The 276856-nt window shown below is 42.3% G+C and overlaps 2 protein-coding genes across 5 annotated transcripts in view; both read right to left on the bottom strand.

Annotated features, from left to right (window-relative positions):
* Nucleotides 1–35424: 35424 nt before the first annotated feature.
* Nucleotides 35425–254044, bottom strand: CPED1 (cadherin like and PC-esterase domain containing 1). The gene is made up of 24 exons (XM_048836189.2): nt 253884–254044; nt 252966–253446; nt 233275–233461; nt 204302–204408; nt 200624–200699; nt 178137–178302; nt 174867–175035; nt 166452–166594; nt 164497–164581; nt 162126–162293; nt 160342–160446; nt 157434–157603; nt 155195–155254; nt 152314–152381; nt 151891–151935; nt 149377–149563; nt 147777–147945; nt 77898–78015; nt 68513–68649; nt 52541–52761; nt 52178–52279; nt 51875–51962; nt 46020–46166; nt 35425–38169 (listed from the first exon to the last, which is right to left on the bottom strand). Exons 2-24 carry the CDS (start codon nt 253215–253217, stop codon nt 37942–37944), a joined length of 3198 nt encoding a protein of 1065 aa, XP_048692146.2. The 5' UTR covers nt 253218–253446; nt 253884–254044; the 3' UTR covers nt 35425–37941.
* A 22127-nt stretch (nt 254045–276171) lies between these two features.
* Nucleotides 276172–276856, bottom strand: part of ING3 (inhibitor of growth family member 3) — a 24304-nt gene continuing 23619 nt past the window's right edge. For all 4 annotated transcript variants that reach the window (XM_048836178.2, XM_048836180.2, XM_075124444.1 and 1 more), the window contains one exon: nt 276172–276856. This exon is cut by the window's right edge and continues 255 nt beyond it. The gene's annotated coding sequence lies outside the window, so the exon portion shown is untranslated.

The following is a 276856-nucleotide window of genomic DNA, read 5'->3' as shown; positions in this document are numbered from 1 at the left end:
TGGTTGCGCTTGCCTTCCTCTGGGGGACTGGCTGGTGAGGTTGTTCCCCTTTGATGGGGGCTTCTAATGCCACCAGCGCGTGTGAAAATAAGGGTGGAGTTAGGTGGCTTGTAAAGGTGACACTTACCAACTCTCTGTATTTTAAACCAGCAATGAGAGGAAAGGAAGGGAAGACAAAGTGCACCATCCATATATTCGCAAAAAGAAAAGGAGGACTTGTGGCACCTTAGAGACTAAAATTTATTTGAGCATGGTTTATTTTATGCTTGTTGCTGCTTCCTCCCTCAACCTACTGAAACTGATTCAAGACCCTGATCTAAAATCAGTGTAGTTCTCACTCCCTGGCTCTTGATCTGCAATATAAATATAGCATCTGCCCTGAACTCAAGCAGGCTATGAGTATTTGCACTCTGTCCTTAGAATGATATAGATTTTTACATGTAAATATCAGTAAACATCAATTTCATCATACAACACACAATTGAAATTTACAGATAGGCAAAGTAAGAAAAATACTGCTTGAGAACTTAGTTTGATTTCAGGTTATTTACTCTGTTTATTTTGACATGATGTTTAGCAATTTGTGTTTTAACAGTTATAAAGCATTAATTTTTTGAATCTCAATGTCTACTGTCAATTGTTGTCTGACACCCCGCATTGCCTGACCCTCCTATAATTTCCCGCAACTGTAAACTTTCATAGAATCCTAGAATCATAGGACTGGAAGGGACCTCGAGAGGTCATCTAGTCCAGTCCCCTGCACTCATGGCAGGACTAAGTATTATCTAGACCCTTCCTGACAGGTGTTTGTCTAACTTGCTTTTAAAAATCTCCAATGATGGAGATTCCACAACCTCCCTAGGCAATTTATTCCAGTGCTTAACCACTCTGACAGTTAGGAAGTTTTTCATTTAAATAGATAATCTATAAAAAAGCTTAAAAATAAACATTGATATTATCCATCACATTTATAAAAGAAGAATTCTGCCCAGCCTACATTTCACACTGAATTGCATGTGCATGTTCTCTGAGGAGTCCAGAATCCAACTCCAACTCACACCACATATAATATTGTCTTTGAGTTGGAAAATTATTAACCTGTGATGGCTCCAATCATACTCGTAGATCTGAAGTAATTGAAACCTGACTTTTTCCAGACCATAGCCTACATCTACGGCTAGGCTACAATCACATCTCCTGTTTGAACATATTGGCCAATACAAGTGATTGTATTTGCAATTTACAGAAGTGTGCCATTTTTCATAGGTGTAAAAAATGCCAGGGCACCCATTTAATCATGTATGGCTAGATTTTGATCCCTTTACTCATACTGAGGAGGACCTTACTCCACAATTAGGCCCACTGAAATCAACTACTATTCAGTGTGAGTAAGGGGACCAAAATCTGGCCCTCTGTAATTCTGATCCCCACAAGGTAAATGAGACAATATTAATCTTAGGCATTACAGGTAGCCAAATCAGTGTGAAGTAGTGAAAAATGAACCAGAATCAGAGCTGAAGTCATATGTGTAGCCTGAGTGAATCAAGCATCCAAAGTTACTATACACCACTATACTGAGCAGACAGATTAGTGGGATCAAAATGTCAACTGGAGCCAATTCACCATCAGGCATTGTCATCTAAGCTTGTAGGTATTGGTTGTGACATGACCTCTCTCTGAAAAAGCATCCAAAAAACTTAAAAATACCACAGAAGTGAGGGGCTAAGCCACATGCCAAGCAGGATTGTGAAATATTGTGGTAAGAGTAAAGGCTGCAATTACTATACAGTCACTGGCTGTTGCATATGGTTCATTTAGTAATCTGGTGACTTGCGTTCTCTTACATTTTCAGAGACTTGATTATCTGGTTGGTAATCAAATAACATACAAAATTTACATACATGAGTGATGAAGACTTTGTTGCTGGGTTGCTGGATCTGTCTTTTCCATGCTTGCTGGTCCAGCACTCGCTCCATATCCATTTTATTCTCCCATATACAGTCTATCAACCGTTTTCTTGGCAGTCTTTTTATTCTCTGCCCAGACTTTCTGAGTGTACATAATTACCATTGATGCTGCACATTTAATTTTGTCTTTATACCTAATGTTCTCCATGGAGCCAGTGATGTGCAAATAGGGAAAGGGGGGAGTGAGCAGGCAAGTGATGAGCATGCTGGCCAAGGATCCCACCACCTTTTCCATCTACCAGCACACACCGAGATCCAAGGTGGAGATACCCTGTTGCGGGGAGGGAGCTGTCACTGTGGCAGTTGTGGCCAAGGACTCCTGGCAATCTGTTTCCATTGGTGCTGCACTACTTGGCATCCGGGGCAAAGCTATGGAAGGCCCAGACCTGCTGTGGAAGCACAAGGCCCATGTATGGATGACCCTGTACCCCCCTCAACAAATACTTGAGCTTCACACATATCTTAGGGTACCCAGGATATGGGCCATTGCTTCTTTCCAGGTGGGGGCAAACTCTGCTCCCTGATGGGGAAATTCTAAAAGCGTTACTGTGTTGAGTTCGCTGTGCACTACAGGGTGTTTCTGAAAAGGGGTAGGACATTGAACAAAACATGTAAAAATCAACCTTCCTAGAACAGTCCTTCTACAAGACTTCTCGTCCCTAAAACGGATATGAAAATAGCTTTCTATCATGTTCCCGATTTTTATTCCCAACCCACTAACATCATAAAAATTAAATCAATTTGCCTGAAATGAAACAGGTGCACTGTTTATGCCAGGGTAGAATTCTTCTGGAAAGATATGCTTTGGGAGATATGAGGATTCCAGAAAATGAGGTAATTTAATTTCTTGAAAATATTCCTAATACTTTTTTGGCTCATCATAACACTAAAATATCTTGGCCTAAACACTGCAGATTTGTTGTAATCGCTTGCTTTTTTGTGAGGACTGGTGGTTTTGGCTAGTTTGGGAAGGCACTTAAAGGATTAATTATGGCCCATATTAAAAAATAGAAGTAGTTTATGCATATACAGGAACGCTGCATATTGACTTTTATGGAGCTTGGGCAGCCCACGCAAGCCAGATATCAGCTTCCTGAACTGCACATCAGTTCTCTACCCTGAGACTCTGCATGATGCAGCTGCTCTGATGCAACCTTTAGAACCTGCATCATGCAACATTCTTGTGGCATACATGGTATATATATATATGCACACTACTTTCAGAAAATCACAAGCAGAAGCTGCTGGTTTTCTCAACCACACAACAGCTAAGAGAAGGAGGTGAGGCTTTCTTAGCCTTGGTCTATACTAAATACTTGTGTTGGTATAACTGTGTTGCTCAGGGATGTGGAAAAACCACCCCCCTGAGTGACATAGTTCTACCGACCTAACCACTGGGCTTCTCCCACTGACATAGCTGCCACTCTCAGGAAAGTGGAGTACCGTTGGTGACAGGAGAATCTCTCCTGTCAGAGTAGGTAGCTGTGACACAATGCCCCATATTCTTCATAGAGATATTGTTATGATATGAATATGGCATAACTAAGATATGGTTTATGCAGGATGGGTCATGTGAGGTACCATTGGAAAGGTTATAATTTACTGAATGTGATGATCCTATTTTTATGCATGTATCATGTCTGTATCTGAAGTTAGGAATATTAACTATGTATCAACTGCAAAAGTGTTTGCACCTGGGGAATGCCCACCAGACAAAATGCAATCAGTCTGGTGGGTTAGTCAAGTCAATAAACCATTAGGGAGAGCAATAGGTCTTTGAAGATGCTAATTCCCCCCTTCCTGAGAAGCTTCCTGGGATGCTGCTTTGACAGTGCAGGGTCATGTGATCATGTCACCTGGTACTGGACACTATCTTGGACTAGTATTTTTCCACTGGGACCGGGTTTGGGGGTGGGGAAATCACACTAAGAGACACAGGATTCCCGCCATAAGGAAATCCTATTTAAGGCAGGGAAGTGAGGTAATCAAGGCCGTCGGTTCTTCACTGAATCCCCGCCCAAGATGACTGCTGGAAACACCTAAAACTGATCTGGGGAAGGGAAGAACTGGACCCAGGCCAGGAGGTGTCTGGCCTATGAAAGGAAATCTGAAATTCTAAGCTGCAAGCAAAAGAGGTTTGTTTTCAAGAATCTCTGCAACCTGCTTAAAACAACATTTAGGGTGAGAAATTACTACTTGTAGCCAGTTTCTTTAGAGTACTAAGCTTAGGGTATGGCTACACTTGCAGTTGTAGAGCACTTTGGATTAAATCAGCCTTCGTACAGCGAAGTAGGGAAAGCGCTGCAATCTGTCCACACTGACAGCTGACAGTGCAGTGGCATGGCCACATTTGTGGCACTTGCAGCTGCATTGGGAGCGGTGCATTATGGCAGCTATCCCGGCGTTCAAGTGGCTGCAACGTGTTTATCAAATGGGGAGTGGGTGGGGTGGAGTGTGTTGTGTGTATGTGGGGGGAGAGAGTGGGTTTTTGGGGTGCTGAGAGTGTGTCAGCATGCTGTCTTGTAAATTCAGACCCCTCCCACCCTCCCCAGCCACCCGCCTCTCTCACTTACTCAAAGCAAACAGTAACTGTTTGTTTTTTCTTGGACCACATAAACAGCCGGCTGTCTGAAACGGAGATTTGAAAGAGCACTTCTGCATTCCTGACGATTTCACAACAGTGAGAAGAGAGGCCACTTGATTTCAAGGGATTATGGGACGTTTCCGGAGGTCAATCAAAGCGCTGTATCTTAACTCCTCGTTCACACTGACGCTGCAGCGTCTCACCCAATACGCAGCAAACGTTATGCCTCTCGGGCAGGTGCAGTACCAGCAGCTCTCTAGCCAGGGAGTCAGAGCGCTCTACATGCCTTGCCAGTGTGGACAGGGAGTGAGGTAGAGCGCTCTGGGCGACTTTATTGCGGTATAATGTGCAAGTGTAGCCAAGCCCTTAGTTTACATGTTTGTTTTATTTGCTCAGTAATCTACTTTGATCTGTTCGCTATCCCTTATAATCATTTAAAATCTATTCTTTGTAGTTAATAAACTTGTTTTTGTTTTCTATAAACCACTTTGTGCAATTCATAACTGGGGGCGAAAAGCTGTGCATATCTTCCTCCACACCGAGGGAGGGAGCAATTTTCATGAGCTTACCCTGAACAGATTTCTGTGAAGCGCAAGACAATACAATTTTGGGTTTGTACCTCAGAGGGGGTGTGCACTTGAGTGCTGGGCAATCCTGAGCTGAGTCTGCCCACACAGAGCTGATCTCAGTGTCTGTGTTCTTTTGCAGCTAGGTGTGGCCCTACCTGTGTGTGTGCTAGAGGAGGCTTGAGGGCCTGGCTCAGCAGGACAGGGTGAGGGAGCCCAGGCTGGTGGAATGGGTAGGCTCAGTGGGACCTGAGTACATCAGGTGGCACCTCAAAGGGTGCATCTTCACTAAGTATCTTCACAGTAGCATCTTCACTAAACTCTACAGCATCACAGCTGCATCAGTACAGCTGCAGTGCTGTAAGTGTAGACAAATCTGAAGTACCAACACCAATGGGAGAAGCTCTTCCATCAGCATAGGTGCCATCTTCACTAAGACCATGTCTACACCACAAAATTAGAGCCTGCAAAGTTATTAAATTGTTTGTGTATGTGCACACTTGGGTCCTTGTGTCAGCATTGCACATCCTCACTAGGAGTGCTTGTACGATTGTAAGATCAGTGTGGGGCATTGTGGGATGGTTCCTGAAAGCCAATAACAACAGACATAAGCAATTTAGGGTCTACACTGATGCTGCGACAACCTAATTACATTGACCGGGACTCTACACCGCTTGAGGAGGTGGTGTTACTAAATCAGCATAGAGAAGCACTTTCGTCGGCAGGAGCCAAATGTAAGTGAAGACACTTCCACAGCTCAGCTGATGCAAGGCAGGTTACATTGACCTAACCCTGTAGTGTAGACCAAGCCTAAGCTTCAGCACTGTAAGCGTAGACAGCCCCTTAAGGCTCACTTGGTCTGAAGGAATGAGCAGATGGAGAATAACTGCAACTACTGAGTTCTATGCCTCTTGCTGTCACTAGCTTGTTTTAATAATACTTTGTGCATAGATAACTATTTTATAAACATTATTTAGTTATGCCTCCAATACTTCTATTTGACATGTACATATAATTGTCCCCACTCTATGATGGGAGCAGTGAGGCTCGGTGAGGTCAAATAACTTACCCAGTATCACACGGTGAGCTATTGTCAAAATGACAAATAGAGCCCCAGTCTCTTAACTTAATGATTTAGATCAGTGGTTCTTAAAGTCAGTCCGCCTCTTGTTCAGGGAAAGCCCCTGGCGGGCCGAATTGGTTTGTTTACCTGCTGCGTGCGCAGGTTCGGCCGATCGCAGCTCCCACTGGCCGCGGTTTGCCGCTCTAGGCCAATGGCGGCTGCGGGAAGTGGCGCGGGCCATGGGACATGCTGGCCGCCCTTCCCGCAGCCCTCATTGGCCTGGAGCGGCAAACTGCAGCCAGTGGGAGCTGCGATCGGCTGAACCTGCAGACGCGGCAGGTAAACAAACTGGTCCAGCCCGCCAGCGGCTTTCCCTGAACAAGCAGCGGACCGGCTTTGAGAACCACTGATTTAGGTAATGGCATAACAGGACACTTATAAAGTTTGCAGTTGATACCAAGCTGGGAGGGGTTTCAAGTGCTTTGGAGGACAGGATTAAAATTCAAAATGATACGGACAAACTGGAGAAATGGCCTGACATGAATAGGATGAAATTCAATAAGGACAGTTGCAAAGTACTCCACTTAGGAAGGAACAACCAGTTGCACAAATACAAAATGGGAAATGACTGCCTAGGAAGGAGTACTGTGGAAAGGGATCAGGGGATCATAGTGGATGATTAAAGGTCTAGAAAATGACCTCTGAGGGAAGATTGAAAAAACTGGGTTTGTTTAGTCTGAGAAGAAAAGACTGAGGGGACATGATAACAGTTTTCAAGTACATAAAGGTTGTTACAAGGGAGGAGGGAGAAAAATTGTTTTTCTTAACCTCTGAGGATAGGACAAGAAGCAATGGGCTGAAATTGCAGCAAGGGCAGTTTAGGTTGGACATTAGGAAAAACTTCCTAACTATCAGGGTGGTTACGCACGGGAATAAATTGCCTAGGGAGGTTGTGGAATCTCCACCATTGGAGATTTTTAAGAGCAGGTTAGACAAACACCTGTCAGGGATGGTCTAGATAATACTTAGTCCTGCCATGGGTGCAAGGGACTGGGCTAGATGACCTCTCAAGGTCCCTTCCCGTTCTGCGATTCTCTGAGTCTATGAACTACTGTCTGTGACACTAGTCCCTTAGGCATAAATGGGGATAGTAACCCCACAGGAGCACACACTCTCTGGCCCTCAATGAAAAGCTGGCACTCAGACTATTGGTGTGTAGCAGTGGGAAGGTGTGTGGGAAGACTATTCACCACACACCAAACAGGCTGTGTAATTGTCAGACCACTGACACTGTATGTGTAAACTTACCCACCCAGCTAGGTGTGGGAGAAGGAATCTTGGACAGGAAGACATGGGTGGGGGTCGTACGACAGCAGCATCCAGCAGGATGCCACATGGTGTTTGTGCACTTTCCAAAAATCACATACTAAATGTAAGCTTTGGAGGGGGGTGATAGATGAATGGCTAACCAGTGCCTGCCTCTCTTCCCTCTGGTTTCACACCTCAGCCATTGGCACCAATGCAGAGCAGCCTAAATTAGCACTGAGAAAAATATATGAAGTTCACATGTGCACATTTTAAAATGCCAAAAATGGACACCTCCCCGACCCTCCATCAATTATCCCACACAAATTTCTTCTCCTATATTCCAGCAGCCTTCCCTTTCCTCCCAATGCATTAATTTCCTCTCCTCTCAGTCCATTAATTTGCACTCCCTCATCAATTCTGTCTCTCCTGCACTAGTTCCCAGTGCCCACTCCACCTAATTCATCATTCCCATGCTCCAAGTTTCCCTGTTCCCACTTCCCTCGTCAAATAGTTTTGCCCACTTCCAGATCCTTCTTTTGCTAAAGCCCATTAATCCTCCCTCTGTTCTCCACCCTGTTATGCTTCCCCAGTCCTCATCCTCCCCCACACTTCCTCTGCTCACCCCCTCTTCAGTCCTTGTCCTCCCCTTCACAATCCCTCAACCGTCCACCCCATTCAGTCCCTCTACACCAGTGGTTCTCAAACTTTTGTACTGGTGACCCCTTTAACATAGCAAGCAGTTGTGTGCAACCCCAGCTTATAAATGAAAAACACTTTAAAATATATTGAACACCATTATAAATGCTAGATGCAAAGCGGGGTTTGGGGTGGAGGATGACAGCTCGTGGACCCCCCCCATGTAATAACCTCGCAACCCCGAGGGGTCCTGACCCCCAGTTTGAGAACCCCTGCTCTACACTCTTCCCCGAACAGAGTACTACACATCCAGGCCTTGGCTCCTTTTTCACCTGGTGCTGCAGCAATTCTCTCTTTTTACTCCCCAAGCCCCTGCTGCTTCCTGCTCTGGGCTCCGCCTTCTGCACCAGTAGGGTCTCTTATTGGAGGAGAGGGATGGAGGGCAGATGGGCAGTCTGATTGGATAGCACAACAGGGGAAAGAATGAGATTCAGAAACTGGCTCCTCCCCCCCGGGAGGGGGCGGCAAAATCTGGAAATTCAGCAAACACATCCTGGGAGTTGGAGAGTACATCTGAAAATTGGAGTCTGTTATCAAAAGCTGGAGGTTGGTTAGATCAGGGGCAGTGATAGCATGTGTGTTGGAGAGTTGCCAAGGGAAACTGGCCATACAGATAGGTGAAGTGATGTATAAATAGGTGTGGAGAGGCATTGTGATCTTAGTGGGTTAGACATAAGATGAGAGTCAAAGAATTTTGTTCCAGTCCTTCTTCTGACATGGACTTGCTGTATGGCCTTATGACATACTTAAATTCTCTATTTCTTGCTCTCTAATATGGGAACAATAATATCTACTCTCTTCCTTCTGTTGTGTTCTATAGCCCCCTGTCATGTCTTACCCCCACTTAGATTGTAAGCTGTTTGGGGCAAGGACTATTTTTAAGTGTATATTTGCACAGACTGGAGCCTCTGAGTGCTACTGTAACACAAAAAAGTAATAATATAGTTACATTTCAGCCTCATAGTGAGCATATGTTATGAAATGTAAGGCGCTTTATAAGTGTATGAGTAACTCCTGCAGCTGGGAGGAACAGAATGCTACAATGCACAGGGGAGAACTTATATAACCAGCCCTTCCTGTACCACAGCCATTAGTTTCACTGAGACCAGGAATTCAGCCCAGGTGTTTAAATTGAGGGCGTGGGGGGAGAATAATTGTCAGAAACGTTTCCTTCTGAGACAGAAGAAAATGAGATACATAGCTACTGAGCTTTTAGACTCAGGGGAGGGATGACCTTACAGATTAGGTTTGAAATCTTGGCCTTTGAGTCAGGGAGTCAGTGTTCCTTGGAGGGACTATTATTGAGGGGACATCAGAAAAAACAAGGAACGCAGGGACTTGGGCTGAAAGCAACTCAGCCACATGGACAGAGCTGTCCACAGGGTTTCATAAAGTTCCACTTGTTCACCTCAGCTTCACTCTTTGCCAATGAAACATGGTGGCAGGATCTAAGCTGTGAGTTCTCTGAACTGCAGCAGCTGGCAGCGTGATTCATGAAACTTGATCTGAAGCCCCCTGGGAGGCCTGGACTTTGCAGATGCAAGCCTAGCCCGGGGATGGACACTGTAGAAGGAGGAGCTTGCACTGTACACAAGACCTGCCCATGCAGGAGTATGACAACAGCAGTAAAGTAAAGCTATTACTTGACTTAATTGGGGAACAAGGCAGAGAGGTCTGCACCATTCTGAAACTAACCACTGCCACAAAGCTCCCTGCAGTCCTAGGAGTCCTGTGGACAGAATGAAAGTGTGCAGCGATACAGGGTTTTCACTGGAGAACAGTCTGAAGGGAAGATATAGACCTATGTTACTGCTTTACACACACTGGCTGCTGCATGACATTTTGGGGGCTTGATGACAGTGGACAGTGAACTTGACGACATCAACCTTTTGGGAGGTGGATGTCCTGCCTCATAAAAGAAGCAAGTCAATGATTGGCAAACTGAAGGCTCACGTTGCAAGCTATGGCATTCCAGACACTATATTCACTGACAATGATCCCTAATTTGCCTCAGAAGAATTCAGGTATTTGCACCACACTTCCACACCAGCATACCTGCAGAGTAATGATAAGGTGGAATCAGGGGTGGAAACTGCTAATAGACTGTTACACAAGGCTCTTTCTTCTGGTTCAGACCCATTATCAGCCATTTTGGCATACAGAAATATCCCATTACCGAGGTACCAAAACAGTCTGGCACAGGCACTGATGGGACAAAGGACCGAAACCCTACTACCAGTTTCAGAGTAACAGCTGTGTTAGTCTGTATTCGCAAAAAGAAAAGGAGTACTTGTGGCACCTTAGAGACTAACCAATTTACAGTGAGTGGAGACCTGTTGCAGTCAGAAGGCTGGAGATACCACCAAGTGGCAATGGCCAGCAACCAGAAAAAGCAGAGACTAGAGTACAACAGGTCATATTATTCACTGGCATGCTGCTGTTTATGCAGAGCAGCAGATCTGCAAGCCTCATGGTATAAAATCAAAAGGGTGTGGCAACCAGAAAAAAAGGATAGTTGATTCTACATTCCCCACAGATCTGCAGGGGAACAAGGGAGCATAACTTTCAGTAGCCTTATGCTGGTGGAAGTTAAGGTCTGTAATAATGAAGGTAAGTGGACAATATCCCCTACCTAGCCCTTCCTCATAGAAAAAAATAAAAGCCTCCTCCGGTACCTTACCCCATATCACCCGTTCATATTCTCCAGGCTGCTGTTAACTTCCTTCCTCCCATCCCCCTGGAGTCAGATTTGAAAAAGTGGCTTGAAAAGGGGGTATTAGGAGAAGAAGAGGGGTTAGAGTGAGTTTCCTTCATCCTGAAACACAAGAATCGCCATATAAAAATGATGTCTACAATACAGCAGCTACTGCAGCGTAGCTGTAGCATTTCTGGAGAAGACACTCTCAGCTGGCAGGAGAGAGCTCTCCCATCGGCTTAATAACTCCTGCCTCTGTGAGAGGCGGTAACTAGGTTAGCGGGGAGCATCTCCCGTCGACGTAGTGCTGTTCACATCAGCACTCAGGTCAGTATAACTTACGTCACTCAGGTGTGTGGATTATGCATACCCCCGAGCAGCATAAGATATACCAAAGTAATTTAGAGTGTAGACATAGCCTAAGTTATTGCCAATCCTGAACATTCAAAAATCATGAGTCAGCACCCCCACACCCCCCAAATCATGAGACTGACTTGAAATAAATAAATGTTTGGCTCTGACTGTTTGCCTTCTGGTTTCAGAGACTTTAGGGTGCCCTCAGGTTTTCAAGCTTTTCGCTGCGGTCATGAGGGACAGAAACGTCCTTTTTAATTTTTTTTAGAATAAGAGCTCAGATTCTCATCTAAGCACATGACTCCAGGAAATAAAGCTGTAAGTTAAACTTCAAATATTACAAGACTCATGATAAAAATCATTGGAGCTGGCAACACTGCACACTGTTGTATTAATTTAGATGGAATAAATGAGCTAAAGGTGTTACATAATCCACTTACTATCCAACATTGAACAGTTGGAAACAAGGTCTGGGGTTTGGTATAAAGAGACCTCAGCCTCCTTAGTGCCATTAAACACCCTTTTAGCCCTTAATTAAAGATAATGAAAGGGTAAAACAGATGACACACTTGAAATGTAAAAGATCAAATAAGACTTTCATTTTAACACTATCTCTTCTTCCCTTTAGCTGGAGAGCATTTTTAGAAGGAACATCTCCTTGTCTGACAGTCTCTTAGGCTTTGTCTACACTGCTCTCCTGGCAACAAAGAGCAGCTACACTGTGCACTTTACAAAGGCGTGGCTGCATGGCACAGCCGCACTGTTGTAAGGTGCGCAGTGTAGACATAGCCTTGTATAGTATCAAAGATAACTTTCCTTTGGGGGAAAAGAGAAGAAGTTAGTTGAGACAAGCTAGGAGCAAGTCTACATTACAAATTTAAGTCAACCTAAGTTACACTGACATACAGCTGCCGCAGTAATTAAATCGCTTTTGCACGTCCACACGATTTTCCTTGTGTTGGCCATGCGCATCCACACTAGCAGCGTTGCAAACAGCAGTGCACCATTGGTAGCTATTCCACTGTGTGACTTGCCACCATCTAGTATAGGGTGTTTTGGGAAGGATTTTCAGTGCCTCATAGGAGCAAACAAGTTATGCTGGGGTCACTGGGAACATGGTTTCAATGCCCCATGATGTAGCTTTCTCCATCCCATAATTTTATCTGCATCCCATAACGTTTCATGCCCCTTTTCAAAAGCCCTGCAAACCACGCGTCCACCCTCTCTGTAAGAAGCATGGCCCCTGCACAGCTCTGCACTATTGTGATGGGCGTTGCAAGCAGAATGAACCTGATTCTGCAGTATTTGCAGAGCTGCCAGAGGAGCCATGGGGAACATGATGATTCCTTGGAGGCTAGCTTGCTTTTGGACAAAAAAAGAAATGATCCATCGTTGTTATAGGTATCCACAGAGCATCTACAGATGGTGGAGCACCGGTTCTGAGCCTGAGAAACAAGCACTGACTGGTGGGATTGCATTGTTATGCAGGTATGGGATGATGAGCAGTGGCTGCAGAACTTTCAGATGCACAAGACACATTCCTGGAAGTGTATGCGGCGCTCACCCCAGCCCTCTGGTGCAAGGACACCAAAATGAGAGCTCTACTGTCAGTGGAGAAGTGAGTGGGGATAGCTGTGTGGAAGCTGGTAATGCCCAATTGCTAGCGATCCGTCGGGAATCAATTTGGAGTTGGGAAATCCATTGTGGAGGTTGCTGTGATGCAAGCGTGCAGGGCCATTAATCGCATCCTGCTTGAAGGACTGTGACTTTGGGCAATGTGCAGGACATAATGGATAGTTTTGCAGGTGTGGAATTCCCAAACTGCGGTGGGACCATAGATGGCATGCATATCCCTATTTTGGCTCCAGACCACCTTGCCATCAACAGAAAGAGCTATTCTGATATGGTATTGCAAGAGCTAGTGGATCACCAGGGATATTTTACTAACATCACTGTGGATTGGCCAGCAAAGGTGCATGATGCACACATATTTAAGCACACAGCTCTGTTCAGAAAGCTGCAAGCAGGGACTTTCTTTCCAGACCAGAGGATTACCACTGGGGATGTTGAAATGCCAATAATGATCCTGGGAGACCCAGCCTACCCCTTACTCATATGGCTCATGATGTCACACACCCGCCACTTCACCCAGCAGCAAGGAGCGCTTCAACTCCAGGCTGAGCCAGTGCAGTTTGACAGTTGAATGTGCCTTTGGCCGTTTGAGAGGCTGCTGGTGCTATCTACTCATGAGACTAGGCCTCAGTGAAGAAAAATATCCTAATGGTTATAGCTGCCTGGTGCATGCTTCATAATATCTGTAAAGCAAAGGGGGAAAAGTTTCCAGTGGGGTGGAGGACAGCAGTGGAATGGCTGTCTGCTGATTTTGAGCAGCCAGGTACTAGGGGTATAAGAAGATCTCAATGGGGAGCTATGCAGCTGAGGGAAGCTTTGAAAGACCATTTTAATAGTGAGCAACAGTAATGTGTGTCGCTGTAGTGTGCTCTGCCTGGCATTTTATTTTTTTGCACCCTGGTATGAACCTTGTATTGAGTGCTGTGTGTGTAGTAATATAACTTTGCACATACACCTATTGCTATTATTTCTGGATGATGTCAGACCCAGACAGCATATGTTGTGAACTAATAAGGATGAATTAAGTTTCCGTAAATATTTTTTTTATTGCAAACCCATGCAAAGAACATTTGCAGGGGAAAGAACAGTCATTCTCATTTCATAAACACATACACCAACCGTGTGTCTCACAGGTCGGTGTGTGCGCGGCTGTGATTGTACTCTTCTCTGGGCTGAGGTGGTGGGGTAGTGCAGTGGACCCGGACACCATGTGGAATGTGTGGGGGTTTGTAGGTAGGGAGGTCCTGGAATGCAATACTTTATGGGCTGCAGAGGGAGGCAAGAACAGATCTGTTGAACCTGAAGGTCAACAGGAGTCTCCAGCATGTCTGCTTGATGCTTGAGAAGCGGTAGCATATCCTGCTGTATGGCTCTCTCCTTTTCCTGTGCTTTTCTCCTCTCCGCTCTATCGCTGTCCATGCTGTCTGCAAGGGTGAGTGTCCAAGCCCTGTGCTCAGTATCTGAAGCACCAGAGGCTTGCAGGATCTCTTGGAACATGTCATTCTGCATCCTCTTTCTTCTTCTCTTAATCTGGCTGAGCCACACCACTGGTGTGGATGGAGAGGCCCTCAAGGCTACATTTCCAGCAGCAAAAGATACAATGCACCGAGGTACTATTGTGAGTGTATTCACAAAATAAATGGAAATGTGGTATACTGAACTCACTCCCCTTAATCCACACAAGCTGCAAGCACGATTTGCACTTCTCCTTGGGATTCATAGAGCATGGTCACAGTCCCAGCCGTGGTGAGTGTGACGGGTTGGCCCCCCCACCCCCTTCCGGGATGCCACCAGATGTTCTGAGCCTGCCCATTCCACCAGCCTAGGCTTCCTTACCCTGTTCTTGCTGTGCCAGGCCCTCAAGCCTTCTCTAGCACACACACAGATAAGTTCACAGTCAGTTACAGACACAGACTGAAATCAACTTTGTATGGGAGGATTCAGCTAGGGGATTTATCCAGCACTCACATGCACACCTTCTTTGGGGTGTAAACCCAAAATAATATTGTCTTGTGCTGTTTAGATAGATCTGTACAGCACAAGCTCAAAAAAATCGCCCCCCCCATGTGGAGAGAGATATGCACAGCTTTTTGCTCCCCCAGATATGAATTGCACCAACTGGATTTTGGAATAAACAAAAAATAAGTTTATTAACTACAAAAGGTAAATTTTAAGTGATTATAAGGGATATCAAACAGAACAGATTACTGAGCAAATAAAACAAAACATGCAAATTAAGCTTACTACACTAAAGAAACAGGTTACAAATAGTAATTTCTCACCCTAAATGTTGTTTTAGGCAGGTTGCAGCATTTCTTCAGCTCAAAGTTCCAGTTACTTCTCTTTACAGGCTAGACCCCTGTCTCAGCCTAGACTCAGCCCTTGCCTTTCCTCAGATTAGTTCCTTTGTTTCTTCAGGTGTTTTCAGCAGGCTTCCTTCTTGGGTGGGGAGGCAATGGAGAAGAGCCCTGATTGACTCACTCCCCAGCCTTAAATAGGATTTATATAAGGCAGAAATCCTTTGTTTCCAGTGGAAAAATACCAATAGCGTCCAAGGTGGTACTCCATGACATTATCACCTGACCTTGCAGCGTTAAAGCCACCATGAGACAAGGTTTATTTGTAATGTCCACAGGAAGGAACTTCCAGAAAGATGAGAGATCAGCATCTTCAAAGACACATTCTATTGTCTTTCCTATTGGCCCATTCAGGCTGATTGCCTACTGTCTGGTGGGTGTTCCGCAAGTACACACACAGTTGTGATTGTTACACAGTCAATATTCCTAACTTCAGATACAGAACTGACACATGTATACAAATTGGATAACCATATTCAGCAAATCATAACCTTTCCAATGGTACCTCAAATGACCCATCTCGCATAAAACATATGTTAATTATGCCATATTCATATTACAACAATATGTTTATGAAGAATATGGGGTGCAGTGTCACAGTGAGAACGGCCCAAGGGTGGGGGGTTAGTTGGGACACTGGGTGGGATAGCTCGCAGGCATGAGTATAGGGCAATTGAATTGAACACCAGCACCGTTTAGAATCATAGAATATTAGGGGTGGAAGAGACCTCAGGAGGTCATCTAGTCCAATCCCCTGCTCAAAGCAGGACCAACCCCAACTAAATCATCCCAGCCAGGGCTTTGTCAAGCCGGGCCTTAAAAACCTCTAAGAATGGAGATTCCACCACCTCCCTCGGTAACACATTCCAGTATTTCATCACCCTCCTAGTGAAACAGTTTTTCGTAATATCCAACCTAGTCCTTCCCCACTGCAACTTGAGACCATTGCTTCTTGTTCTGTCATCTGCCAGCACTGAGAACAGCCTAGCTCAGGGATGGGCAAACTTTCTGGCCTGAGGGCCACATTGGGGTTCCGAAAATGTATGGAGGGCCGGGTAGTGAAGGCTGAGCCTCCCCAAACAGCCTGGCCCCCACCCCCTATCAGTCTCCTCCCACTTCTTACCCCCTGACTGCCCCCCTCAGAACCTCTGACCCATCCAACCCCTCCTGCTCCTTTTCCCTTGACCGCCCTGACCCTATCCACACCCCCACCCCCTGACAGGCCCCCTGGGACTCCCACACCTATCCAACCCTCCCCATTCCCCATCCCGTGACTGCCCCCCAGAACCCTCTGCCCCTTATCCAATGCCCCTGCTCCCTCCCCCTTACCATGCCACTCAGAGTACCAGAACTGGCAGCCGCGCCGCCCAGCCGGAGCCAGCCATGCTGCCGCACAGTCTAGAGCACTGGAGTAGGCCAGCAGCTCTTGCAGCCATGCTGCCCAGCAGGAGCTCGCAGCCCCACCACCCAGAGTGCTGGCGGCACGGCGAGCTGAGGCTGTGGGGGAGAGGGGACAGCAGGGGAAGGGCCGGGGACTAGCCTCCCCAGCCAGGAGCTCAAGGGCCCGGCAGGAGGGCCGCAGTTTGCCCACCTCTGGCCTAGCTCCATCCTCTTTGGAACCCCCCTTCAGGTAGTTGAAGGCTGCTATCAAATCCATCCTCACTCTTCTCTTCTGCAGACTAAATAACCCCAGTTCCCTCAGCCTCTCTTCGTAAGTCATGTGCCCCAGCCCCCTAATATTTTTTGTTGCCCTTTGCTGGACTCTCTTCAATTTGTCCACATTCCTTCTCTAGTGTGGGGACCAAAATGGGACACAGTACTCCAGGTGTAGCCTCACTAGTGCCGAATAGAGGGGAATAATCACTTCCCTTGATCTGCTGGCAATGCTCCTACTAATACAGCCCAATATGCCATTGGCCTTTTTGGCAACAAGGGGACACTGCTGACTCATTTCCAGCTTCTTGTCCACTGTAATCCCCAAGTCCTTTTCTGCAGAACTGCTGCTTAGCCAGTCGGTCCCCAGCCTGTAGCCGTGCATGGGATACTTCCTTCCTAAGTGCAAGACTCTGTACTTGTCCTTGCTGAACCTCATCAGATTTCTTTTGGCCCAAACCTCCAATTTGTCTAGGTCACTCTGGACCCTATCCCTACCCTCCAGCATATCTACCTCTCCCCACAGCTTAGTGTCATCTGTGAACTTGCTGAAGGTGCAATTCATCCCATCATCCAGATCGTGAATAAAGATGTTGAACATAACCAGCCCGAGGACTGACCCCTGGGGCATTCCGCTTGATACCGGCTGCCAACTAGATGTCGAGCCATTGATCACTACCTGAAAATCTAGCCAGCTTTCTATCCACCTTATAGTCCATTCAGCCAATCCATACTTTTTTAACTTGTTGGCAAGAATACTGTGGGAGACCATATCAAAACCTTTGCTAAAGTCAAGATATTTCACTGTCAAGGTTCCTTCCCCACTCTGAACTCTAGGGTACAGATGTGGGGACCTGCATGAAAAACCCCTAAGCTTATTTTTACCAGTTTAGGTTAAAATTTCCCTGAGGTGCAAACTATTTTACCTTTTGCTCTTGGACTTTATTGCTGCCACCACCAAGCATCTTACAAATAACATAACAGGGAAAGAGCCCACTTGGAAATGTCTTTCCCCCCAAAATCCTCGCAAACCCTACACCCCCTTTCCTGGGGAAGGCTTGATAAAAATCCTCACCAATTTGCATAGGTGAACACAGACCCAAAGCCTTGGATCTTAAGAACAAGGAAAAAGCAATCAGATTCTTAAAAGAAGAATTTTAATTGAAGAAAAAAAGTAAAAGAATCACCTCTGTAAAATCAGGATGGTAAACACCTTACGGGGTAATCAGATTCAAAACATAGAGAATCCCTCTAGGCAAAACCTTAAGTTACAAAAAGACACAAACACAGGAATATACATTCCATTCAGCACAGCTTATTTTATCAGCCATTTAAACAAAACAGAATCTAACACATATCTAACTAGATTACTTACTAAGTTCTAAGATTCCATTCCTTTTCTGTTCCCGGCAAAAGCATCACACAGACAAAGACAACCCTTTGTTTCTCCCTCCCCTCCAGCTTTGAAAGTATCTTGTCTCCTCATTGGTCATTTTGGTCAGGTGCCAGCGAGGTTATCCTAGCTTCTTAACCCTTTACAGGTGAAAGGGTTTTTCCTCTGGCCAGGAGGGATTTTAAAGGTGTTTACCCTTCCCTTTATATTTCTGACAATCACATCCACCGCTTTTCCCATAACCACAGAGCCAGTTATCTCATCATAGAAGGCAATCAGGTTGGTCAGGCATGACTTGCCCTTGGTGCATCTATGTTGATTGTTCCTGATCACCTTCCTCTCCTCCAAGTGCTTCAAAATGGTTTCCTTGAGGACCTGCTCCATGATTTTGCTGGGACTGAAGTGAGGCTGACTGGTCAGTAGTTCCTCAGGTTCTTTTTCTTCCCTTTTTAAAATATGGGCACTATATTTGCCTTTTTCCAATGGTCTGGGACCTCCCCTGATCGCCACGAATTTTCAAAGGTGGTGATGATTTTAGTTGATATCTCAATTCTGAGAGTAATGAAGTGGAACAGATTCTGCATGCATCCGGCTGTAGACCAGGTCCATATGCTGTTCGTCTGTGTGCTGCAATGGTGCCTACTGAAGTAATTGTTGAGTGGCATGGGAAAGTGTCCCACAGCGGTGGAAGAAATAAGGCAGACCTCCTCAGAAATCTTTGTTAGAGGATTGCAGACTATCTTCAAGAAAGTTTCCTTGAGATCTCAGAGGCGGCTTCACAGGACTTCCTGGTGCACATAAACAACTGTTCTGCTGGGGCTCCTATGCCTTACTGTACAGGGGAATGAGAAGCATTCTTGCCTTCTGGTATGCCTACCACAGATCCTTGACTTTCACATGGCACTGCTACAGGTCCCTTTGTAGCCCTTCTTCCCCATGCCCTGAGCATTCTGCTTGTAGATATCGATGTTTCTACAGCTGGATTGGAGTTGTGCTTGCACAGCCTCTTCTCCCCACAGACCCAGGAGATCCACCATCTCCTGTGTACTCCAGGCAGGAGCGCCTCTGCAGCGTGGAGCCAGCATGGTCAGCTGGGCATTTGCTAGGTGAGCTCTGCATCTGAAGTTAGGAATATTGACTATGTATCTGTGATACAAATGTGTTTACACATGGGCAATGCACACTAGCCATTATGCACTCAGTCTAGATGGCGGCTGGAAATGGCCCATTCAAGTTAGGGAACCATTAGGGAGATCAATAGGCCTCAGAAGGAGATTATTTCCCACGTGGGGCCCTTCCTGAGGATGCTACAAGCAGCCTCTGACTCGTGACTGCTATGACACTACAGGGACATGTGAGCAGGTCACCCAGTTCTGGAATACCTCTTGGGATACCAGTGTTTTTCCACTGACTGGCGTGGGAACCAAGCTTTGAGACAAAGGGTTCTCACCATATGCAAAAGCTATTTAAGGCAGGGAGTGACATCACTGTGATTCTTCACTGACTCCCTGCCCAAGAAGACTCCTGGAAACACCTGAGGAACAAAGATTGAACTGGGGGGAAGTACTGGACCCAGGCTAAAGGGATTTTTAGCCTGTGAATGAAACACCAGGGGTTTCTAAGCTGTAAGCCCACGCAGCTTTCCCCTTAAGAACCTGCAGCCTGCTTGCATCAGCATTTAAAGTGAGAATTTGCTACTCACATCTCATCTATGTTGTATATTAAGCTTAGTTTGTGTGTTTTGTTTATTTGCCAGGTAATCTGCTTTGATCTGTTTGCTATCCCTTATAATCACTTAACATCTATCTTTTGTAGTTAATAAGCTTGTTTTTGTTTTGTCTAAAACCAGTGTGTGTGGAAGACATAACTTGGGGCAGAAAACTGTTGCATATTTCTCTTCACATTGAGGGAGGGGGCGAATTTCACGAGCTTATGCTGTACAGGGCTCTGTGCAGCGCAAGATGGTATAGTTTTGGTTTTACACTCCAGGGGCGGGAGAGGTGCCTTAGGAACTGGAAGGTGCCCTAGTTGTGCCTTCCCATGCAGGGGCTGGTTAAAGAACCTGTCTGCATGTAACTGCAGCTGGGTGTGTCCCTACCTGTATGTGTGCTGGTAAAAGTGCAGGCTGGAGCCTGGGTGAGGGCTTGGCAGGCTGGGCACAGCAGTACAGTGTAAAGGGAGCCCAGGCTGGTAGGTCACGGGGGCTCAGTAGTACCCCAGTTCCAGGTGGCACCCCTGGGGCAGCCCATTAAAAATGCTTACAGAGTTAGGTTGACATAAGCTGCCTTGTGTCAACCTAACTCAGTAGTGTAGACCAGGCCTAGGGCTGTTGTTGCTGTTGTTAAAGTCTAATCTTGAAGTTCTTGAAGTCATTGTGGCTAGTTCTTTGAAAACATTTGCTCAATATGCAGCAGCAGTCAATAAAGGTGAGAGAATGTTAGGAACCATTAGGAAATGGATAGATAATAAGAAAATACCATAATGCCACTATATAAATTCATGGTATGCCCACACCTTGAATACCACATGCAGTTGTGGTCACCCCAGCTCAAAAGAGATATATTAGAATTGGAAAATGTGCAGAGAAAGGCAGCAAAAATTATTAGGGGGATAGAATAGTTTCCATATGAGGAGAAATTAAAAAGAGTGGGACTATTCATCTTGGGACTATTCATCTTAGAAAACAGACAGCTAAGGGGGAATATGATAGAAGTCTATAAAATGGAGATGAATGGTATGGAGAAAGTGAACAGGGAAGTGTTATTTACTCCTTCACATATCACAAGAATTAGGGGTCACCCAATGAAATTAATAGGCAGCAGGTTTACACCAAACATTGGGAAGTACTTCTTCACACAGCACACAATCAACTTGTGGAACTCATTGTCAGGGGATGTTATGAAGGCCAAAAGCATAACTGGGTTCAAAAAAGAATTAGATAAGTTCATGGAGGACAGGTCCATCAATGGCTGTCAGCCACAATGATCTGGGATGCAACTCCATGCTCTCGGTGCCCATAACCTCCCACTGCCAGAAGCTAGGACTGGACAACAGGGGATGGATCATTCAAGATTGTCTTCTTCTGTTCAGTTCATTCCCTCTGAAGCATTTGACACTGACCACCGCCAGAGATAGGATATTGGGCTAGATGGACCTTGGTCTCACCCATTATGGTCCAGAATCATATTGATTCTGGGTGAAGAACCCCAGCTTCTTCCAAGGAGGATGGTTAATCCTGACCCCGATAAAGAATCCAGATAATTTTCCCTCCTGCCATGATTTGTCCTACCAAAGGTTATGTTCTGGGCCTGGATGTTTAAGAACTTTTGGTAGTTACATTTACTGTGGTATGTGAAGGTTTTTTGTCCAATCTAATTATAAGAGATCCCACAAACACTGCCCTGAAATTAAATACTGCTATGTCATAAATATCTGTTTTTAGTAGCACACACTGTATTAAATTCCACCCCCTTAAATGAATGATGTATTTACAGCCTTAACACCAGTTTAATGACTTATTTTGTCTGGAAATTAGAAATATCTTTATAGCTTCAGTACATGCACAGCGAATGCTTTCACTCCCCATTACCACTCAGCAAATTCAATTACTTTGTGGTTCAGAGCTTTCCTGCTCTTTAGCTGGTGGAAGACCACAGTTAGAGAGCCAAAGAATGTTTCACTTGCAGTTTGAAAGTGTTATGCTGCTTTATTTTCCCTTAAGAATTATCCCACGCAGGTTTTATTAGAAACTATTCTCTCTCTTATCAATCTTCCTCTGTTGTGCTCAGTACCTTGGGTATCAGAAAACTTAACAGCTTTTCTTGCTGTTGTAGTTAAGCCTCTCTCAAATATGTATATACAAAGGTGATTAGGAGCTAGCACCAGATTGTGAAATTTGGGTGTAAAATATATAGGTACAGATACTCCCATTCAAAACTGGTTACCAAAGCCAGATATCCCATTACCTGTGTTTTAGTAGAATACACGTTCAGATTGGCTGAGATTCACTCTGCAGTACAGGTCACTTGTAAGAGTCTCAAGAGGGATCCACCGCTGCATATATACATTACACACACATTGTGACAGTAATTAGAGCTGCTCAAAATATAAAGTGCAAAAATGGCCAATTTATGTTTTTTTCAAACTTGTCCATGGAATTATTTTAATCCACTTTCTTTTTTTAAAAAAAAAATATGAATCTGAGTTTTCTAAATGAAACATACTCGATTTTGAAATTGAAATTTTCATTTTAGAAATTTATTTTTGAACCTCCCCTCACTATGTGATGAAGCCAGCCAATCAAAACTGGCAATGTAAAACAGCCTCCAACCAAACAGAAATTCACAAAGATACAAAGGTAAAACTAATACCGTTATTTTCACTGCAAAATGGAAAGTGTTAGAAAATTTAAATATTTTTGCATAATTTGAGGGGGGGCGGTTGTAATAACAAAAAGGCCAAATTTCATTGAAAAAGGTTTTCATTCAAAATTTTTTGATCAGCTCTAATACGTTACATGGGGCTTAAGGCGTACAGAGAGTCTTGCGAAAGCCCTTTGCATTGGGATGCATTTCACCCTACCCCCCTGCATGCTATTAGATTAAACAATTATTTCAAAGTTGCATTATTAATGCAATGTTGCTATTGACTTGAATATCGTATACTCATGACTGAGAAATACACATATGATAACTTAAAGCATCTGGTAGCAAAATTGCTATGCTATGACGAATGCTCCAGTAACTATATTTTCCTTTCATTTCAACATCTTCTCTTCATATGCAAGTATTTATTAGAAATAAAACAGAAGGAAATTCCATGGCAAATTTTTATGTACAAATTAGTACACTTGACTATTAGAAAGCAAGTATCTAATTTTCTCATCAAAAGAATTATGCTCAGGATCTAACTGATAGACATATTTGGGGTTGGGAAGGAATTTTCCCCAGGTCAGATTGGCAGGGATCCTGGGGGATTTTCACCTTCCTTTGAAGTGTGGGGCATAAGTCACTTGCTGTTTGAACTAGAGTAAATAGTGGATTCTCTAAAACTTGAAGTCTTTAAACCAAGATTTGAGGTCTTTAGTAACTCAGCCAGTGATTATGGGCCTACTACAGGAATGGGTGGGTGAGGTTCTGTGGCCTGCAATGTTCAGGAGATCACACTAGATGATCATGATGGTCCGTCTGGCCTTAAAGTCTATGAGAATGTTTAAATCTGGTTTCTAAGGCCCTGATCTGCAAAGACTTGGGTAAAGTTACAACTACGCATATGTGATGAGTTCTGATGAGGTAAATGGAACTAGTCACAATGCATAAAGTAAAAACAAGCATAAATATGTTTGCAACATAATTATATGTGATCTAATTTTTAAAAGTGCTGAGCCCATGCAGTTCTTGTTAACTTCATTGGGATTTGTGAGTGCTCAGGACTTCTGAAAATCTGGTCACTTATCTATTAAAATAACTTTAGGCACTCAAGTTTGAAAATGTTGGCCTCGGTGTTGTAGTAAATAGCTTTCCCTATCTGGGTTAATAAAATTTCCCCCAGTGGAAAATAACATTGGCCTAGAGGTTTTTTTTTAAAAACATATGGGGCAATCATTTTTCACAATACATGCAAGTGCCAATCAATACATCCCCTATCCACACAATATAAATAGATAGAACCATTACAAATAAATAATTATTGACTTCAACCTCTTATGAAATTTCTGTATCTGCTAGACATTCGCTTTTATGCTTCATTAAACTACAAACCTTATGTGAGTGGGAGAGAAAAATGTCTGCAGCGTAGTTAGAGCCGTGTCAGTCCCAGCATATTAGAGACAAGGTGGGTGAGGTAATCTTTTCTTATTGGACCAATTTCTGTTGGGGAGAGAGATACTGGCACTCCTACTGTCATGTCCTTTCCCAGGCCTGAAGAAGAGCTCAGTGTGGCTTGAAAACCTCTCTCTCACCAACAGAAGTTAGTCCAATAAAAGATATTACCTCACCCACCTTGCCTCTCTGGGAGAGAAAAAGGCATCTCTGCATAACTCCCAAGATGTCTAGTAATATCAGTGGCAGAGAAAATAGGATTAAGAGAAAAATATGTTCATAGCAGCACAAGCCAGAGTGTTTAGCAGTTGCTATCAGACAGGCCTATTGTAAAGTTCAAATGAGGCAGTAAATTATGAACTTAACCAGACCGTCTGCATCTCACATGCTATTACAGAAACTGGATCAAGAGAGGAGAAGGACTAAGGCATAGCCTGAGGGCATGGCCTTTCAGGCAGGGGGTGGGCTAAGTGCCCAGCAGGCTAGCACACACCCAGCTATCTACTGCATTTGTTAGCTGGGGCATATTCTGCTTTTGTTGTTGCTTTTTTGAAGTAGAAGCAGTGTGGGCCTGTCATAGGGCATTCTTTTCCACCACGCTCCCTTGTGACCCTATCATGACCCTGCAGGCACATTCTCCTCAGTACCACTTCAATCTTTGGAGACCATTACCCATACTAGATTAGTTCAACCCCTCTTTGCAGGGTCTGGTTTATTCACCTATTCTACAAGGGTAACTCACATATTTAACCACTCGCGTTCATGTCCACTCTGGGTTCACATAAGAGTCCGAGTCAGTTTCCTCCCCTCTTCCAGAAATCCCAGCCTTCTTCCCACAGCTGGGTTGTTCTTTAGACCCTCTGTCCCGCTCCTTAAGACAGGAGCTTCCTAGCTCTCCTCCTTGGAGCAGGAACTGTATTTTAGGCCATTGTAGAGCCTCAGGCAGCTCCTCTTCCAGCTGAGCCCTTTTCCCCACTCAGTCCTTCCACCCTGAGGCTGGGCGGGTTCAGCAGGCAGACTTCCTTTGCTGCTGTCTTCTCCCTGATGACTCAGGGCCCTGCAGGAGCCTTCTTGTTCCCTGTAGCATCTGCAAACATCTGACCTGCTCTGAAGGAGGAGACAGCATTTTTGCTGGCCTCTTCTCCCAGCCCATTCCTTATTGGCTGGGTGAGAGGGGGGCCCTGCCCCATCCTCTCTGCCAGGCTCTAGGGCCCAGACCCTTAAAGATATAGTAACAGGATTCCTTCTAAACACAACTTCTTCCCAGGACCCATTTTCTCTCTCCCCATCCATATTTCTTCAGGCTTTGTGTATCAGACACCCCAGACTCTTAAAGAGCCAGGCCATGTGACCAGGAGGACTGACCAGCAGGCAGTACTGCCCTTAAGGGGCAGACTACCCCATCACAGGGCCCCACTGCAGTACCTAAATTCCTGTCCTCAGCCAACTTGCTACATATTAGCTGAAGATCTGAGAGTAGCTTTGACCAGTAAGGACAATGCACTTAGGTCTCAGTCCTGTAGTCTCTGTGCAAGCAAAATGTGTACTGACTCCAGTGGAAGTTTTTCCTGGTAGAGACAGCAGAATTCAGGTCATAAGGTGTTAAAGTCCTTCCACATGATAGGAAAAGTAACTTGGGGTAAGTTTCTGATTGCCTGACTATAAGCTACCAAGGAGAATCAAACTCTTATTTGGATAAACATCATTCACCAAACTCAACCAAGCCTGACTAAAAAAATAATTAACTTAAAGATTCATGGATTAAAGGAAGAATATCTAAACAAACGTGACGTATCATTGCCCCTCCTGTTAGCAAGTGCCTGCATGGAAAATTTATTTTTCAAAACAAATCCTTCGTTTCTCCTCACCAGCCGTTTCAGCCGCACAGTGCTCAATGGCTGGCCTACCAAATCAAGCCACTGTGCATCCAAGAGGGAAGAAAACTTGTCAGTTTTATAAGATTATTATAAACAGTGAGCAAGCTCGCTCCCAGTATGCCCTTCAGTAATTACTTTATTTATGCTCAATTAAATTAGTCAGTTACTAGATAGCATTGTACAAAATAGACATACCTTGCATTATTATCTGTATTATTTCATGACTGCAAAGGGTACCTGTAAATGTGCATGTGTGCTTAATTTTTAAGTTTACCTGCCCCTAAATGACTTTCAAACATTAAAAAATGGGTACAAAGTGGGCAAATTTAAAAAATTTCCCTAATTGTAGAGGTCAAGAATTCCACAGACTGCCAGAGAATGGACGCAATGGGAACAACTTCTTATGGAATGAAACCTTGAGATATTTGGGACCAAATTCAGAGATGCTGTGGTATAAGTGAGACCACTTTACATTCAGACTCCTTAGACATGTGAGAGCCAGGGTGTGTAATATGGTGTAACTCATGCATTCAGGTCCAAATTCTGCTCTGTGTTACATGAGTACAATGGCCATGCATTTAAATCAAGGCAGACGGACATCACTTACCAATGCATAAAGTGCCTCCCCTTGGCACATCATCCCTGAATTAGGCTCACTGAGCTGGAACATAGTATGAAAGGGAAGGTGCATCGATGGAAAAGAGCAGAACTTGGACCCAGGGAGACAGAAGTTGTTGGAAATTAAAGAAGGGTAAGGGATGTATTTTGACTTTCACTGTCTCATACCCCACCTGTTAGTAGCTTTTCGTACTACACTCATCTCTTCTTGTCTCTTGGCCTGCAGGTTACACCAATAGAAAGTTTTATAATAATATGGGTGTGTAAGGGAGTCTATTGGTGCATCTTGTGTGCTGAAGGACTGAAGAAAGGAGTATGGAAAGAGAAGCTGCTAGCAAGAGAGCCTAAGAAGGTGTAAGCTGAAGTCCACTCCTCCCCTACTTCAGCTTCCATCTTCTTACACGATCTGACTTCCTGCAGCCACGTTCTGCAGCTGCATGGATAACCCTCTACCCCCTACCACCACCCCCACCCCCACCCATTTTAAACTATACTTAGGACATCTCTACACTGCAAAAAAAGGTATGACCTTAACTCGGGTTAGCTAATCAGTGCTAGCTCACTCAGGTTAAAATGACAGCGAAGAAATGGCAACTCAGCTTTTAACTTGGATTAGCAGCTTGAGCTCAAGCCAGGACTCCCTTATTGATTTGAACTCAAGCTGCTAACCTGGGTTAAAAAGTGGAGGTGTGCAAAGGAGTGTAAGTATGCTATACATCGGTAAGTGAGTGTGAGTTTACCACAGCCCTGATTCTGAACTCCTTTTGTGAGTTGCTGAATTCTGAGGTTCTATGGCCTGCAATGTGCAGGAGGTCAGACTAGATGATCATGATGGTCCCTTCTGGCCTTAAAGTCTCTGAGTACCCTCAGTTCCCAAGGAAGTCAATGGCATTACTCATGTGCGTGAAGGCTGCAGGATTAGACCCTATGTTTTTATCCCTACAGCATAATTTGCATTAATTTGTGAACACAAATCTGCAAAAATTCCAAGGTTGGAATCGAAAAGCGTGATGACAGGGCTCACATATTGCAATGATTGCTTTCTAACAGTAAAATTTACTTGGCAGAAGATTTCAAGGAACAAGCAGAAAAAGTGGGTTATGGGTATTGTGTCATTGAATTTTCACGCGCGCATGTGTAAAGCCAGGCTTGCCTTTGCTTGCCATTTATATTATGTAAATGCTATCCACTGCTTGGATATCTGCCACACTTTTCACCCCAGCAACTTGTCCAAGGGTGAATTATTGTCAAAAACCTTAAATCCACTAAAGCATTTTTCCCAGCAGTTTCCTTTGAAACGTATTCACTTAATCTCAGATACGCAGAACGCAAACAGAAACAACATTGTTTTATTTTCCCTCTACCTTTGCAGTAGAGGTTCTGTCTGGTGCTTTTGCTTATGCATCTGCCAGAGAAGAGCGGAATGGACGGGACAGGACCAATCCAGCTCCCCCAAAAGCTGATGGGACAGCTGCTCTGCACATGGCGCTGTGGAAGGGCATACTGGAACTGGGAGGCCATAGTCCACACGCTTTGGAATGTAGAGAGTCTAACCAGGCCCAGTGCCTGGGGCACACATACACCCACTCATCACTCCTGCTCTTGGTAAGACTTGTGTTTGTGGAGGGGTTCTGCATAGGATTGCAGCCAGCTAACATATGGGCTCATAGTCACGTGGCTTTTGAACTATTCATTTATGCCTCTCTACTGGCCAAACCCAAAGAGTGCAGCAACTCATCCCTTTGTGTTGTGCAGTATCAGCAGTGTTATATGAATACGGACACCTTATATGGGGGTGGGAGGGGGAGAGAAATGAACACGAATACAAATGGCCTGTCAGGTATCAGAGGTGGGGAGGGGATACAGTTTCACTGAACCTAAAGTTGTACACAGTTCCATCCAGACAATGGGGGCGGGGCCTGGGTGGACTGTAGCCATGACCACATGGATTCACTGATGACCAGACATGCACACATTGAAGGCCAGTCTAATGATTCTCAAGACTACTGCTGCCATGGGAGTGCAGCTCTCCATGGTATGGGGTGGCTGATTCTATGGCCCATCAAGGACCCCTTGGTAATGCCTGGTTACTCAGGCGGAGCACAGGGTGGACTCAACCTATACAAAATGCAGTAATTGATTTGCACAAACTACACTGTGCTGTTGAGACAGCCTCCTCTCCCCTCTGGAGTTACAGATCAGTCATTAAAATGCTTCACATCTGTATTGAACTTTAATTAAGGGAAGCAGGGGCAGCATTTATTTATAAATTGTTTTATAAATGCACTTTAAGTCCCAAGAATTCCGTAGACACTGTTAAATGTTGAGACAGATCTTTCAAAAGATTCCGATACTGTGTTTTTCTCTCTTTCACTGTCACTGTGCTTTTATCAGGCCTTTGTTCAGACTAAACTAAGGATATCTCTATGAGGTTACATACTTTAATCCAAGGGAAGTGTGAATTTAATACAGCTGTAGAGTTTGGCAGATCTTCTGTTATTACATATGGCCAATAAGCCTGGACTAGCAATGGCTGTCTGTGTGACCATAAGCAAGGGAATGAGTAGGAGAAGGGATACAGAAGAGTGGAACAGCTAGATTGAAAGGAAAGAACACAGCTAAGAGGAATAGATGTAAGTTGGGGGTCTCCAGGATCAGTGCTATGTCATTCTTGGGGCATGGACGGAGCAAAATGCAGTCTATTGATGCTGGCAGCACAAATAAAGGAAACATGCAGCTAGGGCCCTTAATGTCCATTTTCCTTTTTTTGTAAACTAAGTCAAAGTAAATGCATCTACCCTTCCTGCACACAACTTATTGAAGCCATGTTCATACCCACATGAACTTGTGCTGTTCACACTGCCTTCCTCAGTGCACAGAGAAAGGAACGGGGCTGGAGGGGAGGGAGAGCGACAGAAGAGGGTGGGAAAAGCATTGTAACCTTCTCTGCTCATTCTGTTCTGTTGCCTCTTCTATTGTCATAATATTGCCTTCTGCTAGTGCCATTGCATCACCTTAGGTGATGGGCAATGTGCACACTTCACATCTCATTCTTCACATGCCCAGATGAGGAAAACCATCTACAAATGATAAAGCGACTTTTGCAGTCAATGGAGCATCACTGATTTACACCAGCTGACAATCTGGCCGCTTACTCTTCTAGACGTTGCTGACATCTAGGATCATTTCTTGCCATAGCACGCTATACCCTATTCTAAGGTGTTGATTGTCCTCAACTGCTGTTGACACGAGATGAAAGCACTCAGCATCTTGCAGAATCGGGTCCTTAGACTCCAAATAGCATAGGCTATATCCTGTCTTGAAATTAGCTTAATGTGAACACCCACATTTTCAGGGACTCTTCTCCATTTTTGTCCCTAGATAAGGACGTAACTTCTTAGTGATGTTGGTTTAATCATGATAATTCTAGTACTTTTTTTTTAGTTCCACTTACTTTGTCTTTTTTAAAGTACACACCCTCATTGTAGTCCAGTTTTCAGCTGCACCCAGTAATGAGTGCCAGAGGATGTTATGTTTCAGGAGTAGCAGCCGTGTTAGTGTGCATTCGCAAAAAGAAAAGGAGGACTTGTGGCACCTCAGAGACTAACCAATTTATTTGAGCATAAGCTTTTATGAGCTACAGCTCACTTCATCGGATGTATTCGAAAGCTCACGAAAGCTTATGCTCAAATAAATTGGTTAGTCTCTAAGGTGCCACAAGTCTTCCTTTTTCTTTCAGAGGATGTTATGAAGGCTAAGACTATAACAGGGTTCAAAAAAGAACTAGATAAGTTCATAGAGGATAGGTCCCTCAATGGCGTCCCTAGCCTCCGATTGCCAGAAGCTGGGAATGGGCGACGGAAGATGGATCACTTGGTGATTATCTGTTCTGTTCATTCCCTCTGGTGCACCCGGCACTGGCCACTGTTGGAAGACAGGATACTGGGCTGGATGAACCTTTGGTCTGACCCAGTATGGCCATTCTTATGTAAGAGTGCTGAATTTCATTTTTGTGTAAAGTACTCTAAAGAAGCGTTGTATATGATTTTATCCTGCAGCTTGCATGAAAGTTGAATCTAATGTAGTTGTAGCAAAGCAATTAGAATTAGTACTTTTAGAGATAAAAGTATGTTTATCAGCAATTTGAAACTAACACATTTTAACTGTTAACTTTTCATACATAATTCTGTAATTAAGAAGTAACTACGGTACATCGTTTAGTTATAAATGAATATGAAGAAGTAATTTACCTGTACATACACACCTTACACTGAAAAAACCTCAGGGAATATTCACAGTGCAACAGATGGGGCTTTTCATGTGTTATTGCCCCCACATATTCGGATAAAAATGTACACAGCACCTCTGGGGAGTTAGCTTTACTTGCAAATAGCAGACAAGGAAAAATTGTGAAGCAATAAATAGCTTCAAATAAGGTAGTGTGCTTTTTCTGTATTCCTGCCTCTTTATATGGCCCTGTCATCATCAATATATGAGCACCTGTTCTAGTAAGAAGAGACCGTGACTGGGAAACAGCAGCTCCTGGCTCTGCCCCTGACTTGTCATGTGATCTTTGGGCAAGTCACTTATCACTCATATTCTGCTTCCGTTTCCCCCTTTGCAAAATGGGATGCTGTGTATGTTAACTCGCGAATGCTTGTAGTGATCACTGTGATGCTTGGAAAAAATCATTGTAGACAGGAAAAGTATTATTATTTGATTATATTAGAATCAAGAATGTGCAGCACAAAATGAAAGCACAGGCTCAGCATATTACTTAAAAGCCATATCAAGTGTATACAGTGGGTCTGAGCTTTATACCAACGGTGGGAATTTGGCTGTGTAAGGACTACAAGATTGAAGCCAACATTTGCCAAATGCTATTCATTGGCCAATCATGAAATAATAATAAAAATAGAGACAGGATAATCTAAGAACTTATTTAATGTGTATCCTTTATATAAAAACATTATTTCATACTAAAATAAGACACCATAATAAACCTGTTATAAAATCAACTATACTAATTTTTTACATCATTTAAAAAGAATGGCTAGTTGCTTACCTTATAGTAACTGTGGTTCTTCAAGATGTGTTGTCCACACAGATACCAGGCTTTGTACACATACACCCCAGGCACTCCTGAATCTGTGTGGACAATCGCTCAAAGAAGAACATTTGTTAGGGGTAATAGTTCAGTTTTCCTTTATAAAATTTTATTTAATAGAAAGAATAACACGGTGCTCCCTATAAACCACCAGAGTGAAAACTGTAGTTACAAGGATTAAATGTCTATCTTCCCGCATTAGCATGTATTTTACAATAATTTGGCAAGATGTATTACACAAAATAGGATTTGATAGAAGTAAATGGAAACAGTTTGCCACAGAGATACAGAGTTCTATAGAGCTGGAAAATATTTAGCCGTACTGTGTAAAAAAATCTGTCACCACAACTCACATTCAAACCTGTAATCAGTCTAGTATAGCTTCCCATGAGGAAGAGGCTGCATTGCTTTCATTCATGCAGGGCTTTTTTTTGTTTTGAGGAAACTGATTCTGGGCCCGATCCTGTTAGGTGCTGCATGGTTCCTGTGCTGCAGGGACTCATCACTTTGCAGGATCAGGGCGCCTAGATTTTAAATGTTTGTTGTCATGTAAATTGATACGATCCAGGGGGTTAATTTGAATATATTAGATGCAAAAAAACTCTTATAATTATGGTAGGTCATATACACGTGACCCACTCGAAATATCTATAATCTTTAGCTCTGGCATAGCATAGGACAATAAAGCAAAAATATTTTGTCGAAATACTAAAGCCTCTCTGATCTAGTGACTGTAAGACAATTTGATTACCATCTGGGGAGGCTGCATAGCCATTATCAGCCAGTGCAGAAATATTGCTATAAGCTCCTTAAACCAATGAATCACAAGGAAACCATGGAAGTTGATAATGACAAGTAGCACTGAGAAGATAAAAGGCACTCTCACAAAATGTAAGTTAAAAGCCGTGCCAAACACGGAACTGGTCTTCAAACCCTGGCAATATCCCACAGTATTTATTGACTTCAAAGGCTTTCTGACAACTTTCATTTCACTCATTTGTTCTGAAGTGGGCTCTTCACGACTACTCTTACTTTGCCACGATGCATCAAAAGTATTTGAATTCCTAGCCCAGTCTTTCATTACAGTTGTATTACACTAGGATTCATTGGAAGCATAATATCCCACCCTCGGAGAAGCAGAAGGGTAGACAAGGCCTGCAGACACTGGCATTTTTCAGTGTCCTCTACGTCCACTTAAGAGAGGTCTCAATGACATAAGGTTAAAACTGCCAGTGGTTGCGGGAGCTTCATCTAGACCAGCACAAGCACCGGGGGAGCTGCATGAGCGTTAGCAATAGGGGAAGTTCTCCCCAGACAACCTGCATAGACGATCTCTGCAGGAACATGCATGGAAGGATGCATTATAATATTGCACTTAAACATGCAGTGAAAAAAACTGTCAAAGCTTGGGAAAAAAACAACTGGACATGCCAGGATGACATAACTTGAAATGACAGGGACCAAATCTTGTTAATTACGTCAGTGTAAATCTGTAGTAAATCAATGGAATTCTGAGAGCTCAGTGGATGCTGGGCATCTCACAGGGTAGGTCTACATGGCAAATTCCTCCCCTGCCCCCTGCAGCAATGAGTCTCAGTGCCCGGTGCTACAGACTCAGGCTCCTGGGGCTCATGCTATAGTGCTAAAAATAGCCACGTAGATGGTCAGGCTCAGGCTCTGAAACCACCACTCCCTCAGGCTTCAGAGCCCAAGCCTGAACATCCACATGACTATATTTAGTGCTATCGTGAGAGTCCTGTGAGCCTGAATCTGTGGACGCAGGCTCTGAGACTTGCTGCTATGGGGCAGACATAACCACGGGGACTTCAGATCAGGCATGCACGTAAGCACATGTTTAACTTTAAATCCACTGGGATTTAAGCACATGTTTAACTTTAAATCCACCGGGATTTAAACGTAAGCTTTAATGCTTTCTGGAATAGGGGCCAGGCGGTGGTTCAGGACTGACCACGTATGTTTAGATAGATAACATGTACACCTGCATTATGCTTTGAATTCACTGGAGTTACTTCACATTACACTGGTAAAAGTGGCAGCAAAAATTAGCTCTCTGGTTCCGAGCTTATACAGAATTTAAATAAGTTTGGCTGTTTGCTGCAATATCACTGCTTTAAATTCACCAAAGCAGCTCAGGGTTCCAGACAAAGGGCCTGCTCCTACTGAAATTGGTGGAACTTTTGCTGTTGGTATCACTGGAAGCAGGATCAATCCCCAAGACTGATGTTCTGAAGGCTGAACTTACCCAATATTTACAACAGAAATCTCTCCCATTCCCAACCTTATTCTCAAGGCAAAGCAGGAGCATCTCAAGGCACAATCTGAGTGATATCTAGTATGGGTCAGAGATTGTGTTGGGCCCAGAGCAGGTATATTTAAATATAACGATGATATAAAACGAGCCAGATGCAAGCCTCCTGGGCAAACAAAGAAAAGGTAAGACTAGGTTTCTCATGTGTCTCTTCAGGACTTTGTTCAACAGTTTGATTCTCTGCCAAACAGCATGCTGCACCTGTTAAAAAACTGCCTTACTCTAAAAAGTTGTCTGAAAGATCTCTGGACTGCAGTCAACTTAATATCATACATATCTGCTTCTTCAAAGCATTCTCTTTAGCTCAGAGTAGTGATAGAAGAATAAGAAGTGGTTGTTTCATCCTAAAGGTAATTGCATGCCCAGCACTTCACACCCAGTACACGAGTAAATATATTTTGCTATAATTTTATTATTTATCTTATCACAGAATAGAAAACTGGAGAAATGCAACAGGTTTATATGTAGAAATTATCCTGAAAATTAACAGGCTTAAATGGCTGTAAGGTAGAAAGTAATGGTATTAATAGTTGACTATTTCAATTCTGTATATGGGTTATTTGAAATACAGCATCTCTTATGGAGGAGGACTCTTCAAGACAATACTAACTGATACACTTAGTAAAATAATGCTATGTTATTTCACATCATTCTTAAGATACACATTTGAATGGACCTAATCACAAAACCTCAATGTCCAAAGGCCAAATTCTGAGGCTCTGCACAAAGCCTAAATAACTTGGAATTGTGCAGGCAACCTCTGTGAGGTTACGTGGGAGACAGAATCTTCCGCTTCCAGTCTGTGGGACTCCAGTGCATTATTCCACAGCTCCAGCTAAACTCCCAGTGATGCAATAGGGGCCAGGAACACTGTTCCCTGTGTCCCATGTATTTATGTTTGCAGGTAATCGGGATAGTTGCAGACGTAGTGGCCTAAACCCTTTCCCGTGTTCCACCCCAAACTTCCGCTGAGCCACGTGTTGGTGTGTAAAGAGAGACCAGACAGGAAATGCGCCACAGCAGCCTGATCACCCTACTGTTTGCAACAGCTCCATTGCAATAGGGCCTTCCAGAGTTGTACTGGGGGGCAGAATTTGACCTTGAATGAGCACTTCAGCAGTGGGCTCCATGTTTGTCATCTCTCCAGAATAATTAGCAAAGTTAAAGGCACAGGGGAAAAAATAACTGAACTATGAATCACTTGTAGTGTACTATGCACATTCTAGAGCAGAAGATCATTCACGGTCAGTGGTAATTCTGAAATACAATAATGACAAAGATGTATCTTCATTGGCTTTGATGGTTTCAATTTGCAAATGTTTAAGTGGTGGTGCTTCCCCAGGCCTCGTCTCAGTTCTTTTCTTTCACATACCTGTAGGTGTTCGAAATAAAGAAAAACTTAACTCTGTACTTTTGTATTTTATTGTGCTTTTCTTTGTACATCTTGAACTCAGACAAATACAGATCTCATATTACTGATGGAGACAGGTGATCTGAAGGAACTATTTAAATAAAGGTCACTTTGGAAACCATACCACCAGCTTCTTACAAATATATATATAAATATAATATTAAAGGATACTTTGAACTTTCTACACATGAAAAATATTGAGACAAGGAAATACAGAACATGAAAATAATCTGGTGGTGAACCTGGAGGTGATGAATTGCACATTTGCCAGTATCAGCTGCAGAATAACTAGAATTAACTTTGGCCTTTTCTAGCTGATGCTTTAACAATGGTCTTTGATTTAAAGCAAACACACACACACACACACACACACACACACACACAATCAGACCCTCTAGATCACAGTTTACAGCTGTGTAAAGCGAAAAAACTAACCAACAAACAAAAAACCCACCAGCATGTGGATTCAAGTGATACACAAACATCTGAAGCAAAGTTATAATACATGAATATACAATTAGTCTAATATAAGACATTCTGCTTGATCCTACATCTATTGAAGCAAATGGTAAAAGCTTCCTTTCACTTCAGTGGTGCAAAATTAAGCCACTGCATTTTAAGGCTTTGTTTCACTACTGCCCCGGTGTTATGGATCTGCAGAGCATAAGTTGCATGGTGTGTACACAACAGGTTCCTGCAAAATACTGGAGATAACCAAATACGGATCCTTTCAACGTTCGTGAACTGTCCCTGGCTTAAAACGCAAAAGCTTCTGTCAATTCACTGAGAAATCTACCAGAGATACAAAGGAGGTCTATATTCTCCCCTTTCATGTGAAGGATCATAGCATAAAAAAGCTTATGTATAAATTCAGAGATACTTCTTCACAGACAATCTAACACATAACTCCTTCTTGTGGGAAGGACTGATCACAATATGTAAGTAGCTAGGAATATGGGCTGCCAACTATGTAGCGCTCAAAAATTCCTAGGGAATCCTAGGTCCAGCCTAATGAATCTCCAGAGCCACCTGTGAATATTGGCAGCTCCTCTGTTTGCTTTAAGGACTTTCCACTCCAGCAGCATAGCCAACCTGTTCAGAGGAGAGTGGGAGCCACACCGGGGGAGTTAATGCTGAAACAAAGGAGCAAGTCAATTGTGTCGTGAGTTGCTATTAGAGCACACCATTAACTGCTCCTTAGCTCTGCTGCATTGGACCGCATCCCCACGCAAAAGGGGCAAATTTTATAATGTGCCCATGAAGGAGTACAAGCAGCTCTAAAGAGTGGGGACACAGAGGGGACCATGACTCAGATTGTCCCTATACTTTTGCTTCCTTCTACAACACACATTATGAGGGAGCAGAGAGTCCTGACTACAGACTCTGACAGTGGAATCTAATGCTAAAAATTTTCCTTACATTTCCTGGTGCTTTTATCTATATAAACCCATATCATATTCTCTTAAATCATACATGGTCGTGTCAGAAGACATCAGGAATTAGTTATTTTTTAAGTATTTGTTTACAGTCACATTTTTTACAGTCAATCCTGCAGTCCTTGTATGCATGCAATAGGAGTTTTTTCTGAACAAGGACTTCAGGATTGGACTCTTAGGTAACAGGCATTTTATGTAAATTCAGAAAGAGTGGACCTCATATACAGGGAAAGTACTGGCTAGGCTTATTGGCCCCCAATTAGAAAAGTGCTTAAACATATCTAAAGCAGCCTTCATCAAGAGGGAGATTTTCCTGAATCAGGTTCATAAACAAGGATATGCTAAGGTATTCATTAACAATCCATGTTAGGTGGGGATAGTTATATTCAGTCTCTCTTCTAAGTCACCTCTGTCTCTTGGATTTAGAACATGCAGAAAAATAATGCAAACTTTCCTTTTTATTTTTGTTAAAACGTGATCCACTGCAGATGTGGATGAAAATGTGCCTGTCAGCTGTAAACACTAGAATTAAGAGTTGGCACGATAGAAAAAATGATAATAGTTGCCTTTGCAATACATGAGAGGCAAGCACTGAAATACAAATATTCCTGTATTGCTAATGAAAGTGAACCGATCAGTATGTAATAACGCTTTTTAAAATGGAATGGAATGTCTCTATATGATAATTTTATAGTGTGTACCTATAAATAAATAAGTCTATCTATTGCTTAAGAAATCAAGCATCCTTTTTCAAATACATCAAGTGTATATCCTTCCCTCTCTTTACTGTCACAATACACAGCTGCTTGGCCTGCAGCTGTTCTAGTATTTGGCAATATTTCATGTAACTTCCCCATCCCCCTTTTTTTGCATCGCCCCATCTTTCCATTCCGAAATCTAAGTTCTGAAAGGGCAGATCTTGACATCATAAAGCTTTAGGAAAAGCGCCACATCTTGAGTGGTATTGGTCTGTGTGCAGCCAATCAGAGAAGCATGTAAATACATTTAATATGGTCCTTGGATTGTCATTTGAGGAAGTAGGAAGTCTCCTGCTCTAAAACTTCATCTGATAGAGGCTATGAGTCAATAGCCTTGCTTTTACTTGCACAGATCCTGCTGAGGAGGATTTCAGAATAGACTTGATTTATTGGACCTCTGACATGATACGGTGACTGAGAATTCATTGCATAGTCTTGCAGCTGTGAGAGTTTGCTTTGGCTGTTGAAATATTTCCCCAGAGCATAGGGCCTTGATAGCTTCATTGTAATGGGAGGGCTTTCACTGGACGTTTTGGATTTCACCACCTGCAAAGAAAGAGTGACATTTGTGAATGTTTTCTATGTGCACTTAAAAGGAGATGGGTCTTCAAGATGGGTCTTATTATCCTGTCAGCTGCATGTGCACAATTCATGGGGTAATCAGAGCTCGGTTCTTTGAAGACCAGACTCCGATACCCTAACTCATAGCTGGTCCCATTCCCTAGAGTGAGCCTAGCTGTGGTGTAAGATTCAAATCAATATGGCAGGTACTATTCAATCTGGCCCTTACTGATTAAGGAACCCAAAATGCTTAAACCAACTGAACTCATCTAGTTGATGCTGTAGCCCTTTCAACCCCCAGATTCAATCTTTACAGCTCGCCTGGAGGTCTACAATGGGCCAAATTAAACCCTGGGCACCCCTGAACTGTTGGCAATTTCAGATCCAGATCAGTACCTGAACTACATAGTTCAGGTTCGTCTCTAATCCTAATACTTGAGGTACAGACCTTCTCTGTAGGCCGGACCAGTAGCTTGGTGACAGCAGAGTACTGGAGATCCCCGATTCAACCCCCTGCTCTTTGGATTACAATAGTCTGGGATTGCTCTGGAAGTGGCGTGTTTAGCCTGTGTGGAGATGGGGGATCTAAACAACTTAGATTGGAAGCTCTTTGGGGCAGAGACTCTCTATTTGTTCTGGATTTGTACAGCACCTAGCACAATGGGACCTCGGTCCACAACTAGTGTTCCTAGGTGCTATGGTAATACAAATAAACAACCATGACCACGACAACCACCACCACCACCACCCAGGAGCTGCACACAAACTGGCTAGAAAGGTAAGTTAGGGGCTGGTTCCTTCATTGGCAAGATAGGTCATCGTAAAGCAGGATCCTTGAAGGAAAAAAAAAAAGCAGAAAATGGACTGGATTCCAGAGGTTTGCTGCATCCCCAAAGTGAAATAGAGCTGTGCTACATAATGTTACTTACAAAAGGAAAAGTCAACAAGCATCAGAAAAAAGGTCTCAGGCAAAACAGTATTCATTTGGCACAATAATTAGCCCATTCTGCTGAGTTTAGTTCTGGAAATGAAAGCTACCTATATCTGGTTGCTTGATTTGGCAGAAGGGAGCTCTGAGATGTTAATCGGTTTTAAAAATAAAGAGGAGCAAATCATGTGTGATGTAGGTCTAATGGTCCCCGGCTTTGCTGTTGTATGCAACAAGATACACACTTGGCTAGGGACAGCATTCATGTTTATATATGTGCTTCATAGGGGTTTTGTAAAGTGAAATATGCTTGGAATCATGTATTTGACACTTCAAACAATTTTCGTATTTAACCAAAGTCATAATACATGTACAGCAGCAACTTACACAAAATAAAATGTGAGGGGAGAGAAAGCATGTGAAAATTATAAAGGCTGAGCAGGGTGAGTGAGAGGAGTTGACTAAGTTTGCAAAAGAGCAAGTAGTATCCATTTAGGACACTAATATATTTTAAGACCTATTTGATACAGCTAAGCCAAGAGAAGCAATTTGTTTTCATGCTAGTCCTGCAGAGGTTCATTTTTCTAAATTAGTGCCTTAGATCAAGGGAACTATTCCAAAATGATGCTACCTGGAACCAATCACCCAAGCTACATTCCTGATGAGAGTAATCTCCAAGGAATGCAATTTAGTATTCATCTTACAGCTAGCCACTGATTAAAATACCCAAATCTAAAGTCTGCCATTTTCTATTTACTATACATTATTCCACTACCATTAAGTTATAGAATAAATCTACGTCAGTCCTAGCTGCCATGAAGGTGTAGGGTCTTTTTGTGTCCCCTGATCCATCTGCTCTCTTCCTAAGCATGTTGAGTGGAACAAACTAGTTAAAGATCAGTTTGCATATGTTGCCTTGGGCTCCTGGAACTAGCAGTGGCTGTAGACTGGCACAGGCAGGAGGTACAAGATTCTGAGCCCTCACACCAAGAGATCAAACTAGTCACATGGAGAGATTCTTCTTCTACAGTAGTTGCCAGCTCCCTCCCCAGTCACAGCAGGACATGTGGCCATGGTGCTATAGGCTTCCAGGCCGTTATTGTGCTCTGTGGCCTCTCGGAAGGATCAATGAAGTTAACAGGAATTCCAGGTGCACTGCATCGCACAGGATCAGGTCCTTGGTTTACCAGAAAGTGTAAACAGGGACTAAAGGTTAAATGAGAGCAGCTGTATACAATCCATTTTTACTGATGAAATTCACAAAATGGCCAGCCTTCCATTCCCAGCCTCCCACACAGCTGTAGCTGAGTTCAGATGTCACAGGGTGTGGGTGTGGGGAAGCATTATACTAGGGGTTTAGGAGTCACTTTAAGTGAAAAAATGAAAATAGCATGCAGTGGATTTAATCTCTCAGTTGGTTTCATAAAGCCTGAAATGTTCTGGAGTTCTACACAATTAACCTCCTCCTGGGTATACCTCTCCTGTTCCAGTCACAAAGGCCTCTCAGCGTCAATAACAGGATTTTTAAAATAAAAACACAGCCAAATTCCACCTTGATTTATACCTCCTGCAGCTACACAGTTCATTGGAGTCTCTCGGGATCCCTGAATTTAATCCGTTATGCTAATTTGTATGGGAGCTCACCCAGAACTCCTTCAAAAACAAACAAACAAACAAACAAAAACCAACCACTGACATCATCCACCCAATACTGCACAAAGCAGACTGGAAGCATTTTACCCAGACGTTCCCATTCTATGCTACAAAAGCTAATAAGACTACAACATGGGGTCCATGCTGCAAAAGTCTAGGGAAACAGAAAGGAACCGTAGTGGGCTTGAAGAACACCACATCTGAGTCCTTGCTCATTAAGGGCCAGACTATGGCCTGTTCTGCTGCACATCTGCATGGTGATGTGTCTAAGTAAGGTTACGTTTTAGTCACAGATATTTTTAGTAAACAAAAATTCACAGCCCTTGACCTGTCCATGACTTTTATTAAAAATACCTGTAACTAAGACTTGGGTGGAAGGCCGTGGGTGCTGGGCGGGGGCAATCTGGGGGAACTGTGGGTGCTGGGAGGTGGCTGTAGTGAACTGCTGGTGCTGGGACATAGTGTGTGGTCCAGGACCCCCGCTAGTGCTGGTGGGGAGGGTTGGTGGGGCTGGCAGGGGCTCACAACCCGTCTCTGCGTCCCTGCAGCTCCTAGGTGGTGGAGGGGCACAAGCGCTGGCTGCTGCAGCTCCCATTGGCTGGGAACCGCAGCCAATGGGAGCTGCGGAGGTGGGGCCTGTAGGCTCAGGCAGCATGCAGGCCCCACCGGCCTCTCCGCTGCCTAGAAGGTGCACAGCCATGCTAGCGGGAGCCCCTCAACCCGAGGTAAGCACCACCCCAACCCTCTGCCCCTAGCTCTGATCCCCCTCCCACACATCCAAACTGCTGCTGCTGGTGCAGGGGCTACCCAGCTCGGGCAGCCCCTGAGCCAGCGCCAGCCACTGCAGAAGTCATGGAGATCATGGAAAGTCACGGAATCTGTGACTTCTGTGACCTCCATGACAGTCTGGCAGCCTTAATTATATATATATGGGGTGGGGGATGGGTGGGAAGGAGAAAAAGTCTCCGTGGGGTTTCTGTGCCCTTCCCCCAATCGCAAGGGAAGCAAAGGATGGGGGAATGGGGAGATTCTTGGCTCCAACCCACACAAGACCACACCTGTGAGCACTGCTGCACTGGCTCACCAGGGGATATGTGCTGCACTGGGTATAGGACTGATGCTGAATACGTCATTCCCGGAGCAAGGGGTGGAACCAGAAGGCAGATTGTGACTCAAAGCCACTGTCTGATTCCCAGGCTGCTCCTGTGGCAATGCAGGTATGCACCTTCCCTGCCATGATTGAGCCATAAGGAGAGGGAGTGAATTCTCCTCACCCTCAATTGGCTGCAGCACTCATGGAATTCCATGAAACAAAAGGCCTGGACCCCATATCAGGATTTGCTAGCATGAGTTCCAGTGACCCCAGAAAAGAATCAAAGGCCAAGTTGATCCCAGCATCTGTCTCCTTCAGAAGCACATTAAAAGTCCTAGAGGCTGTTGTGTCTCAGAGATAGCATTTGCCTCAGTGAGCAGAAAAACAAGAGCTTGTGATTTAAAAGGTGACAGTATTTTTATGATGCTGCAGCTGAGAGGATTAAATAGACTCCATTAGCCACCAGAAAATGGTCAGAATCATTAGGTAGAAAGCAGGGGTGGTAGGATGGCACCACACTAGGGTTGCCAACCCTCCAGGACTGTCCTGGAGTCTCCAGGAATTAAAGATGAATCTTTAATTAAAGACTGTGTCATGTGATGAAACCTCCAGGAATACATCTAGCCCAAATTGGCAACCCTAAACCACATGGAGGCTCTTTAATCTGTTTCAGAGTAACAGCCGTGTTAGTCTGTATCCACAAAAAGAATGAAGTGAGCTGTAGCTCACGAAAGCTTATGCTCAAATAAATTGGTTAGTCTCTAAGGTGCCACAAGTCCTCCTGTTCTTTAATCTGTGTTTGTCTTCTACTATTGTGACCCTGGATTTCTGTTGGATTTTCAGCTATTCTTAGGTTTCATTAGCCACGTACTATTTTGTCGCATGAAGCGAGTGTACAATGAAGGAAACCTTATTTTTGGATTCACTTTTTGTGGAACTTTGGGTGGGTGGGTGGGAAATCAGAGCTTTCCCAGTGTTTCCACACAGCAGAAATCAGCACTTTCACCCAGCACTCAAGGCCATGTCCAGCCTTTATAAGCGTGCAGCTCCCATCCACTGAAGTGGGAGCCCTATGCACATACCTGTATCTGGATAGAGTGAGGATCACATTAAACAGGTGTCACTTTAACCAAGGGCAAGTTGCATTTATTCTTCTCTTGAGACATTCAGAAGGCATTTAGCAGTCCCTGAAATTTGGAGCTGCTTGTATTGACGGTAGACAAATTCCAGAAATCTTGTGTGGGGGTGGGGCAGGGGTTGAGCTCCAAAATGTATCTAGGATTTTCTCCAAATGAAATAGCTTGTAGATTCCTGTGTCTAAATGTTGCATCAGGCGAGGCTATAGCAGCATTAGTCAGTAATCAAACTGCAGGGGTTTCTTTCAGCTGCTTGTTTCTTTCTGACCTAAAGTCCTTGAATACCCTCAGCATTTTGAAATGGTTTTCCTAGATACCTGTGAAGCCTTGTAAATTAATTTGACTCTTGGTTTAAAAAACAAAACAAAACATCTTTTGGTGCATCCTGTTTTCCTACATATTTGACTTTTTTATACCAACTTCTGCCCAGTCTTTGTTTACTTATATTATTGTGGACTGATTGCATCTTTGACCTCCGTTTTAATTGTGCACTATAAACAGTCCACACAAAGTTGACTTTTGATTTATGAAAGTTTCCATTTTAAAATTGTGAAGTTTTATTCCCCTTGTGAGATTTTAGTGAAATAAAGCAGTGAATTGAGGCCAAGTGTTACTGATTGTCTTTGAGTTCATAGTCCTGATTTTCACAGCAGATATAATTTTGATTTGGAGTCAGAGTCTAGCACTTGAAGGGAAATGAGTTGATGACCCAAAGCTCCCTTTACTGCTCATTGTGTTTCTTAAATTCCTAAGAGTAGCATGGTGAAATGCTTTGAAGTAGCACATAGACATTCACTGAAACTCCTTTAGAACTAAATGCCTGGATGGAATGTTCAGACTCCCGGCAGATTAATAATTCAACTCTGGAATCCTGGCACAGGCCTCTCATACCAACAAATTAGCTTCACAGAAACTTTGGTGAGACCTTGATGGAATTCTATGGTACTTCTCTTGATGACACCAGGGAACTTCCTTAAATCAAGTCTCGTATTCGGAATAATCACAGTCAATTGTGAGGCAGAGGGTGCACCTTTATATGATCATCAGGGAAGAACGTCTTCTGGTTTCACACAGAGCAATGCTTCAAATCAAGGGAGCACTTCTCCGTTTCATATATTTATGGCACTAAAAATGTAAATGCAAAACTGATCCCTCGTCTAACAGGGCTAACTGTGAAAAGACACAGAAGACACTCAAAATATATCCGAAAGGAAACCAGAACAACTTTAAATATCTTCAAAAAGAACATGAGTACTTGTGGCACCTTAGAGACTAACAAACTGATTTGAGCATAAGCTTCCGTGGACTACCGCCCACTTCATCGGATGCACAGAATGGAACATATAGTAAGAAGATATATATATACATACATACAGAGAACATGAACATACAGAGAACAATAAGAGGCTAATTAATTAAGATGAGCTATTATCAGCCGGAGAAAAAACTTTTGTAGTGATAATCAAGATGGCCCATTTAGACAGTTGACAAAAAGGTGTGAGGATACTTAACACGGGGAAATAGATTCAATATGTCTATTTCTCCATGTTAAGTATCCTCACACCTTCTTGTGTTGAGCCTTAGTGCATTAATTCAAACAACAGGGATCAGTATAGCATCCTGAAACTAATAAGCCTTCAGATGTATTAGAATTCAGGTTGCTTTAAGCAATTCTCCTGCATCCCTCCCAATAGTGGGGCTTGCGGGTTTGACCCTTGGTGGAAGTTGGAGCTCCTCTGGCTGTTCCACATTGCACCAGCTTCTAACAGTCCCTTGGGGCAATGGAATGCAGCACGTTTTGAACATGTCCTAACACAAACCCTACACCAAAAATGTTCAAATGGGGTGACATACTGTTAGCTGAAATGAGAGCCTAAAATGATGCTAATTCACTTGCATCCAGATTCAGTACAGGTGACACCAGGAGGTCTGGAGTTAATTACACTTCTCTGTGCCAGCCTGGGGGATTCACTAAGCAGGGCAGGGTCTGGTATGCTATAGACCTCCCCAGGGTTTTCCAGGGGATCCAGTTTAGTTTTCAGCCAGGGGCAGCTGCTAAGAACATGAGCTACCCTGGCCATGCCCCCCTCCCCAGCCTGCATCATTCACTCTTGGGGCTGACTGGAAGCACTTGAGTTCTCTGGTGGAGGGGAGGCTACAGACCCTTTGCACAACTGCAGCAACGCATCTGGTGGGCTTTCCATTGCCAAGGCCTTGTACCTGTGCCAACATAAAGCTGAATTTAGCTCAGTAAGTGTAAAATGGAACAGAGAATTCCTTCAGGTATACAACCAGAAGAGAAAACTAGGGCCAAAAATAAGACTATATACAGACAGGAGCACAATTATGGTACCTCTTCACAACCTTCTGCCAGTGCAACCCCTCTCCCTGTACACACCCTGCTACAGGAAAGTTCTAATCACACAACATACTTGTAACTCCCACTTCCTCAAATGAGAACATGCAGTGGCAGATTCAGGATGAGTGAAGTTAATAAACCAGCTAAGTAAGACTTGAGACAAACAACTGGCAGGTGACAATATCAAAATAGGTAGACTGAACAGATCCAGAAGAAACAAGATAATACAGTGCAGAGTAGAGAAGCTTAAGAGCCTGGAAACAAAGCCCTGCACAGAGAAACCTCTTTCCGTTAGTTAGAAGTATATTTTCAGAACAGCACTTTTGTGATTCCACTGGGTTTACATGGATAGGACTCCATTTTTAGGGTATTTCTGTTTCATATTTGGACCTAGATTCTTAAAGGTATATGGTTACCTAACCCATTGGGAGTAAAGTACCTAAATACTTTGGAGGATCAGAACCTTGGCCATTACACAGCTTCTGTTCCCCTCCATGGTGAGCTACATATATCTTCACATGCATTAGAAACCTTTTCAAACTTCATTTAGGTCTACCTTTGATCCACTACTATGCACTATACTGTACATATTTTCACTGTGGCATCTGACAGTTAAAACCCCTTTTAAGTACTTAAATGAGACCAGTATAAACAATAAATGACTACCTCATGGAAATGACATCCACACTTCCCTTGCAGAAATTCTTTGTAACGTCCCATTGTGATGGTGAAAGTATCAACCACCTCATAGCCATATCTTTTTGCAGTATCCAGAATAACCAAATTTTCATTCCATAAATTTTGCACTTCAGTCTGTATTCCAAAGCAAAAAAATATCAATGTTATTCACTAGTACACTGACTGATTTCAATGGTAGCAGGATCTGACCCTAAAGTAATGGCAAAACTGCAGAATTGGGCCAATATTGAATGAAATAATTATACTATTTTCTACACATGAATTATAGCAATTCCATTAGTGAAAACAGCTTTTCCTCCAAGGCTTTGTTAGATTTTTGAAGCAATTTCTCAACACGTGTATTGATGCATACAAATACGAAAAGAAAATTATTGAATTAGCTCTTCTTTATACAAAAGAATATACCATGTACAATGAAGAAGTCAGCCTAATTTTAAAAAGAATTAAGCTTTAAAATTAATTAATTAATACAATAGTAATTGGCACTTTCATAATTATATGTCAGGTTTCAGAGTAGCAGCCGTGTTAGTCTGTATTCGCAAAAAGAAAAGGAGGACTTGTGGCACCATAGAGACTAACCAATTTATTTGAGCATAAGCTTTCGTGAGCTACAGCTCACTTCATCGGATGCATAAAAGTGGAAAATGCAGTGAGGATGTTTTTATACACACAGACCATGAAAAAATGGGTGTTTATCACTTCAAAAGATTTTCTCTCCCCCCACCCCACTCTCCTGCTGGTAATAGCTTATCTAAAGTGATCACTCTCCTTACAATGTGTATGATAATCAAGGTGGGCCATTTCCAGCACAAATCCACGATCTCAAAGAAACTGCGGAACCACCTGATCAATATCCTCTACAGCAAACAGGGAAAGATTAAGAATGAGCTCTCAAAACTGGATACTCTCATTAAAAAACAAACTTCCTCGTGGCTGGACTTTACTAAAACTAGATAAGCCATTTACAACACACACTTTGCTTCTCTACAAAAGAAAAAGGACATTAAACTTTCTAAACTACTACATGCCACAAGAGACCACAGCAATGGTTCCCTCAACCCACCCAGCAATATTGTTAATCTATCTATATACTATACTATACTATACTCTTAGCCCAGCAGAAGAAGCTGTCCTATCTCGGGGCCTCTCCTTCTGCCCCTCCACCCCCATGAACATGATACAGTTCTGTGGTGACCTAGAATCCTATTTTCGACGTCTCCGACTCAAGGAATTATTTCCAACACTCCTCTGAACAACATACTAATCCACAGAGATCTCCCTACCAACACTACAAAAAGAAGGATTCTAGGTGGACTCCTCCTGAAGGCTGAGACAGCAGACTGGACTTCTACATAGAGTGCTTCCGCCGACGTGCACGGGCTGAAATTGTGGAAAAGCAGCATCACTTGCCCCACAACCTCAGCCATGCAGAACACAATGCCATCCACAGCCTCAGAAACAACTCTGATATCATAATCAAAAAGGCTGACAAAGGAGGTGCTGTTGTCATCATGAATAGGTCGGAATATGAACAAGAGGCTACTCGGCAGCTCTCCAACACCACTTTCTACAGGCCATTACCCTCTGATCCCACTGAGGGTTACCAAAAGAAACTACAGAATTTGCTCAAGAAACTCCCTGAAAAAGCACAAGATCAAATCCGCACAGACACACCCCTGGAACCCCGACCTGGGGTATTCTATCTGCTACCCAAGATCCATAAACCTGGAAATCCTTGACGCCCTATCATCTCAGGCATTGGCACCCTGACAGCAGGATTGTCTGGCTATGTAGACTCCCTCCTCAGGCCCTACGCTACCAGCACTCCCAGCTATCTTCGAGACACCACTGACTTCCTAAGAAAACTACAATCCATCAGTGATCTTCCTGAAGATACCATCCTGGCCACTATGGATGTAGAAGCCCCCTACACCAACATTCCACACAAAGATGGACTACAGGCCATCAGGAACAGTATCCCCGATAATGTCACGGCAAACCTGGTGGCTGAACTTTGTGACTTTGTCCTCACCCATAACTATTTCACATTTGGAGACAATGTATACCTTCAAATCAGCGGCTCTGCTATGGGTACCCGCATGGCCCCACAGTATGCCAACATTTTTATGGCTGACTTAGAACAACGCTTCCACAGCTCTCGTCCCCCAATACCCCTACTCTACTTGCGCTATATTGATGACATCTTCATCATCTGGACCCATGGAAAAGAAGCCCTTGAGGAATTCCACCATGATTTCAACAATTTCCATCCCACCATCAACCTCAGCCTGGACCAGTCCACACAAGAGATCCACTTCCTGGACACTACGGTGCTAATAAGCGATGGTCACATAAACACCACCCTATACCGGAAACCTACTGACTGCTATTACTACCTACATGCCTCCAGCTTTCACCCAGACCACACCACACGATCCATTGTCTACAGCCAAGCTCTACGATACAACCGCATTTGCTCCAACCCCTCAGACAGAGACAAACACCTACAAGATCTCTATCAAGCATTCTTACAACTACAATACCCACCTGCAGAAGTGAAGAAACAGATTGACAGAGCCAGAAGAGTACCCAGTACAGGACATGCCCATCAAAGAAAGTAACAGAACACCACTAGCCATCACCTTCAGCCCCCAACTAAAACCTCTCCAACGCATCATCAAGGATCTACAACCTATCCTGAAGGACGACCCATCACTCTCACAAATCTTGGGAGACAGGCCAGTCCTTGCCTGCAGACAGCCCCCCAACCTGAAGCAAATACTCACCAGCAACTACATACCACACAACAGAACCACTAACCCAGGAACCTATCCTTGCAACAAAGCCCGTTGCCAACTGTGCCCACATATCTATTTAGGGGACACCATCACAGGGCCTAATAACATCAGCTACACTATCAGAGGCTCATTCACCTGCACATCTACCAATGTGATATATACCATCATGTGCAAGCAATGATGTACATTGTCATGTACATTGGTCAAACTGAACAGTCTCTACGTAAAAGAATAAATGGACACAAATCAGATGTCAAGAATTATAACATTCATAAACCCGTCGGAGAACACTTCAATCTCTCTGGTCACGCGATTACAGACATGAAAGTTGCGATATTACAACAGAAAAACTTCAAAACCAGACTCCAGCGAGAGACTGCTGAATTGGAATTCATTTGCAAATTGGATACAATTAACTTAGGCTTGAATAGAGACTGGGAGTGGCTAAGTCATTATGCAAGGTAACCTGTTTCCCCTTGTTTATTCCTACCCCCCTCCCCTCCCCTCCCCGTTCCTCAGACATTCTTGTTAAACCCTGGATTTGTGCTGGAAATGGCCCACCTTGATTATCATACACATTGTAAGGAGAGTGATCACTTTAGATAAGCTATTACCAGCAGGAGAGTGGGGTGGGGGGAGAGCAAAACTTTTGAAGTGATAAACACCCATTTTTTCATGGTCTGTGTGTATAAAAACATCCTCACTGCATTTTCCACTTTTATGCATCCGATGAAGTGAGCTATAGATCACGAAAGCTTATGCTCAAATAAATTGGTTAGTCTCTAAGGTGCCACAAGTACTCCTTTTCTTTTTGCATAATTATACGTGGAAGCCCTCCTACAAAAGAAATTAAGTCTCGTAACACTAAAGTGAAAATCATTAAAGGTCCTATTATAAAGTAGTTATTGTCCAGTAAAAGACAAGTTTTGCTTAAAAATCACAGATATTTGAGTCCATTGTCTTTGACAGGAGTTGTCACATTCTGCAGTTCCACGAGTCCCCTCAAACCAGCAACACTGAGGAGCAGCCTAGCATTTGTCAAGACACGGCAGGGAGGCCAGGAATAGAAAATGTTAGCTGTAAGTCATCAAGTGATTGCATTTTATGTTGTACAGCAACATCAGACAGAGAGGCTTTTGAGCCGAGGCAGGGTAATCCTCTTGTCCAACACACCCAAACCATTTTGAATGTGAATTTGCTTGAGACTCAGATATTGAAAATAAGAGGAATGTTTGGACAGAAGCAGTAACAATGGACTGCAATTAAATCAGATTGTTTTCCAGAGTTCTGTGGATTTGCTGACTAATAAAATAAAACCAAACCACAAAGTTGTCCCTAAGAAGATTTTTTTTTGTGGTTGTACCTTACCTATCTTGTACATATACTGTGACTGAATTAGGGGCATCATTTTTCATGATGTTTCAATTGGTGGTTTTATCCTGGTGGTGCCTGTCTCCTCTGGGACCCTTCTTGTACAGATATGGAGCTGAGGCACCGAGAGGCTAAGTGTCTTGCCAAGGTCACACATGAAATCTGTGTCAGAGCAGGGAATTGAAACTGGGTCTCCCATATTCCCAGGCCAGTGTCCCAACCACTGGACCATCCTTCTTCCCCTTGCCCATTTTAGGACTAAATTATGTTGGTTTTCCCATCCAGTCCTCACTTCTATTCAAAGCCATGACAGGAGGTAAATAAAGGGAGGAGCCAAATAAAGGTAGACTGGGACAGTTTTGTTGCTCTTGTTCCCATGTCCACTCATTTTCCCCCCAAAATGGAATAACCCCCTTCTTGGGTCCAAATGGAAGTCATGACAATTACATTCATTTTACAGATTAATAAACTGGAGCAAAGAGAGATGACTTGCCTAGGTCACACTGAGTCAGTAGCAGAACTGGAAAAAAAATCAAGGCGTTCTGACTATAAACAGCCATATTTAGGGATAATCTATTGCTTTTCAGCTGTTGCTGTCAAAGCACTTTACAAAGAAGGGTGAATAATAACATCCCTACTTTACAAATGGGGAAAGAGAGAGAGAGAGAGATTTTATCTGGGAGACCTACACTCATGCAGCAAGCTATTGGCAGAACTGGGAATAGCACTCAGGTCTTCCAGCTTCCACTCCTCTGCCCTGCCCCCAGGACTACACTGGTTAGGGAAGAGGGTCCATCCCTCAAAATTGCACTACAAATGAATTTTTGTGATCGACCCAACCCAAATCTTGTTCTCTCCTTCAGACCCCCTCATCCCTTCCCCCCACCCCTCAAATGTTACAGAACTGGGAAGACATGATAATCATGATTATGACAAAAGAATGGTTTAAAGTTACCACCTCTTATTGTCTTATCTGTTTCTGTTAGACTGTGAGATCCTTGTGGGAGGGGTTGTCATTACCTGTGTCTTTTACAGCAATGAGAATTATCATCCACACTCTTTTATCTATGGCAGTTTATAATAACATAGTAAAAATTTTGTCTCTCTGCTACTGTGGGTGCTTTTGATCTAATTTAGAATAACTATCTGACACTATTAACATACAATTAAAGGGACAGGTTCACTAGGACATTCCAGCTGCCTTGCAATGTTCTGGTGATGCAACGCAGCCTATACTGTACTGACTGGTCAAGCTGGATTTATGGAGAGCAGTGCAGAGTAGCCAATGGTGTACCACCTACCGGTAGAAAGGGAGACTGGGGAGGTTCAACTATCCATGTGGCTGGAGCAATCTGTCTCCCACTCAGCTCTGCAAGTTGGCATTATGTATAATAATGTAGGGGCTTCTAGTTCTTGGAACAACCAGTTTAGTATGAAGCATGGAACGGAGCTCTGAGTGTTGTGGAATCCATGAAATAAGGGTTACTGGCGCAAGTCCATATCAGCAAACCATATTACAAATACAAAATGTTTCTCTCTCAATGGTCCATTTAAAGCTTGTTCAGCACAGGTGGCAATGTATTTTGAAGAGATAGCAAAATCATCAGTGAGACAGTAAGCGTTTCATGGGAATGCAGTCAAAATCTGACCCACCTGCGATAAAGAATGTATTCCATCCACTGGTAGATGAAAGCCCATTCCTATGGATTTGATAACTACCAGGATATTTGATAGATTTTCCCTGTTTAACAAGTAAAATAAAGCACATGCATTTTATCTGCAGATCTATGAAGAGACATTACAAAATTATGTCTTTTAACATCACATTTAAATGCACAACGATGAAAAAAACCATGAAATGTTTGTATCTGAAACTATTGGTTAAGTTTGGTGGCTGTAATTTATTATATCAATGTTTTACATGGGATAATAGAAACATACAGAACTAAATTTTACCTCTTCAGCACCTTTTGAATAATTTGCAGGTGATTGGAATTAAGCCACTGAACACCACCCACAACTAATACAGTCTGGTCTGTGTTCTCAAGAGGATGTGATCTGAAACCAAGAAAGAAAGCACACCACATGTACCCTTAAAACAGATGGTAAGCATTTTAACAGCATCACATTACACTTCAATGAACTGTATTTGGCATCCTGATCAGATGCGTGACATCATTTGACTATTTTTCAACCGCACAATATGGCCTGTACATCTTGTGCTTAATTCTTTACTGATTTTAATGGTACAGGTCTGTTAAATACATTTGTGAATGGAAGAAGAATACAAACAACCCAGCAGTAGAAATTGTACTGTACCTTTGCAACAGCTGTTCTAGTGCTTTTTCAAATGTTGGCCTCTGGTTTACATTAATCCAAAACTGGGGGTAGTAGGAGTAACTAATAAATGTTTTCCCATCATTTATGTTATGATAAGTTTTAATGTCATGTGCCTTTTGCCATTCCTGAAGGGTTTCATTCACTCTTTCAATCAGATAGTACATTATCCCTCTGTTAGTTGAGTCTCCAATGAAAAGAACCTTTAAATGTAAATAAAAGAGTATACACTTCATACGCTGTACATTAGGTAGCCTAAGAATCACTAGTCTAGCTAGAACATTACATTACATGCATCACATTTAATCTTTTTCAGACTGTGGAATACCATCCCTCCAGACTCCTACTCCCAATACAATTTTCTCTATCAAAATATATTTATTATGATTAAAAAAGTAATGTTAGAATAGTATTAAGGAGGCAGTAAGTTTGGCTTACTGTGACAGCTATATCTGCTTGGATACATCCCTACATTTTTCATTCTGGCTGCTTGTTTCTTCTCCCTAGATGTCAGACTTTACATTTATAAATCCCTCTGTTGGTTGCAGCTTCTTCTTGTAATCTCCAGGTCATTTTACAGGTATTTTCCCTCTGTATTCTGTGTCTTTCCTACCATAACAGTTTTGGTGTCATCCTCAGATTTGATCATACTTGAATTTACACCAAAGAAACACCCAACAAAGAAATGAAGTAGCTGCATTAGCTTTAAAGAGATACTATTTGTTTGTTTGGTTTTTTGAGGGAAAAATGAAGGTCAAAAAAGCTTCTGAAAACTCTCAGAGTATCCTGGAGTGTGACACAACAAGCAGGAAGCATCACTGCTCAAAGATGGGCAGAGGCTCCACAATGACAGAGAAGCCACTTCAAGAATCCTGCATTACTCTGGATTCACAGTGGTGGAAAAGAGCAGAGGTTGGCCTAGGATTTCTTACTTGACTAATGGTCCCCTGTACTGATTTTGCAGCAACAACCTACAAATCCCTTGAGCTCCTCTATATATGGAGGCTATAGGGTTTGCGTGTGTGTTTATTTTAATCTCATCTATCCCTAGTGCATCACATCACTAGCATAGCTAGTCACCAACAGTTCTAACTTGAGAATTTATTTCATCATAGGAGAACTCTGACAAACTGTGGAAATTAATGTTAGTGTTGCATCTTGTCTCGGTGGAAATTAATGGAAGTCTTTGGAGAATAACTCCTCTTACCTTGCACATGACTACACCCTATAGCCTAGCCTTCTGCAAGAGACAACAGCTCCCACTATGCCTGAGCAGTGAAAAGGAGCAGTGATGGCCCATGCAGAAATCCCCTGCTGTTAAAGGGTATGTGGTACTAAGATGACACTCCCCACCTCCCCGCACACAGCCCCTGGTGTAGGAGCATGCTGCAGGCCAGAAGGGGACATGCTAATGACTGGAACAGTCTGTGCTCCAGTGATCCTGAAATACAGAGCAGCAGCCTTTGGGCCCCTAAAGCCACCTTTGCAATCCATTCCCCTGTGCTCATCAGAAGTGCAGCACAGAATATAGCCCCTTGCAGAGCTGCTGTCTGTCAGGGATCTATCTACTCATGGCAGCACACACATTACACAGACATTTGTTTCATGTGCAGGGGATTTCCAGCTTTGTCATCATATCTCATGACATACTTCTTCAATCACAGCAGAATCACGTCAGAATCACAGCACACCACCCACCCAATTTCTTAACATATCCCTTTAATCTGTCGCTCTCCAATCTCCTGTGTCCCTCACTATAGTGCCTACCTGCTGTACATCTCATTTGAAAGCATTTTTCTGGGTGATAACGACAAGCAAAGAAAGACCATTAAAATGACAGTGGGAGTGGCAAAATTTCTATTAAAACAAACGTATTAGGTTTCTCATTACTAGTATGATTAAAAATGGGACCTAATTAGGTAGGCACCCACAGGGCAGTTGATAGCCCAGAGGTCAAATGGTTTCCTTCCTACTCATAAATACTACAATTGACAAGACCCGCACCTTCCCTAACCCTAGACTAGTACGTCCATCAATCCACTGCACTGATTTGCCAGGTGTGGAGTTTCTATTTCATTTCTAATTCTATTAAGATTCTGAGAAGCTTATTTTCTCCTTGCAACTGTGTTTTGCCATTTCACACCTACTATTGGTTTGACATAACAGAACTATACATTCAATGGAAAAAAAAACAGTGAAAATATAGCCAAACCCAACAAGCATGATGTGAAGACAGTTTTACTGACATTGTATGGCTTGCATCATTAGCTATAGTTTGTCATTCTAAAGATTTTCAAAGTTCAGTATCCCAGCCATTGCAAACCACTGCAGACAGAAAGGAAACAGTCAAGTTTCAAAGTAAAAAGTAATTGTATCTGTTAAACGTTTTACAATTCTAGAGCTTTAAAAAACTGCTATCCCCTGCCCCACCTTCCTAAGCAGTAGAGCTGAATTTGAGTCTTGATGTCTCCACTTGGCTCCATGGACTGGCCAGAATTGAAAGCGTTAGAGATAAGCGATGCTCACAATTCTGGGGAAGTAACCTTTCAGTGGGAAGACGTTATGAACTGTCATTTTGAAAAAGCAGTATTAAGAGATCAATCAGATAAGACCAATTCTCAAGGTGGCAATTTCAGTCCCTAGAAATACCATGGTGCTAACCACTGTAGGAAAATAAGAGATGATAAATAACAGCACAAGACCAAAGAGAAAATACACAGCATGTCACTGGATCTGTAGGTTCAAGTCTCAAAACCCTATCACTTTGACCCTAATATAGGTTGTGAACATAGACTAATCATTCAGAAAGGGATCCCCTATGAGGGTAAGTGGGAAGGAGGTAAACCAGCCACAGCAGCTCTGTGGGGCTAGGGAAAGCCTGAATTGGAAGTAGAGACTATCCTGAAACACACTCAGTGAGTTCAGATTATCATGCCAGCAGGTTGTTGCTTTTGTATAGTCTGATCCTTACCAGGATTTTACCATTTCCCCTTTGTGATTCCATTTTATTCATAGAATTATAGAGTTAGAAGGGACAGCAAGGGTATTCTAGTCTAACCCCTAGCAAGATGCAGAATTTGTTGGGTCTAAACCATCCAAGACAGCCTCCTTTTGAAAACCTCCAGTGAAGAAGCTTCCACAACCTCCCGAAGCATCTGTTCCATGTCCTACTGTTCTTACAGTTAGGAAGTTTTTCCTGAGATTTAATCTAAATCTCCGATGTTGTATCTTGAACCCAATGCCTCTTGTCCTGCTCTCCGTGGCAAAAGAGAACAACTTTTCTCCATCTTTTTTTTATGTCAGTCTTTCAGTATCTGAAGACTGCTACCATGTTCCCCCTTAATCTCCTCTTTTCCAAACTAACCATACCCCATTCCTTCAGCTTTTGCATGTATGGCTTGCGTTCTATCCCTTTGATCATCTTTGTCGCTTGCCTCTGGATCCTTTCCAGTTTCTCTACATCCTTCCTATACAATGGTGACCAAAATTGGACACAGTACTCCAGCTGAGGCCTAACCAGTGCCAAGTAAAGCGGTACTATCATCTCCGATGACTCGCATACTATGCCTCTGTTAATGCAACTTAAAATTGCATTTGTTTTTGCAACAGCATCATATTGCTGACTCCTGTTGAGGTTGTGATCCACCACAACTCCCAGATACTTCTAGCAGTGCTGCTGCCAAGCCAGTTTCCCCCCCATTCTATATTTGTGCATATGGTTTTCCTTCCCTAAGTGTAGCACCTGACATTGGTCTTTGTTGAGTTTCATTTTGTTGTCTATAGCCCAGTTCTCCAATTTATCAAGAACCTTCTGAATTTTAGCTCTATCCTCCAAAGTATTGGCAACACCCCAGCTTTGTGTCATCTGCAAACTTGACCAGTGTGCTCTCTGTACTGACATCCCGGTCATTAATAAAGATATAAACAACACTGGAGGCAGAACAGATCCTTGTGGAACCCACTTGAGGCCTCCCCCAACCTGACATCATCATCTTCCAGGTATTAGCGAACTGAATGTTTTTTACATTGCTCTAGTAGCTTCTCAGGTATAGAAGTCAAGCTGGCTGGTCGATAGTTTCCCTGCTCCTCCTTTTTAAGTTAGGAACTATATTAACCCTTCTCCAGTCTTCCAGGACCCCTCGTATCATCCATGAGTTTGTAATGATTATTGCCACTGGCTCTGAGATTTCTTCAGCTAGTTGAGTCAGTACCCTGGGGTGAACAGTATCCAGCCCCGCTGATTTGAATTCATTCCAATTGTTCAGAAGATCTCTGATGTCTTCTTTACTTATCCCAATCTGCATCCCCTCCCCTATTGTTTATGGTAACTTTGCTAGTCCTCCCGTCATATTATTTTTTTTTTTTAGAGACGACTGAAGCAAAGCAGGCATTGAGCCTTCCTGTCATCTTTCATTACCAGCTCACCTTCTCCATTGAGCTGCAGACCCACACTATCCTTGATCTTTTTTTTTTGTCTGACGTATTTGAAAAACCCCTTCCCATCATCTCATGCATTTCTTGCTAGGTGTAACTCATTCTTTGCCCTGGCTTTTCTGATTTTGCCCCTACATGCTCACGCTATTCCCATGTATACTTCCTTGGTGACATGCCCCTCCTTCTATTTCCTGTATCAGAGTAGCAGCCGTGTTAGTCTGTATTCGCAAAAAGAAAAGGAGTACTTGTGGCACCTTAGAGACGAACCAATTTATTTGAGCATTTATTCATCCGATGAAGTGAGCTGTAGCTCACGAAAGCTTATGCTCAAATAAATTGGTTTGTCTCTAAGGTGCCACAAGTACTCCTTTTCTATTTCCTGTATGTATTCCTTTTGTTTTTTAGATAGCTAAAAAGCTTTTTGTGGAGCCACATTGGCCTCGTGACTCTTCTTATCTTTCTCTATGTTGGAATAGCTTGATGTTGAACCTCTAGTGTTACATCTTTTAAGAACTGCCAGACCCCTTCAATTCCTTTTCTTCCTAATTGGTCTTTCTATAGGACCTTGCCTACTATTTCTCTGAACCAGTTGAAACCTGTCTTTCTGAAGTCCATTGTCCTTGTTTTGCTGTTCTCATTCCAGCTAATCATTTCACAGTGGAACTGAAATCTTTTGGAAAATATCAGAGCATTTGCTTAAGCAGAATGTGAAATCTTCCATGGCCACCAACCCTGGGGCAGAGACTTTTAACGCCTGCTGGCTGCTCTCTGTAGATGATGCTAGTAGTCTGGAGGCCCCCCGAGTTAAGAACACAATGAAACGAAGGCCAACATGCACTACAGGTTTTAAAGAACCAGGCTCCAACTAGCACAACCTTTTGAAATCCCCATTTTGCAAAGCTGGTCAGTCTTCACTGTGTTCTGAGCATGGGACCCTCGGAGCACAACCTTCAAAGCAGCCACTCTTTGGTAAGTTGGCATTCTTTTCACTGAAGGCTTGGGGGATCAGGAGGCCAGTGAAGAGTGGAATATGGCCCTGGGAAACATTCATGAGCCTCAGTTAACCAGGAGTTTCTATTAACCAGCATTCTGTAAATCAACTTAATCAGGGCTTAAATTCTCAGAAAATATTTCCCAGAGCTCCCCACATCTCCGCCTCCTAGACAAACAAAAAGCTACTTGACGAGGTTCCACAGCTGTATCATGTTGTTTTCATACTTTTTTGTTCCCTGACCTTGCTCCTCAGATCAGTTGTGGCATGTCTTCCTTTCCTGATTCAGGATCTCACACACAGCTCAGCACTGAACCTTGCAGGAGACTATCCTGCCAAGCTAATGAAAAGTAGCACTGATATGGTCTGCACTTTCAGAGATGATTGGAAAGGTGTCATGATTATGTTCATGTGCAAGAAACGCCATCCACATTCAACTGATGTTATCAGTATGCATAGGTGCCGACTTCCTCTTTCCCCGGGGGGCTGCTTGACTCTTCCCCTCTGCCCCAGGGCCCACCCCCACTCCAGCCTTCCTCCAAACCCCCACTCCGCCCCGGCCTTCCCCCCACTCCACCTATTTCCTTAAGCCCCACCCCGCCCCACCTCTTCCTGCCCCACTCTGCCCTGCCCCACTTCTTCCCTGCCTCTTTCTGCTCCCTCCCCCGAGACCACCCCATCCCTGCTCCTCCAGCCACCTTCCCAGCACCTCCTGCATGCTGCAGAACAGGTGATTGCAGTGGCCAGGAGGCACTGGGAGAGGGAGGAGTTAATCAGCGGGGCCGCGGGTGGGAGGTGCTGGGGGGGAGTGGGGGAGCTTGGCTGGAGCACCCACGGAGTCAGCGCCTATGTCAGCATGGTACTGAAGCACTTTACAAGAGATTTTACAGGAGCTGGCATTGCCTTCTGGTGACTGTCCTTGTATTCTCTGAACCCATACACTACCGCTCTCTCATCCAATTGCAACCTATGGCAGTGAGTTTGACTTCACATTCTCCATGGAGTATGGTGGCATCCTGTGGTCAGTTCCTAGGATATAGAACTTTGACATCAGCAGCAAGCTGCTCATCCGTTTTGTCTATGAGCCTATGCTGCAGCTGGTTTGCCAAACTTCTGTAGAATTGGGATCAGTTGATTGACATGATGCCTCTTGTGTTTGTGTTCAGCGCGATTCCCTGAATTCCATCCCAGCTTCGGCTTCTCACGCAAGCCTCTCTTGCTCCCCTGGTTCTTGCACTCTCTGCTCAAAAACATGAATCTGCCTCAGAATTTTGTCTTGTGCACTTTGGATATTAATTTCCCTGAACTGAGGCTCAAGTAACAGTTCTGCTAAATTTTGTAGAGCATCAGAAAGTATGCCCAAATTAAATACAAATGATGTAGATGTCAGGTGTTTCTGGAGTCCACAGAACATGTCTTTTTCTTTACCTTGTGCTTCCACTGACTGCTGGAAGTGAAGAAAGAGAGCACGGTAATTCTTCCAGAACACTTTCATTGCACAGCTACTTGATGCAACCCATCGTGTTCCCGGAACGCACCCAATTTTCAAGAGTTTTACATGCAAAGATGCCGCACATTCTTGAAGTTCCCTTGCGCTTTTAGGGGAGGCATGTTTGTCCATAAATACTTTAAAGTGGTTGACTCCATGAACATCCTACATGAGCTCATGAACAGAGAGTTCCAGTCAGTGGGCGGAGCAGTGCCAGACAATTACTTTTGGAAAACACAGCTGTAGAAGCCATTCCGCTTTTCTGACCTAGTGTGACTGCGGCTCCAGCACAAACAAGAGCCTCCAAGTGTTCCTTTAAGTAAGCCTCCGTGAATCCCACTGCATCCAACGTTTGCAGCAAGATTCCGGCAATGGTTGAGGCATCAGTGACAGGAAGCTCGATTAGGTCAACAAACCTGTTTGTATGCTCTTCCATCTCCTCCATTGCAAATCGTATGTAGGTGATAAGAGTGGAAGCCTGGCTCAAAGTAGTTAACTCATCAACTATCGCTGTGATTCTGAACTTATGAGATATTAAATGTTTAAATATTTTTTCTTCATTTCCTCCACAAATGTGCTGCTGTATGCTAGTGCAGATGACGTCTGAGTGCAGAATTCGCCCCATATTTAGTCTGTTTAACTTCCACAGATCAATTTCTGTTTCAAAATCGTAGGAGGGACGATTTTGCACGCAGCACGGAATACTCCCCAGGTAGCTTCAGTATGCTGCGACTGCCCTGGCACTTGACATGCTGTCAATATATCTTTCTCTGCCTCACTCTGAATATTTTCTGTGACTCTGTGCTCATAAATCTTTTTCCACAGAGATTTTATTTGTTTTAATTTGCTGTCCCCACAGCTTTAAACATCAGAATTAGCTCAAACTTTAACCTCTGCTCATAACTCTGAGAGACTGTACTTTTACACAGATGCTGCAACCGAGCTTACCTCTTCTAACATTTAGTCACAGGTTTTTTTCACAAAAATCCTTTTTTTGGCTGCCTGACTAACACAGCAGTAGGTCACTCCTGCCACTTTCCGGTTCGTCATCATGTTCTTCTTGCTCATCAGGGATGCTCTGTACTGCTTCTTCATCCTGACGAACAACAGTGCCACTAACTTCCCCATGGGCCACTGAATCAGTTTCCTCTTTCTTGTGAAAAAACAGTGATTTTATTTTTTGGACTCATGCTGGGGAATTGAGTACTGTACACAGAAGTTAACCATACACATAAATCAGGTGAGATTACCTAGTGACCTTCACCCTTGTTGATTACGTCAGAAAGACGGGCTTGCTTACATCCTGCGTCAGCCGACCATATCTGTCGTCTGCCAGCCTACAAAGGGCTGCTGCTGCTCTCCATATACGGTATGAAAATATTTTAATTTCCCATAATTACCACGAAAATAAATTGCACAGCATTTACAAAAATAAATTGTCACATAATGATTTTTATTAAAGCTTCTGCCCTGCGGGAGGGGTGGGGTGGTGCAGCTAGGGGCTTCTGCCTTGTGAGGTGGCGGGGCTCCGGGCTTCAGCTGTGAGGCAGGGCTCTCAGGGCTTTAGCCTCACGGCGGAGGGGGGGGGGGGGGGGGGGGGAGAGCACCAGGGGTCAGGGCTTCAGCCTTGCGGGAGGCGCTGGGGCTGGGGGCTTCAGCCCTGTGGGAAGTGCACCAGGGCTGGGGGCTTCAGCCCTGCGGGAAGTGTGCTGGGGCTCAGTTCTTCAGCCCCATGGGAGGTGCACTAGGCTTCAACTGCAGCGCCCTGTGGACCCCCTGAAACCGGCTCGTGGCCCTCCAGAGCTGTGAATATATTTACTGGAGCTGGGCTCCAGACAGCTCCAGATGAATTTAAGCCCTGAATGTAATCAAGTGTGCAGTAGCCATAGCACCTTTTACTCCAGTTGAGTTGCACCAGTTTACCCCAGTTCTGCATCTGGCCTGTAGCATATAATGGAAATACCTCAGCAGAGGGGCTGTATATAAGATCGTATACTTAGTTGTGTGACATTCACAAGTGAATGATTGTGTTTATAATGTGCTGTATCTTGGTTTCTTTACTATTGTGCCTTGCAGTCTTCAAATAAATGAGAATTTTATCTGCATGAGGACCACAGGATCACATTTTTACTTCATATAGTGCAACGTTTCTGCAGAGACAGATGTGTTTCAGTGTCTTCCATTGCAAAGGTTTAGTGTGAAAGATTCCCATTATGACCAAACAGGCTTCAATAAATTGTGTAAGAATCGTGGAATTCTACTTTTTAGCCAAACCGATCAATATAAATTAACCACATTTACAAAATTTAAACACCTTTAAGTCCAAAAGACCACTTAACCCTAAGACATTATTCAGAAAACAAACTAGAGTCCCTGTTTTAACAGCTGAATTTCAAGTACTTCAACAAATATTGCCTTTTCATATTTCCTGTTCTTAATTACACGTGGCCCACAGGTATTTAATTACAGGGCTAAACTCAAAATAGTATTTTTGAATGATAAACAAAATACAACCTTTTTTTCCTGGTTATTTAGGTCAGATTTCTGGGCATTGCTAATTGAATGGCTAGTTAGCTCTTAGAATCTCTTTCCCATGACATCTTTTAAAAAGTTACCTTGTACAATAATTAGTGTTATGCTTTAATAAGTCTCATAAATATTACAGAGAACGCTCATTAATGACACAGTTATATGGGGTTATGTCACACAGATGTAATACAAATTTATCCTCTATTTTGATTGCGCATTTCTTTGATATAATTAGGTTAGGCATACGTAATTCCCCCAGTGACTAGAATCTACTGTGTAATGTAGCCTGCAGTCAATTTGCCTTAACCAGGAGTTCAAAGGCAAAGAGACTACAGATACTAGAAGCTGGCGGAATGAGAATCCCTCCCTGCAGAAATCTCCTTCAGTTTCAATATTTTAGATCACTTTCCTGCTTGTTGTGTTTGAAATGCAAACATGTGATGGATTAGTGCTGCTAACACACCATAAAGTAAAATAAGTCCCCTCATAAACTGTTTTGGGGAATTTATATCCTGTTTCATGTCACAACCAATTTGTGTCTTATTCTTTCACCATAGGTGGTCTGAAGTTCACATGAAACGGAACTAACTCACACATGAAGTTAAAAAGTAGTTAAATGACAAAGCAAAGAAACTTGAAAAACATAGCCAGGGTGAATTAGATTTCTGTTATAAAGAACTGAATATATTTTATAAATTACCTCTGAAATAAGCACAGATTTTAAGACAAGAAATATGTTGAAGTAAGAAAAAACTAAAACCCATTTCTTCTCTATGTCTTATTTATAGCAAAGTTATGGGACGCACACAATACAGTAGAGCATGGATGGACACAATACAACAGAACTGTATTTTAGAAATGTGAATAAAAGAAAAGTTAAAATGCATTCTATTGTATTTTAAAACTGCGTTCTATTGTTTCCCTATGAAACGCGAAGAAGCCACAATAATGATCTTACAATGTATATCTGATATTCTTAGATATGCTGACTTTCATCCACTCAAAGAGGCCAAAGTTATTTACAAACTTCATGAAACCTATTTCATTTAATCTGTCTTTGAAGTGGCGGTCTCTTAAGCAAAGCAACTGTTACCAGTGCACAGACACATTACACAACAATTCAGGATAGAAGGTAAAGAATTTATTTTTAAAGTATTTTCACTGGAATTTGACATGGGACATTGGAATTAACGTCCCTACTTTTTATTTATTTCTTTACTTTTTAGTGCTGTAGGGATTTAACACAACCATAGATGTTCAGGTCCTCAGTATTACATCTCAGCTGTAAGCAATCATCTTCAGGAGAACCGTATCAGCAACACCATACTGAGGCACTTTAGATCAGTACTGACTCAGAGGAAAGCTTTCAACATGAACATCATGAACATCACTTCCTGCCTAAACTGGCTTTTCCTATTCAAATGCTAACCATGTCCAAGCCTGTTTATTTTGTGCCTTATGACAAGATTAACATTGTTCAAAAGTCAAGTTGGGTCAGGCCAAGTTAGTACTTTGATGGGAGACTTCCAAAGATAATTCAGTTGAGGCCATTGTTCCAGCTAAGGCAACCATGCTAGTCACACACACACACACACACACACGTATATACAGACATATATAGAGAGAAGCTGCAAAATAAAAAAAACAACATTTTTGCTGTTTATATATAAAGGTTTTATGTATGAGATATACTTGAGATCAGAGCTCGGATACTACGGTGGCAATGTGACTGGGTGGGTGGAACATTGGGCTAGATCTCAAGAGACCTGGGATTTGTCCCTGACACTGCCACTGGCCTGCTGGATGACTTTGGGCAAGTCACTTCCTCTCTGTGACTCAGTTTGCACATCTGTAAAATGTGGATAATGATACGTTGTAAAGCGCTTTGAGCTCTAGAGATGAAAATTGCTATAGAACAGCTCGGTATTATAATTTACTGTGGTGAGGGAGCTCATACAAAATTCTAAAATAGATAGGTAGATAGATCAGATGAACATATTACTTTTGAGTGGGGGAGCCATGACTGAATTATGCAGAGTCTTCATTTATCTTCAACAAATGGCAATAGAAACTGCGCAGCAATCTACATCAACCTCTCCCACCGCCCAACCCTCGACATATTTTGGGCATTTTTAGAACATAAGAACAGCCATACTGGGTCAGACCAAAGGTCCATCTAGCCCAGTATCCTGTCTTCCAACAGTGGCCAATGCCAGGTGCCCCAGAGGGAATGAACAAAACAGGTAATCATCAAGTGATCCATCCCCTATTGCTCATTCCCAGCTTCTGGCAAACAGAGGCTAGGGACACCATCCCTGCCCATCCTGGCTAATAGCCATTGATGGACCTATCCTCCATGAACTTACCTAGTTCTTTTTTGAACCCTGATATAGTCTTGGCCTTCACAGCAAAGAGTTCCACAGGCTGACTGTGCATTGTGTGAAAAAAATACTTCCTTTTGTGTGTTTTAAACCTGCTGCCTATTAATTTCATTTGGTGACCCCTAGTTCTTGTGTTATGAGGAGGAGTAAATAACACTTCCTTATTTACTTTCTCCACACCAGTCATGATTTTATAGACCTCTATCATATCCCCCCTTCATCGTCTCTTTTCCAAGCTGAAAAGTCCCAATCTTACTAATACTCCTCATATGGCGGCCGTTCCATACCCCTAATCATTTTCGTTGCCCTTTTCTGAACCTTTTCCAATTCCAATATATCTTTTTTGAGATAGGGCGACCACATCTGCATGCAGTATTCAAGATGTGGGCGTACCATGGATTTATACAGAAGCAATATGATATTTTCTGTCTTATTATCTATCCCTTTCTTAATGATGCCCAACATTCTGTTCACTTTTTTGACTGCCACTGCACATTGAGTGGATGTTTTCAGAGAATTATCCACAATGACTCCAAGATCTATTTTTTGAGTGGCAACAACTAATTTAGACCCATCATTTTTATGTATGGTACAGTATACGTATATTAGTATGGTTGGAATTTAGCTTTAAGCACTTGTGGAGATCACTAACGTACATAACAGTTTGAATAATTACTAGGAATTGGGAGATGTTTATATCACATGACATCATGATAACCATCATTTATATATTTACATTCACAAAAAATATGCACAGTACTGATACAGTCCACTTAAACACCTTTCAAAAGGAACAAAACTGTTAAAGTATAAGTGCATTAAAATATGCAGAACCTTTAATAAAGTCCTTTTTGAAGAACACCTAATTAACAACACAGTTTTTAGGACCCAATTCTCATTACACCAAGGCCCCTTTACACTGTCAGAGTGGTGCAAAGGGACCTAACTGTGATCAGTCCCTGACTGTCCCATGTAATACAACTTTAGGGCCGTTCCCACTCAGCCAACTCACATGGGAACAATTCCCTCCTACTGCAGAGCATCTACTCACACGAGCCAGGATCTGCCCTTATCTGATTTAGTCACTTATGCTCAAATTATCCCAAAATGCTTCACAGCAATATTAAGATAAAAGTAATACCAGAGGGAAAGAGAAATTAAGGTGTACAGGAGAAATATACCAAAAGCTAAAATGCCACAGAAATTAGATTTTAACAAAGAACAGACCCATTAAAAGAACGGTCTCAAACAAATGTCTGTGCTGAGACAGGAGCATCCAGTCAACAGATTTCTGCTGCCCTGTGAAAGGTTATTTGACAAATCTTTTAGCTTTACAGAGTTTTCTAATTGCTTATTGTAATAGGGTCAACTGCACCCAGAGCACCTCCTTGGGGCCAGGGGTACTTCAGTACTGCCCTCCCTCTGTTTGTTCCTTCTTCAGGACTTAAACTCCACACAGTATATTATAAGGAACTTATACATTTCCCCCTGGGGTCCAGTTTATTCAGTGCTCGGGTCCATTGGCCCTCCAGGCTCCAACCCCAGTTCAGTGTCTCTCTCTTGAGAATCCAAAATAACACAAAGTCTTTCAAAAGAGAACTACAAACTCCTATGGTTGCCAACTTTGGTTGGAGGAATTTCATATTTCATCACATGACATAATCTTTAATTAAAGATTAGTCTAATTCCTGGGGACTCCAGGACAATCCTGGAGAGTTGGCAACCCTACAAACTCTCCCAGCCCTCATTCAAGTTTCAGCTGGGCACAGACTGTCCTCTGTCAGGGTCTGTCTTTCTGCTTCCTGCCTGGAGACTGTCCTTCTTTACAGGCCCTCCCCACTGGTGCCTTCCTACCTGCTGACTCAGGGCTCTGCAGGAGTCTTCGTTCTCTGTACACACTCTACAGAGACAGCCACCATTTCCTGGACATCCCTCCTGCAGCTTCTTGCTGATTTTATACTGGAATCACCAGATTCCTTTCAAAGGGGCTCATTCTGTAATCAGGGCGGGGGCTAACCTTCAGCCATTAAGGGGTGAGCCACCTGGTTGCACTCCCCCTGTTTTGTACTGTCTGTATCATTAATAGAGAGTCACTGTAGTTTACGTGGGGCCTGATTCTGATCTGACACTGGTGTAAATCACTGACTTCAATGGAGTTACTTAAGATTTACACCTCCAGAGCTGAGATTAGAATCAGGCTCATGAACTTCAAGCATGCATACTTCTTCTATTTTAATGGACCCCTTAACAAATGTTGGGACTGATTTTGGTGCTGGTGAGAGGGAGGGAGTGTTGCACTGGTCAGTCACGCACTGCGTGACTAGGCACTCTGTACACTTCCCAACTCAGTTCTGGGAATGCACCTTCATTGGGACATGCTGCTCCCTTGTTATCTACAGCCTTTGATTCGCTGGCAAACTTGTGGTGGGTTATTGATGTGAACAAATTGCCAAATACCTTAAGGATTAGGCTGAGGCCATCAAATTCTTCATTTGTGACCACAACTACTCCAAAGATGATGGTGTTGTACATGAGGGGCAAATCCAACTCCCACTCTCTGGCACAATTCTGCTGCTCATATGGGAGAAGGACTTGGAGAAGCCACGGAAGGCATCCACTACCCACAGCCTGATATGGAGTCTAATTTTATGGAGGCTCCCAGTGCAGCAACAGGCACTAAACTGGGGGTGAGCTGGAGAATTTGATGCACTGTGTCTGATCCATGCCCTCCATGAAAGGGAATGCTAGAGCTTTGAAGGCTCTGTGGAGTGACTCCAGTACTGCTCTACTGCCTGAAGCAGTGAATTCCTCTTTTCCCCATTGAAATGAAGTTAATCTGGATTTACACCAGTGTAACTCAGATTGGAATTGAGCCCAGAGGCTAAGGACTCAGAAACAGTGTGGCAAAGTGTACATTCACACTTGCATAAAAAGCGTATTTTAACTTTAAAAAAATTTCATTCCTTGGCAAACTGTCCCTGTATTACCATGACATTGCTCCAGCTGTGAGGGCCCTGAGCCTGTCCTAGATCATTCAGCAGTGATTGCTCTAAGATAATATCAGACTGTTATTCTGTTGGGAACTGTCTACAGTGTCCCAGGCCCTCTTCTCTTTTAGGAAAGGGGACATTTGGAGCTAGATACACCATAAATTAGGGAAAGTATTCTCCATAGCACCTGACCCAGAAATGAAATGGCTTTATGGAGCCACTCCAATTTATGCGGGTATAACTGACAGCAGAATCTGTCCCACAGCTGGATTTGCACAATCCAGAAGAGCCCCCATCTCAGGGAAAAAAACAAAGGGAGAAAGAAGCCAGATTGCAATGAAGGACCTTGTGCTGGCTGAGAAGTGGCCAGTTAAGAAGAAAGGAAGGAAGAAAACTACAAAAGAGTAATTATAATTTTTTATGAATAGAGACAGTCTCTGGTTTAATCCAAAAGACTTTTTTTTAACCTAGGACATATAATGTCAAAAATCTTTATAACCATTACTTACTTTCTGGACACTTGTATTCCCAGTAATTGTACCTGAATCTCAGCTCAGAGATCTCTCTCAAATGTTATATAGTCATACCATGCCTATTAAGAAGACACTGTGTTTCCAAGCAATCACCTTAGAAGTTTCACTATAAGAAAAGAATGTGCAAGAAGACTTTGTAAGATTAGTATGCACAAGCAATGGCATGCATTAGGTATACAGCCGAAGAAACAAAGCTTGCATGCAAAGTATATGTCAGTCTTTAACACCAATGCAAATTATTTTTCACTTGTAAGGCTTACATGCTTACTACAGCCAAATGCACTACAGGTATTTCATAGCCATGTATCTGTTATGTCTTGAAATTTCATTAATATCAACTGAAGGTCTGTGTCAAATGGCAGCATAAAAATATACATTATAAGGGGTTCAATTCTACATAATCATTCTTTGTCATTGTGATTTGAATCCCTTCTAACATTCCTCTAGCGATGTAATGAAAAGCAATTTTTTTTATACACCAATCACAATGCATATTTCTTCACACTTGTAAAGAACTTCAGGCCAATAAAGTTCAGTGTGAAAAGACATGGATGACTTATCTTCTGTTACAGATACAGCAGGTGAAAGAGATAAATTGGTTGCATACCTTTCTGCCTTCTACACATTGTTGGAGCTCTGGCTTAGTCAGGACAGAATACTGACAGTTGTGTGGCTGCCATATTATTTCTCGCCAGTCACAGGTTCTGTTGTCAGAACAGCTGAGGCAAGGCACAATCCACTGCCCTGGAAAACAGCAAAATGTCTTTTGACTCTCCTACATATTTTTGCCAGCAGGCTAAGGTAGTCTTAATACTTAATTAATGAGACTGTCTAGTTCTGTCTCATGTAGGTTTTAATAATTTTTAACTCTGTTATTTTGGAAGCTTGAAAATAGTATTTCTTGCTCCTGTGCTAGACCTTTTCCAGTTAGCAAACACTGGTATTTTTGCTTTGCCTGAAAAATTTGGGAATGTCCAGATCCAGTGTTTTAATTTGGGCTCATTCCTAGTTTTCCTTCCTCATAGCAGCCAATCCTTGTTAGGAAAGGAAGCATAATTCAAGTGGGTAATGCATAAAAATGAGACAGAGAAGATGTGGAGCAGAATTTTCAAATGTGCTTCAGTGACTGAGGAGCCTAAGTCCCATTTTCAAAAGTGACTTTGGTGCTAAGGTCTCACTGAAAGTCAATGAGATTTAGATTGTTAAATGCCTATGTCCTTTTTGAAAATAGGACTTAGGCTCCTAAGATGTGGTTTACACTACAGACCTTTATCAGTAATAACAACACCGCTTAAGGGTATGAAAAATCCACACTCTGAGTGACGTAGTTATACCAACCTCCCCCTCCGCCCCACCAGAGACAGCACCATGTCAGTGGGAGAGCTTCTCCTGTTGCGATAGCTACCACCTCTTGGGTGGGTAGATTAACTAAGCCAATGGGAGAGCTCTTTTCCACAGGCTTAAAGCGTCTTCATTAAAGCTCTACAGTGCCACAGCTGCACCAATGCGGCGTTTTAAGTGTAGATGTGCCCTAAGTTACTTACGTGCTTTTCAAAATTTTACCTCTCGGTTTTAGTGAAAATTAATAGAACTAAGGGCGTGTCTATACAGTGAGTTAATGTGCAGCAAGCCGGGATGTGACTTATTCAGCACACCAGCTTGCCATACACTTACTCTCTGTGTGGACCCTACTACCGTGTGCTAAACGTTCCCTAGTGCACTTTGACAGACTCTTGTTTCAAATGCACTATGTCAAAATGCACTACAAAACTTTTAGTGCCTAGTAGCAGGATCTACAAGGTAAGTTAGTGGATCGCCAACAGAATCACACCCTGGCTTGCTCCACATTAACTCGCCATATACAAAAGCCCTCAGGCTCTGAAGAGAGTTGAAGAAACCTGAAAGTGCTCAGCCTTCATGAGGCCAGTTCTACACTGGGAAGACTTTGCTGGTGCCAACTGCAACCCACCTATCCCCGCTCTGGAGAAACAAACTCTGTTAGTAAAAATGCACCTTTGCCAGTTTAACCATATCTACAATAAGGGCTTTTGCTGGCACAGCTGTGCTGGGCACAGATCACACCTCTTCACACCCCCTACTAACCTAGCCAGCCAGCAAAAATTTGCAGTATAGTCCTTGTCCTCAGTATTTGACAGCCTCTCGTCTACAACGGCTGTTTCTCTTCCGGCAGCATCCTCTCTGCGCAAGGTACTGGTAGCTGCTTCTGCAGTGGCAGGCTTAGAACATTAAACCAAGCCTTGTAAGTGGTTATTGATTTATTTGTTCTAACTTCTCAGTTAAAGGAAAAACTATTATTTAGAATTGGTTGGTCTTTGCCACCAGATTCCTTTAGGGCTGGGATCAGCCATTCTACATTTTCAGTTGGGATGCAATTGAGGCTCAAATCATCTTCATATATTCTTAGGTTTTAAGGCCAGAAGGGATCATTAGATCATCTAGTCTGACATCCTGTATAGACTGTAGAATTTCATCCAGTTACTTTTGTATTGAGCTCAATAACTTATGTTTAACTAAATCACTTCTTCTGGAAAGGCATCCAGTCTTGATTTGAAGACATCAGAGATGGTGTATCCACCACTCCCCTTAGTAGTTTGCTCCAATGGTGAATCACCCTCACTGTTGTTACGCTTGTGCCTTATTTCTATATTAAAGTTGTCTGGGTTTAACTTCCAGCCATTGGTTCTTGTTCTGCCTGTCTCTGCTAGGTTAAACAGCCATTTATAACCCAGTACTTTATTCCCATGAAGGTACCTTATACACCATAATAAAGTCACCTCTCAAGCTCTTTAATGTCTCTCTGTGAGGCATTTTTTCCAGCCTGCAATAATTTTTGTTACTCTTTTCTGCACCCTCTCTAATTTTTCAACACCCACTGTAAAATGTGGACACCAGAACTGTACACAGTATTCCAGTATCAGCCTCACTAATGCTGTGTATAGAGGTAAAATCAGCACCCTACTCCCACTCAGTGCTCCCCTGTTTATACATCCATAGATCCCATTAGCCTTCTTTGCCACACCACTGCACTGGCAAATCATGTTGAGTTGCTTGTCCACTATGACTCCTGAATCCTTTTCAGAGTCTCTGCTTTCAGAATACAGCCCCCCATTCAGGAGGTATGGGTTGCATTCTTTTATGCTAGAGGTATGACCTTGCATTTGACTATATTAAAATACAGTTTGTTTGAATGGACCCAGCTTATCAAGCAACCCAGAGCCCTCTGTATGGCTACCTTGCTCTCATGTTATGTACCACTCCACCAATCTTTGTCTCATCTGCAAATGTTATCATCAATGATTTTATATTTACCTTCAGATCACTGATGAAAATGTTGAACAACATTGGGGCTAGAACCCTGCAGAACCCCACTAGAACATCCCCATTTGATGATGATTTCTCATTGACAACTACTTTCTGAGACCGGTCTGAACCTGCTGGCTCATTACTGGGCACCGTTACTTTCCCACTGCAACATCCAATCAATAGGGGGATCCATAACCCCTCCAGCACAAGAAAGGAGGCCACAGGGGACCTGGAGGTTGTGTTAGATAAAGAGCAACAAGCTGGAGGCAGCTGGCTGGGAGCCGGTGGCAAAGAGAAAGCCAGACAGGTTGGGATCTGGGAGCCAGTTTCAAAAGCAGCCTCTTGCTGGCAAAGGGTCCAGTGGCAGTTGCACCAGATAGAAACCCAGAAGTATCCTACAGACTGGGGGGAGGGGCATGGAGAGGGAAGGATGAGCATATGGACAGGCCTGACTAGGAGTCTAGGTGCTGGACAAGAGGACTGGGTGCTAGCTGGGGGATATGCAGGCCAGTGTGTGACTGCCTGCAGGAGAGCAGTGGCCTGGAGTGAGTACCTTTGGCACCAGACTGCAGGGGCCCCACCTCCTTACCCCTGGACTAGACTGTCCTCTGGGGCTGTGTTAGGGATTGTTGGTTTATCTTTGGTTTGTAACTTAAAGCAATCATTAATTGCATGATTTATTGCTGGCATCCTTCGCTATTTGTCCGATGCTGTGTTTATGGAAACACACCAACGGCTAGAGACTGAAGGGCCTAGAGCTTGGAGCTCCTCCAGCACTTGCCGCTGAGCCTGTGGTATGCCCAGCATGCTACCAGCCATCTAGGGGACTGCTGTTCCACAGCAATCAGAGGGTATGTCTACAACACAGCAAAGAAAAACCCACGGCGAGCCTGAGACAGTTGGCATGGGCCAGCTGCAGGTTTTTCTTTGCTGTGTAGACGTACCCAGGGTGACCCCCTGCAGTGCGGCCGGTTACAGTAGTTATATGGCCAAAGCTGATGAAACACCTCAGATACGTGCACTATCTTCCATAATTGGACATCTCTGGGCCAAGTTATCTGGAAGACACATTGGCAGCTTAACATTGATAAGTGCAAGTGACATAGGAGTTGTAAGTTCAAACAAATTGAAGGTATGTAACTTGCTATAAGGTGGGTCAAGTGGGTAAGGAGACTTAGCAAACAGAGTTTGGATCAGGTTCAATATTGCTACTCCAGTAAGGATAAATGGCATGAAGTCTTGGCTTCAAGTCTATCCTGATAAGGCTAAGGTCAATGTATTGGTTGTGCAGTATGGAGGAGGAATCTTTGAAGATAAGTAAATGCCTGTGGATTCTTCAATTCCTTGCTTGGTACATTTTTTTCTTGTCCGTTAAGAGAACAGGAATTCATTCAGTGCTGATTTAGCTGAATGGTTTATTTTAAAATTGTAGGCTCGGGGATATGCTTTTCAGGGGACTTCTGAGCAATAGGTACGTATTTGTAAGCATCTGACAGCTCAAGAAAAACCAGAGATCCATAACATATAGGGTATTGAGTCACATTAAATCAGAAGGGCTAGGAGGTTTAGGGGGATGGGATCCAGACGTAAAGCTTTTAGTCTTATTTTTGCAAGTCCTGCATAGGTCAGTAGTGATTCCAAGTCACTGCTATCCAATGGCTGTTCAAGGGCCTATGTGATATGATTGCTGTATCAGTCCAATTTCTAGTGGACACATCAGAAAAACTACTGTCACATTTGGCAAATTTGTCAGTCTTGACAGAGAGGCCAAGGATGAAATGGTTGCAGAAGCCAGGCTACTCTCCCACTTTCCGGAAATGGTCTCTCAAAATAGGTGTTGAGGCACATAAGTTAGACAGTTTTGGGAGATGATCTTCCACTGCCTACACCCAGGCTTTATTACTTCTGAGGAGAAACATTAGTTCAGTCTCTGTTGCTGTCAACCCACTTTCAACTTGGCTTGAACAGAACGTAATGCATTTGAGTCTCTGCACTGACTTCTCATTTGTTGGATAAATGCAGGCTCTGTTTGGCTCTGAGAACCCTTCATGTCAGAGATTGCCACTGTCACTGGGTGCTTCGCAGCTTGAGGTAGTAGATCAGAGGAGTCGTGGTGAATGGTTGGCTGCTTGAGCTGTCTGCTCTCACTACTACGCTAGGGTGTGAGGCTGTGGACAGGAGCAGGGAAGGCAAAACAACAGGAATGAGGCTTCTAAAGATCTGCCTGTCACTTTTCTGGCTCTGGTTACACTAGCCCAGCTTTTGGAAGCACAAGTTTATTCAGGCAGCCTAAGCCCCTTTAGCTTCATGTACCAGGCACCTGTGCAGGATTAGGAACATTTTGGACACTTCTATGGACATGTTTAATTTTAATCTATAAAAATATAGCAGAGGTTGAGCATGAGACTGCGGAAAACAAGACTGCCAGGTCCTAGATACCTTGAGAGTTTCTTCCTGACACCTTGATGAGAAAGAGGATTTGCATAGGGGTGGCCTCAAACATACAGAGGGGAGATCTGAAGCAAATATATTTGGTAACTGGCAGGGTGTTTTGGCTTATCAGACAGATAAGTATAGCGTCCTCCCACATAAAACTGGCATAAATCTTTCCTGTCAGCTCTTGGAAAGCCTTGCAAGAGCACGTAAAGGGCAGTATTTGTCCTATACTCCTGCCACTGTGCAAGGTAATGCACTACCTAGCTCACACTGCTATGAACTGTACATATACACACATATGCCTAGAGGTTGTATTAGTGAATGATGCACAAAGGGCCTTATTCAAAGCCTGCTGAAGTAAACAGGCGTCTTTCCTTTGACTTCAGTGGGCTATGGATCAGGCCCTAAAGTTCCAGCTTTCGCTGTTCAAACTGGTGGGGGTGTCTATATGCTTAGGGATTTCATTAGGCAGGTGACTTGCCACTATGCACCATAGGGAGGGAAGGTTCTGTGGGTTAGGGCACTAACCTAGGATTTGGGAGACTTGGCTACAAGCCCTTGCTCTGCCACAGACTTCCTGTGTGACCTTGGGCAAGTCTCTGTGCTTCAGTTTCCCCCCATAAAACTTTCCTACCTTGGTGTTGTGAGGGCAAATACATTAAAGATTGTCAGGCATTCAAATACAATGATAATGGCAGCCATGTTAATACCTTACAAAATCTAGCTCACACCCATACTGCTATGCTCCCTTTTAGAATAACAGAGTAAGAACAAAAAGAAAAGGAGTACTTGTGGCACCTTAGAGACTAACAAATTTATTTGAGCATAAGCTTTCGGATGAAGTGAGCTGTAGCTCACGAAAGCTTATGCTCAAATAAATTTGTTAGTCTCTAAGGTGCCACAAGTACTCCTTTTCTTTTTGCAAATACAGACTAACATGGCTGCTACTCTGAAACCTGTAAGAGTAAGAACAGAATGTTTGTCTTACTTTGAATTTCCTGACCTGTGTTGGTTTGTGACCCAAATCTGGGGCCTGGGAGTTTTGTCAATTGTAGAGGACTTTGAAAGGTCAGTCTTTGAACAGTTGTCATGACGCAAGCTTAACTACAGCGCCACGAGCACACCACTGTAATATTAAATGTTAAGCTATGATCTAATAAGGCCCAAATCTACATGTGTTCACACAAGTCCATATGGACTTACCATAGACTACCGTGGCCTGATTCATATGCAGAAGCTTCGCAGAATTGGTTCCCTTGTTTTTAAGCCACTGTGTCTCTTTTGTGTTTTGCAAAGTGCCAAGCACATGGGCAGCACTTAAAACTAATAAGTAATATTATAATAATACTGAACAGGTAACTATATATTATGTTACAGCCTGGTTGAAAGCTCATTGAAGTCAATGGGAGTTTTACCAGTGGCTTCAGGAGGCTTTGGATCAAACCCTTAATTATTGTTGTTGATTTTTCTTACTATCACTGGAATCATTTATCAGTCCTGTGGTTCCAAACTGAGACAGATTGCAGGCAACTACCCTGGTTTGACATTAATACTCTGCATTTACTGATGAAAAACAGACATGGGGTAATTAAGGGCCTTGTCCTGAAAGATGCCGAGTGCCTCCTGGGTGGTGCTGAGCCACCTGAAATCTACTGAAGCAAACAGGAGTTAAGGAAGCTTAGTCCCTCATTGGATCAGATCCTAGAGGACTTGCCCAAGGTCAGACCAAGCGAATAGAAACCAGAGGTGAAATCCTGGACCTATTGCAGTCAGGGGAAAACTTCCAAGTTTTGCCATCAACTTCAACAGGGCCAGGATGTCACCCCAGGTCTTTGACTCCCAGTCCTCCTGACCATAAAGGCCATCCTACCTCTTCAGGGGTTTGGAAGAGTCAGGATTTTGATGTTTCTTTGAATACTTAATCTATTTAATAATCAAAGGGGAGGCAAGGGGAGCTGTGCCTTAGTCAGGACTTCAGGCTTGCTCCTAAGGCACCTGCACAGCTCTCATTGCCAGGATCGGGATCTCAGTCCATAGTTACAAATGTGGAACTCATTGCCAAACTATTCTACTTGTAGTTAACATTTGTAAACCGCAAGAAAACTACACAGCAATATATAAATGCTAAGTAATGCACACTCAGCACTTGGGCTGAACCTTGTCAGTTAGATGGTATTAGCTACCTTCACTTTGTTAACAAGAAATTATTCTTCCACTTCCGTTATGCCCTTTGACTCTTTATATATTGAATGTTGTTTCAATTTGAAACAGTTGCACCACAGATATTATTTATCAGAAGGGTATAATGTATTTTGTTCTTCATTTAGCTATATGCAGCATTCAAAGCAACCTGGGCTCTAGGACCCTGGGGGGGAGGGGGGGGGAAGAGGAGTACTTGTGACACCTTAGAGACTAACACATTTATTTGGGCATAAGCTTTCATGGTCTAAAACCCACTTCATTGGATGCAAGCAGTGGAAAATACAGTAGGAAAATATATATGTACACAGAGAACATGAAAAAATGGGTGTTGCCATACCAGTTGTAACAAGACTAATCAATTAAGGTTAGTTAATTAATTAAGGGCTATTATCAGCGGGAGAAAAAAAACATTTGTAGTGATAATCAGGGTGGCCCATTTCCAACAATTGACAGGAAGGTGTGAGTAACAGTAGGAGAAAAATTAGCATGGGGAAATAGTTTTTACTTTGTGTAAGTCAGAGAACACTTTAACCTCCCTGGACACTCAATTTCAGACCTAAAAGTCACAATTCTCCAATAAAATAACTTCAAAAACAGACTCTACTGAGAAACTGCAGAATTGGAATTAATTTGCAAACTGGACACCATTAACTTAGGCTTGAATAAAGACTGGGAGTGGATGGGCCATTACACAAAGTAAAACTATTTCCTCATCCTAATTTTCCCCCTACTGTTACTCACACCTTCTTTTCAAACTGTTTGAAATGGGCCATCCTGATTATCACTACAAACGTTTTTTTTCTCCTGCTGATAATAGTCCACCTTAATTGATTAGTCTTGTTACAGTGTGTATGACAACACCCATTTTTTCATGTTCTCTGTGACTAAATATCTTCCTACTGTATTTTCCACTGCATGCATCCGATGAAGTGGGTTTTAGCCCACGAAAGCTTATGCCCAAATAAATTTGTTAGTCTCTAAGATGCCACAAGTACTCCTCATTTTTTTTGCTGATACAGACTAACATGGCTACCACTCTGAAACCTGAGGGGGGGAGATTCCCAGATCTCAGGCTGCAGCCCAAGCCAGAATGTCTATGCTGCAATTAAACAGCCCTTAGCCCAAGCCCTGCAAGCCTGAGTCAGCTGGCACAGGCCAACCGTGGATGCCGTGTAGACATGCCCTATGTTTCTGCTAGTAGTATATACAGTAGTATGATTTTATTTCCATTTGTTTAATAAAGGAAGATATAGAAATAATTATGGTCTTATCCTGCAAAGACTTCAGCATGTGCATAATTTTATGCACATGAATATTCACATTTGTAAAAATATACAAGCTTAAATTTTTGTGGGATTGGGTCCAATATATTTCCACATTCAAAACTGCATTCCTTCTATTATGAACTGAAGAGCAAGCTTGTTCATATTGACCTGCAGCATATATCTTAATTATTATAAAAAAGACATTTAAACCATGCTATTTGGCTTGTCCATTGTGATGTTTAAATCTCTGTGCACTCGTTTATATAAAAGGGGCATATTTGGGTTAGTTTGTTTATTTAAAAATTTGGTTACTATTTTTGTCTATTCAAAACATGGAATTGGAAACATAAGACTACAGCTGGTAAAAATGCCAATAGGTTTTTTTATTTGCAAAAAAACCCCAAAACAAACTGTTCTAGGGTTTTCTTCAAAAACTTGAAAAAATTTAAGAAAAAAAATTCCATTTAAAAATGTATGTTTTTGATGGAAAATTGTCAGTGAGCTTTACAAATAATAATTATACAGGGAAACTATCTTCTCTGAGAAAACTGTTTCACTCAGAAAAAAATGTCTCTTAAACCTAAACTGCCTGTGTTAATCATGTAAGTAAAATACGTAAATAAAAGAGTCTGTATAGCAACAAAATCGTGGTTTCGCTTGTGTCTTTTGTGTGCATAGAGAAAGGACAAGGAGATTTTGTGTGTTTTATTTTAGTGGGGTGCAGGTATTTGTTTTTAAAAGGGAGCGAATACATTAAGAACCAACCTTTTGTGTCCCCAGCTTCACAAGTCTTAAACTGTGTCTCTGAAATTGCTGAAAGGTACTCAGGAGACAGAGGCTGTAATCCACAGGATTCCTCCGGCTGAATTAGCGAACCACAGTCCTGAATTACAATGAAATTAATTAAAATCACAGTAGCATATCCAAAGCATTTAACAATATGCATGGTGTAAAAAACTTTTTTCAAGGACAGCTAATGAGAGAGAGAAAATATTTGGATTGATTCTGAAATCCATTTGTCCTTCTCCATTCAACACACTTTCAAATATGCTATGTACCAGTGATTTGCAACAAACTGCCAACCTACAATCAACGTGAAAAAGGTTGCATTGAGCAGTTCCCATTCATTTTTGTATAAAAATGTATCATTTTTGTATAAAAATAAATATACTTTAAATTCTAATCGCCATTTAATTCTTACTTGCTGCCCACATTAATTTTATAGAGAAAACCTGCACTCACACAGAACATGTTTACTTGATGATATGTGCCAATTTAGCTTCAAGAAATACATGTATACCAACAATCTCATGTGCAAAGGAAAGACAGACAGAGAAAGAGAAAAGAGGAATCTCAAGAGGAACAAATGATTGAGCTGCCAGAGGGGCTGGCTTGGAAAGATTATTACCTGGGGTGGGAGATGGACATAATGAAATATAATTTACCTCAAGAGTTTGGGACACGCATACCATAGACAAAAGGCAGACCCAATAACGATCCATATACTATATTAACATGAATAACCGTCTATGCCAAAGAATGCTTAAAATTAAAAAAAATTCTTATAGCCTTGATTTTTTCTTTTTCATATTTATAGTAAATGTGTGTGTGCACGGAGATCTACAATTAATACAATCCACAGAGAATAGTGAAGTACTAAATTATACCGATGGAAGAGTATACACTGTAAATACATTTTGTTGAACGGCCTGGTTTCCTGGAATTAGATCATTTCACTGAATGTTATGGACTTTAAAAACCTATATAATGGAATTTAATTAATGTTTGGCACTTTAGAAATCTGGCAGTAACAATCTGGCATAGCAATCATTTTAAAATTAAAAGCCTTAAAGTTTGTGGGTGAATGAGTTTCATTGGCTTCAAGGAAATGAGTCTGTCTGAAAATTGCTTTAGGGGTCTGATCCTGTGAGGCACCACCAATTTTCAGTGGGATTATTCGGGTGCACAACGATTACTGGCATTATTAAGACTTAGCAGGCTTGAGCCCTTATATTCTAAATAATGTATTGTACTGACATTGTTCTTGCATATATAATAAACAGCCATCTGTGCTATGGTATAACTGGTATAATTTGTATTGTGCTATTTCTGATATCAGATTACTATATTATAATTTTCTTCATGTATAAAAAGGTGTTTGAATCCCTGCTTTAAATGCTTAGCTCAACCATAACTACGATACTGCGGCAAGTGCCTCCATAATGCATTCACATTTTTTGTCCTATAACTGTGAAAATGAAAAATATGACATGCTATGGAGATCAAAATAATTTTGCTTTTATAACATGAAAAAATATGAAAATCTGACTGCAACATACATTAAGCCATTTATTTAAATACTTTGGTTAAATTAAACATTATTCTATTGCAATTTCAGTACTCTGTAAATTGATTTTTAATTTTTCATAGGATTATTACTTTTAAACAATTATAAACATACTATACAGTGGCAAACAGTTTAAATAGACAGAATAAACCATATAAAGAATGGACATGTTATAAAAATATTTTTCACGCTGAAAGGAGAATAAAATGAAATGTTTAGAAGAAGGTAGTGAATTTATACTTCCCCTATTAATTGAACTATACTGATTTTGTTTAATTCTTTATTTTTCTTAAATGATACTAAAATAAATACATCTACTGAATGTATTTACGATTGCTTCTAAAATGCACAGCAATCAAACTATTTAGGACAATGTTTTTCAGAAAATATTCTTCGCCTCCACCTTCAAATTAGAACCACGAATGAATGACAACCAGTTAGGTCTTTAGACTGTTGCGGTGAAATCCTAGCTCCATTTAAGCCAATAGGATTTGTGCCACTGACTTGAATGGAGCCAGGAAGTCACCCATGAAATCATTAAATACTAGCGTACCTTAATTTTTGCTAAGATTACTCTCGTAGATACACCCAAAACACAAAAGCAAAGTGCTCTCTCACATAAGGCCTGATTTAACGCCCCTTCAAGTAAGTGGAAAGACTGTCATTGACTTCAAATTGATTTGGATCATTTTAATGCACAGGACTCACTGTAGTGGAGACAGCTGTATCTCTGTGGTTTTTTGCACTACCACCTTACTCCCTGTTTAGGGTTTCACAGTTAAAGAAGGCTGATATAAGCAAATGAATGACACTGAGTTCTTCTAGTGTCAAACCGTGATGTCCTCTTGGAGTCTCAGGGTCTGGACACACTGTACAGATATTTGACAGTATTACTTAAACTAACAGTAACATCAGAAAGCTTCAACCTTGCAGCACAACAATTTGCACAAGGCTTCACAAGGAAGGCCTAAATTCCTGACTACCCTGCTCTTTGCTCTCAACACAGTGCCATAAGATAACTTAACAGGGATTTTCTTGTTCAGACTTGTGCACAGTGTAGGTGTTTAAACAAAAAAATATTCTTTGATTTTAATTGAATTCACTGGGTGATACCATCAAGAGCAAATGTTGTCTGGCAGGTTTATAGTCACTGAGTCAGTTTCATTTGTTAAAAAGCACTTGGTCTGAAATACAACATAGATTCTTTAATAGCAGAATTCTCAACTTGGAGCATCTGGCTATGAGAGGTCATGGTACCTGCAGTACTTGAGGGAGGCTCATTTTTGCTTTTACAAAGGTCTAATCTTTTATGATCAAAGACAAGTTTAATATTGCTATATAAAAATGGAGCTGAGGCAGCCAGAGGTCAGACACTAACATTTACTCTAGCTCCATGTATGGTACATTGAGGGCTTTATTAACAGCTTGTGGATTTGTCAAGTTCCCCACAGGTACTGCACTGCTATGACACCCCTCTCACCATGCCCGAAGATGAAACGTCTTGTGATCTTAGGTATGTTTACAAACTATCGCTCACTGCAAAGATGAGAGGCAGCCAAGCAAACTTAAATGATACTTCCCCCTTGTCTCTGCTCCTGTGAATACTCATTTTTAAAGGGCAGTCAGAAAAAGAGCCCTGAACGTCTGGACTGAAATCAAAAGAAAGCTCCACTGAAATACGTATTTCAACACATAGCTAGAATTGATTCTTCATATGACTGGTTTAGCATTTTATTAGTAAACTTCACTTTTATCTTTACAGAAGATTTCTGAGGCAATAGCAAACAAAAAGATAGCAAAGCTTTTCCATGTGTGTCTAGGTAGCTTTCTGTCAACCCCAACCAATATTTAGAGAAGGAAAAAGTCTGTTGGGTGAAGGGGAAATCATCTCTTTCTAAAACAGTCTATAGTGAGCTTGTGCTTTATAAGAAGCATCAATTGCACCCTTTAGGGTATGTCTACACTATGAAATCAGGTCGAATTTATAGAAGTCAGTTTTTTAGAAATCGGTTTTATATATTCGAGTGTGTGTATCCCCACATGCTCTAATGCTCTAAGTGTATTAAGTGCATTAACTCGGCGGAGTGCTTCCACAGTACCGAGGCTAGAGTCAACTTCTGGAGTGTTGCACTGTGGGTAGCTATCCCACAGTTCCCGCAGTCTCCGCTGCCCACTGGAATTCTGGGTTGAGATCCCAATGCCTGATGGGGCTAAAACATTGTCACGGGTGGGTACATATCGTCAGGCCCCCGTTCCCTCCCTCCCTCCGTGAAAGCAAGGGCAGACAATCGTTTCGCACCTTTTTTCCTGAGTTACCTGTGCAGACGACATACATGGCAAGCATGGAGCCCGCTCAGCTCACTGTCACCGTATGTCTCCTGGGTGCTGGCAGACGCGGTACTGCATTGCTACACAGCAGCAGCAACCCATTGCCTTGTGGCAGCAGACGGTGCAATAGGACTGGTAGCCGTCATCGTCATGTCCGAGGTGCTCCTGGTCGCCTGTGTGAGGTCGATCAGGAGCGCCTGGGCAGACATGGGCGCAGGGACTAAATTTGGAGTGACTTGATAAAGTCATTCTCTTTAGTCCTGCAGTCAGTCCTATTGAACCATCTTATGGTGAGCAGCCAGGTGATACGGATTGCTAGCAGTCCTATTGCATCATCTTCTGCCGGGCAGGCAAGAGATGAGGATGGCTAGCAGTCCTATTGTACCACCTTCTGCCGAGCAGCCATGAGATGTGGATGGCATGCAGTCCTTCTGCACCGTCTGCTGCCAGCCAAAGATGTAAAAGATAGATGGAGTGTATCAAAAACAAGAAATAGACCAGATTTGTTTTGTACTCATTTGCAAACCCACCCCCCGGGCCCCCATCTAGGGGACTCATTCCTCTAGGTCACACTGCAATCACTCACAGAGAAGGTGCAGCGAGGTAAATCTAGCCATGTATCAATCAGAGGCCAGACTAACCTCCTTGTTCCAATAAGAATAACTTAGGTGCACCATTTCTTCTTGGAACCCTCCGTGAAGTCCTGCCTGAAATACTCCTTGATGTAAAGCCACCCCCTTTGTTGATTTTAGCTCCCTGTAAGCCAACCCTCTAAGCCGTGTCATCAGTCGCCCCTCCCTGCATCAGAGTAACGGCAAACAATCGTGCATCTGAGTTGAGAGTGCTGTCCAGAGCAGTCACAATGGAGCACTCTGGGATAGCTCCCGGAGGCCAATACCATCAAATTGTGTCCTCAGTACCCCAAATTCGACCCGGCACTAATCCACTTGTCAGGGGTGGAGTAAGGAAATCGATTTTAAGAGCCCTTTAAGTCGAAATAAAGGGCTTCATCATGTGAACAGGTGCAGGTTTACATCGATTTAACGCTGCTAAATTCGACCTAAAGTCCTAGTGTAGAGCAGGGCTTAAACAACCGCCCTAGGTTTTCAGCATGATTTAGAGCTAATAACTCTGGATGTTTTGTTTCACCTACAGCATGAGATAGTAACCTGTTATTATGTAGTTACCAGTGCCTACATTATAACTTTTAGTCCAGTAGTTAGAGCACTCTCCCTTTCTCCCACTCTGGCAGACAGGGGTGAATTGAAGCTGGGTCTCCTACATCCCAGGTGAAAGCGCTAACCACTGGACTAAAACCAATAAAGTAGGCCCTTCCTCCTCTTGGATTTTGAATGGGGCCTAATCTGGAAGGTACCGGATCAGGCCCCACATGCAAGTTAGGTGGACAAACCCCTACCTTTCCGTGGTTTGTGAATTGCTTTGGGGCTGAAGCAGGGAGGTAGGTGTCGGGACACTTAGAAAGAAGCAGCAGTACACATGCTCAGAGGCAGAAATGTAGGCACAACTTTTACTCTGAAAAACTTAGATACACCTCTACACCCCGATATAACGCAACCTGATATAACACGAATTCGGACAGAACACAGTAAAGCAGTGCTCTGGGGGGTGGGGCTGCACGCTCCGGCGGATCAGCGCGTCCGGCTCCGACACACTACTCTGAGCGGTGTGTTAAGGGTGCCGGGCCGGGGCCAAGGGGTTTGATAAGGGGCAGAGGGTTTCGGGGGGTAGTCAGGGGCAGGGCCTCCACCCACCCCATGGTCTGGGAGGCAGGAGCTGTGGGGGGGCAGTTTTGGGGGCCTCTCAGGTCCAGAGTGGCCCAGGTGATTAGCGGGGGGCCGGGAGCAGCCCGCTCCGCTTCCCTCATCCCGGCCCCAGCCATGTCACTTGGGGGAGGGGGCTTGGGGGAAGGGATCCCCCCCCCCGTACTCACCAGCGGCGGCAGAAGCAGAGCAGCCCGCCCCAGCCCACTGCACTCCACCAGCTCCCAGCTGCAGCGCTCCGCTTCCCGCTGCAGGTGCGTGCGGGACCTTTCCCCAACCGCCCCCTCCAGCAACACGGCTAGGGCCAGGGCAAGGAAAGTGGAGCGGGCTGGGGCCGCAGGTGAGTGCGGAGGGCATCCTTTCCCCAACCCTCCCGCATTCACCAGCGATGGGAAGCAGAGCGCTACGGCTGGGAGGTGGCGGAGTGGAGTGGGCTGGGGCCATGTTGCTCCGCTTCCCGCTGCTGCTGGCGAGTGCCTGTCAGGGGGTGGGGGTGTGGATAGGGGTCGGGGCAGTCAGGGGACAGGGAGCAAGAGGGTTGGGTAGGGTCCTAGGTGTGATTAGGGACGGGAGGTCTCTGGGAGGGAGCAGTCAGGGGACAAGGAGCAGGGGGGCCAAAGCAAGTTCGATATAACATGGTTTCACCTATAACGCAGTAACATTTTTTTGGCTCCCAAGGACCACGTTATATTGGGGTAGAGGTGTACTCAGCGAGTTTAGGTGCCTACAGAGTTTGGGGGGAGTTTTGTGGACCACAATGAAGTCAAAACTGGGATTTACACCTAAAACAGGAACTTAGGCACCGACGTCTGGGGTTCAAGCACCAAAGTACTTTCTTGACTCTCACCCTAAGTGCTCAGTGCAGAACACTGAGCAGTATTCTGTGCCAGTCTTACTGAACAAATAAAGGAGCAGTGTATCAGAGCTTATCGTGAAATAATAAGAAATATATAACTAAGCTCATGGGCAACTAATTTTTAGCATTAAATACCATGGATAGGTACTGAGAAATGAAATCCCACCTCCTTCTACTATCACAAACCCAAGCTTGTCCAGAATGGTGGAAGACATACACCTTCTTTGTTCATCAAAATGGAGCAGAAGAGGCCTTGCACGACTCCCACTCATTTCCTGATCTCCCAGCTACACTATCTTGCCCACTGTTAGCTCTGCATCCTTAAAAGCCATGCAATCATTAGCGCACTGTAGCTGATCAGATCTCCTTTAAGTGGCCTGTGGCACGCCTGCCCTCCCTTTACAATGTTGACATTACTGCCCTACTTCATTTAACTCTGTTTAAATTTTAGATATGACAGAATCAAACTTCTTGCAAAGCAGGCTATTTTGAATGCTCTCTACGTCTTTTTAGTCTCACTGGGGCTACTTGATCTGGTTCTATTTAAACTAATGCATATTTCTCATTAAGTTCTTTCATCTCTCTCTTTTTAGCCAATCTAGCTCTACTTTTTTATACATAGCTAAAACTTGATGCAAAGTGATTAAAAATGGAACTCTGAAAGGAATGCTAATAAAATTAGTCAAAGAATGAGCTATAAAAAAGTGAAATTATAGCTCATTGGGAGGCAATAAATCGTGAGCAGATGGATTAGTTCCACTCTATCAACTTTATTATTATTGCAGTAACAAATGAGGGAACAGTCAGCATGCTGACTTCTATTCAACTTGCTCTCTATATCTGGCTGAATTAATCAGTGATAGATGAACCACCAAAGATTCAGATGTTCAGTTTGATTCAGCTCAACACCCAATAATGTAGTTGCTTAAATGAAAACCGATTAAGCTTGCAAAAATGGAAATCTCATGCAAGTGGTGGTCTCTTCAGAAATTTCAAGTACTTGAAATCAATGAGAGTTAGGCACCTAAATATCTCTATGGATCTGGGCCTTAGTTTCCCTATGCCTCAGTTCCCCATCTGTAATATTGGAATAATATGCCAGGCATGTTGTGAAGACAATTACAATAAATACATTGTGAGGAAAACAGCTTCTGCAGTAATAAGGGGCCATAAAAGTACCATAACTAGAAAAGGAGGGAAGCCAGTAAGCTAGAATCTGGTGGTTGCTCCTTACAGCATGCAGCCTGAAGTTGGGAGGTGGAGGAGGATATGAAATGCTGGGAGTTTGACAATATTGGCAGGGCAAGGCAGGAACATAAGACACAAGAGCTGAAATGTGAGTAAGGTGGAGCTGTGCAGTCTTATATTGTTTTAAATTAAATGATATGATTGACAATTAGAAAGATAAGGTGGGTGAGGTAATGTCTTTTATTGGGCCAACTTCTGTTGGTGAGAGAGACCCGCTGTCGAGCTACACACAGCTCTTCCTCAGACCTGGGAAAGGTACTCAGACCATCAGAGCTAAATACAAGGTCGAACAGATAGTTTAGCATAAGTAATTAGCACATATGACGATAAACTATCTGTTTCACCTTGTATTTAGCTGTCACTCTGAGTATGTTTCCCAGACCTGAGGAAGAGCTCTGTATAAGCTCAAAAGCTTGTCAGAAGTCAGTCCAATACAAGATATTACCCCACCCACCTTGTCTCGCTAATATCCTGGTACTACAACAACACTGCATACAACCATTGACAATTCGCACTGGATTTTAATTTTTGTCTAGGAATATAATGTAAATCTTTTTCATGCCATTTTCTTTTCCAGTCCTATATATTCACCTGGAATATCTACAAAATAATGTTACACCTCCACTGATCTGAACACTGAAGGAAGAATGTCATGTCTACACTGTGGTGTCTTTTGACAGAATTTAGGCACCTACTCTACTTTGGCACTTTTGAAAATCCCCCTAGATACCTATCTGCAACTTAAGGCACTTAAATACATTTGAAAATCTGGCCCTAAACACTTGTTGACTGAACTGTGGCCACAAATGCGTCTCATCCTGAGACCACAGCAGATGTAAAATGGCTTCCTCTATAATGGGGATGATAAGCTCGGGAAACAAGACATTATTTTGCTGAGTGTGAACTGCTTATCAACAGAAATATTTCAAGTTTCATACACTATTTCCAATGACTTTTCATGTCCTGTGTTAACAATATTAATGAATTAATGAATTCTTTTAGTTAGAATGAGGGTAAGTGGGTAATGGTTCCAAATCATCACCCTCTTGACAGCCCAGTAGTCAATGCAGGGCCTCTGGGAACCATCCTTGTTTTTCACAAAGATGATCAGGGCCCCTGCTGGAAAGGTGGATGGCTGGATAAAGCCCTTCTGCAGATTCTCCCACAGATAGATGTTAAGGGCCTGGTGCTCTAGCTTGGAAAGGGTGTACATGTGGTTGAATGGAATTTCAGCACCTGGCTGAAGGCTGATAGGGTGTATCTGTGGTGTGAGGGGAAGGTGCCTGCATTTCTGTTGTCAAATACATCTGCAAGGTCATAGTACTTGTGAGGTATTTCAGTGGTGGCAGACAGGATGGTCGGGTCTATTCCCATGGGTCTATTCCCTCGCTGCAGAGATTCCCCAGATAATGACATGAACAGCAGAGGATACCAGTTTGATTTGGTCTCTGGAAGACAGAATCGTTGGCAGTAGTGGGAGAAAAAGTGTACTGTCCCTAATCACCAGTATATACGGGAACCATGGGCAGAGAGCAAGAGCATTCCCAGAATGACCAGAGAGTGGGAGACCTGAATCAACCTGAACTAAAAAGTCTCCCAGTGCCTCTAGAACAACATTTCTCAAACAGCGGTCTGCGAGGGAACTCCAGGGGGGTCCATGGGCCCCGCGGATCAACTCCTCTCCCTCCCTCTTTGAGCCTCCTGCAAGCCGTGGAACAGCTTGAAGCGGGGATGGAGTGCACTTTGGGGAGGGGGCAGAATCATGTCTGGGGCCACCGGCCCCGCTGATCACCTCCTCCCGCTGTTCCCCTGCATGCAGGAGGTGCTGGGAGGGAGCGGGAGGAGGGGGTATTGGGGCGCTCAGGGGAAGGAATGGAAAGAGGCAGGGAAGAGGAGGGAAAGGGGGAGGGTCTGGAGCTGAGCAGGGGTTCACGGCAAAATTTTAAATCAAAATGGGGGTCCTTGGGTTACTAAAGTTTGAGAACTGCTGTTCTAGAGGGTAATAACCCCTAAAGGGGTGGTCTGGTGGGTGACCAGCCCTGATGGTAGAAGCGACACATCAGTGGATCCAGGGAATTTTTATACATGGCAGGGATACCATAGGCCTTAGCCACATCTTGGTAGATAACATTACCTGAGGTCCCTGAGCTGACTGGAGATTCCAAGTGGACCACTGGGCTCATCGGGAGTAGGATCTGCAATGGCAGTTGGAGATAAGTCAACGGTGGGTTCGGAGTTGCTGATGTTCTGACAGGTGCATGGAGGTCGAGAGTCTTTGAAGAGGAATGAGACTTGTGCAGCCTGGACCCCCTTACTGAGGCTTAGGCTTGGTGTTTCCTGACCCCGAAATTGGTCTGACCTTTGCAGTCCATCTGGTGAAGGTCTGCTGTCACTATGATACAGACACAGGTCCAAAGTTCAGCATCATTTTTTCTCAGCCTCAGACAGATGTGGTCAGGCCTGGTCAATGTATGTGGGTTTGGGTCCTGGAGTGGGGTGTGCGGTTGAGAGATAGGGGGCCAGGGCCTTGTCAGGGTTCAGAGTCTGGGCTACATTCATGATGCCACTCAGTAAGGGGGTTGCCAATTCTGATACACAGGTCAATCTGGTTGTTGAGATGGGGTGGCAGCTCAATCTGTGCTACTTTGTCCTTTATATTATCATTCAGCCCAATCCCAAACTGATGGCATTGCATGGCCTCATCCCACTCGGTGTCTGTGGAGAGGCAATGGAAGTTGGCAGTGTACTGGGCAGCTAATCGATGCCCTTTCTGTAGTGTTTGCAGCACAGCTTCAGACGTTCAGGTGCAGAGGGGGTCACTAATGATAACTGACACATCCTGAATGAACTGCTCCAACTGACCCAGGATGGGGCTGGACTATTCCAAGAGTGATGAGGCCTGGGCCAAAGCCTCCTTCGTGAACAGACTAATGATGAACCTTTCCCTGGTTTGGGGGGAATGACTGGGAGTGTAGCAAGAAGAACTGGCATTCGTTTAAGAAACCTCAGACTGACCACGATATATTTGTCCAGCAATGGGACCTTTGGTTTCTGGGGAAAAAGTGCCACGGTTCCCGGTGAAGCCACCTGGGCTTGTATGGCTGCATTCTGGGCCAGCAGGGTGGCCACCTGTGCCTGCAAGTTCTGTATGACCCCCATCAGCTCCACCAGAGAAAAATTGTCCTCAGCGCAGTCCTGCAGGGAGGTGGGCCCCTAACGTTTGTATTGGGCTGCTCAAACTATAGCCGACCGGGCCATGGGCAGTCAGGCACAGGGTGGAAATCAGAGTTTGGCCTACTGGTTAGAGCTGGGTCCAGATGGGGACAGAGTCCAGGAAATGAGCCAAGTGTCAGTACTGGAGGGACAGAAGCTGAATGCCAGACCTGGAGGGTCAACCAGAGATGTAAGCCAGAGTTACCACTTGGGAGTTAGCGCAGCCAGAAATCTAGCACCCCGAGGAGAACAGGGATTGGAGCAGAGCAGGAGCAGGGACTGGAAGCAGGAACTGGAAAAAGGGAGAGCAAAGCTGCAGGCACCATATGCATTGAGAAACCTCTGATCTGCTGTGGGGGCCAGACCCATAAGAAGGCCTGCTAAATCAGCAGCCAATCAGGGGCTATGGCCACTCTATCAGTTCCAAGGTAGCACAGCTGGACTCATTAGTTGTCAAGCTGTGAAGTTAGTCCGGGAGCAGGCCAGCTGCTAGTCCGGCCTCTGACACTCAGTCACGGAGTCCTTAGACCTCTGTCATTCTCTGTAATGTGTCATTTTGACAGTGTAACTATCTTTTGTTCATAGGTACATACAGTATGAATTAGGTACATTTATGATACTACATTTATGAAGATTAGAATAAGTAAAAATAATTCAGGTAAGGATTAGTGAGGCATCACTCTTACACTAGTAGAGCTTTGAGAGTCTGAAAAGCTGAGAGGTCGTCTCAGTAGTAATTCAAACAAAGAAATTTGACTTTGGTGAATGAACAATCAACCTCACTTTGTTAAAAATCAACTTCTAAACATGTGTTTTGCAAAATATTTCAAGCTGTTCACGTTTCTTGTAAAAAAAAGTAATTAGCTACAGCTTTTTTTTCTTCAGATAAAAAGTGAAGATTTCTGTGGGCTTTTCTATGACATTTTCTAAGTGAGCATGTGTTCCTAATTCAGTAAATCTTATTTTTCCTCTGTAAAAACAATCACAAAGGGCTAGATTCACAAAGGGACTTAGGCACTATATCATATATCTCCTCCTAGATGCCCTGCTGCCGAGTGGAGTTCTCAGCCCCAAGTTAGGCACCCAGGCTCCCAATACAATATACGGGGCGAGTTAGTTCACCTTAACTAGCCAATAGGAAACACAGATGAAAGGGGCAGCACTTAGGCTCAGCTATCTTATAGAAAGGTCTTCAGCCTTGATTTGAAGACTTCAAGAGATGAAGAAACCATCATCTCCCTTGGTAGTTTGTTCCAATAATTAACAGTGAGGGTGATTAAGAATTTGTGCCTTATTTCCAATTTGAATGTGTCTGGCTTTAACTTTCAGCCATTTATTGGTTACATTCCCTGCTATATAATCATTTCAAGTTACCATTTTAAAAATAAGCAAAAACCATTTGATCCATGAAATGAAAAATGTCTGTTTTTACAAAATGGAGTACTAGATATAACCAATACATTTAAAAACAAATATTGGAAAAGTATAGCAAAATATTATTTTTCTTTTTAATAGTCATAGAAGACAAATAATTTTTGTTTAGTTTCTTAGAGGATTTAAAAGTTACACAGAATGAAAATAAAATCAAGCCAAATGAGGTGTATTTTGAATCATCTTGAAAAAGTATTATAGTGTTTTCTTTACACTTGCTAATGCTAAATCAAGTTATTTTTTTTAGCTATTTTAAAAAAAGGATGACATGTGTTTCTTTGGATTTGCAAAGAGAAATTTTTCAGCTATCTTAAAATGAGTCAAAGCAACAAACCTCTCATTTTCTAAAACAGCATTTGATCAGCCATTGGGTAGGATACGTAATGTCTGTGTGGAATCTGGAATTCTACACTCTTGCACTGGCGTAAATCTGGTTCAACAGTTATTCTGGGTTTACACTGATGCAAAAGAGAGCAGAATTTGTCCCTTTATTTTGAGGAGGATTAAAAAGGGTCTATAAAACACTGGAGGGTATGGAGGCAAACTATCAGACTTCCTGGGTGTTGTTTTATTTTGTTTGTTTTCAATATGCGTACTGCTCATGAGACATACTGGGACTGGCAGCAAGGCAATATGAGCTGAAGTCAACAAAAGTGGGGGCTGCTGAGCATCATGCAGGAATCTTTTTTCTTTTCTTTTTTTAAAACAAGATTCACATGTCTGCAGTGCGTATTAACAACTGTGGATGTTCAGTGAACTTCTGCACAAATACTTTTATGTGGAAACTTGGGTTATACTCCAGAACATGTAAGGACCTGGAGGATTTCATTTGAATCACATAAGGTCTGGAGAATATCAAGGAGGCAGCTAAGAGCCCTGGGAACATCAACAGGATCAGACTGTTCTGAGGCTGTTCTTCCACCCAATGTGACAAGTGCAATTTGTTCCTGCCTTTCATGTAAAGACAGCAGCTACATATGTGTTGAGGGATCATATCTGAAAAGCATACTGCTCTGTTAGCCAACAGGAGGCATTTCCCTTTGCTTGTATTTACAGTCTGCACATAAGCGCAAGTTTCTACAGACCCTGAACAGCACCGACAGTGTATGGCCATGTATTTTGACGTTGCTTTTCACCATGCAGAGACTATATAAGGCTAGATTCTTTATCAGTGACACTGGTGAATGCCAGACTCATTCAAGTGAACTTTGTTAGGCTGTATGCTCCTTACTTGCAATGTGGAAAATTAGTATGCAAAAATGAATGAACTATAAGTCAAACCTTGGTGAAAAGGGCCCATACTTGCTCTGAAATAAAAACAGCCAACTCTAGTTGGTTTAACTGGGAATTGGTCCTGCTTTGAGCAGGGGGTTGGACTAGATGCCCTTCTGGGGTCCCTTCCAACCCTTATATTCTATGATTCTATGATTCTATGATTCTATAGTTTAAAGAATAGTCTTTATTTTCAGGCGTGCGGAATTATTTTATTCTCTTTCATGGAAAATATCACTCCTGGTGTGGACGGCCAGTCTGAGGCATTCCGCTCACCTTAAATACTGGAGTGTGCAATGGGGACAGATATGGGAGCAGAGGGTAGGGCTGAGCTAACCCTCTGTAGATAGGGGCTGTGGATTCTATAAAATGCATATTAATTGGCAATAACTTTCGGCATAAGTGCGGTGAGGGGGAAATCAGGTAACGTACTTGTGCATGTACACAAGAGGAGAGCCTTTAAAAAAAGATATGTGGCAACAGTGCACGTACTGGAGAGCAACGATAAGCCCTTACCCCTTATATATCCCACCAGTGTCCTGGGACACAGGTACACAATTCATATTGGGCTTGATGGCAGCTAACTTGCCATCCAGCATTCTGAAAGCTGTAGATGTATTTGACTACATTTTAATCTGTCCAACTAAAAACGAACAAGTGAAGGATTTGTCCCACAAGATCCATGCATCAGCTGGAGACCAAAGCCATATGCTAGAGACTGTGTGCTTCTAAACTGTCCCATTGACTCTCTCTTCCCTATCCTGTCCCCTGACAGTCTGGCTCCACTGGAGCCTCAATGCCAGGGGCTTCCCAGCTGCTATTTTTCCATTGAAGGTTCCTGTGCAGGGAGTAAACTATGGAGGGTCTCCACAGAAAAGCGAATATAGTGAGAGGCCGCTTTTCAGCAGATATTATTAATCACATTTTTTACAGTATTGCCTAAGGACCAACCAAGAACGGGGCCCCACTGTGCTAGGCGGCGTACAGAGAAAGAGCAGATTATCAAATTTGCAGATGAGCCTGGAGACAATCAATCAATGATCTTCCAGTGTATTACTAATTTTGTTAAATCAGCTAAAGACTGTTTCTCATGAGTGAAGGCATCATTGCACTTTCGAAGCCATTCAAAATAGTATATCGATGAGGCTTTTCCAACTGTAACCCTTCTGCCAGTAGAGTCAGCAGCAACAAGGGCCAGGTTCAATATCATGGGGTTCCTCTGAAAAATACAAAAGAGAACTGGCTCAACCCTCTTCTCCCATAATATGGGAAAACTAACCACCACCTTTGGCCCCTCTATAAAGCAATTCTTCCCCATTTGCAAGCACTGAGGCTGCGCATAACAAAAGAAAACTTCCATTAAAAGGGAAAGGGAACCCAGCATCAATTTGGGGAAACACCACAACTCTAAAGCATGTGACCATAAGCAAATGCCACCACACAGTACATTGGGCAGTACTTTGCCTCACTTCCCACCTTGCAATGTGAAATGCCAATGAACCAATGTCCCTTCAACGTATCACTCCCCTTTCCCTCCACTGCATCCCCCTCACAGTTGGCGGTCAATGGTCATCAAAGACCCAGAGTTCAGAGGTGTGTTCACCTCACACTCCTGAAAGGAGGCAGGGAAAGGGGCAATTGAACAATGCCTTTGCTTCTGCCACCACCTCTGCAATTAGCTTGCTGCTGCTTCTGCCACTGTATTCTGCCACCACTCACCACTGCTACTGCTGTTATCCCTTCTGTGATGGCATGTTCTGAGGTTCCACCACTTAGCCCAGCTCGTAGTGATTTCACGGCAGAGTGGGGAACCTCTCGGCTGCTGCCTCTTCATTATCTTTCACGGCAACACTGTCACCACACTCAGATCAAAGGCTGAGCCCCTCGCCCTGCTCATAAGTGATTTCAGCCTACACTAGAGGTAAGCGGAATGTCCGGGTTCCAGTAACACAGACACAGGTAACTAACCGCTTTCATGTTCTCTCCACAGGTACCGTTGCGGAGAGTGGACCAGATGATATGTCTGGGGCGAGAAAGCAGAAGGAAAAGGAGTACTTGTGGCACCTTAGAGACTAACCAATTTATTTGAGCATGAGCTTTCGTGAGCTACAGCTCACTTCATCAGATGTATACCGATGAAGTGAGCTGTAGCTCACGAAAGCTCATGCTCAAATAAATTGGTTAGTCTCTAAGGTGCCACAAGTACTCCTTTTCTTTTTGCGAATACAAACTAACACGGCTGTTCCTCTGAAAGCAGAAGGAGACTCCGCTGATTGGAAGGCATGAGATGCGATGTCCTGAGGTTGGGGGTTCCACGACCACCACTCCCAAGAGGAGAAGGCGGGTGGTGGTGGTCGGGGACTCTCTCCTCCGGGGGACTGAGTCATCTATCTGCAGCCCTGACCGGGAAAACCGGGAAGTCTGCTGCTTGCCGGGGGCTAAGATTCGCGATGTGATGGAGAGACTGCCGAGACTCATCAAGCCCTCGGATCGCTACCCCTTCCTGCTTCTCCACGTGGGCACCAATGATACTGCCAAGAATGACCTTGAGCGGATCACTGCGGACTATGTGGCTCTAGGAAGAAGGATAAAGGAGCTGGAGGCGCAAGTGGTGTTCTCGTCCATCCTCCCCGTGGAAGGAAAAGGCCTAGGTAGGGACCGTCGAATCGTGGAAGTCAACGAATGGCTACGCAGGTGGTGTCGGAGAGAAGGCTTTGGATTCTTTGACCATGGGATGGTGTTCCATGAAGGAGGAGTGCTGGGCAGAGATGGGCTCCATCTTACGAAGAGAGGGAAGAGCATCTTTGCCAGCAGGCTGGCTAACCTAGTGAGGAGGGCTTTAAACTAGGTTCACCGGGGGAAGGAGACCAAAGCCCTGAGGTAAGTGGGAAAGCGGGATACCGGGAGGAAGCACAGGCAGGAATGTCTGTGAGGGGAGGGCTCCTGCCTCATACTGGGAATGAGGGGCGATCAACAGGTTATCTCAAGTGCTTATATACAAATGCACAAAGCCTTGGAAACAAGCAGGGGGAACTGGAGGTCCTAGTGATGTCAAGGAACTATGACGTGATCGGAATAACAGAGACTTGGTGGGATAACTCACATGACTGGAGTACTGTCATGGATGGTTATAAACTGTTCAGGAAGGACAGGCAGGGCAGAAAAGGTGGGGGAGTAGCACTGTATGTAAGGGAGCAGTATGACTGCTCAGAGCTCCGGTACGAAACTGCAGAAAAACCTGAGTGTCTCTGGATTAAGTTTAGAAGTGTGTGCAACAAGAGTGATGTAGTGGTGGGAGTCTGCTATAGACCACCGGACCAGGGGGATGAGGTAGATGAGGCTTTCTTCCGGCAGCTCACGGAAGCTATTAAATCGCATGCTCTGATTCTCATGGGTGACTTTAATTTTCCTGATATCTGCTGGGAGAGCAATACGGCGGTGCATAGACAATCCAGGAAGTTTTTGGAAAGCGTAGGGGACAATTTCCTGGCGCAAGTGCTAGAGGAGCCAACTAGGGGGGGCACTTTTCTTGACCTGCTGCTCACAAACCGGGTAGAATTAGTGGGGGAAGCAAAAGTGGATGGGAATCTGGGAGGCAGTGACCATGAGTTGGTTGAGTTCAGGATCCTGACGCAGGGAAGAAAGGTAAGCAGCAGGATACGAACCCTGGACTTCAGGAAAGCAGACTTTGACTCCCTCAGGGAACGGATGGCCAGGATCCCCTGGGGGACTAACTTGAAGGGGAAAGGAGTCCAGGAGAGCTGGCTGTATTTCAAGGAATCCCTGTTGAGGTTACAGGGACAAACCATCCCGATGAGTCGAAAGAATAGTAAATATGGCAGGCGACCAGCTTGGCTTAATGGTGAAATCCTAGCGGATCTTAAACATAAAAAAGAGGCTTACAAGAAGTGGAAGATTGGACATATGACCAGGGAAGAGTATAAAAATATTGCTCGGGCATGTAGGAATGATATCAGGAGGGCCAAATCGCACCTGGAGCTGCAGCTAGCCAGAGATGTCAAGAGTAACAAGAAGGGTTTCTTCAGGTATGTTGGCAACAAGAAGAAAGCCAAGGAAAGTGTGGGCCCCTTACTGAATGAGGGAGGCAACCTAGTGACAGAGGATGTGGAAAAAGCTAATGTACTCAATGCTTTTTTTGCCTCTGTTTTCACTAACAAGGTCAGCTCCCAGACTGCTGCGCTGGGCATCGCAAAATGGGGAAGAGATGGCCAGCCCTCTGTGGAGATAGAGGTGGTTAGGGACTATTTAGAAAAGCTGGACGTGCACAAGTCCATGGGGCCGGACGAGTTGCATCCGAGAGTGCTGAAGGAATTGGCGGCTGTGATTGCAGAGCCATTGGCCATTATCTTTGAAAACTCGTGGCGAACGGGGGAAGTCCCGGATGACTGGAAAAAGGCTAACGTAGTGCCAATCTTTAAAAAAGGGAAGAAGGAGGATCCTGGGAACTACAGGCCAGTCAGCCTCACCTCAGTCCCCGGAAAAATCATGGAGCAGGTCCTCAAAGAATCAATCCTGAAGCACTTGCATGAGAGGAAAGTGATCAGGAACAGCCAGCATGGATTCACCAAGGGAAGGTCATGCCTGACTAATCTAATCGCCTTTTATGATGAGATTACTGGTTCTGTAGATGAAGGGAAAGCAGTGGATGTATTGTTTCTTGACTTTAGCAAAGCTTTTGACACGGTCTCCCACAGTATTCTTGTCAACAAGTTAAGGAAGTATGGGCTTGAAGAATGCACTATAAGGTGGGTAGAAAGCTGGCTAGATTGTCGGGCTCAACGGGTAGTTATCAATGGTTCCATGTCTAGTTGGCAGCCGGTATCAAGTGGAGTGCCCCAAGGGTCGGTCCTGGGGCCGGTTTTGTTCAATATCTTCATAAATGATCTGGAGGATGGTGTGGATTGCACTCTCAGCAAATTTGCGGATGATACTAAACTGGGAGGAGTGGTAGATACGCTGGAGGGGAGGGATAGGATACAGAAGGACCTAGACAAATTGGAGGATTGGGCCAAAAGAAATCTGATGAGGTTCAATAAGGATAAGTGCAGGGTCCTGCACTTAGGACAGAAGAATCCCATGCACCGCTACAGACTAGGGACCGAATGGCTAGGCAGCAGTTCTGCGGAAAAGGACCTAGGGGTGACAGTGGACGAGAAGCTGGATATGAGTCAGCAGTGTGCCCTTGTTGCCAAGAAGGCCAATGGCATTTTGGGATGTATAAGTAGGGGCATAGCGAGCAGATCGAGGGACGTGATCGTTCCCCTCTATTCGACATTGGTGAGGCCTCATCTGGAGTACTGTGTCCAGTTTTGGGCCCCACACTTCAAGAAGGATGTGGATAAATTGGAGAGAGTCCAGCGAAGGGCAACAAAAATGATTAGGGGTCTGGAACACATGACTTATGAGGAGAGGCTGAGGGAGCTGGGATTGTTTAGCCTGCAGAAGAGAAGAATGAGGGGGGATTTGATAGCTGCTTTCAACTACCTGAAAGGGGGTTCCAAAGAGGATGGCTCTAGACTGTTCTCAATGGTAGCAGATAACAGAACGAGGAGTAATGGTCTCAAGTTGCAGTGGGGGAGGTTTAGATTGGATATTAGGAAAAACTTTTTCACTAAGAGGGTGGTGAAACACTGGAATGCGTTACCTTGGGAGGTGGTAGAATCTCCTTCCTTAGAGGTTTTTAAGGTCAGGCTTGACAAAGCCCTGGCTGAGATGATTTAACTGGGATTTGGTCCTGCTTCGAGCAGGGAGTTGGACTAGATGACCTTCTGGGGTCCCTTCCAACCCTTATATTCTGTGATTCTATGACTACCAGGTAGAACACCTGTCCCCACCCCATCTGACTCTCTCTAGGATTGGGCATCGCTATCCCCTGCTTAGCGGTGAGATTCAGTTTAGGGTGACCCCTCTCAACCAGGGCATGCTCAGTACAGTTCTGCTGCCCTCTACTCCTACAAGAAGAACAACAATATTTTATTACCCCTACATTCAATGTTAAACTGAATTGTAACCCAAACCCAGCCAAAATGGGTCACTTTGACAAAGCAGCTGTGTCTGCTGGACACCTAGACAAAATAGGCATGTCTATTAAGGAGCAGACTGTATTTGAACTGAAGGAAAAGACTACATCACTAGATATCAGGGGAGAGCTCATTAAGACCCTGATTACACAACTGAAGGCCGTATCTTGTTCCTACCATAAGAACAGCCATACTGGGTCAGGATAATGGGCTATCTAGCCCAGTATTCTGTCTTCTGTCAGTGTCCAATGCCAAGGGCTTCAGAGGGCATAAACAGAAGAGGCAGTCATCAAGTGATCCATCCCCTTTTGCTGATGTCGGTGGGAATTTTTCTACTCACCTCAATGAGGGCAGGATTGGAGTCAAATTCCTTGTAAATTATATAGTTTTTTTTAATGGAGTATTTAAATCAATCTTTCAAAATGCTTCGTCAAACGCTATTCGAATCCCTGTTACTGACACACAGGGTTAGAGCCCTGCTGCACAGGATAGGAATTTGAAGGATAAAACAAGAGACAAGTAATGACTGACTAGAATGAGAAACCAGGGCAAAGCTCTACACAAATGCACAGTATGCATGCAACATATGTTCCAGGGGAAATTCACTTCAGTATACAGGGCTTGTGTAGGGCCTCCCACACCACTAACCATAAACTAAACTTCAGTTGATAACATGAGCCTTAAATTCATAGATTCCAAGGCCAAGAGAGACCATTATGGTTATCTAGTCTGACTTCTATATAGCACAGGCCACAGAACTTCCCCCAAAATAATTCCTAGCGCACATCTCTTAGACAAACATCCAATCTTGATTTAAAAATCATCAGTGATAGAGAATCCATCATGACCCTGGATAAACTGTTCCAATGATTAATTACTCTCACTGTTAAAATTTTACGCCCTATTTCCAGTCTGAATTCGTCTAGCTTCAGCTTCCAGCCATTGGATTGTATTACACTATATGGCACAGAAGGACTTGTATAAGCCCTCAGCCTTTGAGTGGGGAAGAGGAAGACCTTCACCCTGGCTGTGGGTGTGTATATAAACTATACTGCTTTGAGAAGGGAACACTTTTCCCCCCTGTCTCTGCTTATTCAATGAAACCACCACTAAAGATAAGATAATTTGAAAGGAAATTTGGCAATGATCATATCCTAAAATTAAATTAATGGGTGGTGAATGCAAAGTCTGCATCATAGTAGAAAATATATATATTGATGTTTACAGATCATGCCTGATCAACACGCATACTTCCCTTTTAGCATACAGCAGCGTTTGTAGGATAGCGTGAAAAGACTGACGTGATGAACTTCTTTGCCTTTGAAAAAGATTACTTATTTTGTACAAGAGAACTGCAGCCTTTCAGTCAGAATATTTCCCCCAATGTCTCATAACTACATCCTGAACTACAACGAACATATTCCCAGACCAATCATCATTTCACACAAATAGCTGGGAGACAGGAATAAAAGAGATTAATCTATTTTCCTAGAGCACCTAGGAATCTAACCTTTTAGTAATTTATTTTTAAAAAACTATAATGGTGTCTAAATTGGCTCTATTAGATTTGCAGCACACTTGCTGTTTTAATCACAGAAGCGGATTTCATGGATTTTTATCAATCATCCTCTCCTTCAAAAGATACTGATTAAAGGTTTGCCTTATGGTGCATAGCAGACTGAAAATATAGTTCCCTTACAGCTTGATGGCTTACTGAACAGCAGACTGCATGCAGGTAGCTTTCACACATGGACAGAAACAGATTGCATGCAGTTAGTGCCAAACGAGCAGACTGAAGTTAGAATTCATCCCTGCACTCCACAGCAGACAGCTCGCAGCAATCTAACTCCTTCCTAGGCATTTTATTCACTCCGAGTAATCAAGCAGCTGATAGTTGCCTTTGTATTGATGGGCTAGTTCAGCTAATTATTTTTGAAAACTGAGTTATGTGCACAATGGCAGCACTTAGTCTACTGCACAAGACCCTGATCAATGAGATTGAACTGTGACTTCACTTTGCTCACTCCTGAGATCAGAAGAACAAACCCTTGGGCAAGCTAAGTACTGAGGAAAAAGGATACTTTAAAAATACACTCTTACTTAAAATGCTACCTCTACAGTACCAGAATAACCACAAAATGAGGGCCTGATTCTGCGAGGTCATGAGCAGTTGGGCCTCTCAGCACCTCACAAGAGTAGCCCTTCATATGGCTAAGCATCCCCCTTCTCCAAGAAGTTGTATCATTGTCCTAGAGTAGTGGTTCTCCAACCAGTAGTACGCATACCCCTGAGGGTATGCCGAGGTCTTCCGGGGGGTACATCATCAACTCATCTACATATTTGCTTAGTTTTACAGCAGGCTAAATAAAAAGCACTAGCGAAGTCAGTACAAACTGAAATTTCCTACAGACAAGGACTTGTTTATGCTGCTTTATATACTATACGCTGGAATGTAGTACAACATTTATATTCCAACAGATTTATTTTATAATAGCGTGCTGTGACACTTCTGTATTTTTATATCTGATTTTATAAGCGAGGTGAAACTTGGGGGTATGCAAGACAAATCAGACTCCTAAAAGGGGGACAGTAGTCTGGAAAGGTTGAGAGCCACTGTCCTAGAGTGCTTTACAATGGTGCTGACTCACATATTTCAATTATGGGCCACAACTGGCTCTTCATTGCTTTGGCAATAAAATCTGCACCCACTCTGAAGCTCCTTTACACTACCAGAGCTGTGTAAAAGGGGCCTTCAGTGTAAATAAGAAGCAGGCCCATTGTAAAGTGCTTCTTGCAAAACAAAACAAAAACAGTTGTGGCCTTATTCTGCCCTAACTGACGCTCTGGGCAATGAACTGAAGTTGTTTCATTGGCAGGATACCCAGGTGAATCAAAGCTAAAAAAGGTTATTAATCAGTTATTATTTGTTGAGTGCTGGCAGTTGGCTTGGCACTGTGATATAGTCAGATCCTGAAAGGTGCTGAATCCCTTCCAAAAAGGTACTGAATGTCCTGTACTTTCATTGACCTCAGGGGGAAAGCATGTGGGCACACACAACTGTCCAGAATTTAGCCGAGGTAAGATTAGTATGCACCTCAGCAAAATAAATACAGGGAGTTCCAAAAGGAATTTTGTAATCCCTGGCAACATTCATTTTTATAGTGATCTTAATATTAAACTTGCAATTGAATGCTAAATGCCAGATGAACATTTATCTTGAACTGTTTTTAGGGGGAGTGTCATTACTTGATTGAATGGAAGATGCGCAACAGAGAATATGGATAAGGGATCCTGGGAGGTGCCGAGTATCTAATGCGCTGAGTCCCCTCAACTCCCACTGATTGCACCTCACAAGAGGCACTAAGCACTTTGCCGGATCTATCCCACAAATCCCGTTGGCATGAAGTCTTCTTGTAATAAGGGCAGCTCTTCAGCTGTACCTGAGATTTCAGCATGGCATTCAAATTAAGGTATAGTCTCACCCAAAGCAGATGGGATCATAAAAACACAATGCTAAGCCATTTTAGACTATTAAAAACAACAATCACCACCACCACACAGATCAGGAAGGAAAACATTGAGCATAAATACTTCATACTGATTTTTATCTGGAATAACTTGCCGTTCTTCAGTATCCACATGTGTAATCACTGGGGAGTTGTCTGACCATATGTTTTTTGCTCCACATCTGTCAACTAAAGCAGAGATCTGGTTGCAAAATGTAGCACTCTGGAACAGTATGTGGATTTCTGACACTCCCTCGAGCATTTTGGGCCCATAAAGCAAGGAATGGTTTACCTTGAGACTGGAGTATGTTCATCTGTGCTTTATATGCTATTGCTCTGATTCTTTACATAATATGAACAGTAAGTCATACTACTTATTTCAGATCAGCATTACAGAATTTCAGAAGAAACAAAAAGCACTTCTAAAACATGAATATATTAAACAGATATCCTTTAATCCTTCACATCACTATGATTTACCATAGCCAAAAAGCACACCTGATTTGCTTTATACCTCACCGAAATGCACAACATATACAACAGAGCCTACTGCATAATATTCCAATCAGTGAGTCAGGTAATATTATGCTGCTGAGCTATAAAATTTAGAAGCATCCCGATTATCACAAGATCAAAACATTGACGGTACAATGGCCAGACACTGTGGCAGAGATGGTACAAGCCTATCACAGCCGTAGGTCCAAAATACTGATATATCCCTTACACAACTATATTCGTACTTTGACGGGCAACCGTGGTCCAGGCTATACAATGAAGTTCTGTTTGTTTTTTTAAGTACCAACTAATCTGCTACAGATACTTAACAAGAAATAAAATTGACTGCTGTATATGACCGGAAGGTAAGAAAATTACTTGAGGGCCGTTATGTTCTCTGACACCAGAATGAAGGATTTGGGGTTAAAATAAAAAATAAAATAAAAAACAAAAACAAACCTTAAATCCAGTTGCATATATTGGGATAGCAATTGCCCTAACGATGACCCAGTGCTTCCAAAGATTAGCTCTACAAATACCTCTGGACAGGTAGAACCCTAGAGTGAGATCCACATTTGTCAAAGGGCTGAATCTGGAATGTTTGGACAGTTATTGCAATTCAATGTGGAGAGATCTGCTGAAAATTTGACTTAGACACTTTTCTCCCACATATGATGACTTTAACCTACAGGCAAACTGCCTAAACACAAGTAAATAATCAAACAGCTCATCTAAAAACTTTAAATCAGCTTTAAGAAAACGTTTCAGATATTTTTCAAAATATTCCAATCACTGAAGACTACAGAGAAATGTCACGTCCCCCCTACTCTACAACACAAATGTTAAAATAAACGTATGTTTTGGGATTTCCTTTTTTAAAGGATTGCAGGTTTGTCAAATCTTCTATTTGACGCTAGGCGTGTTTAAATTTTTCAGTCAGAACTGAAGGCACTCCCAGTTAAATAAATTGACAACTTCAACTGAAGTAGCAGCTATAATTTAGCACTTTCAGCTTACAATTTAGTCTGGTTATCGGTCACAGTTTTGGTATAGGAAAACACGATATTTTTAGCATCAATAGAATGAAAACGTATATTCATTTACATTAGCTTCTGCCAGTCTCATGAGATTTGGGGCGGGGGAGGTTTATAACTTTGAATTTATGATCATTTACTTTTTGTTGTTCAAGACTTTTTTAAACTGTCCCTCTCAAACTACTTATTTGAATTCCATTCTGCTATACTGGGGACCTGGAATATTACACCATTCATATAGGGAGCCATCATAGGAAAGCAAACATATTGACAGCAAAATCCACTGAAACTAAATTCTCATTTATAGAGGTGAACTAACCAAGGACACTCACAAATGAGGTGGCAACAGAAACAAACACCCAACCAAGTGGGCCTTTCTAATGATATGGCACTATTCAACTTTAAAAGACAGCTCACTGGGCCAACCTATCAGACTGGTAGAGGGGAGTTGCAGGTGGCAGGTGTGCAGCTGTTGGGGGAGTAGGGAGACCACCTACATAAGTTCCCTGCCCCAACCAACTATATGTGAATTTATGTCCAGTCTCTCTCATTGTGGGTGGGTAAGCAGTGGGACTTCAGCTCTAGAACTGGAGTAACACTCCTGTGCCTCCAGCAGGAGGGAGAATTGAGATGGGGCAAAGGTTCTTAAATTCTTTTGAGAGTGATTGGGGTTGATCGTCCAAGGTGCCCAGCACTCTGGCCCAGAAAAGCACTTAGCCCCTTGCACTTTAAGCAAGTGAGTGTTTCCCTTTAAATCAATCCTATTTGAAATCACTGTGACTACTCCCATGCTTATGGCTGAGAATTGGCATAAGTGTGCTTTGCAGATTGGGGTCAGAGCGCTCAGCACATTGCAGGATCAAGCCTTCCCCCTGCTGCTGGTGTGAGGAAAGGGGACTCTTTGTCCCCAAGAGCAGAGTCTTCTCTCTAGCTTCTCTCTCTGGCTGACAGCTCCATTTCAGAGCTGTCAGCCAGTAAATCTCTCCTCAGGGTGCACAAATCTCTTCTGAAGCTGCAAGTCAGTCAGCAAGGCTGTTGGAAATACAGTACACATGCACAGTGACTTCTCAGGGAGTTTGCCGCTATACGGACCTCAGAAACTGGCCTTGGAGTAGGAACTGTTTCAAATAAATAATTCCTTGTCCCTAACCACCCAAAAGCTAAACCAAACCTTTCCTGAAGTCTGAAATGGTTGATTAACTTTTGTTTTAAACTTATTTTTCATTTTCATGTCCTTCTGTGCTTCTGGGTTTTGTTTGAGACCAGAAGCAGGAAAGTTGAAATACATCCCAAAAGACTAATCTTGAGGCATTTCTGGCTTGACAGTAAGCAAGCAGCATCAGAAATTCTACAGCAGACATTATGTCCATGAGATTTCCTGACCAATTTTAAAGACACAAAAGGCTGAGATAAGTCTGGATTCATTCTGTATGAGTATAAATTCTGGGGTGCTTACCTGAACTGAACTCAAAACATTTTAAAACTCCCCCGATAATTAGAACATCAAACAGCTACAAGTATCTACAAATGTAAGAGTCAGTCTAATGCAAAAAATTGAATTCAAGTCAGACAGAATCAACAATACAAACAATTATTACCTAGCAAAAGGGAGACAAAAAATGTATAACCTGAAAGAACACAAACATAAAATTATATCCTCGACGATATACTTATGGAAAAGAACCATTAGATAAGATATGTTGTCTAGTTCATCTCCCTACCACTTTAGGGTTGCTCCCTGCAGCAGGTGTTCTTAACCTGGGGGTCATGACCTCCCACCCTATCCTTCCCATGTTGCTAAATAGCTAGATTCAGCTAGATTAGTACTTGGCGGGAAGGTTAGGATCATCCTGGTACAGACGAGGAGGTCTCAGTATTGAAAAGGTTGGAAACTGCTACCCAATTATATATTTTCTAGTACATTTCCCACTCTAGTTTAAAATACTATATTGAACAAGATAGCTAGTATGTATATCATGTCCCTCTATTGGATAGAATCAGAACTGCTGCCAACAGCTAATAAGAGTTTCCTTTAGCTTAAAGTCTAGGAGTCTGTAGTCTTGGAGGAGGATCTAGGTTCTGCGTAGGTTTTTACTGGGAAGTTGCAAGTAGCCCTGATATGTAACAGTGATTGTCTTGAAGTTCTAAAGTGGCCAAAGATTTCTTACACTGTGATAAGAGAACCCAGCAATAACTAACTGCTGACAGGGGGTTTCTGCCTAGTCCCCTTCCTCTCCAGCTTTATTGGTGAAAAATGGGCATCTACTGCCATTTACACTGAATCCCTTCATCTCTTTAAATCAAATCTCCTAGCTTCTCAAAAGGACTTCACTGGGGCAGCAACTGCCAAGTTCTGAAGCCACACACACAACGAAGCTATACTAAGGATTTTTTTTCCCTTTTGACACACACCTATACCCTAAGATTCAGAAACATGAAGCAGCAAGGTTGCATGATCCATTCCCCTTTCCCTTCATACCTCAGGGCCCCCTCACCTCCAGCAAAACTTGATATTTATAGCCTAAGGGAACACATTTCTAACAGCCAAGCCAGGCCAGGCTGGGGCTTTAAAACTCAGAAAGAACCATAGGTGTGTCTCGGAAGGGTGAGAGGGGAAATGACACAGATTTTATTTATTTCTTTGTGCCCTTGTATTTTATGCAAAAGTTAATTTGCAGTATTGTTCACATTATTGTACTACAGTACAATAAAAACACACCATAACAGTCACAGGTGAGATCCTATGTTTTAATTATTTTGGACCAAGTCAGAGTTTGTTTCACAACTCATTGTATAAATGAGAGACACAAATGTGTGACATTAGGGAAGTTTTAAAACTTTAAAAGGCGAAGGACAATCACTTAAGAGGCCATGATCTCAGAGCCCCAAGAAGTCTTATCTGAAGTGATTTTCTTTTTTTACTGTTTATTTACATTGAAAATAGCATTCCTAAAAGATAAAATCCTGGACAATAGGACAAAACCCAAAGGTTGACCCAAAAAAATAAAAATAAAAAAAAGCTGGAAAATTCAACTGTATACCTATTTTATATATATTTCAGCTTCTTTACTGTTCTCTTTAGTTCTGAGTCTTTTCTTCCTTCTTCCACTTTCTGTCTCAAAACCAACCTTCATGTGGAAAAAGCCACGCAGGGCTTCAGACTACACCATTAAAGTCAGTGGGAGTTTTGACATTGACATCTGTGGAAAGAGCTACAGAGCGCACAAATTGGGAAAACTATAGAGGGTATAGAGAATATCTTTCTAATCCATTCTCTCTCCATCTTTTTCCTTTGGCAAAGAGCAAGGAGTAAGATTCAAACCATGTAGCATTGACTATGATGAGGAGGAACATATGCATACACTAAACACCAGGATCAGAGATAAAATGCGCTCATGCTAGTTCTTAGGATGCCATCTCAGTTCTCTGGCACCTCATCATCACATTTATTTCTTTTAAGTTTGCTCAAAGCATAACAAGGATTCCAAACTACTGTCAAAGGTACAAGCAGCAAAAGATCCATTTTGTGGGTGTGTTTTTTTTTTTAAAACAGGAAACTGAACATATAACTGAATGGATAACAAATAATATACAGCAGTTTCTCTAAAAAAAAAATCTGCAGCAGAAGCAGTCAAAGACTGTATGAAGTTTGAAGCTTAGAAACAGTTGATAGAAATAAACGGTAATAATGAAAAACAGAGCTTTGAGATGAAACTGGAAAATTGTAACATTTTAGATTGGTTGCTTTGTTATGGAACTGGAATAGAACTGTAACAAAATACACTTTTAATAGATGATACCCTTCCACATTTTTTCAAGTAGATTTATATTTTCTTCTAAGACTTATCATTATTCCTTTAAAAATAAAATCAATCATCAAATCCCTATGGGGTCTGACATTTTTAATCTGTGATTTAATTCTCTCTCTCTCTCCTTTAGTGAAAGCAACTACAAAGAATTCTGCACTTTAAGGGGAACGAAAACAATTACAATTTTTCATTCTCTTTCCTAAACCACGTTTTGCCCAGCAGTGATCTCAGTGATTAATTGATACCAGCAGAGGACATATTCCATAATCCCTCATTTTGTAGTTGACTGTCTTGCACTAGCCCCTGCAAACCTAAATCACAGAGTTGAGAGTTTCTTCCCAAATTTAAGCCTTGATGTAAACAGCCAAACAGACTGATAATCTTCCCAAAGGATGGCAGGTGATGTTGTCACCTCTGCCTTTCCTTCATGTTCAGGAAGGGGGAGATGTAGTTTATGGCCAGGGCTCCATAAGTGCCCCACTGACAAAGGATACTACGTTGGCATCCTGCATCTGTGGTCAATCTGCCTTCCTGGACTTAGAGTCACAATACTATGCACAGTGGAGATTGCAGTTATGATGCATTGCCACAACCTCCTCCACAGAGGGCTCTATGTAAATCAGCACGGATTTGTCCCAGCGTGTTCCAGACAACCTTTGGGTCTCATGGTTTACATAATCATCCTTCTCAGAACACTTCAGCTCTTCAGACAAAAAGGACAGATGGACAGCTTTGGATATTTATGGACATTTTGGAATGCTTATCCAGGCTCAAATGCCAATCCTTTTGAGGTAGATTTATAAATACTGCCATGCCCCTTGAACACCAAGTAGTACACTAAGAGAAAATTAACTAAATTATTGTGACAAAAACACCCATATCTAGAGACTTGGAAGTATTTCACCACATAGTATAACATAAAACAAAGAGAACAAGCATTCATTTATTTTTGAAACCTATTTTGTTTTTGTTGCACATTCTACATGTAACTGGAGATTTGCCAAATGGGGATATTTTATTCATTAAAAAATAAGTCAAAATGCTCTCTCTTTTCAGAGTGTTTTCCTAGGACACCTTGATTGCTGGATTGATTTAACACCAGCTGAGGAAGAACAGAATATGTACAACTACACTCGGGAACAACCACCAAAACAGCAGTCAAACAGAAATAAAGGCAGCTTGATTACTACCCCTTATTCATTTGCTTTAAGTGTAACTGGAGGCCAATTTCATTTTCAAACTCAAACTTGCTCTGCTGTCAATAAAATTAGCAAATATCTTGATATGATCTATTCAGCTGTTCTGACACATATATGCTAATAGGTGTTTTTCAAGTACAGAAACCATAGTACCATTAAAACAAAAATACCCAGCACTTAATAATACCATCACATGAGATCACCAGGTTCTCTTCCCCCCACCCCTCTTTAGTTTTTAATAGCAGATTTTTATCACTTCAGTTCTACCTGATTGCCTCAGAAGAACAGACCCTGGATTTGTTCAGCATACTAAAGCTTCATTTAGAGTTAACATGTGACTCAGCTGATGCTGATAGACATAAATGTGCCCTAAAGTAGATTTCCACATTTATTTTGGAACAGATGTTTGTGTGTCCCTGGACTCTGACAATTTCCATAGAAATCCAGCTTAGAAATGTAATAACAGAGGTGTGTCTAAAACATGTTCTGTGCAACAAGTGTATCTTCCTTTTAGCCAGAACCATCACTCAATATTGCTGAGACAGAAAAGGGATTTTATTTTACCAATTATTGAGGAAAAACTGTTGATCAAGTTCTTTAATTTTACAAAGATTTGACCAGAGATGTGTGTTCAATTCTTCCTATTAACAACGGGAACTCATACCATAAAAATGACACTTCATTGGCTAAGAACAGACTAATACTCTGCAAAAATAATGAAGACTTGATGTGCTTGTATATAGCACTTTTAAAACTTATTAAAAAGGAGTATTTTAACAAAACCATACGGCAATCTTGTTAATTCAATATTACATCCAATATATGATTTGTACAAATATTTTCTGGCAAACTGAAATTTCTCACATTTGTACCATAAATTGATTAAAATGGATGTTTAATTTTCTGTAACAGTTTTCCTGGGCAAGCATCAGGGCAGCAATATTTACTTTGAGTCAACTTTATTAGCAAGTACAAAACCCCATCTGACAATTTCCCTTCCTTCAATTTCTGTTACAGTGGGGCCCTTTAATTTAAAAGGCTAGAGATAACAGGTCTTTTGGAAGGATTAAGATAATTGGTCTGGACTTTCTAATTCCTTTTATGTAAATCACAACATTGTTCATTTATTGCCTTCTCACCAACTTCCTAGTTCTTTAGCTGTCTCGGATGAAGCCTTTATTCTCAAGCTTGGAGCTGGAGATTCTGCCATCAGATCTGTACCAAGTATTCGTGGTAAATTCAGTGACTGATGGTATGATGGTAGCTTTTTCCTGTGTCCCTCAAATTCTGCCATCTTTCAAAATGTTTTCACCTGAAAGTCTTTTCATGACTTTGTCCACATTTAGTGACTATTGGACAAGAAAAAGGGAAACTGCCAATATGTCAACATTCTTTGCTGCTAGCATCTTCCCAAACCAAACTCTGATCCGATTTATGTTGCATACATTGTTGGTGAAGCATCTCAGGAGGCAAAGAGCTATTGAGGGCAATTGTGATGTAAAACCCTCTTAACCTTTACCCCTACGAAGCAGCAAGTTTGCAGAGGAGATTTCTTTTTGTATGAGTCTCACACTGAAATCTGTCACTCAGGTTCACTGTTGTAAAACTAATCAGGAAGGATGTAAGTTGCTAGACTCAGACAAGTTTTTTTTTGTGTGTCCACTGAAAGGTCGGAGATAAGATAAGGATGTGGCCTACCTGTCTAAATCGGCAAAGCTCCATTGACTTCAATTCCAATTTACACCAGCTGAGGGATGGGGCTCAATTGTTTGCAAAAGGAAGTGAGCTAAGGGAAGCCATGTACTCTATTACTCTTGAAAGTGTAAAGAACAATGACATATGAAAGGCAACTAATGGATGTTCTTTGTAAAACTTCTACTTCTAATATGTTCTTTCTTCTCATAGATCTTCCATTACTTCACCTACTGATCTAATTAACCTTTCAAAGAAAAGGCACTAAAACCTTGGATTCACCCCCAGATATGTCATTATAAGATTAGTTTAACAGCAATACACTAGAGATGTAAAACACATTACTCAGCAGACAACCCCCTAGAAGATTTACCTGATCTTTGCCACATCTTTTAGAAGTGACATCCTATCATCCAGGATTCTCCACATAGTAACATGACTTGAGATTAGTTGTTAGTACACCTTGGAGTTTCAGGAGAACAGCAATTACAAGAGTCTGATCATTAACACTGAGAATGGTGGTCACCATTATTAAGGTCAGCAATGCTATATATTGCAGGTAAAGAAATGGTGAAGAAAATTATTCTTTGCTTGAAAGCCATAACAAGAGGTTGTGGCTGAGCAACATTTCAAGATCAAAATATATAAATAAATACAAAGAAAATAAGGCAGAAGTATTGATCAATTGTGTAAAATTATAAAAATACTGGGAAAATACACAAACTGTGGGTGAATTGTTGGAAACTAATGAAAATTTTCCTCTGGATCCAGGGTCTAAGGATGGTCTCTAGGGTCTCTCTTTCTATTTCTCCTCAAAACCAAACATTTTTGTATTTTTTCCCTGTGCAACGTTATATGTTGCTCAGCAATGGAAATCTACCAAAGTACCTACACCCTATGAATGGATGTCAGAAATTGTCCTGTGTGCAAATAAAGAATACGTTTATACACTGAGCAATAACAAGTCTTTAAAAAAATGAAACCTTTGACTAGCTACAAGGGTAGTAAACAGATATTTCATTTCATTCTACTTCCCGTTCTGTGTTACAAATGGCCGTAGTTTGATGCAGAAGCAATCATTTTTTAAAAGTATGGATTAAAATATGATCATATTTAATCTCATTAGTAAAATACTAGGCAGCAGAATTCCACTCAGTCAGATTCTCTAGCATAGATCTTCTGAAAGACCAATACAGTACCATGTAAGTTACATGAATCTTCGTGCTCAATGGCACTCCCACAAAAGTTTCAGAGTGATGCATGAGGATCCTTAACAGGGCAAAATTGGAACCTAAGCTTTGTTTTACTTCTGAAACATCATTTGGGATCAAACACAGTACAATTTTGAATAAGAGGGTAGAATAAGTTTACAGGAAAAAAACAGGCCCAGTAGAAAACTGTAAGAGTTCAGTGTGGCTTGGAAGGTTGTGTCTCCCCACAACAGAAGTTGGTCCTATAGAAGATATTACCTTGTCTCTCTATTACATGTTATGATAGAAAAGTAAGCATCTTCTTAGTGAAGACATTCTTGATTCTCAGATAAACATATATTGCATTAAAATGCTAGGCAGAGCTGTGCACTGTGAGACACACAGAGAGCAACTTCTACTAAGGCAAATTTAGCACAGCCCATATGCTGGCTGAGGAGAAGTTCCATTATGGCTCAGCTGGTTACAATGCTGCCTTACAGATCACCAGGGCCTTAGTTCAAAACTCAGCTGCTGTAAGGTGAAGGACAGGCATATAGCAAGTCCAGCCACCAGATGAGGTCGCCACTAACTAGTTACAGCTGGTCACCAGCAGCCACAACGTGCATTATTGTAACATTTAGCAAAGTGATAATGTTACGATCAGCTGGAAACCTCTGAAGACAGGCAAAGTTTTGCCAGATGTAATGGAAGTTAGCAGTGCTATTTGCTTAATCACATACACATGTGGTACAAAGATACAAAAGAAGCTAGGGACTTGTAAAACTGCATTCACAGGGATAACAGGAAGGTAAAGCAGTGATGTGTTTGACCACATCCATTGTGGTCAGTTAAGTAATAGTGAATTCAAGGACAAGTTTTAGTGTCATGTGCTTATATAGCAATGAAGCATTTTGAGATGGAAAAGTAAAATAAAGGGACTGATTCTGGCCTAAGATACGCACATTTCACCAAAGAATGAAATAATCTAATCATCAGAAGAGACCTTAGCAACCTCTGCACTAAACTGTAGTTTCACCAGAATATTTCTGGTCTCTACAACGTGAGTAAATGTGTGGTTAATTCACCACAAGTCAAAGATCCCCAAATGAGGTGTGCTTAGACCAGAATGAGAAAAGGTTATTCTTATATTCCATTTCTGAAACGCTAGTTTTAAAATATCTTTCTCCAGTGTCAGTTATGCCAAACTTCTGCTGGAATAAACAACGCACAAGAAACTTCTTGGAAGCTGAGTTTTGAAGTCTTTCCTCAGATAAAATTCCCAATGAATAGAAACTTGCAGTCTTTAAATCATGATTTGAAGACTTCAGTAACTCAGCCAGAGGTTATGGGTCTATTACAGGAGTGGGTGGGTGAGGTTCTGTGGCCTGCAATGTGCATTAGGTCAGATAGATAATCATGATGGTCCCTTCTGACTTAAAGTCTATGAGTCAGAATTTTGCTTGATTAGGAAGTTAGGAATTAAAAATGCACAAGCAATAGGGATCTGTTTGCATATAACTGCACCCACCATCCTGCTAAATCAGAGATCCAAATGCAAAATCCAGTGCTTTTGGATAATCATGTGGATTTGTGACTCACTCTCTATTTAGAGGACTTGTCAGCCATGAACTAGTGACTGAATTTAGCAAGTAATTGACATATAATTTTGCTGTATGCGACATGCATCCATGATCACCTGAAGATTATCAACCAACAGGAACATCACAGGTCTGCAGGGAGAATTACTACAATTCCTGTAGAAAAGGTCCACTACCTGCACAGTGTAGTACCATATTCAGGCGAACCAGGCTTGGATAAGTCACTGCCATTTACCTGATGGTCAGGCCACTTGCTGGACTGCAGAGTAAATCCATGGCTCTTCTTCCCACCCATCCTGCCAGCGAAGCACTTGGCACAAAGCAAGAAGCCATTGCAGTTTCCTCATGTGAGGAAAGGGGAAGATGAAGAGCGAATGAGCTTCTTGAAGCACAGCAAGAGGAAAGCTGGGGAGTAGAGGGGTTGAGAAACACCTTGGGAGGGGTCAGTCAGAGAACAGAGCTGCTGAGAAGCCACTGCTCTGGAAGAAGGGAGCAGAGGACCAGTGGAGTTACTGCTCGCTTCACTGCAGGGAAGTTTTTATTTGGCAGTTTAGGTTTTCGGATCAATTCAAACCAAAAACACAATGCAAAACTCAAAGGGTATGTCTACACTGCAAAAAAAAAAACAAAACACCCGCAGCAGCAAATCTCTGAGCCTGGGTCAACTGGCTCAGGCTTGCAGGGCACATGCTCCAGCACTAAAAGTAGCATTTAGATGTCCCCCGTCAGGCTGGGACTCTGGGGTCTGAAATCTGGTGAATGGGGGTGGGTCTCTAGCCTGAAGGGGAGGATTTATACTGCTATTTTTAGCCCCACAGTGCAAGTCTCACCAGCCCATGCCAGTTAACCTGGGCTCAGACTCACTGCCATGGGTTTTATTTTTGCAGCGTAGATGTACCCAAAGGCTCCAAACCAAACACCCCAATAAAAGATTCTGTGAACCAAAAGCACTGAGGCCAAAATTTCCAAACCGGGGAGCATAAAGTTAAGCACCATCGCTGGGCACTTAAACAAGTGGCCTAATTTGAAGAGGTACTGAGGTTCCATGGACATTGATTGCTAAATCCTGGAGTACAGATTCAAGGGAAGAATATACGGGTGACTTTTCCTAGTAAGGTCTGATGGACAGGATTCCATTTCTATAGAAACCAAAGTATTACCGAGCCCCTCTTTGGAGAATTTATACAATAATCTACCAAGTGACATTTTGCGAACAGCTTTCTGAAAATCCAGATATTTTAAATGTATAAAATTAAAAATAATTATACCTCATTAAATAGCCAAACTAGGGATAGTACCACAAACAATAAAAACAGTGAAGATCTATTAAATTTACCCGTACTCCTAAAATAAACCAGTGAAACAAACAAACAAAAGAAAGATTAATCTTGCTTCATTCATTTTGCAGTTGAGTTAGTTTCAAATAGGGATTCCAAAGTTATTGGACAAATTATATTCATTAAGGGAGTAGCTTTCTGTCTTTCAGAAAATGAATGATTGATTCAGAACAGGCTCAGCCCTTAGTGAATTTTTCTGACTGCCTTTTATCATTCAAGGTCAGGTGTGTTCCAATGCCCTAGGACCTTTTCTTGGAAGCTGCCCTGCATGCCTGGATTGCTATGTAATATGTTAAAAGTCAGTTATACTTAAGTACATGAGCACTAGACTCAAAGTCTAAGAAATACATTTTTATCTAAATCTTAAAAATAATACTTCTGTCCAGATTGGGGACATGCTAATATTACAGACAGAGTGAAATTAACTACAACAGCTTTGCATTGAAAGACTAATTTCTTGATGAAATAATTAGGCTTTGGGTTATTATTACGCACTGTAAAATCATCACAGAATAACAATAGTGAATTATATTTCTTTGGCACCTATCCAGTAAAGTTTCAAGACGTCTTGCAAAACACACAAGACCACAATCTGTGCTAATTTACAACAGACCGCGCTTCACTTATTTCAGTGGCATTACTCCAGATTGGCACCCATATCCTGAATACAAGTTTGGTCATCACAATAGAAAATATAGAACAGCTTGAGGGGAAAAAAAACTGGCTCAGAGGCATTAAAATAAAACAGAACACACACACCCCACAAAACAACACAGTTAATAAAATAAATAAATAAATAAAGACAAACAGCTATGCCAAGCTCCTTCTAAGCTGCCATCCTATAACTAGTGTTTCCCTGATCCCCAAGCCCAAATGCTGCATGGAATGTGCTGTCCATACCATGGCTGGAATTTTCAAAGCCGAGTCAGAGCCTGGATTTGTATTTGCGCATTTTGGTACACATGAGGATTTTCTAAAGCTCTACTGGGCTTTGAAAATCCAGCATGACAAGTGCCCTGGAGCTGTGTGGCCCAAGATTGAGCACCCAGGTGAAACCAAAGCCCGCAAAAGGGTTTGAAGATGGATTTGAGTTCTGCAAGATGAGCGCCTTGATGTTTTACTATCACTGTCCAGGAAAGGGAACTTCCACCGCACAGTAATGTGATTGTGAACATGGGCACTTGCACTGTGGCAAATAAAAAACGATGTATCAATTATTTTGCTGTGTTTTTATTTACCGCTTGAAAGTTACATTTTTCCTGAAATTCTTGGGCTCTGCCCTCCCAATGGCAGGGCCTTTACTCTAATGGCCAAGTTCCACAAATGACCCCACTTCTTTGCTTTGGAAAGGAACACCACCGTACGAGAGCAAGATCCAACTACCCTGCGTTCATTGTAAGCTGCAGGAAGCTATTGGCGGGTGGGAGCAGAGAGGCATGGGTCTGGTGAGTTGAAAGTAGAGGCCCATGCCCAGCAGCAAACAACTGTATGTTTCCTTGCAGGCTAACAGCTGTCAGAAACAGATCCGTAGAACAAGCCTCTCCCACCGCAACCTACAATGTCTTGCCAGCCATTTGGGAGCTGCTCTTCGAAATGTTTAATGGCTGTCTTGCAAACTTGGCCCTAGATCTCCTTGAGAGGCTGATATTATAAGTGGATGGGGACGGGTAGTAGCACATGAAGGTGTATAACAATGCAGGGAATTGTCTGTTTCCACAAGCTTTCATCATGTTCTCTTTCCCCTTTACAGTGGGGCCCCAGTGCGCAGTCTGAGCAGACAGTCTGTCCATTGGGGAGTCCTCCAGAGGCTCAGGTGCAAGGAGGGGAAGCAACTCCTTATGACTGATGGAGCTTCTACACCACTTGTGTGTCTCCATTGTGCAAGAAGAATCTGCACAGCCATGGATTTACAAACTCTGTTCCCAAATCCCTGGCATGCTGCGTACAGATTCAGCCTGCATGGAGCAGGGCTCTCCGATGTGCCAGTTCAGAAGGCAGAAGCCTACTGATTCAGCAACACAGTCTGGCAAAAGACCAATCACCCCAGCGCTCTACTCTTTTTGCTGGCTCACCCTTAGACACTGGTTCCTACCCTAGGTTCTAGTGCTTACATTCAAGCTGTTCATGGGATTATCCCAAGTTATCCCAGAGGGACCGCCTTCCCCAATGTGCATATAACCTCCCATGACAGCTACCTTCCACCTGAATAATGGAATTGTGTGAGGAAGACAGAGCTTTCTCAGTGATTGGCTCATGAATCTTAAACTTACTCTCAGAGAAGCCAAATCTATTGCTTTACCAAAAGGCTTCCAACACCACCTCAGAATAAAGCAAACAAGCAAAGAAACTCCAATTCCAGCTACTGGAGGCAGGTGGGAGAGAGAGAAATAGTTCTTTGTTTTCTCCAGGTGTGAATCTGGACTTTTCCAAACCCAGTCTTGTAGTTCTAAGACTGGGGTTTCTAGCAACCAAAACGGCATTGTGGGATACAGCATGCTCAAATTAATGGGAGGCGAGCAGCTGTAATGGAGGTCATCACTGTGGTAGAGGGAGAAAGCTTAGAATACCAGAAACAAAAGACTGAAATACCAGTACACCTAGCTGGATCTGCTGTCTCTCCCTCCGTGTATATACACAGCCAACTTGCTGTTTGCAGGAACAACTGTATTATCGTTCAATGCTCTACCCAGCCTCAAGTGTTTTGATCTCAAGGTTACTGAAATATAAATTCTTTATTCATGTGTTCCTGTCATTTGTTTATGGCATACAGTATATACCCTGAGGAGACACCATGCTGCATATTTACATCTCTAGTAGAATCATTGACTTACGTTTTATTCTGGTTAAGGTTATTCTGGTTACAAAATAAGAAAAAGTCTGAAGTCTGTGGCACAAGCCAGACTTTTACAGCAGTGTCTTGCTAGCAGCTCCTTTCTTGCTAGCACTGTACCTTTCCTATCATCCCGAGAGACAAATCCAGCATTACATGCCTATAAGCAAAACCACCTGTGTAAGCCATTACATTTATCCATTAGGAGGTTATCAAAGGGGATAGTTTGGTGCTGCTTCACAGCAACAATTTTAAGGTTAAATGAACAAAATTAGGTTTAATTTTACAAAATTGAAGAGACTCTTTAAAAACTTTCCACCTTGGGGCACCAGGGTTGTTGTTGTTGTTAAGAACAGGAGTGTGAATGATCATTCTAGCCATGCTGCACTAAGCTTGTGTTAAAATACATCAATGATTCATCACCAGGGATCCTAGTTTTCCCATGATGAAAATGCAAAATTCTCAGGGTTATTAAAAAAAATCTGCATTTCTCCCTATGATTAAAATGAAATCTGACAGCCCAATCCCATAAGATTCTCTGTAAAAATGAAAATTCTGCATTTTTCCATGGAAAATGCATTCTACTATCCTTGGTTATCATATGTTTCTTTACCTATGGTGCCCAAAAGCTTAACAGTAAAATGCTCTTTCTAGTATGTACAAGTATTGCTTTATTGGATAAACCTTAAGAAAAGAAGGAAATCCTCATTGCATTAGGATGCCTTCAACATGAAGATTTTAGTTCTTTACAACAGTTCAGGCACATTCTGGACCTCTTAAAAGGATGCTCCAGGTGGGTATAGAGAAAGCACACTTTATGAAGACAGGCATCAAAAAAAGCATGTGTAAAAGATGGACTATAGTGAAATTATATTGCACTTAGAAGTGGAGTGATACCTAAGCAAAACACTGATCCAAACTTGCTGCAAACTTTGGGTGATGTGAGTTCAGATTCCAAACCAGGATCCAGATCCAATGCTTATGGCTGGCCCAATATAGCATTCCTGTCCATGAAGAAGAACTTGGCCTTCAAGCCTGAGCCATGAGAGAAGAATCTGAATTTTGAATTTTCGAAAGTTTGGGGCTTCAACCAAAACTCTGCATTTCAGTACCCTCCAACTCTTATATTTGAATTTTAATGTGAGGATTTAAAGCCAGTTTCTGTATTGTATACAGGAATTCTGTGATGTTTTTTGAAATTCAGCAGCAATACCTGGTGATAGTAGTAACGCTTTGCTGCGGAAATATCCTTACATATGCAGCATAGTAGAATGAATGAACGGAGGGCTTAATATAGACCTCAGTCCTCACCACACAATCATCTATAGAATTCCAGGTGCTTTGTTTACACCTAAGCGAGGCTAGTTAACGTATGAAATGGAAACAATACAGGGATTTGGCAGAGGAAAACTTCAAGAATTTAACTGCAAATAAAAAGGAACAGGGATAAGAGTGGCTAATATTCAACTGACTAGTTGCAGCAAACAGGGTGAGTGAATAGCAAAAAATGAATGTACTGTAGAAAGCTCACATCTGACATTTCTTCATGCACCATGGAACTGAGGAAAAGAATAAAAACTGTCAAAATACACACTGTATATTGTGAAATGCATCAGGGCATTTTACCACTCAAAAAGGAAACACTTCAATCAGCAACTGACCAGGTAAAGACCTCACTGAACAACATAGTCCTTATCTTGGTGTGTTCAGCAGAATTATTGTAACATAATTGAAAGCATTTGATCCAATCTGACTAGCAGAAATATTTTAGGAAGAAGTCTATGCTGTATAACATGTGTTATGACTGCAAGTTGGATGAAAAATCCATGATTATTTCATTCTGTTCATGAATTGTTTGCATGATTGTTATGAATTTGTTTGCTATTCAAAACAGCTTGAGGAATGTTTCTTTGAAACAAATTTCAGTTTATGATTTGCACTCACTATGTTTTCTGCAACTATTTATTTCAATATTGGTCAAAATTAGAGTTGTGGGAGTGGTCACCTAAATCTGGTGGCTGTGTGTAAATTGTCAGTCCTGTCAGCAAAGATGGACACATAATTGTGTGCCTCTCAATTTAATTAGTTACCCCAGTGCCACATCTCTGCCAGGTGGGTCCTGAGGACACACTCTCATACCCACCACATAATTTACCAAGTGCATTGATTGAAATCATACTTCCTCATTTTCTGTTATCGTATTACCATTTCCCCCGGTTGATCCAAGTCAAACACCAAGGAGGAGCGAGTCTTCCCAACCCTGCGTCTTCTTCATATTTATACTCCTCTTCGGTTTCCCTTCATCACTTTTTCCTCTCCCATATCTCCACCTTGCCTACCCTTCACTCAAAGTCAATTATAGCTCTACAATGAATGTTATACGACAATATCCAACAGAAGCACATTTGTGTTTCATGATTAAATTAATTTCATCTCAAATTACATTTGCCACAAACTTTTACACAAACAAAAAACTTTAGTCATACCAATGTTCATGAAAAGTAAAGAAAAAACAAGAATGGGTATTTCCCTCACCATTTTGATAGTACTAACTAGGGCCTTAGCACATAACAAAATGAAGGGCAATATTAAAGACTATAAAAAGTCAAAAGTAAAATTGGTGCAGTGGCGTGGAGACTCAGGCCCAAAAACTTTTAGGACCAGATAAGCCAGATTCTACAGGTCACCAGTGAATCTATGTCTTACCCCAAAATCTTTAAATTAAACTTCTGATTTGTCCACCGTAAAGGCTACACTTTTTTCAAGATAATCTTAGGGAAAGTCAGAGTCATAGTGAAATGGGGAACTGCCATGGAACTGTAATTTAAAAAAAATTCAGACAAGAGTCCCAACCGCTGTTTTGCACCCCAAATATTTTCCTGTTGTAATGCATTAACTAGAATTGTGCTTGTTCTGTGATAGCAGCAGACAGATCTGAACATGGATGTAATCATACAAAACCCAGCCTTACTAAATCCTACCTAAAATTCCAATCCTGCAAAGATTTAGGTGTGTATTATTTATTCATAGCAAGTAGTCCCACTGACTTCAGTGGAAATATCCACTATGCCTAAAATTAAGCACACGCACAAATCTTTGCAGGATCAGGGCCTAACTTCAGATTTTGCAGATGAAGTCTCATCAACCTACAGGGATTAAAAGTTTGCTAGTTCTCTGAATCATCATAGTATTGTTGCTGAGCTCCTGTGTTCTGTTAGTTCTCCATCCTACCCAGGATTTAACATGGCAGCTTCCAAGGTTCTCTGGGAAATTGGTTCCGCTGTTACCATCATATCCAACCACTCATACAGAAACATTCCAAAAGGTCAAAAGTCTGGACATTGTGGAAAAAGCAAGAGCACCAAAAATAAAACTTGCAATTTATGACTTCTATGACAACCACAAGCAGATTGCAGCGATACCTACCCTTGCACCTTGATAACTCCTTCATTGCCAGTTCCCAAATTTTTTGGGGGCATGTTTTTACAGGTTTTTTTCAAAACTGTTTCTTTAATTTTTATGGGGAATTTGGTGTTCATGGAAGGGGCTGGCTGACAGCCTGTAAAAATGGACCTGCACAGTTATCAGGATAGGAGGAAGAGGAGTGTGGTGTGGAAAGGGATTCTCAATGGAAGGTTTCAGGAAGAAGACACGAAAGATGGGGTGGATCTTATGCAATTCAGGCAGCTGCACTCAAAAGGTTACCAAGTTAAGTTGTTTTGTGATGGCAAACAGTGCTAAGTATTTTTGGTGCAGCTTCATGGATGGATCAGTGGCTCACAGGTGTTGGGCAGACAGCCCAAATCTTATCCCCTACTGTGAGGATGAGTTCAGCCAGTGTTGTGCTTCTATGCTGTCTTATCCTCTTCTTCTAACTGGAGTCTGAATTCTTGATGCACTTGGTGGATATGTGCAGCGAGGTTAGCAATACTGGACACCACTGAATCAAGGAGGATTGAGGAGGATACTGATGGCGGAACCCATAATACGCACAGAAAGGGGTCTGCTGGGTTGCAGTGTGTGTCAAGTTGTAGGCAAATTCAGCATGGGAAAAGAGTGCCAGCCAATCATCCTGGTGGTAATTTAGGAAGCAGCATAAGTATTGTTACAGGAATTGAGTGGCTCTCTCTACCTGACCATCGGTACTAGGATGGTAAGTCGTTGAAGTATGAGGTTTAATGCCTTGGAGGCACAGAAATTCCTGCCAAACATAGGGAAAAAACTGGGACCCCAGGTCAGATACTATGCTTGTGGGCAACCCATGAAGGCAAAAGATGTTGTCTTCAAACAAACGGGCTGTCTCTTGGATGATAGAGAGACCAGAACACTGTATAATATGTGCCACATTCATCAGGAGGTCAACTACCACTAGAATCGTAGCTACCCTGAAGTCTATAGAGATGGCCGAGGTGAAGTGGGCCAGGGCTAAAAGGAGAACAAGTAGTTTTACACAGGGGGATTTGCTCTGGGCACAGAGATCACAGGACTGAATGCAAGTTGCTACCAAAGCGCAGAGGGCCAGCCACCAGAAACTCCAACACCAGGACCTTGGTCTGAATTGACCAATGTGACCCAGTAGACAGGGACGGCTCCAGGCACCAGCATTCCAAGCAGGTACTTGGGGCGGCAATTAGAAAGCAGCAGCAGTTCCTCTGGCCACGGCGGCAATTTGGTGGCAGCTTCCCTGTTCCGCCCGGTGCGGCAACAATTCGGCGGCAGCTCGTGCCCTTTGCCGGATGCGGTGGCAGTTTTTTTCACTGCTTGGGGCAGCAAAAACTGTAGAACTGGCCCTGCCAGTAGAGGAGCATTGTGGCAAATTTGTAGGACTTGCAGCCTGCGTCTGCTATTGGGTACAAAGATTGCCACTTATGATCTAGAATTCCATCAGGAAGGGCAGAAGTCAAGGAAGTCTGGACACTGGTATTGTCTAGGGCTTGGAGGATCTGAATGGTGAAGGAATTGTTGGGCAGGAGGGAACATATGAAGGGTAGCGGGTCAAGAACAGTGGTAGTCATGATGAAATTTTGTGGTTCGATTATTGTGAATGGAGCCTCTTGGTCAGGTCCACAATACTCCCACTTCTAGGAAAAAACATATCTGCCTTCCCATTCCTGGTCCTGGGGTGGCAGGTCACCAAAGAGTCAAACTGTGTAAAGAAGAGGGACTAGCGTGCCTGTTGCTGATTTAGGTGCTGAGTTATCTTCAGGTATTTCAGGTTCTTATGGTCGGTGATGACATGAACTGGAAACCTGGCACCCTCCAGCAGATACCACCATTCCTCAAAGACTCCTTTGATGGCCAGCAGCTCTTTATTGGGAATGTCACAGTTTTGCTCCTCTGGGCTAAGCGTGCATGAGTAAACAGCACAAGAGTGAAGCTGATCATCAGAGGCTGCCGTTTGGGAGAGGACTGCTCCCAGCAGATGCCTCAAACTTCATGCTAATGAACCAAATCTGCAACTCTGGACAGTTAACAGATTCAATTATAAGGGATCAAATTGTAATTAGAATCAGAGATCCAAAGCTTTAAAAAAAAAAAAAAAAGACTATGGGAAGATATGAATCTCACGCTGGAAAAAGCAGTAAGACTGTCAGACAGCAGAAATCACTCTGAACAGAATAAAAATAAAAAGGAAGGAAAACAGGAGCAGTAAGTCAGTACAGAACAAAAAACACAGAAAAGCAAGAAAAAAAGCAAAGCACAAGAGTTTGCAAGGGACAGCTTCAAGGATTGCACAAGATGTGCACACAAACAAAGGCCGCATCAATGCCCAGTTTTTGGTGAGTGTTGCAATATCTGTAAGAAATTGAATCATTTTGCCAAAGTCTGCAACCAGAATCAACAACTGCAGAAGAGCAAGCAAAGCACGCATGCTGATGCAGTGCTCTCTTCTTGGATTACAGGCAACAGCACAGAAGAGGAGTTTATCTAGGAGCTGCATCTGAAGAGGGAGGATCAGATGAATGGACAATTTCCTTAGAAACTAATGGGACTTTTATAACCTACAAATTGGACACTCGTGTCCAGGTCAATGTTGTTTCAGATATTAGTGTTAAAAGGTTGAAGAAAAACAGGGAACATGATGACCACACAGGTTAAACAAAGCTTATAATAGGGAATTCATTCCTACTAGGGGTATGTATGTACTAGAAGTAAAGGTAAAAGATCAAATAGAATTGATAAACTTTGCAATAAAGGGAACAAAGCACCCATATTGGGTTTCAAAACATGCCAAGCTCTTAGGCTGATCCAAAGAGTGCCCATGGCAGAGGAGATAAGGGACATAGACATAGAGGAACAGCATCAGGATGTTTCTGAGGGCATAGGAAAACTAGTAATTGAATATGGAATTGAACTAATAGAGCCAAATTGTTCTACCTAGAAATATTCCTCTAGGTAGGGGGTGAGGGGGAAGCTCAAAGCAGGACTGGATAATTTAATAACAGTAGAGTAGAAGAGCCTACAAAATGGGTGCAACTCATTTGTAATAGAAGAAAAATAAAAGGATGGAACACTGGGATTATGCCTAGACCCTAAAGAGCTTAAATATATCAAGAGGGAACACTTTCAGTCACCTACCAGAGAAGACATTTTTTGGAGATATGGCTGGTGCAAAAGTATTTTACTACTTTAGCTGCATCATGCGGATTCTGGCAGATTCCCTCAGAGGAGAGGTGCTCCACAATATATACTTTTATTACACCCTATGGAAGATGTTGCTTTCTGAGATTATCGTTTGGTCCAAAATCCGCTCCAGAAGTCTTTCATAGAACTGTGCAGCAAATAGCTGAGGGAATTGAAGGCACAAAAGCCTAGATAGATGACATTCTCATCTGGGGCAGCACAACAGAGGAACATAATTACAGGTTAAAGAGAGCATTGGACAGGGCTAGAGCAGTAGGCCTGAAGCAAAATAAACAAACATGTAAATTCAGTTTCAGAGAAGTTACCTATGTAGCAGAAAAGATCAATACATACCCCTCGTTAATTAACCTAGTAAAACACAAGCTATAAAAACCATGCCAGAAAATAAGGAAGGAATACAAAGATTCACAGAAATGGTTACTTTTGTTGGTAAATTTATACCTGATTTGGCTGCACAAACCAGCAACCTCTGTGCACTCATGCAAAAGAATAGTCAATGGACATGGGATGCTAACCTGGGCACAGAGTTTGGCAACTTAAAACAATTGATTCAGAAAGCCCCTATCCTAAAATATTTTGACAGCAGGAGACAGACCAGATTGTCCACTGGTGACTCCAAAGGCAGCATAAGGGCAACACTGCTTCAGAAGTATGACGACCATTGGAGACCAGTGGCATATGTATCCGGGGCTCTTACAAAAACAGAATGCCACTATGTCCAAATTGAAAAGGAAGCTTTAGCCGTGGTGCACGGTTGTAAAAAAATTCCATGTGTTCATTTACAGAAGACCAATTGTTGCTGAGACTGTCCAGAATGTGACTTTTTTTAGTTCCAGCTGTATGATTTAAACAATAGCATATAAATCAGGGAAAGGGTTGGTGGTGGTGGACCCATTTCCAGAGCATTTGATAAAACTGTAGTAGAAACAGAGGTGGAGTCAGACTTAGTCCATGTCAACCTGATACAAAAAAAACAGTTGTTCTGTCTCAAAAAGGAAGTGGAATGAAATGATGAGACACCATAGAGCAGAGATTGGCAACCTTTGGCACATGACCCGTCAAGGTCAGGCTGTAGTGTCCTGGCCACTCTGTGTTAAATACTTTAATTACCCTCTATGGCAGGGATCGGCAACCTTTGGCACGTGGCCCGTCAGGAAAAGCCGCTGGCTGGCCAGGACAGTTTGTTCACCTGCAACATCTGCAGGTTCAGCTAATGGCAGCTCCCACTGGCTGCGGTTCGCCATTCCAGGCCAATGGGGGCTGCAGGAAGCGGCAGCCAGCACATCCCTCGGCCCACACCACTTCCCGTAGCCCCCATTAGCCTGGAACGGGGGACCGCGGCCAGTGGGAGCTGCGATCAGCCGAACATGCGGACTCTGCAGGTAAACAAATCGTCCCCACCTGCCAGTGGCTTTCCCTGACGGGCCACGTGCCAAAGGTTGCCGATCCCTGCCCTAGAGGGTAATTAAAGTATTTAACACAGGGTGGCCAGGACACTACATAAAAATACCCATATTTCCAGTTCAAAGCAGAACTGTCTGTTATTGATGGCATATTGTATAGCGGAAATAGAATAATTATGCCTAAGATGTTACAAGCGGACATGCTCACAAGAACACATGAAGGACATCTGGGCAAAGAGAAATGTAAATGCAGAGCCAGAGAAATACTGCGTTGGCCACAAATGAACAAGGAGATTGACATTTTAAGTTTTTTTCTAAAACACCTATCTAAATAGGGAAAAGAGCCTGTGTTGATAAACAATGAACAGTTAAGGCCCTGGTCTAAAGTTGTTGTGGATTTGTTTACGTATTTAGGTGTTTTAATTTTGGATTATTCTTCTCATTATTCAGAGGTGGTTTTATTAGAAAAGAAAACACATCAAAACATGTTATAATGCATATGAAATCCATATTTTTTCAGGCATGGAATCCCTGAAATGATCATATCTGATAATGGTCCACAGTTTGATGGACATGAATTTTAAAAATTTGATAGCGAATATGGGTTTAAGCATGTAACTTTGAGTCCCAGGTATCCTCAAATCCAACAGTTTTGCAGAGAATAGCGTGACAGTTAAAAAAAAAAAACTTTTGAAAAAAGCCACTGACTCAGATACAGAGCCATATGTGGCTACACTGCACTATATGGCAGCACCAATGCATCATGGACTGTCACATGCAGAGACATTTGGCAGGAAGTTGAGATCAAGACTTCCTACTTAAGTCAGTGTTGTAATTAGGGATTACTACTAAGGTCTGTATAAGGAACATAAGTGTAAACAAAAGATGTATTATGACAGAGGGTCCAGTGTGTTAGAGCCTTTGAAGCCCAGAGATCCTGTGTGGATTCAGAATGGTACTTGCTGGACACAGGGAGCTGTAATGACTCGTGAGATTGCCCCATGATCTCCAACTACAGACATACATTTCTGAGGAACAGGAGACATCTGCAGCATCTTCCTTAAGAAGAGTGGGATAAGGAGGCAGATACTTCACTGACAGCTACATGACAATGCACTGAGAAAACCACCAAAGACCCTTCAGATCAGCAAGCAGAACAGTTTGCTGATTCAGCGAGTGCAGGACGGAAGTGACACCTCATAGATCTAACGAACTGATAAGAGCACCTGAAGACTCATTGAGCAATACTAACAATATTATTGTATTTGTACACAGACAATTGGTTTGTATGTTAAATTGTTTGGGATTGATTTTGCTGGAAAGGGGAGATGTACTGGGTCTTTAAGAGCAGGGCACATGCTAGGAAGAACCAGCTGGAAGCAGTCTAGTGGTAGCTTCATGAGATACACAGCTAGAAACACATGGTTCTCCTTTGTCCTACATAACTGTTTTAGTTCTAATGAAGCCTTACTTCTAAGAGCCCAGATTGTGCCTCCTTCTTATGAATCCATAAGACAACACAGGCAAGGCAGGAGCAGGTTCTGAAACAAGGCTGCAGCAGGACAGGAGCAGGGACTGGAAACAAAATGGAGCAAGGGCTGGAGGCAGGAGCAGGGCAAGCACAACTGTGGGTGCAGTACAAGTTGAGCAGCTGCTCATCTGCTGCAGATGCCAGGCTTATAAGTAGGGCTGCTAAACCAGCAGCCAATCAGGTGCTATGCCTATTCTGTCAATTCTACGGCAGTGCAGCTGGGCTCACTGGTGGCCTAGTAGTGAAGCTGGTCAGGAACCAGGCCAGCAGCTGGTCCTAGTGACAAGAGGGCATTCGTGTTATTCTTGGCCTCTCTATCAAGACCATCAACTAGAGTGCCAATAACAGCTAACTGTGATGGTGGTGATGTCATTCCCAAATAGCGAACAGATTGCACAGATTAATGGAAACAGTTTTCCTTTTAAACTACATGAGCTCAAGAGGATGAAGCCTTTTCGGCTAGCATTTCACTTTGTAAATTAGGAAGGGCCATTGCCTCAATCTCTCTGACAAGAAATCTTCCATGGGTGATAAAGGGCTAGATTAGGAAAGGCGGAAATGTTCATTCACAGATAAAGAAACCAAAGAATTGCTGGGAAAAAACTTTATTCCACCTTTACCACATACTATTCGTGTTCCTGCTGAAGCCAAGGGGAGTTCTGCAGGCACTTGGCTCTATATTGGCGTTGTTTAACTTTTCACACTATACCCATGCATTCAACCATTCACAATTGGTCTTCCTCAAATATACTCCCCCAGCCGTTGATCTGGTTTCCACAAAGCTTTCACAAAAGATGCTGTGTTTTGCAGGAAGCGCTGCTGGAATCAGGTTTATGGAGTGCTCTGCCACCTGAAAATGACCAGTTGCGAATGGCTGAACAAATTCAGTTCAGAGGAAGACTGTGGATAGGGAATGCAAGCTTGCTCATGGACTCCTCCTCCCTAAACCCTTAGGGAACTGAAATTACACAGGCTGAGAACCACTGCTGGTTTGTTGGCATGTAGAAATATGAGGTTTCCTGACTGGAGACCCTAACGCTTCAAACAGTTTGATGCTCTAGACCAGTGGGAAATACTCTCACCATGACTGTGATGCAATGGATCTCCAGCAAAGTAAGGTGATAGCAGCTGAGTTCCGAAATTCATTAATTCACTGTAATGACTTCAGCTCCAGAGTGGAGACTTGTCTGGTTCCCAAGTTCTCTCCCACTAATAACTTCAGACAGAACTGGACAAATAAATTACAAGTATAAAATTTTAAAATTGCCCAGGCTCCAGATACTGTTGCAGATTCTCTCATTATCATAGTTACCCCTCTCATGTGGAGAGCTCTGTGCAAAGGGGAAGAAAACTAACAAGAGGGAAACATTCAAAAAATTGAAAATATATTTCATCCAATAAAATAAAGTGAGAAACAGACTTAAACTTATTGTACATGTAACAATAAACAACATTACATGAAAAAGAAAGATTTGCCAAAAACATTTAAAAGTACAATATTGTAGCTCTGAACTGGGTAGACATCAGGCTATAAAACCTAAAGAAATGGAGACAGCCCTCCTAAAATGTTTTATTCTTCTTTGAAGTCTAGTGAAATATCTACCCAAACCCTGATATTCAGCAACCAAGTTCACCTGTCCTTGCAAGGCACAGACAGCAAAAGGGTAAGAGTTCATTTCAAGGATGTTAGTGTATATTTGAAAGTTATGCAAAGGTATGTAAATGGCTTTCTAGCTCCATTAAGAGGTCAATATAGCTTTCTCCCAATAGCTAGTCATACCCCCTACTTGCGCTTACCTATGTACTCATGCATTCCAATCCATTCTTTATCATGGATCCCAGCTTTTCTCTATAAATCTAGTTTAAACTGGTAACCAGTTTTATTGCAACAGCGTGCAAGTGATTTCTGCAGATGCTTATACTTTATATTTATTTTAAATATAAAATTTAAATTTAGTTAATTTAAAAATATCTCCGTGAAGTTTTTCATTTCTTTTCTTTACGTTTGTGAGTCAATGTAACAATTGTGCATGCTTATCCTAAAGTGGGATTGGCAAATAGCACAGCATGGGGCTTGATTCCGTTCTTACTTTCACCACTGTCATTCCATTGATTTAAATGAAGTGACTCCTGATTTATATTGGTGGATTGCAACTCGGAGCAAAATCAGGCCATGATTCACCATAGAGGTAGAATATGTTTATACAGCCTGACAAAACAGGTTGAAACAACTATATAAACGGAAGTGCTGGTTGAATTGTGAATGGCTCATTTTCTTCATAAAGTAACTATCTATTGACCCTGGTATTCTTGTAGCTTTTTTCCTATGCCAAACACATGCAGTAGGAAGTTTCCTCTGCTCTTTTGTCATCTTCTTTGCTGCTCTCTTATTTCATGACCTCTGAGTTAATCCTTCTATTCTTCCTATTAGCCAGTTTAAGCAGGCAAACTTCAAACAGACTAGCAATGGGTCACAAGGTTTAATGGGCACATAGATAATCATCTAAATTACATTTCTGGGGCTGATGGACCAGACAGGCTTAGAGAGTAACTTTACCAGCTTTCACTGTTAATCAGCAAGGATTGTGTGTCTCAGTATATATCTGCCTTTGCTTGCCTTCCTGGGGGGCTGGGTCATACTGACTGATTAGTAAAGGCAGCTGCATTAGCTTTCTTCTCCCACAAAGAGGGTTGTGGAGGCCCAAATGACATGAAAGGCAAATGTGACCACAGCTCAAACACCAGACACCCTCTTCTCATCATTGTGGAATTATCCACCCTCTGCTTGCAGAGTATGATACAGTTGTTGCCAATTTTCATGATCTGTTAACACTTAGGAAGGCTCATACTAAAGGATCTTCTTTCACATTTATTGTGTGTATCATCAAGGGAAGAATGCAACAGGATATTCTACATTCTCCAATGAGTTCAAGAGCAATAACTTTAGATGGACTGAAAGAGCCACAGGAATTACACAGTCAATAGTTAATGCACAGGATTTCATCTTTGGAGACAAAACTTCCAATCTCTTCAGGGTGGGTGGGTAAAGAGAATGGTAGATCCTACTTTTCCTAATGACAAAAATAATGACTTTACACACCGTGTACCTGATCCTCCTCTGTCTTGCAAGATGGGTAGTCATATAGAACAGTGGCTCTCAACCTTTCCAGACTACTGAACCCCTTTCAAGATTCTGATTTGTCTCACATATCCCCAAGTTTCCCCTCACTTAAAAACTACTTGCTTACAAAATCAGACATGAAAAAAGAGTGTCACAAGAGTGTCACAGCACACTATTACTACAAAATTGCTTACTTCCTCATTTTTACCATGTAATATAAACCTTGTACTTATGTTTCAGTATATAGTATAGAGATCAGTATAAACAAATCATTGTCTGTAAGCAATTTTAGTTTGTACTGACTTTGCTGGGGCTTTTTATGAGGCCTGCTGTAAAATCAGACAAAATAACTAAATGAATTGATGTACCCCCTGGAAATCCTTTGAGTACCACCCAAGGGTACACATACCCCTGGCTGAGAACCACTGATATAGAATCAGAAATGCAGGGCTGGATGGGACCTCAAGTCATCAAATCCACCCCACTGTGATGCAGCAGGACCAAATAAACCTACACCATCCCTGACAGGTGTTTGTCCAATCTGTTTTTAAAAAACCCACCAGTGATGGAGATTTCACAGCCTCCTTTGGAAGCCTATTCCAGAGCTTAACAACTCTTATAGTTAGGAAAAGCTTTCTAACATCTAACCTAAATCTCCCTTGATGCAGATTAAGCCCATTATTTCTTCTCCTACCTTCAGTGGACATAGAATTGATCACTGTCCTCTTTATAACACCTTTCAACATATTTGAAGACTATTATCAGGTCTCCCCTCAGTCTTCTTTTCTCAAGATTAAATATGCCCAGTTTTTTTAACCTTTCCTTAGAAGTCAGGTTTTCTAAACCATTGATCATTTTTGTTACTCGGCTCTGGACTCTCTCCAATTTGTCCACATCTTTCCTAAAGTGGGGAAGAGGGAGGGGCAGAAGTGGATACAGTATTCCAGCTGAGGCCTCACCAGTGTCGAGTCAAGTGGGACAATTATCATCCATGTCTTATATATGACACTCTTGTTAATACACCCCAGATTATTAGCATTTTTTGAAGCTGCATCACATCGTTGACTCATTCACTTTATGATTCACTATAACCCCAAGATCCTTTTCAGCAGTATTAACGCCTAGTCAGTTATTCCCCATTTTGTAGTTGTGCATTTGATTTTGCCTTTCTAAGTGACATACTTTGCATTTGTCTTCATTAAATTTCATCTTGTTGAATTCTGATAATTTTCCAATTTGTCAAGATCATTTTGTGTCCTCCAAAGTGCTAGCAATCCCTCCCAGCTTGGTGTCACTTGCAAATTTTATAAGCACTCTCCAACTCTATTATCCAAGTCATTAATGAAAATATTGACTAGTACCAGATCCAAGACTGACCTCTGTGGGACCCCACTAGATGCTTTCCCAGTGAACCATTGATAACTACTCTTTGGGTACAACTAATAGCGCACCCAACTTATTTCAGTAATTTCATCTAGACCACGTTTCCCTAGTTTGCTTATGAGAATTTCATGTGTCAAAAGCCCTATTAAAAATCAAGATACATCAACTGCTTCCCATCTATCTACAACGCCAATAACCTGGCAAAGAAGGTAATTAGGTTGGTTTGGCATGATTTGTTCTTGACAAATCCATGCTGGCTGTTCCTTATAACCCTATTATCTTCCAGATGCTTACAGACAAACAGATTGGTTAATAATTTGTTCCGCCTGTGCAAAGTAAGTGCATCGGATCTGAATTCTCCATTCAACTTACATTGGAGGTTGTGTTTTATACCCACTTTGACTATACAAAAAGCAAGGGAGCAGAGAATCAGGTTCTTTAGTTAGTGAAGTTTCTTTGTCAAAGAAACAGAAGCATAACACCTGAAGACAAATAAGCTTTCCAGGTCTTCATTTTATTGCCTTTTGCGACTTATTAAATGAACAAAGCCAGACCAATTAAACTATTGGCTTAGAAATAAGCCTGAATGCCTTAACACAGTAGTGAAACTGTCAATGAACCCATATTATGCTAAACAGCAGAGAATCTGCATAATATGTAAATGAATGAAACAACTTGCTATTCTTGGTCTGAATTACCACACTGATGCCAAACACAGACAACTGAGTAAATTAAAGCAAAACGCTGATTTCCACATATACCTGATTAGCTTTTATGAATCCTAATTAAAAAATACATAAACATTCAGCAGGCCTGATTCTGACCTCACTCCAATTTTACCCAAGTGTAACTCCACTGAAGTCAGTGGAGTTACTCTGATTTACTCCAGTGTAAGTGAGAGTAGAATCAGACTCAGTACCACTATGATTTTTAACTTCTATAAACCTCTGCGAAAGGTTGACATTTCAGAGGCAGCCATATAGTGCTATTGAACAATGCGACTGAGCAGAGACATCTGACTTTGGAATTCAAGTCTTCAGCCTAAACCTTGAATACCAGCTAATACCTACACGGTACCAGAAACAAATTAATCATATTTACATTGTTTTGTTGCACAACCTGGCTGATTCATACAATTATTCAGATCACAACTTTTTCCCTTCCCTCTACAGAACAAATTAAATAATTATTAAAAAAAGACAGAATTAATTACCATGGAGAGCTCTCTCTCATTATCCATACTTCCTTTTATATCATCAAAACAGGCCATAATCTTCTACAGCAAAATGTGATGGAGAATTTTGACTGGAATGAGGAAGGTCTGAGTGTATCAGAAGACAGATATTTTTGGAGGTGCAGTGGTTAGTGAACTATCCTTTCACCTTTGCAGACCCAAATTTTAATTTTAATTTAGGCCACCAGTTAAACAAATGTGTTAAATAAATAAATGTGGTGGGATCATAAATCCTGACCAAAGTCCATTGGAGCCAATGGGAGTCTTTTCATGATTTCAGTGGGCTTTGGATCAGGGACATAACTTCAGCCTACACTTTTCCACCTCACAAAACCACCAGTCAATTTAACACAAACGACAGTCTATGCTCAAGAGAGGCCCTGGACTGGAACAGCGGAGATGAGGGGGAGGAACATTTGCAAAGTTGCGCCTGGAACAATGTTTAACATTAGTCCTGACCTATACCTAGCTCTGGACAGCGATACAGCCCCTCAATGCCATGAGTACAAACATTCACTCACAAAAACAATCAAAATCCCACAAAAACAGAGCATTTCCTACAAATCAACTTAAGGTAGGTACTGTCAAAAAAAAAAAGTCAGCTTTGCTTAAATATGTACCATAGTGAGTAGTTATAAAATTCCAATGCATTATGCAACACACCGTAATATTACTATATGTACTTGGTAAAAACTGTAGGCCTGAAACACGCATATTAATTTGGCTGGGTTACCTACGAGCTGACAGCTTGATCACAACGACAACATGTTGATTATTAACATAGATTTAAAATCATCTCTGATTAATGTCCTTTCCCTCCATGAATCAAATAGGTTGGAAAAAGAGAAAAGACAAAAACTGACAACCTTTACCCAACACACATTACATCTCTGTTTGGAGGACCTTTTCCCTCTCCCCACACCCTCTTCTCTTTTTCATTTCAACAGACCCCTGCACTTCCTGGATCTAGATGGGATTGTGAGGGGAAATGCCAGACTCATGCTTAGCAGTACTTTCACAGTGTGCTTCATCCAAAGGTCTTGAAACACTTTGCAAATATTAATGAATTAATTCTCACAACACCCTGATTATCCTCATTTTACAGAGGAGGAAGCTCAGGCCTAGGAGGTTAAATGACAGTCCATATAGAAGACAAGGTGGTTGAGGTAATATTGGATCAACTTCTTTGGTGAGAGAGAGAGAGAGAGAGAGAGAAGCTTTTCAGCTTACACAGAGCTCTATGGTGTAGCCAAAATAAATTCAAGCTTATAAAGGGTCCCTCCTCAGTTAGTACTATCCTCTGTTAGATTTGCCTCTGAAAATAGCCAGGGGAAAAGATACGGGGTCATTGAGATGTGAAGATATGGTCTGGGGGGGGGGGGGGGACAGGTTAGTATGGAACTTTTTTATACACCCTGCTTACCCCAGCTACTGTCCAAAGCCAGAATTCCATGAGCAAGGTAGGCTAATATTCCACTCTCCTTTCACGGTGAGGGATCCAGCTGTATGACTCAAACCAGCCTCTCTCAGTCTCTCTTTCAGAACCACAAGACGACAGCAGACTGGATACAAGTTATAGCTTGGCAAGAAGAATGCTAGGAAATAAGGAAGCTTTATAAAGCCTCTTGCCCTTACCACAAATTGACAGGGAGCTGGAATGAAGGAGATTTTCAGAAGAGACCCATCAGCACAACTATGGAAAAGTGAAATACTTTCTTCATTTGTCTGGTGAAACGGCCCCTTGGGAACTGTTGCAGATGTCACAGCTTAGAACAGCTATGAGGCTGCTCTGGCACCTGAGGATTGCCATTGCAGCAAGGCTGTAAAGGCTTGATACGTCATCTAAGGACCAGTAGGGGTAACTGATGTTATTAGTTCCTAATCAAGAGAAGAGGAGGTGACATACATGCCCCTGTGCTAGCTCTGGGTCACCAGAATATCCCTTACAATAGCTGATCCAGGCTTTAGAGCTGCTTTATGCTGGGTGGTGTGGCATGAGGTGACCATAGTCCAATCCAGAATTTGGTCGATTTTTCAGTAACGTGCCTAAACTCTGCATAAGCTCACACTCCGTGATTAATAAGCCCTTTGCCTCTTTGATGAAACTGCTAAAGTGTCATTTGGTAACAGTGTTTATAGTGGCACACAATTCTTATCTACCTTCCTAGATGCATTAAGAGTTGCACCATATATAGGACTCATCTTATTTTAAAAATCCCCACCAACACTAGCTGGACTGGTGATAACCAGTGCCACACTGATTAATAGGAATTATTTTCTTCCAGTCTAATGTAGACAAGGCCTGGAGGCATCAATTCATTTCTTCTGAATGTTACTTGAAAACACGTGCACAGAGTCTTCGTAATGAAAACCTTTCATTGCCTCCTGATAGGGATTTCAGATTGAAAACCTGATACAAGTTAGAATAATGAGACTTTGTAGGCAGCCCACGATGGTTAGATTGCACTGCACCGACACCTAGAATGCGTATTGCACTACTAGTCTATCCCAGAACCAATGAACGCATTATTTGGTTAAAAAGCAATTACAACAACAAAAAATGGCAACACTTTAGCTATTCTTAAAACATGCTGTAATTTACAGGCACACAAGTGAAAGATTAATAAAAAGCCTTTTATTTCATAAAAATATTGACTAAAAAAATAGTGCAAGCTAAAATCTATTCCAGATATGTAGGATAATTTCCTGATAATTTAAAAACAAAGAACTCACCCCCACAGCCCCCAGCTAACAGGAATGACCAAAACAAAAAGTTTATATGATCTGCTTCCCCCATAAACAGTCTCCCCAGAGCTGTATTGCTTACCCATTGTTTGCTGCTGTCTGTCTCCTTTCACAGTCATCCACAATGGTTCATTGCCATTATTTGTGAAGAAATTCCCTGTCTTATGCTTTAATCACAAGACTGTAACCAGAAAATCAGGGGTCTACTCCCACTGTTGTCAAAGATTCTCAGTGTGATCTCAGGTAAGTTTCCCTTTTTGTAAAATGGAGTTTATAATACTAACCTACCTCACAAAAGGTGAGGTGAGACTTCAATGTTTCATTATACTCCTACTGAAACCAACTGGATTTGTCAGAGTTCTGTGGTGCAGGGAGCAATGCTAGGTCACTAATATTTCTAAAGCACTTAATCATCCAATCGTAAGCTTCAGGTAGTAAGTTTGTTGGAGCTTTCTTGGTCTTATGCGTCTGTAAAGCATCATGTACACCAGTGGAATGTTTTAATACTATACTTCATATGATTATTTTAATATCTGACAAATCCTTTATCTGTGGGACAATATCATGAGCAAGTCGAAGGATGGAATCGATCTGTTGGGTCTTTTCAATATCTGTATTTTCTGATCCCATTCTCATGCATCACCATGAAATGCAAAAGACAATGACAACACTGCCTAAGGAAAGGGAGTGGAGGAGAAAGGGAGACTAAAAGCCATATACCAAAGGATCTCTTTTTAAAGTAACTTAAATGAACTAAGCGAGCTAATCCTTTCTCTGGATGCTGATCATAAGTGAAATGAGTTAGCTGATGACACCTCAGTCATTAGTGAGCAACAGCAAAAATCACTGAATATTCAGCATATTGTTACGCTTGGTCCCAGATCATCCAAAACCGTAAAGATGTGGCAGGTTATTCCTTGCCCATCCTTTCCAGCAGTCTATTTGCACACTATTTTCAGGGCACATGCAGGCTCTTAACTGTAACAGTGATGCTTCTATATTCCACACAGGATCACACCCTCTGCATGCTACTTCCTGAGAAATTGCAAATGTTACACAGAAAACTCAAAGATATAGGTGAAACCACCTAACAAACCAAGGATAATATGATCTAAAACAACTAGTGGACACGTGCCATCCCCCTATCATCATCCCTAGAACTAGGGCTGCAGTTCTCTGGTTGACCTGATTAGTGCAAAGTGCAGTAAGCTGGACGACTCTGCGCTTTTTCCCAGCTAGGGAGCCATCTCACAGACTTAACATGAACCTGAGCCTCAAACATTAGATTAAGATCCACATCCAGGCTTCTCCAGAGTTTAGGTGTGTTTGGCTCTGGTGTTTTGGTTCAATCCATTGTAAAAGGTCAACTCCAGCTCTTAAGTATGAGGCTTTAGGTTTGCACCCTGTAGCTCACAGGATTACCTTTACTATATTCACGGTCTTGCCTTCATTATATTCAGCTGTAAAGCAAGAAGCCTATGCTATCCTATATCCTGCAAGACATTAGCTGAAGCATTAGTGTGGTTAAGTAGGCCGTATGCCTTGGCATAGACCAACGGTTATCTTTAACTATTAGGAACTCCGGATAGCTTGCTTAATTGTAGGAGTTAGAATGCTCCGGTAAGTGCTATCGCAAGGAACATTGAAATAATAACTGAAAATCCGCTTAATCAAGGGGTGATGGATAGGATCATGAGTTGAAATGACAGTTACACGTATCACTATACCAACTTATAGAAGGAGGACACCTCAGCATTAGTAGGATGAGGAAATACAAATAAGGAAAAGGGGGAAAACCCCTACTGAACATGCATTAGATATAGGGGCGTTAGTGTAACATATTATAAAAGTTGCATCCCAGCCTGTGGGCAGTAGGAGAGAGCCCTTGTGAGGTGCCAGAATGATGGCCATTGGTGATGGTGATGAGGAAGACAATGGTTAGGGCCGGCCTTAGGGAAAATGGCGCTCTGGGCAAAATTGTGTTTTGCCCTCCCCCCTGGCTCCCCATGGGCTCCCTCCTCCCCCTGCAATCAGCTCTGGGACCCACTGCCTTCCCCAGGGTTTAATTTATATTGAAATAGTATCAGAGCTCAGGCCTGGCACAAATTAAGTACTGGCACCGTGGTCTGATACTGGCAGGTGCTGGCCGGATGCCCAGCTCTGAAGACAATGCCACCGCCTCCAGCAGCGCAGAAGGAAGGGTGGCATGGTATATGGTGTATTGCCACCCTTCCTTCTGCACTGCTGCGGCTTGTGGTGCCTGGTGCTCAGCATGTGGATCAAGGCCGGCTTTGTGCTGTCACATGGGGGCTGCATCTTGCCAGAGCCCACGGCCCTCCTGCAGCCCTCTGGCCACTCCTGGCTCACCAGGGCGCTATTTCAGATTTTAGGGAGTGGGAGGAAACTAACTGTGATTCCAGGAACTACTTAGCCACCTGAAAACTAAGGTTTTTTGGTTTTGGGGGGGTGCAGATACCGTGCTCCTGTCAGCTAATTCCTAAGTTATCTAATTCCTATATAACGAAAGAAAAAAATATATACAAACTCCAATTAAAGCCACATTTAAAGTTTGTATGTAAATTTAGAACAATCAGGAGATAATACAGCAAGAGACCTCAAGACTTGAGATTTGGACTATCAGTTCTGGAGTTTTAACACAGATATTAGAAACACACGTTTGATACTTTATACATTATCTTTAGTAGATATAAATAAAATCTGCTTACTTTCTCTAACAGACACACAGCGTTACTGCCATTATCTACTCTATTTTAGTCAATTGTTTTTCACTCCACTAAAAGCATACTTAATAAAAGAGGGAAAAACCTTAATCACATCTGTTAAAATTAAGCATGGGAATTTTTCTAATTACTTTGGCATTTATGTTTACCGATCACAATCCTGTACATGACTCACTAACATTCGACTCCATCATTGCCATTGGTAGCATAGTTGGAACTGCACTTATTTTCATGCAAATTTTAAGTTATTTTACAGATATAACTAAAAATACAATTTGAAAATAAATAACCTTGATCTACACAGTGTCTAAAGTTATGTGTTTAGACAAAGTTTTTTAAACTGGCACTGCTAAGGAGAGTACAAGCTGAAGTTACATTCTAGGAGGATACTATTATTTGATTGTACCACTTTAAATAAGGGATGACAAAGCACAATAGGATAAAATAAATGATAATTACTCCAGCCAGGGCAGGTTAGGTATTTTAGAACTCTATTCAACTAATTAAATTTAAAGCATGAAAGAAATAAAATTATGAAATGCACAGACCAGTCAAAAAAACTAAAACAGCACTGCAATCCTTGACTTTGAAAGGATAAAGTTACAGAGAATATATGTGCATTGCAGGAAGTACCAAGTAGTAACAACACCACTACAAGTATGTGTTGGGGGGTGAGTATGTGTGAGTGAGAGAGAGAGAGACACACACAGTACACGCGCTGGGGAAGTGTAAGAGTGTTGTGTGAAAGAGAGGGTGTGTGTTGGGGGAATCAGAGACAGTGTGCATACCGGGGGAGTGTGTGAGACACAGCACGCTGTCTCTTTAAGCAGACTAGCACTCACCAGCAGCTTCATCCCACTCCTAACCCCTGTCACTTGCCGACCCCAGCTCAGCGGAGATGGGGTATATGGGCAAACAGAGGGGGACACTCTTACATCAGTGCCCCTCTTCCCCTCCCATCTTCACAGCAAACAATAAGCTCCTGGGAGCAGCTGGCAAGGGGTGGCTCCAAGGCAGGCAGCAGGAGCAGCTGTGGCTGCAGCACAGCAGGGGTAGGGGCACCCCTGCTCTGGAGGCACCCCAGGCCTTCGCCCCGTCCCTGACAAGGCCATCCCTGACAATGGCTAACATTTCAGGTTGTCCTGCCTTTCTACCTTACTGACTCAGAGTGTTTGTGATGTTGTTAAATGTACTAAACTATTTGTAAATATAGAAGAGTTCCTGTAGTGTCTGTAACTGTGCACATGCGGGTACCCAACTATACAGTAATTTCAATAATACTGGGCCTGATCTTGGGACAAGGCCTTGTCAGCTCTCAAAGTGATAATATAATAAATACATAATCTATATATCAGGCTAGGACTCTTTCTAGCACTCATGTAGCTATGCACCTAGAAAGTTTAACCACAGCAATGCAAATAAAATTTCTGCATACCTGCCCCCAAAAGATCTATAACTGCATTTTAATGCACAGAGTCAAAAAATGCAGCATATGTGTTAGTTTTACACCACTCCATGGCATTGAATTAACCGTTCTTTTGTGGGCAGATCATATATTAAGGGCTTGATTAATCACCCCAAAATCTGACTTTGTATGTGAAAGCTGGATATTTTTGGTTAAACTGAGCCCTAAGAAAAACATTTCTTTTAAAACTAAAGTTCTTAAATATGTATCTTAAACCAGCCAAAGATTTTATTTCTGTTCTCATTTCGTACTTAACACAATGCACAATACGCCTATGTCTGCGCTACCAGCTAGGGGTGCGATTCCCCAGCTCATGTACACATACTCCTGCTAGCTCTCATTGCTATTTACTCTCACTCTCTCATTGTAGCCGGAGTAACATGGTAGCGCAGCAGAGGCAAGGCTGAGCCGTGTCAAGTACATACCCACCACTTTCAGGTGGGTTTGTACTCGGTACGGCTGAGCTGTGCTACCAAGTGGTTATACTGCTACTTATACTCATGCTAGCTCAAAGAGAGCTTGCACGAGTATGTGTACACGAGCAGGGGCCTCACACCCCTAGCTTTCAGTGCAGACATAGTCATTAAGGGAGGCAACAATAACCCATTCCCTTCTCTTGCGTTGGTTCTTCCTATCTTAGGCCTCAGTCCTGCAAATGAATCTGCCCAAGTGGATCGTCCACCTGTGCAGAGCCCCACTGAAGTCAATGGAGCACCACATAGACACAAAGGTCCACATGATTCTAAAACAGGGTGTTACCTTATGCACAAGGACAACTGTCTGGGTGTGAAAGGTGGACATTTGTGTCTTAGCAAGATGAAAACAGCCATTACACTAATTCGCTAACAGGGGCAAATTATTCTATAACCACAGGGCTTTTTGGACCTTCCCCTGAAGCAGCTGGTTTTGGCCATTGTTGAAGACAGGATACCAGACTAGAAGGATCATGGGTCTGACGGCAATTCCTATGTTCTAAGTGGAATTCAGTATTGTCACCAGGGCTGTCGCTTCTCTCCAGCTCCAATGCATGCACTGCCATTCCCAGTTTCAATCAAGGAGGTTTATTTTCTTCACAGTGGTTAACAAAAAAACAAACAGGAAACAGTCTTAGCTTAATGCTTGGCCTCAGGCTTCTCAGCCACTGCTCCCAAGTGTCTCTAGCACCTCAGCTCCTGACAACCTCCCAGCCTCCTTCAGATCTGCTCCCCTTCTGGAGCAGCAGCTGCAGGGTTGCTTCCTTGAGCCCCATACCTCTTGCTCCAGGGACCCACCACAGGAGCTAGCTCCAATCCCCCATGGCTTTCCCTCCCCAGGGCTCAGTCTGTCTCGATCCTTCCTCCCACTAGCTGCCCCCTAGGAGCCCTTAATAAACCCAGGTGTAGCCCAGCGCTCCTTAAGTAGCTGGATTGGCTACTCATCTGCTCCAGTCCAGGTGAGCTGGCTACTGGGAGTCAACTAAGATGGGCTACAGGGAAGTGGCCCAGGGTGAAACAGAACAACAATTACTAAAGGGATGCAGCACAAGGCTGATATACTTAAAGGGTGCCTAGGTTGGGACCCAGCTCAGTCTAGCCACAGAGACGAGATACCCTGTAACAATACCCACTTATAAATATAAAACTGATTTAACATAAGGGTCTACTGTTCCACTGATTCACCTGCAAAGCAATACTTAAAATCATCATAAACATCCTTCTTGTAATTAAGAAAACACGTATCTTCTCCCCAGTGGCACTGATCAAGCCAAAGACACACGCTAACTTGAGGAAATGTTTATATCTGGGACTGGGAGAAAAAAACCCTAACCCTCAGTCAGCCACAAGCTACATTCATCATTTACCACTTTTCTTTACTAACAGAACATATATTCAGTACGGTGTTCTTTAGAAGCATTATAACTAGAAGAGGGTGAATTTTTTCCATACAACATTTAAACCCTCCCCCCCATACAGATTTGGGTCAAATGAAGCATTTAAGAAATTAGCATTGAATTCACCAAATAGTTTTGTGTATAAAAACAAAAAATTGAGAAATATATCAAAGTGTTTCCTTTCAACATTTTCAAAACAAAATGATTTGATTTTCAATTTGAAACATTTTGTTTTGAATTTTGCTTCAATTTTATTTTTTAAAAAGTTAAAAACCTCAATGAAACTGTAATGGGGTGCACTCACCTCTCATGAGCACCCCCTAGTCGAGTGTTTGCATGCCTGCCATTTTCTTCCTCAATTTCCTCCGCTTCACAGTGCCCCATCGGCCGCTGTGCTTGTCAGGCACGCCTTCGGTGACTCAGCCCTCCAGCCGAGTCACACACTGTCCATGTGCAAAAACAAACCAACCCAGGATACACAGTCTAAGATGTCCCTTATGTCCCCTCCCTCGGATCAGTCTTTAATCAGTCCAACAGGGCCCATTACGGTACCCTCACTTGGTCTGCCTAGATTGTAAGGCTCCTACTCCGAAATTGAGCAGCACCCTGAGCAATTCTTCCCTGGGGACTCCTTTCTCTTACTTGAGTCCTCATGACCCCAGCTTTCCTACTGAACCACCCCTCTTGGACTCAGTTCACTTACCACTGCTCCCTGCTGAGTTAGTCCCCATGCAGCACAGTTCTAATTCCCTTCCTTAGGGCATAGCCACTTCCCCCTAGTGGCTGGTGGGAGAAACCTGGTCCCTTCCACTGCTCTGGGTCTCAACTGAGGGACCCTGTAAGTATAGCAGCCTTGTGCTGCATCCCTTTAGTAATTGCTGCTCTGTTTCTCCCTGGGCCACTTCCCTGTAACCCATATTAGTTGACTCGCAGTAGCCAGACAGAAGATCCTTCCTTGCTTCCCCAGTCCCTGTCAGTCACCTGCTTTGGCCCATGCAGCAAGCCAGGAGCACCTCTTGCTCCCCCAATCCCTCGTAGCAGACTAATCTCACTCTGGCTAGCCCTGCAACTCCCTTTATATGGCCTGCTGGGCCCTGATTGGCTATTGTATTGGCTGCTTCCCCTGCAGCCACTCTAGACCACTTGGAGGACCTCTCTACTGCTCCTTTCCTGGGACAGGTGTGGCAGGGGCCTCCAGGTCTAGTCCATCCCATCACAGAAACATTTTGTTTTGGGTTGAATAAAACATTTCATCCAACCTGAAGTTGTGTGTGTGTTGGGGCGGGGTGTAGTTCTGGTTGGTTGGTTGGTTTTACTTAACCAAACATTCAAAAGTTTTTCATTTTGGGCTGACCACAAACAATTTTTTTATATTTCAATTTTTAATTTTTTTTTAACTTCATTTTCAGAAATCTGAAAAAAACAGTTGCTTACACAGGTCTAATTATAACTAATTTTTGTGACATTACAGTATTTCTATTGGGTGCTCCTAAGAGATACCAGAAATACCTTATATTTACAATCAATTATAGTTATACCTTCTTGTTTTTGAAACCTTTCAAATACAGGGTACACAGTTTGCACACTAAGTAATCATTTGACCAACCCGAAAATATTTAGGCTGTTTTGTTTGAAGTCGCCTGAGGGATGAAGTCCAGTAGGCATGCTCAGAGCACACCTACGGGATTGAGCCCTGCACATGATTTAGGCAATCGGCCACCTATCCTCCTTGGCTTGTGCACTGTTCTGGGGCTTAGGTGAGAGAGAGTTCTCTGGACACCTAGAGCGAGACAGCAGCACATGTGCCCAAAGGCAGAAACTTAGGAGTCTAGGAAACATTGCACTGTAAAAAGTACATGGTGTGTGACTTTAGGTGCCTACACTGTTCTGTGGGAGTTCTGTGCACTCCAGTGGTGCCGAAATTGTGTCTTCGGTGTCTAAAAACAGGGACTTAGGCACCTAACTCCCTTTGTGCGTCCAGATCTTAGACTACGTCTACACTGCAGCTAGGGGTACGAACAGCAGCTTGTTTAGACATATCCACGTTAGCTGTAATCAAGCTCATTCACTAAAAGTAGCCATGAGAATATGCCCGTATGGGCCTCAGCGCGGCTTCACAATCCTGCCAGGGCCTCCTGGGTGTGTACCTGTTTGTGCAGACTCTACCACCTGGAAAGATTTCACTGGTCCTGCTGCTGTTCCCCATTATAAATAGAGGAAATCTCTCTCATACCAGTAAAAACTTTCAGATTAGTAGAAACTTACTTAATGGAACCACTGTACAATACTAATTCTTTATGGTATTATGATGTTTCACAGAAATGCAGAGACAAGGATAACGATACACTGTAACTAGCAAATAGGGTATTGGCTATCCATTACTCATAGCACAAAACAAAAAAAGAATAGCTAATGCTATTAGTGAAATGAATGGGCACAAAAAATATTAACATGAGACAGTAGGATACTGTAGGTATCAATCTTCAGGGTGTCACAGAGAAGCTTTTAACCTTTGCATGTCACCAATTACTGTCCAGGACTCTAGATAAACCCGTATTAAAAATGAAAGAGGTAATTAACATTAAAAACATTTTACTCTAATACATAAATAAATCGCTATGTGTTTTAAAGATAATGCACAACATAATAAATGGAGGGATACACTGGTTATTTCCATACATTAGTCCTGACCATTATGACAGTGCACAACTAACGTTGGGCTCTGCCGTATTGGGGGTTATAGTGGTATCCCTGTCTCATGGAAACAACCTATTGTAACAACTTCCTTTTTTTGTGCCTACATAGAGATTACAAGGCCACTAGGAATATAGCAATGGTGCCACTGCAACCAAATTCAAATACTATGAATGTTGTCGACAATAAAATGAAATTACAAACAAAAACAAACCAACAAGCTTTTACAGGCAATGTAGCGTTGCAGAAGAGCAGAATGCAAATAAAAGGGATGCAAAGCCTATTAATGCGCTGCAGTGACTCCACAGTTTATCCCCTACTAATTTGGTTTTAATGAGGACATTATGGCTGCTATCAATAAGGAGAAAGGACAATAATTTGGTACTCCGAGGGAATGTGAGGCTCGGAACCACACACTTCTTAACTGAATAGCCTTGAACTTAATCCAGGATTACTCAGATGCATGAGAATTGTTAGAAGACTGGAAACAACATCTCTAGCTCTGTCTTTGTATTGTAACCTTCATCATGGTATCAGCTTGCAGTGAAACCTGAATATCCTAACAGGATTAAACATAAAAGAAAGTTTTTAAAAAAGTCTCTGGATTAGAATTCTAACGGAAGCCTACTGTGAGAAAGATCACACCACTGTCATTGACCTTTCTCTTCCTAGGCATGATCCCAGTTGTGCATAGTCAAGTATCCAAAGGAGAATCCATCAGTTCATGGTGTATTTATCCTTTTGCTTCTGGAACAGGTGGTTACTAAGAGAACAAGCATGGAAGCCACTGAACAGTGACTATAACAAATGCTGCCTGTGTGTGTAATGTACTCCAATACAGCAAGTGTAATGTAACTACAGTATTTGGAGAACTTAAAATATGTTTCCTATCAATAAATCACCATAAACAAAAGACAGTGTTTGCCCTAGCAAATATGAATGAAGCAAAAAAGAAATGCAACATCTTGGCATTTTGACCGTGCCATTTTAACCTCCACTTCTAAACCTTAATTGCTTTGGGTTTTTAAAAATTTAATAAGATAGTTTCTGAAATGTTTGCCTTCAACATACCTCAAAAGAAATGCTACTTTAAAATCACATGCTGCATCTTCACAATCCCCATTAGATACCTCAAAAATGCTTTTCATCTCATATTTACTTTTAGCTATTAAAGACCTCCGTAGCTCCGAACAATTACGTAATAAATTTAATTAGGAAAAAGCTTTTCACATATGAGCATACAAATGCAGTTCAAGCAAAAGGAACTTATACAGCACTTTTCATTTTAAGCATTCCAGATCTCTCAACAGTGCTTTAAAGATATGGCATGAGGGCACATACATACTAAAATAAAACATTAACAACAGTGTAAACTGTAATGTGGGAGAACATAAAATAGCACAAATTCCTACTCCTGGAACCAAATATATGCTCATGATTGGGTGATGGATGATTGGTTTTTCTCATCTTCACAGCCAATTCTGGTTTCTAAGTAGCATAATAATATACCCCTCCCACTGCTGCGCTCCTGTTTTACTCCGATTCACTACTGACATCGGGCCGGTCACTGGGCCACCTTCAAATGCTGTGTGGGCTTAGATCTCATGAAGCAACTCTTAATCCTCTCCTGACTGTAATTTGCTACCTACCCTTATCACTTATAAAAGTACATCACTGCCTAATTCAGGCAAGTAGGATTTATGAAAATTGGCATTACTATACATCAAGAAAACTGATAGGCCCACTTACACACCTTTTATATCACTTGTGTATCTAAATTTATTTCAAGACTACATACCTTTTTTTAGTTACTGAAAGAGTAACTATTGCCAAAACCTTTCCATAATCATATTTTTCAACATGCCAAAACTTAATGAGGAAAAGAAGACCCAGTTGGAATCAATCTTTTTAGTAAAGATTAAGAAAATAACACGTCTCCAAAAAAGAACATTAAAAACAATCCCTAATTGTAGAATAGACCACCTACAAAGAAAGAGGCCTCATCAGGCAATATAAAGAAAAAGGTTATTTATATTCTGCAGTCAATTGCTCATTCCTATAGCATCATTGGACTACCTGAAAACTATACAAAAGCTCCAACAATAAATGAATTGAAAATGCGTGGAACACTGGCCAGCATAATTCAGCTTTGTGGGAACAGTGCCTGGATTTCATGATGCAGGTACATGATATAAAAAGCAGTGGTTCCCAATCTTTTTGGCATCACGCCCCCCTGTTTAATTTTCGAGAAACCCTTCATGCCCCGTCACCTCTCCTTTACCATCATCCAACCCCCCCCCCCGGATCCTTGTCCTCTGACCACTCCCTCCTGGGACACCCCCTGCCCCAACTGCCCCCCCCGGGACCCCACTCCCTATCCAACCATTCCTGCTCCTTGTCCCTGACCGCCCCCTCCTCGGACTCTACCCCCTATACAACTCCCCCTGCTCCTTGTCCCCTGACCACCACCCCCGGAACCCCACCCCCTATCCAGCCCCCCCGGCTTCCTGTCTCCTGACTGCCCCGACCCCTATCCACACCCCCACCCCCTGACAGGCCCCACCGGGACTCCCACACCTATCCAATGCTCCAGCTCCCTGCCTCCTGACCGCCCCCCCCAGAACCTCCGCCCCATCCAACCACTCCCTGTCCCCTGACTGCCCCCCCCCCGGACCTCCTGCCTCTTATCCAACTCCTCCTCCCCCCATTCCCTGCCCCCTTACCAGGCTGCTCAGAGCGGCAGAACTGGCTTATTGGAAAGCCTGGGATACAGGCAGGCGCAAACTGCATTGTGGCTGCAGGGGAGGGTGGACAGGAGGGGAGGGGCCGGGGGCTAGCCTCCCCGGCCGGGATCTCAAGGGCTGGGCAGCCTTGTGCCCCTCTTAGAATTTCTTCATGCCTCCCCGGGGGGAGCATCCCCCAGTTTGGGAACCAATGATATAAAGTAATAGATTAGATTAGACATGTATATGTTAAGATCAGTGAAGATTTGGTTATTATATCTCTGAACATGCCAGGCTGAACTCTGGTTCCATATCAGAGACTCTCCTCTGGGACTAGATTTGATTTCAGTCTGAGAACAAAATTATCCCCTTCAACCTGTAGTGTGGGTTTATAGGATATTTTGCATTGGTTACATATAATCGGAGAAGAGAATTTTGCCACACATTTGTATTGATTATTTTGTTTTTTAAGGACCCTATGGACTGCGTTAGTTACTGCCAACTACACACTTTCAGAACAACACTGACAACCTCTCCTTGCTGCGGTTGCAAGACTTACTGCTTATTTCTTCACAATACCTTTTTTTTTTTTAAATTACCCCCTTTTCTGTCCCAAAGTCTAAAACGTGTGTCAGCTCCCACTTTGATTACTCTAACTTCCTCTGTAATATGTTGAGAAAAACTGGAGGAAAAGAATCAGGTTTTAAGAGGGGGATATATTGGTGTAAGTCAAGAAGTTTTGAGACACACAGAGAAATGGCAGAGTCGGAGCACACAATGCTGAGTTTAATAGAGTCCTATTGCTTACAATCCTGCCTGCTTGCGATAATATAATTTAGCGCTAATGAAATACTCGCTCTGGATTCCCTGTAAGACCTCCCCACTCTTCAATCTATTCAAAACCCCACAAATGAATTTATCTTCCTTGCCTATTGTCAATTCCCTCTTGGAATCTCTCCACTGATTTCCCCTTCCCCACCATATCAGCCTTCAAAGACCTGCACAAAGCTATCCTGGCCTACATCTCAGATCTCATATCCTATCACGTTCTCCTTTACCACCTTTGCTCCACTAACAATGAAAACCTCAATGTCCCTTTGTTTCATTTTCCTACTCCCATCTTTGTGTCTTCTTCTATGCTGACCTTCCGTATGAAATGTCCTTCCAACTGCAGTATGCCAGACCTTAAGCTTTTCTTCATTCAGATCTCTTCTAAAGGCTCAATGCTTCCATAAGGATCCATATATACATTATATATAATGTATTTGCATATACACACTTAAAAAAATCTAAACTTCATTCCTTCTTTTGGTCTGCCCCGTGTGTTTTCACTTTATATGTTTGTCTTCTAGACTATACGTTTTTCATTCATAAATCGTTTTGATATCTGTATCTTGACCAGAGATGACCCCACTGTCAGCAATAAGCAAAGAATAAATGAATACATAATCACAATCATAACCATAATGATCAAAACATTGCCATCAACTGCACAGATGATCATAGCAACAGAAACTCTACTACATCTGCTTTACTGTCCTGATAACTCTGATGCTTCTTACAAAGAAAGATACAATACTGTGGTGAGTAGGATTTCAGTTGACCAAGGTTATGGCAACTTAGCTTGGAGTTTTCCAATGCATACAAAATACGAAAGGTACTGATGTATAATTTACATTTATAGCCAAAAACCTTTGTAATCCCCCTATTTTATACAATATGGATTGAGAATTCCCAAAGAGTTAGGGGGCCTCATTCTAATCTAAACAGGTTCCATGCTGACTTCAGTTCAGTTACTTCTGATTTACACCAGTGTAAGTGAGATCATAATCAAGCCATATACATATATAAAGTGTATATTCAAAGAAAAAACAAACAGTACCTGCACAAAACCACACACCATATAGTTCTCAAACAAAGGCAGACTTGGGCGGTCTTCTCGATAGACAGTGATTTTATAGCTGCTCACAACCTCGGGGTCGGATTGCGCATTATCTGTTACTAGAATAGTGATTTTATTAATTCCCAGGCCAAGGGGGTAGTTAGCAACACTGCAAGGGAAAACAACAACAGAAAGTGATAGGCCCAATGTTAAATCAGTCAAGATTTGAACAGCACTTTCCACTGCAATTTAAATGGACCTCAGCTTTTAAGGTTTCTATTAGTAATGTTTATTTCAACAGTTTAATATGAATAATAGTGTAAAGTCTAGCTTGCAAAGGCATTTTTTTTAAAAATCTAGCAATAAAGCAAAAATGTGCCAGAAACAATCTAAAAATGTGATGTTATTTTAGCTTTCAACTTAGATAGGAGAGAGCTTCAGAGTTGGCAAGTCAGTCAGACAACAATGACAAGAAAATTGTGAATGATGCAACTAGGGACAATAGTTTCTGGCAGTTTCAAATCAGTGATGAAGTGAGGAGGGAGACAAATGAGATTGAAAATTTTAGCTAGCCCTTCAAATTGTGCACTTTCTGAGCATTATGGATTCCCAAATAAACCATTCAACATGATAGACAAAAGCAGTGCTGGAGAGATTTTTGCTCTGCAGTGAACTGAGAATGGCTGTAACTAACAGAATTTGAACTTTCAATGCTTTTACTTCTTAATAAATATTTATATAATGACTTTTGTTTAGAAGACTCTCAAAGTATTTTGCAAACTCTCATTATATAGCATACACGTCTATTTGCATATCAATCACTCCATGCATGCAACTCTGCGGTGTATTGTGGCAGCCAGCCTACATCAAAAATTTTATGTGACACGGTTTTGTGTTAGCTTTTTTTTTTTTAAGAATAAGTCAAGAATAACTTCTCTAATAGAAACCACAGGAAGAGTATTAGATTAATAATAGAAGATACTGGCGAGGACACCAGGACAAACCCCCATAGTTTTGCAGAAAGGACCATAAGACCCTCAATGATCACAACTGGTCAGGTCCTCTGTTTTATACACCACCAAAGACTGCACCTCCAACGGATGCCTTACACCATGGTGGAATGCTGGTCCTATAATGACTAAGACAGAAGGGCTCTACCAAGTGAATCATGGTTCTAGCAGCTCCTGGGTTCACCTTGAAAATCTTCTGTTCAGTTACTGATGAGACCCAGTGCTGCTTAGCTTATATACAGCTCTGTATAATTTGGGCCCTGAATATTTTACCAACAACCGTGCTCGTCTTCTGTACTCAGACCATTGGTGGTGTGAGTAGTTTTATGTAGAAGCTGGAGGGAGATTCTAACATTTTGGGGGGGTTGTTAACTGGAGTTTAATTGTAATGATTGTAATGGGTACATTTTTAATACATTGATAAATAAATACAAATCTAAAGGACTAAATGTCTGGGCATTCAAATCTCCTTTTGTAATCTTAATTCCTAATTCCTAGTTCTCTTGGAAATGCAGAGGTGGCTGCCATCCTTTCTGTTTCTCCAATATTAGGAGTCAGCTCTGTGCTTACAGGATCATTTTCCCCCATACCTTGGTCCCTTCCTCTCATCAAGGTGCACCTGGCACCGACAGTTAGAGGGTTCTGCTCCAATCTTCACTGTCACCACATCAAATGGGACTTCAGTGTAGTACTCTTTGATCTTTGGATTAAATTTAGGATTCAGGTCCAAAGGCGGGCAGGTGAAGATTTGCCTGATATGAGATAGGGTATCTTTATCTGTTCCAAGAAGGCATCAAAGAAAAAACTGTGAAACATATGGACATTTTAAAATAACAAGTAACTGCTGGCAGGCTGTTAAATGATCAATGGTGAGATTCATTAACTCATAGCCAGGCTGAGTCTGTTGCTGCAAGGCATTAATGGATTTTGTATTGGCACTTGGGGTAAATTTTCAGACCTGTGCAGGGCTTTTATCATTTTCTGCCCAATGACTTTAGTAGGAGTCACAAAACTAAAAGCTTGACTAAGGCACTGAAAATTTAAGGATTAAGGTCAAAAAATCCTGTCTCCAGTGGATTAATTGAAATGTACATGAGTTAAATGACAGAAATTCACAACCAACTTAGGTATGTACCAGCCTGTGTGCAGGGCTTATGTATATGTGTAGTTGCCAGGAAAAAATCAATCTGTTGGAAACACCCTTACTGCTCATAAGAACTGATCACATGGGTGACATCTAGACTCATGGGATCATTTGTACATCAGGGTAAATAATTTATAAAGAATCCTCATTCAACAAACTGCACCTCTTTTTCTGTTTGTGGACAATCCATAAAAATCATGATTTTCTCAAACACACTCATTATTCTGTATTATCATTATCAAACAAAATGATTTCTGTGAATTATTATTTGCCTGTAGCTCGTCTGTGACAAGTTTCTTGCACCTATTTTAATCTGATCTGTTAGAATCAGATTGCTGGCATGTTTACACATTCAAAATTTGCTTTTTCTGAATATTCTCCAATATTCAATTATAACTGGCTGCTTCTGCAAACATTCCAGCCAGTAAACTCTTTCCCTCAAATAGCTGAGTGAATCTGGAAGCTTAGTATGTGGCTTAAGAGGGCTTAAATAGTACACAGGGCCCTGTGTGGGGCCTGTCCACGAGATTGAATTTAACTGGAGAGTAACACAAAAGGGCCAAGTTCAGTTCTCAGATACATTGTTGTAAATAGAGTTAATGCTGTTACTCCAGAGTTACACTGGTTTAACTGAGAGCAGAATTTGGGCCAAATTCCCCAGAGAACAGGTCATTTTCAAAACGTACAGCATAGAGGGTTGAGGGAAAGTAAGTATTCAAAGGATATAAGAAGCACTCCTGAGTTCCCCAAGAGGCCATATGGCCTATGTAATGCACAGATCATTTCAGGATGTATGCTTATTCCCTAAGAAATCACTAATAGCCTTAAGAATTAAAGCAGCTGGAGGGAGGGGTACCTTTCAAAGAAAAATCTTATGAGAGGGATGAAATCATAGTGTCAGTCAGCCAGGATAGGAATGTTCTTGGCCTGGAACTGACATCTTCCTGGCTGAGCGCCAAGCTTAGAGAGGAGCAGAGAGGAGATGAGGCCCATTGGGATGAAAATTCTTCACCCCTAAGCAGCAATTTGTCTCCCTCTCCCAGAATAACTCTCATAGACAATACAGCCTCAGTTAGACAGAGGGGAAAAGAGCACTGGACACTGAAAAGGTAGTAGTAATGTTCTAAGGTGTGGGATGCCCGGAGCTCATTTAGATGAGCTCATCATCCCCTGAGCAACACCCTAAGGCTTTCTTTTGTTTTGGCCTGATACTCAGCTGACTGTACCCCTGAAGAAGCCAAATGTCCTTGCAGCTATATGTGCACTGTTCTGGGTCCCACATAATTTCACCTGGATATAGCAATAAAGAGGTCCGCCTGTACAATGATATATTTGTAGTTGAATGGAGTTCTGGATGGCTAATGGTGGTGAGGGATATGAAGCAAGGGTAAATGCAGGTTGAAAGAAAAAAAACTATTGAGTGTGTCTCTAATTTTATATTTAAGTATTTCCTTCTACATCACTAAAGAACCACAAATATTGTATTCCTGAACAGATATTACTTGATCAGGAAGGGTTAAGCACTGAACTAATATCCTGTATGATAGTTGAGCACCCAAAAATTTAAAGTTTAAAAGACCACTTCATAAGAACAACTGTATGCAAAAGGAGAAACTATAACTGTCCTTGAAAAACTGTCTACATGACAGTCAGTGGTATAACCAGAAGAAAAACCATAAGGGCTTTGAGATCAATGAATGTCCAAACATTAATATTAGAATGTAAACATAACAATGGCTAACTTTGTGCTTGAGAGTTACTTTGCATAGCTGACTGATTATTGATGGATTCAGAAACATTCTGGCTACTTAATAAACCATGTTTCGTTTTTAAGGGCCTAAAGGCACTCCATTCCCTAAAGAAAGTTGCACAGACACTATAAAAAATGTGTTAAAGCAGTGCCACCTTTTGCATAAAGTTCACATGTTCTGTCAGTACAAAGATATAGATCTTGACTTACCATGACTACAATGCCTTTCTTTAGTCTCATTGGAAAAATGTAATTCTAAAGGGCAAACAGAAACAATTAACTGTGTCCTACTCTACACACTGCATGCAACCCCTATTTGCAGAACCCAAAGAAAACAACCCTCTCCCCCCAAACATAACTGAATTATACAAATAAAAGGGGACACTTGTATTTATTTCAGTTTGGGCCATATGCTGCCTGCTCTACTCCCACTGGAATCCATGGAACAACTTTCATGAGTTAGGGAGATAGAATTCAGCCTTTTATGTTTAGTAAATGAGCCACAACCGTCTAACTGGAAAGCACGAATGTAAGAAACACATCAGTTCATCTGAACCACAGACATTCCCAGATTTTTGGAACAAACAGGAAAAGCATGTGGTATATTACAAGTAAACCAGTCTGATGTCCTACCTTTCTGATTTTTCATTACGTTGAAAGGAGTTCTTTGTTTAACACCTTCTTTTTCTGGGAAAGAATTCCTATCAATGCAATAGTATAGACATTTCTAGATCAATGAGAGGAACAGAATCCATGGAAAACACTTTTTAAAAATTCCTGTCTCCCTTGGCGTGGGGCATGGTACTGTAGTTTTCTGAACAGAAAGATGCACCTCTTGCACTCACATTCCCAATACCAGCAATCTTACCTGAAATGAGCATGATGGAAAACTTACAGCCCGTAGTAAACAATTGCCCATAGCAAGAAAAGGAGAAAAGCAGAAATGCATCTCAAGAAAGTAGCTTAATAGGGAGGAAAACTGGAAGGGGAGTGGTATCCAAGAATAAAAGCTTTTGAATTGCTTGTACATTACTTTTTTACCCATTTTTAATATGCAGTTCGGGTTACAATTTGTACAAAAACAATTTCTTTAAGACAAGTAAAGACTTGAGTAACTGGTACATGACTGAATTTAGGTGAGTATGGATTTATACACTGGAATGAAGCAGACAGAAGTAATATTAGACTATGTACTTGCTAATCCAAAACCAAATTATATGCCTAAAGCTAGAATTCATACACATTCTTACTTTATCAAATGAAGACTAGCTATCTGCAACTACTCAGGAATAGGTTTCAGAGTAGCAGCCGTGTTAGTCTGTATCCGCAAAAAGAAAAGGAGGACTTGTGGCACCTTAGAGACTAACAGATTTATTTGAGCATAAGCTTTCGTGAGCTACAGCTCACTTTATCGGATGCATTAAGTGGAAAATACAGTGGGGAGATTTATATACGCAGAGAACATGAAACAATGGGTGTTGCCATACACATTGTAACGACAGTGATCAGATAAGGTGAGCTATTGCCAGCAGGAGAGCGGGGGGGGGGTACTTTTGTAGTGATAATCAAGGTGGGCCATTTCCAGCAAGAACGTCTGAGGAACAGCCGGGGGGGGGGGGGGAGAGGGAAGGAGAAAATAAACATGGGGAAATAGTTTTACTTTGTGTAATGACCCGTCCACTCCCAGTCTTTATTCAAGCCTAAGTTAATTGTATCCAGTTTGCAAATTAATTTCAATTCAGCAGTCTCTCATTGGAGTCTGTTTTTGAAGTTTTTTTGTTGAAGAATTGCAACTTTTAGGTCTGTAATCGAGTGACCAGAGAGATTGAAGTGTTCTCGGACTGGTTTTTGAATGTTATAATTCTTGACATCTGATTTGTGTCCATTTATTCTTTTACGTAGAGACTGTCTAGTTTGGCCAATGTACATGGCAAAGGGGCATTGCTGGCACATGATGGCATATATCACATTGGTGGATGTGCAGGTGAACGAGCCTCTGATAGTGTGGCTGATGTGATTAGGCCCTAGGATGGTGTCCCCTGAATAGATATGTGGACACAGCTGGCAACGGGCTTTGTTGCAAGGATAGGTTCCTGGGTTAGTGGTTCTGTTGTGTGGTGTGTGGTTGCTGGTGAGTATTTGCTTCAGGTTGGGGGGGCTGTCTGTAAGCAAGGACTGGCCTGTCTCCCAAGATCTATGAGAGTGATGGGTCGTCCTTCAGGATAGGTTGTAGGTCCTTGATGTTGCACTGGAGAGGTTTTAGTTGGGGGTTGAAGGTGATGGCTAGTGGTGTTCTGTTATTTTCTTTGTTGGGCCTGTCCTGTAGTAGGTAACTTCTGGGTACTCTTCTGGCTCTGTCAATCTGTTTCTTCACTTCAGCAGTTGTAAGAATGCTTGATAGAGATCTTGTAGGTGTTTGTCTCTGACTGAGGGGTTGAAGCAAATGACATTGTATCGTAGAGCTTGGCTGTAGAGAATGGATCGTGTGGTGTGTGTGGATGAAAGCTGGAAGCATGTAGGTAGGCATAGCAGTCAGTAGGTTTCCAGTATAGGGTGGTGTTTATTTGACCATCGCTTATTAGCACCGTAGTGTCCAGGAAGGTCTTGTCAACTGCTGGAAATGGCCCACCTTGATTATCACTACAAAAGATTCCCCTCCCACCCCGCTCTCCTGCTGGTAATAGCTCACCTTACCTGATCACTCTCATTACAGTGTGTATGGTAACACCCATTGTTTCATGTTCTCTGCGTATATAAATCTCTGCACTGTATTTTCCACTGAATGCATCCGATGAAGTGAGCTGTAGCTCACGAAAGCTTATGCTCAAATAAATTGGTTAGTCTCTAAGGTGCCACAAGTCCTCCTTTTCTTTTTACTCAGGAATATGTCACCAACTCCAAATTTGTTAATTCAGCAGATTTCCTCTTACAATGAGTCAAATCCATTTTTGGACATGACTGGAGGCTGGTAAGGTAGATTTACAATAAGCTCTTCCCTACGCAAACCCTGTATAGACTGACAAAGAGAAATGACAGATGAAGAGATCCAAAGGGGCTCCTTTCAGGAGTCATATGTTTCCCCCCAAAACATTCCCTTTGAAGTCCTCTTGAAGAATTGCATTGCCAGAGAAGCCTATTGTTCATCAGTTTATGATTTTAAAAGACATAAATCCACTTTCTATGTGTGTGTGTGGTGGGTGGGGCGAAGATAGCGAAATCTTACTTTGTGGCCAACCCCCACAAATGTTTTAATGAGACTTGTAGAAAGGACCATTAAAAGGAATCATTGTCAGTCTTACATCAGAACACAAAGAATTCAGGATTATCCCACCGAGATAGGAAAAGTGGCAACTAATTTATCCTACTGCCAGAACTTAGCAGATCTGTGTATGTGTGTTGGGCTTGTGCTCCCCAGAAACTGCCCTAAAGCTGTTCATGTTCACAAGCTCCTTCAGAGATGGTGTCCACGGATGTAATGATAGGCATTACAAGTTCACTATTTGTTCATTCTCACCTAGGCTTTGACCATTTCATGGTAGTCCTAGATGAGTTTCTGGAACTTTTCTTGATTTTCCTGTGGAAGAAGTGCAGAGAATTCACTAACTTCACTGGGGATGTTAAAATTCCAAATAATCATGTAGATGGAAATGGGGGAAAGTAATGCTGACCAGTAAACTCCTTTGAGTAGGGTCTTCATTCTCTGATTTCATGAGCACCAAGATACAAAATCTAAATCAAGAGGAAATTTTTCAGGGAGCCTCCTTAACTGTCTATTTATACATCCATAAGGGGTAGCTGGTCATGCAGTTGCCAGTTTGTACATGAAACCACAGATCTTGCATATGCCGATAAGTGGGAACAATTAAGGAGCCCATTAAAAATTTGGCCCAAATCTATGAAAGTCAGGATAACAGTCCTTTTGAACAAAACTCATCAAGGTTATGAACCTCAGGAAAGCTTAAAGTTTAAACAAAATGCTTAAACAGGCTGCCTTGGGATAAAGCTTAACTCACGTCTTTTCAGTTTTCAAGCATTCATAGCCATTTACATAGTAGGTATGTCTACACTGCCAAAAAAGAAGTGTTTGCACAATATCATTCAGAATTTGTGGAATGAAAGAAACAGAAACTGGACCTCTAACTATTTCACAATGTACACAATACATGCAAGTCACCTCCATTACCAGTAGGTGAGCTGTACACTTGCATTCAATGTCATTAGCAAGGAGAAAATGGGTATGGAAAATAAATATGAATTTCCTCAGCTTTAGAAGAAATACATAGAGTACCAAAATTACAATACCATTATTTTTGTTCTTTCCAGCCAAAAAACTTTGTTAAGATGATGTTAAAATGGAAACTACACATCATCAACTAAGGAAGGTGGTGGGAATCCATACAAGAATATTGTAGTTAGCAATGATCTAATAAAAAAAAACCCACTAGGTCTGTCAATTAATCGGAGTTAACACCTGCGATTAACTGAAAGCAAAATTAATATGTTAATTTTTGATGCATTAATCACTTATCTGTGGGCGGGCAGGAGGCATTGGCCGGGGGTGGGGGAGCTGAAGAAGACCCAGCCCACAGCTTCCCAGGAGCCGGGGTGGGGGGTAGGGCAAGAGCCCCACGCCCCAAACCGTGATAGTGGCTGGAGCCCCAAGCCTCAAGGGGGGCTGGAGCCCTGCACCTCGTGCCCTGAGGGGGGTTGATGTCCCCATACCTCATGCAAGGCTGAAGCCCCGAGCAGAGCTGAAGCTCAGAGCTCCCAGCCCTGACCCTATATTGCAAAATACAGAAAACCCCCAAAACATTTAAATAATGGTATTTTAATATTAACAGTGTGATTAAAACTGCGATTAATCACAATTAATTTTTTAATCTCACAATTAATCGTGATTAATTTTTTTAATCACTTGACAGCCCTAAAAGGACCCCAAATCTTTGATGAATTTTCTAACTGTGATGAACACCTCTATTTTTTTTTAATAAATCATAATTCACAAAACCTTGTGTATAAGTAACTTTTTTTTCAATTTTGGTTGAAAAAATGTCCCTTTTCCCACTGACAAACAATTGACTTACATTTTAAAGTCTTTTTCCACATGGGAAAGGCTGAAAACTTATTTTTATTTATTTATTTCAAGTGAAAGTTTAAGTCTACAGCAGTCACGATCATAATTTAAGCCCACTGAAGTCAACATGCCAGTCTGATATTATTATTTGAAATCTTAATAACGTTAAAAGTTAGAGTTGCATTTAAAATTAGATTTTCAGAGGAAGGTGTCTCAAGTGGGGCATCCAAAATCTGTGACAACCCAAAATCACTAGTCACCTCTGAAAATCTTGGCCCAAGTTTTTATCTCCTGCCTTCTTTCTTGTTTTGGCTTCAAAATTGGAGGCAAGGAGCAGGAGACCTTTTGAACTCTATTAAACATTCCTATTTTCAGGGTGTAGTAATTCAGAAAATTCACTTCAAATCTACTAGAAAAATTCTACCCCCTCACCCCCGTGATTTTGCCACCAATAATCCTGTGCGTTAGAAGGGGGAGAAAAGGATCCCAAACTGGATTTATCTGGAAATTCAGATCAACCTTAACAAAGGAATACCTCACAACACACTATAATAAGAAACACTGAGCCAGTGCTTTGGCTGGCGTTAATTGGCATAGACCCTCTTAAGTCAAAAGCTCTACATTGGTTTCCACCAGCTGAGGATCTGGCCCTAGAAATATTATCTAATAGCCATCTTACCATCCTGAGAGATTTGGACGTGCCTCTTTATTCATGAACTGGAACTGCTCAAGTAAATTGGAAAGAAACCAATGTACTGTCAGGACTGACCCAAGCTTTCCCATCGGGTCTACCATGTGATAAACATCATGCAGCAAAGTTTGAATCTTGGGTGCAGAAGATGGGAAAAGCTGAAAGAGAGAAAGTTGATATGTGTCAGATTAGTAAAGGTAAAAACACTTTTTCATAGATTTTTCCTTTATATCTCTGACTAAATCACATGTCGGGGTCTGGTCCTGCAAACTGTTACAATAGGTTAGATGCATACTATATATGTAAAACATAACAAGGAAGCTAAGAAAAATTAGGAACAGATTACATGTGTTTAAAAAGGTGCCACAAGTACTCCTTTTCTTTTTGCGAATACAGACTAACACGGCTGTTACTCTGAAACATGTGTTTAACAGAATATCCTATTAAGATACATTCCCAAAGTTATGCTGATTATCATGCCTTGCAAAACCATGCTTACTGGTCCCGAAGCGGAAGTCTTATCCCTCAGTCTTCTGTGTCTTGCTTATTTGACTCTCAAACTGAGATGAACTCTTCCCTGAACCAAAAGACCATACCATAGACCTTGCCATCACTAAGCAGAACTCCCTTTCTTTCATTACTGAATTTTCTCTTTGTTGCTACCAAATCATTTCCTATATGATCACTCACCTCCATCTGTCCCATGACCTTCCAGGACCTTCAATCCCTTACTGCCCGTGACTTCTCTGATGCTCTGTGTCCCAATACTTGCTGCTCTTCCTTCGCCTCCACTGATCAATTGTTAAGTCCATTAACACCACTCTCTCTATCCTTGACTCCTTTGTCCCTCTTTCCCCCCGTATAATTTACCCACCAATCCCCAGCCCTGTTGCTCATCCCACCTCTCTGGCAGAGATCCAGACATCAGGCAGACTTCCTAGACACAGATTTGTTCTCTTTTCCTCTTTTCTGCCTTCTTTTCTGCCACCTTCCTTGCAGCTCTGCCTCGCCCTTATTGAGTCCCAGGCATATAAACCCCAACGTTTATTAATGGCCACTGACACCTTCCTAAAACCTTCCCTTCTCCTACATCCTCCACCCTCTATGCCCAGGATCTCACTGACTTCAGGAAGAAAACTGACAACATCTCTCATGACCTCCCTACTCCTTCCCCACTCTCCTTCTCCTCCTTTCCATCCCCAGCACACTTTTCTACTGTCACTAAAAGGTCTTGTACTTTTTCCAATCCCTCCACCTGCCCCACCTCTGCACCAGTGTCATTCCTTCCTCCATCTCACCCTTGACCTCTCACTGTCCTCTGGCTCCTGCTCCAAGTACCAGAATGGTTTGGTTCCTCAAGTCTCAAAAAACTGATCCCTGATACTATTACTTTTGCCAATTACCTCTCCAGCTCCCTCTCTCTTTACCTCTAAAATCATTGAATGACCCATTTACAACCATTCCCTCAATTTCCCCCCTCTAACTCTATTCTAGACCACCCTCTCCACCCCACCAAATACATACTCGACAGACATTTCCATTCATCTCTTCCTACCCAAATCTCAGCAGCTGTACTCCATGCTCATTCTTCTGGATCTCCCCACTGCCTTTAAAACTGTTGATCACTCCCTATTCCTTGACATTTTATCCCTCCTCGGTTTCCTTGGTACTATTCTCTCTTGGAAGTCTTCCTACCCATCTGATTGGTCCTTCAGAATCTTTCCTCCTTCCCCACACCCGCTTTGGGGGGATTCCCTCAGGATCTCTCAGTGGTACCCTCCTTTTTTCCCCATTACACATTAAGTGCATTATCTGCTCACACAGTTTCAGCTATGATGGCTATGCTGATGATTCCTAATCTATCTCCCTCCTTCCAATCCCTCATCTCATGCCTCATTCTGCCTCTTTGACATTTCTTCTCAGGTTTTCCTCATTTCATCTCTCAACCACTCCTCTCCAGCCTTCCCAACACCCACATCGCCCCCACCTCTCCATATGGAATGTGGCCTCCAAAATGATTTTCTTACTATGTCATTCAGACCATGTCACCCACTCTTTAAATCTCTCCACTGACCCCCTCCAATCTTCTTCATTGCATTCAATTTAAACTTCCTGTCCTCACCTTTGAGGTCCTACATAACTCTACTGCCCACAGCTATCTGACCTCATATTTTAACACATCACCTCTTGCCTATTTCACCACTAATGCCAGCCTCAGGGCCACATTTGTTCATTTTTCTCGTAAGTGTCTTCAAGACTTCTATCAAGCCCTACACATTTCCTACCTAATTGATTCATCAAGCCCTTTCCTTCTCTCATTTGTATACCTCAGACCATTCACCTTTTCTGTGAGCTCCACAAGAAATGAGTCTGACATTTTCTCCTATCCTGTTATCCTCCTTGTTTTTATTTTAGGAAGAATTGGCAGAATCCACAAGACATACACATGACCAAACTGAGTATCCACATGATTTTACTGCTGTAAACTTCATTCTTTCCCATTCCATCCTCTCTCACTGTTTGCTGCCCCCCTCTGCATCACACCATCACATCATATCTAAAGCATAGGCTCCAATATTGCAGTTACACATGTACTAAACTTTAGGCACGTGATAGCATCCTTCTTAAAAATTAAAAACTTGTGATGTACTACAATTCTGTTCTGTTGTGTCGTTATGAAATCAATCATGATTTTATGATGTCTTAAAGTACCTGGATTCTGACCATTTTAGCATTTATTTAAATAAGAAATAAGAAAATAAATCCATAATGTTTTCAAAGATTTTAAAAGTAGAAACACTTTCTTCTTAAATAACTTACAGTTGAACTACTATGATATCACATCAAAGGAAATTGCACAATACCAAAAAATACACAATAATAATGTTTACTTTACCAGCTCAAATTGTCCCATACTCTTCAGCTCTTTTATAAAATGAATCATTGAATTTATCTCTTCTAAAGACAGACATTGCTCATATTCCTTCTGGTAGTTTTCATCCTGCAAAAGAAAGGACAGGAGTAGCTGGTGCACACTAGGTGTACGTCTACACTGCAATTGGATGTGCGATTGCAGCTCGTATAGGCATACCCAAGCTAGCTTTGATACAGCTCGTGCAGCTAAAAGTAATAGTGAAGATGCAGTGGCACAAGCTTCAGTGCAGGATACACAAGTCCACCTGGAAACTTGGGTATGTGTCCCCGCCAGGATCATTGCCACCACGTCTTCGCTGCTATTTTGAGATGCTCTAGCTAGACTAAAGCTAGCATGGGTATGCCTATATGAGCTGCAATCACATGTCCAATTGCAGTGTAGACATACCCTGGGGATGAGAGAGCTATCAGCTTGCTTGAATCATAGGAGAATAACACTGCTGTCAATCCCAGGGAAGGTGTTTACGATCGTATTACTGAATTGATTGAAATACTGTTTCGACCAAAAAATGAGAGACAGTCACCATGGTTTCTGTACAGATCAATCTACATTCCATGCTACACATGCTCTGCATGTTACTGAAAAATGACTAGAACAACAAAAGGAAGTTAACAACATGTGTATAGACTTTACAGCCACTTTTGACCACAGCAGCACTGTGGATACTGCTACACCAGTAGGGTGTGACTGAGGACATAGTGTGGTGAGTGGAAGAACTGTACCACCATACATTTAGCTGTGTGAGGGTCAACGGCTGTCCAGTTGAGTCAGGAGTAGGCCAGGGATGAATGAATACTCTCGCCTATGTTATTTAATGTTCTAATAGATGATCTGATGACAAATTGATTGAGGCCAAAGTAGAAGGTGTGAAATTTAAAGATTGGTCTTTAGAGGCTCTCGATTATGCAGATGATCTTGCCTCACTAGGAGAGACTACTGACCAACTACAACTGATGGCTGGAAGAGCGCTGAAAAACTGCAGAATCTATGGGATTTAAGATCAATGGTAATAAAACCAAAGCTATGTATGCCTCTTATAAAATGGAAACAAATGACCTGCTGACACTGCATGTAGATGGCACTGACACTGAATGGGTGAATAGTTTCATTTATCTGGGTAGTTGATTGACAGCAGAAAGTTCTATATCCGAAGTAACATGTCAGATCAATCTTGCATCAATGGTATTTCAGCATCTTTAAAGGCCTTTAGGTGGTGGGATGTCTATGTGACAACTAAGACAAGAGTGTCCAGTGCAGAAGTGATGAGAACTTTATATGGAGCAGAAACATGGCCATTAAAAACAACTGAGGAGAGGAAAGAACAGTTTTCAGCATCAAAACTTATGGCATATTCTTAATATCTGTTGGTTAGGTCCCATTATTAAACTAAACTGGTTTTACTTGAAAACACACAGAATTTCACAATATTGCAGCTTTGAAAATATGAACTCTTGAGGGTTGGAAAATGAAGAAGAAAGAAAGAAAGAAAGAAAGAAAGAAAGAAAGAAAGAAAGAAAGAAAGAAAGAAAGAAAGAAAGAAAGAAAGAAAATTCCATGCAAGGTGTCATCATAATATGTTTTTCACAGTTTCATACAACTCTGCCTAGCCCCAAAAAGTTCTGATTGAACAAATATTTCATTTTGTAGTTTAGAAAAAAGCCCTCACAAAGAAAAGGTTATCATTTAGAATTAAATATTTTCAATTAATTTGTAATAAGAAAAATGTTTACGAAATCCACTCGTACCTTAATCACAGCTAATCTGTAAATGTTCTGTAAAGCCTCAAAGACACTGGAAGCTGAAGACTTATTAGACAAGAGAAACTTGAATGTATCCTCAAGCAGGAATTCTTTTACAGTTTGGTCCTCAAAATTCAAGTCATCATCAACTTGAAAGTCAAAGTGTTCGTGCACCTTGAAAAAAATGAATTAACATACAGTTTTCATATCAAATCCAGTGTTCCCCAATATATCTAAGCTGGATTTATTTATTTATTCAAAGGAATCATAAAAGGTATAAATAAAAAAGGAATCAAATGCACACAGATGGTAAACAAATAAAGTAGTAGTATTTTATTTATGTATATTACTTCTGATACAATTATCAGAATTGTAACACGGCAAATACTGACAGGTTTCAGAGTAGTAGCCATGTTAGTCTGTATCCGCAAAAAGAAAAGGAGGACTTGTGGCACCTTAGAGACTAACACATTTATTAGAGCATAAGCTTTCCTGAGCTACATCCGATGAAGTGAGCTGTAGCTCACGAAAGCTTATACTCTAATAAATGTGTTAGTCTCTAAGGTGCCACAAGTCCTCCTTTTCTTTTTACAGCAAATACAGTACTTCATTTTCTATAACAATTACACATCATAGTGTTTGCTGACCTCTAGTGCACTGAGAAGAGCATAGCACTGTCATATAAAAATTAATTTTGCAGCCTATTTTTAAAAAAATGTCCAGCCTTTTAATATATAAAAAAAAATTAAAGAGTGAAGATTGCTAAACGATTACATGTTATACACAAAACTCAAGTTCTTAATGCTTAATAATGAGCATAACTTGAATAGTTAAGGACATACATTTTACATTAGACATAATAAACAATCACATCATTTCTATCAATCATAAGGAAATTCATTTTACAACCCCAACACAACTGCAACTCACATGAATCAGGGGTTATATAGAACATTCTTGTTTTCTTTACTTCTGTATCCAAATGTGTTTAAGAAATACTGTATTAATATCTGTTAATATTTAGTAGCTGACAGTAGATCTCTTTTAGAAGTACTTATAATTGCTTTTTTTAGAATAATGTTACACATATTTTCATAGAAAAGCATTTATCACTAGTGATTTACTAGAACATGATATAAAATATGTATTTATTTTAACTTCCATTTGAGGCTGATCAAGATGTGTCTATAGCATGTAGAGAGAACTTCTGTTTTCAAAAGGGTTTTGATTTGAGGATTACTGATGAAAGTACTGTATTTATTTAGGGTCCAACTTGAGGTTATTAAGTTGTGATGAAATATGCATTTCTTTATACTTGGTAAGAACAATGTCTTTATATTTATTTTGTGGACAGTGCAAGGTTTACTATATCTACTCATTTCTTTGCATTCTGTAGCTGATGTAATAGGAAACTACACAGATTTCACTTAGCAACCTAAATTGATTTTTTTTAATTAAGATTTATTTTTTAAATTTTGCTTCTGGAATGTCCCTGTGTACTTTTCAAATATATTTTTCCTTTTTTTTTTCTTTTGTGCAGACAAAAGAAGACATGGCTTTTTTAAATTCCCTGAAGCAGAGCAAAACAGCTGGAAAGCTGGCCTAAAGGGACAGCTGAGAATTCCTCTGATGGAGGAATAGGTGGTACAAAGCTGGTAGGTGGTACAAAGTAGTAGTAGGTGGTACAAAGCTGGTATGACGGGCTCTCTACCACATTCCTCTTCCTTATGGTGTAGAGGGTATGTCAGGGTGGGCTGGGAAGCAGAAGTCAGCATGATGGAGGTCAGAGTATGTTGTGCTCCATAGATCTTTGTAGGCGTAATGGCCTCTAGGGAAGAAGTACAAGCCAGCACAATTTAGGGCAGCATTTAGACGTGCACAGGGAGATATTTCAGCCAGTCCCAAGACCTCAGCCTCCTCCAGTCACCTATGCCAAGCTGTTCTCTAGCACAGCTCAAGATTGAGCCCCGTTCCACAGCCAGTGCCTACTCCACTAGGCCACAATGCTTCCTAGCCAGGTTGTTGACAGATGTTGTTGAGATCTTAGTGCTGTAGACATCAATATTATTCCATAGTCCCTTAACAACTCTTCCAGTCCCAAGACTCCACTTACTAATGTATTCACACATCTATTTGTATATTTGTGCATAGTTGCTTAGCGGTTTGGGGGCAATCATCAATGACAATTCTCTACTGTACTTTTCTTTTTAGTCTATGCTCTTTTGGGAAGGGCCAGTTCCTTCCTTTGGGTTTGGAAAGCTCCTAAAACCAGGGAAAACAATTAAAAAAATACCAAAAATAAATCCCCTCCATCCATCTGATCACTTACTTGCTTTAAAAAATGTTACATGTTTTAAAAAACGTGGCACTTGCTTACCTCAAGAACTACTGGATATGTGGAGGTGTTGAACCCAATGTCAAAGGTTAACATTTGAAAACACAGACTGCATCTGAAATTAAACCTGACAAGAATATGGCATGTGAGATAACTGTAAGTAAAAGAGAAAAAGTCAATAAAGTTACATGCAGATAGGTTTAGATCCTCAGCTGGTGAAAATCAGCACAGTTTCATAGACTTAAATGGAGTGATACTATTTACACCAGCTGAGATGCTGGCCTATAGACTTCAAGCCATTATGTTGTTTTTCACTGTTGTTTCTTTTAACAGGCCAAGTAAAACAGGTTACGTGTTAAAAATATTGTAACAAACCCATGGCCACCTAGGACTGGACAATGACAGAGAGGACAGAACCCTGTTCCTCTAGCAATGGAGAGCCTCCATGACTATAAGCAATGTAGTACTTCTGATACATAGATTAACAATACTGATCCCATCCAGTAAAGAGGAGTTATACACACACACACTGGCCAGTTTTTAACTTTACTTTAAAGATATAGTTAAACACAGTCTTGCCCACCACTCATTCCCTAACCAATTTAGCAGTAGCTGCACTGAGAAATGCTACTCTAATCCATTGTTGCTGCTTCAGAAGCCCATTATTTTACTCTAAGACCCTAATTCACCACCAGATGCACCAAGCCCAGACAGGGGATGGAATGGGGATTTCTAATGTTATGGGGTCTTTTTAATCTAGGCCCATTCCTCTCTTAATGTTAGTGCATTCTGTGGTACATGAGGGTTTTGGGGTGTGTTGGAGGAGGGGAACGATATAGGGGGAGGAAGTGCCTGCTGGAGGGTGTGGGGTTCTGCAACTGGGTGGATGACATTTTGGGGAAAACAGATGTTACATAAGGGTGAGTAGTAGCAAAACTCATGAGTTTCATTGTGACCCCAATGGTCTTTGCTGCAATTGCGTGGTGGGATTTTGGATTCATACGAGCCTGGAACTACATGAAAACTTGGATGTCCCATAAAACAGCCAACTCATCAATTTGGTTTGGTGAAACTATGTGAACCAAAACTAGCTGGTTTTGCACAACTCTTAAAATAACTCTATATTTATATTCACAGTCTCTCTCTTACACACACACACACACACACACACAATATATATTCTATAAAGTTTTGTTCCTACTACTTTAGGACAAATAATGAGCTTTATTGCTGCTAAACAACTAGGTCCTCAAGTAGCTGTATAAAACATGTATATTTACTATAAAAAAGTGAAGTATCTGGTCCATATAAAACTAAAAAATCCAGTAGGAAAGACTGCAATAACCTATTTGTCCTATAAAAAAGTGATACAGTATTATTCAGGCATACTTCATGAGGTGTAATACTTAGGACAAAGTATTCTAAAATTGTGCTACTATTCAGATCAGTTGCAATTCCCTGATTCCCTGCTCCAGCCCTGGTTATAGCTGCCAGGGGTGGCTCTAATTTGCACCAGTCAGTTACAGTCCCCAAAAGCCATATACCAAATGGAGACAGCTGGAGTACAATAAGCTTTGGCAACTCACTCTTTCATCCCTCAACACCCTCTACGCTAGGGGCTCAAAGTAGGGAAGCACAGGAGGCAGCTATGCCAGCTTCGCATCCATTGGGAACTCCCCCATTTGTGGGAGGTTTCTGCTCGTTTTGTACTGCCTGAGCAATATAAAAGCAGCAGAACAGGACACAGAATCTGACTCAAGGTATTGATTGTAACTTCTTGACCTTTTTTGAAATAATATGTTTGGCCCTCAAGTTCAGAAGGTTGGATGCCGCTGCTGTTGAAAATCTCTCTTCACCAACCACATTATTTCACTCTAATACCAAGTATGAAATAAGAGTTTCTTTGTAACAGCAGAATCTGTGTACTCAACTGCTTTCCATAATATTCTAAAGAACTTGACAATAAACTTACCATTTATTTATTGGTAGCTTCTTACCTATTGAAGGTCTTTGGTCCCACATCGGGTGATTCACTGAATGCCTCAGCTACCAGTAAGAGTTTACTTATTGTTTCTTTCATATTATCAAAGGCTTGCTGAGGGGAACTGGATTTGAAGTATGTCTCAAAAAATCTTTGTAGCTGTGAAAGATGTTACACAAATTCTTAAACACTTATCCTATTATACTTTTAAGGACCGTACATTAACAGGCTTGCAGATGTCAAAATTGCATAAGAATGACAGTTTTATTTTCTACCCGGTCCCACATTAAATGAAGAATGAAATTAAATGTTCTCTCAATATTCTAGCAGAGAAGTTATTTGCATTTATAAAGAAGCAAATCTTAAATAAACTGTGCATTAATTGGTACCAGAAGGCACTGCATTTAGACACAGAGGTCCCACAGCCTAAATTCACTTTCATAAAACATTTTGCTATTAACATATTACATGAAGTGGAAACGTCTCATGCTTAGTTCTGCTGCAGTAGAAAAACTTGACAGTATCAACATATTCAAAGCCAAATCCTTTCTTCTTTGTAACATATTGGGCCAAATGCTGATGTCCTTCCCCTTTGGCTATGAGCTCTGAGCCTGAGTAAACAAGTTTTATGCAGAGGATGGAAGAGCAGTCAGGGTGAAAGCAATCCTCCCTTCACCCCCACCCCATCATGTGGCCAGCCACATCATTACTAATACAACAATCCATGTAATAGTGATGGGGCTCCTGCACATGCCTTACATGAGGAGTTTAGCCCCATGGATCCCCATATTGGCATATCCACTGGCATGTACACCACCGCCCCCTCAACTTACTCCCACCATTTGTCCAAATCCACCTTTCCCACCACAGCAGGAAGAGGGCTAATGGAGCAGAACACAGGAGGAGCACAGTTCTCACACATAGTGGGACCAAGACAATTCTTGCTGATTTTAGGGGTGTTTGGGCTTACAGTGGAAGGAGCTGCATTTGGCCCATAGTTACAGTGCAGTGATATTATAATTACTTTTGCTTCAGGGTAAGTCATGAAAAAATGAATGAATTGGCTAAACCAACAATAACATGCTTTTTCTTATTCCCCTTTGGTGTTAGATTAAACCAACCAACCAACCAACCTCCAGTCATGTTAAATAAGCATTGTGTGGGCTCAGTGACACAAATTATTTCATTCTACTGTACTTCTCAAAAACACACACAGTGTTTTGAATAATCAATTAAAGGCCTGAAAGGCATACTACATATGATTTAATCAAATACTTCCCATTTGCAATCTTCACGCATGCATGCTCATGGATAGAGCAGAAGTGTGGCACAACTAGGGCTTTAGCTTGTTTACATTTAATTATTCCCTTGAGCTAGCTTCTGTTCCTAGATATTCTTTACGAATGAATTTGTGGGGACAGATTCTGGGGCTGACTATGGTCCCTTTGTGCCACCAAAGCAACCCAAAGGCCCATAAAGTTGCTGTAGTTGAGGATTTGCATGACATGGGGTAGAATTGTTCTAGACATCGGTACATTGCCCTCTTCTATCCCCAGCCCCAGTTTAGGGGCCACATCATGGGCATGTTGAGGAGACGATGTGGCCAGAGAGTTCTGTAGTCTGGAGATCACTGGCTGGCATAACTGGGGTTCGTTGCAGCCAGGTACAAATTGTAGCAACCCTGCTGGAATCTCAGTACAGGAGGCTCTTTGGGAGCCTCCACTTGACACATCAGCAGTGTGAAGGGGCCAGCCCTACAATGGAGAAGGCCTGATTGATTAGGCAGCAGTTTGAGAAGGGAGCTGAACCCTCTGTCTCCAGAGCCCTGCTTTGTTAGATGACTGGAAGGAAATGCCACCCCTGACTTCTTGCTTCCAGCCCACCTCTCAGTGGTGGAGCAAAACTGCTACAGAGGAAGAGCTCAGCCCTGCTCAAGCGAGGACAGGGAAGGGGTATGCAGGCCACCTGATTGGCTCTGGGAGAAGGCTACAGAGCATGGACAGATAGCATGCACTGCTGCTGCTGGAGGGTAAAAAGCCTAATCACAGCCAGACCCCAGTACTGGGAGATTGACCCAGACAGCAAATCAGGTGCACAGACATAGCCAAGCGGGGAGAGCAGTCCAGACCCAGCAGAAGCAGCCCTGACCTGCCTGGTGACCATGGGGACAGATTCCTTGAGAGGCAGCCAAGCCTGGGACTTCCTACTGCGACCTCACACTACAGCACTAGAGACAGGAGGTACTCTGTTCTAGAACGGAGCCTGGAGGGCCATGTGGACTAGTTGTTAAGTTAGGGCTATTTAAGTGTCGAGGACTCGTATTACGTTTCGGGTTATATGTGTGACTTCTCAGAGCAGCTCTCTGCTAGTCCCTTTTACTAATTGTGGCTGTGTCCTTCCTGGCTAGGTGGCAAATAAAGTCATTGGTATTGAACACGGGTGCAGCATTTACTTCGGGTTAAATTCCTGGCTCTTCAGAGGTTGTGGGAAGAAACCAAGAGCTTGGGATTCGGTGAGGGGCAAGTGGGGTTCTCTACCGTACCGAGCGTGGCATTAGCAAATATAAAGCCGGTCAAGGGCAAGATACATTTGTTCAATGTGCTAGTAAAGGCACCTTCATAGGCAACTGGTTTGGAATGTGGTATCAAAACAGAAATAAGAAAAGGTACAAAACAGGTTAACAATCAATACGGACTGGTGGGTTGGATCTTAGGTGACGTAGAATGTGCTTTCTAACTTGTAAGCAACCCTGCAATAAATGTATGTTGCGTGGGAGGACGTACGTTGAAGAACACCTTTTGTGTAAGGAGAACATGCAGTGAGATAAGAATTGCTTCCTGAAGAGAGGACATATATGTCTCCTTTTCAGATTTTTGGCTACATTTTAAGCAATAATAATGTATATGGAACATGGAGACAGCTTGGCAAACCAGAGTGCCAAGGTCACAGTGCTCCACTGTGCAGCGATCCCATTGTAGTTTCACAGCTAAGGGGATATGCATAGCTGCAGGGTCTTTATTATGTGACAGGTTGTTTTTTTTAAATGTCTGAGAAGAATAAATCCTTCTTAATAGGATACAGTTTTTTTCAACATAAGCCTTTCTATCTGTAGTTAGCGTTCCTGCATTCATTCCTTTTATGTTGCACCCCATGGAAAATAGCTATGCTTAATTATATTTCTTCGCCAAGTCCACACAATCTGTGTATTTATGTACACACACACACACACACACACACACGCCTCTTTGATTATGCACTTGAAGAAACAAGGATAACCAATGCATCTCCCAACATACAGACTGGATTTGTGCAAAACGGCCAAAGAAACGTATTCTACAATAATTCTATTCCAAGCACGGCGCACTGCCTCACATAGATCTATCTACACGTGGTCTTCTGCCTACAGTGGTTGATGAATCATTGTCAGTCGAAGAAGTTGTCACATGTAATGGGAGAAAAATGTACCCATAATCAAAAACAATGGTTCCAGAATACATCACAGAGAAAAAAATACAGTGATTTATCATTAGTTTATAGTGCTAGCTGTTGGATATGCCTATTTATTCTCACCCGGATTTATTATTATGTGATGACATTTCCCTGTTCCTTTGACACAGCACTTGATGAAGGTGGAAACCAAGACATTATTCAACTATTTTGTATAGTAAATTTCCTATTTGTGCATATTTTTTCTTACATAATCTAGTTTTAAAGGAAGTCTGTTAATAGATTAAGCCACAAATTCATCCCACCTAAAGTTTGTTTTAATTCATTTATGTGGAAAATGTTCTCTGAGTATCATTTTATTTTAAATTACCCACTTATTTCAGTGGTTACTAGTAATCCCTGAGAATGTTGTTTTCTAAATTTCTGCTGGTGAGGAGGAAGTGAAAAAAGGCCTCTAACAACCTTTCCTCTAATGATCTCTGCTGTTAAGGCCAAGACCAAAGCCCAGTGAAGTAAATAATAAGACTTCCACTGACTTTAATGTACTTTGAGTGGGGACTGGAATAACTATGGCCTCCTAACCATGGTCCTGGGCTTTTGGAAATGATGAGGCGGAACAGCAGTGGTGACCCACCAACAGAATTCCTTTTATGGATCCTCTTGTTGCTGTGGGAAGACTTGGGCCTTCCCAGAATACCATGTTATTGGAGAATAATGGAGGCAGACTTCCAAGGATTCGGTTTCTGGAAGGGGAAATATAATTCCCAATAATAAGCAGCTGCTTCTCTCTAGGATTTGGGGTGGCCTGGACTTCCACCATTAAAGATATGCCCCCTAGACGTTTGTAAGAGAGAAAAAGAGCATAAAGAAGTGAGTTAGGAGGGTCAGATGACAGTCTTACTTTCCTGTCTAAAATACACTCTCACTTAAAATGTTGGGATTTTTTGGAGGTAGTGAGCAGTAAGAGAGAGAGGTGGGTTTTGACTTTAGAACCAAACAACTACGGCAACATTACAAATGAAGGCCCTGATCCTGCAAACACATATGCGAGTGCTTAACAACATACAGTAGTAAAGTTAGGCATAGGCATAAGTGTTTGCATGATCAGGGCCTAATTTCATTTATATCACAAGCTTAATTCAAAACCTAATTGAGAGTTAAGGATACATAGAGTTCTTTCACGTATGTTTCTGCCAAAGAAATAAAGGTAAAAATTGGGTAATTAAAACACCCTTATAAAATAAAATGAGGTGGGGAGGAACATTGAAAGTTTCTGTTGTGTCAGAAGTTTTGCTCTTTACTTACATGTATGTTTTAATTCTATTTTACATTAAAAATTATTTTTGGAAGGTCCTGAGGCAATATCCAAAGAGGCCACATGAGGGCAATATTATCACCTGATTTTCACAATGTGCAGCTCTAAGTGAGAGCCCCAAATCATATTAGAAGGCATATTTCCCGAGAGCATACTGTTCCTGTTTTGTTTGCACATATGTTAACTTGGAAAAAACATCTTGTTTATTAAAATTTTCAAATGCACAATACACAAGAGACAATTTCAATGGTCGGTAATTTTGGCTTACACCATGGAACTGTTACACAACAACAACTAACTTTAACGAGTTCTTTTAGATGAGCACCTAAAGTTGCACGAGTTCACAAAATGGGTAATTAGACCCAGAAAACGATCAGGCACCTAACTACCCATTTTGCATGTGCACATACATGGAGTCAGATTCTCAGCCACTCCTGTGGCAGTGCAAAATACTACCTACTACGTAAGGTAAAATGCCAGATGATGCAGAGCTCTGTGCCAATTGCTCTCCCATAAGACATGATTGGAGCCATGTGAAAGCAAATGCCTCCTCTAAAAGATGGTAGGTGGGAGGGTGAATAGATCAAAATGGTTAACCTGAGTAATTAAACCATTTTCTAAGACTTTAAAGCACCGATATCAGTTAGTCTCTTAAAACCTGTCAATATAATACAAAAATTCTATATTGACATGACAAGCTATGCAAGTGTTGCCAAAATATAAAAAGACAGAACCGTTGGTTACCAAACAACCACAACCAGGATCCTGAAGACAGTTAGGGGAATACTGCTCAAGAGAATTAAAGTGCTAATTTGCACACGTGGACGCAAGTCCAGTCTTCAAGTCCTACACAAAATAGTGCAAAGCACCTGATGGAAATAAGAGTCTCCCTTTTTGGTGAATACTGCATGGCCTGTCAACCTTGAGGTAATTAACAAGTGAAGAGCATTTCACACATCAACACTGGCAATATACAGGAAAACGTTTAGGCTTCAATTATTTGCTCAGTGAGAGTGCACAATGTCTCCTGACATGAACAGGAATGATGACACACTGATTGGACATAGATTCCTTGATATGTACTTTATGCAATTATTTTTCAAGGTTTCTATTTTTTTTAAGGCACAGATGGTGGATAAAGTCACTGAAAACCTCAGTCACTATAAGCAGGGTGAGTAAAAGTGATTTGTAAGAATTATGTATAATAGTTGTAAATTACTGACATTTTTGGAGCTGCACAACAAATAATGAGCATTTTTTCCTTCATTCACACGAGAGATACTTCACAAAGAAATCCCACATTTCAGAAACGTGTGGCTGAGGCTGAACATTTCTAGTTATTATGGACCAAATTCCTCAGCTGTCATCAACTGGCATAGCGCCACTGGCTTCATTCAGAGGTCCTGGCTCATTGTGTCTGCTGTAGGCGGGTAACTGGCATTGTAGGTTTGGCTGAATACTCTGTGTAGTTTATTGAAAACATGCTCTACGATCATGACAAAATGGTTTATAGCTGACTTATAGACAGGGAGAAAAATACTTATTTTAAACATTTAATTTTCCACCATTATTTCCAGAACGAAGTGCTATTTTCTGCTTCTCCTGCACAGTGCATCTGATGCTGCATTGTGTCAAGCCCAGAAATCCTTTATGTATTTTCCACATATGCTAGCTGGTCACACCTAGAGAATTTCTATTGTTAGATTATACAGTGCCTTGCTTTTACTGGTTAATTCTTGGAGACCCTCTGACTTCTCTCAAGCTCTATATAGAATATCCTGTTTATAGTTAGAGGCAGCGTAATATATCCTGTTCTCCATCATTGTATTAATTTGCATTTAAATGTACATCACCATAGAAGTGCTTTCTCTGGTGACTCTTGTTTGTATAACTCTTACCGTTCTGACAACTCTGTCTAAAGCTGTGGAAGATATAGGACCACAGAAGCAGTAACCAGACTCGAACTCCTCTCTATGTGCTGCTACTTCTATCTATCACTTTTACTGCTTCTTCAGCTGCCAGAATGTTCTGTAAATGGTGGCTGATGCCCCTTTTTGAAGACTTGTCTCAGCGCTGATTATTTTCCAGAGTGCAATTCCACAACTACTAATGATTATTATCCTCTAAGCTAGTTCCTAGTTACGGGATTATAATGATGCCACTGGACACTTGTAATCTTTTCAGTTAACTTAAATTAAATTAAATTCAGAGGAAGCAGAGGTCTGTTCAGTGGGTGACTTAAATGAGGAAGACCAATTAGTTTCCACAAGGTTAGATGGTAAAAATGAGTAACAATATCATCTCATAGGCTTCAATATGCTCCAACATTTTAGCATTATCATAATAGGATTGTGGCATTGTAGCATAATGCCAGCACTCACGCTGATTAAGACCCAAATCGTGCCCCCTACCCAAGTGACTCAGTTGGGATCTGAGGATCTTCTTGTGGGCAAGTGTGGAAGCAGCTTCCTCAACCCTCAAGCAATGGTGCAGGAGTTGAGACACTCCAGGTGAGACCCATAGAAGACTCTGTAGCCCTAGTGTCTCCCTTCTGCAGAAGGAAGGATGGAATGATCCACAAGGCAGCAGATCCTCTGGCATTGCAGGAAGAGCTGCTATGTCGCAAGCAGTTTCTCGCTAAATGGAACAAAGGAGAAGCAGGATACCCATGAGGAGGCACGTGCCACTGGGCAAGATGGGTCACAGTCTCTCCCCCGCCACCTGGAGATGACAAGATCTAATCTATTTTAGGCACTTATAAATAGGGTTGGCAGGATTTGATTTGTATTTCTTTATGAGTTTTTAAAGTTTTTATCAATTTAAGTTTCCAGAATTGCATGAAATTGTGTGTGGGGGAGGGGAAGACAATTATTTAATGACAAGAGACCCTGAAATTCAGAAAGTTAAAGCTTTATAACCATTAAAACACAAATATTAACACCACGTGTCAAAATACACAAAGTGAATATCTTTTTAAGTCAAACTCTAATAAGTTTCCAAGGTGCATTTTTCTTACTTTGCCTAGCTGTAAATGTCTATTATTACTGACGGAAATATTTTCCCAACAATTTGTGAGTGTGCAGTGAAAGCAACATTTACTGGCATTTACTGATAAAATCTAATCCTTTCAAGCCTGTTTATAAAGCATCCATCTTCACAGAACCTAGGATTCTAAGGGTGGTGCACTGGAGGCCCATTCCCTCCATCTTACAGAGCATTTCCCTTAGTTTGTGACCACTTCTCTCATAAAGGGCAACTCTGTGGCATCTCTAGTTCAAAAAATTAAAGATCCCAAACCAGCCCTTATTTGAGGTACTGATTTTACTTTCTTCCATAGTGGATTAACACCAAGCTAGGAAAAGCTTCATCACTGCAGTGTCTGCACAGTTGTGCTGGAGAGCGTAACAACAGCTCTGCATCTGCTCTCACACAACCGAGCCAAAACTTGGAAGTGCCCTGATAACCCCATTGTGCATGACAATATTGCCTCCTCCTTTGCAAACCAAACACTGCTCTTTTGTCTGATTAATGAAAGCTATCGATGAAAAGTATATTTTGTGTTCAGTAGGAATGGCTAATAATGAAGGAAGAAGAAAGAGGAACTAAATTGTTTGCCTTTCTATCACTGCACTTTGAGTGAATGAACCAGTTAGAAAAGAAGAGTTTTACCTTTACAGAAAAGTGCTTTGTCCTGGGAGGAAGCCAGACAATGGCAGTTGAATGAATGAATGCCCGCAAAGGTGTTAAGGATGTCACTAGCACATACGCTTTGATGATGATGGAAAGGTCTTGAGCTTTCAAGAGTTCCTTGTGGTCAGCTGAAGCTGGTATAGAACTCCTGCAAAATAAGAACAATAAGTGTTAGGAAAGTGCTTGCTTCCTCTATATGAAAATGAAAATGAGGTATAAGAATACTGAAAATAGGAGCCTTTCTTCCCCAGTGAAGTGACACAAGAGATGAAACCAAGTAGGTTGGAATAATGTTTGCACCAAGTCTGTTTTTACTGCTTGGAAGATTTATTTCATCGTAATTCCCAGATAAAAACTATGGCAAGATGGAATTACAGCTGAGAGCACATATCAGGAACTTATAGGTAAAAAAACATCACAGCAATGTTGTAATTATTGCAAAAGCAGGCATGACCAACCCAGAAATCCAATTTTAAAGAAATCCAAACATGTTAAGGAATGGAAATACAAAGTTAAGGCACCTAAACAACTTTAACTCTGCCCTGTGCTAATGCCAGGAAGAAATGAAAAGAGAAAACCTACACTATCTTTAATAAAAACTACTTACATTTAAGTCTTCTTAACATATGCACAATGTGCCTCAGGTGGCACATGACCAGGATTCATCACCAAATTTGGTCCACTGATTGGATTATTAACTTCCCCGGCTCCATACTGACAGGGAGTGCAACGTGAATGCTGATCCATTACATTTAAGTGGGGTCACACACAATAAAATGCCATTGTCACGCTCATGTGGTTATTGCATGACATCACTGAAGAGAGTTTTGGTTGGACATATTCCTGGAGATTTCATCACATGACATAATCTTTAGTTTAAAATTAATCTTTAATTCCCAGAGACTCCAGGACAATCCTGGAGGACTGGCAACAGTAGAGAGTCAAGACCAGCACCTTCATAAAATACTGTAAAAGACTATGACACAAGGAAATAGCCCTTCATAAATTAGTGAGCAATAATCTGGCAGGCTTTGATTTGGACATGATAGGGATGTAGGCAGGCAACTGGTCAAGTATTTAACTGCACAGTCCTGTTTCTCTAGGGTTTGTCCCCTGTCTGGTACTCAGACAAAATCAGACATGGTTTGTCCAGTATCAGATGAGGGATGCCCTTTTGAACATTGTGCTGCTCTGCTCCCACCAGATTGACCTCACATTCAAGGTCCCATCAGTGGAGGCAGAGCAGCATGTTCTTAAAAATGGCACCCTCCCATGTGGCATGACCTCGCACATACTGTGTATCCAAGGTCACGCCGGCGGGAGGTGGGGCCATTCCATTCCTGGAAGTACCAGAATGTCCAGTATTCCAGGAATGCGTCAGTGGCCACAACAGGGATGTCCAGCTATTGGTCTTTTGCTACAGTAGTTTGCAAAGAATTAGCTGTGGAACTGTATTGCCAAATTGTATTGATCAATAGATCAAAAATCAAGAGTCAGACCTCCCCCAAAATCATGAGGTTTTTTTTTTTAAAGAATTTGTTGTGTTTTTTAGACCAGTCTCTTGATGTTTGCACTCCCCCTGTCCATCCCCAGGATGTGTGCATGTGACAGTTAGTGTTTCTCACCCTCCCACATGTATCAGATAAGGTGATTTTGGTGCCTGCTGCAGGAGCTCTCACCGCGACATCTGCCCCTCTCCTGCCCAGCAATTAATTCTGTCCCCCAAGCCTCCATCAGTTCTGTCTCCACCCAACCCACCTCAATTCAGCTCCCCCACAGTTCAGTCCCCCAGTCCCGCTCATCACCACCCAATCAGTTCAGCCCCCCATCCCATCAACCCCACTGCCCTCAGTTCACCCTCCCAGCACTCATCCCATCTACTCAGAACCCAACATCAATACAGCTTTGGGATCTCGACCCACGTTTGAGAACCGCTGCTCAAGACAAAAGACTAGTCTCTGCCCAGAAGAACTGGTTTAGCAGAGGGGAACTTGCCTTGGCAATGAAGTAACCTGCCAGGGATTTGTGCTCATGTGGGAAAGCTGGCAAAGGCGTCCCCTGACACAGGGCACTAAGGTTTTTAAAAGGACAGAAACTGGTCTGCTCAGGAGCAATTTTCTCCAGCCCATGAGGAAGAAGCAACCCATCAGCATGCAACACTTCAAGATGCAGGGGACTCCCTGCCTGCCTCCCTGAACCCAAATGGTCCCCCAAGGACTCACAAGGGAAGAGCGAGCTAGTTAGGGGCATTGTGCTTAGAATGTATATTGCTTTGTATGAGCTGTACTGTCTTGTACTTTATATGATTAAGTAAAAGCAGAAATGTGTTAGATTCTATAGTAAGTGTTTTAACTGCCTTACAACTACTGCGTGACCCTGAGAGAGTAAAATAGTAACCACATCTTTGTAGGGAGAGTTCTGGGACAGGATGTGTTTAAGCAACTGGTTTATCTCAAGGGTCAGCACTGGCCCTGGTGGCCTAGGGCAGGTGTGCAGAGAAGCTCCATTCCCAGACTGAGAGCCACTGCTCAGGAAAAACGCCAGAGAGGCTAAGTGAGGAACCAGTGCTGCATCCTGCTCCAGAAGCTTAATCCACCCGGGAGACCCAGAGCACAGAGGCTTGGCTTCCCCACACAGCAGTGCTGATGGAGTGGCCAGAATCTCTCCCAGAGGGTCTCAGGGGGCAGAACCTGTGTGGTTCTGCTGAAACAGATGCAGGATTTGGAGAGTCTGTGCTGTGAGGGCAAATTCCAATATGCCAAAGACCTCAGCTTTATGGGGGCTCTCTGCACAGAAGAGCTTGTGGGTTGGGGGTGGGGGATAGGGCAGGGCACAAACAGGGCATGGGTTGATAGATCTGCCACTGTACAGACTTATATATTATTAAGAGGTGTGTCTGTATTTGTATCTACCTCGGTGATTAAATGATCCTCATCATCTCAGTATATGAAGGTGTGTGTGTATGCACTAAGGCTACGTCTACACTAGTTTATGTCAGCATAACTTACATCGCTCAGGGGTGTGAATAAACCACTCACCAGAGAAAAATAAATTACAGCAGCCTAAGCGCCAGTGTGGACAGCTGCACCGCTGCAGCACTGTATGTGTAGACAAGCCCTAAGATACTGCAGTGATGATGGCGTGTAAGTACCTGCATAGAGAGAATGCTGCTGGACTGCCTCTCGCTCAAACATGCTACGAAACATATACAGACATCCAGAACATAATGATACAAAATCATTATCTTACAGCTGTGCGCTATTGGTCCAGTTCCACAAGTACCACAGATGGGCAGAATTTGTCCTTTCATCACCCTCGCGTGATTTCACAGGCTGAGAAGGGCCACTAGCGATGTTTGACTTTGACAGCACATATTGATCCAGGCATCCAGGGAAAGTAATTGGAAGGTGCAATCCTGAAAAAAATCCAAATAAATAAAGAAAATAGTCAACATACTGTTAAAAGGAGCAGTCACCTCCTGTTCAATGAAATATAAAATAAAAATATGCAGAGAGGAGCTACAATCATCGGATGACTCAGTAAAATGATAAATTCTTAGGCTCCTTTACCGTGTTGGGATCTGCTAGCAGAGACCCTTATGCCCACAAGGAGTCCCCATCCAACTGCAGGAGCAGAGCCTTAACCATAGCCACAGTTCTCATTGTACACAAATATTGGTTATTCTGTTCATTCCCAATGACAGTGCTAATGTAGGAGTCTGTGTTACACAACTCCCTCCACTTCATTAAAACAAATCCCTCATTTCTCAACACAGAATAACTCAGATGTAACAGGGCCTAATACTGTGGGCTTTACACTGTCAAAACTACAAGTGATATTGATTGGAACTTTGTCTGAATAAGGACCACAGGACTCTGTCCACACTAATTACACACAAACAACAAGATACTCTTTCATTGAGCATATTTAAGGTTTGATTTTGTATCTGCTGAAATCTATGGGAGTTTTGCCATTGACTTCAATGGGAGTGGGAGCAAGCCTCATATTGTAGCAACAGAGATCTCAGAAGTACCGAAGTAAATATTATTAATAATCAAAACATCAATGATATCTACCAATAGGTGGTATATTTTCTTTTTTACTTTGCTGACAAAAAGCCCTTGCACTGTGCCTTTATTTTGTCCTGTGTGGTTTTCATTAACTCCAACATACTTCACTTTTAGACATTTCAAACTCTTAAGTAATACTCAGGGAAAAGTCAAGCTGTTCGTATTATTTCCAGACCTCATTTTAGTGTAAAACCACACTGTGCTAAGTTTATTAAGGTATTTGTGTAACTTCCCTTTTAATGCAGACTCACTCCATTTCAATATATCAATTTAAAAACAAAATTGAAGCTATATATTTTCTAGTGGTGCGATACGAGCAGCCCTTCACTGAGCACACAGCTCCTCTCTGAAAAGCGCCTCTGTTAAAATAGCATTGTGCGGGTCCATGCTGATTGTCTCTCGATGATTCCTTATTAACACGCTCAGTTTATAGTCTTGCAAGTTCAACCTAGGCTCCGAAAGTCAATTTGGGTTCTTTATTCCTGGTGAATGATGCATGTGAAGCAAAGGTTTTGCAGGTCAAAATCAGGGCCTCTGTTACCCGTGTGTGCACCTTTCATCTTCAGGTTATACCTTTCATGTTAACTTTGCAACCCCATTGTATGGAAGTAACTGATTTGAACTTCATAAGCAATTACCAATATGTTGATGTTGCATAGGGAGGAACAGCCTCCCATCTGTGTGGGCTCTGCAGCACCGACAAAAGTAAAATCCAGTAAATTCTTATTGTAGTCACTTAACTCAGTCAAACTCACTTGATTTTGAATAGACACAGAGAGCAAATCTGATCAGTAAAAAGGGGCCATTTTTCCGTATTCACTCTTCAAAGTAAGGAAGCATTTTAACAGGGTAATTTTCCAAGGGTCACTCTTAGGATAAGTTTTGGGCTGTGTGACGGGGTGTACAAACCCCTCACTGGACAGCAAAGGGTGAAAGAGCAGCTCTGGGCTCAGCAGGCCCTGCCCCTCTGTCCATGTCAAGCATGCTCCACTTGGAGGTGGGGCTTAAAAGGGAGTCGGTCGGCTCAGTTAGGGATGGAAAGGGTAGGGAGAAGGGCTGGTTCTGGTTGCTCCAGTGGACGACGCAGCCAGACCCAGACCAGGAGGAGAAGCATTGGTGAGTGGCAGCTCTTATGGACTGGAGATGGTAGGCAACCTGTGTGGAAGTGCTGGCTAGGCCAAATTGCAGAATGCCTTAGGCAAGGGGGAGGTAGGAAGTGACCCATGGAGGCTGACTTGAGGCACCCCAGGTGAAAGGCGTTGGACAGGCCTCACAGGGCCCTGAGTCGCAACCCGGTGTAGCAGGAGGACCCAGGTTCCCCTACCCCTCCTACTGCGACCACTAGGTGGGGTGACTGCCAGAGATTGTGACCACTAGACGGCGGACACCAGACCCATTCACAGGCATCGAGCTCTGGGTGTTCAGGCACAGAATGGAAATTTCAAAGCAGACGGTACTCAAACATTGGGGTGGTTTATGCACTCAGCCAAGATAAGCAATGCTCAAGCAACAACATGCTCAAAACCTCACTATCCTTGGAAGGTGTGGCTGTCAGTCTGTCTGTCTTCTGCTCCTCATTCAAGATGTCAGCATAATCCAATGACAACTCTGTGCACACTGTTCTTTCAGGAGCCTGGTCTATGCACAGTATTTGCGTAGACCAGTTAGGATGCAGAGTTATATTCGTATAAAGGATCCATATGCAAATATAGCTTAAACCCCAACATTTACAGGAATAAGATATACCAATAGAAACCCGGTATAACTACATCCACACTAGGGGGCTGTACACCTTTAGCTATCCCCTTTTCAAACTGACATAGTTAAAGTGGTACAACTGTGTGTAAACAACCCCAGAGAAAAGAATCTATACCAGAAAGTTGTGCCTGCCCACTAAGAATGCAGACAAAGGGGCAAATATTTTTCCCACTTTTTTCTTTATACCAGAGACAGAAGACTTTAAAAAACAACTTATTTGTAATTGTGTGGGAGGTTGTATTTCAATAGTTCCTATGTTTACAAGACCAGGGTAAGGAAGACCATGCTGAAGACCAATCTCCAAACCAAAGAGGAAAGCCTAAATTTTAGGCCTCTCAGCCTTATCAGTGTCCCTTTAAGAAATAACACTGAGGATCGATACATCCCTGGGCCACTGTGGAGCCCGGCACAGGAATCCAGAGCAGTGGAAATGTGCCTCCAGACCCCAGCACTATTGAGAGGCAGTTCGGCTACAAACCCCATTGCATACTCTGTCCCCAAATATACTCTAGCGACACCATCAGAGGACCCAAGCACATCAGCCACATGATGAGGGGCTCATTCACCTGCACATCTACTAATATGATATATGCCAGCATGTGCCAGCAATGCCCCTCTGCCGTGTACATTGGCCAAACCGGACAGTCTCTACATAAAAGAATAAATGGACACAAATCGGACATCAGGAATGGTAACATACAAAAGCCAGTAGGAGAACACTTCAATCTCCCTGGACATTCAATGACAGATTTAAAAGTAGCCAACCTTCAACAAAAAAAACTTCAAAAACAGACTTCAAAGAGAAACTGCAGAGCTACAATTCATTTGCAAATTTAACGCCATTAATTTGGGCTTGAATAGGGACTGGGAGTGGCTGGCTCACTACAAAAGCAATTTTGCCTCTCTTGGTATTGACACCTCCTCCTCAATTATTGGGAGTGAACCACATCCACCCTGACTGAATTGGCCTTGTCATCACTGGGTCTCCACTTGTAAGGTAACTCCCATTATATATATGCCTGTATCTGTAATTTTCACTCCATGCATCCGAAGAAGTGGTTTTTTACCCACGACAGCTTATGCCCAAATAAATCTGTCAGTCTTTAAGGTGACACCAGACTCCTCCTTGTTTTTGTGGATACAGACTAACACAGACTAACCCCTCTGATACTTGAGTTCAGCTACTAGCACTATATAAAGCAACTGTTCCTGCAGCAGGGCATTCTGGAGTGTAGGAGTTCCCTGGCCATGCCCTCATTATCTCCAGGCCTGCTCCCAACACCCTCTGCGTGCCTGCTGTGGAAGCTTTATGGCTGCTCTACGGTCACTTTGTACTACCATGGCTGGTGCAAAGTATCCAAAAAGCACATGTGATTTCAGAGTCTTTTTCCGATTTACCTTTACACTCGTGAAAATCAGGAGTAACTCACTGGAATTACAACAGTGTAAAACTGGTGAAAGAGAGGAATCGGGCCCTGTCCTATTATATTTTGAAATGGTTGCATATACATTATGTGATTCATTCAACTGTTCAGAGGCTCTCTCCTATGGGTTTGGTGTCAATTGGACAGATACAAATTAGAGATGGGCTTGACCTGCTGTGCTCAGATGCTGAGCTGGGTTCTGCTTCGCATCCAAACTGCCTCAAGGTTCATAGCAAGGCTTTTGGTTCAGGCCCACCTTATATACAAATAAGATTTTTGTTTCTATAAAGGATTCATCCTTATGAAGAATCAGACATTTTATACGCAGTGCATCCTAATCTAAATGTCATGGGGCTCAATGAATAGATTTTGAAATTCAAGTTTCAAATACTTGTGAATTATTATATAGAAAATTGAAATTCCCTCATCAAGGGACATGATACTGCTTAGCAAGACAGGGAGTTTGGGACAATTGAAGCTTGGATAATAAAAGTTATGCTGTACACAGAGCAGCAAATGCACATAAATAAATTGCATTGCTTTTGAGTTTGATTAGATAGAAGTATCAAAAAAGTAGAATTATAGAAAAAAGACTTTTTCCTTTTCTTCTCTGCCCCTTTTGTTCTGCTTATGATCTTTGTCACCCATTGCGTTAGGTAATAAAACCATGCTAGTTTTTTCATTCCTCTCCAAACCTTCTCTCCAGTTACTCCACTGCAATGGACTGCCAAAATAGACTAAATATTTTTTTAATTTTCTTCTGATCATTTGTTTTTCATTTTTTTTTTTTTTGCTTCTTGCATGAATATCCCACTATAAAAGGCTCCCAACAGTGCTTACCTACTGCTATGCCATAAAGGAAAAGGAAACTGGTGATAGGTAAGTGAGCAGAGTTATCTTCTAAAATGGAATATCCCTGCTTATGAACATATATGATTATCAGTGAATCATTGAACAGGGCATGGAAGATGAGACTACAACAAATGTACAGTGCACATAATTTTACCAAATACCAGTTGTTGATGAATGCTTCCTGTGAGGGTTCTCAGGGTGCCCAGGGCTGTGAGTCACTTTGTTACTCCCATGACCTCCAGCAAGAGGGAGACTTGCTTCTGCTTAACAGGGTGTCAGCTCCCTGACACCACCAGCCACCCAAACAATCTCCTCTGGCCTGTGCCAGCCCTTACTCTGTCGTGCAGGTTAACAGTAGATGCACCCCAGGTCCTAAGCCCCTCTGAAGTGTTCACTTGTAGTGTCCAGCCTTTATCCAATGAAAACTTACAGAAATACCAGGTCTGCTGTCCCAAGGGAACAGTGCACAAGTGGGACCGTTCCCCTGCTTACATTGGTGTCACGAACAGGATTCTATCCACAGGGTCCATCCCATTGGTTTACTGGTTGAGTTCTGGTAGCACTGTCATTCATTGGGATATAGTGGGATATTCACTGTCAACCATTAAAAGCACATAAACATTGATTTAGTTGGGGATTGGTCCTGCTTTGAGCAGCGGGTTGGACTAGATGACCTCCTGAGGTCCCTTCCAATCCTGATATTCTATGATTCTATGCCTGGTCGAGAACCCTACCATGGAACTAAAGAACTATGGGACCAGTTTGCTGAACTTCAGCACAGATTATCAGACCAAGACAAGAAGCTAGAACTGAACAGAGAGAAGCCTTATCACTGGCTAAGGCAGTAATAGATCAACAGGCAGCAGAAGCTAAGAAACCCCCTACTATTTATGTTCCACGGGAGCAGAAGGTCACAGTTTAGCATCTTCCCGACTAGACCAGGAGACATTACAGTAGAGGAGTGGATAAAGTCTGTGAAGGCAGCTATGTGTGTGCTAAGAATACCTGAAAAAGATCATTTGGACTTCATAGAGGAACACCTCAAGGGCTAGGCCAAGGCCTCAGTAAAGCTCATGGCAATGGCAGACAAGAAAGATTTGGAAAAGTATCTGAACTCCTCCTGCAGGTTTATAAAGACAAGGTACCTATTGGAACCAGACTAAAGAGTTCTTTGAGAGAAAGCAGGAGCACGGTCAAACTGTCCGGGTATATGCGTATGACCTCCAGGAGAGAATGAGAAAAGTGGAGCGGAGAGACCCTCGACGAGTTCCAGACCCAGATATGGCTCTGAAAGAGCAGTTGGTGCTGGAGCTCTGGGTTGATTCCCTCTGCCGTGAAATGAAAAGGAGATACAAGGAAGAGCCCAGTAAGAAGTTCCATGAACTCATGCAGGCTGCCATTATGTGGTCTGAAGAAGAGGAAGTTCCTGTGGCAGAGATAGCTGAGCCTAACCCCCGTACATGAAGTGGGTGCCTAGTGGATGCAACTGCTGGGGAAAAGACCCTGCCCCAACACAGTTAACACTGGAAAGTTTAAGTGAAGTTGTCCAAAAACTGGCAGTCCAACAAGAGGAGATACTGAAAGTGATGACCGAGTTGATGAAAACAAAAAATTCCATTAGTATGCCAAAATATCCAATGGGACTGGGATCCCGAAGATCCCCACTGAAGGACGAGCTGGGAAGGTACATTTGTTACACTTGTTAAAGGCAGGGCATACTAGCCGAGAATGTCCACTGAGAAGGAGAGCAGAGTCCCAGGCACTCAAAACCAATGGGGGGCCAGGAGTGAGTGGTCCATCTACAGTAGAAGGCCAAGCAGTGGCAGAAGGATTCCTAGGCCTGTCCTTGGTGGAAAATTGCTCTGCAGACAGTGTTAATAGGAATGCTGGCAGTGTCAGCATATCTAGTGACTTCCGCAAGTGAGCATTTGGAGACTGTCTAACTGCTGAAGTACGTACAGTGGGGGCTGAAGCCCAGATGTTTGTTAGATACTGGCTCAGAAGTCACCACCATTACTGAGTCGCATTTTCAAAAATATTTGAAAGACAAGGAGCTGACCATGCACAGTACATGCTTTGTACATCTAACAGCAGTTCATAGTGATGTGATGGGATGCCTTGAAGCAGACATAGAGTACATGGGCCAGACACTGTCAGGAAAATGCATCTTCATCCTGAAAGACAAAGCCTCTGAAGGGAGCCATATGGGAGAAGGAGTCCCAGGGATTCTAGGAATGAACATCATTACTGAGCTGAAGGAGCTACTGCTGCCAGGAGAAGGAACCAGGAAGATGAACCATCACGGGCACTCTAAGAAGAATGCTCTGCTGAGTAGAGTACTGGCTCCAGCAGAGAGGCAGAGTTGTTCCCTGGGCCTGGGGCGGGGGGCAGATTGGAAATGTTAAAGTGGGCAGAAAACAGAAGACTGTTATTCCTCCTTGTAGAGGGAAGATCCTTAATGAACGCTGCTGGGTACTAGGAAATACCAATGGATATCGAGTGCTTGCAGAGCCTATATCTGCGGCAAGCCTACCTAATGGGCTCCAGCCAGCCAATGTACTGATAATGCCACCAAAGGAAGAGTAGCGATGAGTCTTCTATATTCAAGTGCGAAGGCAGTGGAGTTGCATCCTCAAAACAGAACTGCAGAGGTACACAAGCCTGAGGAGGTGGCTCCTCAGGTGAAGGTAACATTGGAAGAGAATGGAAATGAGCTGCGGGTGACAAGGAGGGAGAAGGGAGGACAAGTTACAGCTTAGGGCTAGATCCTGTTTCCACAAAGTCAATGGCAAATTCCAATTGACTTCTATGGGCCTAAGTCTGCAGATCTGGAAAATATTAGTTTCATGTCAAAGGTCTATTTTAAATAAACCATTAAAAGCATTAACTATTTCTAATGCAATTATTCAGTAACATGCAATGACTGTTGCAGTGTTAAGTTGGGTTTGCAACAAATATATGCAGTACTCACACTGAAGAGGGAAACTTGAAAAACATTACAATAATAATGAAGTCAACATTTCAATGGGAACAAGGACAGGACCAGAGGGAAGGGATGTTCCCCTTATTAATGTTCCCCAAGCGAAACCATATAATGCTTTTTTCTCTTCTAAAATGTGTTTTTAATTGTGTTGCTAAGGCAACACCTAATCTAACCCAGGCACAGTGTTACCTCACAGTGCTGAGTTTTAAAAGAACAAGATGATGGTGCTTGTGCCTAAACTTCTCCCCTTAAATATCAGGGGGTTAGTTGTTTTGATATAAAAGTCAGTGTAACTTCTTAAATTTTATTATTACTACCTGATGAATCATTTATTGGAGCAGCCTCATCTAACAAAAATACGTCAGGACTGTTTTGAAAATCAGAACTGCCCTGAAATCCTTAGGACTGCTGGGCATATACATTCACTATAAGGCCTCTTTACACTGCCAAAGTGGCATAAAGTGATCCTAATGTAAATAAGAATCAGGACTTTGGAGTCCCTCAGAGTACAGGAAATTAAATATACACAGTGCCCTCATTTATTAGTCTGTGGGTGCAAAAACAAACAAACAAAAAACAATTTGGCATCGTTTATAGATTAAGTTCTTCAAGGCAGGGACTGTCTCATTAATTTTTTACAATGCCTAGCACAACTCAGTCTCTAGATGTTACCATAATACAATTAATAATAACTAATAGTTAATAGTAGGAAGCAGTCTTTATTAGCAGATTCCAAAAGCACCTTTGACATAATCTGTTCTAATGGTAACTGTCCACCTATTCTTCCACTGGAAGACAAAAATTGCATTTGTTAGAGCTGTATATTTGTTAATCAACATTGTTATCAATTAAAATTAGCATGCAGTTTCTTCACTTGGCATTTATACAGTTTTTTCAAAGCGCTTTACAAACTGTAACCAACTAATCAATCCTTATGAAGTAGGGAAATATTGTCCCCAGTTTGTAATGGGGAATGGGAGGCAGGCAGGTTAACTGACTGGGTCAAGAGCACAAAGTGAATCAGTGTCAGAGCTATGGTAGGAACCTAGGAGTTCTTGGCTCCCAGTCTCATGTTTAGATCATTAGATCATTTTTCTCTCTCTTGTAGGGCCATATCTTGGTGTCAGTCATTTGTGGCATAGAACTCTCAGGAGTCTGAACCCTGTAGACCTAGACACAAGTCCATAAACTAAAATAATGCAAGTTCCCCTGTACAATGGCTGTATAGTGCTTCTGTGGCTGATCAATCTCTCCCCCATCCCAAGGGAGCAGTCATAGACCAATGTGACCAAGCTGGGAAATGACATAAGGGGAGACAGTGAATGCGTGCAGTCCCTCTCTGAACTCCCAACAGGGGGCAGGTTTCTCTAGCTGACAGCTCTGCAACTGTGTGGTTGAAGATCCAATGCATAGGTAAAGGGGAGGAACAGACAGCTCTTCACTTTCACTGCCCCTTAAATAACTGCACACCCCTTACATAGTAAATATTTGGGGAGGTATTATATTGGGTAAGGGACACATTTGCAGTCTTCCTCTCTCTCTGCTGAAGTCACACAACTGCCCTACAGTCCCAGCAGAAACAGACCTAGGACACACAGAAAACTGCTTGAGGAGATAGGACCTACTGTGGCTCTAAGAGCCTCTCAGTGCCAACTGGCAAAGGATTCACTGTCATGTAACAGCCATTCCTATCAGGCCTACAAACTCACTACACCTAGCACATTGCTGTCATAGCGTTTATCTATAAAGAATGTTGTGTGAGGTATCCAATGAAAACTTATATCATACTGGTTACCACAAGCACTGTGAGATGTACGTACAGGTATCATGCCAGATGTTGCAGGTCGATACTAAAAATACATTTCAACTATGTAACCAGGCAGAATTGATTAAAAAAATGTTTTCCCAGACAAAGGAATATTTATTTACCCATCTGCTTATATCTCTGATGTAAATTAAGCAGGACAAGCCAAATAAATAGGAGTTCATTTGCATCTGAGGTAAACAGGAAGAACAAGATAACAGGAGGATGAGAAAGCAGTAAGCACACCTGAGCACAAAGCAGCGGGGAAGAAGGATGTTATCTGGAGATAGACTTCAAAAGGATACTTTCAAAGGTTTCCTGGACTGTCAGAAGAAGGGAAAGATCCCCTTTGTTATCCATCTCTCAGGGAGCAAAAAGGACAACACTCGGAATACATAAAAGGAAAGGAGTACTTGTGGCACCTTAGAGACTAATCAATTTATTTGAGCATAAGCTTTCGTGAGCTACAGCTCACTTCATCGGATGCATACTGTGGAAAATACAGAAGATGTTTGTTTTTATACACAAATCATGAAAAAATGGGTGTTTACCACTACAAAAGGTTTTCTCTCCCCCCACCACACTCTCCTGCTGGTAATAGCTTATGTAAAGTGATCACTCTCCTTACAATGTGTATGATAATCAAGGTGGGCCATTTCCAGCACAAATCTAGGTTTTCTCACACCCCCCCCCCAAACAAACCCACTCTCCTGTTGGTAATACATGTCGGAATACATGTGTAACCCTTCTGCCCGTCAGAGTTGGCAGCAACAAGGGCCGGGTTCAATATCTAGGGGTTCCATTCCAATAACACAATGCAAACCGGCTCGAGCCCCCACCCAGTGACCTGGGACAAATATATACCACCCCTGCTGGGCGCCTCCAAGAGGCAATACTTCCCCTCTCGCAAGCACATAGTCTGAGTGTAGCAAAAGCCTTTTAATAACAGAGAGAAACAATGTGGCATTATGTTGGGGAAACACCACCAACAGGATTCATAACACAACCCATGAGCAAAAAAAAACCCACCCCAGGCAAATTGGGGCATGCCCTTTTCCCTTTGGTTCTTGAGTCCAGCAACCCCAAATCACCCAAAGTCCCAAAAGTCCAATGCCCCAAAAGTCTCTGTCCCTGGTCAGGGCAGCCCCAGAGTTCGAAAGTTTATCTGCAGAGCTTTACCTCCCAGCCTGGGTGGAAATGGGACGGGGGTAAGAGGCACCTTACATGATCTGAAGCTGACCGCCCCATAGCGGCGCCCCGCTCCGCCAGCCGCCCCACAAACTCCTTCGCTCAGCTGCACTCCGCTCCGCCAGCCGCCCCACGAACTCCTTCGTTCAGCTGCGCTCCGCTCCGCCAGCCGCCCCACGAACTCCTTCGCTCAGCTCCCCAGCCCACAAGCAGCTCCTGCCATCCACACACTGCTCCGCGTCGAACTGCTTTACCAGCCGTCCCGCAAACTGCTCCACAATATATCTTTAGGCTCCCCCACTACTTAACACAACACTCAGTGATTTCAGCTCTTAGGTGAATTCAGCTTGTAGTAGGGGAGCCCCAGGGCTGGTGCACTGTCAGCCCAAAGTGAGCTCAGCAGCCTATAACTAGACTTCTAATGAAATCAAAATTAGCTCTGATATTCCACAGCGGAGAGAGGAGGAAGTGCAATTAGCATGTAAGGCCCTCACCAAGGGGCCCATGCCACCAAGTATTACTACTTGTCCCCAGCCTCTCTCCATTCACACAGATTTGGAACCCATGACCCTTGCCTAGCGAGTGCTACTTAGTTGATGGTGAATCCCTCCATCATAACAAAAGGCCACGTACAGTTCCAAGCACAGTTCCCATAATCAGGGTAATAACAATTTATTCTTCCTGCCCCAATAACAGAGACACTGGGGATCCCACAGCAGCCAAAGTGACCATTTGGGCAGCTATGGTCTCATTCTAGGCGGGGTGGGTGTGCCTATGCAAATGAGATCGGCCCCTGAAGTTCTTTTCCACAACTTGCCACACCTCACCACCAGATGTCATGGTGGAGCTCATCCTGACACTGCTTACACATGAAAGTTGGACTGCGGCCCTGGTGCTGCTGCGTGATTGCTTTACGTGAAAAACTTATCTTAGATAAATGTTTTAGCCTGTTAAAAGATATGACTAGTCCCTTAGAAGTGTGCTATGCATTTGTTTTACTGGTAACCATCACTGTTTCCATTATTCTTACTCAGTACTCCCTTGAATCTGTGAATCTCTGTTCTTTGTTAATAAACTTATTCTCCTTTTATTATGAAGTCATCTCAGTGCTGTGAGCTGAAGTAGAGGATGCCTTCACAGCTGAATCAAGTAAGCTGGTGAGTACACTGTCTCTTTGGAGGCAGAGGACTTGGTAATTACTGTGAGTGTTCAGTGACTGGGCCTGGACACAGCAAGGGGATGCTTCTGGAAAGTTCGGGAACTGGGGTACACCAACCATTAACCTGCAAAGCAAAATAAGGGCCGGCAGAGTCCTGAGAAGTTTGTCTGGTGTGGCTAACAGACTGGGGGACAGGGAGCTGACACCCTATTTAGCACCAGCAAGTCTTTCTCTCATTGGAGCAGGGGGGTAACATGGTGACCTGTGGTTCTGGATGACCTGAGAAAGTGTCATGACTACCCAAGCAGGTCCACACCTCTGGATCAATCAGATTAGCTGCTCCAATTTCCGGGATTTGACCCATCAAATGTGGAATGCACTAACATAACCACAGATCCAAATGCCAGTACCATTGACAAATGGCTATAAACTAGCTATCAGCAAGTTCGAACATCAGAGGAGTGAAGTTCTGGAACAGCCTTCCAAGGGGAGCAGTGGGGGCAAAAAACCTAACTGGCTTCAAGACTGAGCTTGATAAGTGTATGGAGGGGATGGCATGATGGAAGTGTGTACAATGGCATGTAGCCCACTGGTGACTGCAGCAGCAAAAATCCCCAACTGCTAAAGACCGAATACTAGATGGGGAGGGCTCTGAGTTAGTACAGAGAATTCTTTCCCACATGTCTGGCTGGCGGGTCTTGCCCGCATGCTCAGGGTCTAACTGATCACCATATTTGGGGTCAGAAAGGAACTTCCCCCCAAGTCAGATTGGCAGAGAGCCTGGGGTGGGGTTCACTTTCCTCTGCAGCACTGGTCACTGCTGCTTTAAGCTAGTATAAATGGTGAAGTTTCTGTAACTTGAAGTCTTTAAACCATGATTTGAGGACTTCAGTAACTCAGCCAGAGATTAGGGGTCTATTTCAGGAGTGGATGAGGTTCTGTTGCCTGCAATGTGCAGAAGGTCAGACTAGATGATCACTATCGGTCCCTTCTGACCCTAAAGTCTGTGAATCTATGAGACTTCCTGATGGTGATCTTTCAAATATTTTTACCTGACTATGCTTTTTTCCCATCTTTTCCTTGTCCTAATAGTTCAGAGTTCATAGGTCCAAGGGGAGACTCAATCATACACAATTTAAAGAACTGCTGAGTTAACAAGTATGAACAACAGCAGAGCTGATAACAATCTACTCCAATAAGTAAAACTGCTTTTAGATTAATTAAGACTCCCCAAGCACACCTGGGGCACTGTTTACATGGCTCTTGGCATGGCCAGTACTTGGTGCGATAAGTGGATCACAGAGCTGCAGATGGATGTGTAGTGATTCTGCTTATTATAGGTAACAGCAAATTAAGTTGGCAATGATCGCCCTCAGGTAATATGTAAGTGTAATTAATTGGCTGTGAGAGACCCACATATTGAACTGACAACTGGCAACAGATGACAAATTAAAAAATACAAACTGCAGGAGATACATGGGGCACTGTACAGACTATGTAAATGAGTCCTTTCCCTGAGCCTTCCCCCTTTTTATCCTTAGTTTTTGGGACAAAGCTTTTGTTTTGTTTTTGTTTTTACTGTGTTCAAGGCATAATAATCTACAACTGACAGATTTGAAACACAGGGCAAAGAATGATTAAGGCTTCTATCACTGCAGGATAAAGTCTGTCTTGTTTCTAAGCTGTCCATCAATTGTCAGGTTTGCTAGAAACATTTCAAGACCCATTGAGTCACCTCAGGAACTCATCGTTGTTTAATGAAACACAAAGCAGGGGGAAGGAGCATGAAAGAACTGAAAATGCTGCACTTTCTTCTGGCCACAACATCTTGTAAATTGTTTTTTCCCCACACAGCAGACTGTAAACTCAGCACATCAAACCTGGCAGGTCTGATTGTTTTCTTGGGGCAGGAGGGAGGCCCCTATAGAACAAGTAGGGGCTTCAGCCCCAGAAGCCTATGGTTGTTGGGAGACTCATTGGAGACCAAGCCATCTGCATGGAGACCTTGTGCACTGCTTCCTTGCCTCTTTTCACCAGCCTTCATGGCAGCCTGAGTCTAGCAGGATCTATATGCAGAGCATAGAGAGGGAGAACAAGCTAATAATCCTCAATGAGCTGTCTGCATCTATACAGCAGTACCTGGAGGGGACTAATGATAGGTCTTCTCTGCCTAACTTTCAGCCAATGGTTCTAGTCAGTGGTTCTAGATGCGTTGGGAGAACTTCGTGCCATAACCTGTGGCATGGATCCCGTGATTGGTGAGGTCCAGTTCTTTGCTAATGGAGACTGCCAGTGCCTCCTTTAAGGAGGGCAGGGAGCCAACAGCTTTAAAGGAAGCACGTTTGGCCTTTATTCAAACAGCCGTCTCTTGACACTATCAAGCAGTACCTAAGCTTCTAGTTCTGGTTAAGCCTATGGAAAAGGTTGTGTGAGACAACTCTCAGAGTATTCGTATGCCACTGACTTCCCTGACCCTGTCACTCCAGGTTCCAACCACAAGTAGCACTGGCTGATGATCTTCTCCTGGTGATGGATAAAGATCAGGTGCTCATACTAATTAGATCATTCAGCTATCTTTGATACCCTGGATTATGAAGTGTTGATGCAACTACAATGCCCATCAGAAGTGGCTGTGACTCCTCTTCCACGATTCCATTCCTGTCACGCAGAGTTCCCAAAGGTTAGTGTCAGACAATTGCTTTCCTGCCTAAAGGAAATGTGGGATATTACAAGATCCTCTGCCGTCATCCCTCTTATTCTGTGAGTATGGGAGGTTGTCTGGACAGCAGGTGAGGATATATGGAATGAAATGCTTTCAGTACGCGAAGGATACTCAGCTTTATATACCTGTATTCCATTCAGCCTAGAGAGTTGCCAACTTTCTAATTCCAGAAAACCAAAACATCCTTGCCCTGCCCACTGCCCTGCTCCTTCCCTAAGGCCCTGCCCCCGCTCACTCCATTTCCCCCCCCCCCCACGTTGCTTGCTCTCCCCCACCCTCACTCACGTGCTCATTTTCACTGCAAGGCCCAAACAGGCATATTTATTGTTTTGACAGATGTATGATGCTAAGTTCAGGTTTTATTTGTTACAGGACGCTAGAGCTGGCAGCAAAATAGTCAAAAAGGGTAATTTTTTTTAAAAATGAGATTTCCACAAAGGTGTTCATGATTCTTTCCCTCCCCTCTTCCCATTTTTCATAACCAGCTCCATGTTTTTTGTTCCCTAAAGTTATTGTAATTTTATGTGTGGAATTAGGACCACACATTATCACAGCTGTAATGGGTCCATTAAAGGCCCACTCCTGAAGCCCAAATACGAATCCACAGAGCACAGCCACAGTAATGCACACCTGTCCAGATACCTATACAGATAAATCTATAGAAACTGACTCCCACACCTACACGTGTATTCATGTGTACACACCTAGCATGCACTAACACATATACTTCCACATTATTTGTTATTACAATTGTTGTTTAGTGCCTAGAGACCCCGACTAAGATCAGGGCTCCAGGGTGGTGGGTGCTAGACACATAAAAAGAGAGACTCTGCAACAAAGAGTTTATAATGTAGCTAGACGAAGGTGGGGAGAAATGTCTGATACATTGGCTCTTCTGCAATTACTAGTCAACAACATTCACTTTCTGAGAAATAATACATTTCTTTTAGAGCTCCCTTCTCTTTTAAAAACTTGTTGTGAAATGAATACACACATATTTTATGTCATCAATTTTTTTGTGCACAAGCCAGCAAAAGGAATAAAAGTCAAAGAGTTAGGCTGCAAATGTTATTCACACAGGTATACACACATGCAGCAATACACACACCTCCCTACACAAAAGATACACAGTCTCTTACACACATACAATGCATGCATGCACACACTTGCCTACACAGAGACCCTTTTTCATATACTTTTCCAGAGGCTGCCTAAATCACCCAGGGAAGGGAGGAGGGTGGGCTGGAGGGGAGAAAATGCGGGGGTGGGGGTGGAGGAGAGAGGATGGGGAGGGGAAAAAGGCAAAGACTAGAACAGGGTGGGGGTGAGAGGGGGCAGTGAAAGAGAGAGGAGGTGTTGTGGGGGGTATGTGGGGTGGATGGGGATTCAAGGGGAGGCAGAAGGCTACAGGTGCATGAGGATGTGGGGGGCACAGGGGTATATAGGGACATATGGGAGTGCAGAAGTCTATGAGGTGAATGGGATGCAGGGGTGTTGGGGTGAGGGACATGGGGGTGGCGGCTCTGGGAGGTGGAGGGGATGGGTGGAAGAGTGCTGTAAGGGGTACAGGGCTGGGATGGGTAGGTGTGGGAGGCAGGATGCGATGGGATGGGGGAGAGATGCAGTGAGGGGGGATGGGGTGGGGGGTTGGGACAGGGAGGGATGCAGTGATGGGGGGGGGGATAAGGGTGTTGACACCTGGTCACCCTACTAGAAAGTGCAGTCAACTGTTTCAGCCAGCATCTTAGTGAGATTAGGGTATGGATGAGTGCAAATTGTCTGAAACGTAGTCTGGGGAATGCTAAAATGATGATGTGGTAGGTGCAGGAAAGCAACCTAGAGTAGCAGTTTGTTCCCTGGTTTGCTACTAGGGCAGCACAGCTATATTCAGATGCAAAAAACTAAAAAGTAGTGGTGATTACAGAGACCATAAGGCGTTGAATTACTAGGAATAAAATGGATTGAGGGAAGGCTGTGCTCATCAAGCAAAAAAGGCCCATTCCACTCAAATTGCTTCCGCACCTATCTGATGAAGAGGTCAACTGTTCTGAAACAAAGATCCATGATTTTCTGTGATCCCACCATGCAACCTAAGGTAGTGAAAGAAAACCAGAAAATCTACCTTTAAGGATGAAATATTATCATGTGTCTTGAAACATCCATCGAGAATGGGTGCCTCTGAAAACTAAGGCGACACTGAGTATGCAAAACAATGTAAAAAATCGTGTGGTAAATCTTGGCCCCAATGAAGTCAATGGAAAAACTCCGATTGACTTCAGTGGGGTCAATATTTCACCCCTGATGTTTACTGTTTTTGTCACTACTTTGACATGCTTTTAGCTTTTTTGTGGTGTGCACATTGCTGTGGCCTAGGCCAAGAGAAAAAAAGATGCTTATTTTAAATACTTCAGCCTAAATTTTCAAAACTGACTAGTGATTTGGACTCCAATGTGATCTTCAAAAAGTGCAGAGCTCCCACCCTCTGAAAATCTGCCCCCCTTAAGGTATCTCAAGTTGAGCTCCCAAAAACTGAGCCACTTCAAATGACTGGTCACTATTGAAAATGTAGGTAATCATTATCTAAAATGTGACTGAAGAAAAATCCAGTTTGCAGCCAACCAGATCTTGACAGAAAAGAATTTAACTCATGGGCTAAAACCTACTGAACCCCATTCTAAATAATATTTGTGAACTTTCAGAGTGAGAAGGACAGCCATGACTATCTAGTTCCTCATTATTTCAAAACTACAACTAAAAATCATCAGCAAATTACTTCACCTTAGGGACTAATAACCTGCCATATCTGTTGTTTTAAAATTCTGTTTTGAGTGACACATGCAGAAAAATGAGTCTTTACATTCAAATGTCTCCTTCTTTTTCCTGTAACACACTTATAACTACAATGAAAAAAAGAGAGATTGATTAGCTTGATATTTTCCAAAACAACTTCCTCTGAGGTTAGATTATGTGAACCATGCTTCATACCAAAACCAACGTTTACAGACCAGTTATTAAACTCTGGAAAAAATGACTTATAATGAAAAAGTTGGCACAACGTGAAAATCCACATGCATAATGATATCCTAATAATCCAGTAGATGACAGTGTGGTACATGAGCAAAGACCAAGTAGTTAAACTCGTTTCTCTTTTAAACTTTTTCTTTCAAAACACATCACATTTATTTATTATTACTACAGATTTGCCTCAATGCCCAAACTGAGATCAGTGCTAGGCTCTGTACAGATACATAGTAACAGAGAATCCCTGCCCCAGAGAGTTTATAATCTAAATAAGATAAAAATAGATATATAAATAGATCAGGTTTAGCATTCCTGAGTTTCAAAAGAGCGTCATAGCACACAGCCCACAGCCACAACATTGTGATGCCTACTTGTATGGAGACATTTTTAAAGGCACATTGGCAAACAAAAGCAAATCTATTTTTGAAAATATACACTCCTGTCACTAGCATTTTAGATTATTAAAATGGAAAGAATGTTTAATTTATAATTTAAAGCTCCCAAGGGTGGATTTGTGGCAGAACTTTGGCTCCAGGCCCAGTAATTAGAAGGGACCGAACGCACATACAGTCAGAGCAGCTGGTAGTGAGTCAGAGCAGAGCAGCAATAAGCAGCATGCCTCTCAGACAATTGCTGCTAGCCAACCACCTGCTGCTACAAAACCACAATTGTGGCCCAAGGGATAACAGGAGAAGGTGAGGAATGCCGCCTTGCCCCCCAACCGCAGCCACTCACGTCAGGTGGCAACATGCAAAGGCAAAGGGAAAGGAGGGAAAAGCAACAGCTTTAATTAATTAATTAAATTGATTTTTGCTAGCCACCTGCCTGCTACGGCGATGGAATTGGAGGAGAAGGTAGCATCAGAGAATAGTGGAGGGCTTCATGATTTCAGTGTGCTGCACTCCACCCCTTGGTCATGTCACTGTCACATTTTGGCCACTGAGTCAACAAAGGGCCAGGGGAAGGCCGACAGGCTGTGGCCGCTAGCTGGTGTTCAGAGAACATTGCACATGAGTGAATGAATACCCTGAGCACGCTGCCAGCTCCCCAAGGGAGAGGAAGCAAGTGTACTGTATCTTGCAGCCACTCCAAAAGGGGCCCAGCACACAGCACCATAATCAGGGAGGCAAGCAAGCCTGCACGCGGCAAAGGTACCACTTAAACACAATTGCTGGCTTGGCTGAGAAAAGAGATGGGAACAGCACAGGCTGGACCCTGGGGAAAGAATGTAAAGCGTGTTTGCAGAGGCCTGGACTGGACCGCTCAGGCAAGAGGAATGTCAGGGAGTCCGTCTCATTGCTACCAATAATCCCAATATTTTCCCAGGGAAAACTCTAAAACAGAAGGTTGTGTGTGCACTGTCAGGGTGGGGCATGGGGTTTCTCTGTCTCTCTGTGTCTTCTCCTTCTCTATCTGTCTAGCTTTTTGTAGGGAGAGGGAGTTCCATGGCACCCACCCAGTTCTGACCACACGGCAGCTTCTATGGGGCACTGGGCCCAAGAATCCTAAATCCCCTCCGCAGTAATCATCAGAGTTGAAGCCAGAAGTAGCCTCTTAGGTGGCCCTTAAAGGCACCTATCTCAGAGAGCCCTGTGGCTGCCCACCAGATTCAGCAACAGCAGAACCATGGAGCTGAGTTTTAGGGCCTCCTCCTGAACCTCCACCAGACCATGCAGAAGCCATGCCTGCATGACTGTGCGGCACCAGCCCAACACATCCACATGGAGCATGAGGTAGGCAGGAGCAGCAGGTTGAAAAGCTCCCTCCCCAGAGACTCCTACAAGCAGCCACCACCAACTAAAGGAGCAGAAGGATCCAGCCTTCCCAGCCCAAGCCTCCTGATATTAACCGATGTCTTCCACACTGGACTTTAAAATCTGCCGCCAATATTATGCATAATCCTCTCCCCCACTGCCCTACCTGCCCAGCATCCAGCAACTGTCCTCCTTTCTCACCATGCTTCATCCCAACCCTTCCCTCTCATTCTAGCTGTATCCTACCCATCCTCTATGACCACATCCTCCTACATTCCTGTGACCCCCTCCTCCTCCACATCACCCTATCTCTTCCCTTTCACCCTATGTCTCCCCCCACAGCCTCTCTTCTCCCACCCCACACAGAACTCCCCAGTATCCCTCCCATGATGGTTTCCCATACACAAAGAACAAATGTGTTTTCAGTCTGGTTACACTATTTTACAGTGAAGGGGAAAAACAAAGAAACAAGAACTACAGAGTCTTGTCCTGTTAACAACGTCCATTTGAACTAACTCACAGAGAGTGTGTCCTTACAGGCAAGCTACAGGGCCCATTTTACTCTTAAAGCAACAGCAGACAACCCTCCTTTTACATACCCACACCTCTGGTCTGGTAACAGCTATAGCTAAAATACATCATTTTAAAAAGGAAATAAGCATTATGAAGTTGTCAGAACCTCTCAATGGAAACACAATCTTATAGCTGTGAACCCATCCTCTCAGCCCCTTGCCCTGTCTCATCTTGTCTTTTAGTACACTGCAAGCTCTTCTGGGTAGCAATCAGGCATTTTACTTGTTCTCTTACATAGCTAACACCCTTTAAATGCTGAATACATGGTAAATACAAGCTGACTGGCCATCTCCCACAGGAACAGGTGAGTTCCCCCACAGGCAGAGATGACAGAAGCAGCAGGCCAACTCTGATTTTAAAAGAAAAATTCCCACGTGCTGCTGCATGGGGAGAGCCTGGCTATTGACCAAAACTGTCCCTCCCTGCGATAATTTCAAAATCCAGGAGCCTAATCAGCTAAATCCAGACTATTGGCAATTCTGCTGTCTGGGCAGGGAGGAAAAGTCTGCTAGGAAGTGCTGACAAGGAAAGGAAGGAGGAAAGAGCTAGCTGTCTGGGATAGCGGGGAGGGATCTGAAATCTTGGTGGATCAACCCCCTCTCTTTTCACCATTTATACTGTTGGTTTATTTTATGCCTATTGCTCCTCTTGGACAGTGAATCCACACTGGTTGGTTTCACTTTCTGGTTCTCATGCAGCCGGACAATGCTATTCTGTTTGGTTTCTCAATTCTCAGGGGAACGTGTAGATTAAAAACAGTCAGACATTTAAAAAAAATCTTAAAGATATGTATTTTTGTATTTGTTTTGGTAAAAACCTTTGTTTACAAAACTGCAATTACAGGCCTACGCTACTTGACCATGTCTTTATAAAGTACCAAAATCATCATCAGACACTGAGACGGTCTATAATGCAACTGCAAGTGTAACTGCAGCTTGGGTAAGCATAGCTGCATTAGCTTTAATGTCGCTAGCATGGTCAAAAATAGCAGGTAAGACATGGTGACAAGCTCCAACACAGGCTGTCCAAGCCTTCCTGGGACCCTGGGCATGTACCTGCGTTGCCAGCCCATGGTGAATCTCATGCCACCATGTCTTCACTGCTATTTTTAGCCATGCTGGCGAGGCTAAAACTAGTGTGGGTCTGCCTACCTGAGCTGCAGTCACACCTGCATTGTAGACACAGTCTATGTGAGTAAGGGCCTGAGTCCCAAGAAATGTTGAGCACCCACACCTCCCAGTGTTTTCAGTGGGACTTCAGCACCTCTCAAGACAAAGCCCTTTATCTTGTGAAGTAATAATGATATAAAGATGGAAAGGATCAATCAGATGTTTAAAAATCGCCCTTACGTACAAGAGAAGCAGAGCACTAGAGTCAGTTTCAGACACCACGTGTGTGCGATGAGATCACTATTACAACAATTTATGGACACCAATTAAAGAATATGACTTGGAGGGGAAATCTCGCTGTGTGGCAAGTGCCTCTTATGTTTGTGGTTTTGTGGCAACAAAATAATAAAACTGTTTTAATTGGCCATTGTCCAAACAGCATAACAGAGCTGACCAAAATGTTTCAAAGCCAGACTGTTACAAAATAAATTCAATTTCTGAAATCCTTGGAACTTTGACAAATCTACCCTGATTTGTCCAAAATCTGTATTACATCAGACTTCCCACTAATGAACATCCCAGAGCAAAGGGCCCACACTAGGGACAGGGCATCACTTAAGACATAGTTATGCACTCAGCACGGGGCCAGTGTGATCTCAGTTATATGGCATAAATCCAGAATACTGCCAGAGACTCTGGATATTCACTGGTGTAAATGAGATCAGAATTTGCCTCCATAGGGTTTAACTAGGGATTAACATAGAGCACAGGGCTTTGTGCAGACCTCCTGCTCTGGGCTGAATTTCACCCATAGTAAAAAAGGATTCCCTGGCAGCTGGCCCGTAACCTTTGAATTTTTCTGGTTGATGAACTTAATGTACAAAGACTTTTTTATCAGTAAACTCATTCGGGATGGAAACCAAGCTCCAACTCCTACTCCTCCTTCATGCAAAAACATTTTTTTAAAACTGGATAAACATATTCCATTGAACCAAGAACTTTGAAGGGTAAACACCAATCCATGGAACAACACAATATAGCCTGACAAATAGGACTTTTGTATTCTAAAAAAACCTGACTTTTCCAGTCTGCAATGGCTAAATGATGCAGTAGCTTTAGTTAAAAGGATCCTTTATTACTACAAATTACTTTCAAGAGATGTCTGAAATGGATTATCACTCGTATTCTGTCTTGTTTTTAAAAGTTGTTGAAAAAAGAATATACAAGTATGAAAACTCCAACACACATAATATCAGCCTCACTACTAAGCAGGTCAGCTATCTTCAACATTTATGCAAACAAACAAAATGGAGGATTACCTGGGAACGCTCTAATTATCTGGCATAATCCTTCTTTTCTGCAAAGCAGGTGCTGAATCTCTGGGAGTGTATTCACCTGAAAATAATACAGAGACGTTCTAGTGAGTTCATCAGTAGATGCACTGTCTTTCACGAGCCCTGCATGTTTTCTCGTACAATTTGTCAGGGACACCTCATGTGTGAAACTCCTATTGATGTCAACATTGATTTTGACCCTTTGCTGCTCCCTGTGACCTGGAAAATAGAACTCTGAGGTGGGAGATCCTCCTCCACAACCACCACAAGGCAAAGTTTCAGACTTTTTTCCTCCTCCTGGACACAGTGATTCTGTCATTCCTGCAGTTTCCGCCTCCAAAGCTTCTTGCTCCTCTACATCACCCTCATTCATAGCACAGGAAGAGCACACAGAGAGGAATGATGATCCAATGTTTAGGGTGTTAGCCTGGGATGTGGAAGACCTATGCTAAGTTCCTACTCTGCCACAGACGTCCCTTGTGACCCAGGGCAATCACTTAGTTTCTCTGTGCCTCAGTTTCTCATCTGGGAATTAGGGATGATTGCACCTCCCTACCTCACATTAAACATAGTGAGGATGAATACATTAAAGATATTGAGGTACTCCAAAACAAAGGTAATGGGATACTTATAAATACCTACAATGGTCAGATGGATTCATAGGCTGTGTCAGCAGTCAAGTATTTACTAAGGCACCTAATGGAGAAATAAGGCGGGAAATTAGAAGAAGGTTTCTAACCATCCAGAGGAGTGAGATTCTTCCAACAGGAGTAGTGGGAGCAAGCAACCTAACTAGTTTTAAGATGTAGCTTGGTAAATTTATGAACAGGATTATACAATGAGGTTGTCTGAGATAGCAGCGGACTGAACTCGATCACCTAGAAAGGTCCCTTCCACTCTTAGGTCCCTAAATATCTTTGAAAGCAAATGTACCACAATTTCAAAGGCATTAGGTTGGTTTGTCTTCAGTGACCAAGAGATATTTCCAATGCTCTGTTTGCTAACTGTTCTGTTATGTGGGCTTAGGGCTCTAAGAATTAGTAGTAAAATATCATACAAAAGCATACTCTGTGGGGTAATCATTCCATCTCTAAACAACAGTTGGCAGATGGCATCTTATGCTAAGCCCAGCTCGCACAGGAACAGAACCATATTCATGGTACTGGATTCCAGTGTGATTTTATATGAATAATAATTAATCAGTAACACTGCTCATTTTTCCCCCCATCCTAAATTACTTTAGGTTGGCCCATAATGTGCCCTGACATATCTAATATTCAGTATTGCTACCACGTGCAAGATATTGGCTTTCAATAAAGCCAATTATAGCTGAAATGAATGATAGTGGGTACCACTCCGGTTCAATTAAGTGTCAATACAATTTTGATAGAGAAATGCTGTCCTGGGCTAACGGCAGTGACTGTTGCTGGCACTTGGCTTCTTCTCTAGGTACGCTGGAAACCACTGTACTCCAAGAGCATGTGCTAGCAGCAGACTAGAAGCTCAGTGCTTTTGAAAACCAGGCCGGTACATTAATTCCCTAAATATTGATTTAGCAACCTCACTGTGGCACTCAGTTTTGAAAATCTTGGCCAAACTGTTTATATAATCATGTGCACAATTGTCATTAATAGGAATTTACATATACAAGCCATTCCTGAGTTAGCTCTGTTGTCCTGGGCCATGGGAGGGGGCTCTTTTCCCTACAAGATCTTCAGAATAAATCAGGTAAATGTTTCCCTCATCTTCAACTGCCAGGGAGGCACCTGGTAGGGTTGCTGAAACCCCATTAGGCAAGAGCAGGGCAAAACCTACCACGAAGAGGTGGCTGGTGCTTCTCTCAACCCCCACATGAGATTCATTCTGAGCACCTTTTCCTGCCCCACTGTTGTTATTTTTTGCCTCCCATTGTCGTTATTTTTTTACTTTATTTTTTGATTTGATCATATGTTTAATATTTGGCAAATTTAGGTGCTTTCTGCGCATATTTATTGTAAATCTAAATAAACAAATACTGAGTGCCAAACTGGTTCTCTGTGCTGTATAGCTGTAAAGAAAGATACCGTCCCCACTTCAAGGAATTTACAATCAAAGGGCTTCAGCCCAGATTTTTAAAGGTATTTAGGCACCTAAGGAACCAGATGGGTGCCTCATGGGATTTTTAAAAGTATCTAGATGCTTAACTCCCATGGAAAAATCCTACAATTGCTGGGAGTTAGGCAACTTGGTGTTTTTGAAAATTGCATTAGGCACTTATCTGCATCTCTAGGCATATAAATACTTTTTAAAATCTGGCCCTTGGTCCTAAGAGTAGGCCTACTCCTAGGTGTAAAGTTACACATGTGCATAAGTTTTGCAGGATCAAGATCCCAATCAGATAGTCAATACAAATGACATATGTACTGGTATAACATATGAAGAACTGTTCTTGAATCAGTGAGGATACTTATAGATTCCAAGGCTAGAAGGGAACCAATGTGATCATCTAGTCAGACCTCCTATATAACACAGGCCCTAGAAGCACCCCAAAATAATTAATAAAGCACACATTTTAGAAAAAACATCCAGTCTTGATTTCGTCCTCACTAATAAGCTTTGTGGAAGAAATCCACCCCTCCAGAAGACCCTTTCATTGCTGTGCACCCCCATTTTTGAGAATGCAATTTTGTGCCTGCAATTATTGTTTGTGCCAAATTTTTGAAATTGAGAGTCTAAAATTAGGCCTGCATTTTTGTTCCCACAATTTTGCAGGTGTAAATAACTGTGCAATTTAAGTCACTTAGATGTTTGCACCTGCAAGTCAGATATTTAATCAGGTACCCCAGTGACTAAGTAACCGAACTTGTGCCTGTAATGTGCAAAATTCAGGTGGAAAAAGTGAGGGCCAATTATAGACATCCTTAAAAGACAACTAATACTGGCACTGATTTTCCAATTGACAGAATGTGTGCAAGACTGCTGTGCCCATCCAGGTCCGAAAGGACTCCAGGTCAGGCTCCACACGGGCGCAGCAGTCCATCTGCAAGCTGTCAGTTGCAGGACCAAGGTCATTGTTTGGAGAGATGCTTGTTCTACATTTGTAAAATGACAAGTGCATATATATATAAATATATATATATATATATATTTATTTTAATTCCTAGAGCCAACCCAGCCCTTGCATAAGTGGCACAACTCCTGCTCACATTTGGCTGAACTGGTCCCCAATCATTCTGAAACGCTGAATGTATTTTCGAGCTGGTTTTCGGCCTTCCTAAAGTTTTTTCTCTCAAAGAGACATTTGTTACAATTTGCTTTTACTTCTATATTTCTTGTGATGCATGACAGTTGAATTTTGAGTGTGGCATAGAGTCCAGAAGCTCAGATTAGGAAAGAGCAAAACATGGCATCCAACTGTAACAATTTTCAATTTCTACGAACATCAACATATTAAACTACACACAAATTGAAAGCATGAAGACATTGCTCTTGATCTCTGGATAGGATATCTACAAGAATGCAAATACGATACACATCCCTGAGTGGGCAGTGAAATACAGCTCGGCTTTACAGTTTAATGAACCACATTTTTAGACCATAAATTGACAATTGAACACTATTTTTGTTAGTGGGTGCTGAAAATGTGGAGTATTCCTAACGAAAGATGGCAGGTCAATACTTTACCTTCTGGAATAATTCTAACTGATGGAACTCATCTATTGGAAAGCAGTCTGTATCATCAGTTTTCCCGGAAGATAAGCAAATCAGAAGGTCCCAAGAGCTTAATTCGCCTATCAAAAGGAACAGAAACATATTGAGAAAAAAAACATTACATGATTCCAGCCTCAATAGAAAAATACACAGAGCCAAATCACGAGGACGAGCAGACTTGTTAGAGTATTAAATACATTACTAAGTGCGGGGGTAGGGGTGGGGTGCTTTGCTTTTCTATCCAGCACCACAATTTTGTTGTTTCTTTAGTTCCAGGATTTGGGCCAAATTCAGAGCTGATGCATTCGGAGATGAACGTAAAACTCCTCACAGCCCTCCCCTGACGCATGGATCTAAGATGGAATAATTTATACATTAAGTATGTGGGAAGTGCTAAATTAAAGTTCCTGATTTAATCTTCTCTTTTTCCACGTCCAGCTTCCCAGCATGTATAATTTTATGGCAGATGTCATGGTTACTCATAATCGTCCAAGTTCTTTTTCTTTGAGCATTAGCTAGTTTTAAGCATTGCAAATAATGCTTCTATTGTTGTGGATTTGGCTCTAAGGTTCTGTGCAGAGGAAGCTGTTGGAAGCAGCAAGGTGGTTTGCTCTGCTAGACTCAGTTCTTGGTACACAGTTGCTACCTGGAAACTGAGCATTGGATTGCCAGCATACCATTTGTCACCATCTCTGTTTCAGGACTGCTGTATAAAGTCAAGCAAGTAACACTTAGAATATACCTAGACTCTGAGTCACTGATTGCCTTCCTCACTGGGAAGCTGACCCAGCAGACCCCAGAATTTTGCCACCACTCAGCCGGAGAGCAACACTGGTGTCAGAGATGGGACACTGATTTTGGAAGAAGAAGGAACAGTAAGTTACACCAAGTTACACTCCCCTACACAATGGAAGAGTGGGTACAAGTAAGTTTAAGGCTGTCTAAGGGCAGTTCTATACTACCGCTTAAATCGATCTAACTTATGTCGCTCAGGGGTGTGAAAAAGACACCCACTGAGCAACACAAGTTACGGCGACTTAAGTGCTATCCACACAGGCACTACGCTCTCCTGCCTACATAGCTGCCACTTCTCACGGAGGTAGAGTAATTATGCTGAGGGGAGAGGGCTCTTCCATTGTCATAAAGCATTGGTGCGGCTGCACTCATATAGCGCTTCTAGTGTAGACCTGCCCTAAGCTAAAGTTTTGGAATGGTTTCTCTCTCAGATATTCTGAGCAATTTAGACTGGTCCCAAAGCGTAGGGGACAATTTCCTGGCGCAAGTGCTAGAGGAGCCAACTAGGGGGGGCGCTTTTCTTGACCTGCTGCTCACAAACCGGGTAGAATTAGTGGGGGAAGCAAAAGTGGATGGGAATCTGGGAGGCAGTGACCATGAGTTGGTTGAGTTCAGGATCCTGACACAGGGAAGAAAGGTAAGCAGCACGATACGGACCCTGGACTTCAGGAAAGCAGACTTCGACTCCCTCAGGGAACGGATGGCCAGGATCCCCTGGGGGACTAACTTGAAGGGGAAAGGAGTCCAGGAGAGCTGGCTGTATTTCAAGGAATCCCTGTTGAGGTTACAGGGACAAACCATCCCAATGAGTCGAAAGAATAGTAAATATGGCAGGCGACCAGCTTGGCTTAATGGTGAAATCTTAGCGGATCTTAAACATAAAAAAGAAGCTTACAAGTGGAAGGTTGGACATATGACCAGGGAAGAGTATAAAAATATTGCTCGGGCATGTAGGAATGTTATCAGGAGGGCCAAATCGCACCTGGAGCTGCAACTAGCCAGAGATGTCAAGAGTAACAAGAAGGGTTTCTTCAGGTATGTTGGCAACAAGAAGAAAGCCAAGGAATGTGTGGGCCCCTTACTGAATGAGGGAGGCAAACTAGTGACAGAGGATGTGGAAAAAGCTAATGTACTCAATGCTTTTTTTGCCTCTGTTTTCACTAACAAGGTCAGCTCCCAGACTGCTACGCTGGGCATCACAAAATGGGGAAGAGATGGACAGCCCTCTGTGGAGATAGAGGTGGTTAGGGACTATTTAGAAAAGCTGGACGTGCACAAGTCCATGGGGCCGGACGAGTTGCATCCGAGAGTGCTGAAGGAACTGGCGGCTGTGATTGCAGAGCCATTGGCCATTATCTTTGAAAACTCGTGGCGAACCGGGGAAGTCCCGGATGACTGGAAAAAGGCTAATGTAGTGCCAATCTTTAAAAAAAGGGAAGAAGGAGGATCCTGGGAACTACAGGCCAGTCAGCCTCACTTCAGTCCCTGGAAAAATCATGGAGCAGGTCCTCAAAGAATCAATCCTGAAGCACTTGCATGAGAGGAAAGTGATCAGGAACAGCCAGCATGGATTCACCAAGGGAAGGTCATGCCTGACTAATCTAATCGCCTTCTATGATGAGATTACTGGTTCTGTGGATGAAGGGAAAGCAGTGGATGTATTGTTTCTTGACTTTAGCAAAGCTTTTGACACGGTCTCCCACAGTATTCTTGTCAGCAAGTTAAGGAAGTATGGGCTGGATGAATGCACTACAAGGTGGGTAGAAAGCTGGCTAGATTGTCGGGCTCAACGGGTAGTTATCAATGGCTCCATGTCTAGTTGGCAGCCGGTATCAAGTGGAGTGCCCCAAGGGTCGGTCCTGGGGCCGGTTTTGTTCAATATCTTCATAAATGATCTGGAGGATGGTGTGGATTGCACTCTCAGCAAATTTGCGGATGATACTAAACTGGGAGGAGTGGTAGATACGCTGGAGGGGAGGGATAGGATACAGAAGGACCTAGACAAATTGGAGGATTGGGCCAAAAGAAATCTGATGAGGTTCAATAAGGATAAGTGCAGGGTCCTGCACTTAGGACGGAAGAACCCAATGCACAGCTACAGACTAGGGACCGAATGGCTAGGCAGCAGTTCTGCGGAAAAGGACCTAGGGGTGACAGTGGACGAGAAGCTGGATATGAGTCAGCAGTGTGCCCTTGTTGCCAAGAAGGCCAATGGCATTTTGGGATGTATAAGTAGGGGCATAGCGAGCAGATCGAGGGACGTGATCGTTCCCCTCTATTCGACATTAGTGAGGCCTCATCTGGAGTACTGTGTCCAGTTTTGGGCCCCACACTTCAAGAAGGATGTGGATAAATTGGAGAGAGTCCAGCGAAGGGCAACAAAAATGATTAGGGGTCTGGAACACATGAGTTATGAGGAGAGGCTGAGGGAGCTGGGATTGTTTAGCCTGCAGAAGAGAAGAATGAGGGGGGATTTGATAGCTGCTTTCAACTACCTGAAAGGGGGTTCCAAAGAGGATGGCTCTAGACTGTTCTCAATGGTATCAGATGACAGAACGAGGAGTAATGGTCTCAAGTTGCAGTGGGGGAGGTTTAGATTGGATATTAGGAAAAACTTTTTCACTAAGAGGGTGGTGAAACACTGGAATGCGTTACCTAGGGAGGTGGTAGAATCTCCTTCCTTAGAGGTTTTTAAGGTCAGGCTTGACAAAGCCCTGGCTGGGATGATTTAACTGGGAATTGGTCCTGCTTCGAGCAGGGGGTTGGACTAGATGACCTTCTGGGGTCCCTTCCAACCCTTATATTCTATGATTCTATGATCTCTTTCAAACGATCAGATTAGCCAAGCACTGCTGAATGCACAGGAGCAGAGAAGCAGTAAATGGGTAAGCACCTGTGGCCAGGAAGCTAGACAGAAACAAGAATCTCAGAAGGGGCAGTCAGAAGGGAAATCAGAAGGTGGAAACTAAAGCCAGAGTTGCCATTAGTAATCTAATGCCATTTGGGACTAAACTCTTGGTAACTATTGTGGTGCAGGTCAGTATTTGTTCCTACCACCATAGTTGGAAACATTAAATATATTTTATTTCATGCTGCCCAGACTGGAGGACCCTTTACTTGTCTAAGTCAACCCAAAGGCTTGGTCCCTGTGACAGCCTGCATAACAATTTTTTGCAGCCTTTTCTCCCCAAAATGTAATTAATTATTTCCCACTATGATCCCACCACCAAACACAAGGCTGGTTGGAGGATTTGTGAGAGGGTTAACGAGATGGCCCAAATTTAATATCAAATGAGTGTGTAGAATGTGCATCAATGATTGTAGAGCAAATTAGCACCTTTCATTTTCTGTGAATGGGCTACAAAGCTTAAGAGCTCCGGTTTTATTTACGTTGCATCCATTATTGGAGAATGATATTATTTCTACGTCAGGAAAACAAATAATGCTTTATAAAAATAATGCATTCGAGGTAAGTAAAATCTGGGTGTGACAGAGTTGAGTAGGTGCCCCTTTACGAAACAAAAAAAATTAAGTAGATATGCCAGGGACGTATATAACTAACAAACAAACTCTCAGAGAACAAAAAACTTACTAAGAAATACTTCATTTTGGAACAAAAGATTTATAGCATTAATAACCAATACTGTGATCTTCACCAGTCATAACTATCAGATAAGCCCAGTGTTAAGTCCCTGACTAGTAAACACATTTTAATGGATCATTATAACTGAATATAAAACATTATGTCTAGATGTGTGAGAACTGAGAGGGATGGAGTAGGAATTACCAGATCTCTGATGGAGTTCATCTCCCCTTCTCTGGATATTGCTACATCTCCCAGCCAGAGTTGAGTTTGATCCCTGCCTCAAAAAGATACTATAGTGCAAAATGTTTGCTTTTAGGAAACAGACTGATCCAGATGTGTTTACAAATAAAACAAAACAAAAAGACTCAGAAAAGGATACTCATTTCTAACCCCGCTGCCTAGGAACAGAGCTGTTGCCATTTAGGGACAAATCTTCAGGCTCAGCTGGGCTTCTGCTTTCTATGCCTGCCATTATTTATGCTTGCAATTAGGATAATTAGACATATAAGCATGCATTACTTCAAAGCAGCACAATCAGAACTGAACCAGGACCTACCTATAGGAGTACACCGTACTCCCCAAAAGGGGGTGTCTATTTAGTACTGCATCTTGGCTTCAGACCAAAAGGCGATGATGACATTGGCCCTTCAGATAGACCAGTAAATCTCTAGTCAGCCACAGTTTACCAACTGTTTTTGTTTGGTTTTACAGTTAAAATATAAAATACATATTTGTTATTACAAATGCTTCACCCCGGAGCAGAATCGAATATGAATACCCATAGGCTGCAAACTGTCCCATGTCACCCATCATGCGTGCAAACACTTCAGTGGGAAATGAAGGTGTGCAGCATACATACACCAGACCATAGCTCCACCCTCATGTTGTACATGTGACAGTGTAAAGCAACAGGGCATTGAAAGGGTTATTATTACAATTTTTATTACGGCAACACTCAAATGTCCCATTTGGGATGGGGCGCTGGTGTGGTAGGCATTGTACAAACACACAAGAAGACACAGACCCTACCTCAGAGATTACAATGTAATTTAAAGCAAGACAATATGTGAAAACAACCCAGGAAAAGGAGGAAGGAAGGACAAGGGTAACAGTAATATGATCCCATGTCAACACAGGCCATATGTGCATAACCTTGATGTTTCCAAATCATTTAAACAAATGAATATTAACAACCCCCACACTAGCCCTCTCTCTAACCATTATCCAGTGGCAATTTCCTGTCGGCATCACAGTGTGGTTCTGAGGAGGGATTTGAAGGAGAGGGTTCAAAAAGATATTTAACTTTTTAGTCATTTAAAACCTGTATGAGGAAGACTGAACAGTAACAAAGCTACGAATGATTTGTATAAATCTTTTCTTCTTCAAAAGGCTTTATGCACATTTGGCCAAATCCAGCTTGCCTCATTAAATTTCAGTGGGGCTACTTGCCTAGGATGAGCAGCATTTGGCATGTTAATGAGTAATGGAATGCATGCGTCTCTTTCCCTTAGTCAAGGGTTGTGTAAGAGTGACTGCATTGACTGGGGAGCAACAAAGTTCATATTGCACTTACATCAGGCTTTTTAAGGGCTTGTCTCATCACACAAGTTGCACCATTTTAGCTAAAGGGGTAATGCTGCACCCATTTAGTTAAACTAAAAAGAAAAGGAGTACTTGTGGCACCTTAGAGACTAACCAATTTATTTGAGTTAATAAATTGGATATCCAGCAGGATAGTGAGTTTGTGTGTGTGGTTTTTGGAGGGGGGTGCGGGGGTGAGAGAACCTGCATTTGTGCAGGAAATGGCCCACCTTGATTATCATACACATTGTGAAGAGAGTTGTCACTTTGGATGACCTATTACCAGCAGGAGAGTGAGTTTGTGTGTGGGGGGGTGGAGGGTGAGAAAACCTGGATTTGTGCTGGAAATGGCCCAACCTGATGATCACTTTAGATAAGCTATTACCAGCAGGACAGTGGGGTGGGAGGAGGTATTGTTTCATATTCTCTGTGTATATATAAAGTCTGCTGCAGTTTCCATGGTATGCATCCGATGAAGTGAGCTGTAGCTCACGAAAGCTCATGCTCAAATAAATTGGTTAGTCTCTAAGGTGCCACAAGTACTCCTTTTCTTTTTGCGAATACAGACTAACACGGCTGTTACTCTGAAACCTGTCATTAGTTAAACTAGTGCAACTGTGTGTGGACATTCTCCATCAATTTAAATCTGGCTTACGGCAGTGTAGCTTGCCTTTTATTTAACGAGGACAAGCTAAACTGCTCTAAGCCCATTTTAAACAGACGTAAAAGTGTCCGCACACAAAGTTGCACCAGTTTAACTACATCGATGCAACATCACACCTTTAGTTCAACCAGCACAAGATTGTGCATAGAACTGGCTCAGACGATCCAACAAGGTGCTAAACACCCTCAATTCCCACTGGAATTAGTGGGAGTTAAAGGCGCTTAGCACATGTTGGGATCAGGCTCAGTGTCAGTAAGTATTTACACCTTCCATTCAGGGCCCCCTTTAGTTAGTCTAATTCTTGCTGAGACAGGGTGCCTGCCATACAAAGCACAACCCAATAGCCTGCTTTCCAAAGAACCTCTTGTTGATATAGTATACAGATCCAATTTTTCATCCAGAGAGTAGGTGGTAGTAAGATAACATTGTTCTCATGAGTGTTGTACTCAGAACTGACCACTTGGAACTGGTAAGATGGTGATTAATCAGAGATGTATAAAGAACTAATCTGAGTAGAAAAATAAACATGTTTTGATCAGAATGGCTTCTAGAGTGGAAGAAATATTAAGCAGCTAGTGGAAACAGCAATGCAGAGACCAATGAAAACATTAACATTTGCTTTAAAAGACTTCTACGGAGTTTTGACTTCTGGTATCATAGGTCAAAGTGAACAAGAGTATCAAACTCTGTACTGTGAGAAAATAATCTTACTACAATTTTTTTTTAAGGTTAAAGCACCGAGATTCCATGGACCCCCCTACCGGAGAGGTTCCTGTTAGAACTCTGGAAGTTGAAAGTGGATTTATAAAATGGAACAATCTGATTGGCTCCCAGCCTCGCAATTATCACATTATAGTCTTGTAAAAACAACGAGGCGTCCTTGTGGCACCTTAGAGACTAACTAATTTAATTGGCATACGTTTTCGTGGACTAGAACCCACATCATCAGCTGCATGGAGTGGAAAATACAGGAGCAGGTATAAATACATGAAAAGATGGGAACTGCCTTACCAAGTGTGAGATCAGTCTAATGAGACAATTCAATTAACAGCAGGACACCAAGGGAGGAAAAATAACTTTTGTAGTGGTAATGAGAGTGGCCCATTTCAGACAGTTGACAAGAAGGTGTGAGTAACAGTAGGGGGAAATTAGTATTGGGGAAATTAGGTTTAGGTTTTGTAATGACCCAACCACTCCCAGTCTTTATTCAGGCCTAATCTGATGGTGTCCAGTTTGCAAATTAATTCCAGTTCTGCAGTTTCACGTTGGAATCTATTTTTGAAGTTTTGTTGTTGAAGAATTGCCACTTTTAGGTCTGTTATTGAGTGACCAGGGAGATTGAAGTGTTCTCCTACTGGTTTTTGAATGTTATGATTCCTGACGTCAGATTTGTGTCCATTTATTCTTTTGCATAGAGACTGTCCAGTTTGGCCAATGTACGTAGCAGAGGGGCATTGCTGGCACATGATGGCATAGATCACATTGGTAGATGTGCAGGTGAACAAGCCCCTGATGTTGTGGCTGATGTGATTAGGTCCCATGATGAGTTGGAACACATTTGGCTAATCACACTGAAGGCCTTACACTCTGCAGATAGGATCCCATGGAAAACAATAGGCTTTTCAACATGGAATGGCTGCAGAAACGGGCCCAGATTAGTGTAAATTGGTCTATATAACATATTAACAAGTTAGGTACATAGCTCAACCTCTGCCTATTTTTAATACAAAATGCACACACACAAGCTAGCATTAGCTTTACATGAAAGAGAAAGTGTCATCTAAACCATATACTTTGAAATTTTCTTCCCTGTATTACTGCCAACATCTTAGATTATTAAAAATGAAAGAACGTTTAAAATCTAATATACTGTTCATCCTTTACACTTTCATTTCATTCAGCTTTGAAAATGAAAAGACTAGTCCAGCTGCATTTTTATTTATAGTTTCCAATTACTTTCCACTTTTGCATTCTCTTGCTTTGTCACAATAATGCTGTGTCTGAGCTGAACCCTTACAGGAAGATGTTTGCATTTTACTCCTGGGGGAATTCTGCTCCAAAAAATTAAAAATTCTGCACACAACATTTTAAAATTCTGCAAAGTTCTGCATATTTTATTTGTCAAAATAACACAATATAACCATGCCAGTTTAAATTATTTTGGTAATTTATTTCAAATTACTGTCAGCAACTATGTCTGTAACAATACAGACACACAAAAAATTCTTCAGGAGAAGAGAGTTAAAGAAACCCCTACAACAAACCAGTTCCTGTTTCTCTGCCCCCTTCCTCCTCAGCCCAGCTAGGGGGCCAAGCATCCGCACACCCCGCCCAGAGCCCAGACACAGGGCCCCACCGGCCCAGACACTCACATTCCCTCCTCCTCCCCCAGAGCCCAGCTATGGGGTGACCCCACAACCCAGACACCCGCACCCTCTCTTCCCCCAGAGCCCAGCCGCAGGATGACCCCACAATCCAGACACCCGCACCCCCTACCTCCCAGAGTTCAGCTGCAGGACACCCCCCCAGCCCAGACACCCACACCCCCCACCAACCAGAGCCCAGCCATGGGGCATCCCCAGGCCCAGACACCCACACACACACACAGAGCCCAGCCACAGGGCCTCCCAGTCCACATACTTTGCACCCTTCCCCCCAGAACCCAGGAATCCAGAGGAAGAAACAGCCTGATGCTGGGTCCCAGACTTGTATGGAGTTTCCTGCATGCCACCTTCTTCTTTCAGGGAAGGCCAGTAACTGCAGCTGCTGAGAATCCTCCAGCTCTGACCCCTCTCCCTAGCAGTGTCTTCTATTTGTGAGCTGGGGAGCTGGGCTCTGCCAGGTTCAGCAGCCCCTAGTGGTAGCCAGCAGCTCTGCAGCACCAGTTCTGTGGGGAGAAAAGGAAATTCGGCACAGAACATTAATTCTGCGCAAATTCTGCATTGCACAGTGGTGCAGAATTCCCCCAGGAGTAGCATTTAAATCTGTGTCCACTGAAATATATGTTTAAAAATCACATGAATATATTTCTACTAATGTTACAGTTTTGTAAAACCTCTCCTCCCCCTCTTTTATAGCTACATGTGGGGCCTACACTACCCGGCCATATCCCCTCAGATTAGTTATAGAAAATAAATAAACTGGAGGCTTTTAGATTTCACACAAGCCTAAGGAGACGGTAACAGTTTATTTCAGTTTTTTAGAAAATCTGCTGCTCCAACTCCATTTAAGGTAATTTTCTAAGCAAATTTGAATGTCATGAGACTTGAGAAGTCAGTGGTTTTGAGAAAATATTTTTTCTATGCTATTTGTGTTGAGCTCTGACATATTAAAACCCTATTAGATGTTCACATACATTTTTGACACTCTCTTTGAAAATAACTTTTTTTTTTTAGAATAATGTGTAGTGGCTCCCTAAAACTACAGATGATTGGAATCAAAACCCTTTGTCCCTGTGGATGGCAGAGGTTGAGCTGAGCTGGCTCACAGCAGCATGGTGGGTGGGTGGATACATTCTTCTGAAGGTTGCCAAAATCTAAGCATCTAAAAGCTTTCATTTAAAAAAAAAACTCTCTTATGGGGTAGGCTTCAGGTCTGCAGCAAAGTCAACACACAAAGGGGTGGATGGGCAGTTACTCAAGCCCCTGAACTGCTGTAGTTACCAGATAAGGTTACTGAGGGACAGCATTACTGTTTTGCTGTGGGTGGACAAGACAGCAACATAAAGCCCAATTACTTTGTTTATGGGATTCAAGTGAAGAATTTCTCTGTGGTACAGGACTGACCATGTTTGAAGACATGCCCATTGCAGTTTTTACTGAATTCAGTCCAGCAAAAATTATCCATTGCTGGTTTTGGTAGCCTGTCTGCATCCCTTTTATAAAGATTTTAATGCCATTTGTTGGGTTGCAGATTTTCCCACTGTTGCCTTCCTGGCCTTTTTTTTTTTTTTTTTTTTTTTTTTTGTATTTTCCGGCCTTGATTTTCCTTCTGAAGAATTTCCTCTGAAGAACCTTTCACACCTGGGGGAACTGTCCCCTCAAATAAATTCTTACTTAGGGGAATTCTTGCTTTCCAAGTGGATTTCTTTTAACTTGACACCTGAAATTAGAGGTCTGCAAGTGTCATCAACTCAAATTTCACTACAGTGACCATGAAGGAACGATTGTTGTTATTTCAGGGGTGACAACTAGGAAATTAGCCTGAGGGAACATTATGAGGTTTATAATTATTATTTGCTGGCATTCCAGGTGACAGCTGAGACTTTGACCATGCACAATTCTTGTTCACAATTTCACACTACATGCTCCATCTGATTTGTTGAGACTCCACTGTGGTCTTCTGTGTGGCAACGTTTTAGTACAATTGAAATAGCTAACTCCGTTCTAAACACCATCTATTTACCCATTAACTCAGGCTGAAATCTTGGGGTATAAATTAAAGTGAAGTGTTCTGACTGGGAAAGAAAGCACCCTTTAGGAGAGGCTAAGGTACCTGGACACTGCAGGCTAAATTGCAAGCTGCTTTGCATGCCCTGGAAGGGAGAAAGAGGGCATAAAGAGCTTTCTTACTTCCCAGGGAGCGCAGCCTCTTCCAGGCGCCTCACTACTCCTCCTACACTTGTGGATTAGCAGGAGTGGTGCCTCGGCTCTGTCCAATACCTCCCCCATCCCCCAGCCCAGCCAATCTGGTATGTCTGAGGACGTACTGTGCTTGGGATAGGACTGGCACAGATTACTTATGCCCCTAGAGCAAGGGGATTCACAATTCAGTTCCTGATCTGCTCCAGCACATCTCTATACTGACTCTTGCTCAGAGCTTCTGGCAAAGCCACAATTGAGTCTAGCTGAGGGACTCGGGCCTGGAACCCAATTCTTCTCTGTCCCAGCCTGTCCCATGACCAATGAATTTTCATATTCAGGAAATGACTGTTCTGAGCTGTAGCGTCCACCATTGACTAATCTGTGAACTCATCATTACATTAAGATGGATATGAAAAATATTTTGTGAGCTGTAGAGGAATTTCATTGCAAATAAAAGGCAAACATTCCACACTGAACTACTGGCAAAGACATCAGGGCAAGCCAAACACTCAATTCTGGTATTCCACTTCTGATCTGATACTCAGCACCTTCAGATTACTGTGGTATGCTCTCAGCATATTAGCATTCCCAAACTACTTTCTGCACAGCATTTATCAATAAGATACTATTCTCCAGAAAAAAACTAGTGATTCAGCATGCTATACTGCAGCTAAAAATAAGGCTTTTCATTCCAAATTTCTCAACAATGTAAGTATAAAATGTTTCATATTGGGATTTAAACCCAGATGCTGCAACTCTTACTCACATTCTTATTCACCAAGTAATCCCACAGAAATCAGATTCTTCATGTAAGGATTACTCACATGTATAAATGCTGCAGGATCATGCCCTTACCTTCTTCGGGATATAAATTCCATCTGTCTTCTGAGGGATGGCTCATAAGCAACGCATAGTTAAAGCTGCCTGACAGTTCCAATTGCAACACCTTGTTTTCAGTTGCTTAGATCTTTGCCATGCTTTAACTATTTGAGCAGATATTTTCTAGCTCAGGTGTCCGCCTCAAGCTATAAGGTGAGCTTTGAGGGCTCCTGATCAGTGCTCCACACCGCTTTGCCAGAGACCTGGGTATGATTTTCAGTCCCATCTCTTTCTGGCTGAGCCAACAGGTGGAGCACTGCCGCCTATCCCTCTGCAGTGACTCCTCTGGCCACTTATCCGAGTGGCACCGAAATGAGTCCTTTCCAGTTCTCCTTACAACAGGGCTGCACACAACAGGAACCTGAAGATCCGAGGCCTGGTCTACATAAAATCCATACACCTAAGCGGCATAGTTAAGCCAACCTAAGTCCCCAAATAAACAGCGCTAGGTTGACGGAAGAATTATTCCGTCGATTTAGCTACCACCTCTTGGGGAGATGGATTACCTACACTGACAGGAGAATCCCTCCCGTTGGCATAGGGAGTGTCTACACTGAAGCACTACAGCGATGCAGCTGCAGCGTCACAGCTGTGGGGCTGTAGCATTTTAAGTGTAGACAAGCCCTGAGAAAGGCTTGATCTTACTGCCAGTGATGGCAATGAAAGTTTGCAACTGACTTCAGTGGTAGAAGGAATAGGCCCCAAAGATGAGAAAACTGCACCCAGAGAGTACAGAGGATCTCCAGTGATAAAGAACATCCACGGTCTGTGTTTTTTTAAATTCATATACATTATCTTAATTTTTATTTGATTCAAAACAAAAAGCTGGCTACTTTATCACTTTTACAAAAAGCCAAGATAGTATAAAATGACTTGGTGGCAACCCTAGATAATGGTTATGCAAACAATGGTTTTTTAAAATATTGGCATAATGAATCATAAAACCAATATACAAATATTAAATAATTAATTAAGCCACATAATATCCTTGTGAAGTAGGCAAGTATCATTATCACCATTTTACAGATAAGAAAACTCAGGTCCAGATAAGCCAAATGATTATACCAAGGCTACACACAAGTGTTGGAGCTGGTGTTGGCTAATATAAAGACAACTTCCCAGTTATTGTATTCCTTTTTTCCTTACATTCCCCAGTTATATTTTAAATTAAGTTTATTCTCCCCTCCTTGTCATTCTGAACTTTCTTTCTGGGCAGTTGTTTATGCAAAAGTTATGCAATGTAGATGTTATTTCCACATACATATTTTCCATAGAATATGAACTCCATGGTTATATAGTAAAATCATCCCAAAAGAAATTTTAATGAAATTTAGGTACTGATCTTTCACCTATGGAGGTAAATAGCAAAACTTCCACTGATCTGAATGGTGCTAGGAATTAATGACTTTGTCAATATTTCCTCCATAATATCCCATCTGGGCTATAATGTTTATGTTGTAAATCAGGTGATCTTCAAACTCTTTCAAAGTATGCAGGCAATGAAGTAGACAGCTGGCTCTTGCTATTTGGGACATCACCCAAATCTATATTATACTATTTGTCTGGGATTTTCTTGAAAGTAATGTGGATTTTCTTCATATTTAGACAACTGCAGAATTTCTTAAAGCTGATTCTCTTTTCCACCTCAGTCAGGATGGAGTTCTGGTTGAAAAGTGCCAGGTGAAAGATTTCAGAGTAGCAGCCGTGTTAGTCTGTATTCACAAAAAGAAAAGGAGTACTTGTGGCACATTAAAGACTAACAAATTTATTTGAGCATAAGCTTTTGTGAGCTACAGCTCACTTCATCGGATGCAGTAGCTCATGAAAGCTTATGCTCAAATAAATTTGTTAGTCTCTAAGGTGCCACAAGTACTCCTTTTCTTTTGAGGTGAAAGATGTGTGTTTTCATCCTCAACTTTCAGCCATTTCTAGGAGGATAACTGCTAGATAACTAGAGGCAGACTGGGCATTTAGTTTTATATTAAAGGACTGGCTTTCAGAAAAGGTCCCAATGATAGCCTAATTGTGCTTGTAAAATTGAAGCCTGGATTGAGAGCCTTTCAAAAATAAAATGCAAAATATCTAGGAATCTGTCTCATTTTTGCTTCCTTATTTTATGTTGGAGTACTAGCAATTGGAAGCATGTCAAATATCAATCTCCTCGGGTTTTTTTTAAAAAAGAAAGAAACATGAGTTACAGCAAACATCATGATCTGCTCCTAAGAAAAGAAAAGAAGATACTGTCTTCCCTTCCCATTATGCACAAACTTCCTGTTTTCCAAACAGGATCAACAGAACTGTAGTTTAATTGTCAGACCAAAAATGACTGCCTGTCTGCCACATTCATCTTACAACTTTATGTAACACAGAGGAAAAACAGCACATTCCATTTAAACAGATGTTTGTAAAAGTTGTAGTTAATTAAACATAAAATCTCTTTTTATATAGCTATTTATTTAGAAAGTTTTAACAGGCTTACTAAGCATTGCCATTTAAATATCAGAAACAAAATGATAATCACTACAACAGTGAACTTATCTTTTTGTTTAGGGAAACAATAGGTAGCAAAATAGTCATCAAATCTCTCTATTTAACACGGTGTTTACCACATACAGAGTGAGCCTCTTTACACCATCCAGGATGTGTTGTTTCTAGTGATTTTATTAATTAAGGAAAACCACTGACTTTAGTCATATTTATCAAACCAGGTTTGTCTGTCTAACTTTAATATATTTTTAAAAAATGGACAGGTGTGCTTTTTCTTTTTTTGCACGTAAATGTATTTTGTCTGCATATTGAATAAAGATCCAAATCTTTCCCCCCACCATTTTCTGTATGGATATTTCCATATTTGGAGAGTTTGTGCTATTATCTGATTAAAATTGACCATGTAGATCATTGTTGCTACCACTGTTGATAAGGCCATTGCAGAGAAACTAAATGAATTCTTTGCATTGGTCTGCATGGCTGAGGAGATTCCCAAACCCGAGCCATTCTTTATAGGTGACAAATCTGAGGGAACTGTCCCACACTGAGGTGTCATTGGAGGAGGCTTTGGAACAAAATGATAAACTAAACAATAATAAGTCACCAGGACCAGATGGTATTCACCCAAGAGTTCTGAAGGAACTCAAATGTGAAATTGCAGAACTACTTACTGTAGGCTGTAACCTATCATTTAAATCAGCTTCTGTACCAGATGACTGGAGGATAGCTAATGTGATGCCAATTTTTAAAAAGGGCTCCAGAGGTGACCCCGGCAATTGCAGGCTGGTAGCCTGACTTCAGTACTGGACAAACTGGTTAAAACCATAATAAAGAACAACATTATCAGACACATAGATGAACAAAATTTGTTGGGGAAGAGTCAACATGGTTTTTGTAAAGGGAAATCATGCATCAACAATCTACTAGAATTCTTTGAGGGGGGTCAACAAGCATGTGGACAAGGGGGATCCAGAGGATATAATGTATTTAGATTTTTCAAGGTCCCTCACAAAGGCTCTAAAGCAAAGTAAGCAGTCATGGGATAAGAGGGAAGGTTCTCTTATGTATTGGTAACTGGTTAAAAGATAGGAAACAAAGGGTAGGAATAAATGGTAATTTTTTCAAAATGGAGAGAGGTAAATAGTGGTGTCCCCCAAGGATCTGTACTGGGCCAAGTCCTATTTAACATATTCATAAATGATCTGGAAAAATCAGTGAGGTGGCAACATTTGCAGATGATACAAAACTACTTAAGATCCTTAAATCCCAGGCAGACTGTGAAGAGTTGCAAAAGATCTCTCAAACCTGGATGACTGGGCTAGAAAATGGCAGATGAAATTCAATGCTGATAAATGCAAAGTAATGCACATTCGAAAACCTAAACCCAACTATACATATAAAATGATGCGGGTATAAATACACTGTTACCACTTAAGAAAGGGATCTTTGAGTCATTGTGGATACTTCTCTGTAAACATCCACTCAACGTGCAGCAGCAGTCAAAAAAACTAACAGAATGTCGGGAATCATTAAGAAACGGATTGATAATAAGACAGAAAATATCATATTGCCTTTATATAAATCCATGGTATGCCCACATCTTGAATACTGCATGCAGATGTGTTCGCCCCATCTCAAAAAAAAAAAATTATATATATATATATTAGAATTGGAAAAGGTTCAGAAAAGAGCAAAAAAAATTATTAGGGGTATGGAACAGCTGTTGTATGAGGAGAGATTAATAAGACTGGGACTTTTCACCTTGGAAAAGAGATGACAAGGGGGGATATTATAGAGGTCTATAAAATCATCACTGGTGTGGGGAGAGTAAATAAGGAAGTGTTATTTACGCTTTCTCAGAACACAAGAACTAGGGGCCACCAAATGAAATTAATAGGTAACACATTTAAAACAAACAAAAGGAAGTCTTTTTTCACACAATGCACAGTCAACCTGTGGAATTCCTTGCCAGAGAATGTTGTGAAGGCCAAGACTATAACAAGGTTCAAAAAAGAACTAGATACGTTCATGGAGGATAGGTTCATCAATGGCTATTAGCCAGGATGGACAGGGATGGTGTCCCTAGCCTCTGTTTGCCAGAAGCTGGGAATGGGCGATGGGATGGATCACTTGATGATTACCTGTTCTGTTCATTCCCTCTGTGGCACCTGGCATTGGCCACTGTTGGAAGACAGGATACTGGGCTAGATGGACCTTTGGTCTGACCTAGTATGACCATTCTTAATTTCTTAGGGGTTGAAAATATTAATAGGAAACATGTTTAAAATAACAAAAGGAAGTACTTCACACAACACACAGTCAATCTGAGTAACTCATTGACAGGGATGTTGTGAAGGTCAAAAGTATAACTGGATTCGGAAAAGAATTAGATAAATTCATGGAGGATAGCTCCATCAATGGCTATTAGCCAAGATGTTCAGGGACAAAAACCCAAGCTCTGGGTATCCCTAAACCTCCAGCTACCAAAAGCATCTGGCATTGGCCGCTGTCAGAGACAGGATGGACCATGGGTCTGACCCAGTGTGGCTGTTTTTAGGTTCTTTTGTAGTATATTTTTCAACATTAACCTTATTCAATATATGAACCAAAGCCAGGGCTCTAGTTTGAACTTCCCAAAGAGCCTGACTTAATGTTCTGTTAAACATACACAATTATTAAAGTGCCATATACTACATTTACTGATAAGGATGTTTATTTTTCATAAAATATTAAGTCCTCCATTGAACCATGTTTATTATACTCTCACAAGCTATAATTTTAAAATAGAATCCTGAATATTTTAATATTATATTGAAAATCATGTAATTAACCCTGGATGTGTACATGGATGTAAATCTGGCTTTCATAAACAGATGTTAAAAAAAAAACTTTCCTAACTTATTTAGAAATCAAAACTAACTTTAACTGACTGACAATCCCATTGTACCAATACCTTTGAATTATGCATGATATTTCTCAGCTTTCTGGAAAAGTTGTTTTATATAGAAAGCCAACTTTAATGAAAGTAATGGCAACCAGTAACAAAAAGTAACTAATTATATAAATCAGTCTTTGCAGACAACTCTCCTGTCACCTTGCCTTTGTGGGTCACAACTGAGAATACCAAATTCAGGACAAACTGATGAGAAATAGAGCAGACACACCCCAAAACTGGTGGTTATTCTCCCATAAGATATATCAAACCAGCAACAAAATTAAACTTTTGTTTCACCACACTGGCTAAGAAGAAGTCAGAAAAGCAGTTTCTTTAGGCATTTCAGTCCTTTTATCACCACCAAAAACATTAGAGTTAAAGATGAGCGGTTCTTTAAAACTAATTTAATCAAATAAAAGGTTCTTCTGATCTCAAAGGACCAGCCACACACCCAGGTCAATATACAACTCAGATCTTACCCAATAATTATGCTGTTGCCAGTCCTTTAGTATCTAAAATCTAAAGGTTTATTTATAAGAAAGAAAGAAAGAAAGAAAGAAAGAAAGAAAGAAAGAAAGAAAGAAAAGGAGTACTTGTGGCACCTGAGAGACTAACCAATTTATTTGAGCATAAGCTTTCGTGAGCTACAGTGAAAGCTTATGCTCAAATAAATTGGTTAGTCTCTAAGGTGCCACAAGTCCTCCTTTTCTTTTTGCGAATACATACTAACACGGCTGCTACTCTGAGAACGGTCAAAGTTAAAATTGGTGAAAGGAATCAAATACATACAATAATTGCAAAGTTCTTGGTTCAGGCTTGTAGCAGTGATGGAATAAACTGCTGGCTTGTTAAGTCTCTGGTTGCTTCCTAATTATTGGAAGGTCCTCAGTTCCTTGGTTAGAATGCTCCCATTAGTGTAAATTCATTGTCCAAGGGTTTAAGCAGGAAAGAGCAAAACTGAGATGTTTCCAGGACCTTTTATAGCTTTTGCCAATTGAAGAGAAATCCATTGTTTTCCTTGTGGAAAATGACAGGTAGCAAGATGGTGTTTGGGGTCACATAAGTAAGTCACATGTCCATGCATGATTTCACTCAGTCACAGCAGAAGCCCTTATCTATACTCCAGATGGAACAGTCACAGGAAAGTCCATTCATTAAGTGTAGATAGGCGTCTCCCATGGTCCATTGTGACTTAAGTTTTCCTTGATGAGCCACTTAATTTGAATAGTCCCTTCAAGATGTGCAGGCTAAATACCTTGTGAGCATTACCCCAGGAGCAAACATATTTGAAATACAGGTATGAGCCAAAGCTCATAACTTCAAATACAAAAATGATACATGCATACATATAGCATAATCATATTCAGCAAATCACAACCTTTCCATAGACACCTTACTTGACATAAATTGTAAATGATTTGTTTAGTGCATGAGTTTAGCATCTCAATTCTCCAGTGGCCCCACTGGTAGTTTAAGGGGCTTCCTGCTTCTGATGTACTTTAAAAAAAATTGCTATTACTTTTTGAGTCTTTGACTAGCTGTTCTTCAAATTCTTTTTTGGCCTTCCTAATTATATTTTTACACTTCATTTGCCAGAGTTTATGCTCCTTTCTATTTTCCTCACTAGGATTTAACTTCCACTTTTTAAAAGATGCCTTTTTGCCTCTCACTGCTTCTTTTACTTTGTTGTTTAGCCACGGTGGCTCCTTTTTTGGTTCTCTTACTATGTTTTTTAATTTGGGGTATACATTTAAGTTGAGCCTCTATTGTGGAGTCTTTAAAAAGTTTCCATGCCGCTTGCAGGGATTTTACTTTTGGCACTGTACCTTTTAACTTATGTTTAACTAACTTCCTCAGTTTTGTGTAGTTCCCATTTCTGAAATTAAATGCTACAGCGTCGGGCAGCTGTGGTGTTTTCCCCACCACAGAGCTGTTAAATTTAATTATATTATGGTCACTATTACCAAGCGATCCAGCTATATTCACCTCTTGGACCTGATCCTGTGCTCCACGTAGGACTAAATCAAGAATTGCCGCTCCTCTTGCGGGTTCCAGGACTAGCTGCTCCAAGAAGCAGTCATTTAAGGTGTCAAGAAACTTTATCTCTGCATCCCATCCTGAGCTGATATGTACCCAGTCAATATGGGGATAGCTGAAATCCCCCATTATTACTGAGTTTTTTATTTTAATAGCCTCTCTAATCTCCCTGAGCATTACATAGTTACTATCACCATCTGGGTCAGGTGGTTGGTAATATATCACTACTGCTATATTCTTATTATTTGTGCATAGAATTACTATCCATAGAGATTCTATGGTACAGTTTGGTTCATTTAAGATTTTTACTTCATTTGATTCTACGCTTTCTTGCACAGATAGTGCCACTCTCCCACCAGCACGACCTGTTCTGTCCTTCCGATATTACTGTGTCCCACTGATTATCCTTATTCCACCAAGTTTCTGTGATGCCTATTATAGCAATATCCTCCTTTAATACAAGGCACTCTAGTTTACCCATCTTATTATTTAGACTCCTAGCACTGGTATATAAGCACTTTAAAAACTTGTCACTTTTTAGCTGGCTGCCATTACATGATGTAATTGTATGGGCCTTTTTTTCATTTGACTGTTTCTCATCAGATCCTACCTGTATTTAATCTTCCATACTCTCCTCATTAGGACATAGAGAATCTTCATTAGTAGATCCTCCACTAAGGGATGTCTCTGTCAATACCATGTGCTCCTCCGCACCTGTTGGCTCTCTCCCAGCCTTTAGTTTAAAAACTGCTCTATGACCTTTTTAATTTTAAGTGCCAGCAATCTGGTTCCATTTTGGTTTAGATGGAGCCCATCCTTCCTGTATAGACTCCCCCTTTCCCAAAAGTTTCCCCAGTTCCTAATAAATCTAAACCCCTTCTCCCTACACCATCGTCTCATCCATGCAAGACCCGAAGTTCTTACGTTACATGTAGCAGTTAATAACACTTCCCTATTCACTTTCTCCATACCATTCATGATTTTATAGACATATATCATATTCTCACTTTAGTTGTCTCTTTTCTAAGATTAACAGTCCCCAGTCGTTTTTGATCTCCCTTCGTATGGAAGCTATTCCATACCCCTAATCATTTTTGTTGCCCTTCTCTGCCCCTTTTCTAATCCTAATACATCTTTTATGAGATGGGGTGACCAGCACTGTATATAGAATTCAAGGTGGGGGCACACTATGGATTTATATAGTGGCATTATGATATTTTCTGTTTTATTTTCTATCCCTTTCTTTTGACTGCTGCTGCACATTGTGCAAATGTTTACTATCCACAATTACTCCCAAATCTCTTTCTTGAGAGGTAACAGCTAATATAGACCCAATTATTTTGTATGTATAGTTGGGATTATTTTTTCCAGTGTGCACTACTTTGCACTTATCAACATTGAATTTCATCTGCCATTTTGTCATCCAGTCACCCAATTTACTGTGTTCCCTTTGTAACTCTTCACAGTCATCTTTGGATTTTTAACTATCTTCAGTAATTTTGTATCATCTGCAAATTTTGCCACCTCACTGTGCACCCCTTTTTCCAGATCATTTATGACTTTGTTGAAGAGCACATGTCCCAGTACACTTGATAGGAGCTCCGTGCTATTTTAGTATACTATTTGTTGTTGCAACTTTCTTACCATATTGCTACATGTATTAAATTAATCCTTACCCCAATTTAAAGAGCTTTCACCACATAGTAAATCACATGTATTTACACCATCTGGGCCTAATTCATCGTCGGTATAATTCATTTAATTTCAGTGGAGTCACAGCATGGCCCCGCTTCACCGCTTGGATAATGTTGTTTTTCATATTCTGTTAACATGGTATAATTTATTCAAGAAAAATATTAATTTTACCTAGTGTATTCAGACAGCTAAAATTTTGTAATTGTTTTCAGCTATAACTCAACATAAAAGTTATCACAGTACTGGCTCTGGGATTCACTCATGCATGTGATTAAGTTTGGAATATATATTCCAAGAAATGTACATTGTTATTGTAACTATATTCTGTTTTTAACTTGGTAAAATGCAATATTTGCATACCTTTGAAATAATCAGTAAACATCTTCCCTTTTTGGAGCAAACAACTCATCTTATTTTTTAAAAACTTACTATTTTACAGAGGGTTTTTTTCACTCTATTTCAACAATGATCTACAGAAATGTTTTCAGAGTGCTTAGGTTAAAGAAACAACAACATGTTCTGTTCAAAATAAGCAAGGAGAATGAATATGGTTTTGAAAAGTACACAGTATGCTAGTATACGCTAGCATGATAATGCAGACTCCCATTAGAGAAAAAAAATTATATGGGTATTTTAGGGACTAATATGGCTCCTACTGAAATAAGTGGCAATACTTGCATTATGATAAGTTTCAGAGTAGCAGCCATGTTAGTCTGTATTCTCAAAAAGAAAAGGAGGATTTGTGGCACCTTAGAGACTAACAAATTTATTTGAGCACCCAATGAAGTGAGCTGTAGCTCATGAAAGCTTATGCTCAAATAAATTTGTTAGTCTCTAAGGTGCCACAAGTCCTCTTTTTCTTTTTGCGAATACCTGCATTGACATCAGTGGTATGGGATCAGACCCACACTTAGTAGTACTTAGCAAACAGACAAGCAGCAATATTAAAAGCAACATAAGAGTGACCAAAATGTTATTTTCTTGTGTTTGTAACATGTTTTTTCTCAAATCACATTGAGCTTTCATTATAATGAAGTGGAGCAAACCTAACAAACACCTTAAATATGGTAGTAATTTGGTAAGCTCTGATGGATGTTATTACAGCTCTATGAGCCTTTTTTGTGCATTGAGTCTACAAAGTTCTGCTGAAAGATAGGAGAACAGTATACATTTGAAATGTACATTTTTACTTGACAAAGCTTTGCCAGGAACACACATGACATAAATTTTGCCTTAAGAAACTAATATATTTTGTACAGTGTCTGATGTGCTTTTAAGCCATTAGTTAATCGAACCTACGATGCTTTTGAGGAAACGTTCTTTATCCGGCAACCTTAGAAGATATTTTTTATTTAGACTGTGACACGCAAACAGTCACTTTGTGGCCAACTTCATTGTAATTATTTTGCACAATATTAAAATCACTCGTTTATTTACGACAGGAGACAGTTTGTGCTTTTATTGGCATGCTTGGGTCTTTAGTCATGTTTATCTAACCTTAACTCAACAGGGTTGTTTACACTGCTAGAACTTGGGTTCAATTTACTTTCATTTTCTCAGAGACTTTCTTATTTATAAACGCTGAGCTTTTAGTGACTCTTTAGTCCTGACATTTCCTTTACTCTCCACTATGTGCAAAGAACAAAAACCCCAGTGTCTCATTCCTGTTCCAAAAAAACTAAACTGCTTCCTTAAGTGGGTTGGTCCTTGTAATTGAAAATGGCAACCAGATGTTTACAGAACAGAACAGCAGTTTTCCTCTGGACCTTTTGTGTCTTTATAATTGTTTGCCAGAGTTAATCTGATTTCACAGAAACTGGCTGGCGACTGGAATGTCCAGAAGTAAGACGTTGTTCCAAACAATACTATGGTCAATTAAAAATAAAGACTGAAGATTTCAGTTAATCCTGCCTACAGTCCTTGATGGAGTCTGAGCTCACGAGGTAGTTCTAATCCTTTTAATCTGACTAGTTTATGCCCATGTTTCTTGTACTCTTGGTACTACTTCAGGCATGTTTTCATGCTGAACTTGTCCCTGTCTCTGGGAAGCATGTTGCATAGAGCATTTGCTTTCTGGCTTCTCCCATTCTGGCCAGCTGTACCCAATTTGTAGCTGCACTACCAACATGCATTTTTAATGTGCGGAAACTGTCACCAACATGGGGAAAGGATGGGAGCATCCAGAGGAACTTTCCATGTGGCCCCCAGGACCACGTTCATTCGAATTTCTTCCCTTAATGTATTTTGCATTAGAAGAAAGATGTATCTTGATCCTTCTTTGTCTAGGCGCCCAAGTACTGGACCACAGCCAGTTTATTCATCATCCTGGGAACCAGCTACATCTTTAGAAACCACTATGTTTTCCCTATTCAGTCCTTTACCCTCCTCATTTCTAATGTCAGTTTTCATTTAAGAAATTAAATTCCTAGCCCTCTTGCTGTTGACATAGCCTTGAAACCGTAAACTGAGTGCTATGGTGAGGAATTGGCCGTGGGTTTTTCATTGTACCACTGATAGCCGCCATGGAATAGTCTTGGGGGCTTATGAAACTCCCGAAAGCATTGCTCTGGCTGTGCTAATGAAACTAGTGGTTTTGCAAGCTTTCTCCCTGCCGCTGGCCAGATGCTTGCAACTCAGCCGGATCCTCTGCTGAATAGCCCATGTGGCCCCAGGTCCTGGGTAAGAGAAGCTCAGTAGCACAAGAGGCAATCTAGAGGACTAAGATACAGGTTTAAAGCAAGATGTGTTTTCAACATGTTTTCATCCCAGCTCTGACAGTGACTCCTGTGGCATTAGTCAAGCCTTAGCTTTTGTCCTAATGTCTCCATATGTAAAATGGAAATAACAACATTTGCCTACCACACGGGGGTAATAATGTTGATAAAGGGCTAAATAATACCCAGAGAGAGATGAAGAATTACTGCTACCTCATAGCCACGATGACCTCCATGGCCTCCGCCAGAAATGGAGACGACCAAAATTCATTCAGGTTTGCTCAGTGCAAGTGCCACAATTTCACCCCTCCCACCATCTGCACCAGACCTGATCTTCCCCAGAGCTGGTTGCTAGAAACAGAGGTTGTGTACAAAGCTGCTGTACCCAGTCATACAGGGTTTCGTATGAAAATATGAGGGAGAACAACAAAATCATTGGAAGGACAAAGTCAGAAAAGAAGAAACACTGTAGATCAACACAGTTTGCAACACATGTAAATTTTAAAGATGTATATGGTGCAGAATCTCCATTGAACTACCCCAAATGAATTAATAAAATATGAAGCAGATATTGATTTTGTTTGCAATGAACATCAAGATTCATTGACCCAAGAGGTAAATATCGATCAAAGCAAAGCTCAAGTCAATATTTGCCCTACAGGACAATAAATAACCTAAAAAGAAGTCAATATATGAATTGCAAAAATCATTCCAAAAGCTGGGCTAGAATTTCATCAGCTATGGAGGGGCTCATAAAGTAAACCTAACTTAGGTTTACTTTTTGAGGGGCATTCATAATCAATTGTCATGGTATTGTAAAGTCAGTACCATGGAATGGTATTTGATTGTTTTTTAAAGGTACTCACTGTAACCGCATAAACTTCCTGCAGCTTAGTGAAACTAACATACAAATGAGGTGGGGAGGTGAAGAAGTTAGAATTACACTGAACTCAGCTGCAGTCAGTTAAGATGCATTTTTTTGCATGGGCAAACTGACTGGTTGACATGAGGGACACGCAACATCTCAACCAATCCAAAGGCTAGACATAATGTGGGAATTTTGCAGTTTATTACAGAAGGTACATTAAAAATGATGAGCCAGGCAACTTAAATCCAGTCTCCCTTTCTGAGCCTAAAATGACCTGAGACATGTGGACTCACAGATCTCTGATTTGTGGGTGCAAAATTGATAAAGAAAGGAAGTGGACTAAAAAGGGGTCTGCAAAAGTACTGATCAAAGCATGGAAAAACTGATGGATTTGGGAGGAGGGACTCATGCAATTTATTAATTTTAGGAGGGAAGAGTGTGGAATTGATTTTTTTTTCAGGTAGCATGAGGAAAATAGGGAACAAACGAATTTATGGAAGCTGGAAATGCATTTTAGTCACATGAATTGCTGAGTGAGGCAGAGCATTTTTGAAGGAAGTCCTGATTAAAATTTTGGCAGCACATCACTAAGCACTGAGGCCGCATAGACCTTGTTAATTCTCATTATATCTCAAAGGACAAGAGACTTCCCCACAAGGAAGGGAGGGAAGGAACAGCAGAGAATGCTGGAAGAACCTAACTCCATAGGTTCTTCTTCAGAGTTTGAGGCTCTGCCAGGGCCCTGAAGTGCAGTTCAGTCCACTGTTCACCCCAGTGACTATTAGCTGCAGTTGACCAGCTCTGCACTTGTGAGAAGAAGGCCTCTGACACACAGTGCAGAAAGGGCTGAATGTGGAAAGCTGGAGAGGAGAGGCATGGGTGGAGCACTCTCTCCTGCTTATTCTAATCCTTTTAGTCTTTTTCTTGCAGCTCCAAGATGCTGGGTCCAAACACAGGTTTAGGCTGTGGCAAAAATGGCACTTCATCCAGAGGCTGCTCCTTCAGAGTGAGGCAAGAAGTAACTGAGGTAACTTGCCTGAAGGAGGAGGTCTGGTTGCAATGGAAAGTTCTATCCAAAGAGACTACCATGTGCCTGATTGACAGGCAAGGGAGGCGAGCCCATTGTGGCAGACATATTGAACAAAACTCGAACATCCCATTGGAAATAAGACAGCAAATTCTGTCCTTCTTCAGCAGCCACAGAGGACCCTGCTATATGGGATGAGAGCAGCAGCAAGGCAAGGCAGGAGTTCACTCCGGAAGTGTGTATCCTTTACGTGTGTAGGGGCTCATGCTGGGCTGGTGCAGAGAAGACTTAAAGTAGTTCATGGGCAGGAGCAGAATGGTGGATCCCTGACTTCATGGATCCACTGGCCATTCCCTTCATGTGGGATTAGAGGCACAAGAAGAGTGAAGCTAGAGCAGCATGGCTAGTTGAAAATTTCTGACCAACTTTTTTTCCAATGGAAAATTGGGTTTTTGACTAAATAAACATTTTTTGCAGAAAGCACTATCTGATGGACTTTTCATCAGAAACCCTAATCTCCCCCCCTCCACCCATTGTCCAAAACTTAGATATTTTACAGTTGCCAAAGACATTTTGGTTTTTTAACAAAAAGCCAGACTTTTCCACAAAAAGAAACCATTTTTTCTACCTTCTCTACGATTCAGTCAGGAAGCTGGAATAGTGACTGCCACCCAGGTGTTGAAAAGGAGTCTGACACTTATGGAGTTCCAGTTTATCAGCTGTACTTGGACTTCACATCGGAGTATAATTGGCCCCAAAATTAATTATTAATCAGCACAAAAAAGTTAAGAATGTTTTGTAGTGAATTTTTTTCCATATATGACTTCAGCTAGGCCCTTTGGCTCACATCCAGCATAAACAGAAATCCTAAAGAAATCAGTCTGAACTATGAAAAATACATGAACACCACAGACTTTCAAAACCTGAAACTGCGCAAAAATAAAAGCACCAGGCCAAGGCACTAAATTAAAACTGCAAAGAGGAATGATTCTTTCTATAGATTTTTCCACAATATTTGTGATCTATATTTCTCAGTCTATTATCTGTATCTTTTTAATAGTGCCTCCGAGGAACACATTTTTATAAATTATAGCAGTCTCGTTAGGAAAATGTTATGACATAACATAATTCAAAATAGCCTTCTCCAGAATACAGTGTACAGTACTACACCATACAGAACACTAGAAAACATAATTTAGCAGCAAGAGGAAAATAATTCCAGTTATAACTTCTTCAGCTCTAGGCTAAGATCATCAGTTTGGAATGCAGGCATGTTCTTTTACTTTTTACTTTAAAAACAAAACAAAACTTAACCTTAAAGCTAGGAATATATACAACCCTGGAAGCAGTTAAAATAGTCTATGCTGCTATATAATGGAGTGAGAAGGCTCTTACTCTTTACATTAAACTGCTGTTTGTTCCATTTATTCTATACAGCTACCATATGTTGAAAGTTGCAGGTACATCTGGACAGTGATGGAAAGTGTATAAAGCACTTTTGCTATTTTTGTTCCCATTACTGGAAAAAAATAGTGCAGGGTTTATTGGCACAGGATGTAAAAATATAAATATCTACAGAAAATCTGAAATCTGCAGACAGTTTGTTTACTGGTTACAAACCTCTACAGCAGTTTTAAGTGAACCCTGCGCCATCAGCCAGTTAAGCCAAAAAAAAAGTATGCCGCAGATGTGCCGTACATGATCCTCAGAGAATGGGATGTTGGCTGCACTGGACACCACACTGTAGCTAAATCCATCTGGCATCAGCATGGACTGTAGAAGTGCTGTGTCTTGTCACTGGAGTGATGTATATTGATGGCAGGTAGTGAGTGGGAGACGACAGAGCTGAGAAACCAGATTTTATTTTATTTTTTAAGAGGGGAATGGGTAACGCTCCATATTCTAATACAGGAGGCAGCTCATCAGGGAAAATGTACACACCTTACCTTAAAAAAAAAAATCTTTAAAACTTACCTATAAAACTTAACTTAAAATAATAGTGGAAATTTGCTGTGTTCAATACAGTGTGTTCTAATCAGCACCACAGAATAATTTTCACGTTATCCAAGTTTAAATAAACACAATTGAGATTAGTTAAATAATAAAGCAACAGTGAGGTATCTGATAACTGCAGGGAGCTTCTGCAGGTATGAATGACAATATAATTATTCTTTACTATAAGGCACAAACAACCACATAATAAAAATACCAGAACTGTCATTTTCTTCCATTGACAGAGTGCTGGGTGGTCTCTTTCTACCAATTTTCTCCAGTTTCTACACTGGCTTCCTATAGAATAGAGATTCAAGATCAAAATCTTGATCCTTATCTTCAAGGCCCTCAATGGCCTGGGCCTCACACACCTAAAAGACCATCCCAAGGTCCAGGCTGACGACTGTGGCTGTCCACCCCTCAGGCACAATGGAACTTTTTACCATAAGGGTACAGCTTATCTGTGCAGGGGCTAGTCTCAAATTGTGGAACAAATTCCCACAGGAACTAAGGACCATTACAAAACCCACCACCATCCACTCCATATGCAAGGCATATTTCTTTGACCTCGCCAGTGGCACTCCAGGTCTTCGGCGGCACGACCTTCACTCGTTCCGGGTCTTCGGTGGCACCTCGGCGGCGAGACCTTCAGTGCGAGTGAGGGCCTGCTGCCGGAGCGCCACTGGGTGAGTAAAAGTGTCGCAGTGGGTGGTGCCTTTTTTGGATTGCTCCCCCTGTTCCCTCCATCTGGCTGTTGTTAGTCTTGACACTTAATGCCGTAACAGAAGGCACTCAGATACTACAGCGACGAGGGCGGTATAAGAACCTATCAAGAACAGAGCAGAACTGACTTCCTGGGCTAGGATGAATAACAGAGCTGGGGTGGAGTTAAACAGCAGGCAGTTGATAGAAGAATAGAAGGAGTGTCCCTATGTGGAAAAATAAGCATCTGTGTGACTGGACAAGGCCAGGTTGTGACTATAGTCAAATTGGTTTATAAAGTTTATAAATTAGATTCAGTGATGGATATTCTGAATGAATATTGGATTACTGACAAAAATTTTTTTATTAATTTGTATTAATTTGTTTCTCATCATTCTTACCTTGGTAGTGGTGCTCATGTCCACGTCCTACATTCAGTTTCCTGTCTTCAAGGACTGTCACTGTATATCCATATTGTGCTAGGATGCGCTGATATAGCTGAAGTTCTTTTTTATCACAGGAAGGAGGAATGTATAAAATTGCTCTTCTTGTATGACTCCCAAAGTACTTAAGAATGGAATCTTCGATCTAACAGAAAACAGAATGCAAAGACAATACCCATAAGACAAGGTAGGATCATGAGACACTGTTGTTATTTTTCACAAAACCATGCTATCATCTTAGATACCAAACCAAATGGAGATTTTCAAGAATATAAAAGTGTGGATTGAGGTACTTAATTGTCTAGTTCTCAAACGCTGGATCTTTAGAGCTAAATGCTCCTAAGGCCCAGGACCTTCACTCAGAACCAGGCCAAAGGAGTAGAACCAAATGCATGAGACACAATGCAAAGTTTTCTACAACTGTTCCCCTCTTCACTATCAAAAACTGAAGGTCAATGTCCTTGTTCGTGTTTTGTACAAGCATATGGCCAGCGCTTAATAAACAATAACACGATATGTAACTTCTATGGGATGGGGAAGTGAAGTCAAGAGAACAGAAGGGAGGAGCCAGGAAAGGCTCCTCTACCCACTACCACTAATGTCAAGTCTGTCAGGCAGCATGGAAGAGGAGAGAGAGCAGCCGGGGGGAGGGCTGAGAATTAGCATTGGAGATGTGGTTGCTCAGATGAAAGGAGAGGTTGGACTGAAGTCTTCCCAGGTGGTGCAGTGGGAGAGTGAAGTAAGACTAGTATTCAAGATGATTGAGGGGAGGAGGATGCTGAATTGGGAGGGGATGCAGGTGGACACCAGGCAGGAGCGCTACTCTGCGAGCAGCCAGACATGCCAGAGTGTGACAGTGTCTCTATGCCAGCTGTGCTGGGCCAGGAAAGTAACTTACTTTAGGGAGAAGAGAAGCTCAGAAACCATGCTAAAATGGCCTGAGTAAAGCATGAGTAAAGCCATTTTATCGGGGATTCACCACAGGGTGATGAGCAACATAACCGGAGGCAGGTATCACCAGACTCATCCCCGTTCCGCATAGGTTAGCCATGCTTCCTATATGCTCCACAGACTAAGACTTATGTTGTGAGTTTGGCATTTCATTTTGGAAGCAGTTCCTTCTATGGTCACTCTTAACCCTTGCAAGAGTGAGTTTCATTAATCTAGAGCCAGCTCTTGTGAAAGTTCTGCGTCCCACACTCATGAACCTCCGCTACTGGCTGACAGTTTCATTGTTCTAACGGGACCCAGATGTGTCAGAATGTCACGATAGCAATTTGATTCTATTGGTATTTGAGTAACACGCCGTGTGTGCACAGCAATATGTGGGGGGGATGAGAAGACTACAAATGCTAAGAGTCACACGGTACATAAAAATAGCATGTTCTGCATGGAAAAAAATGTGACTGTATTTGGAGTTTCCTAGATGCTGTTTTGCAGAAGGATAGTTACTTTATTAAACTGGATTTTCTCCCTGCGAGAAGTATTTCTATTTAGAGGGCTTTAATGCAGGGTTATCAAGTTATCTACTGGCAAGTACATGAACTTTAAGTTGACATTAGAAAAAAAATCTATTTTAAAAACTAAAAGTTGTCTAGTTTTAGTAAGTTTACATTGGAATGCACACAGGAAGTGCTATACAATTGAAGAGTCATCAGTCTTTATTAAGAGGCTACGCAGAAAAAAAAAGGACAGATTTTTGGTATAAACAAATGTCATTCAAGATGCTTCCAGTTGTTTATAGATCTGGTAAGTCACACTCACTGCCGTGTCTTCCCAAATCACAGGATGTAGCTTTATGTTACACTTGGCTCAAGTGTAAAATTCTTTGCCGCAGTATAAACTATTTTAGATCCCTGAATCACTAGTACTCTTCTGTTTTTATTATAGAACACACATCCCTATGAGTGGGATGAGCATAACTGATAACAAGACATGCTGAAATATGTCTATAATACTACGAGAGTCATCTAGATATATTTAATGAACCTGTAATCCAAGAACATTTTAGATGTTAGAATAGTCAGATAACAAATTCTGATCACATGCCTAAAGGAACAAGAATACATAGGAAATGATCAGGTCAGAATTACGTTACATAAACTTGTAATAGATCCTCCTCCTGTCCTTGTGGTATTTTTATAACATATTAGCAGAGAGACTGGCATGACCTGTGCTACATTGCCTTATAATACCCCTTCCACTCTCTCCTCTTCCTGTCCCCCATTCTGTTTTATTTTTTCTTCCATCTTTTCCTCTTGATCTTTTCTCTTCTGTACTTCCTATATAATTACAGAATCTACTAGAAGTCTTGTCTCCTCACATTCCTCCTTGTGGCTGCTCTACTCCTGACTCCCCATTCTCTCTTTCCCCTCCTTCCTCCCTTCTCTTCCCCTCCCCCACCTACCGTATGGTTCTTGCTTTGTACACTGGGTCTCTCCCCTACTCCTGCCCAATATGTGGTAACATCAGAGGTAATTAAGCCAGTCATCCCCGACTCCTTCCATTTCATGTACATAATGCAAGGGAGCCACTCCTCACTCCACTTTGCACAAGGAAACATGATTTTCTATGCCACTGTAAACCCAACAGGGTGAATTAAGGACAGACAGATAGAGAGCTTTGGGGCCAGATCCAGAGCCACGCTCAGGATCTGGCACTTAATTTGGAATCACTGTCTTTGCTTGGTTTGTGTCCATTCCTTTCTGATCTAGATTGCAGCTGTTTTGGGTAAGGCTTATGCTTTCCTCTGTCTGGCACCACCACGCACACTCCCAGTGCTCAAGAAATAACATTTATTTAATGCCCTTTTGTGTGCTTTCCATCAGAGGACATTCTGAACATGTTCCTACCATAAAATCTCTCCCTCTTTCATAATGGTAGGTAATTCGCCTGCAGCAACACTGGAGGATGCTTTTAGTATTTTGTTTAAAGCCGTTTTTAATTGTTTTTCCCACACACCCAAGTACATTTCTATTTTAACCTGAAACTGAGGGGTACTCCAGGTACATTGCATGGGATGTACCTCACCCTCACAGCCCACCCCCACCTCCACTAATATGCCAGGCAACCCTACACTTTGGGCAGCCTCTCTTGTCTTCAGGAGCACTATTGTTCCTTCCATTTCCACACATTTCGAACCTTCTCCTGCTCCCTATTAAAAAGCCTGTGTCCTTTCCCAAGTCAGCACCTGCTCCTCCCAGTCAGTGCCTGACTCCACCGTCCCAGCTGCAAATCCTACCCTCTCCTTATCACCCATTTATTCCCCTCACTCCCAGATCTAGCACTAGTCACTGTCCTCCCTCAACCACATCCACAGATGAGAGTAGACATGGAGCTTACATGGTATTTCCCTGCTGCGCCCTGCTTTCTGATGCCCCTGCTAATGATTGTTCAGGAGTTCCTTAGAGGAACTTTGAACCCTTACACTTCAGAAACTCTGCTTAAGGAGGACTTTTTAATATGATGGTGATAATATTTAGCTCCTTATATTGCTCTCCTCCAGAGATCTCAAAGAATTTGACAAAGAAGACTATATATCATTATCCCCATTTTACAGATTTGAAGATTGCAGCACACCGAGGTGAATGACTTGCCCCAGGTCATCCATCAGCTTGGTGGTAGAGACAGGAATGTAACTCAGGTTTTCAGAGTCTAGCATCCTATCCACTTGACTCAGATGTGTAACCTATTATTAAATCATTGACGCCCTCTGAAGGGGAAGGTGGTCATATAGGAGTCTGAACCACTCTAGATACTAAACCAGAAAGGGAACTGTTACTAGCTGGTGGTTTTGAGAACTGTTTTCTCTTTTAATGTTATTTAATGCTTTTTAATTTAAGCCCTACTGACCAACATTAGTGAGCATAGAGCTGTTACTTTCTTTCTGCTACACCAATGCTTCCTTATTTTATCCCCCTGCTGGATAAGTGTTATGTTGGATGATGCCACCTCATGTTAGATACCTGTGGAGGTCTATGAATCATAGAATCATAGAATATCAGGGTTGGAAGGGACCTCAGGAGGTCATCTAGTCCAACCCCCTGCTCAAAGCAGGATCAATCCCCAACTAAATCATCCCAGCCAGGGCTTTGTCAAGCCTGACCTTAAAAACTTTTAAGGAAGGAGATTCCACCACCTCCCCAGGTAACGCATTCCAGTGTTTCACCACCCTCCTAGTGAAAAAGTTTTCCTAATATCCAACCTAAACCTCCCCCACTGCAACTTGAGACCATTACTCCTCATTCCTGTCATCTGCTACCACTGAGAACAGTCTAGATCCATCCTCTTTGGAACCCCCTTTAAGGTAGTTGAAAGCAGCTATCAAATCCCCCTCATTCTTCTCTTCTGCAAACTAAACAATCCCAGTTCCCTCAGCCTTTCCTCATAAGTCATGTGTTCCTGTCCCCTAATCATTTTTGTTGCCCTCCGCTGGACGTTTTCCAATTTTTTCCACATCCCTCTTCTAGTGTGGGGCCCAAAACTGGACACAGTACTCCAGATGAGGCCTCACCAATGTTGAATAGAGGGGAATGATCACGTCCCTCGATCTGCTGGCAATGCTCCTACATATACATTCCAAAATGCCATTGGCCTTCTTGGCAACAAGGGCACACTGTTGACTCCTATCCAGCTTCTCGTCCACTGTAACCCCTAGGTCCTTTTCTGCAGAACTGCTGCCGAGCCATTCGGTCCCTAGCCTGTAGTGGTGCATGGGATTCTTCCTTCCTAAGTGCAGGACTCTGCACTTGTCCTTGTTGAACCTCATCAGATTTCTTTTGGCCCAATCCTCCAATTTGTCTAGGGCCCTCTGTATCCTGTCCCTGCCACTCCAGCGTATCTACCTCTCCTCCCAGTTTAGTGTCATCTGGAAACTAGCTGAGGGTGCAATCCACACCATCCTCCAGATCATTAATGAAGATATTGAACAAAACCGGCCCAAGGACCGACCCTTGGGGCACTCCACTTGATACCGGCTGCCAACAAGACCTGGAACCATGGATCACTACTCGTTGAGCCCGACAATCTAGCCAGCTTTCTATCCACCTTATAATCCATTGATTCAGCCCATACTTCTTTAACTTGCTGGCAAGAATACTGTGGGAGACTGTATCAAAAGCTTTGCTAAAGTCAAGGAACAACACGTCTACTGATTTCCCCTCATCCACAGAGCCAGTTATCTTGTCATAGAAGGCATGACTTGCCCTTGGTGAATCCATGCTGACTGTTCCTGATTACTTTCCTCTTCTCTAAGTGCTTCAGAATTGATTCCTTGAGGACCTGCTCCATGACTTTTCCAGGGACTGAGGTGAGGCTGACTGACCTGTAGTTTCCAGGATCCTCCTCCTTCCCTTTTTTAAAGATGGGCACTACATTAGTCTTTTTCCAGTCATCCGGGACCTCCCCCGATCGCCATGAGTTTTCAAAGATAATGGCCAATAGCTCTGCAATCACATCCGCCAACTCCTTTAGCACTCTCGGATGCAGCGCATCCGGCCCCACGGACTTGTGCTCGTCCAGCTTTTCTAAATAGTCCCGAACCACTTCTTTCTCCACAGGGCTGGTCACCTCCTCCCCATGCTGTGCTGCCCAGTGCAGCAGTCTGGGAGCTGACCTTGTTCATGAAGACAGAGGCAAAAAAAAGCATTGAGTATATTAGCTTTTTCCACATCCTCTGTCACTAGGTTGCCTCCCTCATTCAGTAAGGGGATCACACTTTCCTTGACTTTCTTCTTGTTGCTAACATACCTGAAGAAACCCTTCTTGTTACCCTTAACATCTCTTGCCAGCTGCAACTCCAGGTGTGATTTGCCCTTCCTGATTTCACTCCTGCATGCCCGAGCAATATTTTTATACTCCTCCCTGGTCATTTGTCCAATCTTCCACTTCTTGTAAGCTTCTTTTTTGCGGTTAAGATCAGCAAGGATTTCACTGTTAAGCCAAGCTGGTCGCCTGTCATATTTACTATTCTTTCTACACATCAGGATGGTTTGTCCCTGTAACCTCAAAAAGGATTCTTGAAAATACAGCCAGCTCTCCTGGACTCCTTTCCCCCTCATGTTATTCTCCCAGGGGATCCTGCCCATCAGTTCCCTGAAGCTGTCAAAGACTGCTTTTCTGAATCATCTGTGGATGTGGTTGAGGGAGGACAGGGGCTAGTGCTAGATCTGGGAGTGAGTATTCTTGCCAGCAAGTTAAAAAAGTATGGATTGGATGAATGGACTATAAGGTGGATAAAAGCTGGCTTGATTGTCGGGCTCAGCGGGTAGTAATCAACAGCTTGATGACTAGTTGGCAGCCAGTATCAAGCGGAGTACCCCAGGGATCGGTCCTGGGGCCGGTTTTGTTCAACATCTTTATCAATGATCTGGATGATGGGATTAATTGCCATTAATTAACCCTCAGCAAATTCGCAGATGACACTAAACTGTGGGGAGAGGTAGATAAGCTGGAGGGTAGGGATAGGATCCAGAGTGACCTAGACAAATTGGAGGTTTGGGCCAAAAGAAATCTGATGAGGTTCAACAAGGACAAGTGCAGAGTCCTGCACTTAGGAAGGAAGAATCACATGCACCTCTGCAGGCTGGGGACCAACTGGCTAAGCAGCAGTTCTGCAGAAAAGGACCTTGGGATTACAGTGAATAAGAAGCTAGATATGAGTCAGCAGTGTGCCCTCGTTGCCAAGAAGGCCAACGGCATATTGGGCTGTATTAGTAGGAGTGTTGCCAGCAAATCAAGGGAAGTGATTATTCCCCTCTGTCATAAATATAAAGGGAAGGGTAAACCCCTTTGAAATCCCTCCTGGCCAGGGGAAAGCTCCTCTCACCTGTAAAGGGTTAAGAAGCTAAAGGTAACCTCGCTGGCACCTGACCAAAATGACCAATGAGGAGACAAGATACTTTCAAAAGCTGGGAGGAGGGAGAGAAACAAAGGGTCTGTGTGTCTGTCTAGATACTGGTTTTCTGCCGGGGATAGACCAGGAATGGAGTCTTAGAACTTTTAGTAAGTAATCTAGCTAGGTATGTGTTAGATTATGATTTCTTTAAATGGCTGAGAAAAGAATTGTGCTGAATAGAATAACTATTTCTGTGTATCTTTTTTGTAACTTAAGGTTTTGCCTAGAGGGGTTCTCTATGTTTTTGAATCTAATTACCCTGTAAGATATCTACCATCCTGATTTTACAGGGGGGATTTCTTTATTTCTATTTACTTCTATTTTTATTAAAAGTCTTCTTGTAAGAAACTGAATGCTTTTTCATTGTTCTCAGATCCAAGGGTTTGGGTCTGTGGTCACCTATGCAAATTGGTGAGGCTTTTTATCCAACATTTCCCAGGAAAGGGGGGGTGCAAGTGTTGGGAGGATTGTTCATTGTTCTTAAGATCCAAGGGTCTGGGTCTGTAGTCACCTAGGCAAATTGGTGAGGCTTTTTACCAAACCTTGCCCAGGAAGTGGGGTGCAAGGTTTTGGGAAGTATTTTGGGGGGAAAGACGCATCCAAACAGCTCTTCCCCAGTAACCAGTATTAGTTTGGTGGTGGTAGCGGCCAATCCAAGGACAACGGGTGGAATATTTTGTACCTTGGGGAAGTTTTGACCTAAGCTGGTAAAGCTAAGCTTAGGAGGTTTTTCATGCAGGTCCCCACATCTGTACCCTAGAGTTTAGAGTGGGGGAGGAACCTTGACACCCTCTATTCAGCACTGGTGAGGCCACACCTGGAGTACTGCCTCCAGTTTTGGTCCCCCCACTGGAGAAGGGATGTGGACAAATTGGAGAGATTTCAGCGGAGGGCAACAAAAATGAACAGGCTTGTATCAAACACTGCTCAGTCAGAATGGGGCAGAGGCCTAGAATCTGTGTGGCACCATTCCCTGCTCAGCCAGGAGAGCTCTGTTTGAAAATCCCACTGAAGGATTATACTTCTGCAGAGTCCGCTCTATGTCTCCTATGAAGCAGATACATGGGAAGTCTGCCACATGGCTCCTGAAGGAGCAGTGCTTCCAGGGGCAGAGGGCCCCACTGTGGTAGACACAGACAGGCTATCTTCTATAGATCCTCTATAGATCTAGGAGTGCCTTTCCAGTGAATTCTCTGGTCCCTGGGCTTGGAGGCCTCAGCCCATGCCAACTCTGATGCCATCCTAAACCATCCTTATGATGATATGCTCCCATCGGAAGGGGCAAGATGGCTCCTGGTATTGCCAAACTTCTCCTCCCTCCCTCTTGGACTTCAGTTGTACTGCACACGGAATCTTCCCTAGGCTATGGATTAGCTGGAATATTTATAACACACTTACCTTACAAATATGCCAATACACCAATTAAACACAATGCAGTCAGAGAGAGAGAGAGATGAAAGACCGCAGTTACAACGGAGCAATGAAGCAGGCTTCAGTTCTTAGGCAAATGTTTTTAAAAGTGCTGTAACTGGAAGATGGCCAGACACTGTTCCTATTGCTCATTAGGGACACTGATATTCATCAAAAAAACAGTTCAAACAACAAACTTTACATAAAAAAGCACTTCTGGCGAAAACATCCAGCACTGCCTTTCTAAAGTACCTAGACAGAAACCTTCCATATTCATTGCTGCCTCTGGAAACCAGTGATAAAATGGGTTCTGATATAGATTTTCCACACAAACAGAATCTACCACTACAGACATGTCCAGTTGCCTTGGAGATCTTGTTCGGGCTACACACATCAGAGAAACTTTCAAAAAAATAAGTCCTTCAGGTTGTTGGTCGCTAACATTTCCCACCACACACATACAGCCAAAACTAAAGCAATAAGAACCAAGTAAATCTAGCTAGTGGTGCACTCTGAAGTGTCGTCCTCCATAACTCCTGTAGTTTAAGTATTAAATAAATGGCATTTCTATCAACTGACTTTTACAAAAATTCAATTTAGGATGATGGGATCTGTGGGAGTCAGATTTTGGGAATTCTGAATGTAGCAGCATGACCTGACGTTTAAGCTGATGCTATTAAATAATATAAGAGAAAGCTCAACGCTATTTCTCCCCTTTTTTCAAGATCCATGTGCAGTGCTCCCAAATTTATTTCCTCACCCCTGTATTTTCGGAGCACTCTGCATTCCTATACACATGTACAATTTCCTCTCTGTTTTCTTAACAAGTGAGGGTAGGGTTTTTAAAAAAACCTATAGTTGCATTGTATTAACAACAAATTGGCCAAATTAAATAACATTTCCCTTATGCAGCAAGTGATCCCATATTTGTTTCCAGTACTCTATATAAAATACATTACGTCACTATCCACGTTGATCTAGTTACCAGTAGGAGTCTGTCAGAATTTCCAATATTATAGCAACAACATTCATATTTCTAAAGTTAGGGTTTGCCAGTTTTGCTTCTATAAACCCTTTTTCTCAGCCATAAAAATTCACTCTGGGCTGAGACTTGGCATAAAAGGAGCAGAACTCAACAGATTAAAATAATCTGTTCAAATACTGTATCATTTTACCGCTTTGACTCTTTTTGGTACTCCGATAGCTTGACTGTGTGGTGGGATTAGTCCAGAAGATGAATTAACTGCCTTTGGAATATTCAAAAATAATTTTGAAATGAAGACAAGTTTCTGTTTTAAAGCTAGTTTAATAAAGGTTTTTCTTCCCAGATTAGAAATTTCAGGTTCTTTGTTAGCAGGTGGATTTACTACATGTGCACCCATGTAAAAGGAACTAGTGAACAGCATCTCTGGCCCCAGTTCTACAAAACAAACATGGATGCATCCGATGAAGTGAGCTGTAGCTCACGAAAGCTTATGCTCAAATAAATTTGTTAGTCTCTAAGGTGCCACAAGTACTCCTTTTCTTTTTGCAGATACAGACTAACACGGCTGCTACTCTGAAACCTGTCATTATGCAAGGCACTGAATTTAGCCATATGGAGTGGAAATCTATCAACTTCATGAAAAAACTCGTACAGATACAGACATCATCTTCCTTTCCAAATGCAAACAGATGGACACCATACCAAAAGGACTGAAGGTAAAAAATCCATTACAATCTACATACCACACAGACTATGCTGACAGCTTGTGCCACACGCTCTCAAAGAAACTGCGGAATCACCTGATCAACATCCTCTACAGCAAACAGGGAAAGATTAAGAATGAGCTCTCAAAACTGGATACTCTCATAAAAAACAACCTTCCACACAAAATTCCTCATGGCTGGACTTTACTAAAACTAGACAAGCCATTTACAACACACACTTTGCTTCTCTGCAAAAGAAAAAGGACATTAAACTATCTAAACTACTGCATGCCACAAGGGGCCACAATAGTGGTTCCCTTAATCCACCAAGCAATATTGTTAATCTATCCAACTATACTCTCAGCCCAGCAGAAGAATCTGTCCTATCTCAGGGCCTCTCCTTCTGCCCCTCCACCCCCACGAACATGATACAGTTCTGTGGTGACCTAGAATCCTATTTTCGACGTCTCCAACTCAAGGAATATTTCCAACACACCTCTGAACAACATACTAACCCACAGAGACCTTCCTACCAAGACTACAAAAAGAAGGATTCTGGGTGGACTCCTCCTGAAGGTCGAAACAACAGACTGGACTTCTACATAGAGTGCTTCCGCCGATATGCACGGGCTGAAATTGTGGAAAAGCAACATCACTTGCCCCATAACCTCAGCCGTGCAGAACACAATGCCATCCACAGCTTCAGAAATAACTCTGACATCATAATCAAAAAGGCTGACAAAGGAGGTGCTGTCGTCATCATGAATAGGTCGGAATATAAACAAGAGGCTGCTAGGCAGCTCTCCAACACCACTTTCTACAGGCCATTACCCTCTGATCCCACTGAGGGTTACCAAAAGAAACTACAGCATTTGCTCAAGAAACTCCCTGAAAAAGCACAAGAACAAATCTGCACAGACACACCCCTGGAACCCCGACCAGGGGTATTCTATCTGCTACCCAAGATCCATAAACCTGGAAATCCTTGACGCCCTACCATCTCAGGCATTGGCACCCTGACAGCAGGATTGTCTGGCTATGTACACTCCCTCCTCAGGCCCTACGCTACCAGCACTCCCAGCTATCTTCGAGACACCACTGACTTCCTGAGGAAACTACAATCCATCGGTGATCTTCCTGAAAACACCATCCTAGCCACTATGGATGTAGAAGCCCTCTACACGAACATTCCACACAAAGATGGACTACAGGCCATCAGGAACACTATCCCCGATAATGTCACGGCAAACCTGGTGGCTGAACTTTGTGTCTTTGTCCTCACCCATAACTATTTCACATTTGGGGACAATGTATACCTTCAAATCAGCGGCACTGCTATGAGTACCCGCATGGCCCCACAGTATGCCAACACTTTTATGGCTGACTTAGAACAACGCTTCCTCAGCTCTCGTCCCCTAATGCCCCTACTCTACTTGCACTACATTGATGACATCTTCATCATCTGGACCCATGGAAAAGAAGCCCTTGAGGAATTCCACTATGATTTCAATAATTTCCATCCCACTATCAACCTCAGCCTGGACCAGTCCACACAAGAGATCCACTCCCTGGACACTACGGTGCTAATAAGCGATGGTCACATAAACACCACCCTATACCGGAAACCTACTGACCGCTATACCTACCTACATGCCTCCAGCTTTCATCCAGACCACACCACATGATCCATTGTCTACAGCCAAGCTCTTCGATACAACAGCATTTGCTCCAACCCCTCAGAGACAAACACCTACGAGATCTCTATATAGCATACTTACAACTACAATACCCACCTGCTGAAGTGACGAAACAGATTGACAGAGCCAGAAGAGTACCCAGAAGTTACCTACTACAGGACAGGCCCAACAAAGAAAATAACAGAACGCCACTAGCCATCACCTTCAGCCCCCAACTAAAACCTCTCCAGCGCAACATCAAGGATCTACAACCTATCCTGAAGGACGACCCATCACTCTCACAGATCTTGGGAGACAGGCCAGTCCTTGCTTACAGACATCCCCCCAACCTGAAGCAAATACTCACCAGCAACCACACACCACACAACAGAATCACTAACCCAGGAACCTATCCTTGCAACAAAGCCTGTTGCCAACTGTGTCCACATATCTATTCAGGGAACACCATCATGTGGCCTAATCACATCAGCCACACTATCAGAGGCTCGTTCACCTGCACATCTACCAATGTGATCTATGCCATCATGTACCAGCAATGCCCCTCTGCCATGTACATTGGCCAAACTGGACAGTCTCTACGTAAAAGAATAAATGGACACAAATCAGATGTCAAGAATTATAACATTCAAAAACCAGTCAGAGAACACTTCAATCTCTTTGGTCATTCGATTACAGACCTAAAAGTTGCAATTCTTCCACAAAAAAAACTTCAAAAACAGACTCCAACGAGAGACTGCTGAATTGGAATTAATTTGCAAACTGGATACAATTAACTTAGGCTTGAATAAAGACTGGGAGTGGATCGGTCATTACACAAAGTAAAACTATTTCCCCATGTTTATTTCCTCCACCCCCGCACCCCCATCCCCTCACCCCACCCCGCTGTTCCTCCGACGTTCTTGTCAACTGCTGGAAATGGCCCACCTTGATTATCACTACAAAAGGTTTTTTCCCCCCTACTGTCCTGCTGGTAACAGCTCACCTTACCTGATCACTCTCGTTACAGTGTGTATGGTAACTAACACCCATTGTATCATGTTCTCTATGTATATACATCTCCCCACTGTATTTTCCACTGAATGCCTCCGATGAAGTGAGCTATAGCTCACGAAAGCTCATGCTCAAATAAATTTTTTAGTCTCTAAGGTGCCACAAGTACTCCTTTTCTTTTTGCGAATACAGACTAACAGGGCTGTTACTCTGAAACCTGTCATTATACAGAGTCACTGACACCTACTTAAGCTTTGATATGCAGTTTTAGATGATCTGCAAAGTGAGGTTTAAAGAAACCATGATGGACTAGCAAGTGAATAAATGTATGTAAAAGAAGAGTTTGTAATTATGTTTTAAATATACATAATGAACTGGGGGGGAAGGGAGGGGAAATGAAAGAAAATATTTGTGTCCTATTCGGTCAACTCTCAAAAAAGTATGCTCGGTTAAAAACCAAAACAAAATGTACGTTGCTTAGGCTTTCAATGAACTACAAAAACAACTAGATTCACATAATACTAAAGCTCTAAATGATGTAATTATTTTCTATTGTAAAATGAGCATCTACTTTATGCGTATTATAGAATGGCTGGGGAAATTGTCTGCCTAGGAGAAAATCCTTTGTCATTTTTTTCTTTAAATTGGTTTGGATTTTTTTAGGTTATGCTACTATAAAAATACAATAGATTTTACTGGTCTTTCTTTAGCTTACATAACCCTAAAGCTGTTCCAGTTTAAAATATGAAATCTGGTCAGCAATTAGCTCAGACACTACATAAATACTGTTGTTGCTTTGGCCAAAAAGAAATTAGCTGAGATATTTAAAATTGAAAGGGGAAATCAGTTCCTTGGAGGTTTTTGAGATTCTTGGCTTATTGTGTACCACCACAAATATTGAGGCATTATCCATGTCTGACAGGCAAGCAAAAACAGTTTGAATGGTTGCTACAGAATTTCACTGATCATTACTTCATTGTGACAAATTAAACTCTTCTTCTGAAGACAATGGCCCCGATTCTCAGGTCTGGCTGAGCTCCTCCCAGTGCAGGACCCATCACCTTTTAAACTACCTGATTTTGGCCCCTTTACCTCACAATGTAAATTACAGGAAGCCTCAGGATTGCTGTCTCTGGCATCCAGCTGCTCACAACCTCCAGGGACTATTCCAGCTACTGGGAATAGTTTGAGCACAGTAGCACTCTGGCCACATTCCCTTTTGCCTGACATGCTGCCTGCATTGGATACTGCAAAGGGGTGACAGATCTTCTGTGCCAGCTGTATGTCACCCAATTAAACAGGCTTTATGGGCCCTTTACACACCGGGAACTCCTCAAAAGAAACACAATGTGAAAAGGAATCAAGCCCTATGTGAACAATGACAGTATTTTCAATGACACAGACAGGCGGTCAGAGAACTGACTAAATCCCATTGCTTTCAGTTAGAAGAGAACCAGCAGCGTAAGAGTGGATCCATCTAGATTTTTAGACAGCACTTACTAGAACAGCGTTCTGGTCCATGCCTTGGAATCCTAAGAACTACTGCAATACAAATAATAATAAATAACAGAAAACTTTGAATTAGTTTCACCATCCTTTAGGCTGAGCATTTGGGGCATTAGAGAGTCTTCCTTAATTCCAAAGGAGTCTTCTACACATTTTGTTGACTTGCACCATAGTGCATACAAATACAAATAAGGTGTTCTTGTTACTGTTTTATTTCACTTTTAAGTTCAAACACTTCCTGCATTGTTACAGGGAAGTTAATTTCCTGTTTCGCTTTCTGGAAGGCATTTAAAATGTTTTGGCTTACATGCTACAAGATTTCCCACTCAGGAAGAAGTGGGTTTTGGATCGAAATGGTTGGAATGTGATTCTGCTTCCCATTGTTTGCTGAATAAATATAGAACAGGCAAGTAAATTATGGTGATTTACTTTGATAGTTAGTTTCTGATGATGATATAAGCCACAAAAGTGAAGCTTGAGTTGCTGGCAGTCGATCACCAAGATGGAAGCATAGTGCTATCATTCAAAATTCCCTTGCTTCATGATTGTATACAGTTCATGGAACCAAATTCCAGTGCTATACCCCAGGCAGACTACAAACCAAATCCCACTTGGCTAATTCACAAGAGCTGTTCCATGGATTTTAATAGAACTACTCACATGAGTGAAGTGAACAAGATCAGACCTGCTTTCTCCCTCCCTGTCCAGCTGCTGTCATCCCCCCTCCCACAGCTTCTCCTCCTCCTATGTGACAAACCCAATGAAACTGAGGAGTGATCAAAAAACTTTGTCTCCACTCTTCCCCGACTGCCTCCCACCACAGCATCTCTGCCTCCTCGTTTGTGTAAAAATAACTTTGCTTTACTGCCCCAGTATTTTTATATTCTACATTGCAGGAAGAGGTTTTGCTGCTCTACTAGGGTGAATTGGTTTCATCCCCTACCTCATGGCTATGAATTTAATTGGCTAAATCACATCACTGGCAGCGGCACTGTGGTTAACCCTGGATTCCATGCTGGATAAATTCCATTCTCCCACATTGTTTTCTACTATTTTGGTGCAAAGAGAAGCCTCTCTGTCTAATTATGTTATAGCAAAACTCTGAACATAATCTTAAGGAACAAATTCAGCATAGGACAAAATTCACCCCACAAAAGGTCCTTTTTGCCATCTGAATCCCACTTAATCCCTTGATACTGAGTTTAAGTGTAATATAGGAACTTGTGCAGGCTCTCTGTACTAAGGTCAGTTTCACCTCAGTCTCTTGAACCTAATCCCGTTTACTTATATGAACACTGCACAACTATTTTCACACACACTGTGCTGTACATTTACTTCTCATGAGAGGTGTGCTAGTGGTCTGAGCACAGGACGGGTAGCCAGGAACTTCAGAGTTCTAATTCCAGCACTCATACTGCCTCCCCACTCTAGCCTTCATTACTTCACCGGTAAAAGAGGGTGATTACATGAGAAGTAGGATGGTCCAGTGGTTGATGGTCCCCATGAGCTGAGGACTTGGAAGACCTGGGCTCAATTCCCTGCTCTGCTACAGACTTCCTAGATGACACTGAGAAAGTCACTTAGTTTCTCTGCACCTCAGTTCCCTATCTCACAGGGGTCTTGTGAGGATAACGTCACTAAACATTGTGAAGTGCTCAGATACTATAATAATGAGGGGCATATATGTACCTTACACAGACAGTTCTTCAGAAGCATGTTGTGAGGCGGAATTCAATTACTAACTAGGTATTCCAAAATAATAGCCTAAAGTTAGGAGTTATTGGGTGCTCAACAATTCTGAAAATCAGGCAGTTGCCTAAATATGGTCTTAAGAACCTAATTTTAGGCACCCATTTTTGAACATCTTGGTGTTTGTGTTCTAAATGGTTTTGAAAATGAAAAACCACTACAGCAAACTGCTAAGTATGATTGGACAAGAGGCTCGGAAATAAGTCCCTAAAGTAAGTCTCCTAAATTTATAGGTAAGCACATAAATATGTGGCATGATATCTCTGGGTGCCCATCACCTTCGAAAACCTGGCTACAGATCAAGGTGCCTAATTTTAGGCACCAAAGTTTTGCCCATTGTGCCTGTAAAAATGGGTCTGCACGATCAGCCTTTGAGATCTGGCAAGCTTTCCAAACTGTTACCCAAATCTGTGTTCTGGCCATTAAATTTTTTTTTTTTTTTTTGCATTATACTGAAAGGCAGATCAGTGACTCCAAATCAGTGAATATTGCATGGGCTTAAAGACATACTTACATACTAAATGGACACATCAACCTTCTAGCATTATATTGATCCACATTTTTGGAAACAACAGCTTTAAACAATTAGAGAGATTCCAGTCTCTGAGATGTAAGTAGCAAAACTGCACATCTCCAGAAACCTGCCAATGCGCTTCCCTGGTTGGTTCATAAAAGACATCAGGTTTCATCTCAAGTCATTTGTGCTATGTGGACCCACAAATCAAGGTAGCATTTCATTGCATGTGTAGTAACCAAGTGGAATTGTTGCCACTGTTGTTTTATAACACTTGGGGAGGGGAGTCCTCTGCTGCAATAACAAGCAGAGGACCAACCTGCCACTCCCAGGTTTGACACCACGCTAACTGTTTTTCTGACTGAAGAAAAGTCTGATCCTATACCTACACTACCCCTGAACAAGCCAGAGGAGATTCTGCAGCACAACACAAGATGTTTCCTCATCCCAGATGCATCAGAATCACCTACCGTGATTTAAAGGACAACATCACAGGCATGGTTTTTATTTTCTTTCAGTGTCATGCATGATATTCACTCAGGGTCCTGCTTTCAATATATGCTGAAAATTGCCATTTTAGTGAACATAAGATTCTTGTCAGTAAGATCATTTTCTAGAATATTCACAGTAACTACACACAACTGAAGTCAATTAATTAATGTGGTTGAGCATGTGGACAATATTTTGCAGTATTTGTCCAGCTTTATTCATGAATATGCAAAAAAAAAGGGGGGAGATTTAATTGAAACTGTTTTGCAACCTTAACTACCACGGGTGCACCTACTATTGTATAATAAACCAGTGTAACATTTCAAGCATAACAAATTTGCAATGGGTACCACCGGGTACTTGTCATAATAAACCAATGTAAAAGTTCATCCATCACAATTTGCTCTAGGCTAAAAATGTGTGCACAGTTTGTGAGCACACCACGGAAGCACAATGGCAGATTTTTTGGGGAAGGCTGATTTCATTGTTCCTAGTCTCTGAGATTAGTCATGCAATCTAAAGATGTTCTAGAGAAAGACCGAGAACATCCACCACACATGCAAGACATTTCATTCCATAAGGCTCACGCAGGAACTTCTTAGACACGTAGCCAACAAGCGGTAGGTGGTCTTCTGAATAATAAGGAGAACGTATGTTAAAACAGCACATGCTTGAAAAACATTTTTATGACAGTTAAAAGATGCATTTAAAAAATACGATAGGTTCAGTATGTGCATGCAGTATTCACATCTATGGATACAGGAAGATAATAAATGCCGCATATTGTAATAGCATAAACTTCTCACTCAACCGAAACTGCCCAAGCACAGAAGCGGTTGCTAAGTCTGCATGTTTGTTAAATCAAAACAGGAAAGGAAATATCAATCAAACATGTTAACCAAGCTTCACAGTAGCTCCACCAGCACTTACAAATATTAAGCTGTTTGGTATAAAATGCTCATCCCTGTTTATAGCTACAGTAATCAAAAGAGAATGGATCCGTAATCATGAAAAGTCACAAAATAGAAGATGATGCAACTACATTGCCAAATATACTAATTCCGTTTGTAAATGTAATTGTATTTGTTACATAGTTGAAGAAAACTTAGAGAGAGTAGTTAAAATTCAACTAAAAGACAAAATTATGGTAGTTAAATTCTGGAAGCCATGAGAAAAATCTGAATTCACAATTGAAAAATAAATCTGAAGATTCTTCCACACATATGGGTTAAAGGTTCAAACAAGCTATTGAACCCAATCTGTTTTTAATTGTCACAACAGATGTTCTTTACAATGGCTGTCATAAAGTCAATTCTTTTGACCTTTCAGAGCGAAGTATAACTAAGCAAACCAGTGAAAGGTCTTCTAAATAAGATATTTTATTTTCAAAGGTCTGAACTAAACTGCTTTATGCAGATGCCACCCAACAGATATGTCCTCGAATAATCTTTACAGTCATTAATAGTTTCTATTTGTACTAGTGCTGCCATAATGGTAATTTGACAACAAAATCCATCCGAAACTATTACCAACACCCTCCAGGATTCAACAAAACTTGATACAATTGTGCTAGTGCTCATCACAGATTCCAAAATAAATACAACTAGCGTGGCCTGGACCACTTGACAAGCCATCGGTAACAACAGACAACAAAAAAGTAACAGGGTCTGCATTTGTCTAACGTTCTAATACATATCTCAGCCACACTATACAAAATAAACATGTGATCAGGTAACAAAGACAAAGAGAAATTTGCTGTTCAAAAGCCTTCTGAGTAAATAATGTCCATATCATTTGACAACAAGAAGAAAGTTTTAGAAATACAGTTTATTTTAGCTTTTCACCAGAATCCCAGTGAAGTTCAAAAAGCACGAGCAGATAACTTCAAAACAGTACAGCTACGTTCTCAGTGCTAATAAATGTCTGAGGGAAAGAGTCTATGCTAATGAATAGCCTCAGTCATTTTTATGAAGTCCCACTGAAATTTGATTTACATGTCTGTCCTGTAAAGTTCCTGACCCCGTTTCTAAAGACAAAACAAAATATGTGCTGCACAGCAAGTAGAAGATGACTGAAGTTTCCATGGAGTCAAAAAAATAATGCAATGCTTTAATCAAAGCATTAGGGATTCATTTGACAATAAAAGTGTGCCGAGGAACGAGTTAATGGGCTGTGTTTACAAGTATTTCATTATCACTAGGTCACTCGCATGCTTATTTGTACACACTTCAAACTCAATGTTAATTTTAGTTGGACATAAATGGTCTTGCTGGACTCATCCCAGGCCATTATTGCAGCTAGGGTTGCCAACTCTGACTGAATCTATTCTGGGAGATTTTTTTTTTCTAACATGACAATGTCATTTTCTTAAAATATCCTATTAAAATCTCCCAGATTGCTTTCAATAGTCCCTGGGAGATCGATGCCAATTCCAGGAGACTCCCCGCAAATCCTGGAAGGATGGCAAACCTAACTGCAAAAAGAAAAGGAGTACTTGTGGCACCTTAGAGACTAACCAATTTATTTGAGCATGAGCTTTCGTGAGCTACAGCTCACTTCATCGGGTGAGCTGTAGCTCACGAAAGCTCATGCTCAAATAAATTGGTTAGTCTCTAAGGTGCCACAAGTACTCCTTTTCTTTTTGCGAATACAGACTAACACGGCTGTTACTCTGAAACCTAACTGCAGCACACTCATTGAGTTGACTTACCTTATTCACTGTTTGTGAATTACTGGAAGGGAGGAAGCAATGAGTGTGCCTTGAAGAGACCTCCCTGTATCTCTCTTGCTGTGACTCAGCTAGTTTGTTTGGTGAAGTCCCATTATAAACTGCCAGAAGGAGTCGTTTGGTCCGTATAGGTGGCAGGATCTGGTAGAAAAGATAGACACCCACCACCAGCACCAGAAGGAAGGGGCGAGGGCGACACAGCCTGAGGCGAGAGAGAATCTGCCCACAAACCATGACCACTTTGCCTTTTTCACTTTGCCCTTTTCCACATCACAGGAACATTCGCAGCAGCCACTTTCCATCGGCACGAAAAAGACAAAGGAGTGTTTTTCCACAACTAACTCAAGTTCTTCCCATTCCTGATGCTGAACTCCCCCATGGTGCCGAACAAGAAGTCATAGGTTCAAAAGGCAGAAAGCGCTCCAAAGAGCTCTTCATAAAGGTTACAGGAATAGAATCCAACCTGTGCAAAACACAAACAAACAAATAGCAATTATCGTCTCACTAATGAGCCAGACTTAGCCTTTCTCCAATGCATAGTTTGCAGAACAGACCGATGTGCAAACAGTAGAGGAGCAGAAATCTTTACTCCAGCTCTGCAGAAGAAACTACAGGCACACAATAGAATCCAAGGAAGCAAGAAGTAAAGCTTAATATATGCCTTGCATGGCTGAAGACTGTCCAGGTTTTGCCAGCAATCATTTGATTTTTTTTTCCTATTACATTTTCAATCCCCACTTTGTTTTTACTGTTTCCTTCATTCCAGTCCTTTTTAAATTGCCCTTTTCCTGTCAGCATGCACCGCTCTCAGTGAACATTTATCTGGAATCTGACAGACTATGAAGACTTTCCTTTGGGTTTGTTTTGTTCCGATTTGAGTTCAAAGTTATGTTTACTTACTCAGTTGTTATCCTGACAGAAGTTTTCCATTCTCCCCGAATGGATTGCTGATTAAAACCACTTGGAACAACTCAGCTTTATGACTCCAGCTCATCTCAGATAGACAGACAGACATACACACAGTCCTGCATACACCATCTGAACTCAGTTGGGCCACAGACATCATATAAAGAAAGGCTGGACTGCATAGGGGGTGGGGCTAACTTCACTCAGCTCTGAAGAGGCACAGATTGGGAACTGGAAAAGCAATGTTAGATCTGAATCAGAAACAAGAAGTGTCCCTGCTCATATAAAATGTGTATTTCCAAATTACAGTCACACAACAGTTATTTAAAAGTCTTCTGTTACTGTAACAACTCAGATTGAAAAGAGCCTTGCAGGTAGGGGAGAATCCAACCATCACATGCAGTATTTGAATCCAATTTTACAAACATATTGTTAACATTTCCATGAGCTAGACTTACTTGTGTCTATCACTTCCAGCACTGCCATGGCAGTATGTGGTAACCTCAGTGGTGTACAGTGTATTTAATATCACTGCATGAAAATGTCCCCTATTTAACAGTAAAGAAGGAAAGAAAGGAAGACAGCCAGAAGGATTCCAAGTAAAGCATTCAGTATCTCAGCTACAGAAGTGCCTGGTTACTACTTTCCTCTGCTGACATAAGACAAGGGCTGAACAGACTCAAACAGTTTAGCGGCTCAGCATGATCATCACAAACCTAAGCTGCTTATATGATAACGTTCCTTTTGCTAAAAATATTTGTATATATATCCCATGCACTTTGTTCTGTATTCTTAACTGTATATGAAAAAAAGATACAAGGACATTCTCAGGACCCAGACTCTCTCATATATATGAAAAATGAGAGTCAGTCTGTTATACAGAACAGCAATCCCACTTCTCTAGTATCTTACTGAGATTAGCCCTTTGTGCAGCTGTGGGAAGTGATGTTTATACTTGTGTCTGAAGTAGTTGTGTTTATTTGGATTTGGAGTCTATTTTTTCTAATGCCCGAGTTAAAGCAATCACTTTGCATATTAAAAAATGCCATACAAGCAAACTTAAAAACTGATGTCTCTGGTTTATTTCTTAATCACAGCAATTCCTGTAATATTTACTGCATGGTGTGTTGACTGTATGTGAATTTTTAGTCTCATTTCTGGCATTAAAATCATACAAATTGTCTTAAATTGATTCCCAGGTTCAAGAACAAGAAAAGGATTCTAAAGGTCATCCACACTCTCCACCGGAGAAAGTATTCGCTCCATACAGAGAACACCCTTCCGTTCACCAGGGAAACGCAGGGGTACTCAAAGTTCCTAATGTCAGTTCCAGTGCATTGCTGCAGTATATCACTACAGCCTCAGATCCTCAGCCACTCCTCCAGATGCCTTATTCCACTCCAGCAAAAGTGCTGGAAAGCCAGTGAATCCATCTAGCTGGGGATTGTCCTTGCATAGGAGAAACCCTGAGTGCCCTAGACTTGGCCCCAGGCTCTCAAAGTTCTTCTGTGCCTTCCTCCTCCAGCTGCACTCAGCGCACGGTGGATGCAGACTAAGAACCTGGGTGCTTGTCTTCTTACAGCATTTCCAGAAATGCAAGACCACTAGATTTCACAGTAGTTATAAGATCCCAGCAGCAGGAACAAAATGCCACCCTTGATGCACTGTTCATTTTTCTCTCCCATCCCCATCTCCGTGCCTTTTTTCCATGTTGCCCCTCTATACAGAATCCTGGTTAGCAATATTACCAACCCTAAAAGTTCAACAATCATGAGTCAGGCCCTAGAAATTGTGAGATTTTTTTTAATCTCATTTTTTGGTCTGTCTTTTGATTTTTTTGAACCCACCCCCAGCTCTCCCAAATGTTGCCAGCTCTCCCAAATGTATGGAGTAAGGTGATTTCAGCCCCTGCTGCAGGTTTTCTCATGGGAGGACCCATCTGTGATCAAATGACAATGATCTGTATAAAATGCTGAGGCAGGGCTTCCAGCTTCACCCCAAAATTCTAATGAATTAATTCTGCGTCATCCCTACTCCCCAAACCCCATATCTGCCTGACCCTCAGCCCAGCAATTATGCACTCTCCCCACCCCCACAACATTTCTGCCCTCCCCATCTCCCTCTCCCCCAGCCCATTAATTAAATATCCACCCCTCCCAGCAACTCTCTACCTCTCAGTGCACCTCTGCTCCTCCAGGTGTTCTTCACTCCTCTCTTCCAGGCTTGGTAGGGGGGGACAACTTCAGGGGTTGCTCATTCCCTCTCCCCTTTCCCAGGTATGGTGTTGCAATGATGGGGACAGGGAAGAGCAGAGAACCGATTGGACCACTCCACCTCCTGGATTGTGCTGTGGAGCAGTTCTCTGGCAATCTACTCTGTCCACCTGCAGCAAGGAGTGGGCTAGCATCTCCAGTATTTCTCTCTATATTTTTTGTAGTTTCCTTCCCAGAGAAGAGCTCGAGTACCTGCCTCTTGTGCGGCTCAGGGCAATCTCAACCAGCAGCAGAATGGAACTAACATGATTCTTCTTATTTTTACAGCTGCCCACAGGATTCCAGCTCCACGCCATGGGCCTGGTTCTCATCTTGTTTATTTCTTTGATTTTTTACACTTCACAGATTACACTGACATAAATGTAAATTATGGGTAATTCCACTGGAGTCATACAGGGGAGTATCAATAACAGGGGTAAGTACGATCAGAATCAGGCCTTGAGAGGCCAAAAATTACAAGCTTTATTTTATTATATATATGTCAAGGAGTGTACTACCTGCCCCACCCCCTTAAGTGGCAGCCTGGGCTGTAATCAAGGACTCCCTGCCCCACCCTAGGGCTGGGCTGTATAAACAGAAAGAAACTAGCTGAGCAAGAGAGAGGGGAGTAGAAGCCATGCAGGGGGTAGTTTTTGCCTCTCAGGCTAGTCTCCTACAGTCTAACTAGAGACTTTGTGAACTTTAAGTCTGGGAGCTGAACCAGAGTCCAGAGGTGAGGTCCTTATGAACTGCATATTATAGTTGCTTCTGTCCTGAAACTCTATTAAAAGGGAATGTGCTGTTTGTTAGTGTGTATTGGCTTCTTCTTGTCCTGGGCTGTTAAACTGAACCCGTTGCTACTCCAACTAGGGGAAGTTAAGGTGGGTATTGCTCACAGTGCCACATGGGGCTGCTAGCGGTTGCCCACAGTTTTACAACATAGTATATAAATAAAACCAGAGGTCATATCAGATCGGAAATTAGAAGACAGATTATTTATATGTACACCCACACATATGTAATGTCCAGTTTCCAAACTCTTAGCAAGAAGCTAACCCCAACCCCTACCATTTTGATGTTGAAAACTTGGTCAACTGTAGACAGAAGCTGGAGCTGCTGTTCCACTTAGTATGGGCAGTTCCCTCCTGCTACAGCTCCTATTGCACCTGGGCTGGCTCCCTCTCTCTTCCTCCTCACCCCCCCCCTTCACCAAGGATTTTCTGCTGTTTGCTCCCCCCTCCAGCAGCAGTCTCTTTTCCTCCTCTGTAGTGAGTGGACAGCTCAGATTTCCTGGACCTAGGGGCCTCTGCAGCCAAAATCTGCCAGCAGTGGCCCCTCGTGGCCACAGCAGGAATTCCACCCACATCTAGTTCAGCTTGAAATCGGAAGCCAAGAGTAACAGATAACAATTAAGGGAAAAATCACAGGCATACTAACAATTAACAAGAATTGGCAGCAGTGGGATTGGGATTCTGAAAAGACTTAGCTAGGGTTCCAGATGGGCACAGGGATCTGGCTATACTGGACAGTTGCACGCTCAGGTATTTAGGCGCTTACCTGCTTACTTTTACTCATGTGAGTAGTCTAACTTCACGTGAATCAAGTTAAGCACATGCGTAAGTGCTTGCAGGATTGGGCCTTAGTCATTAATAACAGCTCATTTCCAGCAATGAATGTTTCACCATGCCAAAACTGCTAGGGAGATAATAAGTTTGAAGACATGTTCACAACTCTTTTTCAGAACAACTAGGATAACAATCATTTAAGTGAAAAAGGGGCTGTAGTTACTAAAATTACCAGCAAATAATATGTAAAATGCATTGATTATTGAGAATTATTTTACAACAAAGTTTATACACTCTTAATTCACTAGAATGACAGACTTATACACCATTTTCATTTTAAAAGTAATAGATAAATAGAAGATTTTTTTAAAAGCAATTTTATATGGTCAACTCATGAATTCATTCTCTTATTTAAGAACACAAGTAATTCTAAGGGCCAGAACCTCTTTCTATTGAAATCATTGACAAAATTCCCACTAACTTCAACAAGAGCAGGATTGGGCCATAAATCGATACATACTGCATAAAAGCTTTGTAAACAAGAAAACATTAGCAATACTGCATACATTTAAGAAATGTATTCATTAATGGTGCTGGAGACAGCTGTCAAGCCACATACTTGATTTTCACTTTGACCATAAGCCAATTCCTGCAAAAGTTACACTTGCATGTTGGTTTTATTCCTTTTTATAGCCCCATTATGCACAGTGAACAGGACTATACAAGGGAGCTTCTGGTTGCAGGGTTGGGCCTTTAAACAAGACTGAGTTGCCCTCAGGGGTGCCATTTAAGACAATATGAGCAACACATTACATTATTGCTCTGCCTGCAGAAAGATTTGACATATGACTAGAAAAATTAAGGTTATTTACCTGTAACTGGTGTCTTTTGAGATGATCTCTGCATATACAGACTCATGGGTTGTGCAGGCTGGTGCAGCCTAGACAGTAGAATCTTCTCTAAGCAGTGCCCGTTGGAGCGCTCACATCCTCCCACTTCTGCCTTTCCCCTCATATTCCTGAATGTTCTGAGGGCAAGGCTCTAAATGGGGACATGGTGCCCTTGGACACATTAGTTCCTTCTACCACTGCCTCAGATATACTGCCCCTTTACCTCTGCCCCCAGGCTATAAGAAAGAGGGGAAGGTGGGCAGGGAGTGAGAATGTGCAGAGTCCATCTCAAAGCACTTTGGTTATGGGTGAATAACCTTAATTTCTTCCTTGATTGTCCTCTGCATATTCCCACTCTTGGAACAGTTTAGCAACAAGCTCTCCAAAATGGACAGTGGGACTCAGCGTCCCAATTAGTCATTGAAGTAATGCCCTGCCAAACTGGGTGCCTATTCTAGATGCCTGATCTAATGTGTAATGTTTCCTAAATTTATGCCCAGATCTCCATGTGGCAGCCTTACAGACATGTCCCAGTTCCAAAAGTATAAGACAAGCCAAGGACAGAGCCATTGTCCTAGTAGAATATGATCTGGTACCAGAAGGGGGAGAGACAGTTGCTAATTTGTATGTTATCTGAATACACTGTTTAACCCATCTAGAAATGGTTTGTGAGGATACCACCTGGCCCTTACAATTGTCTCTGTAGGAGGAAAAAAAATGTAAGTAAATATGTGAAATCTCTTAGTTCTCCATTCAGATAATAAGCGAGAGTTCTCTTAGCATCTAAAATGTGTAAACTCAATTCACCCATGTTACTGTAGGAGAAAGGGAAGAACTGGTCAATTTATGGTTTGATTAACATGAAAGTCTGTTACTATTTAGATAAAAACCTTGGGTTATGCTTAAGTACAACTTTATCTTTATGCAAAATAGCAAAAGGCAGGTCCAGCCATGACAGTGTATAATTCGCCAACTCACCTAGCTGGAGGTATAGCTATTAAAAAGCAGATTTATAACAGGAAAATAAAGAGCTCAAAATATGACTTCACCAATTGTGCTAAGACTAAATAGATATCCCATGATGGAACCAGGTCGTTTACAGGTGGGCACAAGTTGGAAAGCCCTTTCATAATTTTTATTTTACCATACTATATGAGAATACAGATTTATTATCTATCAGAACACAATATGCTGATATAGCCACTAAATGAACCCTCAGTGAGGAGATTGATAGGCCCTCAGTCTTTAAACGAAGTAAGTATTCCAGAAGATGCTGAATTGGTGCCACACTGTTCAGGTTTGTTATGCATCCAAATCACAACCCTCAACCATTTCAGTTGGTAACATCTTCTGGTTGATTTTTTCTTAGAATTAATTAGTATGTTCTGCACTTCTAAAAGACAAAGATCTTTCAAGGTCCATTCAAGTCCTACAGCCCACACTGCCAGATGTAGAGACAGGAGATTTGGATAATAAATCTTGCCCTGTTGCTGCAACAGTCAATCCTGTAATATTGGAATCATCCTGTAACAGCTGAAGTAGGTTTGTATGCCACTGTTTTGTCAGCCACGTTAGAGCAACTAAAATCATTCTGATTCCATCCTGTTTTAATTTTCTCACTACCCGTTCTGTCAATGAAAAGGAGAAGAAAGCATACAGCAGGCTCTTACCTCAATTCAGTAGAAACACATCCAAGGTGGATTGGGTGTCCCTTTCTTCTCTGAAACAGAAATGGCAATGCTGTGACTGTAGCAATTAAGTCTATGTCTAGAGATCTCCAACAGTTGAAGATATTGGGTATTACTTCCTCCTTTCTCAACCACTCGTGTAACTGTGTCGCATCTCTGCTCAGTTTCTCCACCAGGTCATTGTCCTTTCCTGACAGATGAAGGGCTACTGGATGAATGTCATGTTGATTTCCCACAACTTGATTTCTCTGGTACACACCTGGGACAGATAAACTCCTCCCTACTTGTCCATACATTTTTCAACCTGGATTGTTAAGCACACTAGACAGTAATGGACTCTTGATTTCAAAGATGCAGAAGGGAAGTTCAGTTCCATCTACTTCCTTTCACAACAGCTTAAAAGTGGTGAACCCTGTAATGGATTGGATCACAGAAGACCCCTTGGGAACTGCCCACTGATGTGCTGAGACTACCCCGAGCCTGTTTCCCCTGGCAGCTTGAGACTTCAGAACCCTGCCTGGTTTGAGTCAGACATGCTAGCCTGCTGCAAACCCAGACCCAGGTCTGAACCATGTCCCATAAAAGCTGCAGGCTTAACTGAAAACAGCTTAAGAAGTGCTCCTGTCTGCAACACTTAGATGCCCAGCTCCCAATGGGGTCCAAACCCTAAATAAATCTGTTTTACCCTGTATAAAGCTTATACAGGGTAAACTCATAAATTGTTCACCCTCTATAACACTGATAGAGAAATATGCACAGCTGTTTGCCTCCCCCCTCCCCTCAGGTATTAATACATACTCTGGGTTAATTCATAAGTAAAAAGTGATTTTATTAAATACAGAAAGTAGGATTTAAGTGGTTCCAAGTAATAACAGACAGAACAAAGTATATTACCAAACAAAATAAAACAAAACACCCAAGTCTATGCTTAATACAGTAAGAAAACTGAATACAGATAAAATCTCACCCTTAGAGATGTTTCAATAAGCTTCTATCACAGACTGGATGCCTTCCTCATCTGGTCACAATTCTTTCCCCGGTACAGCCCTTGTTCCAGCTCAGATAGTACCTAGGGGATTTCTCAGGACTGCAGCCCCCTTTGTTCTGTTCCACTCCCTTATATATCTTTTGCACAAGGCAGGAATCCTTTGTTCCTCTCTGGGTTCCTACCCCTCCTTCTAAATGGAAAAGCACCAGGTTTAAGATGGGTTTCAGTACCAGGTGACATGATCACATGTCCTGTGAGACCCCAAGCCTTCATTCCTCCCAGCCTGACTCACAGGAAGGCCTGCAAGCAAACAGAGCCATCCACAGTCAATTGTCCTGGCTTATGGGAGCCATCAAGATTTCAAACCACCATTAATGGCCCACACTTTGCATAGCTACAATAGGTCCTCAGAGTTATATTTCATATTTTTAGTTTCAGAAACAAGACTGATACATACATACAAATAGGATGACCACACTCAGTAGATTATAAGCTTTGTAATGATACCTTACAAGAGACCTTTTGCATGAAGCGTATTCTAGTTACATTATATTCACACTCATTAGCATATTTTCCTAAAATCATATAGAGTGCAACGTCACAAACCCACTAACCAACACAGGTTCAAACTCCTTTGTTACAAAGGGAAATGACTAAAGATGATTTAGTTGCATTATGCAGAGTTTGTACTACTGAAAGCCCTATGGCCAGAAGCGCCGGATGGGAAAGAACTCTCTACATTCTTTATTGGCAAAAGGGGAAAAGTGTTGCTGTAGAGAACTTCATGTGCATAGGCTACCTACCCCCCACGATTCCTCTAGTGACACTTTGGAAATCACCATAACTATACGGTAACTGGGATTTGTTGGGAGTAGTGGGTCTCACCATTTCTTCTTTGAGTGCTTGCTCATGTCGATTCCAAGTAGGTGACTCCCAAGCAGTTCCCAGGAGGAGGGGTCAGAGACCGTAGCACTCTCTGCCAAATGCGGCATCGTATTTAGCCTGCTGGGAATGGTGTAGTGCGACATAAAGGTGTGGATCAACTAACACGTTACTGTCCTGCAGATGTCTTGAAGGGGGACCTGCACCAGGAATGCTGCCGAGGAAGCCTGCGCTCTTGTGGAGTGCGCAGTCAATGCTGGGACAGGTATTTTTGCCAGATCATAGACACCCTGATACAGGCCGTGATCCATGACAAGATCCTTTGGGATGACACTGGGAGCCCCCTCATCTGCTCAGCAATTGCAATGCAGACCCATGTTGATTTTCGAAACGGCTTTGTCTGCTCAAGGTAAAAAGCCAATGCTTGTCTGACATCCAGGGAGCGGAGCATCTGTTCCCAGTTACTAGCATGTGGCTTAGGGAAGAACACTGGAAGAAACATGTCCTAATTCATGTGGAATTGCCAAACTATCTTTGGGAGGAAAGCTGGGCATGGCTGCAACTATACCTTGCCCTTGTAAAACGCAGTCTAAGGGGTCTTGGACGTCAAAGCCTTAAGCTCAGACATCCTCCTGGCTGAAGTTATAGCCACCAGGAATGCCACTTTCCAGGAAAGGTAAAGGAGAAAGCATACTGCTAGGGACTCAAAAGCGGGGCCTATCAGTCTTGAGAACACCACTGGGGAATTGGCTGTCTTATTTGAGTGTACAGTCTATCTAGTCCTTTGAGGAAGTGGCCAACCATGAGGTTAGCGAATACTGACTGGGGCCAGCAGAACCAGGATGGAAAGCTGAGATGGCAGCCAGGTGCACCTTTATTGATGACACCACCAGGCCTTGCTGTTTCAGGTGCAGTAAATAGTCCAGGATGAAAGGAATCAATGACTAACAGCGGAGTGTCCTTTTGCAGTGACCAAATTGAGAATCTCTTCCATTTAGCCAGATAAGTGGCTCAAGTGGATGGTTTCCTACTGCCAAGGAGAACCTCCCTAATGAAGTCTGAGCATGTGAGCTCCAAAGAATTTAGCCAAAGAGTTTCCATGCTATGAGGTGGAGAGACTCTAGATTGGGATGCTGGAGGCGACTGTCGTCCTGCAGGATCAAGTCTGGGACCAGGGGTAGTGTTATAGGCGTGTAATGACAGCTCTAGAAGCATGGTGTTGACGTGGCTAGGCTGACGTGAGTTGACGTGGCTAGGCTGCTGCTATCAAGATCATTAATGCTCCCTCCCTTCAGACCTTCATCAGAACCAGATGTATGAGCGGGAAGGGTGGGAATGCATACAGCAGATGCCCTTTCCAAGGAAGGAGAAAAGCATCTGGAAGTGAGCCTGGGCTATGATTCAGGAAGGAACAGAACTGCTGACGCTTCCTGTTGCACTGTGTCATGAACAAAAGTGGGAAATCTCCACCTTTGCAAGATGCTGATCATGACATCTGGGAGGAGGGACAACTCGTGGTTGTGATTGAGCGGAGCTGATTGACAGCCCTGAAGGTGCGATGCCTGCAGAGGTATGCAGTGGGCAATGCAGAAGTCCCACAGCTTGAGGGCTTCCTGACACAGGGGAGAGGAGCGAACACCACCCTGTCTGTTTATACAGAACATCACTGTTGTATTGTCTGTCAATACAGATACACATCTGTCCTCCAGATGGGTCTGAAATGTCTGGCAGGCAACGCAAACTGCACGTAACTCCCTGACATTGATGTGCAGCAAAAGTTCTGCTTGGGACCAGAGACCTTGAATTCTGATTCTTCCTAAGTGCACCCCCCAACCAATTGCCAACACACCTGTTACTAGAGACAGTGAGCGTTGGGGCCCAGAGAAAGGCATTCCCGCACACACCACTTGCTGGTTGAGCTACCACCAGAGGGACTCGATAACTGGAGAAGTGAGTGTGATCAATTTGTCTAGGTGGTCTTGGTTTGGCCTATATACCAATGCTAGCCAAGCTTGAAGGGGTCGGAGCTTCAGCCTGGCATGCTGCACTACATACGCACAAGCAGCCATATGGCCGAGCAGCTTCAGGCAATTTTGTGCTGTAGTAGTGGAGTATCGCCTGAGTTTCTCTATGATGGCACCCATGGCAAAAAGCAAGTTTCCAGAAGGAATGCCCTGGCTTGACCAGAGTCTAGGAGAGCTCCGATGAACTCTATCCTCTGAGCAGGGGTTAGGATTGATTTCATCATGTTCAGTATCAGCCTGATCCTGTTGAACATCATCCGAACTAGGCTCATGTGGTCCTCCACTGGGCCTTGGAGAGGCCTTTGATTAGCCCAGGGGTGGCCAACCTGTGGCTTCGGGGCCACATGCAGCCCTTGCAGAAGTTAATATGTGGCTCCTTGTATAGGCACCGACTCCAGGGCTGGAGCTACAGGTGCCAACTTTCCAATGTGCTGGGGGGGGGGTGCTCACTGCTCAACCCCTGGCTCTGCCACAGGTCCAGCCCCCTCTGCACCCCCTCCTCTGAGCCTGCCGTGCCCTGGCTCCTCTTCCTCCACCCCCAGAGCCTCCTGAATGCCACGAAACAGTTGATGTGGAGGTGCTGATCGGCGGGGCTGCCAGGTGGTGGGAGGCACTGGGAGCAGGGTGGGGAAGCTGATGGGGGGCTGCTGATATATTACTGTGGCTCTCTGGCAATGTACATTGGTAAATTCTGGCTCCTTCTCGGGCTCACGTTGCCCACCCCTGGATTAGCCAATCATCTAGGTACGGGAATACTTGCACCTGTAAACTGATAGTGAGTAAACAGTAAACCTGTAAACTGATAGTGAGTGTTGTTGACCATGAAGTGGAGGAACCGTCTGTGGGACGGGACTATGGACATGTGAAAGTATACATCCTTCAAGTTGAGTGCAGCGTACCAGTCCCCTGGATCCAGGGAGAGGAAATGGAAGCCAGGGAGACCATGTGGAACTTTAACTTCTTCATCAAACTGTTGAGGTTTCGCAGGTCTATAATAGGTCTGAGCCAACCCTTGGCCTTTGGGATTAGGAAATACTGGGAATAGAACTGCCTGCCCCTGAACTCCAGAGGGACCTCCTCTACTGCTCCAAGTTGTAGGAGTGTTTGCACCTCCTGCATAAGAAGTTGGCCGTGAGAAGGGTCCCTGAACAGGGACGGGGAAGAAGGGTGGGAAGGCAGGAGTGAACAGAATTGGAGAGAATATTCTACCGTGCTCAAGACCCATTGGTCTGAGGTGATTTGTGCTCAAGCATAGTAGAAATGGGATAGATGATTCACAAAGGGAGGGGAAGGATCCAGGATTTGGACTGCTCCGTCACCCCCAGGCGCACCCTCAAAAGTTTGGCTCGGAGCTGAGGGCTGCTTCGCTGAAACATGGCTCTGGTTAGAGGAGGACTGAGAGGATCTCCGTCTATTACTCCTGCCCCACTTCCTACTATAGACCTGTGTAGGGGGAGCAGGGTAGAAGTGGGGGGTAGGCTGTGGCTTAAAATGTTTCCTCTGGAGGGCTGGTGTATGAAGTCCCAGGGACTTCAGTGGTGCCCATGAGTCTTTAAGGCTGTGGAGCTTAGAGTCGGTTTGCTCTGAGAAAAGTCCTGAGCCACTGAAAGACGAGTCTTGGAATTTTCTGCTGGACTTTGTGCAGGAGCCCCAACACCTGAAGCCATGAGCGCCTTCTTATAGCCATGGCTGTTGACATAGTTCAGATTGCCGAGTCGTCTGAATCTAGGGAGGCCTGTAAGGAGATCCTCGCAACCACCTTGTCTTCCTCAAGAACAGCAGCACACTCTGAGCAAGAGTCCACCGGAAGCAGCTCCTTGAATTTGGACGTGTTCCAAGAGTTAAAACTGTAGTAGCTGAGGATTACCTGCTGGTTGGCAATGTGAAGTTGGAGCCACCCAGTAGAATACACCTTCTTACCAAAGAGATCCAGCTTCTTCACCTCCTTGGACTTAAGAGTAGGTCCCGGTTGCCCTTGCCTTTCCTTTTCATTGGCAGCCACCACAAACAGAGTGCTGGGCTGAGGATGAGAAAACAGGTACTCATACCCTTTTGAAGGCACAAAATACTTCCTCTCCACCTCTTTGGCCGTGTGGGGAAGACTGTTGGGCATTTGCCACAATGCTTTAGTGGTGTTCTGGATGGTCTTAATGAGGGGCAAAGCCACCCTCGATGGACCTTCAGGCACCAGAATGTCGACCACGGGGTTCGTCTACTCTGACACCTCCTCTTCCTGCATGCCCAAATTCTAAGCCTCCCTTCTGAGTAACTCCTGGTGGGTTCTGTTGTCCACGGCTGGCAGCGGGGTGGATGTGCCCATCACTGCTTCATCAGGGGAGGATGAGGAGGATGCCTGCAGAGATCCCCCTGTGCCAACATGTCTTGCATGGTGTCTGGACTGGTGCCGGCTTCTGGGCCCATGTTAATCTCAGTGCTGGCCTCAGTGCCGGGTCCCATTGTGGTCTCAGTGCTGGCCTGTGTGCCCATCTCATGGCCTCACAGAGGTTCCTGGGCTACAGATGATGATGGAGGGGTCCAGGCCTCCAATACCACGACAATGATCTGGACCCTGGCTCTTGGGCTTGCTGGTAGGCCCACGGGGTCCAGAAGGGCCATTGAGCTGGCACCTGCCACTGTCGTGGCCATGGGATCATAGGCAATGGCTGCCCTTCCTTGTCTGGAGTGGTGCCAAGAACGGTGCCTAGAGGCATACAACTCCACCTCCAAGTCCAATGAGGACTCCAACCTCAGCAACGCAGAGCAAGACAGTGCCGGGGAGCGGTGCTAAGGTGAGGGTGAGCGATGCCACATCATCACTGGCTTGCCCTTAGAAGGCACGGTGCTGGTGCTCGTGCAGGGGACTAAACTGTCATCACTATATGGTCCCTGACTGCCTCAAAGGTGTCCAGCGTGGAGGGAAGGTCTAAGTCCTCTTCCCGAGACTCCCTCACCAGGGAGTCCACTAGAACCGGACTTGACGGACCTCCCTGTGAGGCTGGAGTCAACAGTGCCAGCTGAGTCTGAGCCGAAGCAGGGTGTCCTGATGTGGGATGCACCCTGCTGGTGCCTCCTTGCTTCACTGCTCTAGTGGGAGAGCGACCTCTGACAGTCTTCTTTTTCTTGTGTGGCACTGGTGAATGGGAGAGGTGCCTGGCAATCACACTGGAGAGTGGGCTGGGGAGTGGTGCTGCTGAGGGTACCTGGAGCCCAAGTCCTTTCTCAGAACTGCAGCCTCTCTTACTAAAGCCGATGTGCTCTGCACCAAAGTGCTGGGCTTGGGGTCGGATGCCACCTATGCCAGCGGTGGACCAAAGGCTGATTCCATGAGGAGCAATTTTAGCCGAAAGTCCCTCTCTTTCTTAGTCCTTGGGCAGAAGTCTCTGTCGATTTTGCACTTCTCAGTCTGATGGGCTTCCCAAGCAAGAATCGTGTGGGTCTCCCTTTGGCAAAGGCTTCAGACAGGACCCACATGGTTTGAACCCCTGAGACCAAGGCATGACCCGGTCAGTGAAAACGTGGTGGGGGAACCCTCAACTAAAACTTATCTTAATTATGAATTACTGAAAACTAATACTAAGTTTTTAACTATTTACAGAGTCAACAAGTCCACTAGGGGTTTGGCTTGCCATAGCAAGAGAATAGAGCTGCTCCAACGACCATCACTGGTGGTAAGAAGGAACTGAAGAGGCGGTGGGTCGGCAAGGACCTATATACACCGCCATGAAGGTGCAACTTCAGGGGGCTCCACAGCCAACCTGACAGGTACCACTAGGGAAAATAATCTTTGGACGACTGTGCACGCAGCACGCACAGACCTACTTGGAATCAACACGAGCAAGCACTCGAAGAACAGAAGCATCTCATGCCCTCTACTGGCATTTATATTACTTCAGCTCTTAAGGTATCTTTTTCTATGTGAATATCTCCATGCTACATGTCTCCTCTCTCTCTTCTTGCATCCACTTCCTTCCTTCCCTCTTCTACCAGAGAAAAACATTATGGCCTCTGTTATCATACCTTCCGCAAGCCCTTTTCTATACCCTTTCCCCAACACCAATATTCCTCTCATGGTCTTTCCTTCCTGTTGTCTCAGTGGATAGCTCCATATCTCTTAAGCTCATAAACCCAAAGTTTTCTTAGTAGCATCTCATCTCCCAATTCCAAACTCTAACTCCCTCCACTTTCCACTTTCCTACTCTTCACCCAAACCCATTTCCACTCCCTCCTGCCCTCTCATGGGATGAAGAACTGCCTGATACCTCTTCACTCTTGCAGACCTCCAAATGTGTTTTGTTTCCCCCAGCAGCCCTTTAGCATCTCCTTGCAGCTTGTCTTGCCTGTTACTCAGAGCAAATACCACACTGAAACATCCATTCTGCAGCAGCTATTGGGGAAAGCAATGAAACACAGGCCTCATTAGTTGATGACTTCTTTCCCCTTTTGCTCAAAGGGGAGGGTGCACATCATGCGTCTCTTCTCTCCTCCAGTGCTAGGTTCCCTTACTGAAATACTTTTCACTGGAGTGGTACCCCACCCCACTTACTCTCACTCAGTCACAGTCTAAGTGGACAATAACACAGCAGACAAGCCCCTATGCTTCCCTTGTTCTGCTAAGCAGTGTGAAAGGCAGAGTAAGGCAGCCTCCCCTCCAAGAGTCCCGTAACACCCAGAAAAATGAAGAAAAGCCAAGCTATCCTAGAAAATCCATGCCAGCCAGTCCTTGACTTTCCACATAATTACCTTGAGGGACTTCCAGCACTGGGCATAGCTTTGCTTCAAGAAATCCACATATCAGACACTGAAGCAGAAAAACAACAAGATTATCTTCCCTCTTCCATCCTCCTTTCTGACCTTGTCTCTTCCTGTTCACCAGCCCATTCCCTATACGTCTTGAAGATCATATTTCTTTCTGACCCATCTACCAATGCCTTTCTGTCTCTTCTCCTTCACTGCTCCCATGATCAGGAACATCCTCCCCATCATTAGCAGATTGTGTTTCCAAATAAAAGCATCAAACTCTTGAATTAGCATCCTGGTCTCCCCATGCTCAGTAATTCTCTGCTTTGTTTAGGGTATGGGAGGGAGGAAGCATGGTATAAACAGAAGACTGATACAATTAGGTTGCACATATTATTTTAATGTATAGAAAGTAATGGTTATAAAACGACATGGGAAACTTTTGTATGAAATGCCATCTATTTCTGTATTGTCCTCTTGGTAAATTAATCCACATCATAGCATTTGTTTTTCAGAAGCTATGATAGGCAAATAAACTTCATACTTTCTGATCCAGATATCCTGCATTTTCTTAGTTCTTCCAACACCATTTCCAGGGGGAAAATATCCTAAATGAACAATTCTTGTGGCTCAAGTCATGGCTGACACTGATGTCACCCATTTACCTTCCACCCTAAAAATCATCATAGCATCAAGAGAGAAAAAAAGACTTTAGATTATCTAATCATATTTTTATTTGGTACAAAGAAGAGAATTTATAACCTAACATCTCAAAATTTGAGTTATCTTATACTGCTTAGTCTTCTGGTTCCCATTCTAAAACTTTTTTTGCTTCATTGGTTTCAATCATTTTCAAGGATACCTTCTATCCCTCATGCTCTAGGCCTTAATCCAGCAAACACTCATACAGTAACTTTAAACATGTCAGTAGTCCCATTGACTGCATGTGTGTGTTTGAAGGACAAGAGCCTAAATAATCTGCACCGACGTACTCCTTTACACCATTGTGTTTTTTGCAGTCTTCTGATAGCATCAGGGTTGGGATTTTTTTTCCTGGCACACAATATTTTATTTTTTCCCCCTCCACATTGCTCACCTTACTTGTCCTCAGTTTAAACATGGCCATATTTTCCTATAATCCATCCCCAGCTCTCACAATAACTGTACATCCAACCTTATGAAAAACTATTATTTTTCACATTACAGCATTAACCAACAGTATCTTATCTATAAGATATCTAAAGTATCTAATCATATTATGGTCAGAATATAAGGTAAGCAAAGCATAATAGTTAAAATGTGTCTTTTGATATGTTAGACATTTAAGAAGCTTGCCTCAAGCATATACCACAAACACGGCCAATATCATAGGAAAAAAAAAGTGCAGAGATCTTCATAAGTACAGGAAGCTGAGGACTGGAAAAAAGTTATAGTTCAAGGAAATGCAACATTTAGACAGGTTTCAGAGTAGCAGCCGTGTTAGTCTGTATTCGCAAAAAGAAAAGGAGGACTTGTGGCACCTTAGAGACTAACAAATTTATTTGAGCATAAGCTTTTGTGAGCTACAGCTGATACATCCGATGAAGTGAGCTGTAGCTCACGAAAGCTGATGCTCAAATAAATTTGTTAGTCTCTAAGGTGCCACAAGTCCTCCTTTTCTTTTTACAACATTTAGAGATACAGGCAGGATATGCCATTTTGTTGCCCAAATGATCAAGCAAAGAAAGATCAGATAGTACTATTTCCGCATTTAGTAAGCAGTTTTGTAATCTGTTTAAAATGAGTTCTGATTCAACAATCAGAACATTCTGTACAGCTATAGAGTTTCTTTCTTTCTAGAGTCTGGTTGCATCCAACTATTACGACAGGAGAACTATGTATGGGATAGAGGTTATTTGGGGGAGAAATAATAATTCTCTAAGGTAGATTACATTTATAAAACTTTAATAACTTTAATTTTAAATAATCAATCCTTACAATTACCCACCTTACAGATATGTTACATTTTATTGTCTTAATTTTACAGAAAAGGAAACTGAAGCAACCAGGGTAAGTAAATTACCAGTGGCCACACAGCAAGTTACTAACACAGCTGGCATTAGAATTTAGCAGTTCCTGATTTCCAGTCCCACAGTGAATCACTACACGCCTTCTCAATGAGGGTATGTTGAATTACACAGAGTACTACCCTCAACATGCCTGACTACCCAGCTATTGAACCTGGCTGGGAGAAAACAGACGGAGAGATGAAACGAAGGGAGGGATGTCATGCTGAACTGCAGAGATAATACTTGCAAGGAAGTTGAACATTAAGTTGTCAGTGGGTGATCTTAGTCAGTTTGATTGAATGGGTCACATGTAAAGTTGTCATTCAAGGCAAGCGTCTTTTGATTAAACAATGTCTAAGAGATGTATATCAAGGTTGGTGGGCCTAAAACATATCCTACCTTCTTTTTCTCCATTTAATACTTAGTTTTAATATACAGTGGAATTGAAAATGTTAATAGAACCGTTTTATGGGTTGTATTACTATTATTTCTACTGTGGAAGCATTTAATAGCTCCACAAACATGTACTACTTACAGTACAAACACAGAGTCATATGTTTTCAAAGGCTTGCTTTTGCAAAATACTAAAATATGGGCAAATGTGACCTTTAAAGGATCCCTTTACAATACATTATGATGAATTTTTATTCACAAATTAGATGAACAGACTTATTTTGGTTTTAATTTGGTATTAATCTTGACTTTTAAAAAGTTTATATTAAAAGAAGCATACTGAAGCAGAGAGAAAAAACAAATGAAACCAGATGCTAACAACCACATGAGCAGTTGTATGTATACGTGGAACATATTTTTATTTTAAGTTTTTAAGAAAAGAGTTAAGAGCCCATTTAAAATCCTCCAGCTGTTAGATAGCAAGGTATGAAATCTGTTCCATGATATGTTTTAGAATGATCTGCTGCAGTTAAACAACTAGAATATGTTTTCCCCTCATCAAAATAAAATTTGCAGGCTTACGTTTAAACACAATAGGAAGAACTAACATTTAGAATCCTTTCTTTAAATGGTTCATTATTCTGCTCCTCAGCTCCTTCACTTGAGCAGAAGTTCCCATCACATACCTTTCAGCCACTTAGGAGAAATGTTAAAGTAAAGAGTAGTAAATAGATGAGTGTTTGGAAAGTGTTTTAAAGATGGAAAGCATGATACACATGTTAAATGTTGCATATAAGTGGGAGAACCCACCATTAACATTTTTCAGGTTTTTGAAAATTTATGTGTCCTTAGCGAGGAATGAGGGAGCTCATTGAATGTTGAGATTCCTTATGTAAAATATCACCTGTACGTTTTCATAGCCCATATTTTACATGCTTGGCTTAAAGCATTGCAAGAACTAACAAAAATAATACATAGCAGGAGGGACTGGGTAGCACTGAATGAAGAAATTAATTTCTCAAAAGATAATCAGTACTGTTGGAATAAGTACTTTCATATACAAAAAATAGTACATCTGGAAGTTCTCTAAGGAAATACCTACATTGGGTTAAAACAGTTATCACACAAAGTAAGGCAGGCTCAATAGTAATTTTAGTTTTCCCCTTAAATATAAATATCTCCTATATTAGCTTGTATTTTTTCCTGATTCCTCTTCCCATATAATATGTGGTATACAGTAAGAATTTCAAATGGATTTTTAATAGAATATACTACCACTTGTAGGTAACTTAAGTGGCTCACATTGCCAGCTGAAAATCTACTTTTTCTAGACAGGATCTAACGGCAAAAAATAGCCAATAATAGTTTATTCAACAGTTGACAAATGGATCAAATAATTTGACCACCTATAAAACGCATTCACTTTAAAAACTATAGAAGATTATTCAGTCATCTACAGCTCTGCTTGAGTAATTCAATAAATTATTTATGAATAATTTAGTTAAGAATACCACATCCAGATAAATAAATCACAAGAAACAGAATGGCAGTAACTCTTTCCCATTTTTACCAGACAGAATAATTATTAAGTACTTGGTTTAGTTAAACGCGAGTTATATATATAAGATTAGCACTTATTTTAAAAGGAAATTAAATTTTCAGTTACATAGCAAGGCTTGGTGAAATTGCATTGAAGTAAATGGCAACACACTCACTGAGATCAAAGGCCCAGAATTTCACCCTTGGAGGCAATTTAAAGTTGCCTTTACATTGTACCTCATATTTTTTTACTCATCTGCATATGGGGTCAAAAATAGTTATTCATGTTTCTATAGGAGAAAGTTGAGTGATGTACTGCTCAGGAAAAATATTTTCTCTTGTGATGTCATAAATAACAATAGTATTCAGCAGTAAACACCTGTATGGGAACATTAAAAAAGGACTGTAAAGTGTATCCACAAGAAAAACAAGGAAGAGTTTAGCTGAGCAAGAATAGAGGTATTTCAACAATAATTAGATCTATTGCATTTCATATTTTTGTTAAGAGCTCCATGACACTCTCTTCAGAGAACACTTTTTTAATAAGGCATGTTTTACTTCTGCCAGCTAATCTGACTATCTTTAATACTATATTGATAGGGATGTGTATTTTGTTAAATGCGTATTACATTGTTGGAAACCTTAAAAAAAAAAAAGGGAGGGTATTGTTCCCAGCACTCAGAACTTTTATGAGTAGAAGGCCCAAATAGTTGGTTTTCTCAAAGGTTGTATGAGAGACAATGAAGTTTATTAAAAACAGCTGTTGATTTAAACACTGCCCTGTAGTTTGCAGTCTGTTATGTATTTATATTGTGCAAGTACATAAACCATTGTTATACTTTTTTTAAATAAATTTAGTTGTGTTTTAATGTGTTAGTGACAAAGGAATTTAAAAAATAAATCTAAGCGAATATAATTAGTAAACTGTTAAAACAATAGGTTTACAATGAAGAGCTCAAATCTAACATTTTAAGGGGCAATATAGAGCGGCAATTTACTGTTCTGGAACAAAAAGCATGTTGAATGTAAGAACAAATCTGAAAGTAACCAAGCACTGTTCTGGATTGTTAACTTTCAGGTCCTCAAACAGATTCTCTCTCAAATAAAGAGATGAGATATAGAAAGAAAAGTTAGGCCTTGTTTGCACAAGTTACACAGGTATAAGGCAAGGTGTTAATTTAAACTGCTATATCTACTGGTAGAACTCCCTGTGCAGGCATTTATTCCAATATGCAGTGGCCTTTTTCTGGCTTAGCTTACATTGTTTTGGAAGCAGTTTATGTTTAACCAGTGGAGATATGTCTGCAGGTTCTGCATCTGTTGTGCTGGCAGGCTCTTGTGTTGCTTTGAGTTGGTGTCCCCCGGTTAGTGGGGAGCTGGCTTCTGATAAGCTTGGAGAGGGTTGGGGGGTTGTTTGAATGCTAGAAGAGGGGTTTTAAGGAAGATTTCTTTCAGGGTCCCCACCGAGTATGGGTTGTAGTTGTTTGATGATACCCCATGTGGGGTCCCGTGTGGGATAGTAGGGGACACCTAGGGGTGTGCGATCAGAGGGGGTTTTATTTCTGTATTGAAGCAGGTTCTCTCGGGGTAATTGGCTGGCCCATTCCATGATGTGTTCTACCTCTCTGGTGTAGCGTCTTTGTTTGGTGAAGGCGGTTTTGAGTGTGTTAAGGGGTATAGCCTGGGCTTTCTCCTCAGAGCATATTTTATGGTATCTGATTGCCTGGCTGTACATAACAGATTTCTTGGGATGTTGGGGTAGTTATTGGATTTATGAAGCTAGGTGTGGTGATCCTTGGGTTTCTTGTATATAGCTGTTTGCTGTTTTTCTCAGACCGCAGTGGTGGTGAGTGGAACATGCACACATACAGTGTGTGCTTGCAAAATTAGTAATTAAATCCTGAATTAGTAATTTCACGTAAAAATCAGGATTATGGAATCTCTGCTCCTCCTGTCACACACCAACCTCTATTGAGAATCAATGTCACACATCAAACATTCCAGACAACTTGCTCAAATTAGGCAGAAAGTGAGGATTCCAGAAAGAGAAGCCAATTCACAATCAATGTAACATGAACAATTACCTCCTTGAAAAATGGAAAAACACGTGTGGGGAGAAAATAAACCTCAAAAAGGTGATCTCTACATTCTGAGGAGAGGCAGGCAGGCAAGTGAGATCCTGCAAGATATCTGCAGAGAGGCAGAATGATAAGGCAAGTTATTTTACAGTTCTCTAAAGAGACCATCTGGGCAGGATTTTCTCTCCCAGAGAGCAAGCAGATCAAAATATATCCCCACACCTCCATGAGTAAAGCATGTGTCAGTGCCAAAAGTGAAGTGTTTTGTCTGTTGTTTATATATAAAATATAATACAATATAATGAAGAGGAGTAAGATGCATATTGTAAGCTCTTAGGAACGGGCACCATCTTTTTGTTATGTATTTGAACAGTGCCCAGCACAATGGGTACCTGATCCATGTTGCTACTGCACTACAAATAATAATCAATCAACTTACAATTTCAGGCTGAAAAACACAATATTCAAGCCTGCACAAAGACCCATGCAAGTATGGGATATCCCAATATAAAATACATCCCTCTTCTAGAGATGGGAGTTTTGAGGGGCTTATAATCACATTTTCTATTTTTACGTTTTTCTCTTCCCTGCTGCTGCATGAAAGAACAAAAGAGAAAATTGTCTGTACAAGGAAATATGTAAACTATGTTGAAATTAAACAATCTGACACAAATACAGACACTCTCTTTCAGTTATATGTCTTAGGTAAAGAACTTTTTTGACAGAGTATGATTATTAAATTCAGCAATGAGTTTCTGTGCTGCTTCTTCAAGAGGCATAGCACAGAACTCCTAGCCCAGAGGGAGGTGGGGCTAATGTAGTTTTAAGCCATCTGTGTTCTCTCAATCCTGAACCGACACAATCCCTGGAGGCCTGTCTAGGTTACGGCAGCCTCCTAGGCTTTTCTATGTGTTGAAGTGCTGCCTGGACCTGGAATCTCCACAGTGTTATGTTCTGTGTCCCTGCTCCGGATACTTCCCTCTTGTCTGCAGCCACGCCCCCATGACACTCTCACCTCAAACGCTTAAGTCATATGGCCAAATACTGTAATGCTTATGTTCCAATCCACAGAAAGAAGTCCTCTTATAGGCTCATCTTACATATGATGGAATTTGGAGGAAAGATAACTCCTTCAACTAGGCTTTTGGGGCTGTATGTGAAGGAATGGCTTATATAAATTATATTCTTCAAACACACATTTCCAGTGACAGATTAATTCTGAGGTTTTATTCTTTTCCAACAAAGTATGCAAAGCATCAATATCAACATCTGAGATTTTTTTTTTTTAAATGTTAACACCTAATACAATTCCAATTTAAAGGATTACTTGCACAAAAAAATAAACACATTTGGTATAAAAAATTTATCACTTTAACACCCTTTTTCTTATGATCTGCACCCTGTTTGGTGCAGAGACATATAAAGACTAATGGCACAAATTTGTTTTTACTCTACAGGAGTTTGTTTCTTATGTACCCAAGTACTCTAGAGGACACCAGCCCGCTTTATACAAGAACCATTTTCTTCAGCCTGCTGAATTTAGTTTCACAAAGAAACAAAGCTATAAAGGCATTTTAAAAACAACTGCCTTATATTCTTTTTAGATACACTGACTTTTTGCTCCATTTATATACATACTGTTATATAACAGCTCTTGAGTACAGTACATGCAGCAGAATATGCCTGTTCAATATAAAACATACTTAAAATCTTCTCTTGTTAGAATTCTTTGAAGACTGAATTATTGTAGAATGCCCACTGCTCTGAGAAAATGGTTTGAGAGTACAAATGTCTGCATATGTTGGCCACTGGAACAATCCAAGGCTAACTGGAGTAATATTTATAGCACATCAGTAGTGCATAAATAATTTACTTACAATATT

This window comes from Caretta caretta, chromosome 1, assembly GCF_965140235.1.
Source record: "Caretta caretta isolate rCarCar2 chromosome 1, rCarCar1.hap1, whole genome shotgun sequence".
In the NCBI taxonomy this organism is placed as follows: domain Eukaryota; kingdom Metazoa; phylum Chordata; order Testudines; family Cheloniidae; genus Caretta; species Caretta caretta.
The sequence above is the reverse complement of the archived record's forward strand: the minus strand, read 5'-3'. Positions and strand labels throughout refer to the sequence as shown.

Coding starts and splice junctions, on each gene's coding strand:
- CPED1 (XM_048836189.2), bottom strand. CDS start 253,217: ATGGTTTGTGGGCAGATTCTCTCTCGCCTCAGGCTGTGTCGCCCTCGC. Junction 166,595..174,866: donor CAAAGCACTTTTCTGTAAAG/GTAAAACTCTTC, acceptor CATCTTTCACAG/CTACAAAGATTTTTTGAGAC. Junction 52,762..68,512: donor AATGTGTAGAAGGCAGAAAG/GTATGCAACCAA, acceptor TTACATTTAAAG/GTTCTTTTCATTGGAGACTC.